The 288,358-nt window shown below is 47.9% G+C and overlaps 2 protein-coding genes across 4 annotated transcripts; both read right to left on the reverse strand.

Annotated features, from left to right (window-relative positions):
- Positions 1 to 42,645: 42,645 nt before the first annotated feature.
- Positions 42,646 to 160,888, reverse strand: LOC140393799 (striatin-interacting protein 1 homolog). The gene is made up of 21 exons (XM_072480245.1): positions 160,613 to 160,888; positions 155,638 to 155,707; positions 152,922 to 152,996; positions 140,653 to 140,787; positions 130,696 to 130,816; positions 129,483 to 129,551; positions 126,569 to 126,675; positions 118,712 to 118,839; positions 117,928 to 118,110; positions 113,502 to 113,722; positions 110,509 to 110,574; positions 105,540 to 105,603; positions 103,006 to 103,077; positions 96,730 to 96,804; positions 95,885 to 95,982; positions 94,725 to 94,851; positions 89,630 to 89,730; positions 81,056 to 81,122; positions 48,076 to 48,180; positions 47,137 to 47,341; positions 42,646 to 44,947 (listed from the first exon to the last, which is right to left on the reverse strand). Exons 1-21 carry the CDS (start codon positions 160,796 to 160,798, stop codon positions 44,700 to 44,702), a joined length of 2,523 nt encoding a protein of 840 aa, XP_072336346.1. The 5' UTR covers positions 160,799 to 160,888; the 3' UTR covers positions 42,646 to 44,699.
- A 12,624-nt stretch (positions 160,889 to 173,512) lies between these two features.
- LOC140393800 (calcium/calmodulin-dependent protein kinase type 1D-like) lies at positions 173,513 to 215,653 on the reverse strand. Of its 3 annotated transcripts, none has more exons than XM_072480246.1 (13): positions 215,590 to 215,653; positions 215,172 to 215,265; positions 207,950 to 208,081; positions 207,746 to 207,820; positions 205,844 to 205,982; positions 195,146 to 195,269; positions 190,767 to 190,842; positions 187,414 to 187,526; positions 184,904 to 184,982; positions 184,106 to 184,193; positions 178,807 to 179,570; positions 175,859 to 175,956; positions 173,513 to 174,705 (listed from the first exon to the last, which is right to left on the reverse strand). In XM_072480246.1, exons 2-12 carry the CDS (start codon positions 215,258 to 215,260, stop codon positions 175,884 to 175,886), a joined length of 1,752 nt encoding a protein of 583 aa, XP_072336347.1. In that variant the 5' UTR covers positions 215,261 to 215,265; positions 215,590 to 215,653; the 3' UTR covers positions 173,513 to 174,705; positions 175,859 to 175,883. The 3 variants fall into 3 exon arrangements, 2 of the variants coding, with proteins under 2 accessions (XP_072336347.1, XP_072336348.1); XM_072480247.1 differs by having other exon boundaries at positions 215,575 to 215,614; XR_011935731.1 differs by lacking the exon at positions 178,807 to 179,570.
- Positions 215,654 to 288,358: the final 72,705 nt, after the last annotated feature.

The raw sequence follows: 288,358 nt of genomic DNA on the forward strand, positions 1-288,358 counted from the left end.
AGGTTATGCTGCAATTGTATAAGGTGTTAGTGAGGCCACACCTGGAGTATTGTGTTCAGTTTTGGTCTCCTTACTTGAGAAAGGACGTACTGGCACTGGATGGTGTGCAGAGGAGATTCACTAGGTTAATCCCAGAGCTGAAGGGGTTGGATTACAAGGACTGGGACTGTACTCATTGGAATTTAGAAGGGTGCGGGGGGGATCTTATAGAAACATATAAAATTATGAAGGGAATAGATAGGATAGATGCGGGCAGGTTGTTTCCACTGGCGGGTGAAAGCAGAACTAGGGGGCATAGCTTCAAAATAAGGGGAAGTAGATTAATTTAGGACTAAGTTTAGGAGGAACTTCTTCACCCAAAGGGTTGTGAATCTATGGAATTCTTTGCCCAGTGAAGCAGTAGAGGCTCCTTCATTAAATGTTTTTAAGATAAATATAGATCGTTTTTTGAAGAATAAAGGGATTAAGGGTGTTTTTCCGGTGTTCGGGCCGGAAAGTGGAGCTGAGTCCACAAAAGATCTGCCATGATCTCATTGAATGGCGGAGCAGGCTCGAGGGGCCAGATGGCCTACTCCTGCTCCGGGTTCTTATGTTCTTATGTAACTTCCGGGCTCCTCAGTGTCGGATTTTGGAATGTACCCCAAAGATGCACTGGGAAATCCCTCTCAGAAATTCCCAGATAAGCATATGCTCAACAATTGTCCAGACTTCCCCACATCTTTCTAGTAGTGCACTGTGATTGACAGCTTCGACAAAGCAGCTGCAGTCTTAATTCATTCATTTCCCTTCATGGATCAGTGACTCTAAGTGCTGAAACCCTACTGTTTACAAAAATTGGCCACATCAAAGATAGGTGGAGTCACTGATCCATGAAGGGAGATGAATGAATCATGGCTGTAGCTGTTTTCTGGAAGCTGTCAATCACAGCGCACTCCTAGAAATTTATGAATGGCTTGCAGCTAATGGATCTGCAGGGTTGAAACACAGGTCACAGCTGTTCTCCGTTCAAGGAATGTACACATGGAGCTTCCAGATAAGTGCTACTGCTATAAATTTCCCCCTTCCCCGTGTCTGGACTGCTCTCTTGCTTCCAGGCAGAGGTTTCTTTTCTGGGGGTGGGGGGGGGGGGGAGGGGAAGGGGAGGGGGGAGTTCTGTGGGCGGGGAGAGTCTGTGTGAGTGGGGGGTCCCTTTAGTCAGGGTGTCCCTGAGGGGGTCTTTTTAGTTAGAGGGTACCTGGGGGGTCTCCCTGATAGGGATCCAAGGGTGGGTCTCCCTATTACAGGGGTCCCTGGGGGGGTCTCTTTATTGCAGGGGTCCCAGGGGGGTCTCCCTCATGAGGAGGTGCCTGGGGGGAGGGGGAGGGCGGTGGTCGGATCACCCCCTGTACTTGGAGGAAGGGTTTGCATTGGATTTATTTATTGTCACGTGTACCAAGGTACAGTGAAAAGCAGTTCAAACAGATCATTTAGTACATGAAAATAAAAGAAAAGAAAAAGAAAATACACAATAGGGCAACACAATGTACACAATGTAAATACATAGACACCGGCATCGGGTGAAGCATACAGGAGTGTAGTATTAATCAGGGCAGTCCATAAGAGGGTCGTTTGGGAGTCTTGTAACAGCAGGGAAGAAGCTGCTTTTAAATCTGTTTGTGTGTTCTCAGTCTTTTGTATCTGGGCGCACTCATGAAATCCAGGGGTAGGGGGGCTGCTTTGCAGTGCAGGGGGTATTCAGGGCTAATTAATTGCATCCCAATTTGTATCCCAGGGGGATTGTAAAACGGGTGCAATTCTCCTCCGGTGGAAGAGTCTCCCAAATGGAGAATCCACCCTTAAACATTTAAATGCCTTGACAACTTTCAACTTTGACAGTTTCAATGAGCTTTGACATTTCTTTGTCAGATTTGACAGTTCTTTGACTGCCTAACATTTTCAATGAATTTATATACATTTTATGCACAATTATGCCCTCTTCTGAGAATTACAAAGGCACCTTCCAAACCCCAAAGAGAGCCTTATGTGTCGCAAAGGTGTCCCAGGACTATACCCAAAGGGGTACCCTACCTCTCCAGAAGGATACGCAACAATCCAAATAAGCCCAGAATGTTCAGAGCTCCTCTTACTGGGTCCGATCTGTACACTTTAGGTTTCTGATCCCAATCTCACCACAACACACATGAACGCCTCTTTGAACCACAGATGTGCAAATTAAATTCCAGCCTCATTCTCTCCCCTGCTTCTGGCTGCACAAAGTTTCAGGCCCAAGCGGGGAAAGAATAATAAATCACCCCAACCTCCATTCCCAGGCAATGGTCCAACAATCATGACAGGAAATGGGACTCATTCCCTCACAATTCTGGACAGAGATGCTGCAGCTGAAAGGCATTAATGCCTTTGAGACCTAGAATTGACCCTGAGCTGTCCGTGCCTTTCTGTTTTGATTCAGGAGGTGCTGGCTTAGTGCTGTTGCCACTGGCTTGCTTTGGGGTTCAAATCCCACCATGGCAGATGGTGAAATTTGAATTCAATAAAGATCTGGAATTAAAAGTCTGTCAATTGTTGTAAAAACCCATCTGGTTCACTAATGTCCTTCAGGGAAGGAAATCTGCTATTCTCACATGCTCTGGCCTACACATGACTTCAGAACAAAAGCAATGTGGTTGACTCTGAACTGCCCCCTCAAATTGCCCAGAAAGCCACTAAGTTCAAGGGCAATTAGGGATGGGCAATAAATGCTGGCCCAGGCATAGACACCCGCATTCCATAAATAAAACAAATGTTTCCCTCATATGTTAAACCATCCAGAATACCGCCGAGTGTGGGGTTCGCTGTGGATCTGTACAATTGGGAGCCTCAGTCCTGACTGATCTCTAATCTTAGTTTCCTAAAGATTCCCATCTTGTGTCGGGAAACATTAACCAAAAATAGTTTTCGAGTCGACAGAATTTTCGATCAAAATCACAATCAGATTGATCTGAAATATTGGAATCATCAAAAATTAAAGGACAATGGGAGCTGCGACGCAGTTTGGGATTTCTTAAAATAGAGAAGAGGTTACACTGATGCTAAATGGACCACCTGCTCAGGATTAGTAAATGTGAACTACGTTGATAGCAGGTGTAAACCGGGGGGCAGCTTTCCAAATTTACTGGACCAGGGGATGTAGCTGATGACAGGAAACGAGAATGTCGTCCCTGATTTTGTGTTGAGGTATACAGCATTGCTGATTGCAGGCCAGTGACCAGTTATTACTGTACAGGCTCCAGTTGTCTATATGGGACAACTCCCAAATTTAGGAAAATTGTTCAATCAGTGCTGTTGGGGGCAAGGGAAGGACAGTGAAGCCACAAAGAAAATGTGAGGATGGAAAGAAAGAATGAGAGGGAGACAAAGAGATAGCGTGAGGAGCTAAGGGGAAAAGTAGAATGGGGGAAAGATTAATCTCCTTCAGCTGGAAGTTTTATCTGAGATACCAGAAACAAACTAAACTGTTCCCTTGAGGAACACAAACATGAATAAACGAGACTTGACAGAGTGAGACTGGACAGAATGGGACTGGACAGAGTGAGAGTGGGCACAGTGAGGCGTGACAGAGCGTGGCTGGGCAGAGTGAGACTGGACAGAGTGAGACTGGACAGTGAGACTAGCCACTGTGATACTGGACAGAGTGAGACTGGACAGAGTGAGACTGGACAGAGTGAGCATGGGCACAGTGAGGCTGCATCTGCGGAGTGAGACTGGACAGAGTGAGGCTGGACAGAGTGAGACTGGACAGAGTGAGACTGGACACAGTGAGGCTGGACACACTGAGGCTGGACACAGTGAGACTGGACAGAGTGAGGCTGGACAGTGTGAGACTGGACAGTGTGAGACTGGACAGAGTGAGTCTGGACACAGTGAGACTGGACACAGTGAGACTGGACAGAGTGAGACTGGACAGAGTGAGACTGGACACACTGAGGCTGGACACAGTGAGACTGGACAGAGTGAGGCTGGACACACTGAGGCTGGACAGAGTGAGACTGGACAGAGTGAGACTGGACACAGTGAGGCTGGACACACTGAGGCTGGACACAGTGAGACTGGACAGAGTGAGATTGGACACTGTGAGACTGGACACAGTGAGGCTGGACACAGTGAGACTGGACAGAGTGAGACTGGACACACTGAGGCTGGACAGAGTGAGACTGGACAGCGTGAGGCTCGACACAGTGAGGCTGGACACAGTGAGGCTGGATCAGTGAGACTGGACAGAGTGAGACTGGACAGAGTGAGGCTGGACAGAGTGAGACTGGACACACTGAGGCTGGACAGAGTGAGACTGGACAGAGTGAGACTGGACACAGTGAGACTGGACACGGTGAGGCTGGACAGAGTGAGACTGGACACAGTGAGACTGGACAGAGTGAGACTGGACACAGTGAGGCTGGACAGAGTGAGACTGGACAGAGTGAGACTGGACACTGTGAGACTGGACACAGTGAGGCTGGACACAGTGAGACTGGACAGAGTGAGACTGGACACACTGAGGCTGGACAGAGTGAGACTGGACAGCGTGAGGCTCGACACAGTGAGGCTGGATCAGTGAGACTGGACAGAGTGAGACTGGACAGAGTGAGGCTGGACAGAGTGAGGCTGGACACAGTGAGACTGGACAGAGTGAGACTGGACAGAGTGAGGCTGGACAGAGTGAGACTGGACAGAGTGAGGCTGGACAGAGTGAGAATGGACAGAGTGAGACTGGACAGAATGAGACTGGACAGAGTGAGGCTGGACAGAGCGAGACTGGACAGAGCGAGGCTGGACAGAGTGAGGCTGGACACAGTGAGACTGGACAGAGTAAGGCTAGACAGAGTGAGACTGGACACAGTGAGGTTGGACAGAGTGAGGCTGGACACAGTGAGACTGGACAGAGTGAGGCTGGACAGAGTGAGACTGGACACAGTGAGACTGGACAGAGTGAGACTGGACACAGTGAGACTGGACACAGTGAGGCTGGACAGAGTGAGACTGGACACAGTGAGGCTGGACAGAGTGAGACTGGACACAGTGAGACTGGACACAGTGAGACTGGACAGAGTGAGACTGGACAGAGTGAGACTGGACAGAGTGAGGCTGGACAGAGTAAGACTGGACAGATTAATGCTGGACAGAGTGAGACTGGACAGAGTGAGACTGGACAGAGTGAGGCTGGACAGAGTGAGGCTGGACACAGTGAGACTGGACAGAGTGTGGCTGGACACAGTGAGACTGGACAGAGTGAGGCTGGACACAGTGAGACTGGACAGAATGAGACTGGACACAGTGAGACTGGACAGAGTGAGACTGGACAGAGTGAGACTGGACAGAGTGAGACTGGACAGAGTGAGGCTGGACACAGTGAGACTGGACAGAGTAAGGCTGGACAGAGTGAGACTGGACAGAGTGAGACTGGACAGAGTAAGGCTGGACAGAGTGACACTGGACAGAGTGAGACTCGACAGAGTGAGGCTGGACAGAGTGAGATTGGACAGTGAGACTGGACAGAGTGAGGCTGGACAGAGTAAGACTGGACAGAGTGAGACTGGACAGAGTGAGACGACACAGTGAGGCTGGACAGAGTGAGACTGGACAGAGTGAGGCTGGACACAGTGAGACTGGACAGAGTGAGGCCGGACAGAGTGAGACTGGGCAGAGTGAGGCTGGACCGAGTGAGACTGGACAGAGTGAGACTGGACAGAGTGAGACTGGACACAGTGAGGCTGGACAGAGTGAGGCTGGACAGAATGAGACTGGACACAGAGAGGCTGGACAGAGTGAGACTGGACAGAGTGAGACTGGACAGAGTGAGGCTGGACAGAGTGAGATTGGACAGAGTGAGACTGGACAGAGTGAGGCTGGACAGAGTGAGACTGGACAGAGTGAGACTGGACACAGTGAGGCTGGACAGAGTGAGACTGGACAGAGTGAGGCTGGACAGAGTGAGACTGGACAGAGTGAGGCTGGACCGAGTGAGATTGGACAGAGTGAGACTGGACAGCGTGAGACTGGACAGAGTGAGGCTGGACAGAGTGTGATTGGACAGAGTGAGACTGGACAGAGTGAGACTGGACAGAGTGAGACTGGACAGAGTGAGGCTGGACAGAGTGAGGCTGGACAGAGTGAGACTGGACAGAGTGAGACTGGACAGAGTGAGGCTGGACAGAGTGAGACTGGACAGAGTGAGACTGGACAGAGTGAGGCTGGACAGAGTGAGACTGGACACAGTGAGACTGGACAGAGTGAGACTGGACAGAGTGAGGCTGGACAGAGTGAGGCTGGACAGAGTGAGACTGGACAGAGTGAGACTGGACAGAGTGAGGCTGGACAGAGTGAGACTGGACAGAGTGAGGCTGGACAGAGTGAGACTGGACACAGTGAGACTGGACAGAGTGAGACTGGACAGAGTGAGACTGGACAGAGTGAGGCTGGACAGAGTGAGACTGGACAGAGTGAGGCTGGACAGAGTGTGATTGGACAGAGTGAGACTGGACAGAGTGAGGCTGGACAGAGTGAGACTGGACAGAGTGAGACTGGACAGAGTGAGACTGGACAGAGTGAGGCTGGACAGAGTGAGACTGGACAGAGTGAGGCTGGACAGAGTGTGATTGGACAGAGTGAGACTGGACAGAGTGAGACTGGACAGAGTGAGGCTGGACAGAGTGTGATTGGACAGAGTGAGACTGGACAGAGTGAGACTGGACAGAGTGAGACTGGACACAGTGAGGCTGGACAGAGTGAGACTGGACAGAGTGAGGCTGGACAGAGTGAGACTGGACAGAGTGAGACTGGACAGAGTGAGGCTGGACAGAGTGTGATTGGACAGAGTGAGACTGGACAGAGTGAGACTGGACAGAGTGAGACTGGACAGAGTGAGGCTGGACACACTGAGGCTGGACAGAGTGAGACTGGACAGAGTGAGGCCGGACAGAGTGAGGCTGGACAGAGTGAGACTGGAAAGAGTGAGAATGGACAGAGTGAGGCTGGACAGAGTGAGGCTGGACAGAGTGAGGCTGGACAGACTGAGACTGGACAGAGTGAGACTGGACAGAGTGAGGCTGGACATAGTAAGATTGGACAGAGTGACTCTGGACACAGTGAGACTGGACAGATTGAGATTGGACACAGTGAGGCTGGACAGAGTGAGGCTGGACAGAGTGAGGCTGGACAGAGTGAGACTGGAAAGAGTGAGAATGGACAGAGTGAGGCTGGACAGAGTGAGGCTGGACAGAGTGAGGCTGGACAGACTGAGACTGGACAGAGTGAGACTGGACAGAGTGAGGCTGGACATAGTAAGATTGGACAGAGTGACTCTGGACACAGTGAGACTGGACAGATTGAGACTGGACAGAGTGAGGCTGGACAGAGTGAGACTGGACAGAGTGAGACTGGACAGAGTGAGACTGGACAGAGCGAGACTCGACACAGTGAGACTGGACACAGTGAGATTGGACAGAGTGAGGCTGGACAGAGTGAGGCTGGACAGAGTGAGACTGGACAGACTGAGGCTGGACAGAGTGAGATTGGACAGAGTGACTCTGGACACAGTGAGACTGGACAGATTGAGATTGGACACAGTGAGGCTGGACAGAGTGAGACTGGGCAGAGTGAGACTGGACACAGTGAGACTGGACACAGTGAGACTGGACAGAGTGAGACTGGACAGAGTGAGATTGGACAGAGTGAGACTGGACACAGTGAGGCTGGCCAGAGTGAGACTGGACAGACTAAAGCTGGACACAGTGAGACTGGACAGAGTGAGACTGGACACAGTGAGACAGGACAGAGTGAGGCTGGACACAGGGAGACTGGACACACTGAAGCTGGACACAGTGAGACTGGACACAGAGAGACTGGACAGAGTGAGACTGGACAGAGTGAGATTGGACAGAGTGAGACTGGACACAGTGAGGCTGGACACAGTGAGACTGGACAGAGTGAGACTGGACACAGTGAGACTGGACAGAGTGAGAGTGGTCACAGTGAGGCTGGACACAGTGAGACTGGACAGAGTGAGACTGGACACAGTGAGACTGGACACAGTGAGGCTCGACACAGTGAGGCTGGACAGAGTGAGACTGGACACAGTGAGGCTGGACACAGTGAGACTGGACAGAGTGAGGCTGGACAGAGTGAGAATGGACAGAGTGAGACTGGACACAGAGAGACTGGACAGAGTGAGACTGGACACAGTGAGACTGGACAGAGTGAGACTGGACACAGTGAGGCTGGACACAGTGAGACTGGACAGAGTGAGAGTGGTCACAGTGAGGCTGGACACAGTGAGACTGGACAGAGTGAGACTGGACACACTGAGGCTGGACACACTGAGACTGGACAGAGTGAGGCTGGACAGAGTGAGACTGGACAGAGTGAGACTGGACAGAGTGAGACGACACAGTGAGGCTGGACAGAGTGAGACTGGACAGAGTGAGGCTGGACACAGTGAGACTGGACAGAGTGAGGCCGGACAGAGTGAGACTGGGCAGAGTGAGGCTGGACCGAGTGAGACTGGACAGAGTGAGACTGGACAGAGTGAGACTGGACACAGTGAGGCTGGACAGAGTGAGGCTGGACAGAATGAGACTGGACACAGAGAGGCTGGACAGAGTGAGACTGGACAGAGTGAGACTGGACAGAGTGAGGCTGGACAGAGTGAGATTGGACAGAGTGAGACTGGACAGAGTGAGGCTGGACAGAGTGAGACTGGACAGAGTGAGACTGGACACAGTGAGGCTGGACAGAGTGAGACTGGACAGAGTGAGGCTGGACAGAGTGAGACTGGGCAGAGTGAGGCTGGACCGAGTGAGATTGGACAGAGTGAGACTGGACAGCGTGAGACTGGACAGAGTGAGACTGGACAGAGTGAGGCTGGACAGAGTGTGATTGGACAGAGTGAGACTGGACAGAGTGAGACTGGACAGAGTGAGACTGGACAGAGTGAGGCTGGACAGAGTGAGGCTGGACAGAGTGAGACTGGACAGAGTGAGACTGGACAGAGTGAGGCTGGACAGAGTGAGACTGGACAGAGTGAGACTGGACAGAGTGAGGCTGGACAGAGTGAGACTGGACACAGTGAGACTGGACAGAGTGAGACTGGACAGAGTGAGGCTGGACAGAGTGAGGCTGGACAGAGTGAGACTGGACAGAGTGAGACTGGACAGAGTGAGGCTGGACAGAGTGAGACTGGACAGAGTGAGGCTGGACAGAGTGAGACTGGACACAGTGAGACTGGACAGAGTGAGACTGGACAGAGTGAGACTGGACAGAGTGAGGCTGGACAGAGTGAGACTGGACAGAGTGAGGCTGGACAGAGTGTGATTGGACAGAGTGAGACTGGACAGAGTGAGGCTGGACAGAGTGAGACTGGACAGAGTGAGACTGGACAGAGTGAGACTGGACAGAGTGAGGCTGGACAGAGTGAGACTGGACAGAGTGAGGCTGGACAGAGTGTGATTGGACAGAGTGAGACTGGACAGAGTGAGACTGGACAGAGTGAGGCTGGACAGAGTGTGATTGGACAGAGTGAGACTGGACAGAGTGAGACTGGACAGAGTGAGACTGGACACAGTGAGGCTGGACAGAGTGAGACTGGACAGAGTGAGGCTGGACAGAGTGAGACTGGACAGAGTGAGACTGGACAGAGTGAGGCTGGACAGAGTGTGATTGGACAGAGTGAGACTGGACAGAGTGAGACTGGACAGAGTGAGACTGGACAGAGTGAGGCTGGACACACTGAGGCTGGACAGAGTGAGACTGGACAGAGTGAGGCCGGACAGAGTGAGGCTGGACAGAGTGAGACTGGAAAGAGTGAGAATGGACAGAGTGAGGCTGGACAGAGTGAGGCTGGACAGAGTGAGGCTGGACAGACTGAGACTGGACAGAGTGAGACTGGACAGAGTGAGGCTGGACATAGTAAGATTGGACAGAGTGACTCTGGACACAGTGAGACTGGACAGATTGAGATTGGACACAGTGAGGCTGGACAGAGTGAGGCTGGACAGAGTGAGGCTGGACAGAGTGAGACTGGAAAGAGTGAGAATGGACAGAGTGAGGCTGGACAGAGTGAGGCTGGACAGAGTGAGGCTGGACAGACTGAGACTGGACAGAGTGAGACTGGACAGAGTGACGCTGGACATAGTAAGATTGGACAGAGTGACTCTGGACACAGTGAGACTGGACAGATTGAGACTGGACAGAGTGAGGCTGGACAGAGTGAGACTGGACAGAGTGAGACTGGACATAGTGAGACTGGACAGAGCGAGACTCGACACAGTGAGACTGGACACAGTGAGATTGGACAGAGTGAGGCTGGACAGAGTGAGGCTGGACAGAGTGAGACTGGACAGACTGAGGCTGGACAGAGTGAGATTGGACAGAGTGACTCTGGACACAGTGAGACTGGACAGATTGAGATTGGACACAGTGAGGCTGGACAGAGTGAGACTGGGCAGAGTGAGACTGGACACAGTGAGACTGGACACAGTGAGACTGGACAGAGTGAGACTGGACAGAGTGAGATTGGACAGAGTGAGACTGGACACAGTGAGGCTGGCCAGAGTGAGACTGGACAGACTAAAGCTGGACACAGTGAGACTGGACAGAGTGAGACTGGACACAGTGAGACAGGACAGAGTGAGGCTGGACACAGTGAGACTGGACACACTGAAGCTGGACACAGTGAGACTGGACACAGAGAGACTGGACAGAGTGAGACTGGACAGAGTGAGATTGGACAGAGTGAGACTGGACACAGTGAGGCTGGACACAGTGAGACTGGACAGAGTGAGACTGGACACAGTGAGACTGGACAGAGTGAGAGTGGTCACAGTGAGGCTGGACACAGTGAGACTGGACAGAGTGAGACTGGACACAGTGAGACTGGACACAGTGAGGCTCGACACAGTGAGGCTGGACAGAGTGAGACTGGACACAGTGAGGCTGGACACAGTGAGACTGGACAGAGTGAGGCTGGACAGAGTGAGAATGGACAGAGTGAGACTGGACACAGAGAGACTGGACAGAGTGAGACTGGACACAGTGAGACTGGACAGAGTGAGACTGGACACAGTGAGGCTGGACACAGTGAGACTGGACAGAGTGAGAGTGGTCACAGTGAGGCTGGACACAGTGAGACTGGACAGAGTGAGACTGGACACACTGAGGCTGGACACACTGAGACTGGACAGAGTGAGGCTGGACAGAGTGAGACTGGACAGAGTGAGACTGGACACAGTGAGGCTGGACACACTGAGGCTGGACACAGTGAGACTGGACAGAGTGAGGCTGGACAGTGTGAGACTGGACAGTGTGAGACTGGACAGAGTGAGTCTGGACACAGTGAGACTGGACACAGTGAGACTGGACAGAGTGAGACTGGACAGAGTGAGACTGGACACACTGAGGCTGGACACAGTGAGACTGGACAGAGTGAGGCTGGACACACTGAGGCTGGACAGAGTGAGACTGGACAGAGTGAGACTGGACACAGTGAGGCTGGACACACTGAGGCTGGACACAGTGAGACTGGACAGAGTGAGATTGGACACTGTGAGACTGGACACAGTGAGGCTGGACACAGTGAGACTGGACAGAGTGAGACTGGACACACTGAGGCTGGACAGAGTGAGACTGGAGAGCGTGAGGCTCGACACAGTGAGGCTGGACACAGTGAGGCTGGATCAGTGAGACTGGACAGAGTGAGACTGGACAGAGTGAGGCTGGACAGAGTGAGACTGGACACACTGAGGCTGGACAGAGTGAGACTGGACAGAGTGAGACTGGACACAGTGAGACTGGACACGGTGAGGCTGGACAGAGTGAGACTGGACACAGTGAGACTGGACAGAGTGAGACTGGACACAGTGAGGCTGGACAGAGTGAGACTGGACAGAGTGAGACTGGACACTGTGAGACTGGACACAGTGAGGCTGGACACAGTGAGACTGGACAGAGTGAGACTGGACACACTGAGGCTGGACAGAGTGAGACTGGACAGCGTGAGGCTCGACACAGTGAGGCTGGATCAGTGAGACTGGACAGAGTGAGACTGGACAGAGTGAGGCTGGACAGAGTGAGGCTGGACACAGTGAGACTGGACAGAGTGAGACTGGACAGAGTGAGGCTGGACAGAGTGAGACTGGACAGAGTGAGGCTGGACAGAGTGAGAATGGACAGAGTGAGACTGGACAGAATGAGACTGGACAGAGTGAGGCTGGACAGAGCGAGACTGGACAGAGCGAGGCTGGACAGAGTGAGGCTGGACACAGTGAGACTGGACAGAGTAAGGCTAGACAGAGTGAGACTGGACACAGTGAGGTTGGACAGAGTGAGGCTGGACACAGTGAGACTGGACAGAGTGAGGCTGGACAGAGTGAGACTGGACACAGTGAGACTGGACAGAGTGAGACTGGACACAGTGAGACTGGACACAGTGAGGCTGGACAGAGTGAGACTGGACACAGTGAGGCTGGACAGAGTGAGACTGGACACAGTGAGACTGGACACAGTGAGACTGGACACAGTGAGACTGGACAGAGTGAGACTGGACAGAGTGAGACTGGACAGAGTGAGGCTGGACAGAGTAAGACTGGACAGATTAATGCTGGACAGAGTGAGACTGGACAGAGTGAGACTGGACAGAGTGAGGCTGGACAGAGTGAGGCTGGACACAGTGAGACTGGACAGAGTGTGGCTGGACACAGTGAGACTGGACAGAGTGAGGCTGGACACAGTGAGACTGGACAGAATGAGACTGGACACAGTGAGACTGGACAGAGTGAGACTGGACAGAGTGAGACTGGACAGAGTGAGACTGGACAGAGTGAGACTGGACAGAGTGAGGCTGGACACAGTGAGACTGGACAGAGTAAGGCTGGACAGAGTAAGACTGGACAGAGTGAGACTGGACAGAGTAAGGCTGGACAGAGTGACATTGGACAGAGTGAGACTCGACAGAGTGAGGCTGGACAGAGTGAGATTGGACAGTGAGACTGGACAGAGTGAGGCTGGACAGAGTAAGACTGGACAGAGTGAGACTGGACAGAGTGAGACGACACAGTGAGGCTGGACAGAGTGAGACTGGACAGAGTGAGGCTGGACACAGTGAGACTGGACAGAGTGAGGCCGGACAGAGTGAGACTGGGCAGAGTGAGGCTGGACCGAGTGAGACTGGACAGAGTGAGACTGGACAGAGTGAGACTGGACACAGTGAGGCTGGACAGAGTGAGGCTGGACAGAATGAGACTGGACACAGAGAGGCTGGACAGAGTGAGACTGGACAGAGTGAGACTGGACAGAGTGAGGCTGGACAGAGTGAGATTGGACAGAGTGAGACTGGACAGAGTGAGGCTGGACAGAGTGAGACTGGACAGAGTGAGACTGGACACAGTGAGGCTGGACAGAGTGAGACTGGACAGAGTGAGGCTGGACAGAGTGAGACTGGGCAGAGTGAGGCTGGACCGAGTGAGATTGGACAGAGTGAGACTGGACAGAGTGAGACTGGACAGAGTGAGACTGGACAGAGTGAGGCTGGACAGAGTGTGATTGGACAGAGTGAGACTGGACAGAGTGAGACTGGACAGAGTGAGACTGGACAGAGTGAGGCTGGACAGAGTGAGGCTGGACAGAGTGAGACTGGACAGAGTGAGACTGGACAGAGTGAGGCTGGACAGAGTGAGACTGGACAGAGTGAGACTGGACAGAGTGAGGCTGGACAGAGTGAGACTGGACACAGTGAGACTGGACAGAGTGAGACTGGACAGAGTGAGGCTGGACAGAGTGAGGCTGGACAGAGTGAGACTGGACAGAGTGAGACTGGACAGAGTGAGACTGGACAGAGTGAGGCTGGACAGAGTGAGACTGGACACAGTGAGACTGGACAGAGTGAGACTGGACAGAGTGAGACTGGACAGAGTGAGGCTGGACAGAGTGAGACTGGACAGAGTGAGGCTGGACAGAGTGTGATTGGACAGAGTGAGACTGGACAGAGTGAGGCTGGACAGAGTGAGACTGGACAGAGTGAGACTGGACAGAGTGAGACTGGACAGAGTGAGGCTGGACAGAGTGAGACTGGACAGAGTGAGGCTGGACAGAGTGTGATTGGACAGAGTGAGACTGGACAGAGTGAGACTGGACAGAGTGACGCTGGACAGAGTGTGATTGGACAGAGTGAGACTGGACAGAGTGAGACTGGACAGAGTGAGACTGGACACAGTGAGGCTGGACAGAGTGAGACTGGACAGAGTGAGGCTGGACAGAGTGAGACTGGACAGAGTGAGACTGGACAGAGTGAGGCTGGACAGAGTGTGATTGGACAGAGTGAGACTGGACAGAGTGAGACTGGACAGAGTGAGACTGGACAGAGTGAGGCTGGACACACTGAGGCTGGACAGAGTGAGACTGGACAGAGTGAGGCCGGACAGAGTGAGGCTGGACAGAGTGAGACTGGAAAGAGTGAGAATGGACAGAGTGAGGCTGGACAGAGTGAGGCTGGACAGAGTGAGGCTGGACAGACTGAGACTGGACAGAGTGAGACTGGACAGAGTGAGGCTGGACATAGTAAGATTGGACAGAGTGACTCTGGACACAGTGAGACTGGACAGATTGAGATTGGACACAGTGAGGCTGGACAGAGTGAGGCTGGACAGAGTGAGGCTGGACAGAGTGAGACTGGAAAGAGTGAGAATGGACAGAGTGAGGCTGGACAGAGTGAGGCTGGACATAGTAAGATTGGACAGAGTGACTCTGGACACAGTGAGACTGGACAGATTGAGACTGGACAGAGTGAGGCTGGACAGAGTGAGACTGGACAGAGTGAGACTGGACAGAGTGAGACTGGACAGAGCGAGACTCGACACAGTGAGACTGGACACAGTGAGATTGGACAGAGTGAGGCTGGACAGAGTGAGGCTGGACAGAGTGAGACTGGACAGACAGAGGCTGGACAGAGTGAGATTGGACAGAGTGACTCTGGACACAGTGAGACTGGACAGATTGAGATTGGACACAGTGAGGCTGGACAGAGTGAGACTGGGCAGAGTGAGACTGGACACAGTGAGACTGGACACAGTGAGACTGGACAGAGTGAGACTGGACAGAGTGAGATTGGACAGAGTGAGACTGGACACAGTGAGGCTGGCCAGAGTGAGACTGGACAGACTAAAGCTGGACACAGTGAGACTGGACAGAGTGAGACTGGACACAGTGAGACAGGACAGTGTGAGGCTGGACACAGTGAGACTGGACACACTGAAGCTGGACACAGTGAGACTGGACACAGAGAGACTGGACAGAGTGAGACTGGACAGAGTGAGATTGGACAGAGTGAGACTGGACACAGTGAGGCTGGACACAGTGAGACTGGACAGAGTGAGACTGGACACAGTGAGACTGGACAGAGTGAGAGTGGTCACAGTGAGGCTGGACACAGTGAGACTGGACAGAGTGAGACTGGACACAGTGAGACTGGACACAGTGAGGCTCGACACAGTGAGGCTGGACAGAGTGAGACTGGACACAGTGAGGCTGGACACAGTGAGACTGGACAGAGTGAGGCTGGACAGAGTGAGAATGGACAGAGTGAGACTGGACACAGAGAGACTGGACAGAGTGAGACTGGACACAGTGAGACTGGACAGAGTGAGACTGGACACAGTGAGGCTGGACACAGTGAGACTGGACAGAGTGAGAGTGGTCACAGTGAGGCTGGACACAGTGAGACTGGACAGAGTGAGACTGGACACACTGAGGCTGGACACACTGAGGCTGGACACAGTGAGGCTGGACAGAGTGAGACGGGACAGAGTGAGGCTGGACAGAGTGAGACTGGACAGAGTGTGATTGGACAGAGTGAGAATGGACAGAGTGAGACTGGACACAGAGAGACTGGACAGAGTGAGACTGGACAGAGTGTGGCTGGACAGAATGAGACTGGACACAGTGAGGTTGGACAGAGTGAGGCTGGACACAGTGAGACTGGACAGAGTGAGGCTGGACAGAGTGAGACTGGACACAGTGAGGCTGGACAGAGTGAGACTGGACAAAGTGAGACTGGACACAGTGAGACTGGACAGAGTGAGACTGGACAGAGTGAGACTGGACACAGTGAGACTGGACAGAGTGAGACTGGACAGAGTGAGGCTGGACAGAGTGAGATTGGACAGAGTGAGACTGGACAGAGTGAGGCTGGACAGAGTGAGAATGGACACAGTGAGACTGGACAGACTGAGACTGGACAGAGTGAGACTGGACAGAGTGAGACTGGACAGAGCGAATCTGGACAGAGTGAGACTGGACAGAGTGAGACTGGACAGAGTGAGGCTGGACAGAGTGAGACTGGACAGAGAGAGACTGGACAGAATGAGACTGGACACAGTGAGACTGGACAGACTGAGACTGGACAGAGTGAGACTGGACAGAGCGAGACTGGACAGAGTGAGACTGGACAGAGCGAGACTGGACAGAGTGAGACTGGACAGAGTGAGACTGGACAGAGTGAGACTGGACAGAGCGAGACTGGACAGAGTGAGACTGGACAGAGCGAGACTGGACAGAGTGAGACTGGACAGAGCGAGACTGGACAGAGTGAGACTGGACACAGTGAGACTGGACACAGTGAGACTGGGCAGAGTGAGACTGGACACAGTGAGACTGGACACAGTGAGGCTGGACAGACTGAGACTGGACAGAGTGAGACTGGACACAGTGAGGCTGGACAGACTGAGACTGGACAGAGTGAGACTGGACAGAGCGAGACTGGACAGAGCGAGACTGGACAGAGTGAGACTGGACAGAGTGAGGCTGGACAGAGTGAGACTGGACAGAGTGAGACTGGACACAGTGAGGCTGGACAGAGTGAGACTGGACACAGTGAGACTGGACAGAGTGAGACTGGACACAGTGAGCTGGACAGAGTGAGACTGGACACAGTGAGGCTGGACACAGTGAGACTGGACAGAGTGAGGCTGGACAGAGTGAGAATGGACAGAGTGAGACTGGACACAGAGAGACTGGACAGAGTGAGACTGGACACAGTGAGACTGGACAGAGTGAGACTGGACACAGTGAGGCTGGACACAGTGAGACTGGACAGAGTGAGACTGGACACAGTGAGACTGGACAGAGCGAGACTGGACAGAGCGAGACTGGACACAGTGAGACTGGACACAGTGAGACTGGACAGAGTGTGACTGGACACTGTGAGGCTGGACACAGTGATGCGACCATCAATTCACTCGAGGCAAGAGTAAAATTAAACCTTGGCTTTAATCAACTTAGAACAGTGCCTGCCTGCGACTGACACAATACTGTGCGCCACCTACAGGTCGACTGCTCTTTATACCCCCCCTCAAGGAGCGATGGGCAGAGACCATACGTGTCCCAACATGTTCCCCTGTGGATGATGCCATACAATGGCCCATAGGTGGAGCGCACAAGGGCAACAGCATAGCATAGATTCAAATACAAAGGCAAAGCATGGTACTGATACAGTGGTGGATTATTGGTCTAATACATTCACCACACACACTGAGACTTGGCAGATTGAGACTGGACAGAGTGAGACTGGACAGAGTGAGACTGGACACAGCGATACTGGACAGAGTGAGACTGGACAGAGTGACACTGGACAGTATGAGAATGAAACTGGGTGAGAGCAGCATACTGATCTGTATTGAGTGTGACTGGACAACATGAGTGATAATGCAACAAAATCTTTGACATTAAAGCTAATTCTAATTGAGATCCTGATCAATTCTGTCCAAAATCACACCTCTTATCCATGAGGCATTTTAATTGTGATACTGCTACCTGTTTTGCAATTTGATGTTGACCTATTTAAGTGTCATGAACAAAGACATAAAAAATATTATACAATCAGCTTGCCTTTCTTTTCCGCTCAAAATAACCTTGCAATGCTACATAAATCTGTCATTCTGTGTCTGCCATTGCATTGGAATTATATTGAAAGCCCTGAGCCAAACATCTGAAGGGAAAGAAAGAGATCAGCAAAACAACGCGATTCAGTGTCATAACACTCAGAATTAATAGGATTTGATTGTGCCTCATAGTCACATCGGAGTGCGATATCCATTCCACAGGAATACTCCATCACCAAAATACATGGCGCAGTTCATGGTGTTGTACACAGAATCACAGAATTATTAGTGTGCTGAAAGAGATGGTTCTGCCTGTTGTGTCTGTACTAGTTCTCTATTGGAACAATTTACCAAGCCCCATTTCCCTGCCTTCCAATCATAGCCCTGCACATCATTCCTTTTCAAATAAAAATCCAATTCCCCCTTGTGTGCCTTGATGGAACCTGCCTCCACCACAGCCTGAGGCAGTGCATTCCTGATCCTAACCATTCACTGCATGAAATAGTTTATCCTCATGTCTCCATTACCTCTTTTGCAAATTGCCTTAAATCTGTGCCATCCTGTTCTCAATCTTTTGGCCAAATGAGAACATTTTTTTCTGCTCTATTCTGTCCAACCCCTCCATGATCTACATGTGCGCTTCTGTTTCTTTCCACTGTTCCATTTTTAGTCTCCACAACATAAGATCGGGTGCGTAATATTTTTTCCCCAAACTGCCTCCTGTGGGTTTGCCTTGCATGGAGTTCTGGTAAGATTCTACATCTTCGATTGCAGTTTCTGGTTTGCTTTGCAAAATGTTCATCCTCCATTTCCCTTACTCTCTCAATATCTGCTGCACTGAGGTGTGGCATAAGTAGGAAGTTGAGTCTGCATTCACCTTCCCAGCAGAAGTTCATCTGGAGCCAGACCATTCTGGTAGAATGGTAGCTCAACAATGCCAAGTTGGGGCTGTGGGCGGAAGCTCTGAGTAGGGTAAACTCAACCGCAATGTGTGCCAGGCTCGGCCTGATTCAATTTAAGGTCATTCATCGGGCCCACATGATGGTAGCTCGGATGAGCAAATTCTTTGGGGTAGAGGACAAGTGCGCTAGATGCACGGGAGGACCAGCGAACCGTGTTCACATGTTTTGGGCATGTCCTAAGCTTAGGGAGTACTGGGAGGGATTTGCGGGGGTCATGCCCAGGTGCTGAAAACAAGGGTGGTGATGAGTCCAGGGGTGGCAATTTCCGGGGTTTCGGAAGACCCAGGAGTCCAGGGGGAGAAAGAGGCAGATGTTCTGGCCTTTGCTGCCCTAATAGCCCGGCGGCGAATACTGCTGGCATGGAGGGACTCAAAACCCCCGAAGACCAAACAATGTCTTTCAGACATATCAAGTTTTCTGGGTATGGAAAAAATTAAGTTCGCCTTGAGGAGACCTGTACTGGGGTTCGCCTGAAGGTGGCAACCATTCATCCACTTCTTCGCGGAAGAGTGAACGTCAGCAGGGGGAGGGGGGGAGGAAGAGGGGGGGGAGGGGGGAGATTAGAGTAGAGTAGGAGGGATAAATAAGCGGGTAGTGTGTAGGGGAGGGAAGCGGGCATGTGCAGTATGGTTTGATTGAAGTATTGGTTTTATATTGATGTTTGCACATTTCTGCTATCTGTAACTGTTTACAATGCCAAAAAAATACCTCAATAAAATGGTTTGTTATAATTTTAAAAAACCAATGCCAAGTTGATATTGTCATTTATCATTGTTGTGGGTCTTAGCTAATGTTGCCATTGGTTAGGATGATTAGAGAGTGCTGGAGGCAAGGCTGTTGGTAAACTCTACCTTCCATTTTTCTAACCATATTCAGGACAAGACTTACAACAAGGCTTCACATAGAGCTATCTCTCAGTATGTTCTGTTGTCATGTCAGCTTTCATCATTAATGATGTAGACTGCTTATTTACATATTTAACATTAACCCTTTACAACACATCTACATCCAAGTCTCTGACTGTATTCCAGGCATTATTTATATTATCTTACATCTCGCAACACATTCTCTGCCTTCATCCCTGGTTCACGGAAATAACCGTTGTGGTGGTTTCTGATGGCTAGGCATGTTGGTATACATAAAAGCCAAGCCCATATAAGTCAGTATTTCTACTGGCCACCCCTCCACAGGGACGTAGTAAGGTTTTGCAGAACCTGCCACACATGTGCCAGATGTGAGAAAACACCAACATGCAATGTGACCTGCATGTATGATTCTCATGCCAGCTTTTGGGGAACCATTCAGCATGGTGTTAGTGGACTATGTGGGACCCCCACCCAAAACAAAAGGAGGCCACAGGTACATCCTTACCATTATGGATCTGGCTATCTGTTTTTCTGAGAACCACATCTGCCGAAATAGTGGAGAGGGAATTGGCCCAATTATTTGCCAGGTAAGGCTGGCCCAGAGATCCAGTTGAAACAGGGCCTAAATTTCATATCTAAGATATTCCAGGAAGACATGCTTAGCCTGGATGTGACCCAGCTGGAATCTTTTGCGTATCACCTGTAGTCGCAGGGGTGCTAGAGCGGTACTACCAAACCCTAAAAACATGATCAGGAAATGCTGCAGGAGCAGCCCCATAAATGGGAGAAAGGACTAGATTTCCCTTTGTCTGCAACCAGGGACTCACCTAATGAGTCCATCAGTTTTACTCTATTTCAATTAGTTCATGCGCACCAAGTCTGAGGGCCTCTGAAATGATTCAAGGAGAGGTTTCTGGAGCAGTAGGAGGAACTCTCGATGCGAGACAACATAGTCATTTTCTGGGAGTGGCTTATGAGAGCCTGTGAGGTGGCTCAGGAACACTTGCGTATCTCCCAGACAGCTATGTAAAAGCAGGCAGACAAACATGTCCATGTCCGAACTTTTCAGCCAGGAGATTATTGTCGGGATTTTCCGATCTCATTTCTGTCAGGCGGGTTCGGCGATGGGAACAGAAACTATCGCAAGAAGACCAAAGCCACGTTTCGCGATGACATCGAACTAGAAAGTGATTCTGCGGGCCCCCCCCCCCCCATTGACATCGAATGTTGCACCAAATTCGCAATATTTCCCTAAACCTCTCAAAGTCACTAAGGGGCTGGTTTAGCACAGTGGGCTAAACAGCTGGCTTGTGATGCAGAACAAAACCAGCAGCGCGGGTTCAATTCCCGTACCAGCCTCCCCGAACAGGCACCGGAATGTGGCGACTAGGGGCTTTTCACAGTAACTTCATTGAAGCCTACTTGTGACAATAAACGATTATTATTATGAATTGTAAAATGCTTTCACCTTCTTCCTGTCTACGGCGGTGGAAAATAAACCTTTCTGCAAACAATATCGGTCAAGAAATGTCCCTTTAAGATTTTCAGTAATTCGCTGAATGATTTATCTCCTGGTTGTGCTGGGTGAACTAAATTTTGTAGCAGCATAAATGTTTTACGCCTGACTCAGCTGAGAAATGTGTGACCTTCAGGCCCTCTGTTGTCTGATTTTCTCTGAGATATAATTGAAATCTTTCCCCATGAGTTCCAAGTCCCACAGTCTTCATCAAATGCCTCCCTGGCACCTGTTTTCCCCATCATTTCAGATTCCAGCTCTTGCAGTCTATCTTCCACCATCTTCTTCCTTTCCCATTTTAAAATGGAAAATGTACACGCACAATCCCCTTTAATACAAGCAACTCGGGGAAAAAAAATCCTTTTCGCCTGACTGTAGTTCGACTTTGTCCTGAGTAGTGGCCCGTGCAGAGTCGGCAGACTTCTAAAGCCCCGTTCCCGCAGCCCCTTTAGCTTTGCCACGTGTGTGGTCCCTGCAGCTCAGACACTGCTCATTTGAACAGCAAGTAAGTTTTCCCTGTCTGTCAGTCTTCTTACTCACAGTAGCGGTCAAAAAGTTGCAAATGAAATGAAATAAAATGAAATGAAATGAATGAAAATCGCTTATTGTCACAAGTAGGCTTCAAATGACGTTACTGTGAAAAGCCCCTAGTCGCCACATTCCGGCGCCAGTTCGGGGAGGCTGGTATGGGAAGGTCTTTAAACCTTCAGCATCGGTGTCAGTGCTTCTTCCGACACGTGTACATGAGTTCAATCCAGAGAATCTTCCTTTGCTCCTGAAGCCGGTGCCACTGTTTAATCAGCAAATTTCTTCTTCCAGTGATTTTTTTCTGCCTCAATCCTCATCGCCTGTTTTCTCTTCTGTTATATTTCTTTGTTGCCGCAAAGAGAAAAGGTATCGAGGTGTCCACATTCTGGATTCTTTCAAATCGCGATGAGAGGTTTATTGAGAGGTGTTGCTCATACAATCTTTTTATTCTTTCTTTTTAAAAAGATTTTGGAGTACCCAATTCATTTTTCCAATTAAGGGGCAATTTGGCGTGGCCAATCCACCTACCCTGCACATCTTTGGGTTGTGGGGGCGAAACCCATGTAAGCACGGGGAGAATGTGCAAACACCACACAGACAGTGACCCAGAGCCGGGATCGAACCTGGGACCTCAGCACCATGAGGCTGCAGCGCTACCACTGCGCCACCGTGCTGCCCCTGCTCGTACAATTTAAGATGGAGAACTCCGCAAAGCCCCCACATACATTCTGCTGACATCACTTGACCAGCGGGGATGTATTCTCTGCTACACAACAGGTACCAAGACTCCTACCTTTACCAGATACTCCAGGTCACATCAACTTTTGGTCATATGATATAAGACACAGTTCTGGCCTTAACTCACAATCTGTGTATTGCACTGTGTGTGGCTCATGGCCCAATGTCCATTACCATGTATGGAGCACATTGCCCAGTGGTTATTGCCCTGTGTATAACTCACCGCCCAGTATCGATTGCCCCATCTTTACCTCTCTGACAAGTGCCCGTTGCCCTCAGTCGAACTTATTGCTCAGTCTTTATTGCCCTGTCTGTGACTCACTGTCCAATGTCGATTACACTGTGTAACTCACTGCACAGTGCCAATTGCATTCAGTGTAAATCACTGCCCAGTGTCAATTGTACTCAGTGTAACTCAGAGCAGTGAGTTGCACTGAGTGCAATCGACATTGGGCAGTGAGTTGCACTGAGTGCAATCGACACTGTAAATAAGGTTGCAAAGCCCATGTGTGTTTTATGCAGGGAAGTACTGGCAAATAAGAGATGTTTTAAATTTTGAAAGGGAAGTGGTGGGTGACAAATTCCTTTTGAGGTTGAGACTCCAGAGTCAGTTATTAACTTGCAGCTGGCTCCAGATGAAAAGACTATGCTGCAGTACCTGACCTGTAATAGTACATTAAAAGACTCCAAAGGTCCATGAGGCTGTCAGCATTCTGGAGTAGCATCTCCCAGGGGTACGGTAGCATTGTGGTTAGCACAATTGCTTCACAGCTCCAGGGTCCCAGGTTCGATTCACCGCTGGGTCACTGTCTGTGCGGAGTCTGCACGTTCTCCCCGTGTGTGCGTAGGTTTCCTCCGGGTGCTCCGGTTTCCTCCCACAGTCCAAAGGTGTGCTGGTTAGATGGATTGGCCATGCTAAATTGCCCTTAGTGTTCAAAATTGCCCTCATTGTTGGGTGGGGTTACTGGGTGATGGGGATAGGGTGGAGGTGTGGGTGTGGGTGGGGTGCTCTTTCCAAGAGCCGGTGCAGACTCAATGGGCCGAATGGCCTCCTTCTGCACTGTAAATTCTATGTATTCAGTGCTGAATAAAACAAGCATTTTGTTGCTATTGCCCGTCATGACGACCTACATGTGCAGGTTGGATTTTCCATTCTCACCAAGATGAAAACGACACAAAAGAACTGGCTGAGGTCTGCACTGATAGCCACATTGGCCTCTTCCTGTGAATCTAATTGGAGTGAGATCGTGAGGACCAAGCAGGCTCCCATTTCACTTTAAAGGTAAGCGAATGTGGCGTCTGTCGCAAAGGTGGCCGGCGTGTGTTGCAAAGTTCAGCTGGCATGGGTTGCAAAGGTCGGGCGGTTGGAAAAAGTGGGATAAAATGCTTGAAAAGCACCCAAAGCTTCCATTCTCTAATTGCAAGTAAAATAGCTTTTCTTTCTTTGTATTTTTAGTTTCAGTAGCATTAAAAAATTGCTGTGATGATGCACATTTAAATAATTTTTTGTTTACCATCCCCATGAAGTTGCTCTTCTCCACACCCCTTATCCTGAACCACACCCTCTTTCTCACCCCTCCCTGTGATCCTCAACCACAATCCTCCTCCTCATCACTTCCCCCTCATCATCAACCACACCCTTCTCTTCATCCCCTCTCACACATCCTGAACCACTCCTTCTACCTGAACCCATCGCTGTCTACCCACCTCACCCATTCCCCCTCCTTTTCACCCTCCTTTCCCCACAGCCTTACCCCCTCTCGCTTTACCGCTTCGCTTTACACCTTCTCCCTCACCCGCTCCTTGTCCCCCATGCTGCAGAAACTGGTTCTCAAACAACAATCGAACACTGCTAAAAATACAATATTTCTCAAATATTAACCTGTAAGCAGTTTGAAACAAACGCGTTAAATGTTTCAAAGAAGCAAGTATATTTATTTTCTTTAATAGATCAGTGTTAATCGAGATAATCTCATAAAGTAGAACGTGAAGAAACTGACAGCTTTTTAAGTGTTTTCAATGTAACAACCAAATGAGATCAAGTGTTAAAGATGATTCACCTTCAGAAATATTTGATTGCGAAACAGACTTGCTGCATTGATCTGTATTGATTGTGAAAAAATCTTTCTGTATTGATCTGTATTGATCGTGAAACAATCTTGCTGCATCAACAATCTTGATTTGTTCTGATTGAGTGGTGATTGTCCTTTTAAGATCAACACATCAGAGTAAGGGTCACATGACCTGTGTGACCAATTGGGACTCAGGGTGTGAAATCACCCCATGGTGAGAAAGAGCCATATTTGGAGCTAGCTACAGCCATGTGACTGCTGCACAATTATTATTAAGAAATACCTTTTGTGTTCATTAAGGAAATCTGTGAAAGTGCATCTTTGCATCTGGCGATGAGGATCGGATTATCCTGTCACTGTCTTTGGCCCAAAACCTGTGAGTAATCAAAGTATAAAAAAATGTACTCACCAGAATGCCTCTCTTTAGGCAAAACGAACCATGTGGCTCCTCCACAGAGGACTGGACACAATATGTTGAGTGCCTTGGGTATTATTTCCAAGCAAGCAAAATAGGAGAGGAGGCAAAATGCAAAATCTTAAGCGTTTGTGGAACTCAGGCTTATAACCTTGTTCGCAGTCCTATAGACCCAATTGTGCCCGACTCCAAATCATTTAGTAAGTTTGTGGAATTAGTGACAGCTCAATTTTATTAATTCAGGGAATGTGGGCGCTGCTGGGTGGGCCAGCATTTATTACCCATCCCTAATTGTCCTTGAACCTAGTGGTTTGCGAAGAGTCACATGGCAATGGGTCTGGAGTCACATGTAAGCCAGAGCAGTAAGGATGGCAGATTTTCTTCCCTAAAGGATACTAGTGAACCAGATGGGTTTTACAACAATCAACAATGGTTTCATGGTCGTCATTAGACTTTTAATTCCAGATTTTTATTGAATTCAAATTTCACCATTGGGTCTCTGGATTATCAGTTCAGTGACAATATCACTATACCACTGCCTCCCCCATAATTGCAACCTCAACTATCAGTCATACTCCAGGGATTCAAATTTAATTTGAGGGTGAGAACTCCAGTTGAATAGATCGCGACTTACATTAAAGTATGCAATTATCAGAGTATTGTGATTTTGGAACCACCTTAAACAACATATTATTGGATAGGTTGGTTTGTGGCATTAACATCAATGCTGTTCAATGCAGATTGCTTGCAAAGGTCAACGTAAATTTTAAACAGGCAATCGGGGCACGGTAGCACAGTGGTTAGCACAGCTCCAGGATCCCAGGTTCGATTCCCGGCTTGGGTCACTGTCTGTGCGGAGTCTGCACGTCCTACCTGTGTCTGCGTGGGTTTCCTCCGGGTGCTCCGGTTTCCTCCCACAAGTCCTGAAAGGCGTCCTGTCAGGTGAATTGGACATTCTGAATTCTCCCTCAGTGTATCCGAAAAGGCGACAGAATGTGGCGACTAGGGGATTTTCACAGTAACTTCATTGCGGTGTTAATGTAAGTCTATTTGTGCCAATAATAAAGATTATTTATTTTATTTACTCAGCGATCTTGACTTAGCTCTGTACTGCTTTATCAAATGTCCTCTTTTGTAACAATAAAAATACTCAGCCTCCTTAAACCGACCTGATTCAGGAATGTGGTGACCTCCACATCGGTAACATTTCACTTTAAGTATTACTGACAGATTGCTTTTTCTGTACCTTTTTGATTTGTTGGTGGCTGAAATTGTTTCCCGCTTTGCGGCTGCTTCAGTGGTTTTGGTGACCCAGCTGGATGCAAGTTAGGCCCTGTCACTGTAACACTCTGTGTGACTGGAAAGACTCTGAAGATGGAAGTGGATACAGGGGCATCAGCCACTGATGGGCGAGCATGCATTTCAGTACCTAAGAGAGGGAATCGAACCATTGAACCTGAAGAGCACTTCTGTCAAACTGAAGAAGTTGGAGAAGCAATAGAAATAAATGAACTACAATGGTAGCTGTAAGATATGAACAGCAATCTATCCAGCTCCCTGTGATAATAGTGATGGGGGAAGGACCAAACCTTCTCAGCTGTCATTGGCTTAACAAAATCAAGTTGAATTAGGCCAAGATTTTTCCAGTGTGGGAAGGGAGACTTCCCAAACTGATCAGAAAATATGAGTGTGCCATTTTTAGAGTTACAAAGCCAGGAATGAATGCGACAAATTCAAAGGACTACCAGCTAAGATTTATGTGGATCACCGGAGGCGACTCACTGATTCTTTAGGGTAAGATCAGAGCCCTATGCCTTGTGAGAGAAAATGGATACTGAGTTAAACAGGTTGGAAAAACTAGGCATTATCCAGCTCGTTCAGTTCTTGGAATGGGCAGCATCTATAGTCCCTGTATTGAAACCGGGCAAGGCCATCTGCATTTGTGGTGATTATAAGCAAACAGTCAATCAGCCGGCCAAACTGGATAAATATCCAATCCCGAGAATTGAAGACCCTTATGCAAAGCTGGCAGGAGATCAATCTTACACAAAGCTGGATATGAGTCACAGGTACCAGCAACTCAAATTAGATGACACTGCCCGGGGGTATGTCACAAAAACACACAAAGGCCTGTTCCAGTACACAAGCTTGCTTTTTGGTGTGTCTTCAACATGTACAATATTCCAAAGGACAATGGAGACTGTGCTACAGGGGCTACCACGGGTTAACGTATGCCTTGATGATGTACTTGTAACTGGATCAACAGAGGCTGAGCTTAGAGGAAGTTGTAAAGAGATTTCAGGAGGCTGGCGTTCGCCTCAAGAAAGAGAAGTGCACCTTTCAAGCCACTGAGGTAACCTGGGGCATACAAGGATTACACCCAGTGGAAGAAAAGGTCAAGGTGATAAAGGAGGCCCCTTTCCCCCAAAAATGCAACTGAACTCAAACTGCTATGGATATATTTTTACCAAACTTATCAATGTTATTGGCTCCCTTGCTGTATGCTGCTGAAGAAACACCATTGTTGATCTTGGAAGGCTCCCCAAGAGGACGCTTTCAGCAGAGTAAAGCAGTTACTGCATTCCTCAAACCTGTTAGTACACTTCAACCCATATAAAGAACTAATATTGACCTGCGACGCCTCTCTATATGGTGTTGGTGCCGTGTTGTCCCATGAGATGGACAACAGCTCTGAAAGGCCGATAACCTATGTCAAGAATCTTCTGAGGCCGAAAAAAGTTACTTACAAATCAATAAGAAAGGATTATCAATAGTCTTTGGTGTCAAGAAAATCCACCAGTACCTACATGATAGACATTTTAGCATTGTATCGGACAACAAACCACTCTTGGGTATCTTCAAAGCGGACAAGGCTATCCCGATGATTGCCTCAGCAAGAATTCGACGGTATTAATTCTATCCGCCTATTTCAAGCACTGACCTGGTACACACATAATGAATGTGGATGCTCTTAGCCACCAACCTTGCAAGGAAGTATCATCTGTATTCCAGCACCATAAGAAATCATCATGGCATTGAATGTTTTAGACACATTGTTAGTCTTGGCGAAGCAGGTCAGGAACTGGACCAATCGAGGAAAGAAAAATTACTGATTGAACGGGTAAATGATGGAGTTTCTGAGAAAATGAAACCACTCTTTGCCGTAAGAATGAATTGAGTTGTCAAGATGGCTTCATACTCTGGGAAGCAAGAGTGGGCATTCCTGTACCAGGCAGAGAGCTTCTCCCAATTGGATTGCAGTGCTAATCAATGAAACAGTCTTTCTGCATTGAGTGGTATTGATTGTGAAACAACCCTTCTGCATTGATCTATGTTGGTTGTGAAACAGTCTTGGCGTATTGATTGTGGTACACTCTTTCTGCATTGATCTATTTTGATTGTGAACAGTCTTTGCTGTACAGAACTGTATTGATTTTGTGGAATGTAGGAATTTCTGATATATATTGTAATATGTGTATCTGGTGCAGTATTTCAATCAGTGGAGAGTTTCCCCCCTGATTCCTATTGACTCCGGTTTTGTTAAGGCTCCTTGATGCCACACTCAGTAAAATGTTGCCTTGTTGTCACTCTCGCCTCACCTCTGTTGTCCATGTTTGAACCAAGGTTGTGATGAGGTCAGGAGCTGAGTGACTCTGGTGGAACCCACACTGTGTCAGTAAACAGGGTATTACTGGTTAAGTGCCGCTTGATAGCACTGTTGATGACCTTTCCCATCACTTTTCTGATGATGGAGAGCGGACTGATGGGGTGGTAATTGGCCAGACACACATCATAAGATCATGATAAATAGGAGCAGGAGTTGGCTGTTTGCCCATCGAGCCTGCTCTGCCATTCGTCAGCCTGGTTTAGTGTGTGTATGTAAAATACTAGTGTAAAAGACAGGTAGACTCTGGGTTACAGAAGGGTCCATTAAAATATCGTGAAGAATGAAGCATTATTTGTTCCAATCATGTATAGTATTTACCCAAATGGGCTAATGAAATTTTGCGTATAGAAATAGATCCCTTGGGTTTAGATAATTGAGGGGTTGTGGTTAGCCTTAGTAAGATGGTCATCACCCAGTTAGTGGTATAGAGATCATTTAATTAATGGGAGGAGGCAGAGGCTGAAGCAGTCAGGTGTTGGGTTTCAGTTTAGATTTTGCTATGCATAGACAAGGAGCTTTTTGCCAAATGTTGGGAAATTAAACAGTAGTTTGACACAGGCAAGACTCTGCAGGCTATTTCCTGAAGGATCTCTCTCTCTCTCAAAGCAGTTTCTCCAAAGCATCTCTATACCGAAAGTCTCCCTATATTTGCTAACTGTATTTAAAACTGTATTTTGACCTGAGATGGATTTTGCTTGATTGGAGATACAAAGATAGCAGTTAGGAGTCAAAGTGCTTCATTCTATTGTTAAGTATTGTTTAACTAGTAATTATGAACCATTTCTTATATGATGTTAAAGTTAGTTCAATACCGTGTTAACAATAACGTTTGTTTTACTATACATGTTTGTGCATGGAATCTTCTCTGGAGCAAAGTATCCTTTCCTCACAGTCTTACAAATAAAATAAAATATTGGGGTTTTTGTCTGGTATTCCAGCAAATGTTGGCGTCTGGTCTGGGATCATAACAGGTAGAAGAGAAAATATCCAAACTTATAGTTCTACATCTGTTCAAAGTGACAGTATCCAAGAAGTATTGTAATTCTAGAAATTCAGAGCTCATTACCAGATATGCCCAATATGGTTTTGAAGCCATGAGCCAATCAGCCGTGTGACCATCTCATTTCATGTTGTGTTTCCAGCTACATTTATGTATCTGCCTCCTAACTTCTCTCTTATTTCTTATTGTACAGAAAAGTGTGTAAAATATCAAATCCCATTTTGCGAAAGTAACGAGAGCAGGAAATAAGTGGAGTGAATCATTGATTCACCAGCCTGGGTGAACTATATCAGAATGGGGACTGGCCTTTCTATGGGCTGGGCAGTGAGGGCGGTGGAGAACAGAAATCAGTGGAGAAGGATTATTCATAGTGCGGCCAATCCTTGGAATGAGGGTGAACAAAAATCAGGACCAAGGAAGACCAACAACTTTGGGTTTATAAAAGCTTGAAGACGGTAGGAAGAGGGAACATAGAGGACGGTGAAGATGTCCTGAGAAGGAATGAATTGGAATAATCCCATGCCGAAGATTCAGAGAGAGACAAGTGGCTGAAAATTCACATTTGAAGCTTCCAAAAAAGCATGAAGTACTGGTAGAATAACAACATAATGTGTGAGGACTCCAGGAGGCTCTTGACTGATGAATCTGCTGTATGAATTATTCTGATATCTGAGCAGGGCTGTTTCTGACTCTGCGTGTGATTGATCATGTGCTTGACGTATAAGGATTTTTCATCCTATAACTAAATATTCCTGATGGCATTTCAGCTTTAACACTGGAAGCTTCCTCGATTGCTGCTTATTCTGGAGCAGCGTGAAAGTATAAGCGGTTTAACAGGATTTTTTTTATCAAGTAAAAGGCAGCAATAAGCAGCTGTTGATGTTTTTTCAAAATATAAAACCCAACACCTTTTCTAGATAATCATTCATTAGGCAAAGCATCTTTTATGATGTGTTTAATCACCTTTGAACAATGTAGCAGCACAATATTTTAATAAATACCTCCAGACACTCCTTGTAAAATAACATGTGCAGGATTGCTGGTATGGGAGTATTTTTGGTGTGTGTATGGGATTGGCGGCGATGACGGGAGCTAATGTGTTGAACTTGGTTTGAAACATCTTGATGCAGAATTGCATTCTGTCAGGTGACTGCAAGATTCCATATTGAAATTTGAAGAGCAGGAAGTTTTTCCTCAGTGACCTGGTTAATATTCATTCCTTAACCCAGATCGCCGACACACATTATCTGTCCATTATCCCATTGCTGCTTGAGGGAGCTTGCTGTGTAATGATTGGCTGCAGCATTTGCTACATCACGACAGTGATTACACTTCAAAAGCAGGTTTTTGAGTGTAAAATACATTGAGGCGGCATGAGAAAATTCCAAATCAGTCATGCTGGCGAATGGCAGAGCAGGCTCGATGGGCCAAACAGCCAACTCCTGCCCCTATTTATCATGATCGTATGATGTTGTGTGTCCGGCCAATTACCACCCCATCAGTTCGCTCTCCATCATCAGAAAAGTGATGGAAAGGGTCATCAACAGTGCTATCAAGCGGCACTTAAACAGCAATAACCTGTTTACTGACACTCAGTTTGGGTTCCTTCCACCAGGGTCACTCAGCTCCTGACCTCATCACAACCTTGGTTCAAACATGGACGACAAGAGGTGAGGCGAGAGTGACTGCCCTTGACAACAAGGTAACATTTTACCGAGTGTGGCGTCAAGGAGCCTTAACAAAACCGGAGTCAATAGGAATCAGGGGGGAAACTCTCCACTGGTTGAAGTTGTACCTGGAACAAAGGAAGATGATTGTGGTGGTTGGAGGTCAATCATCTCAGTTCCAGGTTATCGCTGCAGGAGTCTGTCGGGGTAATGTCCAAGGCCCAACCATCTTCAGCGGCTTCATTAATGTCCTTCCTTTCATCATGACATCAGATGTGGATATGTTTGCTGATGACTACACAATGTTCAGCACCATTCAGACACTGAAGCAGTCCACGTCTAAATGCAGCAAGACCTGGGTGGAATTGCCCACCCCTGCCAGTGGCTGGAATTGGGGCAGGTGGAGGCACAACATTTAGTGTGATGGATAATGTCTAATGCCGTGCACCTGGCAAACTTTATTTTGTCAACCACTTTGAGGTATTGTTACAATACCCTGCGTTGGGGTGCGGTCAATTCCAGCCCCCTTTGAACCTGGAGTCACAACACAATCGAGTTAACCAATAATTCTTCGGAAAATGCCCAAAGCTTATGGCCCTTGGTTGCCCTGTAATTACAGTCACCAGGTTTGTAAATTTAAACACAATTACATTTTATTTAAAACAAGAACTAGAATGAAATATGCAACCAATACAATTGGTTAACTATTAGCAAATTCCTAATCCCCCATTTTTACTTGTCCCCCCTCGCTGCCCCCCTCCCATTCCTCTACCCACACAAGACAAACAAACAAAAAGGGGAGAGGGGTAAAATAATAAGTAAAAGTAAAAAGATAACTCTTTGTTTCAAATGATTGTTTCCAGCACACCTTCCTTCAAACCAGATTTTCAGGTCGAGATTTCTGCTCTCCAGTCTGTAAGGGTTTTCACTGTAGATTCATTCAGGTCTCTGAGTTTCAGAAATAGAGCAGCTTTCCTGTAGAAAACACAAGAGAGAGAGAGAGCAGGTTCTTTCCCCCGAGTGTCCAGGAACCCGACACTGCTTTCCATAGATCTCTAGAAATCATCCTACTCAGGCAGGATCCAATCACTACCTGTTACCAGGTGGAATACAGCCTTTTGGCCAATTCATTGGCCACCAGTCAACCAATTGAACCAAGTCCCACCCCATCTCCTGGGTGTCACAAAGTCTGAGTTTTCCTGTCCAAAGTTAGCAGAGTGTTCTGTTTTGTAACTTTTGAATTCCTCATTTCTGCTGCTCGACTGAAAGATATATGTCCATGAAACATCCATGGATCTAAATGATAACAGCAAAAAATAAAGAGGGATAAAAGGTATCGACAGGAAGGGCCCTTCAGGAAGGGCCCTTACAGTACCCAGATGCTGCTTTCAGCAACATTTAACAGCATTGCTGCAAAATTTTGGATCCTGTCAGAAACTGTGACAAGGTTAGGCACAGGAGTCAATGTCAGTGGGGAGGGGATGACAGAGGCAGGACTGGGAAGGTGGTGACAGTGGAACAGAGTGGATTAGTGAAAGACTGTGCTGGGGAAAGAACTATAACACTGGCCAAGCAAGGGCCAGAGACCAACCTCCGACTGAAGCCACAATGTCTGTAGCATATTGGAAAGACTGTACTGTGGCTGTGCAGACTGTTAAAGGCCTTCATGGCATGAATGTCTTGCTCCCTGTCTTGGACAGGGGAAGGTCTCTCACACATTGATGGGTGTGCACGCTATGCTTCGTAGGGTGCGGTCAGTCACCTAAGGAATTTGGTCCTGGAGATTAGAGGCATGGTAGTGTGAGGCAGAGAGCACAGTCACATCAGGGGAGGCATCTGAATACTAACTGGAAAATCATGGGGAATGGTATTGGATGATCTCATGGGGAGAATCCCAGAAAGTCAGGGTGTTTGTGGCCTTGAGAAGGGAAGGGGTCAGTTCGACAAAAGACATCAATATTAAAGGGTTCAGTTAACGCGAATAATAATGAGTTTAGAGGTAACAAGGGGAAGCTCAATGAAAGAATGGGAGGGACTTTATGGTGATAGGGAGAGGTTGAAACCAGTCTACCACATAAATGTTAGCAGCACCATTTTCCAGCTAACCTTTCAACGATGGGGAGGGGTCTCAGAGAATGTGGGAGGAGTTCAGCACAGAAAATCTTGGACGGTTGAGGGGGCCCCCCCCATAACTATATTGCTGAAACCAGGGAGAGCATGGTGAGTGCTGGACTCGAGGGTCCCATTCACAATTAATGAGTTTGCCATCTTTATTAATTCTGCAGTCAGGCAAGAACCCATCATGTTTTGGTGCTGCAGCGCATATGGTCTTAATTGGCATCTTATTCTTACAGAGGCATGTCAGTATGGATGCAGGCTCCAACAATCATTGGCAATGTCTGCTGCGCAGAGGCACCATGGACCCTGCAAGCCAGCACATATTTGCCACATTCTGCATGAAGAACATATGTTGCATGGACCTAGAGGAGATCCAAGGTCAATCTCGCTGAAGGTTATTGCATCCCTGAACTTCTTTGCATGTGGATCCTTCCTGAGCTCCAGTGGACACAAATGCTTAAGAGAGGCGATGCATTCTTCAGTAATTTTTGAAAAGTATATTTGTTGCACAAATTTTCAACAATTTTACAATTTACAACCACCCCACAACCCACCAAACCCCTCCTACCCCCACAACAAACAGTAACCAACTCGTGAAATGCATGATAAACAAACCCCAGCAATTGTAGAATCCATCACTCGCTCCCCTTAGAGCAAGTTTCACCTTTTCCAGGGTCCTCCCTCCACGCCAAGGCACAGGGTGGAGAAGCTGACCTCCACCCCACCAAGTCCTGCCAGTGAGCAATCAGTGAGGTGAAGCCTAAAATATCTGCCTCCGCCTGTAACTCCTGCTGGTCCGACACCCCAAATATGGCTTCTAGGGGACCCGGCTCCACGTCCACATGTCAGACCCCCAAGCTGGTGCTGAATGAACACCATCCTCCAAAACCTTTCCAGCTTCAGGCAGGAACAAAACATATGTACATGGTTCGCAGGGCCCCTCCCACACCACTCTCAGACATCCTCCACCCCTTCGAAGAGCTGGCTCATCCTAGACTTAGTAAGGTGCGCCCTGTACATGGCCTTCAGCTGTATCAGTCCCAGCCTCGCGCACAAGCATTTGCCCTCCTCAGAACCTTCGCACCACCCCCAATTCTCCCTCCCACTTCGCCTTAACTCTCTCCATGGACACCCCATCCTCCTCTAAAATCCTCCCATAAATCGGCAAGGCGACCCCCCTCTCCAATCCCCCTGCTGACAGCACCGCCTCCAGCAACGAGAAGGCAGGCTCTATCGGGAAGACCTACCTCGCAGTCACACACCTGCATGTACCGAAAACCTTCGCCCGCACCAGTTTTGAATTCTTGCCAGCTCCTCTAAATTCGCATATCGTCCTCGCAGAAACAGATCCGTTATTGCCTTAATACCCCTCTCTTCCCATCCCCAGAACCTTGTGTCCATCCTCCTGGCCCGAATCCATGATTCCCACTAATTGGCATCCACCTGAACCAGCTCCCAATCTAAAATGCTGTGTAAACTCCCCTCTCCCAGAATTCCCCCCATCCACTTCCTCTTGCAAACACCTCACCCAGTATTGATTCCCCCACCCCCCGTTCAGTAGCCAACCTACATTTGCTAGTGCAGTGACCCTCGCCAGACCTCCCCTCCCCTTCCTCAGTAACACAGCCCCATGTGCCCAAAGCCCACCTCCCTTAAACTAAGAAATAATGCAGAACCATACTCATAAGGGAAAAAAAACCCCACCTCCCCACAATTCAAGAGACAGAAACAAAATTCCTATCAAATAGAAAACTCTCAATAAACCTGTCCCCGCGAAGTTCAAATCCCAACTCTAATCTCAGTCCCAGTCCTTCAGCCTTAATGAATGCCTCCACCACCTCCACGGTCTCAAAATAAGTCCTTCGAATTGTCACTCAACTCCACTCCGCTACCGTACATTGACATCTTCACCCATCCAAAGACAGCCGCCTTCTCGCCAGCTCCGCCGTCAGGTCTTGGTATATACGTATACGAACACCGTATCACTTCACATCTCATCTCTGCTTTGCCCAGCTCAAACCCATCTCATTCATGTGGAAGCTGTGAAAGCAGACTATAACTGTCCTTGGTGGTTTATTCGCTTTAGGCTTCAGCCTGAGCGACAGTTGTGTCCTGTCCAACTTTTAGTGGGAAGGTTCTTCCCCCTCCCCCATCAGCAAACATCTTTGCAAAGTACTTGGTATTTGTACAAAGTACTTGTATTTCTTTTAAAAACACATGTTTACCGTTTAAAAAGTTCAACATACACGCAAGACTGCCCTTGTTGCAACCTACATGAGTCTCACTGGGCCACATCAAATGCGTCCAGCTTTCCAAAATGCAACATAGCTACAGAGGATGAACTGACCTCCATGGGTCTGCGGAGAGGCAGCCGGGTACAGCGAAAATGGTGCCCTCTATAGCTTCACTTAATTCTCATTGCCAGTTTTGAGTTCACGGAAGCAGCCACACAGGGAGCATTGGGAACAAAAGTCTTTTTACAGAGGTATGGAAATACTATGCACATAGGTCCCGGAAGGGACGACCTGCGCCCGGCTCACACCCAGGCCGGGCTTTTAGTCTGGCTTTCTCTCCTGTCGATAAGGGGCTCTCCGCCCCTTACTGGGAAGGTTCGTACTCCACAAGACTCACTGGGAACCCAATTGGTCTGGCCCAGTGTGTCTCGTGTAGGTTACAAGGGCAGTCTTGTTGATACCATTCTCAGTTCAGTGCCTTAAAATCCTCAATTGGTTACCTATACATTGTTAGGCACAGGAGAGGAGTTTAAACAGCACTGATTTTTTGTTGAACAAGCAGTGGTGTATTTCCCAACACCTTGTTTTTTGTGTGATCTGATTCTTACTAATAACCCCATAGCAAACCCAAGCTAGGATTAACTCAAGATTATTTCATTACACGTTTTTAAAAATGGACAACAATATCCCACTCCACATTCATACAGTAAAGGGAGGGACAGAAAAAAAAAGTAATATTGCACAAGGACCACGGAAATGAATGTTGATTCATGCAAGTTCCAGACTCCAGAATCAAAGCCCAATGAGGAATAATTTCAGAGGTGGGCTGGTTGAAGACTGGTGGTGTAAGATTCACTATTCTTGCGGTATCTTGGAACATCAATGAGTTAGGCAGGCAGTGACTGAATCAGTTCTGTTAGCGATAGTACAAAATCTTCCCAACAGAGTCAATAAGATGGGGCCAGCTGTCTTATTTGGCAGAGCTTGCTTCTGTTTGGCCTGCTTGTTGGATGTTAAACAGCAGACTGGGGTATGAGCTCAGAGAGTAACATTAACCTATTCAATGCATCTTGGGTCAGGCGAGCTTACATTTCCACGATGACTTCAACAAAGGATGTTTATCCAGCATTTGGAATTTGGCTTTGTGTCCAGGATAATGTCTCTGACATCAGGAGTTGAAAAGGGGTGTCACTGGTTGAGAGTCAGAAGACGAGAAGTCATCCTCTCCATAGATTTACCGACCCCACTAACAAGCTTGGCTTATCAAATGCAAATACCCTTCATGTAGCTCTCTTTGAAGGCACGGATTGATCAGGGATAGTCAGCATAGTTTTGTTAGGGGAACATAGTCTCTGAGATGTTTGAGGAAGTAACAGAATTACTTGAGGAATAACAAGAATTGATGAAGGTTGTGCAGCGGATGCGGTCAAATGTCTTCTGGAAATCCATGTAGACAAGGTCCCACATGGCAGATTGGTCAGAAAGGTGAGATCTTGTAGGATATAGTGAAATGTTACAGATTAGATCCGAAATTGGCTCAGTGACAAGAAACAAAGGGCAATGGATGCTTTTGAGAATGGAAAACCGTTTCCTGTGGTGCTGCACAGGGCTCAGTGTTGGGGCATTTGCCGTTTGTTGGATATATAAAATGGGTTAGGCTTAAACGTGGGAGATATGATTGGGATTGGGAAATTTGCAAATGCCAATTATTGGCCGTGCAGTTGATATTGAAGAAAATAGCTATTTGGTTTGGTTGGAGTGGTCATTGAAATGGTAAATGAATTCAGTTCAGAAAATAGTCAGGTAATGCATTTGAGAAGGGCAAACAAAGCAAGGTAATTCTCAACATCTTCCTGTTTATTGAGAGGGGTTGAAGTAGTGAGACACCTTGGAGTATATGTCCAGAGGCCCTTCCTTAAAGGTGGCTGGGCAGATGGACAAGGTAGTTGAGAAAGTACATGGAATACTTTCTTCTACTGGTCAAGGTATTGAATACAGAATCAGGGGTGTAATGATGGAATTGTATAAGATGCTGGTTAAGCCACAGTTGGAATTGTGTACCGTTCAGGTCACCACATTCCAGAGCAATTATGTGCTTCTTTTAGAGAGTGCAGAGATTGACAAGAATGCTGCCAGGGCTTGAAAATTGCACCTATAAGAGATTAGATAGGCTAGGGTTGAGGGATGGCCTAATTATGGTGTACAAACTTGGCGGACCTACACAGGGTAGACAGGAAATACTTGTTTCCCCGAGTTGGGGGTCCAATTATCAGAGGACAAAGATTTTATGATTATAATATTTATTAGTGTCACAAATAGGCTTACATTAACACTGCAATGAAGTTACTGCGAAAAGCCCCTAGTCGCCACACTCCGGCACCTGTTCGGGTACACAGAGGGAGAATTCAGAATGTCCAATTCACCTAACAGGTCTTTCGGGACTTGTGGGAGGAAATCGGAGCTCCCAGAGGAAACCCACGCAGACACGGGGAGAACATGCAGACTTTGCACAGTGACCCAAGCCGGGAATTGAACCCGGATCCCTGATGCAGTGAAGCAACAGTGCTAACCACTGCGCTACCGTGCCGCCCAGGTTAGAGGGAACATGAGGGGAAACATTTTCACCCAGAGTGGTGTGACGTCTGGAATTAACTGCCTGAATTAGTGGTTTAGGCAGAAAACTAAAGGTACCTGGATCTTCATCTACAGTGCTGTAACTTGCAAGGCTATGAACCAGATGCTGGAAAGTGGGATTAAAGTGGGTGGCTAGTTTCTCTTTTCTCTGTTTTGGCTGGTGCAGGCATGATAGACTGAATGGCCTCTTTCTGCGCCATAACCATTCTATGGTTCTAAGTTGGCCGGTGCAGTTAAAGTTGGTCAGAGGTGAGACATTTCCAAAAATGAGAAGTGAATTTTTTTTCTCTGATGACTCCCAGAGGGTCAGCTATCTTGTCTTTGTTCAGCAGAAAAGATCAGTTTAAAAATGAGGAATAGCAACATTAATATTCTTTTCCATAGCAATATCAGCAGATAGCTACGTTGTTATAATAGCAATGCCTGGTTGGGGTCTGGAATAGCTTGCCCAAGTATGTTGGAGGCATGTCTTTCACATTAATTGAAGGTCTGAAAGAAATCTGGATACTTGTATTAACAAGATTGCAAGGTTACAGGGAACGATGGTGAGCCTTACCTCAGTGGTAGGGAAATTACTGTAGAGAATTCTTCGAGACAGGATCTACTCCCATTTGGAAGCAGGGGGTCGTATTAGCGAGAGGCAGCACGGTTTTGTGAAGAGGAGGTCATGTCTCACTAACTTGATAAGAGTTTTTCGAGGAGGTCACAAAGATGATTGATGCAGGTTGGGCAGTGGATGTTGTCTATATGGACTTCAGTAAGGCCTTTGACAAGGTCCCTCATGGCAGACAAAAGGTGAAGTCACATGGGATCAGACTGGCTAGGTCATAGAAGGCAGAGAGTAGCAATGGAAGGGTGCTTTTCTAATTGGAGGGCTGTGACTAGTGGTGTTCCGCAGGGATCAGTGCTGGGACCTTTGCTGTTTGTAGTATATATAAATGATTTCGAGGAAAATGTAACTGGTCTGATTAGTAAGTTTGCAGACGACACAAAGGTTGGTGGAATTGCAGATAGCGATGAGGACTGTCAGAGGATACAGCAGGATTTAGATTGTTTGGAGACTTGGGCAGCGAGATGGCAGATGGAGTTTAATCCGGACAAATGTGAGGTGATGCATTTTGGAAGGTCTAATACATGTAGGGAATATACAGCGAATGGTAGAACCCTCAAGAGTATTGACAGTCAGAGAGATCTTGGTGTACAGGTCCACACGTCATTGAAAGGGGCAACACAGGTGGAGAAGGTACTCAAGAAGGCATACGGCATGCTTGCCTTCATTGGCCGGGGTTTGAGTATAAAAATTGGCCAGTCATGTTGCAGCTGTATGGAACCTTAGGCCACACTTGAGTGTAGTGTCCAATTCTGGTCGCCACACGACCAGAAGGATGTGGAGGCTTTAGAGAGGGTGCAGAAGAGATTTTACCAGGATGTTGCCTGGTATGGAGAGCATTAACTATGAGGAGAGGTTGAATAAACTCAGTTTGTTCTCACCGGAACGACAGAGGTTGAGGGATGACCTGATAGAGGTCTACAAAATTATGAGGGGCATAGACAGGGTGGATAGTCAGAGGCTTTTTCCCTGCATATGGGGGTCAATTACTAGGGGGCATAGGTTTAAGGTGCGAGGGGCAAGGTTTAGAGGAGATGTACGAGGCGAGTTTTTTTTTTTACACAGAGGGTTGTGGGTGCCAGGAACTCGCTGCCGGTGGAGGTGGTGGAAGGAGGGACGATAGTGAAGTTTAAGGGGCAGCTTGACAAATACATGAATACATGAGAATAGAGGGATACGGACCCTGGAAGTGTAGACGATTTTAGTTTAGACGGGCAGCATGGTCGGCGCAGGCTTGGAGGGCCGAAGGGCCTGTTCCTGTGCTGTACTTTTCCTTGTGCTCTTTGTTCTTTGACCCTCCAAAGTGGCTGCTTGAGGCGCCATCTTGATTTCTCAGCCTGCTCCATTCCCGTCAACGCCTGTGTCTATCTTGCTGCCAGCCTTTCCTATCGTTCTGTCCCGATTGTTCTGTGAGCTCCCATCCCCGTTCTCCGCCCCCCCCCCCCGCCCCTCGCTCCTTGTCTCCCCCTGTATTCTCCCTCTCTTCTGTCTTGCCCCCATCCCCCCTTGGTTAGATGATCCGTCTCCCCTGACAGGTGCACCGTGCTGTCTTGCCGTGCTAGCCCTCCCTGCTAGTACGGCGACCTCCCTCCCCGGGCTGATTTGGCCTTGTGTCCGTTATGTCTGCCTGCCTCCATTCCTCTCCTCACCCCCTCATCTGCTTCCCCTGTCCTCGCTCCCTTCTCTCTGTCTTCCAACTTTGAACTGAGAACGAGGCAGCACAGTCCTGCGCAAACGAGTCCTCACAGTTGGTTCTGGTCCCATTCTGTCTTCCCATTGCAGTCCTTTTTTCCAGTATGCCTTCACTGTTTGTTCCTTCTCCAGATTGTTCGCTTGGACAAACACGTTGGCCTCCGCCGGGGTGCCAAAGTAGTATTCCTTCCCCTGATATGTAACCCAGAGTCTGGCTGGGAACAACCTGCCAACCTCACCCCGTTCTTATAGATAGACCCTGATTCTGTGTCATTCCCATGAGCACGACTCTGTTTGTTGGGCTCACCTCAGGATCTTTTCCTGGTCCTTTACTGGTGCAACTTCGCGATGATCGCCCTCGCCTGCTCCCCTGAGTGACCCGTGTGCCCTGTCGAGTTCTGGGGGGCTGGGGAATCTGTCCCTCCCGACTAGGTTGCCCAGCATTTGGGCGATGTAGTCCGTTGGGTCCCTTCCCTTGATGCCCTCCTGCAAACCCACGATACGGACATTTTGCCGTTGGGAACTGTTTTCCTGGTCCTCGACCTTCCCCTTGAAGTTCCTCTGGGTTGCCATCAACCTCTACACCTCTGCCTCCAGAGCCGCCCTCCTGTCGCACTGGCGACGACGTCTTTTCCAGGTTCAGGATCGTTCCTTCCTGTGCCTCCACCTTCTTTCCCAGGCTGTCTATCGTGTGCTGGAGGGAGGCCATCGCTTCCTTCAGCGCCTTCTTCACCACCACCTGGAACTCCATTTTAATCGCCTCCCTCATGGCGGCCAGTTCCTTTTTAGGAAAGTCTTCCAACCGTCCCTGGAGTGGGGGGAGACGTTGACTTTCGCTCTGGTTCCGCCTTGCCTCTTGGGTCCGCCCGTTGCTCCTGCTCCTTTCTGCCCCCTTCTTCTTCTCGTTGGCTCTTTGAGCTGCCGTTTGCCGGCATCCTCTTTTCCACTACGTTGTTATTCGTCCCGTCTTGGTTTGGGAGAGTTTTGGGTGGCATTTTGGGCAAAAATCTCAGAAAATTCACTATTTTGTGTCGGGTTGGGAGAAGAGCCACCTGACGTGCGTGTGCTCAGAACAGCAAAGAACTGGAAGGGGATCCGAAGAGGAGGCAGAGAGCATAGAGTCTCGCTCTACGCGGATGACCTGCTCCTCTACATCTTGGAGCCACAAAGCAGCATGGAAGGAATCATTGCACTCCTGAAAGAGTTTGGGGCCTTCTCGGGCTACAAACTTAACATGAGCTAAAGCGAGATCTTCCCGTGAACCCTCAAGGGAGAGGGGCAGAGCTGGTGGGACGGCTGTTTAAACAGATCTGGTAGAAATTCCGCTACCTGGGGATTCAAATCGCCCATGACTGGACAGGTGTCCAGAAATGGAACCTGACCAATCTGACATAGGGGCATCTTGACAAATACATGAATAGAAGGATACGGACACAGGAAGTGTAGAAGATTTTAGTTTAGACGGGCAGCATGGTCGGCGCAGGCCTGGAGTGCCGAAGGGCCTGTTCCTGTGCTGTACTTCTCTTTGTTCTTTGATGGACAAATGGGACTAGCCAAAGTGCTCTTGCAAAGAGCCAGCATGGATACCTGTCGGGATTGTATGACACGATTGGCCGAATGGCCTCCTGTTCTGTAACAATTGTATGGTTGCATTTAGAACAGGGTGAAATGTTCACACAGAGAAGGTAATGTTAAAAAATATTGCGTCGGCTCAGGTTATACTCTCCAATAATGAAAGCTTTTCACTTTTCTACTTTGCTTTGTAGCTGCAATATCTTAATCCTGTGATTGAGAAATTGAGAAACCCTTTCAGCTGTAAAGGCAAGGTACTACTATCGTTCATTTCCCTTTCAACTATTTTTCATCATAATGGTCTTTTGTACCTCAAATGGAGTAGAATTAAGTTACTTAGAAGTGGGCTCAACTCCTGGCAAGTCCATAACTAGTTTGGTGAGAAAGAAACAGGCAAATATTTATATCACACATAATGAAATCACTTAGCAAACTGATCAAATAAGAAGCAAACAAATACAGTGATTAAACTTTTAAAGATCTTTCAAATGGGTGATGGTTTTCAGTGTGCTTGATGTTGGAAAAATACTGTGAGTGTACAGGTAACAAAATATACATAGATCAGGAATTGCATGTCTGCAGAGTGAATAGGAAAGTAATTAGTCCGTTAGGATTCTATACAATTGGAATGAATACGAGGTTTGATTCATCAAATTCCTACTACACAAGTGTGAAATAATGGGAAGAGCTTGACTCTCTGCAGTTTCCACAACTTCGACTGGAATTCCATAAAGTGAGTTAACAACGGTCTGATCTACAGGAAATCTACAGATGGCATAGTGGCACAGCGGTTAGCACTGCTGCCTCACAGCTCCAGGGGCCCAGGTTCAATTCCGACCTCGAGTGACCATCTGTGTGGAGTTTGCACTTTCTCCCATGTCTGCATTCATGTGCAGGTTAGGTGGATTGGCCATGCTAAATTGCCCCTTAGTGTCCAAAAGGTTAGGTCAGGTTACTGGACTTACGGGGATAGGGTGGTAGTATGGGCTTAAGTAGGGTGCTCTTTCTGAGGGCCAGTGCCGACTCGATTGGCCATGCCTTCTTCTGCATTGTAAATTCAATGGTTCTATATAGTGGGAATGGATTCCCTGGCATTCTGTTCTTAAAACAGGTGTTTGATTTCAGTCATGACTGTCTAAACGTGCAGTAATACAATGGTAAGGTGCACAACCAAGATTAAGTTCACCATGACCAAGACATTGCACTCAGGGCAAGAAAACATCTACATACTTAATGATTAAATAGGATCAATGCAAAATACTTATCAAAAGCCAGAATGCTATCTGTGCCGCAGTTACTTATGCCCCACAAAACAACTCTTTATGTTTAAGGATCCAAGGTGAGATGTTACAGCCCATTATACATCTGAAGCTAAAACAGGTATAAAAGGAGATGAAGTAAATCAAGAAGTAGTTTTCTTGAAGTTCAGAAATTGTAGGAAACTGGGTACTCAGGTTTCCTCCTACAATCCAAAGATGTGCAGTTTAGGCGGATTGGCCATGATAAATTGCCCCTTAGGTGACCAAAACGTTAGGTGGGGTTACGGGGATAGGGTGAAGGCGTGGCTTTAAGTAGGGTGCTCTTTCCAAGGGCCGGTACAGAATCGATGGGCCGAATGGCTTCCTTCTGCACTGTAAATTCTATGATTCGAAAAATGGGGAATTCCACAGTTCTAAGATCTTGGGAGGAAGTTGCGAATTAGATTATGTCATAATCAAAATTGTAAGATGTGATCAGCAAAGTTTAAAAAAAAATCCAAAGGCAGTTATCTCACAGCTTTCACTTTCATTCATTGCTAACAGTTTTTTTAAAAAGCTTACTGCAGACCTTCAAGAAACAAAGACAATCAAAACTGTAAAAAACATCAAACACATGAATCAGCATTTTCATCTGACCTGAAGCTCCAGCTAATTATTTTCCCTTTATTGCCACCTAGAGGATGAAATTCTTGTTGCTAAAATTAACCAAGTATACAAATACAAGCAGTATTTTACTGCGTTTTGCCAGATCTACTCTTTCACTACAGTTAATGAGCAGTCATTTAATTCCCACCAGCTTCAAGCATTTCTCAAATGCTTCTCCTTTCAGTTTTTGCACTTTCTTTCCTGAAGGCCTTAATTCTTCTTGGTTGAAGAACAGAGGGCAAAATAACTCAAGTGCTTTTTCATGTATTAGCTAAGCAAGTTATTTAACCATAGGAGTCATGACGAGCCCTATGATACTCCATCAATGTCCAGATAGGCACTTTCCAGTAGGTGCTCGAGGCTTGGTATTTGGTCTCAGCACCACGTAAAATGGATGGAAAGAAGCTCACCTATAATTCTCATCATTGATTTGGTGACAAATTGATGTTCAAAGATTTCTTGGCCTACAATACCTAACAATATGTGACAAATTAAACAATATAAGATTTCTCGGCCTACAATTCCTAACAATAATATTTCTCGCACATTGATTAATTTATTTCACAGTTACAAAACGATTCACTATCATACAAAACAGAGTTAGAAATCACTGAAGAAGCTCCTCCCAGCTGATTGGCTTTGAGAACACTTCCCTCTCAAGCCAAAGGTCATAGTTCATTTGGAATTCCTCTGGCAACACCAGTTGCTGTCCCAGGACACTCTGCAAACAGTTATCCACTGGAGCAAAATCCGGATTGTTTGGATTTTTGTCGTATCTGCGACTATTAAACCGTTCAATGTTGGCTCTCAATGCACATTCCTCGGCCTGAAAATCCCATGGGCGAGCGTCAAGATCTAAATTATAACATGTTTGAAAATTAGAAAACTAAATTTGATACATGTGCTTCATTGATTTTGAGAAGGCATTCGATTCAGTCTTGCACGAGAAACTCTGGGTGAATGTTAGATATGGTGAGCCAGTTGATTAATTGTGGTGGTTATATTTAAGTTTTATTGCAAGCAAAAAGCTAGGGTCAGAGTTGTTGACACCCTCTCAGAATGGTTCAGAGTCGGATAGGAGTGTGTCCTCTCTGCTCGGTCACCTCCAACCAGGCAAGGGGCGAAGGCTTGGTGTTTTAAAACGGAGTTCTTGACAAGTAATAAAGGACGGGTCCTTGCTCTTCAATGCCACAGGGTTTTTTTTTGGGGGGGGGGGTAGGAGAGAGAAAAGAGTTTCCTGTTGGTACGGGGAGTCTCGTTGGGAGGGGTACGGTATCAGTCTGGGCCTTTGCAATAGTTACTCAATAGCTATCCAGAAGTTCAAAGAGGTTTTAGTTCTTTTAGCCTTTTATTGGTAACTATTGGTAACTCTTTCCGCTCCCCACCCCACCCCAAATAACCATCCGAAGCTTGAATTTGAAATCCCAATTTTTTGATGGTGCACAGCACAGACAATTGCCCAGAGGAGGTTTGTACTTCTGGCAATTGCCGTGAAACCTGGTAACCTCCGGGAGGGATTCCCCAATGCATTTTTGGGGTATCCCCAAATTGGTGCTGGGGAGCTTGGATGCTGCATTCCCTTGTGTTGGAACGGAAGGTTCCTGTTAATGAGAATTGTTTATTAAACCAATATATCAATCGGGCTGCTAGCCCCTATAAGCCTCATATGTGATATGATCGAGAACAGCTTGTATCTCCCCTAAATCAGTTGGTGAAATCTTGATTATTGCTGCTTAACAACTCACATTTATACAACATTTATTTAACATCTTTAATGTAGTAAAACACTCCAGATGTAAGAAGGGAATTCCAGAGCTTAGGTCCATCAATGTTGGTCTTGCCTTCAGTTGCCCAAGTGGGTGCAGGCATAGGAGAGGTCAGAGTTGGAGTAGCTCAGTGGAGGATAGAGGTTAGGGTGAGGCCACTGAGGAATTTCAACACAAGGATATGCATTTTTATTTGATATTGTGTTGCTTGCTGATGGACAATTGTGTGAATTAATTTGAGGAATCAGGTCATGGCATTGTGAACTCATTTAAAAGAGTATGGAGTAGCCACAGTATAATAATAATAATAGCTTATTGTCACAAGTAGGCTTCAATGAAGTTACTGTGAAAAACCCCTAGTCGACACATTCCGGCGCCTGTCGGGGAGGCCGGTACGGGAATTGAACCAGCGCTGCTGCCTTGTTCTGCATTACAAGCCAGCTATTTAGCCCACTGTGCTAAACCAGCCCCTATATCTCGATTTCAATGAAACTTTATCTTCTGAAACCTCTTGATGGCCGGTGGCAATGTATGGCTGTGAAAGCTGAACTATCACGAAGAGTGCCGAGGCTTGAATAAGAGCATTTGAAATGAAAGAAATCAAGCAGATACTACATGCATCACGGATGGCCAAGCAGACAAACAAGTGGATACTCGAGAAAGCTAATGTTAAAAGGAACTGATTTGAGCAGTTATATCAAGGATGCTCATGTATTTGCTTTGTTTGGCCTTTGTTCTGCACTGTAACCAATCACTATTTGTCGATGTACTGTTTGTCAATGTACTTTTTTGTCTACCATGTATGTTCCCTCGGCCGCAGAAAAATACTTTTCACTGTACTTCGGTACATGTGACAATCAATCAATCAAGCTCTCATATTTTGGACATGTGAAGGGAACTGGAGGGGAGTGTGGCAAAACATCTGGGAAACATGCACAAGGCAGACCCAAGATGACATGAATGAATCATATCAGATTGTAAATTGACTTCTCTAAGGGACAGGCCACAAGGGCAGCAGACAACAGAAATCAATGGAAAAAGATTGTTCAGAGTGTGGCCAATACTCAGAACAATGAAAGACAAGACAAACAAAGATTTAAAATTATTGTTCAAAATGGATTTCAGAGGGTAAGGAAGGAGGAGATCTGGGGCAATGATAAAATGAACTGATGGGATAACAGTTAACCAAAGCATTAGTCTTCTGATTTCTATTTGGAAAGAATGAAAAAGTACAGCTTTACATTTTGAATTCTTTAAGTATAAATATTAGGCACATACCATTCCCATAAGCCCAATCGTCATTCAGTCGATGGCGCACCTTTTGGTAGATTGCAGACATTGTCTTCATGTTGCTCTTCCGCCACTGGCGGCCCAGATATTTGGTCTGCACCTTCAGCAACTTCAGAACATACAACTGCATCATGGCTTGTTTCACCTTGAGTGCTCGTTTCAGAATTGGAGCCGACTTAAACACTACCAGCATCTATATAATGAAGACATGAACTGATACTCACTGAAGGCAATGAATGGCAATGTGTCCAATTCTTAAATGCTCCTCCTTACAAAATAGTATTTTACACATATTAGACAATTTCTCAAACCACAATTCAGTAAGCACTTAAAATTCCCAAATATGCAGGTACTATCAATTTCTAAAATTAATTTACATTTAGGCATTTCCAGGTGTCAGTTAGTGTTGTAATAAATAATATGGGCCATGTTGGGTCCTCATATTTAGAAACTGTTGAAAAGCCAGTGACATGATTTCCTGACAATTCTGTCCTCATCAATTTTCATTATCAAGATCAGATGTAGTATTTTATTTATTCAAACTACTTGGTGAACTTCTATACTCGACAATGCTACATTAAGGGAACTTTTAACAAATGGACTGCAAAGGCAAAACAAATTTCAGGCTTCTAGGGCAGTAATTTTCCTTTTATTCCTAAGGTTTCAACCTTCACTTTGACACTGAAATGGAGCCATTAATATCTCACAATAATGTCAACAAGAATCAGCATCAGCTTATGCAGCAATTTCATTAGCAACTGTACTATGAGTAAACTGCTAAGTGTATCAGAATTATATTTCAAGCATTAAAATATTGCTATTTTCATCACTAGTTATTGAATTTTCCTTTTTTATATATAAAAGGGAGGCTAGTGCTTTTACAATCTGAAATGTTTCTAAATGTACGGTTGACATCCACAGACGCACCATTGTCCTTGAATGTTTCCATTTTGTCAGTTTATTGAGGATGCGAAGGAGGTTTATACATGAAAAGAGATTTCTCCAGCAGAATTGGTTGTTATCACCTGCTTCCTAGATGGGGCAAAATAATTGAATCAATATTAAGAACACTCAGTCATAGAAATCAAAAAATATCAAATAATCAACAAGTTATAGAACCAAACTGGTTAAAATATTTATATTTGTAAATTATATTTTTCACGGTAGTCTTTGTAGTTATACAAAGATATCAGTGCCTCACTATAGAATTTCCCTGATAATGGTAAATAATAACCTATGATAATGACAATAATAAAGATGGCATCCTTCCAATGGCAATGGTAGAATCATAGAATCCCTACAGTGCTGAAAGAGGCCATTTGGCCCATTGAGTCTGCACCGGCACTTGAAAAGACCACCCTACATAGGCCCGCCCTGTAACCCGACCCCAAGGGGCAATTTATCATGGCCAAGCCACCTAATCTGCACATCTTTGGACTGTGGGAAGAAACCAGAGCACCCGGAGGAAACCCACGCAAAACAGCTCTTTGAGCTGTGCAAAACTGGGTAAAGGGCAAAGCTGGTTAACAGGAGCAATTTGAAGGAATTAATTTGAGTTACATAAGAGGATTCTTGGCCCCACCAAACCTTGATTAATTGAGTTAAGTATGATAATGCTATATAAAGCAGCAATGTTATATAAAGCAGTGCTATAAACAACTCAAGGAACTATCAATTTCTAAGTTACCACTGGACTAATTTCAATTTTCAGAACTATCCCAAATGCCAAAATTAAATTTTCTCAGATTAGAACATAGAACAATACAGCGCAGTACAGGCCCTTCGGCCCACGATGTTGCACCGAAACAAAAGCCATCTAACCTACACTATGCCATTATCATCCATATGTTTATCCAATAAACTTTTAAATGCCCTCAATGTTGGCGAGTTCACTACTGTAGCAGGTAGGGCATTCCACGGCCTCACTACTCTTTGCGTAAAGAACCTACCTCTGACCTCTGTCCTATATCTATTACCCCTCAGTTTAAAGTTATGTCCCCTCGTGCCAGCCATATCCATCCGCGGGAGAAGGCTCTCACTGTCCACCCTATCCAACCCCCTGATCATTTTGTATGCCTCTATTAAGTCTCCTCTTAACCTTCTTCTCTCCAACGAAAACAACCTCAAGTCCATCAGCCTTTCCTCATAAGATTGTCCCTCCATACCAGGCAACATCCTGGTAAATCTCCTCTGCACCCGCTCCAAAGCCTCCACGTCCTTCCTATAATGCGGTGACCAGAACTGACCAGATTGGAATGTGTGACAATGTTTTTGCTACGTTTTTTTTAAATTTAGAGTACCCAATTCATTTTTTTTTCTTCCAATTAAAGGGCAATTTAGCGTGGCCAATCCACCTAGCTTGCACATTTTTGGGTTGTGGGGGCGAAACCCACACAAACACGGGGAGAATGTGCAAACTCCACACAGACAATGACCCAGAGCCGGGATCGAACCTGGGACCTCGGCGCCGTGAGGCCGCAGTGCTAACCCACTGCACCACCCTGCTGCCCCTTTGTTACGTTTTTAAGATATATAAATTGAGACACTGAACCAACCTAATACTCAAATGACAAATATTTGTGGCTAATAACTTCAGAAGACTCGTTCGTGCAGCTTGTAAGTTATTATAAGTGGATTCTACATTTCCATGGATTCAATTTAATGTGCACTGGGTATAATTCCATAATAGAGCAACCTAACAGGTTATCTTCCGCATAGCTTCCAAATGCATAGTGAGCAACTACTGTAGTGACTTTTACAATTACTAAAATTATGTTCAGGTGAGGAAGGGCTTTCCGCTTATCTAGCTTATCATTCCCAATCAAAGCACGCAAATTAATAGCATGGGATGAGACGGAGAAGCTTACACTGAGGAGGCTTTTCTTTGTGTTTCATGTGCTATCTATAATATCGCTTTACGATCCACTACCTGATGACCAACCATTCATGCTTCACCTGCAGATCTGTGAGAAGGTCTCCACTTCCTCGTTATTATTCTATTTTTAATCTAATACTTAACTCCAGATTGGCTTGTTCCACCTCAATAATAGAAGATTTACTAAACACCTTTTGAAGTTATTTAAAATTTCAGCTCACCAATTATCTGTCTGTGGTATCACTTTGATTTCCAATGATGGACTTTGCTTAGCCATTGCTTGAGTCATCACACATGAAAGAAAAATTCCTGGAATCTTATCCTGTAGCTGCTCCGTCTCTTTACCCTCATTTGGCTTTCAATAATTATGGGGGAAGCTACGACCTATGCTCCAGCCATATCATAGGGGCAGCACAGTGGTTAGCACCACTGCCTCACAGCAGCAGGGACTCAGGTTTGATTTCGACCTCAGCTGTGTGTGTGGAGTTTGCACATTCTTCCCGCGTCTGCGTTGGTTTCCTCCGGTTGCTCCCCACAGTCCAAAGATGTGCAGGTTAGGTGGACTGGTTATGCTAAATTGTCCCTAGGTGGAATTAGGGGATAGGGTGAGGGATTGGATTGGGCCTAGATAGTGTGCGCCTTCAGAGGGTCGGTGCAGATCCAATGGGTCGAATGGCCTCCTTCTTTCAGAAAATTCACTAGACACTGGGGTGGTCCCGGCGGATTGGAAATTAGCAAACGTGGAAAATTGTTGAGCTAGCAACATCACTCCAGCTGGTCACCTGATGCCTTGCAGAAGTTTCAAAGTAACAATCGTCACAGAGATGGTGATTCTGTTCCAGCTAACTCCAAATAACACTGTTGCAGGTCTTAATCTCCCATAATGGTACTAATGGTCGAAGCATTAGCAGTACTAATGCAACATTTCGACAAAGAGAGCCTCGGTTAGTTAACCCAACATCAGTGTTTCCAAAAACAAAGGGAATCCTGACTCCAATTAAACCTCGGTTCCAACACTGAGGAGGAATGTGCACTGTGATATCTTCTGTCAAAACTGAATATCAGCGGTTACGGTTTTGATACCCAACGTGAACAGATCTCCAGGCTACAGCCTGTGCTATCTGCCAGCGGCAGAAGGAAGAACTCTGGCCCTCATCACACCTGCCAATTGTTCGAATCTTGGAATTAGTACCTTCTCCTGCCGTGGAAATGTAACTCTGATAAGATGGGAGCATTTTACAACCAATCAACTTCCTCTTGGAAGGAACATTCCAGTTGAATTTTGGTTCTGGACTCTGGACACATTTAAGACCTATACTTGTATTTTATTGTGGTTGTGCCCTGAACTTTCTTCTCCCTATTCCTTACACTAAGAGGTGGACATTGTGCGCAAAAATAAACCAACCCTTTTATTTCCATCTTACCTTTTCCTGTGCTGTTATTAATAATCAGGATTGGAACATTCCAAATTTAAGGATGGGGGAAAGTTCACCACTATTTATAAAGGGGTAAATCAGAATAAAGTAAAACCCTGTAGCGAGTGGGCAAATCAGGGCAATTTAATTGACACCACTGCTGCCCGTGACAGCTCCTTTTCCTGAATTACCCTTTCGTAGTGCAATAAATCACATAGATTTCACAAAATTGTTATGGTGCAGGAGGTGGTCATTTGGCCCATCCTGTCTGCGCCAGCTCTCCGAATCAGCATAATGGTGTAGTGCCATTCTCTTGCCTTTTCCCCCTGACCCTGCACATTGTTTCTATTCAAGTCGTTATCTAGTCATCTAATGCCCTCTTCAATGCCCTCATACTTTCAGGCAGCGCACTCCAGACTAAATCTCTATTCTCTTTTTTCTTCTTCTGCGATCACTCACTAACGAGTATGATTATCCACCCAAGCATCTCCGTGTCACTGTTCAAGGGTGTGGTAGGTCCTTGCATGACTGATGAGCTCTATCCTAGAGCCGCATATTCAACCGCACATTTAGCAGATGTTTCTGGGAGTTGGGATTGGTCCTTGTACTCGAGACCGCTGACATTCCTTCCTTCGGCTCGCTTTCTCGATCTCTGCTTGCCATCTGGTGTTCTCCAAGAATTGTATCCTTTCATTCAAGAGGTTCCGCCAGATAAATTTCTTCTGAGCAAGGGTCTCCCACGCATTGATGTCTATGTTGCATTTCTTGAGTTCAGCCTTCAGGGTGTCTTTGAAGCGCTTCCTTTGCCCTCCTCTAGTTCGGTGTCTTCCTGGAGCTGGGCAAAGAATATTTGCTTTGGCAATCAGGACTCTGGCAATCCTCAGCACATGGCCAGCCCAGTGGAGTTGATTTTGGGTGATTGTGGCCTCAATGCTGGTACTCTTGGCTCCTTCAAGAATGTTGATGTTAGTATGCTTGTCCTCCCAGCTGATGTGGAGAATCCGTCTCAGACAGCGTTGATGGTACCTTAAGATGGCATCTGTACATAGTCCAGGATTTTGAGCTGTATGTAAGAGTTCGGAGAGGGCGATTGCTTTGTAGACGAGGATCTTCGTATCAGCACAGATGCCGGGGTCATCTAAGACTCTCATCCTTAGGTGTCCAAAGGCGGCACTCGCAGGTTTGATACAATGTTGAATCTGCACGCTGATGTCAGCTTCAGATGCAAGGTGGCTCCCCAGGTAGGGGAAATATTCCTTGTTTGGGAGAGTTTCTCCATTGATCTTGGAGGGAGAGACCGGATCTTATCCTGAGGCGGGTTGGTAAAGGACTGGAGTCTTCTTGGGGTTGAGGCCAAGCGCGATTCTTCGGTATGTTGCTGCGAAACATCAAGCATAGCTTGGCGATTCTCTTCTGAGTGTGTGGATAAGGTGTTGTCATCCGCATACTGAAGTTTCAGGAGCGACGTCAGTGTCACATTCCTCTTGGTTTTCCATCCATCCTGTAGACGCTGTCCACTCCACTGGGAAGGTACTCCCATAGCACTTCCCAATGACTCAGTGGAAAGCCTTGGTCCGATTGATTAAGGCCATGTAGAATGGTTGACGTTTCTCCTGGCATTTCTCCTGAAGTTGTCAAGCAGTGAAAATCATGTCCATTGTTCCATTGTTTGGTTGGAAACCACACTGGCTTTCTTGAAGGATCTCTTCAGAGACTGGGAGAAGACAACTCATGCCGATTCGGGGGATGATCTTCCCAGCGATGGAGAGATTCCTTGGTAGTTCCCAAAGTCTGCTTTGTCTCCTTTCTTGAAGATGGTGGCATCCCTCAGGTCAGCAGGAATTTCTTCTCAGTCCCAGATTTTCAAGAACAGCTGATGGACGAGAAGAGATTACCCGTCATCTTTACATTTGAAAATCTCTGCTGGAATCCCTTCATTCTGTCATATGAGGAGAGACTAAATCGGTTAGGATTATATTCATTGGCATTTAGAAGAGTGAGAGGGGACCTCATAGAAACTTACAAAATTCTAACAGGGTTAGACAGGGTAGAATCAGAAAGAATGTTCCCGATGGTGCGGGAGCCCAGAACTAGGGGTCATAGTTTGAAGATAAAGGGTAAACCTTTCAGGACTGAGGTGAAGAGAAATTTCTTCACCCAGAGAGCGGTGAATCTGTGGACTTCGCTACCACAGAAAGTCGTTGAGGCCAAAACGTTGTATAATTTCAAGAAGAAATTAGATAGAGCTCTTGGGGCTAAAGGGATCAAGGGATATGGAGGGGAAGGCGGGATCAGGGTATTGAACTTGATAATCAGCGTATTGAACTTGATGATCAGCCATGATCATAATGAATGGCAGAGCAGGCTTTAAGGGCTGACTAGCCTCCTCCCGCTTCTATTTTCTATGTTTCCATTCCTGCGGCTTTTCTATTATTCATCTGTTTAATGGCAGCTTTGACTTATCCAGGCTTGGTGGAAGTCCAAGATCATCTTTGGTGGGGAGTTGGGGGATTTCCTCAAACACGTCCTCATCTACAATTGTATCATGCTTTAGTTCTTTGAAGTGTTCTACATAGATACATAGAAGATAGGAGGCCTTTTGGCCCTTCGAGCCTGCTACGCCATTCATCACGATCATGGCTGATCATCCAGCTCAATAGCCTAATCCTGCTTTCTCCCCATAGCCTTTGATCCCATTCTCCCCAAGTGCTTTGTCCAGCCGCCTCTTGAATATATTTAAAGTTTTAGCATCAACTACTTCCTGTGGCAATGAATTCCACAGGCTCACCACTTCAGAATACAGGAGGGAGATAGAGAACCTAGTGGAGTGGTGCAGCGACAACAAACTCTCCCTCAATGCCAGCAAAACTGAAGAGCTGGTCATTGACTTCAGGAAGCAAAGTACTGCACACATCCTTGTCAGCATCAAGGCCGAGGTGGAGATGGTTAGCAGTTTCAAATTCCTAGGGGTGCACATCTCCAAAAATCTGTCCTGGTCCACCCACGTCGACGCTATCACCAAGAAAGCACAACAGCGCCTATACTTCCTCAGGAAACTAAGGAAATTCGGCCCGTCCACATTAACCCTTACCAACTTTTACAGATGCACCATAGAAAGCATCCTATCTGGCTGCATCACAGCCTGGTATGGCAACTGCTCTGCACAGGTCCATTGACTCCATCTACACCTCCCGCTGCCTGGGGAAAGCGGGCAGCATAATCAAAGACCCCTCCCACCCGGCTTACTCACTCTTCCAACTTCTTCCATCGGGCAGGAGGTACAGAAGTCTGAGAACACGCACGAACCCCAGACTCAAAAACAGCTTCTTCCCCGCTGTTACCAGACTCCTAAATGACCCTCTTATGGATTGACCTCATTAACACTACACCCTGTATGCTTCATCCGATGCCGGTGCTCATGCAGTTACATTGTATACCTTGTGTTGCCCTATTAGGTATTTTATTTTCTTCCCTTTTCTTCCCATGTACTTAATGATCTGTTGAGATGCTCGCAGAAAAATACTTTTCACTGTACCTCGGTACACGTGACAATAAACAAATCCAATCCAATCCAATCTTTGTGTGAAGAAGTGTCTCCTTATCTCTGTCCAAAATGGTTTACCCTGAATCCTCAGGCTGTGACCCCTGGTTCTGGACACATCTATCATTGGTAACATCTTCCCTGTCTAGTCCTGTTAGAACTTTATAAGTATCTATGAGATCCCCCCCTCATTCTTCTGAACTCCAGCGAGAACAATCCCAAACTAGTCAATCTCACTCACATGACAGTCCCGCCATCCCTGGAATCAGTCTGGTAAACCTTCGCTGCACCAAGAACATCCTTCCTCAGAGAAGGAGACCAAAACTGAACACAATACCCCAAGTATGGCCTCACCAAGGCACTGTACAATTGCAGCAACACATCCCTGCTTCTATACTCGAAACCTCTTGCAATGAAGGCCAACATACCATTAGCCTTCTATACCGCCTGCTGCACCTGCATGCTTACCTTCAGCGAATGGTGCACAAGGACACCCAGGTCCCGCTGCACACTCCCCTCTCCTAATTTACAACCATTCAGATAGTAAATCTGCCTTCCTGTTTTTGCTTCCAAAATGAATAACCTCACACTTATCCAAATTATACTGCATCTGCCATTGGTTTGCCCACTCGCCCAACCTGTCCAGATCTTGCTGTAGAATCTCGGCATTCTCGTCACAATTCACCCTCCCACCTAATTTGATATCATCTGCAAACTTTGAGATGTTACATTTTGTTCCCTCATCCAAATCATTAATATATATTGTGAATAGCTGGGGTCCCAGCACCAATCCCTGTGGTACCCCACTGGTTACTGCCTGCCAATTTGAAAAGGACCCATTAATCCCTACTCTTTGTTTCCTCTCTGCCAACCAGTTTTCTATCCACCTCAATCCATTGCTCACAATTCCATGTGCTTTAATTTTGCACAATAATCTCTTATGTGGGACTTTGTCAAACGCCTTCTGAAAGTCCAAATGTACCACATCGACTGACTCCCCCTTGACGACAGTACTGGTTACCTCTTCAAAGAATTCCAACAGATTTGTCAAGCATGATTTTCCCTTCATATATCCATGCTGACTCTGACTGATCCTGCCACTGCTTTCTAAATGTTCCACTATAAAGTCCTTGATAATGGATTCAAGCATTTTCCCCACTACCGATGTTAGGCTTACTGGTCTATAATTCCCTGCTTTCTCTCTAACTCCCTTTTTGAATATTGGAGTGACTTGAGCTACCCTCCAATCTGCAGAGACAGTTCCAGAGTCTATAGAATCCCGGAAGATGACCACCAATACATCCACTATTTCCAGAGCCACCTCCTTAAGCACACTGGGATGCTGATTCTCAGGCCTTGGGGATTTATCCGCCTTCAATCCCATCAGTTTTCTCAGCACCATTTCTCTCCATTAAAGACTGATGTTTTCTCTGTCTCTCAAAAGGGTTTCGTCCTTACTGCACACGAATTTGAGGCTCAGATTGCTGGGCTATATATTGTCCTGGTGACACTGAGGAAGCCTCAGGTGCCGTGCTTCTCGATGAGGAGCTGCAATTCCTTACCTTTCTCAGTTCACCATTGGTTCTTGATTTCTCTAGTTATTCTTTGTACTTCCGTCTTTGCTGTTTCTCCTCTTTGCCTTGCTGGTGATGCAGTTTTGCCATACGTGGACAGCTTCCTATTCTTGCCAATGAGGTCTTGGATGCTGTGGTCATTTTTGTCGAATTAGTCTTGACGCTTTCTAGTCCTGAGACCGATGGTTTGTTCACAGTTTGAGATGATAGCTGCCTTCAATTCTTTCCAGTTTTCCTCCACTCCATCTGAATGAGCACTTTGGAGATTTTAGTAGAAACATTGTTCAAAATCTGCTTGCATGCTTGGTTCCGAAGCCTTTCAACGTTGGTCTTTTTCTGAGCTGTTTCTTTATCTTCCACTGCTTCTGTGAGGGACAGAGATGAGCGGATGAGCTAGTGGTCTGTCCCGCAGTTATCTGCACAGGTCATCACTTTGATGACAGGGCAACTATTTGGTCCCGGGACCGGACAATGATAAAGTCAATCATGTGCCAGTTCTTTGATCCTGTATGTCTCCAGGAAGTCTTGAATTTGTCATCACTAACAAACTATTCTGCCAAAAAGGCAAGCTGGTGTTCCTGGTGGGCAGAAGAGCCCCATTGGAGTTCCCAACTGCTTCCTTTACAATTGTTCCTTTCCAGAGCTGGGAGTCCTTTCTGACCCTGGTGTTGAAGTCCCAGGTTGACTGATCTTATCCTCCTCAGGAATGTTGGAGTGTATGGTGTCCAGGGTGGAGTAGAAGCCTTCTTCTGACTCAAGAATTGGGGCATTGGCACTCACAACCGTTGCCTGCTGATTCTTGGTTGTAGATGGAGAGTCATGAGGTGCCCGTTAATGCCAACACGGAGCGTCGAACGTTTGCTGACGAGTTTGTTCCTGATGGCAAATCCAATTCCATGTGTCCTGGGCTGATCCTTGGATTTTTCTCTACACAAGATGGTGTAACCACCGCATTCTTCCTTCAGCTGCCTTTAACATTGGGTCGCTTGCAGAGCAGTGACGTGCCGGAGTTCATGGGCAACAAGGGCAGTTCTCTGTTCCGGTCGATTGTTCTGCACATTATCCATGAGGGTCCGCACATTCCAAGTTCCGAGGTGGAGTTTAACTTTGTACGTAGATGAGCCCACTGGATGTGGCTATCCAGCCAGGTTGGAGACAGAACAGGTTATTTCTAGGGCACTTTTTCTAGCCCCTTCCCCATGCGTGGTGAGCAGGGTAGATCCTGAAGTGAGCTGCTCAGTCATGAAGAAAGCTGCCAAAATACTCTCCTGTTTCTGTTCCAAAATTCCATTGCCTATGTGCAGGTCCGAAGCGAAGTATTTCCAAATCTCACAGTCTTGTCCTTGTCACCTCTCGCCGCAGGACAGGGGGATGTGTTGGTTTCCCTCTAGATAGACATCTTGTGCGGGACTTCTTTTGCTGTGGGAACGCAGTTGCACATCAGCGGACATGCAAAACTTGACAGAAGATGGGTCCAGTTCCAGTGTGTGATCAATGTGGAAATTAGTTATACTGCGGTAGATATTAGTTTTATATTTGTGGCAGTATTGTTTTTAGAAGCCTGGATTAAGGTATATATTTATTGCAGTAATACTATAAAAGAATCTAGGTTAAGGTATCCAGATTGTGTATTTGCTAAACCTGTAATTAAGAAGTCGCAAAAAGTGATGTCATGATTTATTCTAACCATTATATGTAAACAGGTGAGAGGGCTAATGAGACAGTGTTATAATTTCTGGAGATTTCCTGGAGAGTAAATAATTTATGATGGGTTGGATTTAGTCCCAGCTAAGCAGGCCATGTGGCATCTTAGCGGGGTACAGATGATGTAATTAATGGGAGGAGCCAGTTCTGTCTGTCGTTTTGCAGTTTGCCATAGGATTTGAATCTGACAAGACAGAAGGATTTTAAATTGAACAGCAGTTTTGCCAAATGCTGTTAGGTTGGAGCAGTGTACTGAAACTGCTCCTGAAAGGGTTGATTGCTCCAAAGTCTCTACACAACCAAGCAGGCAATCAGTTTTGTTAACTTTATTTAGAAGTGGCATTTGAACTGCATTGGGTTGCTTAATTGGAGTTGGTAGCAGGTGTAGATAGTAAGTTCAAGTTTTTCCTTGTGCTTAAGAACTGTTTAACTGATAATTGTAATGTTCTTTTATGTGATGTTAATGTGGTTAATTATGTGACTAATAAGTATCTGTTATGTTAAAACAAACCTTTATTTAAACAGAGTCATCACTCCTGGGGTGAAGTATCCTTTCCTCACAGTTTTACAAATTGTTTGGGGTTCTTGCCTGGTAGCCTAATAATGTTGGGTCTTGTCCGATATTCTAACAAATGGCAAGGGAACCTCAACAATTGGAGATCTTCCAACTGCCGCAGCCTTCATCCACCATCGCAGCCTTGTATATCACATGAGTATCCTCCACCTGATGTGCCGTTGAGGACTTGTTTTGGATGGTGCTTTGTCTGGTTCCTGCCCACCGACTTACCTTCGTGGTTGCCCACCACTAATATTAAACTGACTGGCCTCTAATCGCAGGGGCTATCCGTCCAACTTTTTTTGAACATTTGCAATTCTCCAGTCATCTGTCACCGAAAGAATCTGAGGGCTGATGTGGTGATTTTGCAGGAGATTAATTTGCGGGTGAGGGATCAGACTGGACTGCGGAAAGGGTGGGTGAGCCAGGCCTTTCACTGGTTCTTCTGCGGCAGGGCCGGGGGAGGGGGCAATTCTAATTAATAACGTTTTTTTTTTTGTCAGCAAACAAAGTTGTGGCGGATCCATACGGCAGGTATGTGATGGTCACCAGGTCTTTGGCAGGTACGTTGGTGGTATTGGTTATGTATATGCCCTGAATTGGAACAACACAGCATTATTAGGAAGCTGTTGGCTTCCATTCCAGATTTGTAAAGACACCAACTGATTTTGGGAGGTGATGTAAATTGGGGACTTGATCTGAAGTTGGATCATTCTCGGTCAAAGTTGTTGGCTCCTTCGGGGTGGCGGAGGCGCTGTTAGCATTTATGGAACAGACGAGCAGGCAGATCCATGGCAGTTGATACACCCGGGAGGCAAAGAATTCTTGTTCTTTTTTCATGTCCACAAGGTTTATTCCAGCATTAACTTTTTTTCCGGTGGGTAGGCCTCTTCTCCCTTGGATGAGGAGGGCAGGAAGAGGCCGGAGTATTCTGCCATCGTCATCTCGGATTATGCCCCACACGTGGTGGATTTGATTTTGGACTCAGGCCCCACCATGGAGGTTAGATGTAGGGTTATTGGTGGATATGGGGCTCTGTGGGCACATGTCTAAGGCCATTGGTGAGTATGTAGAATTTAATAGCAATGAGGTTGTCTTGTCCGCCATGCTTTTTGAAGTCTTGAAGGCGGGTAATAGAGGAGTGATCATTTCATATAAGGTGCATATGTATAGGGAGGTAAGAGTGGAACGATAGTGATTGATGGATGATATCTAGGAGGTGGACTGCAGGTGTTCTCGTGACTCTAGGCTGGAGCGCCTGACCACCAGGAAGAAGTTGCATACACAGTTCAATCCGTTGTCCACAGGAAAGGCAGTGAGCCAGCTGCAGCGTTCGAGGTGGGTCTTTTGAGTGTGGGGAAAAGAAAAGCCATCTGTTAGCTCATCAGCTGAGGCAGCAGGTGGCCTCCCGGGAGATTATTCAGGTTAGGGACTGGAGTGGTATCTTGGTTTCCACCCCAGATAATCCTGCGTTCGAGGCTTTTTTACAAGTCTTTATAGGTCAGAGCCCTCGGTGGGTGAGTTGGACATGTTGACATTTTTAGATGGGTTGGAGTTTCCAGTGGTGGAGGATGAGAGGCAGGAAGAGTTAGAAGCCCCTTTAGGCTCGGAGAAGATTTTGATAGGTATTGGGCACATGCAAACAGGTAAAGCTCCTGGGGCTGATGGGTTTCATATGGAATTCTACGACACGTTTGTGGATCAGTTGGTCGCATTGCTGGTAGACATGTTTAATGATTCTTTGTCCTGGGGATCCCTGCTTGCTACACTCTCGCAGGCTTCTCTTTCCCTTCAGCTAAAGAAGGATAAGGACCGCACGGCGTGTGGGACATACCGAACTATTTTGCTGTTAAATGGGGATGACTAGATACTGATTAAGGTGTTGGTGGTAAGGCTGGAGCCCCGTCTCCCTGAGGTGATTGCGGCGGATCAGACAGGCTTTGTTAAGGACCAATTGTCAGAATGTTGTTCTTTCCCCGTCCGGTGTTCCCAAGCCGGAGGTGATTGTATTTTTAGATGCCGAGGAGGCAGTTGACAGTGCAGGTACCTTTTTGAATTTCTGGAGAGTTTCAGTCTCGGGCCAAAATTGACTTTGTGGGTACAGTTATTGTATAGGACCCTCTCGGCCGGTTTAGCTCAGTTGGTTGGACATCTGGTCTGTGATGCAGAGCGAGGCTAACAGCGTGGGTTCAGTTCCTGTACCGGCTGAGGTTATTCATGAAGGCCCCGCGTTCTCAACCTTGCCCCTTGCCGGAGGTCTGATGATCCTCAGGTCAAATCACCACCAGTCAGTTCTCTCTCTCAAAGCGAAAAGCAGCCTATGGGTATCTGGGACTATGGCGACTTTACTTACTTTACTAAGGCCCCTTCAGCTAGTGCTCGACCCAATGCCTTGAGTTTGGGGTACTTCCAATTGAATAGGATGACAAGTCTGGAGTGTCCGATATCCCCCCTTCTATTTGCGTTGGCGATTGAACCCTTAGCTATTGCTTTGAGGGCTTTGGGTAAATGGAAGGGAATAAAGAGGGGAGAGGTGGAACATAGAGAGTCCCTATGTGCTGGTGATTTGCTGCTTTATGTTACGGACCGGTCACTACTATGAATGAAATAATGGATATACTGAGGAGCTTTGGTTCTTTTTCAGGATACATGTTGAATCTGGTAAAGAGCGAGTACTTTCCGGTTAATCCCCCGGTGAGGTGAGCCTTGGGGGTGTTGCCTTTGCGCATGGCCAGCTCTAGTTTCAGGTATGTGGGTGTCTGGATGGTCCACTACTTTGCCCGGCTCCATAAATTGAACAATGGAAGTCTGGTGAGTAAGGTTAAGGCCGATTTGCAAAAGTGGGAAAGTGTTTTTCTCCCTAAATCTTTTTTTGGGAGGGTTAGCAGGTTGATCTCACCCTTTATATGGGCAGGTAAGACCCCAAGGATCCACAGGGCAGTTCTTCAAAGGGACACAGTCGGGGGCCGAGCATTGCCAAATTAGCTTTTTTATTATTGGGCGGCCAATGCTGAGAAGGTGCTGTGATATGGAGTGACCTGGGTTACATATGGGGAGAGATAAAGGCGAGGTTGTGTAGGGGATCTAGTCTTGGTGCAATGGTGATGGCCTTGCTTCCACTTTCTCCAGCAAGGTACCCCTCGAACCAGATGGTCGTGTCCACTTTGAGCATATGGAGACAATTCAGGCAGCACTTTAAGCTTGGATCCGGAGCGAGGCTGGTCCCTATTTGTGCCAATCATCTATTTGAGCCATTGAGAGTGGACGCGACATTTGGGGTGGGGGAGGGAAGGGGCTTTGTTTGCGGAGAGACAGTTTTCCAGCTTGGAGGAATTGTTGGCATAGTTTGGGCTTTCGGGGCCGAACTCGTTCAAGTACCTCTAGATAAGGAATTTTGTTCGAAGGGCCTTCCCGACATTTCCCACGGCACCGCTGATGTCTCTAATGGAGAGGACCCTTTCATTGGCGGGGTGGGAGGAGGGTAGCACATCCAGCATTTACAAGTAGATTTTGTCGGAGGATTCGGACCTGGGGGATGAGGTGAAGGTGAAATGGGAGGAGTTGGGGCCTATAGTGGATGATGAGGTATGGAGTGAGGCCCTTTGTAGGTGAACTCCAAGTCTTCATGTGCATGGCTTGGTCTGATCCAGCTGGAGTTGGTGCATAGGGCACACCTGACCAAAGCTTCTTTCCAGCCAACCATGTTCTGGTCTTGTCCCAAACTGATAAGCTTTTGGGTCGCCATCTTTAGCACCATGTCAACGATTCTGAATACTGATCTGGAGCCTTGTCCTCTGGTGGCCATTTTTGGGATGTCGGACTCACTGGGGCTGCAAACGGGGGCGAAGGCAGATTTTAATTTAGAGTACCCAATTTTTTTTCCATTAAGGGGCAATTTAGCGTGGCCAATTCACTTACCCTGCACATCTTAGGGTTGTGGGTGCAAAACCCACGCAAACACGGGGACAATGTGCAAACTCCACACAGACAGTGACCCAGAGCCGGGATCGAACCTGGGACCTCAGCGCCGTGAGGCAGCAGTGCTACCCACTGCACCACCAAGCTGCTCTGCCTTCACCTCGTTGATTGCCTAGAGGCAAGTTCTACTGGGGTGGTGGTCTCCTACTCCACCCAACGCCTCGGTATGGTTGGGTGACTTAGTGGAATTCTTGTACCTGGAGAAAGTCAAGAACCATTAAGGGTTCTACCAGAGATGACAGCATTCATTGCCTATTTTAAGGAATTAGTCACTGCCAGTTGCTGGAGGGCTGGGGTTTAGGAGGCTGGGGGAGTGGGTGAGTGGGGGGGTGGGGTGGGGGAGCGGGGGCGTGGGGTCTCTCTTCCCAATGTGGATAAGGTGTGTACGGTTGATTGGAGTTTTTGTTGTGTCGGTTTTGTGCAACATCTGTTGTGGGTAATGAGAGTTCAGTTATAACATTTACTGTAAAATGGGAAATCTTTAATAAAAATATGTTTTACAAAATGACCATAACGTCAGACGTGGGGAATGTAGGGATTATATTCATCACCATTCCCAACTCCTCAGATACTGAAGCAGTCCATTCCAAATACAGCACGACCTGGATTACAACCAGGTTGACATGTGGCGTGAATGGTTTAAGTGCCAGGCAATGACCATGTCCAACAAGACAGAATCTAACCATCGCCCCGTGAACGAGGAGGATTCAGTGAATATCAACATCTTGGGGGTGACCATTGCCCAGAAACTTAACTGGACAACCACTGGACAATCAAACTGGACTAGCCACTGTACAATCACAAGAATACCAATGTCAGGGGAACCAACTGTATACTGTATGCGAGAGGGGGCTGATTGGTTGAGAAGAGAGGGCTGATTGGTTGAGAAGAGAGTACTGATTGGTTGAAAAGAGAGTACTGATTGGTTGAGTGTCCAAAGATGGGCAGGTTAGGTGGATTGGCCATGCTAAATTGCCCTTAGTGTTGGGTGGGGTTACTGGGTTATGGGGATAGGGTGGTGGTGTGGGATTGGGTGGGGTGCTCTTTCCAAGAGCTGGCGCAGACTCGATGGGCTGAATAGCCTCCTTCTGCACTGTAGATTCTATGAGAAGAAAGTGCTGATTGATTGAGAAGTGTTGATTGCTTGGCAACTGGACTCTAATTGGTGCATTCTCATTGACAATTCCTCCACCAATCAATCATGACTGACACTTTGGTAACTGCCAAGCATAGTTTGAAAATTTAAAACAGGCAGGTTGATCAAGTAATTACCCTGAAGAATGAACCAGCAAATTGCTATCACTTATTGTGCCCGTTTCAACTAAAGAAAATGTGTACACGTGTTCCTTCTGTCTGCAAAGAACATGGTTCTGTGTATTTTTTTTAAATTTAGAGTACCTAATTTTTTTTTTTCAATTAAGGGGCAATTTAGCATGGCCAATCCACCTGACCTGCACATCGTTGCGTTGTGGGGGTGAAACCCACGCAGACAAGGGGAGAATGAGCAAACTCTACATGGACAGTGACCCAGGGACGGAATTCAACCCGGATCCTCAGCGCTGCAGTCCCAGTGCTAACCACTGCGCCACATGCCGCCCACAGGGTTCTGTGTATTAATACAAGTAGCTTACAGTACACCTGAAGCCTGACTGATAACCTGCAGTCTGCTAAAACAACCAATTGAAGATTATTTAGCCAATGTGCCCATTCACATAATCAAATAGCGTGCAACATTAAATAATAATAATAATCATAGAATTTACAGTGCAGAAGGAGGCCACCCGGCCCATCGAGTCTGCACCGGCTCTTGGAAAGAGCACCCTACCAAAGGACAACACCTCCACCCTATCCCCATAACCCAGTAACCCCACCCAACACTAAGGGCAATTTTGGACACTAAGGGCAATTTAGCATGGCCAATCCACCTAACCTGCACATCTTTGGACTGTGGGAGGAAACCGGAGCACCCGGAGGAAACCCACGCACACATGGGGAGGATGTGCAGACTCCGCACAGTGACCCAAGCTGGAATTGAACCTGGGACCCTGGAGCTGTGAAGCAATTGTGCTATCCACAATGCTACCGTGCTAATAATAATAATAAATGTTTAATAAATAATAAATAATAATAAATAATAATAAATTTTATACGTGCAGGCTGGTTGAGTACCTTGTCCATTGCGAACAGTGGAAGAAACATGCCGTTTGACATGATCAGTCTTTGTGAAATATGGCCGAAATGCCGAGCATGAAGCTGGCACTGAAATTCAGACGTCACATTACTCATTTGTGTCTTGGTAGAATGTATTTTTGGCTTGATGGTAGCCACTGCATAGCAACAGTGTGAAACAGCAGGAAAGGTACAGATTGTAGCACGAGGTGCATATTCTGACACCTTTTAATTGAGCTGTGGGTTTCTCTCTACTACTCGTTCAGGTAGAGAGTGTCAGACCCTCACAACCCTCAGGATGAAGAATGGTAGAAAGATTAGAGGGAAGATGAAGTAACAACCATTTTAAATCTATGCCCCTCAGTCACTGCTCTCCCCCGCCCCCCCGTCACAGTTCTTCCCCCCCACCCGTCACTTCTCTCTCCCCCCACCCGTCACTGCTCTCCCCTCCCCCCCTCCCCGCCCGTCACTGCCCTCCCCCCCACGCCCGTCACTGCCCTCCCCCCCACGCCCGTCACTGCCCTCCCCCCCCACGCCCGCCCCTGCTCTCCCCCCCGTCACTGCCCTCCCCCCCGTCACTGCCCTCCCCCCCCCCGTCACTGCCCTCACCCCCCCCGTCACTGCCCTCACCCCCCCCCGTCACTGCCCTCACCCCCCCCGTCACTGCCCTCCCCCCCCCCCGTCACTGCCCTCCCCCCCCCCGTCACTGCCCTCCCCCCCCCCGTCACTGCCCTCCCCCCCCCCCGTCACTGCCCTCCCCCCCCCCCCCCCCCGTCACTGCCCCCCCCCCCCCGGTCACTGCCCTCTCCCCGTCACTGCCCTGCCCCCCCCCCCACCCCCGTCACTGCCCTCTTCCCGGTCACTGCCCCCCCCTCACTGCCCCCCCCGTCGCTGCCCTCCCCCCGACACTGCCCTCCCCCCGACATTGCGCCCCCCCCCCGACATTGCGCCCCCCCCCCGTCACTGCTCCCCTCGTCACTGCCCGCCCCCCAGTCACTGCCCTCTCCCCTAGTCACTGCCCTCTCCCCCCCTTCACTGCCCTCTTCCCGTCACTGCCCCCCCCCCCCCCCCCGTCACTGCCCCCGACCCCCGTCACTGCTCCCCGCCCCCCCGTCACTGCCCTCTTCCCCCCCCCCGTCACTGCCCTCTCCCCCCCGTCACTGCCCCCTCACCCCCGTCACTGCCCCCTCACCCCCGTCACTGCCCTCTCCCCCCCCCGTCACTGCCCTCTCCCCCCGGCACTGCCCTCTCCCCCCATCACTGCCCCGCCCCGCCCCCCATCACCGCCCACCCCCCGTCACTGCCCCCCCCGTCACTGCCCTCTTCCCCCCCGTCACAGCCCCCCCCCCGTCACTGCCCTCTCCCCGTCACTGCCCCCCCCGTCACTGCCCTCACCCCCTCCGTCACTGCCCTCCCCCCCGTCACTGCCCTCCACCCCCCCATCACTGCCCTCTTCCCGTCACTACCCCCCCCCCCGTCACTGCCCCCCGCCCCCCCCCGTCACTGCTCCCCGCCCCCCCGTCACTGCCCTCTCCCCCCTGCCACTGCCCTCCCCCCCCCGCCCTCTCCCCGCCCCCCGTCACTGCCCACCCCCCTCGTCACTGCCCCCCCCCCCCGTCACTACTCCCCGCCCCCCCGTCACTGCCCACCCCCCCCGCCGGTCGCTGCCCCCCCCCCCGTCGCTGCCCCCCCCCCGTCACTGCCCCCCCCCCCGTCACTGCCCCCCCCCGTCACTGCCCCCCCCCCCGTCACTGCCCCCCCCCCCCCCGTCACTGCACTCTTCCCGTCACTGCCCCCCCCCCCAGTCACTGCACTCTTCCCATCACTGCCCCCCCGTCACTGCCCGCTCCCCGTCACTGCTCCCACCCTCACTGCCCGCCCCCCCTCACTGCCCCCTTCCCCCCCCGTCACTGCCTTCCCCCCCGGCACTGCCCTCTCCCCCCATCACTGCCCCGCCCCGCCCCCCATCACCGCCCACCCCCCGTCACTGCCCTCTTCCCCCCCGTCACAGCCCCCCACCCCGTCACTGCCCTCTCCCCGTCACTGCCCTCACCCCCCCCCGTCACTGCCCTCCCCCCCGTCACTGCCCTCCACCCCATCACTGCCCTCTTCCCGTCACTACCCCCCCCCCCGTCACTGCCCCCCGCCCCCCCCCGTCACTGCTCCCCGCCCCCCCGTCACTGCCCTCTCCCCCTGCCACTGCCCTCCCCCCGCCCCCCGTCACTGCCCACCCCCCTCGTCACTGCCCACGCCCCCGTCACTACTCCCCGCCCCCCGTCACTGCCCCCACCCCCCCCCCGTCGCTGCCCCCCCCCCGTCACTGCCCCCCCCCCCGTCACTGCCCCCCCCCCCGTCACTGCACTCTTCCCGTCACTGCCCCCCCCCCCCAGTCACTGCACTCTTCCCATCACTGCCCCCCCGTCACTGCCCGCTCCCCGTCACTGCTCCCACCCTCACTGCCCGCCCCCCCTCACTGCCCCCTTCCCCCCCCGTCACTGCCCTTCCCCCCCCCCCCGTCACTGCCCCCCCCCCCCCCCCCCGTCACTGCCCTCCCCCCCCCACTGCCCTCCCTTCCCCACCACCCCCCCCGGTCACTGCCCCCCCTCCCCCCCGTCACTGCCCCCCCTCCCCCCCGTCACTGCCCCCCCTCCCCCCCGTCACTGCCCCCCCTCCCCCCGTCACTGCCCCCCCTCCCCCCCCCCGTCACTGCCCCCCCTCCCCCCCGGGTCACTGCCCTCTCCCCCCCCCCCCCGTCACTGCCCTCCCCCCCCCCCCCCCCCCCCCGTCACTGCCCTCCCCCCTCCCGTCACTGCACCCCCCACTGCCCTCTCCCCGTCACGGCCCTCTCCCCGCCACTGCCCCCCCCGTCACTGACCCCCCCCCCCGTCATTGACCCCCCCACTGCCCCCCCCCCCCCCGTCACTGCCCCCCCCCCCGTCACTGCACTCTTCCCGTCACTGCACTCTTCCCGTCACTGCACTCTTCCCGTCACTGCACTCTTCCCGTCACTGCACTCTTCCCGTCACTGCACTCTTCCCGTCACTGCACTCTTCCCGTCACTGCCCGTCTCTCTACTACTCGTTCAGGTAGAGAGTTTCAGACCCTCACAACTCTCAGGATGAAGAATGGTAGAAAGATTAGAGGGAAGATGAAGTAACAACCATTTAAAATCTATGCCCCTCAGTCAATGCTCTCCCCCGCCCCCCCGTCACAGTTCTTCCCACCCCACCCATCACTTCTCTCTCCCCCCACCCATCACTGCTCTCCCCTCCCCTCCCCCCCCTCCCCGCCCATCACTGCCATCCCCCCCCACGCCCGTCACTGCTCTCCCCCCCGCCCCTGCTCGCCCCCCCCGTCACTGCCCTCCCCCCGGTCACTGCGCCCACCCCCCGTCACTGCCCCCCCCCCCCCGTCACTGCCCTCCCTTCCCCCCCCCCCCGTCACTGCCCTCCCTCCCCCCGCGTCACTGCCCCCCCCCGTCACAGCCCTCCACCCCCCCCGTCACTGCCCTCCCCCCCCCCCGTCACTGCCCTCCCCCCCCCCCGTCACTGCCCTCCCCCCCCCGTCACTGCCCTCCCCCCCCCCCCGTCACTGCCCTCCCCCCCCCCGTCACTGCCCTCCCCCCTCCCGTCACTGCCCTCCCCCTTGTCACTGCCCTCTCCCCGTCACTGCCCCCCCCCTCCCCGTCACAGCCCTCTCCCCGCCACTGCCCCCCCCCCGTCACTGACCCCCCCCCCGTCACTGACCCCCCACCCCCCGTCATTGACCCCCCCCCCCCGTCATTGACCGCCCCCCGTCACTGCCCCCCCCCCCCGTCACTGCCCCCCCCACTGCCCTCTCCCCGTCACTGCCCCCCCCTCCCCGTCACGGCCCTCTCCCCGCCACTGCCCCCCCCCGTCACTGCCCCCCCCCCGTCACTGCCCCCCCCCCCGTCATTGACCCCCCCAGTCATTGACCCCCCCCCCGTCACTGCCACCCCCCGTCACTGCCCCCCCCCCCGTCACTGCACTCTTCCCGTCACTGCCCGCTCCCCGTCACTGCCCCCCCACCCGTCACTGCCCGCTCCCCATCACTGCTCCCCCCCCGTCACTGCCCTCCCCCCCCCCCCCCATCACTGCCCCCCCCCGTCACTGCCCCCCCCGTCACTGCCCTCCCCCCCCCCTCCCCGCCCGTCACTGCCCTCCCCCCCACGCCCGTCTCTGCCCTCCCCCCACGCCCGTCACTGCCCTCCCCCCTCCCGTCACTGCCCTCCCCCCCCCACGCCCGTCACTGCCCTCCCCCCCACGCCCGTCACTGCTCTCCCCCCGCCCGTCACTGCCCTCCCCCCCCCGCGCCCGTCACTGCTCTCCCCCCCCATCACTGCTCTCCCCCCCCGTCACTGCGCCCCCACCGTCACTGCCCTCCACCCCGTCACTGCTCCCCCCCCCTGTCACTGCGCCCCCCCCGTCACTGCTCTCCCCCCCGTCACTGCCCTCCCCCCCGTCACTGCCCTCCCCCCCGTCACTGCCCTCCCCCCCCCCCCGTCACTGCCCTCCCCGCGCCCGTCACTGCGCCTCCCCGTCACTGCCCCCCCCCCCGTCACTGCCCTCCCCCCCCCCCCCCGTCACTGCCCTCCCCCTTGTCACTGCCCCCCCCCACTGCCCTCTCCCCGTCACTGCCCCCCCCTCCCCGTCACGGCACTCTCCCCGCCACTGCCCCCCCCCCCCGTCATTGACCCCCCCCCCCGTCACTGCTCCCCCCCCCCTGTCACTGCGCCCCCCCCCGTCACTGCTCTCCCCCCGTCACTGCCCTCCCCCCGTCACTGCCCTCCCCCCCCCCCCGTCACTGCCCTCCCCGCGCCCGTCACTGCGCCCCCCCGTCACTGCCCTCCCCCCCCCCGTCACTGCCCTCCCCCCCCCCCCCCGTCACTGCCCTCCCCCTTGTCACTGCCCCCCCCACTGCCCGCTCCCCGTCACTGCCCCCCCCTCCCCGTCACGGCACTCTCCCCGCCACTGCCCCCCCCCGTCCCCCCCGTCATTGACCCCCCCCCCCCCCGGTCATTGGCCCCCCCCCGTCATTGACCCCCCCCCCCGTCACTGCCCCCCCCCGTCACTGCCCCCCCCCCCGTCACTGCCCCGTCACTGCCCCCCCCGTCACTGCACTCTTCCCGTCACTGCCCGCTCCCCGTCACTGCCCCCCCACCCGTCACTGCACTCTTCCCGTCACTGCCCCGCCCGTCACTGCCCGCTCCCCGTCACTGCCCCCCCCCCCCCCGTCACTGCTCTCCCCCCCCACGCCCGTCTCTGCCCTCCCCCCACGCCCGTCACTGCCCTCCCCCCTCCCGTCACTGCCCTCCCCCCCCCCCACGCCCGTCACTGCCCTCCCCCCCACGCCCGTCACTGCTCTCCCCCCCGCCCGTCACTGCCCTCCCCCCCCCGCGCCCGTCACTGCTCTCCCCCCCCATCACTGCTCTCCCCCCCCCGTCACTGCGCCCCCCCCGGTCACTGCGCCCCCCCCCAGTCACTGCCCTCCCCCACCCCCCCCGTCACTGCCCTCCCCGCGCCCGTCACTGCGCCCCCCCCGTCACTGCCCTCCCCCCCCGTCACTGCCCTCTCCCCCCCCCCCGTCACTGCCCTCCCCCCCCCCCCCCCCGTCACTGCCCTCCCCCTTGTCACTGCCCCCCCCACTGCCCTCTCCCCGTCACTGCCCCCCCCCTCCCCGTCACGGCCCTCTCCCCGCCACTGCCCCCCCCCCCCGTCATTGACCCCCCCCGTCACTGCCCCCCCCCTCCCGTCACTGCCCCCCCCCCGTCACTGCCCCCCTCCCCCCCCCGTCACTGCACTCTTCCCGTCACTGCCCCCCCCACCCCCGTCACTGCCCCCCCACCCGTCACTGCACTCTTCCCGTCACTGCCCGCTCCCCGTCACTGCTCCCCCTCCCCCGTCACTGCCCTCCTCCCCCCCCCCGTCACTGCCCTCCCCCCCCGCCCGTCACTGCCCTCCCCCCCCACGCCCGTCACTGCCCTCCCCCCCACGCCCGTCACTGCCCTCCCGTCACTGCCCTCCCCCCCCCACGCCCGTCACTGCCCTCCCCCCCACGCCCGTCACTGCCCTCTCCCCCACGCCCGTCACTGCTCTCCCCCCCGCCCGTCACTGCCCTCCCCCCCGCGCCCGTCACTGCCCTCCCCCCCTGTCACTGCGCCCCCCCCCCGTCACTGCTCTCCCCCCCGTCACTGCTCTCCCCCCCGTCACTGCCCTCCCCCCCCCCCGTCACTGCCCTCCCCGCGCCCGTCACTGCGCCTCCCCCCGTCACTGCCCTCCCCCCCCCCCCCACCCCCGTCACTGCCCTCTTCCCGGTCACTGCCCCCCCCGTCGCTGCCCTCCCCCCGACACTGCCCTCCCCCCGACATTGTGCCCCCCCGTCACTGCTCCCCTGCCCTCTCCCCTCGTCACTGCCCCCCCCCCGTCACAGCTCCCCGCCCCCCCCGTCACTGCCCTCTCCCCCCCGTCACTGCCCTCTACCCCCCCCCCCGTCACTGCCCTCTCCCCCCCCGTCACTGCCCTCTCCCCCCCGTCACTGCCCCCCCCCCCTCCCCGCCACTGCCCCCCCCCCCCCGTCATTGACCCCCCCCGTCACTGCCCCCCTCCGTCACTGCCCCCCCCCCCGTCACTGCACTCTTCCCGTCACTGCCCCCCCCCACCCCCGTCACTGCACTCTTCCCGTCACTGCCCGCTCCCCGTCACTGCTCCCCCTCCCCCGTCACTGCCCTCGCCCCCCCCCCGTCACTGCCCTCCCCCCCCCGCCCGTCACTGCCCTCCCCCCCCGCCCGTCACTGCCCTCCCCCCACGCCAGTCACTGCCCTCCCGTCACTGCCCTCCCCCCCACGCCCGTCACTGCCCTCTCCCCCACGCCCGTCACTGCTCTCCCCCCGCCCGTCACTGCCCTCCCCCCCGCGCCCGTCACTGCTCTCCCCCCCCATCACTGCCCTCCCCCCCCTGTCACTGCGCCCCCCCCCCCCCGTCACTGCTCTCCCCCCCCCCCCCCCCCGTCACTGCCCTCCCCGCGCCCGTCACTGCGCCTCCCCCCGCCACTGCCCCCCCCGCCCCCCGGTCACTGCCCTCTCCCCGTCACTGCCCTGCCCCCCCCCCACCCCCGTCACTGCCCTCTTCCCGGTCACTGCCCCCCCCGTCGCTGCCCTCCCCCGACACTGCCCTCCCCCCGACATTGTGCCCCCCCGTCACTGCTCCCCTGCCCTCTCCCCTCGTCACTGCCCCCCCCCCCGTCACTGCTCCCCGCCCCCCCCGTCACTGCCCTCTCCCCCCCGTCACTTCCCTCTTCCCCCCCCCCCGTCACTGCCCTCTCCCCCCCCGTCACTGCCCTCTCACCCCTGTCACTGCCCCCTCCCCCCCGTCACTGCCCTCTCCCCCCCGTCACTGCCCTCTCCCCCCCCCCCCCCCGTCACTGCACTCTTCCCGTCTCCCCCCCCCCCCCCCGTCACTGCACTCTTCCCGTCACTGCCCCCCCCCCCGTCACTGCACTCTTCCCATCACTGCCCCCCCCCCCGTCACTGCCCGCTCCCCGTCACTGCTCCCCCCCTCCGTCACTGCCCGCCCCCCCTCACTGCTCCCCTCCCCGTCACTGCCCCCCCCACTGCCCTCTTCCCCCCCCACCCACTGCCCTCCCCCCCCACTGCCCCTCCCCCCCCCCCCGTCACTGCCCCCCCCCCCCGTCACTGCCCCCCCCCACCGTCACTGCCCTCTCCCCCCCCCCCGTCACTGCTCTCCCCCCCCCCCCCGTCACTGCCCACCCTCCCAACCCCCCAGTCATTGCCCTCACCCCCCCCGTCACTGCCCTCCCCCCCCACTGCCCCCCCCCCCGTCACTGCCCCCCCCCCGTCACTGCCCCCCCCCGTCACTGCCCCCTCCCGTCACTGCCTCTCCCCCCCCCCCCCGTCACTGCTCTCCCTCCCCCCCCGTCACTGCCCCCCCCCCGTCACTGCCCACTCCTCCCAACCCCCCAGTCACTGCCCTCACCCCCCCCCCCGTCACTGCCCTCCCCCCCCTCCCCCCCTCCCGTCACTGCCCTCCCCCTTGTCACTGCCCCCCCCGCCGACTGCCCCCCCCCCGCCACTGCCCCCCCCCCCCGTCATTGACCCCCCCCCCGTCATTGACCCCCCCCCCGTCACTGCCCCCCCCCGTCATTGACCCCACCCCGTCACTGCCCCCCCCCGTCATTGACCCCCCCCCCGTCACTGCCCCCCCGTGTCACTGCCCCCCCCCATCACTGCACTCTTCCCGTCACTGCCCCCCCCCCGTCACTGCCCCCCCCCCCCGTCACTGCCCCCCCCCACCCGTCACTGCCCCCCCCACCCGTCACTGCACTCTTCCCGTCACTGCCCCGCCCGTCACTGCTCCCCCCCCCCCCCGTCACTGCCCTCCCCCCCCCCCCCGTCACTGCCCTCCCCCCCCCCCGTCACTGCCCTCCCCCCCCGTCACTGCCCTCCCCCCCCCGTCACTTAATCCCCCCCCCGTCACCTACCCCCCCCCCCCCGTCACTGCCCCCCCCGTCACTGCACTCTTCCCGTCACTGCCCCCCCGTCACTGCCCGCTCCCCGTCACTGCCCCCCCCCCCCCCGTCACTGCACTCTTCCCGTCACTGCCCCCCCGTCACTGCCCGCTCCCCGTCACTGCCCCCCCCCGTCACTGCCCCCCCCCGTCACTGCCCCCCCCACCCGTCACTGCGCCCCCCCGTCACTGCCCGCTCCCCGTCACTGCCCCCCCCCCCCCGTCACTGCCCCCCACCATCACTGCTCCCTCCCGGCACTGCCCGCCCCCCCCCCCCACTGCTCCCCCCCCATGTCACTGCCCCCCCCGTCACTGCCCTCCCCCACGCCCGTCACTGCCCTCCCCCCCCCCGTCCCTGCCTTTCCCCCCCCCCCCGTCACTGCCTTCCCCCCCCCCGTCACTGCCCTCCCCCCCCCCGTCACTGACCCCCCCCCCGTCACTGCCCCCCCCATCACTGCCCCCCCACCATCACTGCTCCCCCCCGCCCACTGCTCCCCCCCCCCGTCACTGCCCCCCCCGTCACTGCCCTCCCACCCCCGTCACTGCCCTCCCCCCACGCCCGTCACTGCCCTCCCCCCCCCCGTCACTGCCCTCCCCCCCCCCGTCACTGCCTTCCCCCCCCCCCCCCCGTCACAGCCCTCCCCCTCGTCACTGCCCTCTCCCCGTCACTCGCCCCCCCCCCCCCCCCCCACGGCCCTCTTCCCGTCATTGCCCCCCCCCCCCCCCGTCACTGCTCTTCCCGCCCCGTCACTGCTCTACCACCCCCCACCCCCCCCCGTCACTGCTCTTCCCCCCTCCCGTCACTGCTCTCCCCTTCCCCGTCACTGCTCCCCGCCCCCCCCCCCCGTTACTGTTCTCCCCTCCCCCGTCACTGGCCCCGCCCCCCGTCACTGCCCTCCCCCGCCCCCCCGTCACTGCTCACCCCCCCTCCCCCCGTCATTGCTCTCCGCCCCCCCGTCACTGCTCTCTCCACCCCCCCCCTCCCCCCGTCACTGCTCTTCACGCCCCGTCACTGCTCTCACCCCCCCACTCCCCCCGTCACTGCTCTTCACGCCCCGTCACTGCTCACCCCCCCCTCCCCCGTCACTGCTCTCCGCCCCCCCCCCCCGTCACTGCTCTTCACGCCCCGTCACTGCTCACCCCCCCTCCCCCGTCACTGCTCTCCGCCCCCCCACCCCCGTCACTGCCCCCCCCCCCCCCCCCCGTCACTGTTCTCCCCCTCCCCCGTCACCGCTCTCTCCCCCCCCCCCGGTCACTGCCCTCCCCGCCCCTGCCCCTGCCCTCCCCGCACCCCCGTCATTGCCCTCCCCGCCCCCCATCACTGTTCTCCCCCCCCCCCATCACTGCTCTCCGCTCTCCCCCCCCCCTCCCCCCGTCACTGCTCTCCGCCGCCGCCCCCCCCCCCCCCCCCCCCGTCACTGCTCTCCCCCCTCCCCCCCCGGTCACTGCCCTCCCCGCCGCCCCGTCGCTGCCCTCCCCGCCCCCCCCCCGTCACTGCCCTCCCCGCCCCTGCTCTTCCCCCCCCCCCCCCGTCACTGCCCTCCCCGCCCCCCCGTCACTGCCCTCCCCGCCCCCCCCGTCACTGCCCTGCCCGCCCCCGTCACTCTTCTCCCCCCCCCCCCCCGTCGTCGTCGTCACTGCTCCCCCTCCCCGTCATGCTCTCCGCCCCCCCCCCGTCACTGCCCTCCCTGCCCCCCGTCACTGCCCTCCCCGCCACCGTCCCTGCTCTCCCCCCCCCCATCCCTGCCCTCCCCGCACCCCCCCGTCACTGCCCTCCCCCCCCCCACCCCCCGTCACTGCCCTCCCCCCCACCCCCCGTCACTGCCCTCCCCGCCCCCCCGTCACTGCCCTCCCCGCCCCCTCCGTCACTGCCCTCCCCACCCCCCCCCCCACTGCCCTCCGCCCCCCCCCATCACTGCCCTCCCTGCCGCCCCGTAACAGCCCTCCCCGCCCCCCCCCCGTCACTGCCCTCCCCGCCCCCCCCCGTCACTGCTCTCTCCCCAGCACTGCGCCCCCCACCCCCCGTCACAGCTCTCCCCCCCCACCCCCGTCACTGCGCCCACTCCGTCACTGCTCTCCCCCCATCACTGCTCTCCCCCTGCCGTCACTCCTCTTCCCCCCTCAGTCACTGCCCTTCCCGCCCTCAGTCACTGCTCTTCCCCCCCCTCTCAGTCACTGCTCTTCTCCCCCTCTCAGTCATTGCTCTCCCCAGTCACTGCTCTTTCCGCTCCGTCACAGCACTTTCCGCGACCCCCCATCACAGCACGTTCCGCGCCCCCCCCATTACAGCACGTTCCGCCCCCCCCCCCCCCGTCACAGCACTTTCCCCCCCCCCGTCACATCTCTTTCCGCCACCCCATCATTGCTCCCCCCCCGTCACTGCTCTTCCCCCCCCCCCCGTCACTCCTCTTCCCCCCCCCCCAGTCACTCCTCTTCCCCCCCCCCCAGTCACTCCTCTTCCCCCCCTCAGTCACTACTCTTCCCCCCCCCCTCAGTCACTGCCCTTCCCCCCCCCCCATCAGTCATTGCTCTTCCCCCCCTCCAGACACTGCTCTTCCCCCCCCCTCTCAGTCACTGCCCTTCCCCCCCTCAGTCATTGCTCTTCCCCCCCCTCAGTCACTGCTCTTCCCACACCTTAGTCACTGCTCTTCCCCCCCCCCCCCGTCACTGCTCCCCCCCCCCCGTCACTGCTCTTCCCCCCCCCTGTCACTGCTCCCCCCCCTCAGTCACTGCTCTACCCCCTCCTCAGTCACTGCTCTACCCCCTCCTCAGTCACTGCTCTTCCCCCCCCTCAGTCACTGCTCTTCCCCCCCCTTTCAGTCACTGCTCTTCTCCCCCCCCTTTCAGTCACTGCTCTTCCCCCCCTTTCAGTCACTGCTCTTCCCCCCTTTCAGTCACTGCTCTTCCCCCCTTTCAGTCACTGCTCTTCCCCCCTTTCAGTCACTGCACTTCCCCCCCACCCGAAGCACAGCTCTTTCCATCCCTCCCACCCCGAGTCACGGCTCTTTCCCCCAACCCAGTACTGCTCTTCCTCCCCCAGTCACTGCTCTTCCCCCCCCCCCACCCCCAAGCACAGCTCTTTCCCCCCACCCAGTACTGCTCTTCCTCCCTCCAGTCACTGCTGCCCTTCGCCCCCTATCAATGTTCCTCTCCCCCTAGTCACTGCTCGTCCTCCTCCCAGCCACTGCTGCTCTTTCCCCCCAGTCACGAACAGGAAGTGCAAAGTAAATAAGCCTTTCCCATCCACTCTATCCAGGCAGGACAACAATCCCAGCCTCTCCAATTCTTCCTCATAGCTGCAATTTTTTAGTCCTGGCAACATCCTTATAAATCTCCTCTGAACCTTCTCAAAAGCAATTAAATTATTTCTGTAATGAGGTGGCCAGAATTGCACACAGTACTCGAGTCGTGGCCTAACTAATGTTTTGAATAATTCCGGCATAACGTCCCTGCTCTTATATTCCAAGCCTCAGCCATGAAATGAAAGGATTCTTTTTGAATTCTTAATCACCTTTTCAACCTCTCTTGCTCCCTTCAGTGATAGAACATAGAATATAGAACACAGAACAGTACAGCACAGTACAGGCCCTTCAGCCCACGATGTTGTGCCAACCATTTATCCTAAATTAAGATCAACCTAACCTGCACCCCTTCAATTTACTGCTGTCCATGTGTCTGCCCAAGAGTCGCTTAAATGTCCCAAATGACTGTGACTCCACCACTTCTGCTGGCATTCCACGCACCCACCATTCTGTGTAAGGAACCTACCTCTGACATCTCCCCTATACCTTCCACCCATCACCGTAAAACTATGTCCCCTTGTGACAGCCATTTCCACCCTGGGGAAAAGTCTCTGGCTATACACTCTATCCATGCCTCTCATCACCTTGTACACCTCTATCAAGTCATCTGTCTGCCTTCTTCGCTCCAGAGAGAAAAGCCCGATCTCCCTCAAACTTTCTTCATAAGACATGCCTTCCTGTCCAGGCAGCATCCTGGTAAATCTCCTCTGTACCTTCTCCACATCCTTCGTATAATGAGGCAACCAGAACTGGACACAATATTCCAAGTGTGGTCGAACTAGGGTTTTATAAAGCTGCAGCAAAACCTCGCGGCTCTTAAACTCAATCGCCCTGTTAATGAAAGCCAACACACTATACGCCTTCTTAACAACCCTGTCAACCTGGGTGGCAACTTTGAGGGATCTATGTCCATGGACACCAAGATCCCTCTGTCCCTCCACACTTCAAAGAATCCTGCCTTTAACCTTGTATTCAGCATTCAAATTTGACCTTCCAAAATGAATCACTTCACATTTATCAAGGTTGAACTCCATCTGCCACTTCTCAGCCCAGCTCTGCATCCTGTCAATGTCCTGTTGTAACCTGCAACAACCCTCGACAGTATCTACAACTCCCCCAACCTTTGTGTAATCGGCAACCTACTAACCCACCCTTCTACTTCCTCATCCAAGTCATTTATAAAAACCACAAAGAGCAGAGGTCCCAGAACAGATCCTTTCGGAACACCACTGGTCACCGACCTCCAGGCGGAATACTTTCCATCCACTACCACTCGCTGTCTTCTTTCGGCCAGCCAATTCTGTATCCAGACAGCCAAATTTCCCTGTATCCCATGCCCCCTAGCTTTCTGAATGAGCCTACCATGGGGAACCTTATCAAATGCCTTACTGAAATCCATATACACCACATCCACTGCCCTACTTTCATCAATATGTCTCGTCACATCCTCAAAGAATTCAATGAGGCTGTGAGGCACGACCTGCCCCTCACAAAGCCATGCTGACTACCTTTAATCAAACTATATTTTTCTAAATAATCATAAATCCTATCTCTCAGAATCCTTACCAATATTTTGCTCACCACAGATGTAAGACTGATGGGTCTGTAATTCCCAGGGATTTCCCTATTCCCTTTCTTGAACTGCGGAACAACATTCGCCTCCCTCCAATCGGTACTACTCTAGTGGAGGGTGAGGACGCAAAGATCATCGCCAATGGCGCTGCAATCTCCTCCCTCGCGTCCCATAGTAACCTTGGGTATATCCCGTCAGGCCCAGGGGGCTTATCTATCCTGATGCTTTTCAAAATTTCCAACACATCCTCCTTCTTAATATCAACCTTTACGAGTCTATTAACCTGCTTCACACTGTTCTCATGAGCAACAAAGTCCCTCTCTCTAGTGAATACTGAAGCAAAATAATCATTTAGGGCCTCCCCATCACCTCAGACTCTAGGCACAAGTTCCCCCCACTATCCCTGATCGGCCCTATCTCACTTTGATCATCCTCTTATTTCTCACATAAGTGTAGAACGCCTTGGGGTTTTCCCTAATCCTCCCTGCCAGGGCTTTTTCATGCCCCCTTCTAGCCCTCTTCAGTCCATTTTTGAGTTCCTTCCTGGCTACCTTGTAACCCTCTAGAGCCAAGTCAGATCCTTGCTTCCTCAACCTTACGTAAGCTTCCTTCTTCCTCTTGTCTAGAAGCTCCACTTCTCTTGTCATCCAAAGCTCCTTCACCTTACCATTCCTCCCTCGCCTCAGTGGGACAAAACTATCCAGCACTCGCAGCAAGTGCTTCTTAAACAACCCCCACGTTACTGCGGACATTCATTCCAACATCCCTCACTTCCTCTACATGGGAAGATACCGAGAGGCATTTTGTGTGCCGTGTATGACCTCCCCAAATGCATCACGTCATACTTTGTTGGCAAATGGAATTCAACCCACTTTCTTACCCATCTGACCAATCCACTGATATCTTCCTGCAGCCTACAGCAATCCTCTGCGCTATCACCTGCACGGCCAATTTTTGTGTCAACTGCAAACTTCTTGATCATTCCCCCCACTTTTACGTCCAAGTCATTAATATATATCACAAAAAGCAGAACCTCAATGAAAACAACCTTTCAATCGCAAAACATCCACCAACTATTACCCTTTGCTTCTTGTCACTGAGCCAATTTTGTATTCAGTTTGATACATTTCCCTGGATTTTTGTAACCAGTCTGCCATTGGGACTTTGTCAAAAACCATGCCAACATCCATGCAGACCACATCAATTACCCTCATCACTTCTCCTACTTACTTAAACAATTTAATCAAATGTCAGGCACGACCTTGCTTTAACAAATCTATGTTGACTGCCCTTGATTACTCCATGCCTTTCAAAGTGACTGTCCCTCAGGATTGATTCCAATAATTTGCCCACTAGTAATTAGAATCCCTGCAATGCCAAAGGAGGCCATTTGGTCCATCAAGTCCACACCAACACTCCGAATGAGCACTCTTCCTAGGCCCACTTCCCGCCCTATCCCCATAACCCCGTGCATTGATCATGGACCACCCACCTAACCTGCACATCTTTGGACTATGGCAGGAAACTGGAGCACCCGGGGGAAACCTACGCAGACACATCGAGAACGTGCAAACTTCACACAGTCACCCAGGCTGGAATCGAATCCAGTCCCTGACGCTGCGAAGCAGCAGTGATGACTACTGTGCCACCGTGTTGCCCCAAGTGAGTTATATCCCTCACTTCCTTTTTAAACAAAGGTGCAACATTAACAGAACTCCAATCCACTGGAAAGCATCCAGGTAGAGCTTATGAAAAATAAACTTTTGGATGGCTGAAAACAATTTGTCTGTTTTCTCACGACTCAAATAGCCAATGTTCCAGAGCAGGACAAAGAAAATGCATCCAAGGCACTTTAAAGCTCCCTTTGAAGTGTGGCAGCATTTCCATGAATGTCTTTTAAAATTAAGGGACAATTTAGCATGTCAATCCACCTACCCTGCATATCTTTGGGTTGTGGGGGTGAGACCCACGCAGGCACGGGGAGAATGTGCAAACTCCACACGGACAGTGACGCAGTGAGGCAGCACTGCCAACCACTGCACCACCGTGCCGTTCCGAAAAACTTGTTTATCAAGCTGCATCACACTTTGAGTCACAATGTCTTAAGGATGAGGCGAAGCAGTGGCAAAGAGAAAGTAAAGGAAGCAAATCCTGCATTCTGGATCCTACTACCTTGTGGAACATCCAATGATGTTTTCAAATCACCTTCATCAACTTGCCCTAGTTTTGTTCACCAATTTACCCCAAATGTGCTTGAAAGATATTTTAATGATCAGAGAGCGGTCCTAATTTTTTTTGACAATTTGGTTTGCAGCAAAACGTCACATATATATTTTCATAAGTTACATAAATGTTGCAATTGGATATGTAGCAATTAGATACAGCAGATACTTTGATTTCTTAAAAAAATTCAAAATATACAAAATAATATGGTACTCCGATGCTTTCTTTTCACAAGTAAAGGCAGTCACTTTTAGCACTGGACAAAGCCTTAAAGAATAAGACTACCTGTATTCTATCCACACCCAATGATATTTATATCTCGTTTACTTCTTAAAAAAGAAAGTTTTTAACCCCTGGCACCTTACCTGGTCTGAAAAAAAAAAATTCTAATCCTTGTAATCTCCCTTGGAAAATCATGCTAAAAGCGCTTCAGATCTCACGTATGCTCACTTACCAAGCTCTCTGCCGTCAGCTCAGGGAGTTCATGTACAACACAATATGGGAAATCCAATACCGAAATACTGCAGAGATTTGGAAATTAATGATTAGTTAGTTTGAAATCCAATTTCAATGAATCCTCTTATATTGGCTTTTCTTATGCACATGTACTGTCAATCCATGTCTCAGTGGGAGCACGCCTTCAGAGTCAGATGGTCATGGGTTCAAATCCCGCTCCAGATGTCTAAAAGGATAACCAAAGCTTTTGCGCAATACTGGAGTAGCGCTGCACTGTTGCAGGGTAGTGTGTGGTCTGGTGGGAACCTGCAGGTGCCTCCAGCCCTTGTCCTTCTAGGTGGGTGAGGTCATGGTTTGGGCAGTGCTGTCAAAGAAGTCTTGGCAAGTGTAAGTGCACATGCAGATGGCATGCACCTCGTGCAGCGAGAAATGTTATTTAAGGTGGTGGGTGGGGTATCAATCAAGTGGATTGTTTTGTTTTGATAGCATTGAGCTTCCTCAGTACTGTTAGAGCTGCACACATTCAAGCAACGGTAGAATATTCCACTGCACTTTTGACTTGCGCTTTATAGGTGGCGAGAAGGATTTGGGGAGTCAGGAGGTGAATCACTTGCAATTGAATACCCCGTCACAGAGCTGCTCTTGTAGACACAGTATTTATGTCACTGATTCAGTTAAGCTTTTTGTCAATGATGATCTGCAGGACGTTGATGTTGGAGGATTTGATAATGATAATGCAATTCAATGTCATGGGGAGAGGGTTAGACTCTCTCTCTTATTGGAGCTGGTCATTACTTGGCACTTGTGCGGCATAAATATTTCTAGCCTCTGGCCAGCCTAGTTCTGAATGTTGTCCGGATCTTGCTAGATGTAGACACATACTGCTTCAGTATCTGAGAAATTGGGAGTAAAACTGAATGCCATGCAGGCATTTTTGTCAGCTCATTTAACATCATTAATCAATACCATGATTTTGACCTGAAATCTCTCCACAGATTGCAGCTCCCTTGTGTTTTGGTGACTGCTACTTAATTCAAAGTCAAGCGATAACCTGACTGGAGTATGACTTCCTTTGCCTAGCATTCAACAGTTGTGGTTTGATAGGTGTATTTCTTTTCTTAAATATAACCCATTTCAAGCAATCGACACACTGAAATCTTCTGATTCTGCTAATTACACACACAAACCACTTTTAAAAGTAGGATCTAACAGTTATCAAATCAGATGCAAGTTACAAAATGCAGATGAAAATTTCTCAAAAATTCATATTCTGAGACGTTCGCAGCAATGGTGGGGATAGGGCAGCAATGGTGGGGATAGGGCAGCAATGGTGGGGATAGGGCAGCAATGGTGGGGATAGGGCAGCAATGGTGGGGATAGGGCAGCAATGGTGGGGATAGGGCAGCAATGGTGGGGATAGGGCAGCAATGGTGGGGATAGGGCAGCAATGGTGGGGATAGGGCAGCAATGGTGGGGATAGGGCAGCAATGGTGGGGATAGGGCAGCAATGGTGGGGATAGGGCAGCAATGGTGGGGATAGGGCAGCAATGGTGGGGATAGGGCAGCAATGGTGGGGATAGGGCAGCAATGGTGGGGATAGGGCAGCAATGGTGGGGATAGGGCAGCAATGGTGGGGATAGGGCAGCAATGGTGGGGATAGGGCAGCAATGGTGGGGATAGGGCAGCAATGGTGGGGATAGGGCAGCAATGGTGGGGATAGGGCAGCAATGGTGGGGATAGGGCAGCAATGGTGGGGATAGGGCAGCAATGGTGGGGATAGGGCAGCAATGGTGGGGATAGGGCAGCAATGGTGGGGATAGGGCAGCAATGGTGGGGATAGGGCAGCAATGGTGGGGATAGGGCAGCAATGGTGGGGATAGGGCAGCAATGGTGGGGATAGGGCAGCAATGGTGGGGATAGGGCAGCAATGGTGGGGATAGGGCAGCAATGGTGGGGATAGGGCAGCAATGGTGGGGATAGGGCAGCAATGGTGGGGATAGGGCAGCAATGGTGGGGATAGGGCAGCAATGGTGGGGATAGGGCAGCAATGGTGGGGATAGGGCAGCAATGGTGGGGATAGGGCAGCAATGGTGGGGATAGGGCAGCAATGGTGGGGATAGGGCAGCAATGGTGGGGATAGGGCAGCAATGGTGGGGATAGGGCAGCAATGGTGGGGATAGGGCAGCAATGGTGGGGATAGGGCAGCAATGGTGGGGATAGGGCAGCAATGGTGGGGATAGGGCAGCAATGGTGGGGATAGGGCAGCAATGGTGGGGATAGGGCAGCAATGGTGGGGATAGGGCAGCAATGGTGGGGATAGGGCAGCAATGGTGGGGATAGGGCAGCAATGGTGGGGATAGGGCAGCAATGGTGGGGATAGGGCAGCAATGGTGGGGATAGGGCAGCAATGGTGGGGATAGGGCAGCAATGGTGGGGATAGGGCAGCAATGGTGGGGATAGGGCAGCAATGGTGGGGATAGGGCAGCAATGGTGGGGATAGGGCAGCAATGGTGGGGATAGGGCAGCAATGGTGGGGATAGGGCAGCAATGGTGGGGATAGGGCAGCAATGGTGGGGATAGGGCAGCAATGGTGGGGATAGGGCAGCAATGGTGGGGATAGGGCAGCAATGGTGGGGATAGGGCAGCAATGGTGGGGATAGGGCAGCAATGGTGGGGATAGGGCAGCAATGGTGGGGATAGGGCAGCAATGGTGGGGATAGGGCAGCAATGGTGGGGATAGGGCAGCAATGGTGGGGATAGGGCAGCAATGGTGGGGATAGGGCAGCAATGGTGGGGATAGGGCAGCAATGGTGGGGATAGGGCAGCAATGGTGGGGATAGGGCAGCAATGGTGGGGATAGGGCAGCAATGGTGGGGATAGGGCAGCAATGGTGGGGATAGGGCAGCAATGGTGGGGATAGGGCAGCAATGGTGGGGATAGGGCAGCAATGGTGGGGATAGGGCAGCAATGGTGGGGATTGGGCAGCAATGGTGGGGATTGGGCAGCAATGGTGGGGATAGGGCAGCAATGGTGGGGATAGGGCAGCAATGGTGGGGATAGGGCAGCAATGGTGGGGATAGGGCAGCAATGGTGGGGATTGGGCAGCAATGGTGGGGATAGGGCAGCAATGGTGGGGATAGGGCAGCAATGGTGGGGATAGGGCAGCAATGGTGGGGATAGGGCAGCAATGGTGGGGATAGGGCAGCAATGGTGGGGATAGGGCAGCAATGGTGGGGATAGGGCAGCAATGGTGGGGATAGGGCAGCAATGGTGGGGATAGGGCAGCAATGGTGGGGATAGGGCAGCAATGGTGGGGATAGGGCAGCAATGGTGGGGATAGGGCAGCAATGGTGGGGATAGGGCAGCAATGGTGGGGATAGGGCAGCAATGGTGGGGATAGGGCAGCAATGGTGGGGATAGGGCAGCAATGGTGGGGATAGGGCAGCAATGGTGGGGATAGGGCAGCAATGGTGGGGATAGGGCAGCAATGGTGGGGATAGGGCAGCAATGGTGGGGATAGGGCAGCAATGGTGGGGATAGGGCAGCAATGGTGGGGATAGGGCAGCAATGGTGGGGATAGGGCAGCAATGGTGGGGATAGGGCAGCAATGGTGGGGATAGGGCAGCAATGGTGGGGATAGGGCAGCAATGGTGGGGATAGGGCAGCAATGGTGGGGATAGGGCAGCAATGGTGGGGATAGGGCAGCAATGGTGGGGATAGGGCAGCAATGGTGGGGATAGGGCAGCAATGGTGGGGATAGGGCAGCAATGGTGGGGATAGGGCAGCAATGGTGGGGATAGGGCAGCAATGGTGGGGATAGGGCAGCAATGGTGGGAATAGGGCAGCAATGGTGGGGATAGGGCAGCAATGGTGGGGATAGGGCAGCAATGGTGGGGATAGGGCAGCAATGGTGGGGATAGGGCAGCAATGGTGGGGATAGGGCAGCAATGGTGGGGATAGGGCAGCAATGGTGGGGATAGGGCAGCAATGGTGGGGATAGGGCAGCAATGGTGGGGATAGGGCAGCAATGGTGGGGATAGGGCAGCAATGGTGGGGATAGGACAGCAATGGTGGGGATAGGACAGCAATGGTGGGGATAGGACAGCAATGGTGGGGATAGGACAGCAATGGTGGGGATAGGACAGCAATGGTGGGGATAGGACAGCAATGGTGGGGATAGGACAGCAATGGTGGGGATAGGACAGCAAGGGCCTTAAACATTCTAAAGGTTATTATTATTAAGTCCTGCTAAAACTATACAAGGCACTAGTTAGGCTGAACGTGGAATATTGTGAACAGTTCTGGTCCCCTTATCTGAGGAAAGGTACCATTGGAGGCAGTTCAGAGAAGGTTCACGAGGTTGATCCCAGGTACGGAGGGATTTTCATATGAGGAGAAGTTTAGTAGGTTGGATTTAGAAGAACAGGACAGAGAGGATTCTGAGGGGGCTTGACAGGGTAGACGCTGAGAGGTTGTTTCCCCTTGTCAGGATAGTCTAGGACCAGAGGACACAATCTTAAGAATAAGGCACGAAAGTGGAGTCGAGGATTATATCAGATCACTGATGATCTTATTGAATGGTGGGGTGGCTCTTACAGAGATGCAAACATTATAGAGTAGATATAACAGGGGATGTTACTTACCTGAAGGGAGAATGGGCTAGTGATAGTGTAAAGAGTGGAGAGTACAGAAGTTCCCAGATTGTGATCAGGACAATTTTCTACAGATATATGTCCAGTCCAACAAGAAAGGATGCACTGTTGGACCGGATTCTTGGAAATGAGATGGGCCATGTAGACTGAGTGTCAGTGGTGTAACGTTCAGGTACAGCGATCACTGTATTGTCAGGTTTACAATGATGATCGAAAATGATCGAAAAGGAAAATAGGCAATCCAAAGTAAAAGTAATTAACTGCAGGAGAGCCCAGTTCAATTGGGGCAAGAATGAAGCTGGGTTGGTTAAGACTAGAGCAAAAGGTTGGCGGAAAAACTGTAGCTGAACAGTGCACTAACTTCAAAATAGAAATGGTGAGGACACATTCAAGGTATATTCCCTTAAAAGGGAATGGTAGGGCAAACAAATCAAGAACTTCCTGAATGAAAAAGGAGGCAGAAATTAATATAGGGAAGAAAAAGTGTGCTTATAACAGATGTCAGGTAGAAAAGAGGAATGTAAAAGGTTCAGAGGGCAGGTGAAAAAGCACAGTGGAGAGGTGAAGAGGGATGATGAAAAACGATTGGCAGCCAACATTTTTATTTAAAATAAATGTAAAGTACCCGATCCATTTTTTTTCCCAATTAAGGGCCAATTTAGCATAGCAAATCCACCCAGCCTGCACATCTTTTTAGATTGTGGGGGTGAGAACCACGCAGACACGGGGAGAATGTGCAAACTCCACACGGACAGTGAGCTGGAGCCAGGATCGAACCCAGGTCCTCGGCACCATGATGCAGTAGTGCTAAAGTGCACCAACGTGCTGCCCCTTGGCAGCCAACATAAAAGGGATCCCAAAGTCTTTTATAGGAATAAAAGAGTAAAAGGATGGTAAATGTTGGACTAGGGTCGATTAGGAACCAAAAAGGAATTTATACAAGAAAGCAGGGGGCATGGCTGAGGCATTAAATTAATAGTTTGCATCCGTCATTACCAAGGAAGTAGATGCTGCACAGGCCATAGTGACAGATGAGGAAACTCAGTCAACACTCATCAACTTTAAACTGTTATGTGGATAAAGTATTGGCAGTCTAAAGTTGATTGGATCAGATGCATCCAAGGATATTGAAGGTAGTGAGTAGGAAATTGCAAGGGCACTAGCCATGATCTTCCAGTTTTGCCTAGACTCAGGCTAGAGGACTTCAGAATTGCAAATGTTATGCCCTTGTTCAATAAAGGTGGTAAGAATAGCCCCAGCAACTACAGACCAGTCAGCCTACCATTGGTGGTGGGCCAACTTCTCGAAACAATTATTTGGGATAGAATTAGTAGTCACATGGAAAAATCTAAGTTGATTAGCAAGAGCCAGCATGGATTGCTAAAGGGGAAATCCTGTTTAACTAAATTGCTGGAGTTTTTTGAAGAGGTAACAAAAAGGGTCAAAGAGGGTAATGCTGTGGAGTCGGTTTAGCTCAGTTGGGTGGACAGCTGGTTCAGGATGCAGAGTAAGGCCAACAGCGCAAGTTCAATCGCCATACCGGCTGAGGTTATTCATGAAGGTCCCAGCATTCTCAACATTGCCCCTTACCTGAGATGTGGTGATCCTCAGGTTAAATCACCACCAGTCAGCTCTCCCCCTCAAAAGGGAAAGCAGCCTTTGGTCATCTGGGACTACGGCGATTTTCCTTTACTGTTATGTCGTATGTGGACTTTTCAAAAGGTCTCAATACAGCGCCACGCAACAGACTTGAGAAGAGTTATAGCTCATGGAATAAAAGGACAGTAGAACATGGATACTAAAATGGCTGAATAGTAGGAAGAGGAGAGAAATGGTCAATGGATATTTTTCAGGCTGGAAACTTTTGTAGTGCTTTTCCCAAGAGTTGGTATTGGGACCCTTGCTTTTCCTGATCTCTAATAATGATCTAGATCTTGGTGTGCAGGGGACAATTTCAAAGTTTATGGATGTACAGTAAACTATGAATAGGACAGTGTAGAGCACAGACAAATTGGTGGAGTGGGGAGATGGTTGGAAGATGAAGTTCAATGTGGAGAAGTGTAAAGGGGGGCATTTTGGTAGGAAGAATATGGAGAGACAATATAAAATAAAGGGTTAAATCCGTAAGGGATGCATCAGCAGAGAGACCTGGGTATATATGTACATTGATCATTGATGATGGCAAGACAGGAGGAGAGAGCAGTCAACAAAGCATATAGTATTCTGGGCTTTATTAATAGGGGCATAGAGTACAAGAGCAAGGAGGTGATGCTGAACCTATAGTTAGTCCTCAGATGGAATAGTGTGTACAGCTCTGGGCGCTTCCACAGTCAAGGGAGGGCCGATCGGCAGGCCGATCATTCGGGGCTGGGGACAATGTGGGCAGGCTGTCCGGGGCGCGCGAGTGGCCGATGTGGGGGCACTACTTTGGCAGTCCAGGTCTGCGGGCTGAGTCCGTCATGGAGCACCCGCAGTCACTGCAGGCCGCCACCGTGCACATGCGCGGCCTCTGAACCGGAGGTGCTGGGGGCCGTATCAACAGCTAGAGTTGCGAGCTCTACGCTGCCTCCCTGCTAGCCCCAACAAAACGGGGAATCGATGGCCTTACAAGACCACCGTTTTCACGCCGGCGTGGGGACGTCTCCAAAACGGAGTATCCAGCTCCTTATCTGTGAGTGAGAGATAGGGCCAATCTTACTACACGAGACTCCAGATCCACAGCAATGTGGTTGGCTCTTAAAATGCCCTCTGAAGCCACGTTGTTGGAAGACAATTAGGGATGGGCAATAAATGCTGGCCCAGCAAGCGATGAATTAAAAAGAGGATTAATTAGAGACCAGAATGCCTCTTTGGCTCCCATCAGTTTTCTCAGCACACACCAGCAACGAAATAGACTAGGGTTTCCCAGATATTTCCAGCCAAAGAACCCTTTTGATGTCCCAAGAGCATTATTTTGTAGAGTTAAACCCAAATGTAATCCTTTTGTGCAATTGGTACAAACACACAGAAACTCTCACACACCACCCCTCCCCTCCCTCACACATACCACGTCAAACTTCTGTTCCTCGCACGCACCCCTTGCCTTAAGGACAGCTTTTTTCAAATCTAGAACGGCCAGACCTACAGCGGAACCCCCAGTTAAGACCCACGGAACCACGGTTCGGGAAATGCTGAAATGGACAGTATTTTTCATGTTTAATTCATAGAATCATAGAATTTATAGTGCAGAAGGAGGCCATTCGGCCCATCAAGTCTGCACCGGCCCTTGGAAAGAGCACCCTACTCAAGCCCACACCTCCACCTCATCCCCATAACCCCACTTAACCTTTTTGGACACTAAGGGCAATTTACCTAACCAACACATCTTTGGACTGTGGGAGGAAACCGGAGCACCCGAAGGAAACACACGCAGACACGGGGAGAACGTGCCAACTCCGCACAAACTGTGATCCAAGCCGGGAATCGAACCTGGGACCCTGGAGCTGTGAAGTAATTGTGCTAACCACTGTGCTACCGTGCTCCCCTACTGCACCAGCTGGAGGATTTATTTTGATTCACACTTAGCATTCAAAAATTGATTTTAAAAAAGGAAAAGATTTATGGCAAATGGCAGGTTGGTGCATCAGCATATTGGTGACACTGAATATAGTGGGGACAAGTTCATACATATCAATCCTAACACAAATTACCTTCCTAAACTAAGCAGTCAGAGAGATGGCCCTTTCTGTTTAGTCCCTCTCACATAGACAATTCAAAAGTACAGCGGCAAAGTAAACATTAAATTAAAGTCTGTTTAAGCACAAGTATTCAATTCCAATGCAGTTTACTCATTACACAACGAGTTCGACATTGATCCAACTTCAGGAAGGATCAGAATACAATATGTCATGTGAACACTGACAAGGGAACAGAAGCCTTACCTGTTCTTCGCTGTAATGTAGGACATGATGTTCTGATTGAAGAACTTTAAAATGAGTGGAATGCAATTGGCAAAAACCAGGTGCTGTGCCATGTATTCAAACTAGAGAACAATAACATCAGAGAGTCAGGTTCAACATGATGAATTCAATGCTGGGGGGGAAAATAATTAAGCAAAGTAATGTTCACAGCTTTCTAATGGAGTTGTACAGACGGGGGAATTCTAGGCCAATCCCTCATTCACACAATAAGAGATTTTTCAGCATCAAAGGTTCTTTTTAAATGAAATTGGTTGTTCAACTAACTGGCCTAAATTGGGGCATTTGACAGAGGACCACATACAGCTTTGTGTAATGGCTTACAGTTTTGCCTCATCAAGCTCCATTCCTTCAGCTTTGCTTCAGTATCAAACCTCTTTCAACTATGATAGCTTTATTAGGAGCTGAAGCTAACAGTAGGATGTTACTAAACTAATAATTTAGAGACCTAGGCATGAGACAAAAATTCAAATCTCACCACGGCAACTGGGAAACTTAACTTTTTTATTCCAGATTTGTTAATTAATTGAATTTAATGTAATGGTAACCATGAAACTAAAGGATTGTCAAAAATCATAAAGGTTTTGGAGCAAAAATGCGATTGGAGTCACAAGGGAGCATTCACAAGGAAGAGATGTTTGTGGATAGTACATGCAGTGAGGTGGTTACACTGCAGGTAAAGAGTGCACAGGAAGAAAGGGAATTGGTGAATACCAGACAGGGTATAAGCACGAGGCAGGTAGTGCCTGTGTCCCCTAAGTCCACCTTCCTCTCTAACAGGTTTTCCATTTTGGATACTGTTGGAGAACATGATTTCTCAGGGGAATGTAGCAAAAGCCATGTCTGTGGCATCACAAGTGGCTCAGCTGCACAGGGGGTGTGGGGGGGGGGGGGGGGGGGGAAGAGAAAAAGGTGTGGGAAAGCAATAGCAATAGGGGGTTCTATCGTAAGGGGAATAGATAGATGTTTCTGTGGCCGCAGACATGGCACCAGGGTCAAGGATGCCACCAAGTGGTTGCAGAACATTCTGAAAGGGGAGGGTGAACAACCAGAGGTTGCGGTCCATATTGACGTCAGTGAGAGGGATGAGGTCCTGAAAGCAGAATTTAAGGAACCAGGAAAAAATGAAAAAGCAGGACCTCAAAGGTAGCATCTCAGGATTACTCCCAGTGCTCAATGCAAATGAGTGCAGGAATAGGAGAATAGACCAGATGAATGCGTGGCTGGAGGGAAATGGATTCCTACAGCATTGGGATCAATTCTGGGGAAGATGTGAATGTACAAGCTGGACAGGTTGTACCTCCGCAGGACCTGGACCAATATCTTTTCAGGGATATTTGCTGGTGCTGTTGGGGAGGATTTAAGCAGAGGAATGGGAACCTGAGCAGGGTGAGACACAAGACTGAAAGGTAGAAAGCAAAAGTGGAACACAGAGAAACAAGTACTAGCAGAAAATAGTACCAAAATCTACTTCTAAAAATGAGAAAAAGACAAGTCCAAAAGTACTGCATTTGAAGGCACAGAGCACCTGAGATAAGCAGATACCTTAACAGCAAGATTGATATAAATCAGTTTACTGCAGTACGGCTGCGGGTGACCAGGGCTGGGAATCAAATATCCAAGAGTATTCATTATTTAGGAAGGACAGGCAAAAAGGAAAAGGAGGTGGGATGGCATTGTTCGTTAAGGATGCAATCCGTGTAATATTGAGAGAGGCTATTGGGTCAGAAAATCAGTCTGGGTGGAACTAAGAAGCAACAAAGGGCAGAAAACATTGGCGAGAGTTGTCTTTAGGCCTCAAAAGAGCAATGGTAAGATAGGGAATGGCATTAAACAAGAAATTAGAGATGCATGTAACAAAGCTGCTACAGTAATCATGGGCGACTTTGATCTACAAATTGACTGATCTCTCTACTTTTCAATTCTGTACCTCTCAAAATAAATCCTAGAGTTTATTAAACGTAATAGCTTTAGGGGAAAACGTGATTGTTATGTGACCTAGAAGTGTTGTTAACTGTAATGAGATTGGTCTTGAACTTCAAAAGGAGATACCACATATTGGTGGGTTGGGCAGACAAGTGGCAGATGAAATTCAATGCAGAGAAGTGTGGGGTGATTCATTGTGACAGGAAGAATATGGAGAGACAGTTTAAAATAAAGGGAGAAACTCTGAAGGAAGTGCAGGAACAGAGGGGCCTCGGTGTATATATGCCCAAGTCATTGCAGGTGGCAGGGCTTATTGAGGGAGTAGTTAATAAAGTATATAGTATCCTAGGTTTTACTGATAGCAGCATTGATTATAAGAGCATAACAGTAAGGAGGTCATGATGAACTGTGTAAGGCACTAGTTAGGCCTTATCTGGAGTACTGCATCCAGTTCTGGGTGCCGTACTTGAGGAAGGATGTGAAGGTATTGGAAAGAGTACACAGGAGATTCACAAGAATTATTCCAGAGATAAGCAACTGTAGCTATGAGAATAGATTGGAGAGGTCGGATCTGTTTTCCTTGGACAAAAGAAGGTTGAGAGGAGATTTTATAGAGGTATTCAAGGTCCTGAGGGGTATCCATGATGTGGAGATGCCGGCTCTGGACTGGTATGCGCAGAGTAAGAAGTCTCACAACACCTGGTTAAAGTCCAACTGGGTTATTTGAAATCACAAGATTTTGAAGCGCTGCTGCTCCTTTATCAGGTGAAGTTGTGGCAAGTTCACAATCACAGCATATATAAGCAGAGACACGATTGCAAGATAATTACAGATTGGAATATGAAGAATGGTTGGAATACGGGTCTTTACAGGAACAAACAGTGTGAGTGGAGTGAGTGATAATTACAGGAAATTGACGTGCAAATTGTCTCAAGCCAGGACAGTTAGTAGGATTCTGCAAACCTGGACAGTATGGTGGGGGTTACATATAATGTGACATGAACCCGAGATCCCGGTTGAGGCTGCCCTCATGCGTGCGGAACTTGGCTACCAGTTTCTGCTCGGCGATTCTGCATTGTGCTGTGTCTTGAAAGCCACCTTGGAGAATGTTTACCCAAAGATCGAAGGCTGAATGTTCTTGCCTGCTGAAGTGTTCCCCGACTGGAAGGCAACACTCTTGCCTGCCGATTGTTGCGCCGTGTCCATTCATCCGTTGTCGTAGCATCTACATGGTCTCGCCAAATGTACCACGCTTCGAGACATCCTTTCCTGCAACGTTTGCCGAGTCGCATGACTATGTACACGTGTGATGGCAGTGTTCATGTCGATGATCCGGCAAATCTTGCAGAGATTACCGTGGCAGGGTTGTATGGTGTCCTGGTCGCGATTCTCCTGATGGCTAGGTAGTTTGCTGTGAACAATGGTCTGTTTGAGGTTAGGCGGTTGTTTGAAGGCAAGTAATGGAGGTGAGGGGATGCCCTTGGCAAGGTGTTCGTCATCATCGATGACATGTTGAAGGCTCTGAAGAAGATGTTGTAGATTCTCCGTTCAGGGGAAGCACTGGACGATGAAGGGTACTCTGTCCCATGTTCGTCTTCTGAGGAGGACCATCCTGGGCCACAGCATCTTCACCTTCGACAACCAGTTCTTCATCCAGACACATGGAACAGCCATGGGGCCAGTGGACTACAGGACACTCAATGTGGTGTCATTATTCAAGAAGGGAAGTAGGGACAAACCAGGAAATTACAGGCCAGTGAGTCTAACTTCAGTGGTAGGAACACTACTGGAAAAATTTCTGAGGGCCAGAATTAATCTCCACTTGGAGAGGCAAGGATTAATCAAGGGTAGTCAGCATGGGTTTGTCAAAGGGAGATCATGTCTTACAAGTTTGATTACATTTTTTAAGGAGACGACTAGGTGTGTAGATGAGGGTAGTGTGATTGATGTAGTCTACATGGACTTTAGTAAGGGTTTTGACAAGGTCTCACATGGGAGGCTGATGAAGAAGGTTAAGAGCCCATAGAATCTGGGGCAATTTAGTAAACTGTATCCAAAACTGGCTTAGTTGGAGGAGGCAGAGGATGATGAAGGTTGTTTTTGTGACCGGAAGCCTTTGTCCAGTGATGTTCCGCAGGGATCAATGCTGGGTCCCTTGTTGTTTGTAGTATACATTAATTATCTGGACTAAAACATAGGAGTATGATAAGTTTCCAGGTGACACAAAAATTGGTGGTGTGGTAAATCGTGAGGAGCAAGGCCTTAGATTATATGACGGTCTGGCTGGAACGTTTCAGCGACCAAGAGAGACTGGATAGACTAGGGTTGTTTTCCCTGGAACTGAGAAGGCTCAGAGGGACCTGAATGAGCTGTTTAAAATTATGAGGGGCATAGACAGGGTGGATAGCAAGATACTTTCCCCTTAGTGGAGGAGTCAATACCCGGGTCATAGACTCAAGAAAGGGGAAGGAGATTTAGAGGAGATGTGAGAAAAAGTTTTTCACCCAGAGGGTGGTGGGAATCTGAAAGGGTGGTAGAGCCGGGAGCCCTCACAACTTATAAGAAATATGTAGATGAGAACTTGAAATGCCTTTGCATACAAAGCTATGGGCCACGTGCTGAAAAATGGGATTAGAACAATTAGGTGCTTGATGGACAATGTGAACGCGATGGACCCAAGGGGCCCCTTCCCATTCTTAAACTGTATGGCTAAGCAAAACTGCACCGAAATGTTTTATTACCAAATATTAATGGATTGCTTATCATTGAATTTATAGAAGGCCCATCGAGCCTGCACTGGCCCTTGGAAAGAGCCGACTTAACCCCACTCCAGGCAATTTAGCCTGGCCAATCCACCTAACCTCCACATCTTTGGACTGTGGGAGGAAACCGGAGCACCTGGAGGAAACCCACGCAGACACGGGAAGGAAGTGCAAACTCCACATAATCACCCGGGTCCCTGGAGCTGTGAGGCAGCAGTGCTAACGACTGTGCTAACGTACTGCCCAAAATCAGAAATGTTAATGAACAATGTTACATTTAACTGTCTGTTCTGGTGATGATCAGAAGCAGTGATATTAGTTTTCACCACTCGCCATGTCAAACTTAACTTAGTTGACATAACATTACTTACTTGGTATATGTGGTTGAGCTTGAAGTGCTTTAGTAACAGTAACAAAACAGCAGAAATTGCTTTTACGATGATCTCTTTGTGTCTGTTGACATCTACTCCCAACTTCATACTTTGTAGCACTGTGGTACTAAGGATAAAGGGCATATCACTGCATTACTTGCATCATGGTGTACTAAAGTCACTTGTGTAACAGTAGAGACAAAAAATAAAGTTGAAAGGATAAAGGAACATTTAAAGAAGTCTGACAGAATCAGTATTTGAGTAAGTGCAATACAAAGTAAACATGCTGGAAATATTCTGCAGGTCAGGCATCTGTGAAGGGAAATCATTTGGGTTTTTTTGTCGCCATAGTCCCATATGACCATACGCTGCTTTCCCCTTTGAGGGGGAGAGCTGACTGATGGTGATTTAACCTGAGGGTCACCAGACCTCAGGTGAGGGGAAAGGTCGAGGAGGTGAGCCTTCATGAAGGGAAATAGTGCAATATCAGTTTGCTAACCTTTCAAAAAGTTATCAACGTGAAGCATTAACTGTTTATCTCCAAAGATGATGCCTGACCTGCTGAGTATGTTCAGCAATTTATGTTTATATTTTGAGCATCTAAAGCATTTTGCTTTTGATTAAGTGCAGCTTGGCCATAGAACAAGGTATCCAAGGAGGTATCCCTGAGGACAACTACATCTTACCAAGATAAGTTCCAAAGTTGCAACACAATAGATGGAAATAATTTTGCCCAAATACTTTCCAGTTGATTCCCGGTCTTTTTAGGGGAGGGGTGACGTAGTGGTCTTGTCACTGGACTAGTAAACCAGAGACCCACTGTAGATGGCGAAATTTGAATTCAATAAAAATCTGGAATTAAAAGTCTAATGATGAGCATGAAACCATTGGCGCAAAAACCCATCTGGTTCACTAATGTCCTGAAAGGAAATCTGTTCGTCCTTGTCTGGTCACGTGACGCCAGAGCCTCAGCAATGTGGTTCACTCTTAACTGCCCCCTTAAGGACAATTAGGGATGGACAATAAGTGCTGGCACCGCATGCGCTGCCCATTTCCCATGAGCAAATAAAAAACTCCATGAAAATTAAAACCAATAATTTAATGAAAAGAGTGAAAGAATCTAATAAGTGGAAGGCTTTCAAAATGAAGGAGACACTTACGGCATTTCTTCTGGTAGGACATCAGCAAGAATGTTGATTGAGTCAGTCTTTGCTTTTGAGGTTGGGGCTGCAGCCAGAAGGATCTTAAGCAAAGCAATCTGTGGGGAAGAGTCGAGAGTAAAGACCGTTTGAAATGGCGCCCCGATCTGTGAGGAGCCGATCCTGCTCCCCAGTGCAGGAAAGCTGCCTAAGTGTGGCCTCAAAAACTCCCTGAGGCTCAAAGAAATGGCAAAGTGTTGTTGAATAGCGGTGTCAATCTTGGCATTGCAGCCGCCGAAAAACACCCCGCCAAACGGGCCCAAAACCCGACAGAAATCTTTGGGGTGAATCATGCCCAATAACTAAACTGGTGGATAACATCAAGTTGTTCGGGAGAATAGTAAATATTGAAGAGGACTGCAACAAATTATAACACAGCATTAATAAACTTGCACAACGGGCCTATAATTTGGAAATTAGTTTTAATCTAAGTAAGTGCAAGATTTTACATTTTGGCAAAAATGAAATTAGCACATGTTCCTTGAAAAATAAGAAATTAGGTCGAGGAGCAAAGGGATCTGGGAGTAGGTAGCAAGACAGGCCAATAAAGCAATTAAAAAAAGCAAACCAAGCACTGGGCTTTATTTTCAGATAAACAGAATCAAAAAGGGTGCGGCTGAGGCGAACAATAATAATATAAATAAAGAGAAACTAGCTATAAATATGTTAAAGAACAACGGGTGAAATGGGGCTTAAGTTGTGTATAAATGCCAGCTTGGTCTGGCCCTAATGGTCTGTTTCTGTGTTGTATATTCCAAATAATTTGGTGCAGAAAGAAATATGACTGTAAATGAATTTATACTCACCATGTATTGAGGCAGACTGGGAAGTATACCCTGGTACAGAACTTCAGCAGGGGTCAAGTCAAACTCCTCGTCGCCCTAAATATTAAAAAAAATCCACAAATAACTTTCCAGTTACTTCTTGTGCTTCAGTTCGATACTTGATCTGGATTTTTATTTAGCATTCCACCCGTAATCTCCACTGATCAAGCATTTTCAATGGAATGCAAGCCACATTATATTGTACATGGACACTCTGAATGTATCGGGCCATCCTGATCTCTCGACCCCCGGACCTCCTCCCAACGCCCCAACTTACCTCATACAAGGTCCTCAAGACCCCCACCCCCACTCTACCTCTCAACGGTATCCCCGGGCCCGAACCCTGGCACGATCAACTTAACACCCAGGCACCTTGACATAGCCAGCCTGGCACCCTGGCAGTACCCCTGCCAGCCTGCAAGTGCCACCCAGGCACTATGGCAGCGCCAGGGTGGCAGCGGGAATGCCAGGGTGTCACCCTGTTCAGAGCCTGACCACCCGGGGGGGGGGGGGGGGGGGGGGGCTGGGGGAAGAGTCCCCAATGGCCGAGGAAACCCCTCAACGTGAACCTAAATGGCGCCATGGCAAGGTCTCCCAGGTGTGGGCCATTCGTTTCTGCATCTTGGGAGAATCGGGCACCGACATATTTAAATGCGCCATTACATCTCGCGAGAGGGCTCAAGAGATTCAACAGCCTCGTTGCATCACCGGGTCGGGTGGGACAAGGCAGATCGATCATGCCCTATAGCCTTGAATGACAGAGTTTAAGATTTCCATGACCCTTATTGTGAAAAAGTGCTTCCCATTTTAAAATTTCTGCTTTTGTTCTGAATTTATCCAGCCTCACTGAAATAAAGGTCAACATTCCATTTGTTATCTTGATTGCTTTTTATGTCTATTTTATAATCTATGAGCAATTTGTGACATCCAAAACTTTGCTCTATCATATTTCTTAATTTCTCACCACAACAAGATTCTGGTATGTCCTTTACAAATCAGTTGATGTTATAACTGGACAGGGAAGATACCAGAATGGAACCTGTCTAAAAGACCGTAACATTTCCTTTTTTTTAATAAAATGTGCAGGAACAGAGTCACAGGACTGCTAATTAGTGTTAATGAGAAAAACATTTATTAAACATGGAAAGCATTGGTGATACAATATGCCTTTACTCCCCCTTTAGCTTAGCAACAACAATAGGTTTTAGGATTATTATGGATCTTAATCTACAATGGTCTTAGTAACAAAAAGTCCCTTTTAATCACACAAGATGATTTTGGGCAAATGCTCTCTCCACTCTGAACCCCAAGTGAATATTTGTGGATGTCTCCTCAGAACTCCCCAGCTGATGATCACATGAGAGGTTCCAAACTCCACTCCCAAAACCACACTTTAAAATCTTCTTTCATAATAATGCTTTTCCTTAGCGGTTTTCATTTCAAAATCCAGCCCAGGTTTTCCAAATGACACTTTTAAAGCTTCTGCTCCACTTTTAACAGCATATCCAGTACAGGATTTTGCACCAACCCTTTTAGGATTGTCTTGCCTCGACTGCTTTCCAAACTTCTCACAATTGCTTTAACTCTCGATTCCCAGACTGTATTAAAATGGCATCAGAGGTTTCCTTTCACTTTGAAGGCTGCTAACCCATGTTAAATCTGGTTCCTGCAATTCTCTCTTTAATTCAAAACACTTTGCTTACTCTTCTTTGAATTCTTCTGAACAATACCTTGGTCTCTGTTCACTTAACTCCAGGCTTCTTGGACACTTTCCTTCATTTCTTTAGTTTCCTTAACCAGCTGGACTTTAGATCTCCAGCATCTGTTTTCTTAAACGTTACTTCATAGTATGACTTTTCATTTAGCAAGGCTAACGAAATCCAGCTTTCTAAAGCCAACTGTTTCCAGCAGACCTGCCTGCTCTCTCACTACCTATCTCCAACTGCAACCAAATTAGCTAAACTAAAACTTCATAGCTTCTCTACCTTGCAAAGCCCCAGTTGCTAAGCAACACCCTCATGCGTTTGTCTTTTATTTATTCTTCATTCCATAGTCCTCTCGAAGCACAACAGAAACATAGTTGGAGCTTAAAACCCACATACCTTTGTCCAACATGAATCCAACTATACATTTTACCGTTCCAAGCACAGAAGCATTAAATTAGTCAGACTTATTTCTAATGTTTACTTGTACAAATATAAATCTCTTAAAACTACCTTTGTTTTCCAAGAGCACTTCTTGGATCCAAAGAGTAACCTCACATTTCTCCCTGTTCACCTCAATTTGCCATAGATTTGCAAATTTATTTTATCTGTCTCTTTATAACTTGTTGCTTCCATCTGCATACCTTATTACATCTTAACAATACCATCTGAAACACTACTCCATTATCCATTCCATTGAAATATACTAAGTAAAGCTGAGATCCTAATACCGATCCCTGGGGAACATCATTCTTGACAGTTACCAGAGTACCTTCACTTTATCCTGACTGTCTTCTATCCCTCAATCAATTTCCAACCAAATCGTACGGTTGTCTCCAATTTCAAGTGCTTTAATCTTTTGCCATAGAGCAGTTGAAAAGTTACGGCATAAAAAGCGGTCATTCAGCCCATTGTGTCTGCACCAAACAAAAAGAAAAGAAACGCCGCTCAATTTAATCCCACTTCCCGGGCGCATAGTCTTGTAGTTTATGGCACTCCAGGTGTAGATCCAAGTACCTTTTAAAAGAGTTGAGCATTTCAGCTTCAACCACCAATTTGGACAATGATTTCCAGATGCCCATCATCCTTTGGGTGGAAACATTTTTCCACATGTCCCCTCTATTCCTTCTACAAATCAGCTTAAATCTATGTCACCTGGTAATTGACCCCTCAGCTAGGGTGAACATGTCTTTCCTGTCTGGGCCTCTTATAAGTCCTTCCTGTTACATCCTTCCTGTAATGTGGTGACCAGAACTAGGCACAGAATTCCAGCTGTGGTCTAACCAGTGTTTTATCCAGTTCCAGCATTACATCCCTGATTTTATTTTGTTTCATTCATTCATGGGATGTGTTTGTTCTTGGCTGGGTCAGCATTTCTCATAGAATTCCTACAGTGCAGAAGGTGGCCATTTGGCCGATCGAGTCTGCACCGACCCTCTGGAAGGCCCAATCCCCCATCTTATCCCCGGAACCCCACCTGGGGCTGATCCACCTAATATGCACATCTTTGGACTATGGGGGGAAACCGGAGCACCCGGAAGAAACCTATGCAGACACGAGAAGAATGTACAAACTACACAGTCACCCAAGGTCGGAATTGAACCTGTGTGTCTGGCGCTGTGAGGCAGCAGTGCTAACCACTGTGCCACCATGCCGTCCACTAATTGTCCAACTGAGTGGCTTGCTGTGCCATTTCAAAATGTCAGGAAAACAGACGTAGTTTTAAGAGATCTACATTTGTATTGTTACGTATCAGAAATAAGATAAGTGGGTTTATTTTAATACCGTGTGGGTGGCATGGTAGCAGTGGTTAGCACTGTTTCTACACAGCTCCAAGGTTCCAGGTGCGATTCCCGGCTTGGGTCACTGTCTGTGCGGAGTCTGCATATTCGCCCTGTGTTTGTGTGGGTTTCCTCCAGGTGCTCTGGTTTCCTCCCACAAGTCCCAAAAGACGTGCTGTTAGGTAATTTGGACATTCTGAATTCTCCCCCCAGGTATCCGAACAGGCGCCGGAATGTGGCGACCAGGGGCTTTTCACAGTAACTTCATTGTAGTGTTAACGTAAGTCTACTTGTGACAATAAAGATTATGATTATTAATTTAGTGTTTCGGTGTAAGGAAGAGTAAACCTATAGTTAAATTCATGTTGGTCAAAGATGTTTGCATGTGTGGAAGTTTTTGTCAGTTCAAACTATGTTTCTATTAGATGAAAGGGTTTACGCCATATAAAATAAACAAGCTTGGAGAAGAGAAGTTGCCTAGCAACCATGGGCACCTTTAGGGTAGGAATGCTTTTTGTTATTTATTTTAACTGAATTCATAGCAGTTCGTGACAAGCAGCTAGAGATGGAACATCTCTCAGCTTTGCTAAAAGAAAATGGTGAACTGGTTAAGAATGCCAGTGCCATAAATCTGAAGGACAGCTAGTTAAGAAAACTAAAGAAGGGACATTCGAGGAAGCCTGAAGCTAAAGGAACAGAGAAAACAGGGACCAGAACAGGATACTGTCCAGTGAAGACAGATAGTTGAAAGGAGTTGGCCAGTCAGAAGCCAGAAAGATATCTAAAGTGGTTCTAAGGTGTGTGGTATCTTACTACAGTTTGTGAGACGTTAATTTAAATAATTATGGAGCGATCAATGGTTGGATCTCGGGAATTTGTGCAAAAGCATTAAAGACAAAGGAATCCTGAGTGGAGGTGGATCCTTATTAAAACAGTGGAGAGCAAGGTTTCTATAATAGGATAGTTGGAAAACCTGGAGGTGGATTCTTGATGAAAGCAGCTGATGGAAAACATTGCTTGAAAGAAATTTCAAAGTGTGGTTTTTATTCAAGTGGAGTTTGGATACATTCATGACAATCATCTGGGGGGGGAACTTGAGGAGAAATCCATGGATGATCGATTGAGTGACATCGGCCATTTGGTCAGGGTGGAGTGTTATCCTTGAAACCGTGTGTATATTTGTGAAGCTATCGCGGAACTGACAAGACTATTTTATTAAACATGAAAAGTTTGATGCTAATACATGTTTTTTTCTTGCTGTTAAAAACTAATTGGCAGTTCTGTGACTCTACGTCTTCTTTTTAAAATTAGGCGATGCAATTTTTTGAGCCAGGGTTCTATTTTGGGATCTTCCCGTCCAGTAGTAACACCAACTGGGATCGTAAAAAGAGGGAATTTAAGAGTCAACCACTTTGGAGTCTGGAATCACATGGATGCAAGACCAGAAAAAACAGCAGATTTCCTGTCCCAAAGAACATTAGTGAACCAGATGGGTTTTTACAATAATCAACAATGATTTGATTAGACTTTTAATTCTAGATTTCTTTTATTGAATTCAAATTTCACCATCTACTATAGTGGGATTTGAGCCCTGGTTTCTGGATTACTAGTCCAGTGACAACACCACTGCGCCATCACCTCCCTGTCTGTATTAAATACCTCTTTCAACAAAGGAAAGCATTCCATTTCTTTTCTTTGCCACTTTATCCACCTGTTCCACCATGTACTGGGAGCTATTAACATGCACTTCAAGGTTTCTCACTTCCTCAATAACTCTCAATATCCTCCCTTTTATTGAGTATTTCCTTGCTTTATTCGCCCTCCTCAAATGCTTTAACGCACGCTTTTCTGGATAATTCCATTTGTCACGTTCTGCAAACTCAACCAAACCATTGATATCATTCTAGGCATAAGCTGCTATCCACCTCATGGCCAAATTTTGAGTTACCCTCAAAATTTCCGATCATGCCTCCCACATTTAAGTCCAAATCATTAATATATATAACAGACAGCAAGGGCTCCAACACTGAGCGCGATGGAATACCACTGGAAACTACTTTTCATTCATAAAAACATCCATTGATTATTATTACCCTTTGATTCCTGTCACTTGAGTCATCTTGAATCCAACTTCCCACCCTCCCCTGTATCTGGGGATTTCAATTTTCTGAATGGTCTGCAATGTGGGACCTTGTCAAATGCCTCTATGTAAGCAACAGTCTCATCAATTCTTCTCGTTATTTCTTCAAAAAAATTTGATCCAAGTTTGTAAGACATAATCTTCCCCTAATAAAATCATTCTGACTATTCCTGTCCATTAACCAATCCCTTCACCCATTCCAATTAATATGCTACCCCTAATCCCATGACTCCCAATTTTGGGTGATAGTACTCCAGGTAATATTGTGGATAACTTAGAGACATTTTATTACACTGAAGTTTTAATAGAACGTAAGTTTGCTCAAAGATCTTATTCACAATTCATTTCTTTTTATCAGCATTCTATTATTTACTCAAGATTCAAACATAATTTGCCTTTTACAAATCCATACCAGCTGTCACTAATTAATCCAGGTTGCATATGGTGCACACTGCTGCCACTGAGTGTCAGTAGCGGAGGAAGTGAATGTCCACGCAAAGTAAAAGACACTTTAGGTTGAAAAGTATGTCACACAGATGGTACACTGTGTACTTAAGAACGCAATGTATTATTAAAGTTCTACTTCTGACTGACATGAGCCGACTTCAAAATTTAGAAATAGCACAATCCATACCGCAGAGAGTGGCTTTTTCAGATACTCCTCCTCCTTCTTGATTTGAATCTCTGATACTGAAACGTATTTGTGCTGTAGAGTAAATAAATGATGAGTATATGCATAAATACAGAAATGTTTTCGGCTGTTTTTAAAACTGCATATACGAAATACATATTTCTCTCAATTCTTTTTATATTTAGAACAATGGTTTGGGGAAATAGAACACCTCCCATTTCAAGCAGCGAGCAAACATTAAATGCAGAGTAAAACGTTATTCCAATATTAACACTTAATTGCTCCAATCTCAGAAAAGCCTTCAGCATGCATGTGATATTTCTAATGAGACATCTCATGGCCTCTTATTAAACATCAGATAAATCCCATCATGTGGACGTTGCTGGCAAAGCCAGCATTTATTGCCCATCCTCAATTCTTCTTGAGGAGGTACAGGTTAGACTAACTACTGCAGTTCATGTTGTGGAGGTGCTCCCACAATGTTGTTTCAGGGAAAAATCATAAAACCCCCTATTAGTAATGGAAGATCATGGACATATATGCAAGTTAGGTGTCCAATGTATGCAAATTGGAGGGGATCTTATAGATTTGTTGCCCTGCACTTCTTGGTCCTTCTAGATGGCAAAGTCACAAGTTTAGGAAATGCCGTTGAAAATGCCTTTGTGAATTGCTGCAATGCATCCTGGAGTTGATACACACTGCAGCCATGGTACGCCAGTAGTCCAGGGAGTGCATGGAGTTCCAAATGAGTTGGTTACTTTGTCCTGGATTATGTCAAGCCCCTTGTGTATTTTCGCAGTTACACCTGTCCAGGCAAGTGCAGAGTATTCCATCATTCTTCTGATTTATGCTTTGTAGGCTTCAGAGGGATTTTGAAGAGCTAGCTGCTGCAGAATAGATGATCTCTGACCTGCTCTAGTCACCAAGGTATCTATATGGCTGGTCCAGCGCAAGGGGCCTGGGTTCAATCTCAGCCTTGGGTCACTGTCTGAGTGGAGTTTGTACATTCCGTCTGTGTGGGTTTCCTCCGGGTGCTCTGGTTTCCTCCCACAGTCCAAAGATGTACAGGTTAGGTGGATTGGCCATGCTAAATTGCCCCTTAGTGTCCAAAAAAGGTTAGGTGGGGATATTGGGTTACGGGGATAGGGTGGACGTTGCTGGCAAAGCCAGCATTTATTGCCCATCCTCAATTCTTCTTGAGGAGGTACAGGTTAGATTAACTACTGCAGTTCATGTTGTGGAGGTGTGGTGTAGTGCTCTTTCAGAGGGTCGGTGCAGACTCAATGGGCCGAATGGCCTCCTTCTGCACTGTAGTGATTCTATGATATCCCCAGCATAGACCACGTTAGGTCAGCTCCACTGGGTGGGCCACATCGTCCACATGCCTGACACGAGATTCCCGAAACAAGTGTTCTACTTGGAGCTTCGCAGGTAAGTGAGCCCCAGGAGAGTAGAACAAACATTCAAGGACACCCTCAAAGTCTCAATGAAGAAGTGCAACATCCTCACCGACACCGGGGAATCCAAGGCATCCCAAAGTTGAGAAAAAGCATCTACGAAGGAGGTAAACACATCGGGTTTCAATCCGGGAGCAAGCTGAAGCCAAGCGTTGGCAGCGAAAGGGACATGTGCTAACCAAGGCATCCCACCCACCCACTCCTCCAACCACTGTCTGTCCCACTGGTGGCAGAGGCTCTAGGTCACACGTTGGACTCCTCACTTACCTGGGAAGCAAGTCATCCTCGACTCCCGAGGGACTGCCTAAAATGAGAGAAGATGACAGTGCATACTGCGACCACTGTGCGAAATGGTGGAGAGAGTAAATGGAGTATCAATCAAGTGGGCTGCTTTGTTCTGGATGGTGTTGAGCTTTTTGAGTGTTGTTCGAGCTGCACTCAACCAGGCAACTGTCGTAAGCTGCGGGGCTATGGGCCGTTTTAAGAAAGATGGGATAATTGAGTCGGCACAGACAAGATGGGCCAAATGGCCCCTTCTGTGCTGTATCATTTCTATGGTTCTACGGAGAGCATTCCATGACACTCCTGACTTATGCCATGTGGACCAAGATTTTGAGTCAGGAGGTGAGATACAAACTAATGGTCTGATTCGGCTGAGTGCTTTGTGAGGTTACTTAAAATAGTTTTATAAAATTGTCATCCCGTGAAAGGGCAGTTAACAGAGTTGCTGGCTAAGCCAGCATTTTTGTTGTGCATCCATAATTGCACTTGAGAAGAGTACCCTACTTTGAGGGCAGGGCCAGACTCAGTAAGGAAGGCAGGTTTCTTTCACAATAAAATTAGCGAACCAATTGAGCTTAACAGCAATCAGAATAGGCACTTGGGCAAGTTATTGATGTGCGAGTGCCTACGGTCATTTTTCCTGATGCATTAAAGAGATAAAAGGCAAAACATCTGAAGGCTATTTCCTTGCTAGGTTCGTATTCAAAATGGAAAACAACTTGTACAAAAAGACATTTACAATTTTTCAGAGGAACTGTTGCCTTGGGTGGTTTAAAGCTGCATCTGCTGCCCGCCTACCTGCTTAAGGGTTTTGATACTTTCGTGGATGGGTCGTGGTAATCCAACAACAGTATCAGTGTCACTGCAAAGAGAAAAAAAAGTTTTAAAGGTGCAGCTATCTTTGCATTTACACCTGTAACTTTCCAATGAAAGTCCCCTATGATTCTTCTGAATCTACTGTGATGCCACATTTAAATATATATATTTTGGGGGATTATGGTGGAACATTGGAACAGGAGTTAGTCATTCAACCCATCAAACCTGCGTGCCATTTAATACGATCATGGCTGATCAGACACTTCAATGCCTTTTACACCCACTATCCCCTAACGCTTTATATTATTGTTAATCAGAAATTTTATCAATATCTGCTTTAAACATACACAATGACTGAGATTCCACAGCCCTCTGGGGTACAGAATCCTCATCTCAGTGATAAGTGGCATCCCCCTTATTTTGAAATTGTGCCCCCTGGTCCTAGATGCCCTAATCATGGGAAACATCTTACCTGCATCTACCCTATCTATTCCTTAATAGTAGGTTTCAAAGAGATTATATCTAATTCTTCGAAACTCTAGAGAATACAGGCCCAGTTTACCCAATCTCTCTTCATAATACTGTCCCACCACCCGCGGAACAAGTCTGGTGAACCTTTGTTGCACTCCCTCTATGGCAATAATATTCTTCTGAGGGAAGGGAATCAAAACTCAGTGCTCCAGGTGCAGCCCAACCAAGCTCCTATTCAACTGAAGCAAGACCACACCACTCCTGTACTCAAATCCTCTTACAATAAAGGCGACTAACATTCCATTAGCCTTCCTAATAACCTGCTGCAACTGCACGTTAGCCTTCAGTGACTTGTACAAAGGGACTTGGGTGTCCTTGTCCATATCTACACTTGCTAATTTCTTACCATTTGGGAAATATTCTACACATCTGCTCCTTCTACGGGATTACCTCACATTCTTCCACATTATATTCCATTGGCCTTGTTTTGCTCACAACACATATGTCCGCCTATCTTTGTATCATCCACAAACTTGGAAACATTACATTTGGTCCCCACATCAAATCATTGATCTATATTGTGAACAGCAGTGCCCAGGTATCCTTGCGGTATCCCACAAGCCACACCCTGCCAGTGCAAATGACCCGTTTATTTTTACCCTATTTTCTGCCTGTTAGTCGATCCTTAATCCATGATAGTATATTGCCTCCTATCCCATATGCTTTTATTCTGCTAAGTAACCTCCTGTGGGGGACTTTCTCAAAAGCCTCTGAAAATCCAAACATACTACGCCCATTGACTCCTTTATTTTGTTCGTAACATCTTCAAAAAAACTAACAAGTTCGTCAAACATGATTTCTCATTTGTAAATCCATGCTGATTATGCCCAACCAGATCATGATTGTCCAAGTATCTATTATCACATCCTTTCTAATGGATTCCAGCATATTCCCTAACAGTGATGTAAAGCTAACAGGTCTGTAGTTCCCAGTTTTCTCTCTCTTTCCCTTCTTAAATAATGATTTTAAAAATAAATTTAGAGTATTCAATTCATTTTTTTCCAGTTAAGGAGCATTTAACGTAGCCAATTCACCTACCCTGCACATCTTTGGGTTGTGGGGGTGAAACCCACGCAAACACGGGGAGAATGTGCAAACTCCACATGGATAGTGACCCAGAGCCGGAATCGAACCTGGGACCTCAGCTCTGTGAGGCAGCAATGCTAACCATTGCGCCGCCGTGCTGCTCTTTCTTAAAACTTTATAATGCTTCTCTTTAAACCAGAGTCGAGGTTATTTATGAAAATTGACCCCTGGAAAATCCTAGCGCAAAGTATGAAAAACATCCATCCATCATATTTGCTTTGTGTCACTGAGTCAATCCCATATTAATTTCTCCTTACTCCATGGCTCAATCTTCTTAAATGATGCTCCTGCATTCCACTCTGCTGACTTTGAAAGTCCACAATTAAAATATCTGCTGTACTCCTACATCAACTTTCTCTGTTGCCTCACAATTTAGTCAACTCTCAGACGGTGGGTATTCCTACAGCACATGGACTACAAAGGTTCATGGAAGCTCACCACCACCACCTGAAGTTTAATGAGGCAACGGCAATAATGCCCACACAAATGAACAAATTAAAAAATGACAGGCACAATTTGCCAATCCATGCAGGCTCGCCTCGATTAGCCCATGCCTTCCCAAATGAAAGCATACTTGTCTCTGATAACTGTTCTTGGGGAGGGAGGGGGGGTTAGCTTAGTTGGCTAAAAGGAAAGTTGATATTGGTGTCAACTGCACAGATTTTGATCCTTGAACAAAAGGAGCTACTAAGGTAGTGTCGCAAAACCTTACGCCTCATTATCTCCGAATAGGCACAGGGCAACACGATAGTGCGTTGTTAGCATTGCTGCCTCACAGCGCCGAGGACCCGGGTTCGATCGCAGCCCCCACGTCACTGTCCGTGTGGACTTTGGACATTTTCCCCATGTCGCGTGGGTCTCACCCCCACAACCCAAAGATGTGCAGATTAGATGGATTCTGGTGGAACCAGTTATATTACCTTGGTGTACTGAAAACTCAGTGTGCCATTTCAACATCTAAAAGCAGCAACACAGAAAAAGAGCCTCTGACCAGATAAAATACCTGACCCCATCTATTCATATCTGCGTTCCTAACTTTTCATGTGAAGTCAACTCTATTGGAAAAGTGAATTATACAGCATCGGATTTCAGCTTGCGGATCTCCGTGAAGGGATACATCATTGGACTCACAGGAAAGAATAATTATTTTCTCGGTCATCTTTGCCGTGCTTATCTTTCTTTTCTCTTTCCCTCTTTTATATACGAGTGCAAAGAAGACAAAGCTGATACCCTCCTCCCACATTTGAGCGTGTGCAAATAAACTGACCCTTTGACTTCATCCTACCTTTAGTTTTCTGAGGAGTTAATACAGAAAATTGGATCACACTTGACGCAGCGATTTCTGTGTACTTCTTTCAATCTAGTCTACTATATTCTCTGCTCACGACGTGGTCTCCTCTACGTTCGGGAGACCAAATGCAGATTGGGTTAACGCTTTGTGGAACACTCTCATTCTGTCGCAAGCATGATCTTGAGCTTCCAAAGCCTGTCATTTGAATTCTCCACCTTGCTCACATGCTGGCATCTGTGTCCTTGGTTTGGTGCACTGTTCTAGTGGAGATCAACGCAAGCTTCAGGATCAACTCCACTTTACAGCCTTCTGGACTCAACGTTGAGTTCAACAATTTCAGAATGTGAACCATTTTGTTTCTTTTTCTTTGCTGGTTTCGGTTTTTTTCAGCCAGCAGCAGATCTGCTCTGGCTCATTTTTATTACTTTGTTTCTTTTCTTGCCCCATCTCCATTCCCTTTGGCTCTGGAAAATTAATTTTTCTGTCATTGAATCTAACCTGTCTTCGACCTTTTGACAAACCTTCATTTTGTCTTTGTCCCAACCATCCCTTGCTCAACATTTCTAACTTTTCCCAATTCTGATGAAAAGTCACAGACATGAACCAGTAACTATATAGGTGCTATGATGAACGTAGGATATTATTGTGCAATATATTTTATTGTAGTATTGTTATTAAAAACCCTGGGCTAAAAGACATGCAGGCAGTGTGTCTACCAAGGCTGTAATTAAGGCGTCACATGTAATTATTGATTCTAACCATTTACTTGTTTACTTATAGGTGGATAATGGAATGTTGTTTATATTTGGACAGTTCCCTGCAGTGGGGAGAATTTGAGGGATGGTGTTTTGTCCCAGCTAAGCAGGTCATGGGACATCTTACAGATGATGTAATTAATGAGGGGGGAGGGGGGGGGGGACCAGGTCTGTCTGTAGTTTTGGCAGTTTTGTTATTGGATTGGAGTCTGACAAGACAGAGGATTTTCAGGCTGTTCCTGAAAGGGTCTCTACACTGAGAACAGCAAGTAAACCTGTTTTGTTAACTTTATTTATAAGTGGCATTTGGACTGTATTGGGTTGCTTGGTTGGACTATGTATAGTGAAGATTTCGGGCATAAGTTAAAGTTTTTCCTTTTGTGTAAGAACTGTTTAACTCTTAATTGTAAAGCTATTTCTTTGGTGTTAATGTGTCAAAATTAAAGTTTGTTTTAATATACAAGATACTCTACTGGCCAGTATAATCACTCATGGGGTGAAGTGTCCTTTCCTCACAGTTTTACAAAATGCAAACTGTTTGGCGTCTAGTCCTAACCATCTCAGTTTTTTCCAGCATGTTCTGTTTTAATTTCGGATTTACAGCATCCACAGTACTTTGCTTTTCAATCATTCAAACTGAGCCCTGCAAAGGAAGGTAGAAACCAGATGGTTTCTTGATAAGTAGTAAAGTTGGGGTTAATGATCCATTAAGCTCCTCAGCATATTTCTGTCAGAATACCGAAATCCATCTTTCTACAAGCCCCAAGGAGGATTGATGTGGACGAGAAAATAAATGACCACAATGGCACAGTACGGGGTCCTCTTTATTGGTTAGGTTGGGGGTGTGGGTTAGGCATTTTTTCCAGGAAGAAGAAAGTATTTTGCATCCAATTCAACTGACTTGAATGTTGGATGCTGTGCTCAGTGCATGAAATGGAATGCACTAATTTTAGATATCCTACCATTCCCAATCTTCATGCGCATAAAACATCTTTAAAATTGCAAAAATATTAATAAGGTAAAAAATTCTACAACACTTTTCATATACAGGTATCAATTGTTAAGAGTGGAAAGGCTGAACAATTGCTCACTGCCGTAGCTCTCAAGGAACACTGCCAGAAATAAGTAGCACTTAGGGACATGTGCCAAGTTATTGCAATAGAACCACCACAATTTACTTCATCAGCTGTCAGGTAAAATTCATTTTTATCCCACAAAAGCTCAAAAATAAACACACTGAAAATCAAAAGGAATGATGAGCAATTGGACAACAGAATAGGATACTTACTTTCCTAAAGTATAGCCGATGAACTTACTCCTACTGGATTCCAAAAACATTTCAATGTCTTTTTCTCTGTGGAGACAAAAGTTCTATATTATCACGGGGGGGGGGGAATCTAACAGAAGGATGCTAAGAGTTTTGACACAAACTTTGCGAAAATGAAATTATTCAAGATTCCACTGAAGATATCAGTGAGCAAAAATTAAAACTATTATTGTTCGTATTTGGTAAATATGCACAATTTTTCATTATTTTATAAACATAATTTCAACGTTCCCTGTATGCTTCATGTGTGTGGCTGCACATCAACATGAGAGATAAATTGTCCCCTTTAAAATGGCACATATGGGACCAGACCAAATAGGAAGTAGAATTCCTGCAAATTTAAATGAAAAGGCTGTGCACAGTGAAACAAAATTGAGGAGAAATTGCTGGTTCCTCCATCATCTCCAACTCACACTATTGCAGGTTGCCTCATGCTGCACTTTTATGAGGAAAATAGATGAGCAGACAGGATATGTGCTCAACAGGGAGTACGGTGGTGCAATGGTTAGCACTGCTGCCTCACGGCGCCAAGGTCCAGGACCAATAGTGCTAAGGAATTCTATTGTAAGGTGAATAGGCAAACATTTGTTGCCACAGGCGTGACACCAGGATGATATGTTGCCTCCCTGAAGCCCGGGTCAAGGATGTACAGGATGAGCAGCTACAGGACATTCTGAAAGGGGAGGGTGTTACCAACGACACAGATAAAAAGAGGGATGAAGTCCTGAAAGCAGGATTATAGAGTGCAAGGAAATAAACCAACAAGCAGGACCTCTGAGGTATCAATCACACAATTACTTCCAGTGCCACATGCTAGCGAGAGCAGAAATAGGCGAATAGACTAGATGAAAATGTAGCTGGAGATAAATGGACTCCTGAGGCATTGGGACGGATTATGAGGAAGCTGAGACACAAGAGAGGGAAACAAAGATAGAAATGAAAGACCATAGAACCATAGAATTGCTACGTGTAGAAGGAGGCCATTCGGCCCATTGAGGTCTGCACCGACCCTCTGAAAGCGCACCCTACCTAGGCCCACTCCACGGCCCTATCCCTGGAAAACCCATCTAACTTGCACACTCATGGATACTAAGGGGCAATTTAGCATGGCCAGATCTAACCTGCACATCTTTGAACTGTGGGAGGAAACCGGAGCACCTGGTGGAAACTCGCGCAGCCACGGGGAGAATGTGCAAACGACACGCAGACAGTCACCCAAGGCCGGGTCCCTGGCACTGTGAGGCAGCAGTACTAACCAATGTGCCATGACAGAAAAGTAGGAGGCAGAGAAAAGGCGAGCAGTAAATAAGGCCGTAGTACAAATAAACAATGTGTAAAAATGTTAAAAAGACAAGTCCAAAGGTACTGTATCTAAACGCACGGAGCATTCGCAATAAGATAGAAGAACTAACAACGTAAATTGGTAGACACGGCGGACACATAGCTGCAGGGTTACCAAGGCTGGGAACTGCATATCCAAAGGCACTCGATATTTAGGAAAAGACAGGCAAAATGGAAAAGAAAGTCATGTGACGTTGTTAGTTAAGGATGAAATTAGTGCAACAGTGAGAGAGAATATTTTTCAGAATATCTACATGTAGAAGCAGTTTGGGTGGAGCTAAGAAGCAACAAGGGGAGTAAAACATTAATGAGAGTTGTCTATAAGTCTCCAAACAGTAGTGGTATATTAGGGGATGGCATTAAACAGGAAATTATATACATGTGACAAAGGTGCTACAGTAATCATGGGTGGCTTTAATCTACATTTGATTGGCCAAACCAAATCAGCAACAGTACTGTTGCAGATGAATTCCTGGAGTGTGTAAGAGATAGAATTTTAGACTAGTACATCGAGAAAACAACTTGGGAATATGATACTTTAGATTTGATAATGTGCAATGAGAAGTGGTTAATTAATAATCTTGTTGTGCAGGGTGTTTTCAGAAACAGTGAAAATAGCATGACAGAATTCTTCAGTAGGATGAAAAGTGAAAGAAGTCCAATCTGAAACTAGGATCCCATATCGAAACAAAGGGAACCATGAAGATGTGAGACGCGAGTTGGCCAAGGGTTGGCTAAGAAGCGGAACTTCTACCTGAAGGTAGATAGGAAATGGCTAATATTTAAGGAACAAATGTATACATTGCAACAGTTATACATTTCTTCCTGGCACAAAAGCACACCAAAAGCAGCCCAACCATGGCTTACAATAGAAATAAAAGATAGTATTAGATCAAAAGAGTCATATAAAGTTGCTTGAAAATGTAGCAACTCTGAGGATTGGGAACAGTTCAGAATTCAGCAATGGAGGACCAAAAGATTGATAAGAGGGGAAAAAATAGAGTAAGTAATTAAAGTTGTAAATAACAGAAAAATGACTGTAAAAGTTTCCACCAGTATATAAAAAGATTAGTGAAGACAAATGTAGGTCCCTTATCGGTCAAAACAGGATCATTTATAAGAAGGATGTGGCAGGGCAATTAAACAACTGCCGTAGATTTGTTTTCATGGTGGAAGACACAAATAACTTCACAGAAACGTTAAGGAACCAAAGATCTAGTGAGGAGGAAATTAGTATTACTGAAAAAAATACTGGAGAAATCAATAAGACTGAAAGCCAATAGCTCCCCAGGGCCTGGTAAGCTAAATCCCAGGATGCTAAATTAGTGAATCCTTGGGTTGTCATCTTCTAGAATCTACAGAATTGAGAAGAATCAGAAGGAATCTCATTGAAATGTATAAAATTCTGACAGGGCTGGACATACTGGATATGGGATATTGTTTCTTCTGGCTGGGGGGTTGTTGGAAGGGGTCACAGTCTCAGGATAAGCTGTTTCGGACTGAGATGAGAAACCTCTACACCAAAAGATGGTGAACCTGTGGAATTCTTTGCCACACAAGCTGTGACAGTCTAAATAGACCCATCCAACAAATAATTAGCAGAAATTCCTCACCGTACTTTTGGTGCCCAAGGCAGTCCCTTTGGGAGTGATAATCGTTCGGTGGTTGGATGTGGAATGGGTGGTGGCAAAACCTCTTCCCTTTCCAAAGAAAATGGTTCTGCCTCAATAGAGTTGTCATTATCGTCGTTATCATCATCATCCTCACGAGGATCGTCTGTTTTATACGGATCTTTCTCATTATAAGCATCCAAGTTATCCTGTTTCATAAGTGCCTGTTTGAGGAATACAAGAACAAAATAAATTTTATGAACAGGAAAACATCAGTAGATACAACAGCCTGTTAAAACTTTGCCAAGCTAGCAGCTTATAATGGCTATCAGCATAGCGAGAGGCTATCAATATAAGACAGCCATCAACAAACACAACAGGAAATTCAGAAGAAACTTCTACACCCAAAGAATGGCAAGAATCTGGACTCACTACCACAGGGCGTGTTATTTTTATTCACTCTTATGGGACGTGAGAATCACTGGTGTTAGGAAAACAAAGGTAGTTTTAAGGGATTTATGTTTATATTGGTAAACTTTAGAGCTAAGGTATTGCTATAAGTGTGTTTGATTTAATGTTTTTGTGCCTGAAATGGTAAATCCTATAGATAGATTCATGCTGGACAAAGGTGTGGGGGTAGGTTTAAGTTCCAACTGTGTTTCTGTTGTGCCTAGAGAGGGCTACGGCGTGAAGAATAAATAGAACTAGCAGGGGTTGCTTAGCAACTGGAGGCCCGTGTAAGGATTAAAAAATAAGTTTTGGTTTTGGTTGAATTTGTTGGCAATTGGAGACAGGACATCAGGGGCGAAATTCTCCCCCAACGGCGCGATGTCCGCCGACTGGCGCCAAAGACGGCGCCAATCAGACGGGCATCGCGCCGGCCCAAAGGTGCGGAATGCTCCGCATCTTTGGCGGCCTAGCCCCAACATTGAGGGGCTAGGCCGACGGCGGAGGAATTTCCGCCCCGCCAGCTGGCGGAAATGGCGTTTGTTGCCCCGCCAGCTGGCGCGGAAATGCGGCGCATGCGCGGGAGCGTCAGCGGCCGCTGTCAGTTTCCCGGCGCATGCGCGGGAGCGTCAGCGGCCGCTGTCAGTTTCCCGCGCATGCGCAGTGGGGAGAGACTCTTCCGCCTCCACCATGGTGAAGGCTGTAGTGGAGGCGGAAGGGAAAGAGTGCCCCCACGGCACAGGCCCGCCCGCGGATCGGTGGGCCCCGATCGCGGGCCAGGCCACCGTGGGGGCATCCCCCGGGGTCAGATCGCCCCGCGCCCCCCCCCCCCCAGGACCCCGGAGCACGCCCACGCCGCCTGGTCCCGCCGGTAAATACCAGGCTTGATTTACGCCGGCGGGACAGGCAATTTCTGGGCGGGACTTTGGCCCATCCGGGCCGGAGAATCCAGCGGGGGGTCCCGCCAACCGGCACGGCCCGATTCCCGCCCCCGCCCAATCTCCGGTACCGGAGACTTCGGCGGGGGCAGGATTCACGGCGGCCAACGGCCATTCTCCGACCCGGCGGGGGGTCGGAGAATGACGCTCCAGGAGTGAATATCTCTCAATCCTGCCAGAAAACTGCACAGGATGGCTTCCTGAAGTACAAGTTATAATCCAGATAACCAGGTAATTGCGACAGAATGTCTCAGACGACTTAAGTTAAAAGAAGAGACCAATGTGTTTCACAAAATAATTGAAGGAGTGAACAAAGTTTTAAATTCCGAGTTAGAGAGACAATTAAAGTAACTAGATTTGCAGTGGGGCAGCAGATTTTAGAGGTAAGTGGGACGTTTGAAGCCACTGTCTGAGAATTCAGAATTGAAGCAATTGAGAACAGTTTGTACAGAAGTCAAGAACAAGAACAAAGAAATCCTAAAGGGGTTGATGTAAAATCCTGGACTGGATTCACTGTTAAAAGTAGAGCAGAAGCTTTGTTTGAAAGTGTAATTTGGAAAACTCGGTCTGAACTTCGGAATGGAAACCATTATTATCATTGATTATCATAGAATTTACAGTGCAGAAGGAGGCCATTCGGCCCATCGAGTCTGCACCGGCTCTTGGAAAGAGCACCCTACCCAAGGTATTTTTGGGAGTGCAGTTTGGAATTTCTCATGTTACAATCATCTAGGGAGATTCTGGGGAGAAATCCACGACACTGGGCATGATCTACCAACCGCATTGCGCTCTTGCTCGAGCGCAACTGGTAGATCCCAGGAGAGGCAATTAGGGCAATTTATCATGGCCAATCCACCTAACCTTCTTTGGACTGTGGGAGGAAACCGAAGCACCCGGAGGAAACCACGCAGACACGGGGAGAACGTGCAGACTACGCACAGACAGTGACCCAGCAGGGAATCGAACCTGGGACCCTGGCAATGTGAAGCCACAGTGCTAAACATTTGTGCTATCGTGCTGCCTCAGGTAGTGGTGTTCCCAGGCTCTTGTCCTTCCAGATGGTAGTGGTCGTGGGTTGGGAAGGTGCTGCTTAAGGCGCACTGGTGAGCTCCTGCAGTGCATCTTGTACATGATACACATGACTGCCACTGTTCGTCGGTGGTGGAGGAAGTGAATGTTTGTGGAAGAGGTGCCAATCAATGGGCTACATTGTTCTGGATGGTGTCGAGGAGTGTTATTGGAGCTGCGTTCATCCAGGCAAGTGGCGTGTATTCCATCACACTCCTGAATTCTGCCTTGTAGATGGTGGACAAGCTTTGGGGATTCAGGAGGTGAGTTATTCACCACAGGATTCCTAGCCTCTGACCTGCTGCTGTAGCCACAGTATATTTATAGCTAATCTAGTTGAGGCCAGGACAATGGTAATCCCCCCCCTCCAGAATGAAGATAGTGGGGGATTCAGCGATGGTAATGTCATTGAATGTCATGGGGCAACGGTTAGTCTCTCTCTTGTTGGAGATGTTCATTGCCTGGCACTTGTGTGGCGCAAATGTTACTTGGTACATGTTAGCCTAAGTCTGGATATTTCCCAGGACTTGCTGTATGGATATGGACTGCTTCAATATCGGAGTTGCAAATGGTGCTAAACATTGTGCAATCATCAGTCAACATCCTCACTTTTGACCTAATGATGGAAAAAAGGTCATTAATGAAGCAGCTGAAGATGGTTGTGCCTAGGATACAACCCTGAAGAACTCCTGCAGTGACAACCATCACATTCCCGACTCGTGCCTTGGGGAAATTACTTGACTCATAGGTTTGTGAATCTTTGGAATTTGCTGCTCCAAAGGGATGTGAATACTCCTTTATTCAATACACCTATGGGTGGGATAGCCAAATGTTTGGTCTCTCACGGAATCAATGGATATGGGGAATGGACGGGGAAGTGGAATTGAAGCCAAGATCATATCGAATAGCGGAGGAGGCTCAATGGGCCATGTGTTCTATTCCTGCTCCTATTTCTTGTGTTCTTGTAGACAGTGGACAAGCTTTGTCGAGTCCGGAGATGAGTGATGCACCTCTGAATCCTAGCCTCCGAGTTGCTCTTGTAACCACAACATTTACATGTTTGAAGTGAGTGGTGTGGATACATTTAAGGGGAAATTAGGTAACAAGGGTCAAAATATGTTTTCTTGAGAGCGACTTTTTTTTTTCTCTTGAGTTTGAGGGGTGACTTCTTGGTTTTTAGTGGCTCTTTTTTTCATTTCCACAAGAGGAGTTCAGCCCATTATTTTTCTTTAGTACCTTGGTATTTTCTCTCAAATTTGAATTCTAAATACAATTCCCGACTTACAATAATAAGCCAAGTTCAGATTCATCGCAAACTCCAACCAGTTAACACAACAAAATAGAAATTGCAGGTCTATAGAGGATCAGCATGGGTGCAAATCGACAAAACAAGTTTAACATAAGGAATGAGATTCAATGTTGTAATCGAATCAAGAATTTCAATAATAAGCTAACTGAGCTTCACTCAACTCAGATGATTGCTTCCCCGCTGCGCAGGATATAACATCCTTGCAACTTCTCAATTCTGGCGATTCTTTTTTTTGGAATAAATTTAGAGTACCCAATTGTTTTTTTCCAATTAAGGGTCAATTTAGCATGGCCAATCCACCTAACCAGCACATCTTTGGGTTGCGGGGGTGAAACCCACACAGACACAGGGAGAATGTGCAAACTCCACATGGACAGTGACCCAGGGCCGGGATTCGAACCCGGGTCCTCAGCGCCGCAGTCCCAGTGCTAACCACTGCACCACATGACGCCCTTAATTCTGGCAATTCTGATTTATTGAGCTTCTCAAGAAATTATTTTCTGAAAATTACAATTTGAAAGAAATTAGAAGGTTGGATTGATGTTTTACTGTAACAAAGCTATCTAGTTGCAAAATTGAAGTGCAAATTCAAGAGTCGACGCCAATACCGGTACAGCCACATCAATGACCAGTGACTGCTTTGGCAAAGGCAAGTAGTCACTCTCACCTTGTGTTCTCTACGAGCCCTTTTTTGCTGCTGCTCGATTAGGTCAGAGGCCGATGCCGGTGGTGAGGCAGCCCTCATGTTACGGATCACTTTGATGCTGTCTTCAGGAAGTGGCGGCAGGCCAAGTGCCTCACGTTTCTTCACTTTAAGAACCTGCAAGTCTTCAAAGCCTCCCAGCGACAGCTATTAAAGAGCCAAGTAAAACATCTAGTTAAGGGTCTCACCTGAAATATTACCCTTACACTTAAATGCAAACAGAAAGTTGTGTCAACACTTGCTGACTTAGGAATTTAAACATGAAGAATGTGGACTCTCACATACAGTTGGGATTTTGGAGCATTTAAAAACTTCAGGAATGTTAATCCCAATATCAGTTCTGTAATCACTGGCGTGGCTCTGAAACTTTGCTCAAGCGATCATTCTTCATGCATGTGCCAAAGGATGCTTAATTTTTAAGGGTAATACAGATGCCTTCAGTTTAGCAACCACCTGCCGGAGACTTTTCAGTGGGGATCGCCAGACAGGAGCCAGAATCATTAATATTCTCCCACTGTAGCTAGGATGCTGTGGCAAATATTAATATCCTTGCCAGTTGAGGAAACTCAAAGCAAACAGTGGAGCAAAGCCGGCATCTTTCTCAGACTTCACACAACAAGCTTTCCCTCTTGCCGAAACTGCTACCAAAGTTGACAATTTTTATTTTTAAAATGTTGAGGGTGAATAAACCTCTTTAAACAATAAGTACTTGTGATGAAAATGAACTTCGCATTTCATTGAAACTCACCAATACAGTTTTCCAAAGCAGCAAGAGAACCTTCTTCATGGGGAAATGAGGAGCATGGCCACTACAGAATTTAGTCACCATCCCAAACAGCATGACTGAAAATGGTTCATTGTTGTATAGGGATACACCTAAGAGAATTAAAAAAAGGGTACGTATAGTATATGCAATATTTTAGGAAATCGTTTTTTTTTTTAAAAAGAGAGGTAGGTTGGGAGCATGGAGGTGATCAGACTTTCATAGATTTAGTAAAAGTATGTTGGAAATGCACTGTTAAAAAGAGGCCATTGGGTTCACGCATATCTGAGACAGAAAATTGTTGGTTGCCACTGGAGCACATAGTCTAGGCAGACACTTCACTACAACCCCAAGAAATGCTGCTTTGTCCTTCAGAGAAGCTGTAAATGGATGGCCTGTCAGCCTGTTCCACAGGTTCAGTTTAACGATCCCACTTAAGTGAATAGCAGCACGAATTTCTCCCGACATCCGAAGCACCATTCTTCTCTTAGCAACGGGGAAAAACAGATGAACTAATGATTCGTCCAACTGTAGTTTGTGGAACTTTCTCCATGTAAAACAATTCCCAGCTTTCCCAAGTTCAATGGTTTAATTGGGAAAAAAATGATTCCCTGGCAGTATCAAAACGAAGAGCAGGGTGACCTCGAGGGCAGTTGCTACATAATCCATCATCACTTTGTATCCATCATTACTCTGCTTGCCAGAAATCCAGACGTGGATGAGCTATAATTTGTGAGGCACGTCATATTTCTATGACTATTACTTATGACTTGGGCCACAAATATCACACCAGGTCATGATTCTATCCTCAGACAGAAGCAGATCATTTGCAACCTTGATGTCCTGTTCGAACCACAATCCTCTGGTCCTACATATCTATCCTAGATCTTCTCCAGCATACTTTCACTTCTGAAGCATCACTCATCTGTGGAGGACCAATGGTATTTGGTCATTCAAGCACACAAATCACTTCAAGCTTCTGAGGAAGCCAAACACTAATGAAATGCCGGTATAGGACGAAAATACAAATGGATGTGCGCTCCAGCTGTAACACAAGGTGCAAATGCAGATCTTGGAGGGGCTGCAGTACATATTCATTGAAACTGTGGCGCAGGAATAAAAGTATATGGACAGACCGCATCAATTTGACCTTTATTCCGTTAAGTTTAGAAGTTTAAGGAGTGAACCAATTGAGGTGTCTAAAATTATGAAAAGATTTGCTGAATTAGAGGAGAAGAAATCATGGGCTGCATTCTCTGTTTTTGAGACTATGTCCCTACGCTGTCATAAAAACTGTGGACTTTCACGCCAGAAAAATTGGCGTGAAAGGGCCACATATTCCTTGCCCTGCAGAGGGCTAGCAGGGACCTGCCATAAAACTAGCAGCTTTTGCTGCAGATCCGGGCCCCCGCACTTCCGGGTCGGAGACCACGCATGCGCACAGCGGCGGCCTCCAGTGGCCGCGCCGTGCTCCATGGCGGACTCCAAGCGTGGAGCTGGACATCAATAGACCCCCCGATCGGCTGCGCACCAGATCCTGACCGCCCGCCCAAACATTGCCTGTACAGATATAAGCCCCCCCCCCCCCCGCCCCCACTCTCCGATCGGCCCGCCTCCAGACCAGGGCGGCCGCAGACGGAGTTCACAGCCACCACTAGTTTCCCAACCGGCAAGACCATGAGTGGTCCACGCCGTCGGGACTTCGGCCGGTCGGGGCCGGAGAATGGCGGAGCAGATCTCCAGCAATGGCCCCAGGTAGGTGCTACGCGGCACGGTGTACTCAGAGCCGCTTTCCGGAGTCGGCAGAATTGGGGAACCGCCGCCGGTCCCAATTCCGTGCAGGGAAATGAATTCTCCGTCCTGGCACAAGCTGCGATTTCGGCTTAGGGGTGCAGAGAATCCAGACCCATTTCTTCCAGTGGGAGGATTTGCCATGCTAAATTAGCCCTCAATGTCCAAAGATATGCAAGTTAGGTGGGGTTATGGGGATAGGGTAGGGAAGTGGGCCTTGGTAGGGTGCTCTTTTAGAGGGTCGGTGCAGACTTGTGCAGACTTGCGAACAGTCTAGGGGCTGTTTAGCACAGGGCTAAATCGCTGGTTTTTAAAGCAGACCAAGGCAGGCCAGCAGCACGGTTCAATTCCCAAAAAAAAATCCTCCCCGAACAGGCGCCGGAATGTGGCGACTAGGGGCTTTTCACAATAACTTCATTGAAGCCTACTTGTGACAATAAGCGATTTTCATTTCACTTAATGAGCCAAATGACTTCCTTCTGTACTGTAGGGATTCTATGGTTAAATAGGTATAATCTTAAAATTAGAGGCAGACCATTCAAGAATAAAATCAGACTGCACTTTTCTACAAAGGAAAGTGGAAATTGGAAATCCTTACCCCAAAAGGCTGTTACTGCTGGCGGGAGGGTGAAGTTGATCTCCCGAGCCCTGTGAGACCGAGTGACAGAATTATGTTCAGCAAAAGGTATGAAAGGATGTGGATCCAGGACGGCTAACTTAAACTGAAGTAAAGATCAGACATGATTTAATTGAACAACAGAGCAAACTCCTAAATTCTACCTCTACACAAACTCCATCCAACTGCTACTGAAACCCTCATTGCTCTGGTCACCTTAAGACTCAACTACTCAATGCGCTCTTGGCCAACTTCTTGTCCTCCATTAACATATAAATAAAACAGGAGGTTAAAAAAAACCTCAGTTCACCCAAAAGTCTGCTACCAAAACTTATTTTATATCAAGGTCTGCTTATCCACGACAAATGATCTCTAAAGCTGCGCATCTGAAAATCCATACAGAAGCCCCACAAGTTATCCCCTGTAAGTTACCACACGTCCACAGCCATGCAAAAAAAAAAATTAAGCATGCCGCACACTTAAATTAGCTGCATGCACCAGAAAGAAAATTAGAGGATGCAATACCCATAAATCTTTGCCCTTGGTGGCTTTCATTACTATCACACACGTCAAGTCTAAAATTCACATCCTTTGTTTCAATCCCTTCATGACCTTGCATCTCCTTATCTCCCCTGCCCTATGAGTCGTACCCCTTTGAGCTCACGTTTCTCTAAATCGGGCCTCCTCAGCATTTCTCCTCCACCTCAACACTTCACGCATTCCTTCAGCCATCTGGGCTACCACTGGAATTGTCTCCCTATATGCTTTCACCTCCCTGTTGATCATCAGGTTGTCTTTAAACCTATGCTTGTTAATTAAGCTTTCAATCATCCAGCCGACCATCACCCCTGCTTTGACTTTGGGGAGCAATATATTTCACTGAACCCAAAACGTCTACACAGACCCCAATTATTAACAGCTATGCATAAATACTGGCATTTTCAATTTTTTCTCAACATTTTAGTATATTTTCAAATAATGCCTGGAAACTAAACTAACTGACAGCAGGATTAAATCAACACTGGCAGAAATTTATTCAAATCCAATACTAGGGCCAAAAAAATATACGGTAGTCACAAATAAATCCAATGAGGAATTCAGGGGAAATCTCTTTATCCAGAGAGTGATTAAAATGTGGAACTCACTACCAGAGGGAATAATTGAAGCTAATAGCAGGTATGCACTTAAAAAAAGCTAGAAAACCACTGACTTAAAAAGGAATATAAGAATAAACTGACAGGGTTAGGTAAAGTATGATGGGAGGATGACTCATGTAGGGCATAAATGGCAATGACCTGCTGGTCTAAATGGCCTATTTCTGTTCCGCATTACAAAATCACAACTCAGAATTGTTACTGTGCAGAAGGCAGCCACTTGACCCATCCTGTCTATATCGGCTCCGCAAATGAGCATTATGGTTTTGTGCCATTCACCTGCCTTTTCCCCATACCCCTGCACAGTGTTTCTATGCAAGTAATCATCTAATGCCCTCCTGAATGCCTCGATTGAACTTGTCTCCACCACACTTCCAGGCAGTGCATTCCAGACCCGAACCACTCATGTCATAAGAGTTTCACAGCACAAAAAGAGGCCCTTGGGCCCATCATGCCTGCGCCAACCATCAAAGACCTATCTATTCTAATCCCATTTACCAGTACTTGGTCTGTAGCCTTTTATGCTATGGCGTTTCAAGTGCTCATCCAAATGCTTAGTCAGAGATATACAGTGCAGAAAGAGGCCCTTTCGCCCATGGTGTCTGCGCCGGCCAAGCTCCTATCTATTTGAATACTATTTTCAAGCACTTTGTATTCTATGGAACATTGTGAGAGTTCCTGCCGCCACAACCCTTTCAGGCAGTGAGTTCCAGATTCCAACCACCCTCTGGGACAAAAGCTTTTCCTCAGATCCTCTCGAAATCTCCTGCCACTTACCTTAAATCTATGCCTCCTGGTTATTGACCCCTCTACAACGGAGAATGTTCCTTCCGATCTACCCTATGTCCCTCATAATTTTGTACACCTTGATCATATCCCTCCCAGCCTTCTCTGCTTGAAGGAAAACAGACCCAGCCTAACCAGCCTCTCTCTTCATTGCTGAAACGCTCCAGTCTAGGCAACTTCCTGATGAATCTCCTGTGCACCCTCTCGTGCAATCACATCCTTCTTATAGTGTGGCGACCAGAACTTCACAACAGTACTCCAGCTGTGGCCTAACGAGTGTTTTCGACAGCTCCATCATAACCTCCCTCCTTAGCCAATAAAGGTAAATATCCCTTATACCTTCTGAACCCTCCCTTCTTAGCTAATAAAGGCACATATCCCTTATACCTTCTGAACCATCTTATTTACCTGTCCTGCGACCTACAGAGATCTATAGACATGGGCCCCAAGGTCCTTCTGGTCTTCTGTGCTTTTTAGCTTACCTTCCATTGTGTATTCCCTTGCCTTGTAACTCCTCCCAAAATGCATCACCTCACACTTTTCAGGTTCATTTACATTTGCCATTGTTCTGCCCATCTGACCAGCACATCTATATTGACCTATAATTTAAGGCTTTCCTGCTTGTTATTTACCACACCACCACTTTTTGTGTCATCTTGTGAACTTAATGAACATATCGCCTACTTTCACATCTAGATTTTTCTCGCATCACATTTGCTTCTTTTGCAAATCACTTTCAATCTGTTCCCTCTCGTTCTCGATCCTTTTACGAGCGGGAACACTTTCTCCCTATCTACTCTCTCCAGCCTGCTCTTGATTTTGAATGTCTCTATCAAATATAATTATAGAAATCCTACACTATAGAAAGGCGCCATTCGGCCCATCGAGTGTGCACTGACCCTCCGAAAGAACACCCTACCTAGGCCCAATCCCCTGCCCTATCCCCGTAACCCCACCTAACCTGCATACGAAGGGGTAAATTAGCATCGCCAATCCACCTAAACAGCACATCTTTGGACTGTGGGAGGAAACCCACGCTGACACAGGAAGAACGTGCAAACTCCAAGGCCAGAATTGAACCCTGGCCCCTGGTGCTGTGAGGCAGCAGTGTTAACCACTGTGCCACCCCTCTTAGCCTTATTCTCTCCAAGCAGAACAGTCCCAACCTCTCCAATCTATCCTCAACACTGAAGTTTCCCATCCCCGGAACCATTCTTTTAAACCTTTTCCCCACTCTCTCCAATGCCTTCATATTCTTCCTATAGACAACACCCAAAACTACACACATCGTTCCAGCGGAGGTCCAATTAGTATCTTGTACAAGTTTGGAATAATTTCCTACTCTATGCCCCTATTAATAAAGCCCAAAATACTATATGCGTTATGAACTGCTCTCTCCACCTGTCCCGCCAACTGAGCTATGCACATATACACCCAGGACCCTCTGTTCCAGCACCCCCTTAAGAATTTTACCCCTTATTTTATATTGTCTCTCCACGTTCTTCTACCAAAATGCATCACCTCACACTTTTCCACATTGAACTTCACATGCCACATTATCTGTCCACTCCACCAACTTGTCTAAGTCCTTTTGAAGTTCTAAACTGTCCTCTTCAGTTTACAATACTTCCAAGTTTTGAGTCACCTGTAAACTTTGAAACTGTCCCCTGCACATCAAGATCTAAATTATTGTTATATATAAAGAAAAGGAAGGATCCCAATATCAATTCCAATGTCAATTCCAGGGGAACGCCATTACAAATCTTCCTCCATCCTGAAAAATATCCATTGACCATCACTTTCTGCTTCCTATTATTCAGCCAAATTTGAACCCACGTTGGTACTGTCTCTTTTATTCCATAGCTATAATTTTTCTGACAAATCTGTTGTGTGACACTCTATTCAATGTCTTCTGAAAGTTCATGTACACTACATCAACAACATTGCCCTCATCGACCCTTTATGTTACCTCCTCATAAAACTCCAGCCATTAGTTAAACACAATCTTCCCTTGCTGGCTCTTCCTAATCAACCCACATTTTTCCATGTGACTACTAATTCTATCTCAAATAATTGTTTCTAGAAGCTTGTCCACCACAGATGTTAAACTAACTGGCCTATAATTGAAGGAGCTATTCTGACAAACTCTCTTGAACAAGGGCGTAACGTTTGCAATTCTCCAGTCTTTTGGCACCTCCCGAGTCTAGAGAAGACTTGAAGATTATGGCCAGCAGCCCTGCAATTTCCAATCACACTTCCTTCAATATCTTTGGGTACATCTCATTCAGTCCAGGGACTGTAGCCATCTGAGATGACCACCTGCAAAGAATGATAGGAATTATGGCCAGGTTTGGGATACAGACAAGCTGCAGCTTGTATCTTTGCAAACGGCAGCCCTGAAGTATGCAGGAATTCATACCTGCAAATGGGCCATTCAAGGCGATTAAAATAACAATGGGACCATCAAGTCCATCACATCATCTTCCAGACAAGGCAGCACCGAGGTCCTGCACGGAGCCCTCCCAGGATTGGCCACTGATGCCCACCCCAAAAGTGATGTGGCAGCCCTTGATTGGATGTGACCAATCAGAGAGTGGGGCCCTGAGGAATTGATTGACAGTGACCCAGAAACTGCCCACAAAAGGGGTGGGGGAAACTCAAACCAGTTAAAATCAATGCAGCCATGATTTCTGTCTCTCTTGGATCCAGCCTATGCCAACCCAAGTGCAGCATAATGACCAGACAGACAAGTTCAAGACCAACGATCGCTACCAGACGGATGAGCCCAGCAGAAACAGAGCCACGTCTTCTACCCAGCCACGCAAAATCCGGACAAAGGCTTTGTCCATCTGCATAGAGCCGGTTGCCCTGAAGTTAAGTATAGGTTATTGTTGTTGTTAGGGGTAGTTTAAGTGTTGTTTTGAGTTGTAGTGTTTTGTGTTGCATGTCAAAGTAATCCTTGTGTGTAAATAAACCATCTTTGAACTTGAACTGACTAACTGGTTGTGTGGTCCTTTGATCGATATCCGGTAAAGCCTTGTGGTGGTTTCATTTGATACCTGGCGACTCTAAAGAGCATCATTATTAATTGGCACCATTATTGGTGCCAATTGGCAACAGTACATTTTCAACTTTTAAGTACTGACAGTTTATCCATCACTTACTCCTCATCAATTTTGAATCCTTCTCGGAAGAGAGTAAATTCTATGTTAATTTAATGTAATGTTTATCATTCAGGCCTGCCAACAAAAGTGCAAACAACCTATAAGTGGTTCTCCTCTCAGAGAGAAAAGAAGAGAAAAACAGAAGGGGTAAAAGGAAACGTTATCTTACAGAATTCACTTCCATCGTGCTTTGGGATATTTTACTGCCCTCAAAGTGAAACTGGTAACACATGGAAGTAAATAACTGGAAAATGTGATATATCGTGCATCAAAAACATAATTTACTTTTGTTTCATATTATCCATAAATCAGAGAGAACATAGTGCCACACCTAGATCTGTTCTGAAGGTCTCCCTCAATGCCCTCCACTCCAGATTATCCTCGTCCATTTCCTGACGGATTGTCTCCACCATCAGGTACATTATGTTCAGTAGCACTCTGAGAATACATAGAGAAGAAGGGAACATCATTAACTTACGAAACAAAAGAGTAGACTACTACTGGAGTCATGATGCAGAGCTGCATAAACATACTGGCTGATCAACGGTATGTTTCATTAGTATCACTACTGAGATTATAGTGAGAATAACGGAGTGTGAAATTATCAATTAATTTTGCACTTGAATGGTGCAGAATGCATCATGCGAGTGTAGACATGACCAAGCTGTCCTACCCCATTCCTCAAATAGAAATGTGTGGAGGAGAGAGGGGTGGAAGCAGAACATACAATCTGTATCAGTCTCAGCTACGGCTCAACTGGTATCACTCTCGCCAGAGTCTTAAGGTTTTGAGTTTCGGTCCTACTCCAGGACTTGAGCGCAGAATTGAGGGATGGCTGCACTGCAGAGGTGCTGTCTTGCAGTATCTCACAGAATGTGGAATAACTGCTGTTGAAGAGACAGGAACAAAGAAGCTACTGCTGTGGAAAAGCAGGAGGTACTGTTTTGTATTAATGATAAAGCAGGATGTTTTTAAGAGTTCAGTTTCTATTCAAAACAAATGGAATGGAACAAATTTGAAGACAGAATAAACAGGGAGTCATCAAAAATAACTATAATCATTCAGATTTGTAAGAGTATACCAGATCATTGACACTGTGGAATTCAAGGTGTTTTTTTTCAAAATTCCTCATGCCATAACATTTTCTTGATTTTAATTCTAGTCTTCTTTCAGAGTGACTATTCTTTCAGAGAAACTTTCCTCTTCTGCCTGTTCTAAGTAGCCCCAATCTTCACAGTCCAACACTGTCAAATGACTTTCACTTGAATGAAATGAAATGAAAATCGCTCGTCACAAGTAGGCTTCAAATGAAGTTACTGTGAAAAGCCCCTAGTCGCCACATTCCGGCGCCTGTTCGGGGAGGCTGTTACGGGACTGTTACAGTTCCTTGTGGACTGGTCAGGATTCATTCAAATTTTAACTTTTTTAGAATATGTTATTAGGCTGTAGTGACACTGGCAAAGAAGCATTTACTACACATCCCTACTTGTTCTAGTCAACCATAGAATGAACTAGAATAATTTGTAAGCTAAGTCAAGTAGAAATGGATTCAGTCCCTGAAGGCCGATAAGTGAGCCTAGTCACTTTTCTATTGCTAAGTTGCAAGTTAGCAGATTTGGAATTCAACCTCAATGATGTCCTGCACTGGTGCCCTTCACCTGCCCATGATGATGGTCCTGCTTTGTCATTCTAGGTCATTTATCTTACATTTGGTGATTCCTCCACACTAGTTCTGGGGTTTTCACCTTCCCTGGGTGAAGTCCTTCACTTATCCCAAATGATGGTTTTATATCTAGCTGAAGGACTAAGTTGCATAGCAAGAAAACAAATAGTTATTTATTAACTTTCATTTCCACAAACTCACAAGATGACATTAATAAAATTCAGAACACACATCATTTACAAATGAATTTCAACATGGATTGAGGTATTAGAAAAATTAGACCACTTGGAAAACATAACCTAAATCGGGTTGAGGAGAAAAGGGATCTGAAGTACAAAACAAACCATTATGCTGTGAGACAGGTCAAAAAAGCCAACCAAGAACTAGGATTTATTTCGAGAGGAATAGAGTTTTAAAACAGAGAAGTTACATTGCAGTTCTGGTCACCAGGCTACAAAAAAGATTTGGGGACACCTAAGAGGGTGCAAGAAAGATTTAAGAAGATGATATAAAACTGTGAGGTTATACTGATCAGGAAAGGATGAGCAGGTAAGATATTTTTCCCAGGGAAAAGAAGGCTGAGGGGATGACCTAATGGAGATTTATAAAATTATCAAATGTTTTAATGGAAAAAACAAAGAAATTTGTAAGGAAGAGCAAAACTACAGCAATCAACATAAGAATAAAAACCAAAAAATTAAATAGGAAATTCAGATGGCGCTTCTTCATGCATTGAGTGATGAGAATGTGGAACTCACTATCACAGGGAATGGGGTGAGGCAAACAATTTAGATACATTTAACAGCCAGCTTGGGAAGCACATGAGAAGGAAATAGAGGGTTATGCTGATAGCGTTAGATAAGGAAAGCCGAAACATGAACAAAGACTAGATGAACTTGGTATTTTTATCAGGGAAAAGAATCAGAGCGGTTATTTTCCAAAGATATACTAGATGGCACAATAAATAGAAAAGGTAAATCATAAAAATTCCTTCAAACTAAATCTTAACAGTAGGAGGAGGAGTACGGGTCCAGGTCAGTAAAAGTCAAATTTAGGCTTGATGCCAAGGAGGTCTTCATATAAAGATAGCGCGTGAAATGAAGTTTGAAAGGGATAAATTTGCAAAAACGTTATAATCATTGAAAAAACCATGACCCAATGAAAGGGCTGGTGGGTCTTTCTAAATTAATTATAGAACCATCGAATTTACAGTGCAGAAGGAGGCCATTCGTCGCATCGAGTCTGCACCGGCCCTTGGAAAGAGCACCCTACCCAAGCCCACATCTCCACCCTATCCCCGCAACCCAGTAACCCCACCTAACCTTTTGGACACTAAGGGGCAATTTATCATGGCCTATCCACCTAACCTGCACATTTTGGACTGTGGAATACCCAGAGGAAACCCACGCAGCCTTGGAGAGAAAGTGCAAACTTCTCAGTCACCAAGGTCAGAATCAAATCCGGGTCCCTGGCGCTGTGATGCAGCAGTGCTAACCACTGTGCCACCGTACCGCCCGGTGATATAATGAAATAGAATGGGCCAAATGTTTTGAGCACCGACATCGATTTTGTTGTGACCTACCTCAAATCGGTACTGTCAGCCAAAGAGATTGCTGGCTTCCTCACCGCATTACTACATGCAGCACTGTTGCTGGAAGGTAACACCACATGGTCAATAATGCGAACTCAACAGCCTTTACAGAGATATAAATATTCCCTAGCATATTAAATAAATAAAAATTGATCACTTGGTCGATCTGAAACAATTAACCAGAAGTTCTCAGCTATTTTAAAACTTCAGTGAAATACGCACATTAACAGCAGTCAGGGGGCTAGAGCAATGGATCCACAAGGCTGTGAAAACTATGAAATGCAGCTTTCCAGGGGATCCAGTAATTAGAAATACCATACAGAGCTGAGTCATATACATCACAGTTCCAGGTTGAATCCCCAAATTTGGGGTCTGAACAGCAGCTACACCATGAAAGTTAGTTTCAGCCAAGGTTCCAACCAGACCACTTTCCAGGATGGTAAATTTGCTGTGTACTTTTGTGTCAAGCACATTCCTGTTATAGCTACTTATTAATGTTTCTTAATTGCCATTTTTCATTTTAATCCTCAAGGCATTGAAATACATTTAATTAATTCACAGCTCCATATTTATACCTTTCAGCGTGAAAACTATTGCACCCCAAGTCTCTGACAGTAAATATGTTCACTTTCCCTCCTTGCCCTTTGAACCACTTTGCCACTTTTCAAAATGACTACACCATCCTCTTCCAACGCCTGCAGTCTAGTTCAGACGACTTTCATTTAGTTCCACTCTTAGTTATTAAAACACAGCCAAAGCATATTTGGCAATGGCTTCTCTCCCAACCGCTACACAACTACCTCTAAGTCCCCCACGGATTCCTCCTCTTCCTCATCTGCTTGCTCACCTGGTAACATATAAAGTCATGGGTCAAGTTCCACATGCAGTCTGAAGACAATCAAATGTCTCAACAGTACCAAAGCAACATTCTATTCATTATTTCTCAGATAACTTAGATTGCTACAGCACAAAAGAGCCCATTCAGCCTATTGTACCCATGCCAGCTCTTTGAAAGCACTAGCTAATTACTGGTTCCCCACAGCCTTTGTATATCCAGTCAAAAAACGTATCAAACTGCTGCTGGAAATACAAGGATGCAGTCAGAAATCATCATACTTCACGAGTCTCAAATCTCTACTGTAACAGTCAGCCCACTATGAACCCCTAGTGCTTGCATGTGTATGCCCGAAAGGTCTGTACTCACTCAATCTCCATGCTGAGTAATTCCACCAGTGCAGTAAAGGTGCCAACCTCAAGCAGCAGAAAAATATTATATCTCATCCACTGCTGGACCTCTTCCTCAGAGTTACATTCACCAAAAGTACCTGCAAGTCAGCAAAAAGGTCACAATTAGCTTGCTTTAATATCCATAGAATCCCTTCAGTGTAGAAAGGAGGCCAGTTGGCCCATCGAGTCTACACCAACCCTTTGAAAGTGCACCAACCTAGCCCCACTCCCCCGCCCTATCCCCATAATCCACCAACCTACACATCTTTGAACACCAAGAGGCAATTTATCATGACCAATCTACTTAACCTGCACATCTTTGGATATCATGCCACCCGAGTAGACACCAACCTGTATCTAGATAGCAATTTAACACATAAAACGTTCCAAGCATTTTGGGTGATGCTTAGGGGTTTGGAGATGTTTACGACAGGAATCGATAAAAGAAATAAAAGATTGGTTGCAAAGCCACGATAGGAGAATGAGGAGTGGTAGCTGAAAATTTGGCCGAAGGGTGGTGTAGTAGTATTGGCGCTGGATTAGTAATAATGCTCTGGGGATAGGGGCTCAAATCCTACCACACAGCTGGTGGAATTTAAATTCAATTAATAGTTCTGGAAGTCACCATGAACCACTGCCGTAAAACCCCATCTGGTTCAAGAATGCCTTTTAGAGAAGAAAATCTGTCATACTTACCTGAACTGACCTTCATGTGACTCCAGCAATATGGTTGACTCTTAAATGTCCTCTGAAATGGCCCAGCAAGCCCCTCAGTTGTATCAAACCATGACAAAGTCAATAAAAAAAGAATGAAACCAGGTGGACACCGGGCATTAACCTAGTCAGCGGAAATTACAATGCCAAACCCAGCTCTGCTGATCCTCAAAGTCTTCCTTACTAACATCTGGGAGCTGGTGCCCCTCAAATTTCTCTAGCAACAACCGGACTTGGTCATACACACAGAATCATACCTTACAGACAATGCCCCAGACATTACAATCACCATCCCCAGGTATGTCTTGTCCCATTGGTAGATCTACCGCAGGGGCAGCACAGTGGTATACAATCCAGAGGGAGTCCTCAACATTGATTGCAGACCCCGGGAACTCTCCTTGCATCAAGTGAAGGAAACCTCCTGCTGATCACAACCTATCACCTCCCCTCCACTCCTCGACTGATGAATCAGTACTCTCCCATGCTGAACACCGATCGGAAGAAGCACTGAGGGTGACAAAAATGCACACTGGGTGGGAGACTTCAATGTCCATCTTCAACAGTGGTCACTGCCAAGCCGGAAAGGACATAGGCAAGATTGGGTCTGCAGCAAGGGGTGAGGGAACTAGCTAGAGGTAAAAACTTGCTTGACCTCATCCTCACCAATCCACCAGTCATAGATGCTTCTTGTCCATTACGGTATCGGTAGGAGTAACCACTGCACAGTCCTTGTGGAGTCCAGGTCCCATCTTCATATGGGAGATATCCTCCATTGAGTTGTGTGGCACTACCACTGTGCTAAATGGGATAGATTTCAAACAGATATAACAACTCAAATCTGAGCAACCATCGGGTTATTCCAAATTCCAGGTGGGAAACTTGAAACAACTGTCCTCAACCACATGGAGTGGTCGCATTTTTCAGAGTTTATCTTCAGCCTCCAAAATAAAGTAGTTTATTTATAAATTTAAGCCAGCTAAACACATTAAAAGTTTCTATATTCTTTCGCTAGACGTGCAGAGCATTAGGTTCAGGATAACCAAGATGAAAGCCATGCAAGAGAACAAAAGAACCACCCAATTGAGCAGTTGCTCCCAGTCTCCGTAAAACAAACCACAGGAGGCCCATCGGACAACACTCTGGTAGGTGCAAATTTGACAACTGCAGACATTCTCACTACAATTTAAAGATGAGTAAGTCAATGAATGACAGACTGAGTGGCCTGAAGACTTGTCTCACATCCATTCAGACCTTTTTATCTGACTTAGGTACACAAGTGCACGAAATGTAGACTGCTGCTACTGACCATAAAGGCTGTATCAACTCTCTTGAATAACATGTCAAAGAGTTGCTTGCCCACAATAATGCAATGCATGTTGAAGTTGATGACTTGCAAGAGACAAACTATTAAAATTGTGGATATCCCCAAACAATCAGAAACCGGTTTCCTCCCACAGTCCAAAGATGTGCAGGTTGGGTGGATTGACCATGCTAAATTGCCCTTAGTGTCCAAAAAGATTGGGTGGGGTTACTGAGTTACGGGGATAGGGTGGAGGTGTGGGCTTGGGTGCTCTTTCCAAGGACAAGTGCAGACCTGATGGGCCGAATGGACTCCTTCTGCACTATAAATTCTATGATCCTGTGATGATAGGTATAGCAGGCAGTAAAGAAGGCAAATTATATGCTGGCCTTCATAGCGAGAGGATTTGAGTATAGGAATAGGGATGTTTTACTGCAATCGCATCGGGTGTTGGTGAGGCCACACCTGGAGCAGTATGTGCAGTTTTGGTGTCCTTATCTGAGGAAGGATGTTCTTGCTATGGAGGAAATGCAGCAAAGGTTTACCAGGCTAATTCCTGGGGTGGCAGGACTGCCATATGAGGAGAGATTAAGTCGGTTAGGATTATATTCATTGCAGTTTAGAAGATTGAGAGGGGATCTCACAGAAACTTATAAAATTCTAACTGGATTAGACAGGGCAGATTCTGAAAGATTGTTCCCGATGGTGGGGTGTCCAGAACTAGTGGTCAGAACTTCACCCAGAGAGTGGTGAATCTGTGGAATTCACTACCACAGATATTGTTGAGGCCAAAACGTTGTGAGATTTCAAGAAGGAATCAGACATTGCACTTGAGGCTAAAGGGATTGTGGCGGGGAAAGTGGGGGGGTGCGGCGGCAGGATCAGGGTACTGAATTTGATGATCAACTGATCAGCCATGACCATAATGAATGGCAGAGCAGGTTCAAAGGGCTGAATGGCCTCCTCCTGTTTCTATTTTCTATGCATGTTTCTATGTATGTTATATACACAACACATCGTGGTTAGCCGAGACATTATATTCTGAAAAAGACTTTACCAGTCTCTACCAGGTTGTTTCCAAAGTTGATTTTCATTAAGGACATGGGGGTTGGAAGAGGGTCCAGGACTGGTTACGGTGCAAGTCTATGTTTCACCTGTCAGCTCCACTATGGGTATGTAGAATTTCCTCACTCACTTCATTTCAGGAATTGAAAGGATGGGAGGGAAAGGAATGTGTTGCTAGTTGTAGTTTTGTGTAGGTTGCTCTGCCATAGTATTACTTTAATATTGTTACTGTGATTTTCGCTGTAAAGTTATATTATGGCACATTGTGATAGTATTTCAACAGAACGTTTTAGTATTATTCTAGCCTCACGGAATGAAAAACTATCCGGGTTTTGAATAATCTGATCAAACCTCTGAACCCGATAGGTATTTGGAGGTTATAGCATCCAACCGATAAACAATATTCTTCTTTTTCATTAGACTTATTCAAGAATTGATTATTTTTTGGACAGGTTCCAATTTAACCCTGAATATCTGAAAATATACCACAGCATTTTAATAACCGATCATGCCCTGGTTACGCTTTGTATTGAATTTGCACATTTGAGTTGGCAGCATAATTGGAGATTTATAGCATCATTGCTGTCAGTGAGTTTTGCTGCCATATATCCTCAAAAGTAAAAGCTCATGGTGCAGACGGTAACATGTTAGCCTAGATCGAAGATTGGCTCGTTGGCAGAAAACAAAGAATATGCGTAAAATCGTTCTTTGTTTGGTTGGCAGGATGGGAAATAAGGAGTCCCGCAGGGATCTGTGCTGAGGCCTCAACTTTTACAATTTACATCAATGACTTAGATGAGGGGAGTAAAGGCAAGGTATCTAAATCTAAACACAAAGAGAGGTAGGAAAGTATGTTGTGAAGAAAACATTCGGAGTTTGCAGATGGATAGATAGGTTGATGAGTGAGGAAAAATCTGGCAGGTGGAGTATAATGTGGGGAAGTGTGAAGTTGTTCACTTCTGGAAAAAATGACGATTATTGCTTAAATGGAAATTATTACAGAATGCTGAGGTTCAAAGGGGCTTGGGTGTTCTCTCGCAAGAGTCACAAAATGTTAATATGCAGGTGCATGTAATCAAGAAGACAATGGAATGCAATGCTGAATTGTACAAAGTAAGGATGTTATGCTTCAGTTACACAGGGCATTGATGAGACCGCATCTCAAATTCTGTGTGCCATTTTGGTCTCCTTATTTAAGGGAGGGTATAAACACGTTGGAGGCAGTTCAGAGAGGTTTACCAGATTGATATCTAGAATGAGCAGGTTGTCCTATGAGGATTAGTTGCAAAGGCTGAGCTTGTTTCCATTAGAATTTAGAGTGAAGTATGACTTGATTGAAGTAATCAAGATCCTGAATGGTATTGACACAGTGGACATTCAAAGGACGTTTCCTCTTGTGGGCAAGTCCAGAACTCGGGAGCACTGTTTCAAAATTAGGTATCACCCTAATAGGACAGAGATGTGGAGAATTTCTTTTCTGAGAGTTGTGCAACTTTGCAACTCTCTGCCTCAGAAGGTGGTGGAAGCCAGATCAATGAATATTTTTTTAAGACAGAGGTAGATTCTTGTTGGGTAAAGGAATCAAAGGTTATTGGGGGTAGATGGGAAATGTGGAACTCAACACAATTACATCAGCCATAATCTTATTGAATGGCAGAGCAAGCTCGAAAGACCGGATGGCCTATGTCTGCTCCTATTTCATTTGGATCAAATGAAGTCAATGTTCCTCAAAGCAAGTGCCACTTCTGATGCATCTGACTCTACCTTATGGGAAACATACAAAGTTGTTATGCGGGGACATATAATTTTATATGAGCCTGCTTTAAAGGGTTAAAACGCAGAAGGGTCTGAAAGAAATAGAAACGCAGTTATCAGAACTAGAACAGCCCCTCCACCTCCTTCGTTCCAGTGAGAACAAACCAAGTTTATTCAACCTCTCCTCATAGCCAATGCCCTCCATACCAGGCAACATCCTGGTAAATCTCTTCTGCATCCTCTCTAAAGCCTCCACATCCTTCTGGTAGTGTGGCGACCAGAATTGAACACTATACTCCAAGTGTGGCCTAACTAAGATTCTATACAGCTGCAACATGACTTGCCAATTCTTATACTCAATGCCCCGGCCAATGAAGGCAAGCATGGCGTATGCCTTCTTGACTACCTTCTCCACCTGTGTTGCCCCTTTCAATGACCTGTGGACCTGTACACCAAGATCTCTCTGACTGTCAATACTCTGGAGGGTTCTACCATTCACTGTATATTCCCTACCGGTATTAGACCTTCCATATGTTATATGTATTTGATGTACTAAAGGTCAAAAACTTGTGCTGGGGTGTGTATGACTGCTGCAGTAGTGTTTTTAAAAATTCTGGTTTGCAAGACAGCTAAGTTTTTTGGGAGCCAGAGGTGCAATAAAAATGTTGTAAAAGTTTGGGCTAATGGATTTTTGCTTACATTAAGAGGGTTCCCTGCTGAGTAGCTAATTGGTGACACTGCATTATTCTGACAGGAGGCCAGGTCTTTTTCTTTAAAGCAGTATCAAAAAAAATCAATTTTTCTCAAAGTGGAGTATTTAAGACAGCTCTTTACAGCAAGTATTCATGAGTGCTAACTGTATTTAAATGTGATGTGGAGATGCCGGCGTTGGACTGGGGTGAGCACAGTACGAAGTCTTACAACACCAGGTTAAAGTCCAACAGGTTTGTTTCGATGTCACTAGCTTTCGGAGCGCGCTCCGAAAGCTAGTGGCATCGAAACAAACCTGTTGGACTTTAACCTGGTGTTGTAAGACTTCGTACTGTATTTAAATGTGGATTGGAATCTGAGATGGTTGTGTAGTTTGAATGGCAGTAAAGATAGCAGTTAAGGGTTACAGTGTCATTGTATTGAATAGCATTGTTTAAGGGAAGCTATTTTCTTAAGTGATGTTAAAGATATTTTAATACGGTGTTAGTAATGAAGTTTGTTTTAATATACCATATCACCATTTTGCATGAAATCACTCCTGGAGCGAGGTAGAGTCATAGAAAATTAAAATAAATTATTTGGGTTTCTGTCCAGTATCCTAGCCACTGTTGGGCCTAGTCTGGGATCATAATACATCCAAAGCAAATGAAGACACTTGCTCAACTCTCAAACTGCCAAAATTATATAACACAGCTGGATCATTCTTAAATACAGACTTCACAAGAAATACTTGATACAATAAAATCCTTCCCTAATGGTAAAGCTGCCGGATCAGGTGGATTTGGGATTGAGTTTGAAAGAAATATGACAGGACAATTGACCTGAGATTTCTCCAATCATTCTATGAAGCAAATATATCACTGCTGAAGACAGATGATGAGACTGAAAGTGGATAGTTCTAGACATTATATCGGAATTAATTTAATAGTGCTAGTACAGGCTTGATAATATCCATTAATTCCTAAGGGGTTAAAAATCATTGTCTACAACTATATTCTATATACTGGTGAGGTTGCTTGACTAGCAGTCTCAGAGCTGCAGAAACACTGGACAATGGGCCTCCTTAATGGCATACGAGAGGGCCGTAACCACACACTGCTGTCCAGATAACAGCACGGGTTTGGAGGAGCACAATAACTCACTCTGTGGGGAGTCAGATGCTCAAGGACTCTAGACATGTGTGTATTGATAGTGTAGCTATTTTAATGTGCCTTTGTATCCACTGGATATTGCAATTAGGCATGCGTCAATTTTCTGTAATTGATCAGATCTTTCTGTGGGAAACTGGTGCAGTAATTGAAACAATGAGTTAGGATTGGAAACTGACACCAGACAAGGTTGTGGAAGCGATGGGTGGGAAGTTTTTATTCGGGCTTTGATGGTAGGGCCCGGGGTGTGACAATTTTAATCAATAAAAAGGTTCCATTTTCTGCCACTAAGGTGCGAGTGTTTTTCTTGGGGGCCGGCCAACCACATTCATATATTCTGGTCTTGTCCCAAGTTAGTAAGCTTTTGGGTCGCTTTCTTGTAACTGGAAGCATCAGTTTTATATTATTCTGTTTACAATGAAAAAGGATTGGCTACTGATCATCATTGAATAAGTGTAAACCCTTGATTGGCACATGTTAACTTCTGTGTAATCTTTGAATCGGGGCTTTCTGGTGTGTACCACTAGTTGGAGCACTGGAGCCTATGCGAGAGCTTGAAATAAAAGCCTTGATTAAAACTCCAAGAATCTTGTCTGGTTAGAGAGGGAAATACACATCGCAAAATAGGTGTATTTTTTACCCTAACAAGACCACCTATCATACCGTCCATTATCTTGATTGAATTATGGCATAAAGATACTTACCAAATTACTAACTAACAGATTAAATAAACATCTTCTATTATTCATCCTGATCAGACCGGATTCATCCCTAACCATTTCTCTTTCTTCAGTGTGAGACAGTTGCTGAATATAATGTACACAAAATATGAGAAGGGTTCCAAAGCAGCTATCCTATCCTTAGATGCTTAAAGACATTGGATCAAAATGAATGGAAATATATTTTAATGGTACTTTTGGTGAGTTCGGACTGGGGGAAACCTTTTATTTCCTGGATAAGGGTGTTATATGCGCACCCAACAGCGCCTGTTTTCTTCAATGCCAGCAAAACTAAAGAGCTGGTCATTGACTTCAGGAAGCAAAGTACTGTATACACCCCTGTCACCATCAACGGGGTCGAGATGGAGATGGTCGGCAGTTTCAAATTCCTAACACATCTCCAAAATCTGTCCTGGACCACTCATGTCGACGCTACCACCAAGAAAGCACAACAGCGTCTATACTTCCTCAGGAAACTAAGGAAATTCGGCATTAACTTTTGCCAACTTTTACAGATACACCATAGAAAGCATCCTATCTGGCTGCATCACAGCCTGGAATGGCAACTGCTCGGCCCAGGACCGCAAAAAACTTCAGAGAGTCGTGAACACAGCCCAATCCATCACACAAACCTGCCTCCCATCCATGACTCCATCTACACCTCCCGTTGCCTGGGGAAAGCGGGCAACATAAGCAAAGCACCCCCCCACCCAGCTGACTCACTCTTCCAACTTCTTCCATCGGGCAGGAGATACAAAAGTTTGAGAACATGCACAAACAGACTCAAAAACAGCTTCTTCCCCGTTGTTACCAGACCCCTAAATGTCCCTCTTATGGACTGACCTGATGAACACTACACCCCTGTATGCTTCACCCGATGCCGGTGTTATGTAGTTACATTGTGTACCTTGTGTTGCCCTATTATGTATTTTCTTTTCTTTTCATGTACTTAATGATCTGTTGAGCTGTTCGCAGAAAAATACCTTTTACTGTACCTCGGTACACGTGACAATAAACAAAATCCAAATCCAACCAAAGTAGTGCCTTTCTCACTCCATTGAGGCAAAATACAGGGGTGCCCCCCCCCCTTATTATTTGCAATCACAATGGAGCCACTTGCTGTGAGTATAAGAAATCATTCGGGTATCGCTGCATTAAATGCAGGAGACAGGAACCCATCACATATCCATGTATGCTGACAATATTACCTTGTATTTCTCCCAACCTGAACAATCTGCCTCTCCTTTGCTGCATCTAATTAAAACCTTCAGTGGGTTTATAGGATATACAGTCAGTTAGGGAAAAAAAGAATTTATGCCACTTACCGCTAGCCTTGATGCTAATTTTTTTACATATTGAGCCATTTAAAATTACAGAAGATCATGTTAAATATTTGGAAATTAATACATCAAGTAACCTAAAATTTTTATTCTAACTGAATTTTACAGAAATGTTAGAAAAGCAAAAACGGTGCCAGGGAGGCCCGGTCAACCACGCCCACATGTTCCGAGCATGCCCCAGACTTGTCGGGTTCTGGACAGCCTTCTTCAATGCGATGTTCAAGGTTGTGGGGGTGAGGTGGGAGTCATGCCTGACAGTGGCAGTCTTCGGGGCATCGGACCAGCCAGTCCTTCATATGGGAAATTGCGCGGCGGTGAATCCTGCTCGGCTAGCGATCAGCCTAGAACTGCAGACTGACTGGCCGACCTGGTGGAATTTCTCCACCTGGAAATGATCAGGTACACCATCCGAGGGCTTCCACAATGCGTGGGGACCATTAATCAGCCTGTTCCAAGACCTATTTGAGGCAAACAGCAACTAGGGGGGGGGGGGGAGAGAAAAAGACAAGGGAGGACACATATAAGAGATAGGGGTATGGGGGGGGGGGGGAGGGGAAAGAAGGAATCCCAAAGACAGTACAAAACAAAGCATGGAGGGGGGGGGGGGTCACGCAGGCCCCCTCCCCTCTCAACACCAAACAACAACAAAATTTTAAAAACAGCGGTGGGTAAAAAGAGGCAAAAAGCGGAACATGCCTCCAACAGGGGAAAGGGTGGGGCGACCGCTTGCAAAATCTATTGTACATAGGACACAAACTGGCTTGTAAATATCAGACACACTTGGGCTGCTAATTTACCACGGTTAGGACAAAGTGCGAGTTTATCTTGCATCAAGGACTGCACGGTAGCACTGCTGCCTCACGGCACCAAGGACCTGGGTTCAATCCCAGCCCCCGGTCACTGTCCGTGTGGAGTTTGCACATTCTCCCTGTGATTACGTGGAACTCACCCCACAACCCAAAGATGTGCAGGGTAATTGGATTGGGCATGCTAAAATTGACTCTTGATTGGAAAATATTTTTTTTAAGTTTATCTTGCACTCTGCCCTGTATTCCATCTGGCAGTGTTTATGTTCTTACACCGTTTGCTCTAATTGGAACATTTTTCACCTTCATGAAACAAAGGTTTGGAAAGTCAGAGATCAGTAACGTTCAGACAAATATCTTCTTTACTAGATGTTACCTTGTGCCATATAAAGTATAGCACGAGCCACTTTCAGCCTTTTCTCCCTGGCAGTTACCTCCAGGCCATCCAGCAATCTCATGGCGTGGGTCTGGTGCTCCGAGATATTCACTTCGGTCCACTTCTTGTCTTTCACTGCATTGCAAATTAATAGCTTGTATTGGTTAGCCAGATTATAGGCAAGATTCACACTTCAGGACAGGTAGTCACAAACATGAAATTATAGATTATATAAATCTTTTTATTGGCATTTTCAATAAATTATAGATTTTTAAGTACACCTGTTTTAAAGGTACATTTTTCATTTCAAACCTGTAAATTAGGTTTAAAAACCCTTCCCAAAATGGACAGACATCCTGGCACATTTGTATGTTTGTTGAGACCTAGTCAGACTCTTCAGAACTGATCAGTTGTTATGCAACACGCCTCCAGGGCTGCCCATTGAATCTTCTAGACATGAAGACAAATTGTCACAGTGCAGAAGAAGACCATTTGACCCATGATGTCTGCAACAGTTCTCCAAATGAGGATTTCACCTAATGCCAGTCTCCTGCCTTCTCCCCATAATCTTGCACATTGTTTCTTTTCAAATAATCATCTAATGCCCTTTTGAATGCAACCACACTCTGAGGCAGTGCATTCCAGACCATAACCATATTGATTTTACTTCTTTTGCCAATTATTTTAAATCTGTGTCCTTTTGTTCTTGATTCTTTCATGGGTGGGAACAGTTTCTTCCCATCTACTCTGTTCAGGCCCCTCATGACTTTGAATACTTCTACAAAAGGAGGCCATTCAGCCCATTCTGTCTACACCAGTCAACAAAGATCTGACTACCCAAGTCCAATTTTCTAGTGCTTGGCCACAGCCCTCGAAGTTATGACAGCACAAGTGAGTGGGATCTTCACAGTAACTTAATTGCAGTGTTAATGCAAGTTACATGTGACAATAATAAAGATTATTATCTAAATACTTCTTAAATGTTACAAGAGTTTCTGACTCAAATACCCTTTCAGGCAGTGAGTTCCAGACTCTCACTACCCTCTACATAGATACATGGATACAAACATAGATACATAGAAGCAGGAGGACGCCTTTTGGCCCTTGAAACCTGCTCCCCCATTCATCACAATCATGGCTGATCATCCAACTCAATAGCCTAATCCTGCTTTCTCCCCATAGCCTTTGATCCCATTCTCCCCAAATGCTATATCTAGCTGTCTCTTGAATATATTCAATGTGAAAAGGTTTCTCCTCAACTTCCCTCTTAGCCTTCTACCTCATAAATCTATGCCCCCTGGTTATTGACCACTCGACTTGCGGCACGGTAGCACAGTGATCAGCACTGTTGCTTCACAGCTCCAGGATCCCAGGTTCGATTCCCGGATTGGGTCACTGTCTGTGCGCAGTCTGCACGTTCTCCCAGTGTCTGCGTGGGTTTCCTGCGGGTGCTCCGGTTTCCTCCCACAAGTTCCGAAAGACGCACTGTTAGGTAATTTGGACATTCAGAATTCTCCCTCTGTGTACCCGAACAGGCGCCGGATTGTGGCGAATAGGGGCTTTTCACAGTCACGTCATTGCAGTGTTTATGTAAGCCTACTTGTGACAATAAAGATTATTATGGTAAAAATCTTCCTATCCACCCTCCCTATGCTCCTCATAATCCTATACACCTCTATCAGGTCCCCGATCAACCTTCCCTGCTCCAAAGAAAACAGCCACAGCCTATCCAATTTTTCCTCATTGCATCCCTGTAAACCTCCTCTCCAGTGCAATCACATCCTTTCTATGTGGTATCCAGAACTGAACGCAGTACTCCAGTTGTGGCCTAACGAGCATTTTATACATTTCCAACATGACCTCCGGGCTCTTGTATTCGCTGCCTTGGCTAATAAAGGTAAGTACCCCATATGTCTTCTTAACCACCTGCCTTGCCACCTTCAGGGATCTGTGGATATGCACCACAAGGCCCCTCTGATCTTCAGTACTATCCAGGGTCCTACCATACACAGTGTAACCCTTTGCCTTGTTAGCCCTCCCCAAGTGCGTTACCTACACTTTCCCAGGTTGAATTCCATGTACCACTTCTCTTCCCACCTGACCAGTCCATGATATCCCCCTGCAGTCTATGGCTATCCCCCTAACTATTTACCATCCGGCCAATTTTCATGTCAGCCGCCAACTTCTTCATCATATCTCCTACATTTAAATCCAAATAATTAATGCATACCACAAATAACAAGGACCCCATACCAAGCCCCGTGGAACCCCACTGGAAACGGACTTCCAGACACAGTCACAGAAACATCCCTCTATGATCACCCTCTGCTTCATAATGTAGCACAATGGTTAGCACTTTTGCTTCACAGCGCCAGGGTCCCAGGTTCGATTCCCGGCTTGGGTCACTCTCTGTGCTGCATCTGCACGTTCTCCCTGTGTCTGCGTGGGTTTCCTCCGGGTGCTCCAGTTTCCTCCCAGAAGTCCCGATAGACGTGCTGTTAGGTAAATTGGACATTCTGAATTCTCCGTGTGTGTACCCGAACAGGCGCCGGAATGTGGTGACTAGGGGCTTTTCACAGTAACTTCATTGCAGTGTTAATGTAAGCCTACTTGTGACAATAAAAGATTAGAATAATAATGTTTAGAATCATTACAAAAGATGCAGAACATTTAGAAATACATAATATAATCAAGCAGAGTCAACATGGCTCCATGAAGGGACAATTACGCCTGACAATTAATTCAAATTTTTTGAGGTGGTAACGAGCAGGATAGACAATGGGAAATCAGTTGACTTAATATATTTGCATTTCCAAAAAGCATTTTGATAAGGTACTACACAAATATGTTACTTAATAAGATAGGAGTCCATGGTGTTAGGGGTAGTATATTAGCATGGATAGAGGATTGGCTAACTGACAGATAGTTGGGATAAGAGGGTCATTTCACGATGGAAACCTGTAAATCGTGCAGTGCCACAGAGATCAGTGCTGGCGCCACAATTATTTACAATATATATTAATAGCTTGGATGGGAGAAGTGAATGTACCACTGCCAAGCTTGCGGATGGCACAAAAATAGGTGGAAGGCAAGTTGGGAGGATGGCAGAGTCTACCGAGGGATATAGACAGCTTAAGTGAGTGCGTAAAACCTTGGCAGATGAAATATAATGTAGCAAAATGTGAAGTTATGCACTGGTAGGAAGAATAAAGGAGCTGAATATTATTTAAATGGAGACTGCAGAAAACTGCAGCACAGAGGGATTTGGGGGTCATTGTGTATAAATTATATAAAGCTAGCATGCAAGTTGAGCAGCAAATTTTCCCTTAAGTAATCCATGCTAGCTTTCCTTAATTAACCTGCATTTGTGCATGTGATTATTAATTCTGTCCCAAATTATATTTTCTAGCAGTTTCCCTTCTACCCAATTTAAACTGACTGGTCTGTAGTTGCTGAGCTTATCCTCACAACCTTTTTTGAACTAGGATGTAATGTTTGCAATTTTCCAGTCCTCTGGATGACAGCCTAGAGTCTAATGTAACAATCTCATATCCATTCTTTGGAATTTCGAGTGCGGGAACTTTTGTTCCCAGTGGGCTTCAGGTCTTCTACACTCATGCTGGCCAGGAATTGGCTGTGTGAGTGTCTTTTCCCATTTCTGTGCCTCCTGCAAATGGACCAGAGATGAGATGGTTGAATATACACAATTTGTTGATCTTACGATGCACCGGCCAGAACAGAAGTCAAACAGGGGTAGTTGGTGGTTTTACATTCTTCAAGTCGGGAACCAGCCAGGTCCACCTGCGCAGAAGAAAAAGAAACTGCACAAAACTAGGTCAGGTGACCAAAAGAGAACCACTGCAGAGAAGGTATCCCAAAGAGCAGGACGCAGGGTGGGCAACAGAGAGGTCCCAAACAAAGGAAGTGGTCCCAAATAAGGAAATGAGATTTAAAGCAGTCCTAGAAGACATCCCAGGAAGTAAAGATCAGAAACAGATTTCAGAACATAGAACATAACAGCACAGTACAGGCCCTTCAGCCCTCAATGTTGCGCCGACCTGTGAAACCACTCTAAAGCCCATCTACACTATTCCCTTATCGTCCATATGTCTATCCAATGACCATTTGAATGCCCTTAGTGTTGGCAAGTCCACTACTGTTGCAGGCAGGGCATTTCACGCCCTTACTACTCTCTGAGTAAAGAACCTACCTCAGACATCTGTCCTATATCTATCGCCCCTCAATTTAAAGCTATGTCCCCTCGTGCTAGACATCACCATCCGAGGAAAAAGGCTCTCACTGTCCACCCTATCTAATCCTCTTGTTTCGAAAAGTTGAGAGAAAATAACAAAGAAATAGCCTCTGAGTTAGAGAGAGCTGCAGGGAGCAGACTTGAAGCAAAATGGGCTTGAGGGGAGCCCGGAAGATCTGAGAGAGAAGCCGAAGGTTGGTGACACCTTGCTGCAGGCCGCAAGGGCAAAGGTACCCTTTTGGAGCAGTGATGTCCAATCTGGAACCGTCGAAGATCTAAAATGTGTTTGGAAGATGAAGCTTGAGTGTACGTGGAGATACAGGAGAAAGAAATCGCAGAGGACAACATGGATTCCCTGAAGCTGTCCGAATAACAGTGACTTTTGGATAGAATTCCAAGGCACGTTCTTTGAGTTCAAGAAAAGAGTTTCAAATAAAAGCATCTGGGTGGGCTGTTGAGAAATATATCTCCTGTTGCTGGGCTTTAAATCCTGGAACTCCCCCCCAACAGCATTGTGGGTGTTTCTACATGGCAGGGACTGCAGCGGTTCAAGAAGGTACTCAGTACTACCGACTCAAGAATTAGGGATCGGCAATAAATGCTGGCCTATCCATGGACGCCCACATCTGCAAATTAATTTTTAAATCCACAGAATCTTCTTCGGTTTCATCTGTCATTTACTTTGGAGTGTGGTATGTCTGACCACAGTTCACCAGTTGGGTCACATGTAATTTCCAATTACTTGGTCAAAGTTTTAAGGAGGGCCTTAAATGGAGGTGGAGAGATGGAGAAATAGGGAGGGAATTCCAGGGCCCAAATGTCTGAAGATATGGCTGTAAACAGCAGGACATAGAGAATAGTGGTTGCAAGGGGAGCCAATTTGGAGAATCACAGTTTTCGGAGTGATATTGTATTCTATTTCCGATTTATGTAGGGAAGGGACAAAGCAGTTGCTCCATGTTCCATGTTTAAATTTGGCTTTGCTCTCTTCCACCGTGGGTGGCACGGTAGCAAAGTGGTTAGCACTGCTGCTTCACAGCTCCAGGGTCCCAGGTTCGATTCCGGGCTTGGGTCACTGTCTGTACGGAGTCTGCACGTTCTCCCAGTGTCTGCGTGGGTTTCCTCCGGGTGCTCCGGTTTCCTCCTACAAGTCCTGAAAGACGTGCTCATTAGGTGAATTGGACATTCTGAATTCTCCCTCAGTGTACCCGAACAGGCGGCGGAGTGTGGCTATTAGGGGCTTTTCACAGTAACTGTATTGCAGTGTTAATGTAAGCCTACTTGTGACAATAATAAAGATCATTATTAATACATACTGATCCTAAATGTTAGAGTACAAGTCAGATAAGGTAAATTGTTTAATCTTTCCAAATGTATATGTGTCCGTAAAGAGATAGATGGGGTGAAGGAACAGTGAATATTTGAATCGTTTTATGTTTATATTGTAATCTTTCCAGCATTTGTGTCTGGTGTGATATAGTTAATTTTTTTCTTGCTTAATAAATGTTTTATACTTTGTAATAAATTTTATCAGCAGGCTTCTATAAATTTGTTCAGTTCCTGTTTTAAAAAGTTAGGATCTATCATTCCAGGTTTCACTCTGGGATCTGGCTGGCCTGTCCAGTACTAACATCAGATGGAATCATAACAAAATGGGGCTCATCCAGAATCATGTCAAGGTAAGATCTCTTGCAGGAACATGAATCTTCAAATTTAAGTGCCATCTGCGAATTCTTAAAAGAAACCAGAACATGGAAGTACTGTGCATAGGAACATTGCAGTGGTTGGAATTCAAAAATGGACCCGACTATTGCTAAATAATTTCTGGAAGCAGAAGATGCAAAAGTAGATTATTTCAAATCATTGACTAAGGCTACACAAAGAGAGAGCAGATAAATTGAAGGTAGAAATAAACACAGGATTTTGTTAGATGATTGAATTACCCAGTGCAGCATAAATTCAGTTAAAAATGAAAGAAAAATAGAAAGAGATAGAGAGAAGCAGAAACTTGAAGTTTAAAAACAAAAAGGACAGATAAAACCTGAATTGGAGGACAAAGCGAAATTTAAAAACTCAAAGCGAAAGGAAAGGAGAAAGAAAAGCAGAAGAAATAGTATTGTAAAAGCTAGAACCTCAAAGAGAGAAAGAACCTGGGCAAAATGACCTGGCTAGAGAGAAGCTCAGAATAAAGGAAGAGAGAAGAGATAGCGGTTCAGAGGGTGATTTTCACTCTACGAGAAAGATATTTCACCTCGTGTGAAAAGGTATTTGTGAAGCTGAAGTGGCCAAAAGATGCTTGGAGATTATCGTTAGTGTCCTAAAATGGTGTACTGCTATCGTTGTCCACAGCCTATCCAGTGGAACCTGGTCTCCAGTCGTCCTGGACCCCTTGCCACCGGAACAAGAGTTTCTCCATCAGGCCTGTGCGGTAATTGGTGTGCAATGCCCACCCAAAGTTAAAAGAATTCACGCACAGGCATCTTCCACCATTTAACATGAAGTTTAAGACCGGGAACATCAGGACCCTCGTGGACAAACCGAACAGCGGGAGACCAAATTGATGTATTGCATAGCCCAGGGTCTCCAGCATTGACACTGACATCGCCACCCTAAGCGAGACCTTTTACTTCAGTTACTTACAGCAGTAGTTTTGTAACAAACAAACCTTTACCTTGCTTAAGAGTAAAGCTTTGCAGCTGGTTATTTTTAATCGGAATCACGTGCAAATTAAAACAGGCACACACACACGCACGACAAAATAGATTCTTGAAAATAAAAGCAAAATATGACAGCTGCTGGAAATCTGAAATAAAAACAGAAAATGCTCCTTCGGAGTCATAAGGACTCTAAACATTAACTCTATTTCTTTTTCCACAGATGCTGCCAGACATGCTGAATTTTTTCAGCATTTTCTGATTTTATTTTATTCCTGAAAATATATTGCAGGGTGCTTACAATTTGAGGAGCTATATAATACAACTAAGGCAGTCACCTGAAGCCTAACATTTTACCAGAATTTTGACAAAAGCAGAAATAGCTACACAATCAACAAGTGAATTGCAGCAATTTAGAAAATGTATTTTTTTTTTTTTTACAAAGGGTGCAGAATTTTGACACTTTAATAATTCATGTCCCCATAAAATAGATTAGGATCTTAACTGAGTCAGTGAGACGAGGCCAGCAGAGACTACATGATTTTGAATAACAAAGAGCAACAAGTGGAGTTGTGTCGGGCCACATAGATAATAACCACAATATTATGAAGGGCTCACTAGCAAGGAAACAGAACTTCATTTTTTAGGATGAACTTCCTTTTATATTTGTCCCATAGGTCAAGAAACGACCAGCCTGCTTTGAAACCTCTACATAATGCTGGTTTATGCAACAACTAGGAAATGAAGTAAGGCAGCAGTCTGTGCTCGACTTCCACCTAATTTGCGCAATAGACAGAATAGACACTGGTGATCTTTTTGCATGTTAAGAAATTTTGCCTCAAACATGAACCACTAGCTTACCTCTTTAAAGCACTCCTGTGCTATATGATGAGGTTTAATGTTTGGTATGACATTCACATTTTCAGATTAATTAAATTCAGTATATTGTCACAAGAAGAAAATGAGAATCTAGTAACAGAAATGGTGTACACAAAGTATAAAACCAAAATTAGAGTTATAAGCATTAAGGCCACAAAGTGTAACAGGACCGAAAACCTAATATTTATAACATTCAGGAAGGGTAGTTAATAGGACAGGAAATAGATCAGAGCTATTTATTCATATGTGAGATAAAAACAAGTATACAGACTGGTTGGATTGAAAGGTTTATTCTCTTGTTGCAACTTCCAGTGTTTCTTTGAATTTGTGGCAATAAAAGGATGTAAAATGAGAACATTGTCATATAATGACAGAGTAACTTTTACCTATATTCCCTAGAGTTTAGAAGAATGAGAGGTGGTCTCATTCAAATATATAAGATTCCAAAGGGGTTTGACAGGAAAGACACCGAGAAGTTATTTCCCCTCGCTGGGGAATCTCAAACATAGAGGCACAGTGCCAGAATAAGGGCTGATCATTTAGGACTGAGATGAAAAGTAATTTATTCACTCAGAGTTATGAGTCTTCTACCGCATAAGGAATTCTCTACCCCAGAAAGTTGTGGATCCTCCATCACCGAATATATTCAAAGCTCAGATAAATAGATTCTGGATCTCTCAGGGAATCAAGGGATATGAGGCACAAACAGGAACATAGAGTTGAGTCATGGTCATATTGAACAGCAGAGAAGGTTCAAGGAGCCATATGGTGTACCACAACTCCTATTTCTTAGACAATTATGTTGCAAAAGAATTGCCTCTAACTTCCTCAGTTGAAGGTTTGGAATCTCCTTCCACTGGACTTTCATTAACCATAAGACCCCAAAAGCTTCATGGACATAAATACCACAAACAGCCCAAACCTCAACTGTACTGTAAGGAATTAATCTCTGCCGAAACCAAGACACTGGGATATTACCATCTCAAAGAGAAACGAGTAGCCATCAGAAAATCCAAATAATGAAACTGGAAGACCATTAGAGCTGATGGTCCCAGAAAACAACCACTATACAACCAAGCATCAACAACAGCCAAGGAGAAATGGGCAAGGCAGTTGAGTCTTGCACTGCAGTCAAGGAGGGGACGTCAGGAACGGTCACTGATTCACGGCCTACAGCTCCAACCAGAAGGACCAACTATGGATAACTGTAAGTATCAGGCAGATCCAAAGGTAGTTTAAAAGGTAGAAACTAAATCCTGAGGGGTTTGAGTTGAGGTTTAAGTAACATCGTGAGGTTTTGCCTGTGGTTTATCAAGGAGGCTCTAATATGGAATTGTTTCAAGTGTTGTGTGGCATCATTACACTCATTTTGTATTAGGAATTAAGACTGAGTTTTCTGTAATAAAAAAAATATTTGTGGTTGAGCCTAAAAGCCTGTGCAAGTTTGTACTTCATAAATTCCGACAGTCAAGAACTGTAGTATACAGAGTAAACGAGAATGTGCACCTCTTACAGAGTGGCGATCACCACTCCGGAGGGACTTACTAAGCAGTGAAGCGTGCCCCCGGATGCATCAGTGTAATGTAAATAGAGCACAGGGATGGGGAAATGCCCCCTTTACACAAGTCGGACGGGCCCCGGGGAGTGCTCGGGTGTGGTGCAGGAAGGTGGTCCTGTGCAGGGCTGTCTGGGTCTCTAAAATGGTTACTCTGGAAGTGCATTTTCTCCTCCAAACTCTTTCAGATTAACTATGAGGGTAAAACTGTCAGAACCATCCGAAGTTAGTTATTTAAATCACTTTTCCGGATGGTTCCCAGCACAGCGCAATTGTTCAGGGGAAGTTAACGCTTCTAGTTAATTATTGGGTAAATCCTTACATGAAAACCTCCTAGAGGGATTCTCCAGCCTATCATTGGGTACCCCCAATGCAAAGCTGGGAAGTAAAGAAATTACGGCCCAATGTTGCCCAATAGAACACCTCTCCCACGAACCACACTTAAGACTATGGCATCACCATATTAATCATACCGATTAATTTACACACCATACAGGTTAAATGTATGTCACATGTATATTCACTTGTATCATTCAGTCTGTCCTTTCAAAGTTTGGAACTCTGGCAATTTGGCAATGGTTGCAAATGGCGCCTTAACTTTAGAATGATCTTTGATTCATGTGTGTGTGACTGGAAGCTGTTTCCAGCGGAGTTCCGCAGGGCTCAGTACTAGGTCCCCTGCTTTTTGTGGTCTATTAAAGAAATGGAAGTATCTGCAGGGGGAATGATCAAGACATTTGCAGATGACACAAAGATTGGTTGTGTGGCTGAAAGCGAGGAGAATTGCTGTAGACAGCAGGAATATATCAGTGGCACAAAAACAGAAAATGCTGGACAATCTTAGCAGGTCAGCATCCATGGAGAGAACACGGAGCGACATAGTAGCATTGTGGTTGGCACTGCTGCCTCACAGCGTCAGAGACCCAGGTTCGATTCCGACCATTGGTGACTGTGTGGTGTTTGCACATTCTTCCCGTGTTTGCGTGGGCTTCCTCCGGGTGCTCCAGTTTCCTCCCACAGTCCAAAGATGTGCAGGTTAAGTGGATTGGCCATGCTAAACAGCCCCTAGGTGGGCTTACGGGCACAGGGTGAGGAACAGGGCCTGGTAGGGTGCTCTTTCAGAGGACTGTCACAGACTCAACGGGCCGAATGACCTCCCTGTGCACTGTAGGGATTCTATTCTATGAGTCTGGATTACACTTTGTCAAAGATATCAATGGACTGTTCAGATGGGCAGAAGAGTAGTAAATGGAATGCAACACAATAATAATAATCTTTATTATTGTCACAAGTAGGCTTACATTAACATTGCAATCAAGTTACTGTGAAAAGCCCCTAGTCGCCACACTCCAGCGCCTGTTCAGGTACACTGGGGGAGAATTCAGAATGTCCAAATTACCTAACAACATGGTTTTCAGGACTCATGGGAGGAAACCCACGCAGACACGGGGAGAACGTGCAGACTCCGCACAGACAGTGGCCCAAACCAGGAATCGAACCGAGGACCCTGCCGCTGTGAAGCAACAGTTCTAGCTACTAAGTGCAAGGTGATGCATTTGGGGAGATCAAACAAGACAAAGGATTACCCAATAAATGGATTGATACTGAGAAGTGTAGAGGAAGCGAGGACCTTAGAGTGAATACCCATAGAGCCATGAATCCAGGACAGATTGGCAAGATGTTTAATAAAGCAAATGGGATCATTTCATTTATTAGCCAAGGCTAAGAATACAAGAGTGGAGAGGTTATGGTGCAAAAATATCTAATATCAGTTGTGCCACAAGTACAGTTACAGTTCTGGTCACCTTATTACAGAAAGGATTTAAATGCTTTAGAGAGGGTAAAGAGGAAATTTACGAGGATGTTACCAGGACTGAAAAATTGCAGCTATGAAGATAGTTTTGATAGGCTGGGATTATTTTCCTTGGAATAGAGGCAGCTGAAGGAAGAGAAGTTGATTGAGATGCACAAAACTGTGAGAGGCCTGGATAAAGTGGGTGGGAAGGGCCTACTAACTTTAGCAGTTAAGTAACTCGAGGATGCCGGTGGTAAATAAACATTAATTTATTAAACTATTTACAGAGTTCTGCTCAAAGCAGCATAGTGCTCCCAGTGCAGTCCTTGCCAGGAGAACTAATCACACCAGTCCCTGCTTTGGGCCAGTTTTTATATCAGTACATAACAAGCCCCAGCTAAGTGGCTTCCGCCCCCTATCTGCGGAGCTTGAACTCCACAAGTCCCATGGGGTGATCAATGATGGTTTCCCCATGGTCCTCGTGGGGGTGATGTCAACAGTAAATTTGATTTACAGTTTCTCATGGGGAACATAACGCCTTCAAATTGAACCTTGGGGAACACCATTGTCGACCATCCTCCAGTCTGAGAAGCAACCATTTACCATGACTCTTTTTTTCTGTCCTTTTAAGCCTTTTTTTTCTCCAAGCTGAAAGAGACCCTCCTAGTCCATAAGTCTTAACCATGTCTTTTGTGTGATGTTAACTATCGCAAGTTAGATTGGAATAAAAAGTGATGCACAACATCAAAGATGGAAATGCTTTTCAGAATGAGAAAGTGTTTCTCCTCCAACTAGGAAAGAGGTTTCATTTGATTTTTTCTGAGAAATGAAGCGGTGAAATATATAATAAAAGGGTTCTGGACTGGAATAAGGTAAAGCACAGCGAGATAAAGGTATCTGGTTTGAATTAATAAGACAAGTCTACAGATAGGTTGACAGACAAGCACTGAGAAAATCATATATGAAATGGAAAAAGTACAAAATATTATCATAGGATCAAAGTCTAGAATTTGTGTCACAATCATTAAAACTATCAGGATTGGATGCAGCAAAGGATCTTTGAGATAACGTTTATTGTCAATTAAAAAAGGAAATGCATGTATTCATATTTAACATCAAAAGCAATTTCATTACCATGAGTCTTGAATTCTTCTTCAAAGCATTTCCTGTTCAAGTGAAGCTCAGGACCCTCTGTGTAGCTATAGAGCTCTATCAAAACATAAAGAGAGTGCATTAGGGCAACACTGGTAAAAGTGGGCATTGTTACATCAAGGAGTTCAATGGTAAAGCACTACAGGAGGAAGTATGTGCGTATCAACAGCACTTGGGGAGAAGTGTTGGATTGTCTATTTTTCATAGCCATGAGCCCACTGCACTATGGTTGACAGACCCTCGCTGGAGTCCGTCATATCACCTGCATTTCCTCCCTCATCCATTCACCTCCCATCCATTTACAACTTCAGCCTCTAAATTCCTAAGACCATTCTCCATCATTTCTGCCACTTTCAACTCAATCCCAAATACATCTCAGCCACTGCTATCCCCCTCGTGCTAACACTGAATGTATTTTCCCTGTACTACCGTTTGTAGCTTTCCAAAAGGCCAATTTGCTAAGACACACCCTCCTTCACATTCATCACCAACTCTTCTACCTGTGCAATTGGTGAGCAACACCTGTCTTTAACAGAATCACAGAACTATTTGGGTCCAGGAGGCCATTTGGCTCATCGTGTCTGCACCGGCTCTCCAAACGAGCATCATGGCTTAGTGCCATTCTCTAACATTTCCTCATACCCCTTCACATTGTTGCTATTCAAGTAATCATCGAATGCCTCGATTGAATCTGCCTACAAAACACATCCAGGCAGTGCATTCCAGATCAAACCATTCGCTGTGTGCAAAAGCTTTTTCTCACATCACGTTTACTTCTCTTGCAGATCACTTTTAAGTCTGTGCCCTCTCATTCTTGAACCTTTTACGAGTACGAGCAGTTTCTCCCCATTTACTCTGTCCAGCTCCCTCATGATTTTGAACATCTCCATCTTCGCCTTCTTCTCTCCAAGAAGAATAGTCCCAACATCTCCAATCTATCCTCATAATTGAAGTTTTTCCTCCCTGGAACCATTCTTGTAAACCTCTTCTGCACCCTTTCCAATGCATTCACATCCTTCCCACAGTGTGGTGCCCAGAACTGTACACAATGTGCCTTGTATATGTTCAGCATAACCTCCTTGGTCTTGTAATCTGTGCACCTATTAATAAGGTGCTGAATACCAAATGCCTTATCCACCTGCCCTGCCACCTACAATGATTATGCACATATACACTCAGGTCCCTCTGCTCCTGCACCAGCTTAAGAATTTTACCCTGTATTTTATATTGTCTCTCCATGTTCTTCCAACCGAAATGCAACACCTCACTCTTCTCCACATTGAACTTCATCTGCCACCAATCTGCCCACTCCACCAACTTGTCTCTGTCCTTTTAAAATTCTACACTGTCCTCTTCTCGGTTTACAATTCTTCCAAGGTTGGGTCATCCGCAAAGTTTGAAATTGTCACCTGCACACCAAGAGGGGCTGGTTTAGCACAATGGGCTAAAAAGCTGGCTTGTAAAGCAGAGCAAGGCCAGCAGCGCGGGTTCAATTCCCATACCGGCCTCCCCGAACAGGCCCAGGAATGTGGCGACTAGGGGCTTTTCACAGTAACTTCATTTGAAGCCTACTTGTGACAATAAGCAATTTCCATTTTCATTTCATTTCATTCCCATTTCCTTTCTTTTCATTTTCAAGAGCTTGATCATTACTATATATCAGGAAAAGCAAGGGTCCCAATACTGATTCCTGGGGGAACATCACTACAAACCTTCCTCCAGCCTGAAAAATATCCATTGACCATTGCTCCCTGCTTCCTATTATTCAGCCAATTTTGTATCCCCTGTCCCTTTTATTCCATGAGCTGTAACTTTTCTCACAAGTCTGTCATGTCGCACTGTGTCAAATGCCTTCTGAAAGTCCATGTACTTTACATCAATAGCAGTACCCTCATCAACCCTTTCTGTTTCCTCCTCAAAAACTACAGCAAGTTAGTTAAGAGCATGATTTCCCCTTTAGAAATCCATCCTGGGCTCTTCCTAATCAACCGACATTTTTTCACATGACTTCGAATTCTACCCCGAATAACTGATTCTAGAAGTTTGCCCACTGCTGATGTTAAATTGACCTCCTCACATACCATTCTAAACTTTCCTACCTGGTGACACAGTGACAAACTTTATAATCTAATACACTGTAGTTGCTACTCATGGTGCAGATTCCTCTACACTGAAGCAAGGTTGGTTATCACTTTGCTGAGCACTTGCATTATGTCCACAAGTCTGACTTCTAGGTCACTTGCCGGTTTTAACTCTTCATCCCATTCCCACTCTGACCTTACTGTTGCAGTGAAGCTCAAAGCAAGTTCAAGGAGCAGGATCCTATTTTTCTACTAGACTATGCAGCTCTTTGGTCTTAATACTGACTTACTTCAGAACTTGTAGTTGTTATTTCAATGAAAAGGTTATGCACATGGAAAATGAAAGAAATCTGAATTTCCTGGCTGACAATAAATGGAAGCTTCAGCAACAAGGACTGTTGGCAGTGAACATTTGCTTGATCCAAGGCCATATTGACAGGAGGGTGACAATTGGAGCGCTGGTGGCAGGAGGGGACTGGGGCAGGTATTCAGCTGGGTGGCTCATTCAATATCCTGCATCTACACCCATCACTACTCCAGTCACTGACGTCCCACATTGTTTTGTCAGTCTGAAACATGTTCTGTAGTTTTAGAGATCATTCACTTCCTGTCCTTACCTGAAAGTTCTGCTGCCCATTTATCGCTATCAGAATATTCAAACTCCAGATCAGGTGATTCAGAGAAACCCTGTGGGGAAAAAATACTTTTAAAAATCTGATTAAATGAACTGAAAAGAAAGAAAATTAGATAGTGTACAATCTTGTAATAAATCAGAATTAAAGTTATTAGATTGCCATGCACCATTCTTCGAAAAGTCAATACAATATGCATGTATGACAAAAGGAAGAATAAGAAACACAAGTCAGTCAGGTTTGTCAGGAAAATGGGGAGATTGTGATAGATACTTTGGATGGGAGCAATGAAGTGGGTGTGTGCCTGATTTTCTACTCCCCCTTAGCTTCAGCCTCATTCCCCACTCCTTATGTGCAGTGTCCTCCAGTCCTACAACAGTCCATGGTGTTGCCACTTGTTCAATATGGTCCCTTGCCAATCCTTTGATCTAATCATTTCATAATCACAATAGTTGCAGCAAAGGAGGCAGCCATTTGGTCCATCATTTCTGCACTTGCTCTCCGCAAGAGCAATTCACTTGATGCCACTCTGCCACATGTATCCCGTAACCTGCAAACTTCTCCTCTTCACATAATGATCAAATTGTCCTTTGAAAGCCATGATTGAAACTGCCTTGATCACACTCTCTGGCAGTGCATTCCAGATTCGAACCACTCACTCTGTAAAGGTTTCACCCTCAAAAGAAGCCATTACTTCTTTTGTTAATCACTTTAAATTGGTGCCCACTGATTCTTGACCCTTCCACCAATGAGAACAATTTCTCCCTCATTCTTCTGTCCAGTTCCCCATGATTTTGAATACCTGAATCAAAACTCCTCTCGATCTCCCACTCTCCAAGGAAAACAGGGTCAACTTCCCCAATCAGCTGCACAAAACACTACAGTTGAGGCTGAAACAACATGTTTACCCAATCCCTATTGATTGAATGGTGCTTTATATCATAAAAGCACATCAAACATTATCCTCCTCAGTTCCAACATTTGTAATTTTACACAATCCGCAAATTTTGAAATTGGGCAAAGACGGGAAGTGAAAGATCTCTAAAACTACAGAACATGTTTCAAACTGACAAACAATGTGGGATGTCAGTGACTGGAGTAGTGATGGGTGAAAACGCAGGATATTGAATGAGCCACCCAGCTCAATACCTGCCCCAGTCCCCTCCCTGCCACCATTGCTTCAATATTTTGTCACAATCAGGATTGGAGGTTTCCACCCTCCTGTCAATATGGTCTTGGATCCGGCAACTGTTCACTGCCAACAGTCTTTCTTGCTGCAGCTTCCCGTAACAGCCTCCCCGAACAGGCGCCGGAATGTGGCGACTAGGGGGCTTTTCACAGTAACTTCATTTGAAGCCTACTTGTGACAATAAGCGATTTTCATTTCATTCATTTTTCATTTGTCAGCCAGGACGTTCGGTGTTGATGAAGTGATTAAAATTATTCCCTGCACACCTAAGTCAAGTCTATGAAAAATATCAGGGGTCCTAACACCAATCCCTGGGAACTCCACTATAAATCTTTCGCCAGTTTGAGAAGCTACCATTCACCACCACTCTGTTTCCTGTTACTCAGCCAATTTAATATCCAGCTTGTTACTGTTTCTCTTAATCAATGAGCTCTAACTTTGCTTACAAGTCTGTTGTGTGACAGCTCATCAAATCCCTTTTATACACACTACGTCAGCTGCATCACCCTCATCCACTTTCCCCATTACACACGATCCTGACCTATACAAGAAATCCAGGTACGACCTCCACAAAGCCATCCGAGATGCCAAGAGAGAATATCAAACCAAGCTAGAGTCACAGACAGACTCTCGTCGGTTGTGGCAAGGACTAAACAACATAACGGGCTACAAAGCGAAGTCGAACAGTATCTCTGGCAGCAGCGCACCCCTCCCCGATGAACTCAATGCATTCTATGCTCGGTTCGAGCAGGTAACCAACAATCCGCTGGCGAGTGCCCCAGCAGCCCATAATTCACCCATACCCACCATCACAGCTTCCGAAGTCAGATTGGCCTTCCTGAAAGTGAACCCTCGGAAGGCGACGGGCCCGGACGGAATCCCTGGTCGTGCACTCAGAGCCTACGTGGGCCAGCTGGCAGAGGTATTCACGGACATCTTTAACCTGTCCCTATTCCACTCCGAGGTCCCCACCTGCTTCAAGAAGACCACCATCATACCGGTAACAAAGAAGAACCAGGCAACATGCCTCAATGACTACCGTCCAGTGGCCCTGACTTCAGTCGTAATGAAGTGCTTCGAGAGGTTGATCATGAAGCGCATCACCTCCATACTCCCAGAATGCCTTGATCCACCGCAATTCGCATACTGCTGCAACCGGTCCACATTAGACGCCATTTCCCTGGCTCTACACTCATCCCTAGAGCATCTCGAAAACAAGGACTCCTACATCAGACTCCGATTTATTGACTACAGCTCCGCCTTCAACACCATAATCCCAGGCAAGCTCATATCAAAGCTCCAAAACCTAGGACCTGGCTCCCCACTCTGCAACTGGATCCTCGATTTTCTGACCAACAGACCACAATCAGTAAGAATGAACAACACCTCCTCCACAATAGTCCTCAACACCGGGGCCCCGCAAGGCTGCGTACTTAGCCCCCTACTCTACTCCCTGTACACACACGACTGCGTGGCAAAACTTGGTCCCAACTCCATCTACAAGTTTGCTGACGATACGACCATAGTGGGCCGGATCTCGAATAAGGACGAGTCAGAATACAGGCGGGAGATAGAGAACCTAGTGGAGTGGTGTAGTGACAACAATCTCTCCCTCAATGCCAGCAAAACTAAAGAGCTGGTCATTGACTTCAGGAAGCAAAGTACTGTACACACACCCGTCAGCATCAACGGGGCCGAGGTGGAGATGATTAGCAGTTTCAAATTCCATGGGGTGCACATCTCCAAAAATCTGTCCTGGTCCACCCACGTCGACGCTACCACCAAGAAAGCACAACAGCACCTATACTTCCTAAGGCTACTAAGGAAATTCGGCATGTCCACATTAACCCTTACCAATTTTTACAGATGCACCACAGAAAGCATCCTATCGGGCTGCATCACAGCCTGGTATGGCAACTGCTCGGCCCAGGACCGCAAGAAACTTCAGAGAGTCGTGAACACCGCCCAGTCCATCACACAAACCTGCCTCCCATCCATTGACTCCATCTACACCTCCCGCTGCCTGGGGAAAGCGGGCAGCATAACCAAAGATCCCTCCCACCCGGCTTACTCACTCTTCCAACTTCTTCCACCGGGTAGGAGATACAGAAGTCTGAGAACACGCACGAACAGACTCAAAAACAGTTTCTTCCCCACTGTCACCAGACTCCTAAATGACCCTCTTATGGACTGACCTGATTAACACTACACCCTGTATGCTTCATCCGATGCCAGTGCTCATGTAGTTGCATTGTATATGTTGTGTTGCCCTATTATGTATTTTCTTTTATTCCCTTTTCTTCCCATGTATTTAATGATCTGTTGAGCTGCTCACAGAAAAATACTTTTCACTGTACCTCGGTACACGTGACAATAAACAAATCCAATCCAATCTAATCAATTACCTCATTTAAAAGTGTTGGACTTTTTGGAATAATGCAATCTCAGATCCAGCCTTTCATATATGATGGATGAACATTAAAAAAAATTTTTTTTCACTTATCATGGGTGAAATTCTCTGGCCTTCCCGCGACGTGTTTCTCGGAGGCTGGAGGCGGCCCGTCTTTAGCTGGTGGCAGGATCCTCTGATCCCGCTGTTGTCATTGGGATTTCCCACTGAATCCACCCCATGCTGCCCGGAAGCCCGCGGCGGGGGTGTGCAGTGGGCGTGACCAGAAGAAGGGTGGCACGGTAGCACAGTGGTTAGCACTGTTGCTTCACATGCCAGGATCCCAAGTTCAATGCCCGCTTGGGTCACTGTCTGCACGGAGCCTGCATGTTCTCCCCATGTCTGAGTGGGTTCCCTCCCACAAGTCCCAGAAGACATGCTTGTTAGGCAAATTGGACATACTGAATTCTCCCTCAGTGTACCCGAACAGGCGACGAGGGGATTTTCACAGTAACTTCATTGCAGTGTTAATGTAAGCCTACTTGTGACACTAATAAAGATTATTATTTAAGCACCTAATGTTGTGTGGTTCATTGATGGTGGAGCGATGTTCAGGGCAAATTGTTAAAAAGGGAGAGGAGGGGCAGCACGGTGGCGCAGTGGTTAGCCCGGCTCTGGGTCACTGTCCGTGTGGAGTTTGCACATTCTCCCAGTGTTTGCGTGGGTTTCGCCCCCACAACCCAAAGATGTGCAGGGTAGGCGGATTGGCCACTCTAAATTGCCCCATAATTGGAAAAAATGAATTGGGTACACTAAATTTCTTTTTTTAAAAGGGAGAGGAATGAGTGGCATTAGGAATGAGTAGCGCGAAGCTAAACAAGAATAGAACAGGATAAAATGGTATTTGGGAAGAGTGCAATTACAAGGTAGGATGGGAAAGGAATTATTGAGTCACTTTATTTCTCAGTTGGGACACACCTTGCCACCAACCATGGGACATCTGAAACAAGGGATAGAGATGGAAGAGAAAAAGAAGAAAAATGCACCCTCCCACACACCCATCCAGGGGGTCACATGCCCATCCTTCCTCCCACCCACCGACACATCCAGGAGTTTGCCTGCCCTCCATTACACTACGCATCCAGGGGGTCGCACATCCTCCCTCTCACTGAACCATCCAGTGCATCAAGCACCCTCCCTGCCACCCACCCACCCATCCAGGGGGGAGGGGGGGGGGGTCACACAACTTCCCTGCCACCCTCCCATCCAGGGGGTCATGTCATCTCCCTACCACCCATCCAGGCGGTCATGCCCCCTCCCTGCCACCCGTCCAGGGGGCGTGCGCTCCGCTCTTACATACACATACCCTCCCCCTCTCTCACCTCCGAGTCTTTCCGCTGGTTTCTGAAAAACTCGCGGCCTTTGGGTAAGGCCCTGGGTTTGCCGAAACTGTTGTTGACGGGAATGCCGGTGGCTGTCCCGACCCCTGGCCCCGTTCCGCTTCCAGTTCCCATTGCCGCTCCCTGTCCGGGACCCGGTCCGCTCTCGGCCCCACCGCCCGACTCCATCGCCGCCGCTCCCCAACTCGGTACAATTATTTTGTTCTCACGGGACTTCAGCTAAGACGGCAAGAGTTTCCCTTCCCAACATGGCGAACGACAGCCCTGGTTACCCTTCCAAACATGGCGAAACGGCAGCCCCGGTTATCCTTCCCAACATGGCAGAATGACCGTCCCAGTTACCCTTCCAAACATGGCGGAACAACAGCCCTGGTTACCCTTCCAAACATGGCGGAACAACAGCCCTGGTTACCCTTCCAAATATGGCCCTGTTGTTGTTCCCAACATGGCGTCACTGCCCTGTTATTGTTGTCTTTGTTGCTTTTCCGTAAATGGGGTTCGACACCACAGTATCACGAATATTCTGTTACTTAATATAATATAAAAATATAAAGGATTCTAACCAGAAATTTTTTTTTGTTATTCTTTCATGGGACAGATGAGCATCACTGGCTGTGTTAGCATTTATTGCCCAATCCTAATTGCTCTTGAGGGGGCATTTACATTACTGTGGATCTGCAGGCACATGTAGGCTAGGCAAGGAAGGCCAATTTCCTTCCCTAAAGGGGATTAGTGAACCAGGTGGGTCTTTACAATAATGGTTACATAGTCATCATTGGACTTAGTAATTCCAGATTGTTATTGAATTCAAATGTTATCATCTGCCATTGTGGGATTCAAATCTGGGGTAGGTTTACCAATTCTGGCTGGACACATTCCAGGATATCTGGAGATGTCATATTGTATTCCAGGCATTGACTCTCTTTCTCGCTCCACTGATGCTGAGTTTGTCCAGCCCTCTATTTTGTTTCAGATCTCCAGCATGTGCAGCATTTTAATTTTATTTCGGGAGATGCCAGCAGAAGGGACACCATGGAAAGCCGACAACATAGTGTGGGTAGGTTGTAAGAGAGTGTGAGAGAGCAAAACACATCAAGGCTTCTCTCGAACCAACTGGAGCAGCCATTGCAACACCCCAAAAAATGGAAAATGTCCATTTAGAGTGGAGGACATCAAGAAGTTCTAGGGGATATTAGGAACTGGATCATCAGGGGGAAATGCATTTTGAGGGGGGAGTAGTTTCAGGGTAGGAGACTGTAAGCTTGACAATTCTTCCCGATATCATTCTGGTAATGTTTGGTGGAGTGGTAGGCTCTGTTTATCTGGAAACACTTTGTTGATTCGGAGTTTGATGTGTAGGAGGTTGGTTGTCTTCTAATTAGTTCATGTGTATAGTAGGAGGTTCACCTCGAGGGATGAGGAGGAGTCTCCTCCTGATCAACCATCGAGTGTATGGATGAGGTATGACCTCAGCCGGTCATCATCTCTCCTGCCCATTATGCCTTCTCTTTTACGGTCCTTGGTCCATATCTTGCCCCACTGTAACTGGCAGGTTTCTAGTGTGATATCTTCTACTGTAGGCCTCTGTCTATATGACAGTTCTTGGTCCTAAATGTTTCAGTAGCCCTTGACTATCAGCACTGTGATTAGTTTCTTTGAATCATAGAATCATAGAATTTACAGTGCAGAGGAGGCCATTCGACCCATCAAATCTGCACCTCCACCCTATTGCCGTAACCCAGTAATTCCACCTAACCTTTTGCACACTAAAGGGCAACTTAGCATGGCCAGTCCAACTAACCTGCACATCTTTGAACTGTGGGAGGAAGCCGGAGCACCCGAAAGAAACCCACGCAGACACGGGAAGAAAGTGTAAACTCCACACAGACAATCACCCGAGACTGGAATCGAATCTGTGTCCCTGGAGCTGTGAGGCAACAGTGGTAACCACTCTGCGACCATGCCGCCCACATTGGTTGCATTGAGAGTTGGGTTTGCAGTTTTCTGTCCATCTTCAGCTCTGATGGGGCAAATCCACATTGCAGTGGAGTGGATCTGTAAGTTAGAAGTGTTGTTGGAAAGTCATTTTTCTTAGAAGATACCGCTTTCCACCTCACTGTTCAATTCTGGATATCTTTGTTGCTGGTGTAGTGTTGTAAGCTGTAACTAATGGCAAATTGGATGAAGTGTTTATTTGCAAATTGCAGGCCATTTTCAGACACAATTTTGGGCCAAGGTGACAAAGCTTCCAAACATTTTATTCAAGGGAGATGATCGTCATGTGTAACTGCTTCACCATGATCCATTGGGAGAAGTAGTCAACCACAATGAGGAAGCACTTGCCATTAAAGATGAATAAATTGATTCCCGACTGTGCCCAAGGCCTGGCAGGGAACTATGTGGGGATGAAGGTGTCCCTTTGGTGTTGTTTGTGTAGCATACACACCTAACAGTTTAGCGTTCATTTCTTCAATAGTCCTAGAAATATTTTAAAAATAGGAGCTAGAGTAGGTCATTCGGCCCTTTGAGCCCACTCCACCATTCAATATGATCATGGCTGATTCTCTATTTCAATGTTATACTCCTGCCCTCTTCCCATACTCCTTTCCACCTTTATAGTATAGAAGTCTATTTCCTTCTTAAATACATACAGGGGCTGGTTTAGCACACTGGGCTAAATCTAAATCGCTGGCTTTTAAAGCAGGCCAGCAGCACGGTTCAATTCCCGTACCAGCCTCCCCAAACAGGCCCGGAATGTGGCGACTAGGGGCTTTTCACAGTAACTTCATTTGAAGCCTACTTGTGACAATAAGCGATTTTCATTTTCATTTCATCCAGTGACTTGGCCTCTACAGCCTTCTGTGGTAGAGAATTCCATAGGTTCACCACCATCTGAGTAAAGAAGTTTCTTCAGATGGAATTTAATCCTGAAAAGTGTGAGGTGTTGACAAGGCAATATTCAATGATGGCACCTCACTGGGAGGTCCTGAGGAACAAAGAGACTTGTAAATGTTTGTAAATAGATCTCTGAAGACAGAAGGGCAGGTTAATAGGGTGGCGAAAAAGGCATAAGGTACTCTTGCCTTTATCAATTGTGGAATAGATTACAAAAGCAGGAAGTCATGTTGAAGTTATATAGAACATTGGTGAGGCCACAGCTGGAGCACTGTGTGCAGTTTTGGTCGCCACATTATAGGAAGGATGCGATTGCACTGGAGCGGGTGCAGAGGTGTTTCACCAGGATGTTGCCTGGGATGGAACATTTTAGTTCTGAAGAGAGGTTGGATAGGCTTGGGTTGTTTTCTCTGGAGCAGAGAAGACTGAGGGGTGACCTGATTGAGGTGTACATGACTATGAGGGGCATGGACAAGGGGGATAGGGAACAGCTGTTCCCCTCAGTTGAAGGGTCGGTTATGAGGGGACACAAGTTCAAGGTGAGGGGCGGGAGGTTCGGGGGGGATGTGAGGAAAAACGTTTTACCCAGAGGGTGGTGATGGTCTGGAACGCACTGCCTGGGACGGTAGAAGAGGCGGGTTCTCTCACATTCTTTAAAAAGTACCTGGATAAGTACTTGGCACTTCTTAACATTCAAGGCTATGGGCCAAGTGCTGGCAAATGGGATTAGGATTGGCAGATCAGTTGCCTTTCATGCGGCGGTGCAGGCTGGATGGGCCGAAGGGCCTTTTCTGCACTGTATTTTTCTGTGAATCTGTGAATCTCATCTCAATTCTAAATAGTCTATCCCAGATCCTGAAATTGTGACTCCTTGTTCTAGATCCCCAACTAGAAACACATCATCCTTGCATCCACTCTATCCAGCCTTGTGAGAATTTTATATATCCTTGATATGCCCAGCCAGCACCCTGGAGACTGGACCCATGCTCTACACTTTGTAATGTCCAGGTGACCTTGATGAATTTTTTGGACTTTCTCCAGTTGAAGGGAGACTAGAATGACCAACCACTCATTGAATACTAGCAAATCGTCTATCATGGTTAAGTGTTTATGCTGTTCAAACCAAATTTTCATGGCTCTGCCACCTGGTCTCTGTTGTGTCCACCCTTGTCCACCCTTGTTGACAGTAATGACAGAGGTAGATGCACGCCTCATCTTGCATGTTCCTGGCAGATTTGCTGCAGTTTCCCTGGGGTTTCTGGCAATTGTCTCCTCACCAATCGGGAGTACGGCTTGAGTTTATTGACCAGGTTGGCATCACAGAAAGGTCAGCCAAGGCCTTGGATAGTGTGTCTTCAGTCCTTTGATATTTCAATTGAATATACACCATCTCATATGTGAGTCTCACGAGACACAAGTGGAATCTCTCAATTCTGGGAGCATCTTTGCAAGTTCCTTCTTGTCTATCGGTGAGTCTAGTGGTTTTCTAATCATTTCAATGGAGATAATATAGTCATAGGACTTCTCAAAAGCCCAAATGCCTGCAAGAGCTTCTTTTTCAAAAGCATTGTTCTGTATCTCTAATAAAAATGGAAACATTTGGAAAAGCTAAACCGGTCTGGCAGCATCTGTGGAGAGAGAAACAGAGTTAACATTCCAAGTTTGTCTATATTGTAGTTAATGAGGAGTCCCGCAAAGGTGAATCAAAAGTAGTACTCACAGCTAGGAAATATTGCAACTAAACAGTCCAAATCCCAGCCGGGACCATCCCGAGATGCCAGTTCCTTCCTGGATTGGCTTTTATCTCGGGGTTAATGAGCAGGGGAGCTCATACTCCATGAGTCCCATGAGAAGATCGATTGATTCGTCCTCTTAGGTCTCACAGGGGTTATGACAGTAGAATTCTTCAGAGCTGAACAGAGGTCGAAATGTGATGGATTTTGTACTTTTCAAGAGAGGGGGTGGAGCATGTGGAGCAAAATAGAAGGTCAGGGATAGGTGGGAGCTCAGGTAAGATTGACAAATATGTCATGGATTAAGAGACAAAGGAGTGATAATGGTACTGTTACAGATTAAGGCAGGTGCTAATCGTTGCATAAAGGTAAAATAGCAGATTGTGTTAATAACAGAACAAGGGTCTCTGACAGCAAAAAAAAAACAGGTGACTGTTATTAAGTCACTGAAGGTTAACATGCTGGTGCAGCAGGCAGCTATGAAGACTAATGGTATGTTGGCCTTTATTGTAAGAAGGCTGAGTACAGGAGTTTATTTTTATTAATTTACATGATGTGGGCATAACTGGCTAGGCATGTATTGATTGCCCATCTACAATTTCCCTTGAAAAGGTGGTGGTGAGCTGCCTCCTTGATCCACTGCCATCCATGTGGTGTAGGTACAACCACAGTATTGTTTGGGCACAACAGTGAAGAAATAACGATACATTTCCAAGTCAGGGTGGTGAGTAACTGGGACGGGAACGTTCAGGTGGTGATGTTCTCATGTGTCTGCCGACCTTGTGCTTTCAGATGGTAGCAGTTGTGGGTTTGGAACGTCCTGCCGAAGGACTTTGATGAATTCCTGCAGTGCATCTTGTGGATGGTGCACACTGCTGCACTGTTTAACGGTGGTGGAGGGAATCAATGTTTGCGAAACAGTGCCAATGAAGCTCTGTCCTGGATGATGTCGAGCTTATTGAATGTTGGAATTGCACTCATCCAGGCAAGTATCGAGTATTCCATTAAACTCCTGGATTGTGCCTTATAGATGGTGGACAGGCTTTGGAAAGTCAGGAGGTTAGTTATACTCTGCAGGATTCCTAGCCTTTGACCTTCTCTGGTAGCCACAGTATATGCTCACTTGAGTTTCTGGTCAGTGATAACCCTCAGGATGTTAATGGTGGTGTGTATGGGGGGGGGGGTTCAATGATAACAGTGCCATTAAATGTCAAATGATGATGGTTAGATCCTCTCTCATTGGAGATGGTCATTGCATGGCACTTGAGTGCCATGAATGGTACTAGCCACTTGTCAGCCCAAGTCTGGATATTGTCCAGGTCTTGCTGTATTGGGATTTAAGACCAAACGAGGTAGGAACATCCCACCGGGTCTGTTCCATGATTCAATGAGATTGTGACTGATCTGATATGATAATTCTCAACTCCACTTTTCCACTTTATCCCCATAACCCTTGATTCCCTCACTGATTAAAATCTGTATATCTAATCATTCAACATACTTAACGACCCAGCCTCTATACCCCTCTGTGATGAAGAATTCCATAAATTCACTATCCTCTGAGAGAAGAAATTCCTCCTCAACTCTGTCTTAAAGGGGCGACCCCTTACTCTGAGATTATGCCCTCTGGTCCTAGACTCTGCCACAATGATAAACAACCTCTCAGCATGGACCCTGTCAAGCCCTCGGAGAATCCTAAATATCTCAATAAGGTCACCTCTCATTCGCCCAATCTACTCAACCTCTCCTCATTAGAAAATCCCTCCGTACCTGAGTTCAACTGAGTGAATCTTCTCTGGACTGCCTCCAATTCCAGTATATTTCCACCTCTGCCAGCGCCTTGCTCCGTTACAGAGCCAGGTTATGGAGGGTATAGCACACCACAACGATGTGTAAAATCCTCCATGGGCTGTACTAGAGGATTCCCTCTGACAGGTCCAGACGCTGGAACAGCATCTTGAGGAGGCCAATCGTCTGCTCCACCAGTGTGCAAGTAGCAGCCTTACTATAGCGAGTCTCACCAGCTGTTTGTTGCCAAAGGAATCAACAGGCCACCTCCTGAGGGCATACCCCTTTTCACCAAGGAGCCATTGCTCCAGCTGATGCTCTCCCTCAAAGACCGCCGGGATCTGAGAACAGCCAAGAATGTCACTGTCGTGGATGCTCCCCGGGAACTGGATATACCTGCAGAATGCGCTAAGCAATGTCGCTGACGATCTGCATATTCTGGGAATGGAATCTCTTACAGTTCATGAAAGGGGCATCACACTGCCATGGGGACGGTAGGACCACGTGTGCCCAGCCAATTACTCCCTGCCCATGGAGGAATCCAGCAATGTGTGCCCATCATATCAGGGTCTTATCTAGCCTGGCCCTGGTCAAAGTTTATGTAGTTGTGCGCCATTGGGAAGAGAGCATCGTACCAGTCATCTCCACAATGCATTTGTGTGGGAGACTGGGAGATACCACAGAGGTCACCCATGCTGCCTAACAAGGAACCACTGGCATGGACGTTCAGTTCGACAGGCAGTGAGTGACCTCCCAGCCTATGTGGTGCCACCTCCTGCATAACCTGGCAAAGGTGGTCCACCATTCCTTTGGACATCCACAGTGTCTGCCTGCACTGGCTCTCCGTCATCTGCAGATAACTCATTCTCCGCCGGTAGACCGGTGCCCAGTGCATTCACCTCTGAGCGATCTCACTGTGTGGTGCAGCCTCTGGCAGCTCAGCAGGCCTTGCCACCCCTTCCTCCTCAGGTCTCTGCTCCTGTCTATGTGCAGCTGCATGTTCTGCTGGAGTCATCTCTCCTGGCAGTAGGATCACTGCCAACCCAACTGGTTCCATGATAGTATAACTCCAATAACTGAAAAGATGGAAACAGGAAGTGAGCAATGAGGGGTCTTGTCATTGTCCTGTCACATTGCCTTATCAAGACATGGGACATAACATCAGTGGCCATTCCCTCTGTGATCACCTTCCCACTGAGCTCCACTCTCTTACGCTCACCCATAATAGCCATAACCCACGTGAGCCTCTCCCAACTCAGTGTGACAGATGGGCATCTACTTCGAAGAGCCATAGTGACCCTTGGGACACCCAGGGGTGGGGATTCAGGACACATGCGTTGACTGATTAACTCTGTGCGCTGGCAGCCGGGTGTGGGGGAGAGATGGTGGCAGTGGCAATGGGGGTGTCACTGCAACAACACATGGAGGATCAGGGCTGACTTCTGAGCTCTGTAAACGTTGCCCCTTGTATTAGGTGCAGAAACTCTGTTCGCCGTGAACTTCAATGCATGCAAAGCTCATCTTCCAAAGTCTTAACACATGAGCGGCAACCAGTGGCAGATTCACCCATCACACCACTAAATTTATGGGCATAACTGACTCGACCAAGGAGGCTCAGGAATGTTAATAGGCAAATTGGCTTACTCCTGTGGTCTAGGTCAGTGAACGTAAACCACAAACCTGGAGCAATGCTCTGGGGTCCGGGGATCGAATCCCACCATGGTAGATGGTCAAATTTGAATTCAATAATATCATCCTGTGGCAGGCATAGGTAAGATGAAAAATTTGCTCCGAGTGCTGGCTCACAGGAGTTGCATTCTGGTCATAAACCAGCTGGTTGTCTCTATGCTGTCGCATCAGCTGATCACTTTGATCCCTCCCCCGAGTTTGTTACAAAAATCCAGAGGATGCTTGTACAGTTCTTCTTGGACAAACGGGTCTCTGCTGAGGTTCTGAGTCTCCCGCTTATGGAGGATGGTCAGCTGCTAGTGTGCCTTCACACACAGGTGATGACCTTCTGCCTTCAGATCCTGCAGCAATGCCGCAAGGTCCCCGTAAGTCCCTTATTTTCCTTTATTCCCTGTTCTTTTGGCTTTTATAATTTCTGTACATGGGCAAAAAACTCGCCTGTACCTTTAAGTTGAACTGCGCCTTTAATTCAAAACCAGGAAACCCCCCATCAATGATGTCACATCTTGATGGACATGGCTGTCAGCCAATGGACCACTTTCTATTCCTGGGTCTTAACTGACACTCAATGCTGATTGGTGCTGGTCCAGAATGTTCAGCAAAGGCAGGCTTATAAATAAACAGTTGTTGTGTTTCACTTACAAATCTGTTGCCTGTAGGTCATTGGAGCAGTCAAGGGTCAAAGATCTCAGAAACTATATACAATTATTGGTTAATTTACTTGTGTTGGGACTTTGGACCTGAGGGTCTGGAATTGACTGCTCATGAGGCCAGAGTGTTGGAACATAAGTTGGGGGCTCATCCATTCTCTCAAACACCCCAGTTGGAGGCTCTGTTTTCTCCTCAGACAAGCTGGTAGGCATCCTAGGAAAACTGGACACCCAACTAAAATTAAAAATCCAAACTGGGTGCTGGGCTTTTGAGTGGAGACAAGTAACCTTAATGATCCAATCCAGCCACTTGGTGAGGAGGGTCAAAGGTTTAAAAAGTCCTTCTTGCAATCTCGTGTGGAGAACTCTAAGTGTTATCACAGTGAGGCTGATAGTTATTCTGGTGGAATTGGAAGCAAGCCAGAATTGGGGGGGGGGGGGGGGGCAGTAGTAGATTAGCTGGCTGTTATTCTAATATAATTATTGCATCCTTCTCACTATTGATGTTACAAATAAACAATTGTTGTGCTTCACTTACAAACCTGTTGCCTGTAAACCATTGAAGCAGTCAACAGTCATAGATCTCAGAAACTATGTACAAATTATTGGTCAATTCACTTGTGTTGGGACACCGGGTGGGCCTTTGGCGTGGGAGCACAATGAATAATTGTCTTGTGCCCAATCTGCTCTTATGGCAAGAAATCATAAAGAACATCAAGATAGACCTGCAACAAACTGTAAAACTATGAAGAGTAGGAAAAATATCTCTGGATAGGAAACAACAGTTAACAAAAGACAGAATGTTGCGAACTAATCTTTTGTTTACAAATCAAGACTCTGATCTAAAAGACTATTTTTACTTTCTGCTTCCAAACCACAATGAAGAAATAATGTAACCATTCACTCCTAGAAATGTTGCACTGTTTCCAAAAAATAAATGTCCACATCCTGCAAATATGAAACATTAGCTCTCTTTCAAATTTAACTCTTAAGTGATCCCACTTCATAGTAAGCAAGGTTGGATACAGGGCTTAATTTTACCCCCTTTACACAGAGTTACAACTCAGTATGTCACGTAACATTACACACAAGTCTGATGGGCCTGTCGTAAAGAATTTCACTGTTACGTTCTGCTTTTATGGAAGCTCTCATTGTACTCTAGTTCTGCTTGCTGTTCAGTTGTCTCCAAGATTGATGTTCATTCATTTTACAGAACATTGGCCTGTTGGACACACAAGTAGTGTGTTGCAAGTACAAAACTTACGCTCCACGGACTTCCGGTTGCGGCGATGCGGAGCTAAGCTGCACGATTCGGCAGCTCCCGCGATCACGGACTTTCGGGATCTCTAGAAGAGCCCCAATGGGAATTTTTTGACGACGTTCCGTGTGGGAAGGGGAGAGTGAGGTCCCCCTTCACCATTTATGGATCGGACAAGAAGCGAAACGGCCAAAAAAGCGGCGTTGGAGCAGCGGGAGAAGCGAGGGGAAAAAACAAAATGGCGGCAGCCGGAGATAAAGTGGAATGTGGGCCGGAGCTGCAAGAGTTCATTAAGCGCTGTTTTGAGGAGCTGCGGAAAGAGATGCTGACGCCTATGCTGTCGGCGATTGAAGGATTAGGGATGACCCAGAAGGCCCACGAGGTAAAGATGCAGGAGGTGCAGAAAAAAGTTAATGAGAACGAGGATGAGATCTTGGGCCTGGCGGTGAGGGTGGAGGCGCATGAGCCGCTGCATAAGAGGTGGGCGGGAAGATTCGAAGACCTGGAGAACAGGTCGAGGACAAAGAATCTGTCTCCCTGAAGGAGTGGAGGGGGCCGATGCCGGGCCATATGCGAGCACGATGCTCGAGTCGATGATGGGCGCGGAGGCCCCTTCGAGGCCTTTGGAGCTGGATGGGGCACACCGGGTGCTGGCGAGGAGGCCCAAGGCTAATGAGCCGCCAAGGGCGATTGTGGTGGGGTTTCACGGACAGAGAGAGGGTCTTGAAAAGGCCAAGAAAGAGCGGAGCAGCAGCTGGGAGAATGCGGAGATCCGAATATACCCGGACTGGAGCGCGGAGGTGGCAAAGAGGAGAGCGGGTTTCAACTGGGCCAAGGCGGTGCTTCACCGGAAAGGAGTGAGATTCGGAATGCTGCAGCCAGCGCGATTGTGGGTCACATTCAAGGATCAACATCACTATTTTGAAATGCCTGAGGAGGCTTGGACCTTTATTCAAACTGAAAAGTTGGACTCAAACTGAGGATTTGTGAGGGTGGGGGGGATGTTTGATGTTTGTTGTACATAGGGTGTTAATCACGCACAGGAAATGTTCCACGGGCTGGGGGATGGATGGGGATGGGGAAAGGGACCGGGTGAGAAGACGGTACGAGACGGTGGGCGCTGGTGCTGGTGGGAGAGGAGGCTCGAGGATGGGGGAAATGAGACAAGGCCGCGACAGGAGCTGCGCCAGAGGGGGCGGGGCAGGCTTGGGAAAGCGCAGGCTTTTTCCCGCGCTGGGGAAGAACGGAGTGGGGAGGAATGGAAGAGCGCACACTGATTGGGAGATTCCCACATGGGGGGATCAATGGGACGGCGGGGGAAGCCGGGGTCAGCAGTAGTCAGCTGACTTACGGGAGTGCTATGGGGGGAGCAAAAGAGCTAGACACAGGTCTAGCGGGGGAGGGGGGGGGGGATAGGGTTGCTGCTGCACTGGCCGAAGGGGAATGGGACACAGAAGAGGTGGTCGGGGCGGGGGTCTCACATCTGGGGGACTGGAGGGTGAGGGAGGGACTGAAGGCAGACATGGTCATGCTCCAGGAGACACATTTGAAGGTGGCGGATCAGGTCAGGTTAAGAAAGGGATGGGTAGGACAGGTATTCCATTCGGGGCTGGATGCAAAGAACAGAGGGGTGGCAATATTGGTGGGGAAGCGGGTGTCGTTTGAGGCCAAGAATATCGTAGTGGACAATGGAGGTCTGCTCCCAAGAGTGGAGCAGGACCCATATTAGAAGAATGGGGGACCTGTTCATTGATGGGACGTTTGCGAGCCTAGGGGCACTGGAGGAGAAGTTTGGGCTACCCCCGGGAAATGCTTTCAGATACATGCAGGTGAGGGCGGTTGTGAGGCGACAGGTGAGAGAATTCCCGTTGCTCCCGGCACAGGAAATTCAAGACAGGGTGATCGCGGGTGTATGGGTCGGAGAGGGCAAGGTGTCGGCGATATACCAGGAGATGAAAGAGGGGGAGGCGTTGGTAGAGGAGCTGAAGGGTAAATGGGAGGAGGGGAGGAGATTGAGGAGGGGCTATGGGCTGATCCCTAAGTAGGGTTAATTCCTCTTCTTTGTGTGCCAGGCTTAGCCTGATACAGTTTAAGGTGGTTCATAGAGCGCACATGACGGGGGCGAGGTTGAGTAGGTTCTTTGGGGTAGAGGACAGATGTGGAAGGTGCTCAGGAAGCCCGGCAAACCATGTCCATATGTTTTGGTCATGCCCGGCACTGGAGGGGTTCTGGAGGGGAGTGGCGGGAACAATATCTAAGGTGATGAAAGTCCGGGTCAAGCCAAGCTGGGGGCTAGCAATATTTGGTGTAGTGGACGAGCCGGGAGTGCAGGAGGCGAAAGAGGCCGGCATTCTGGCCTTTGCGTCCCTTGTAGCCCGGCGAAGGATCTTGCTAATGTGGAAGGAGGCGAAGCCCCCCAGCGTGGAGGCCTGGATAAACGATATGGCAGGGTTTATCAAGTTAGAGAGGATAAAGTTTGCCTTGAGAGGGTCTGCGCAGGGGTTCTATAGGCGGTGGCAACCGTTCCTAGACTATCTCGCGGAGCGTTAGATGAAGGTCGGTCAGCAGCAGCAACCCAGGGGGGGGAATGGGGGAGGGGGATGTCTTGCGTGGGGGGGGGGGGAGGGAGGGGGAAGGGGGGTTTGTCTGGGGGGTATTTGAGCAAGAAAATACATGAAGGATCTGGAAAACTGACATGTACGGGAGGAATCCAATGTACAAAGTTCTGTAACATATTGTTTTACCATGTTTATGTCTTGCTATGTGCGGTTTCTTTCTATTTGCTACGGGGGGGGGGGGGGGTTTGTAAGGGTGAAAAGTTGTGTTAAAAATTTTAATAAATATATATTTTTTTTAAATTTACGCTCCACAAATTTTACAACTATTATACAATGTGATTATATAAAACAATTTAAGTACAATAAATGTGTATAGAAATGACAGCATTTCATCATATTTGCAATTCATTAAAATGTTTGCATGGTGACATAGCGCGAGGCCCCACACAGTTGTAAATTTGAGCAATCCAGCAAGTGAGTAATGCTAAGTTTCTTTGATACCTAATAATAATAATAATAATCTTTATTGCCACAAGTAGGCTTACATCAACACGGCAATGAAGTTACTGTGAAAAGCCCCTAGTCGCCACATTCAGATGCCTGTTCGGGTACACGGGGAGAATTCAGAATGTCCAAATTGCCTAACATCATGCCTTTTGGGACTTGTGGGAGGAAACTGGAGTACCCGGAGCAAACCCGGGTGCAGACACAGGGAGAATGTGAAGGCTCCACACAGACAGTGACCCAAGCCGGGATGTGAAGCAACAGTGCAGCTACCGGAAGCCAATAGCTTTGGATCGCAATTTTTGAAAAAATAATGATTTTGTGGGGTGTGGGTGTTCCTGGCTGGATCAGCATTTATTGCCCATCCCTAATTACCCTTTAGGGAGCATTTAAATGTCAACCACATTGCTGTGGATCTGGAATCACATGTAAGCCAGACCAGGCAAGGATGGCAGATTTCCTTCCCTCACGAACATTAGTGAACCATGTCTGACTGAATCTCATTGTGAATGCTTTTCAATCATAGAGAATGTTACATAAACCTACTATTTTATTACTTAATTTTTAAAAATGCATGTTAGACATGTTGAATAATTGTACTTTCTTTGCCGTTGAAAGAACATTGCCTAGATCCAAAGCCACACTGGTACTGTAGTGACATTACCCAGTAAAACACATTTAACACAACAAATTAAACAGAACTTGAATATTTGAGGAAGATTTTACATGAAATTGCAACTTTGGCGTTACTCAACCTAGTCCAATTCGATTGTGTGTACTTATTTAATGGAATGCCCTATTTCAATAGCTTTCCTTCATTTGTCCTGAACCTTCAGCAATGTCCAACTTAATGAGGAGCACCAACCAGAAGGTGAACCCCGAGAACGTTGTTGCACATCTCCTTTCTCGCATCTATGAAACATCTTCTTTTATGGTAACGTGTTTGCAATTGTTTTCTCTCCATGAAAATCAGAAATTATTGAACATCTGCTTGTTCCACCTAGTATAAACGGTATTATTTGGTTAGAAGAACTCCAACAGTTAGCACACCATAAGATTGGACATTAGTACCAAATGATTTTGTATTTTCTGATGCTAGGTCCTCACTAACAGAGCCGACACCCATATATACATTATACCAGTATAGATAAAAGGTGGTAGGATCATATAATGTAACGCTATTAAAGCACGTTAAAGCACTTAATTTAAGTTAAGGTGCAAAAGTAGTCGACTATTGAACAACAGAAGAGCTGAATTACAGATATATAATTCCATTGGCATCATTGTTTTCTTAATGGATCTTAAAAACAGGGTCAACTTACAGGTGTTGTCAATAATTGTTATACTGCACAATGTTCATTACACAAATCTTGGTATCATTATATCGACAAAATACAAAGCAGGGTTAATATTCTTAATACACTTTTGTTTGCATTCAAGGCATTTCTTCATGTTGTGAATGTAAAGTATTCCAACAAAGTGGGGCAATCAGGCCACATCCACTAATAAGAAGATGGCGGATGAATCTCGGTGGGGTTCACCTGTTTGGCAGAAGATGGGCAGAAACAGCACAAAGCTCATGGAAATTCAACTCCCTAGGTCATCAGGAAATGGGAATCAATATGGGGGCTGAATAACATTGACCAGGTGACTTTAGTATGGCAATAAAAGAAAGTAACTCTTTGAGAGGAAATAAAGAGGTTGAATTGCTTCCCCAGACAATGTCATTTTTTTCTTAGTCTTTGCTGAGGAAGAAAGTACTCCCCAGCCCCGCACAACTGCACCCCAACTCCTCCCACAACCCCCCTGCAATCTCCTCTCCCTCCCTCCCCCTGCAACTTCCCATATATAAATCTGTACTTGGTTTTAATATCAATATTAATATCAAGATTCGCTGCCACCACCACCCAGACAAGATGAATTAATTGATAAAGCCTCCCTCATACGAAATATGAATAAGAATATGAGACAGAACTGATATTCAAATTTGAGCCTATCAAATGGTGTCAAATATACGAAGTGCTATCCTTGACCCTTCACTTTCTGATTTAAAATGTCCTTCATTTTTTTGTCACAAAAACTTATATGATTTCCCTTACTTATCACAGTTTCACTATTAAGTTCAACTTCACATCACAACTTTAGCCACTTACAGATGCATGAAGACAGCCTAGCATGTTACATAATGAAGCACACACTGGTCTTTATGTTATGCCGTTTCCTTGATATCATTTTTGGATGTGATGTTGATCTGTCAAGAGGATGAAAGAAGTGGATTTTGGTTGAAAACAAAAAGAGACCCACTATTCAACATTTAAATCAGACATGCTTCACACTCCATCTCAAACTTTGGACAGAATTTGGAGACAATGGATAAAGCATACCCCAAGTATTTTCAATCCTTCTGCAATGAGTCTGTACTAAAGCGTTTCTCTGCCACTGCATTCTGATTATTGTAATGATCCTTTGAGAATTGCATCAGTATTTTGTAACAAACTAATGATTATTTTTTTCATGAATAAAACATCAAGTTTTGATTGACAGCTCCTGGACCACTTCAACAGAATTAAGTGCTTTCCAATCATCTCCCTTCATGGTTGTGCAACTTTGTGGTCAGCTAGAAACTAATAGCACTTAACTCTGTCTGAAGTGGTCCAGGAGCAGTCAATCAAAGCTTGATGTTCATAAACATTGCGGTTCATTTCTCAGCTGATTACTTCAAAGTGACTCAACCCTGAAGGGAGATGGATGGAACAATGCTGTCAGGTGGGGTGTGTGGAAGCTGTCAATCACAGCATAGTAAAATCATTATCAAAGAGAAATGAATGAATGGCTTGCAGATCAAAGATCTGAGGGGTTAAACACAGCTGACTGGCTTTGTCTTTCCAGGAATTGACAAGTGCTGCTTCCTCTGCCTGAGCCAACGGGTGTATTGCCCAGGTCAGTGTTAAAGCAGCGATTCTTTTCTCTGCCTCTGCCTGGACTGCTCTCTGGCTTCCAGACAGGGGGCTCTCTGCTGGGAGGCATACTGACAGAGGTCTCTCTCTTCTTTGGGGGCTTTGTTACAGATGGCTCCCTTTCTTGGGGTCATCCTGACAGGGGTCTCTATTCTAGGGGGTCTGTGGGGAGGTCTCCTTATTTAGTGTGTCTCTGTGGGGGAGGGTCTCTTTATTTAGGGGGTCTCTTTGGTGAGGCCTCTTTATTTAGGGTTCTCTGTTGGGGTCTCTTTATTTACCGGTCTCTGTGGGAGGTGGGGGGTCTTTTTTAAGGGGTATCTGATGGGGGTGCCCTTATGTAGGGGTCTCTGTGCAGGTCTCCTTATTTAGGGGACATCTGTGGGGCTTCTGTTCATTTAGGGTGGCATGGTGGCACAGTGGTTAGCACTGCTGCGTCACAATGCCAGGGACCCAGGTTCAATTCCAGCCTTGGGTGACTGTCTGTGTGCAGTTTGCCCATTCTCACCGTATCTATGTGGACTTCCTCCGGGTGCTCCAGTTTCCTCCCACTGTTCAAAGATGTGCAGGTTAGGTCAATTGGCCATGCTAAAATTTCCCGTTAGTGTCCAAAGATGTGCAGGTTAGGTGGGTTTACGGGGATAGTGTAGGGAAATGCCTAGGTAGGGTATTCTTTCAGAGGGTAGGTGCAGACACGATGGGCTGAATGGCCTCCCTCTGGTAGGCATTATATGATTCTATGAGGGGGGTCTCTGTGGGAGGATTCTCTCTATTTGAGGGGTCTCTGTGAGGGTCTCCTTATTTAGAGGGTCTCTGGGGGTCAGGTGCAATTCTGCTCGGGCTTGAGAACAGTCTCCCAAACGGAGAATCCTGCCCTTGATATGAGCTCTTAAGCACCGTTGCTTTTGTTTGATTTTGATCCTTACTCAACATATCTGAACCCAAGTAGGTTGTCTTTTTGAGTATTACCTGTGCCCATGTGTCAAATGAGTGGCGACATTCTAACCTGATTAAAACTGTCCCTTTCAACACAATAAAGAAATAGTTAGTGCAGTATTGATATTCTGCCACTAGATGTCATTAACTCCATTACTTACTCCACTTAATCTCTTCAATCCAACTAAGAATCATTACATTTTGTTCATGTAATTGTGAATGTAAATCTAAATTTAACGATCACCTGATCCATTAGCCACATGAATACATGGACATCTATTAGCAAGACAAAGTCAGCAGTCAACTTGACTACTTTCTGTTTTTATGTTACATATTTAAAACCATTACTATTTAAAACCGTGGACAGGCTAATTGATTTTTTTTTGAGTCAGACGAGTGGGGCTGGATTCTCCGACCCCCCAGCCCTGTGTTTATCGGCGGGGCACCATTCGCTGGTGGCGGGATTCTCTCTTCCCGCCACTTGTCAATGGGATTTCCCATTGAAGCCGTCCCGTGCCGCCAGGAAACCCCCGGACGAGGGTGGGCTGCCGTCGGGAAAAGGGAATCCCAACGGCCAGAGAATTCGGCCATGTTGTTTCATTATCAGAGGTTTTTTTTAAAAAGCTGGAAAATTATTGCAGGGAGTGAGTATGACACTTCCACGAAGTGCATGCTATCTGCAAGATTAAAATATAGTTGAAGCGTTTCCTAAATATCTATGTCGTAGTTTTCGAGTGTTTGGCAAGGTGGGGTTATTAAAAATAATGCATCTGACATTTGGGGTCAGCATCAAATGTTCCTGATCAAGTACAGGATCTAGATCTTTGGAGAGGCAGCATAGTGAGTAAAATAATAAATGTTGTATTTATTCAAGATGAGAAATCCCTTTATTTTTCTGCCATTTTATCAGCAAGTCGTGGGCTTTCTGCAAACAAGGGAATAAGTGTATGACCAGTCCCAGGTTTCTGCTACTGGCAATCATAGATAACACCTGGAGAAAGCTCCCTTTCATTTACCCTGCCCAGTATGGAGGGGGGGGGGGGGGGCACTGGGCAGAACCAAGAAACTCCCTCAGGACAAATAACTCCATTCAGCAAATGGGCAAAGTAGAGGATGGAGCTTTGGCCTCAGAGTGGTGTCCCATTATCATATACATGTCTGTGCTCAAAAAATAAAGCCAGAACGGTAAGTGTGAAACATTTGCTACTTACTGGCAGTGACCATTGATTTTACTCGGTGGACGAGCTTTGGTTGTGATGTTAGAAACATCTGACTGCGTTCCCCTCACAGTAATCCCGATGCGTGCATTATCATTTACTGCACAGCTAACAGCCATGTCCTGTTTAGATGTTCCATTGCTTTTTTTTACACCTGACGCTGCACAGACTAATGCGCTTTCACTAGTCTTTTGGTGAGGAGGTTCCATTGTAACACAGTTTGATGCAGTACTTTGATTGACAATTTTGTTTGGCCTCAATGTCGCCTGTCCCAATGTCGCCGGCCCCAATGTTGCTGGTCCCAACATTGCTGGTTCCAACGGTGCCGGTCCCAATAGTGCCGGTCCCAATGTCGCCGGCCCCAATGTCGCCGGCCCCAATGTTGCCGGTCCCAACGTTGCTGGTCCCAACGTTGCTGGTCCCAACATTGCTGGTTCCAACATTGCTGGTTCCAACGGTGCCGGTCCCAATAGTGCCGGTCCCAATGTTGCTGGCCCCAATGTCGCCGGTCCCAATGTTGCTGGCCTCAATGTTGCTGGTCCCAACATTGTTGGTTCCAATGGTGCCGGTCCCAATAGTGCCGGTCCCAATGTTGCTGGTCCCAATGTTAAAAGGTTTGAAGCTGAATACTTTGACAGGTTCTCAGAAACCTGTAAACATGACCGTTTGGAGTCACCCTGGGAAGAACTGCAACCGCTTGCCTGTGATAATTGCAACTGCTTCATGTGTTTCACTATTAATACAGTGTTGATTATTTGCTATGGGGAAAAAGAGATCAAATAAGTCACAACATACAAAAATAGAGACTGTTTGAGGTACTCCTAAGAAAGATCAGACAAACCTGGAAAGAAAATGGTCACCAGTGACGCAATGCTAACATATTTAATAATCTTTATTACTGTCACAAGTAGGCTTGCATTAACACTGCAATGAAGTTACTGTGAAAAGTTATATACAATATAACTGAGAGAATTCCATTAATATTTTTTCTCACACTTATACTCAATTTACCGTATGTCCTGTGGAGCAGTGTTTTTCAAACTCTTTTTCCCGGGACTCACTTTTAGCAACGAGTGGACATTCGGGACCCATGCTGGCCAACATCGTGACCCATGCCGGCCGACCTTAGCGACCCATGCCAGCCGACCTTCGTGACATACCATTATCACTTACCTTTAATGCAGCAGGTGAGCCTGCTTGGTCCTCACAAACTCACTTGCTTCATCATTCAGTGTTACATTTCTGCTAAGGACATCAGCTGACGATTTAAGTTCACGCTGCATCCTTTGAAAAAAATCAAGAGGTTTGTCCTCGAACTCCCATGTTTAGTCTCCAAATGCCTTTGAAGATTTGATGATTTTAAACTTTCATTTGTCAGTACTTCCCTGTATATAACACACATGGGCTTTGCATCCTGATTTGCATTGGTACGCTTAAAGAAAAAGCTCAAGAAATCATCTTTCTACAGCTTTAATCCCGATTTCAGTTTCTTCTTAATTGTTTGTTAACCAGAGGCCCTGGAGCTTTGGATACAGCTCTCACCAGCACTGCTTTGTCCTGCCGTTGATCTCTCCAGCAGATTCAATTGTGAGATCCTGGCCTGTTTGTACTCTGGCCCTCTCTTCCTTATTACAAAATAATCCATCTTCAGTTCTTCACACAGTATTAATGCAAGTCCTGTTGCTTGCTGGCAGCTACAAAATGGAGGAATCGTTCCTCTATGATTTTGCGCCCAAAGCGCAGGTGTACAGGGCAACTGGTGTCAGTGCACATGCCGGGCACGTGACCTTTTCTCTGCCGCTGCTTCTGGCGGAACAACTCCATTGTTCATATTTAAAGGTCCGTCGCGGCCAGCTTTCTTTTATTTCGACTTTGAAACTTTATTTCCAATACCTGATTTTTCCAAGTTTACGACTTTTAGTACTGAAAATTGAACAATTTCTGTCGAACGTATGCATCCTTACATTAACACATAAACTTTGTTTTCAATATATTCCCATCTCTTTAGAAATTTAAACAAGTACAGAATAAAGTACAATCTTGATTTTTACCTTGTGACTTTAGACAAGATGAAGTAACTTGTCGAACACATACAATGTCACAATATTTCTTATTGGTTCCATTGCATTGCACTATCCAAACATCCAAGTCATCTCCTTCTCCATTCTCACCAAAAGCACTTACTTCCTGGTTTCCAGAGAGTGGCGACACAAAGTGATGACTGTGTCGGCTACTTCCAGTGTTCACATGTCTCAGCCGTATTGACGGGCCTCATTTGATCGATATTCCTGGCTGACAAACCTGGCCTGGCTTTCCTCTCATTGTCCAGTAGCTGCATCCACCCAGTCACTGACTGCTGGCCACTTCCCGACAAGTACTTCCTGTTGTGGGAGTGCAAGCAGATGTTGCGCCAGCTTAACCACCAGGTGGTGGGGGGTGAGCCTAGCAGCACGCAGAGGACGTGCACTACAGCAGAGCTCCAAGCTGGGGCCACCACTGTTAGCATCGCGCGTCAACGTGGACGCCCATCAGCATCAGTCCGTCCCCCCATTCCTGGCACGTGCGCGGTGATCAGCACACAGCCCAGCCTCGCGCCATCCGCCCCCTAAAACACCGCAACCAACCAGGTCTGCCCACGGCCGGTAATCATAACAACCAGTCGCGGCCATTGGAGACTTGGTCCCGCAATCAGGAAGGTCACAACCGATCGCTCCCCAACCCTCCTGACACCTGCCCGTGACCCATCCGCGGGTCACGACCCTGAGTTTGAAAAATGTAGAGGCACATTAATACCCAAACAAAACAGTTCTTCTACCAAACTGAAGGAATAATTTTTTTTTGAATGGAAGACATGCAAAATATGATCGAATCTTAAAAGTAATCTTCTTCTGAAATACTGGGAGAAAGTTTCCTCCCCCTCTGTAACATATTCTTTCATCCTGCCGTTGTCAACAGGGTTTCCCGTTGAACACAGCCCCGGCTGCCGCAAAACCCACGATAGGTTGCTTGCAGGCTCCCAAAGGGTTCCAAAGATCCTTCAGCATGAACGGCCAGAACGTCCCACACACTTTATTGACTGAATGATATCAACTGCGTAATTGAAATTGTAATGAGGGATCTTTGACTGAAACAACTCTTCTAAACAAAAAATGCATTTACACCACACTTTATGTCTCACAAAAACAGTTGATACTGAGCAGAATTTAATGCCCTACCCCATGGCATGTTTGGTGATTTGGGGCATTTATTCAGAAGGGAGAGTGGTTGCTTTCCCAACTCTACCCCAATTAAATTTATGATGGGAATGTCCATTTGAGGGCCTCATCCTGCTGCGGTACTAACCCAGTGGTGAGCAGGAAGCTCACCATGCAAGGAGCATGACAAGCAAACATGTGCGGGGTAGCTTGCAGACTCCCAATGGGTTCCAAAGGCACTTAGTGCATGATTGAGAGACTCAGCATTGGGGAGTTTGGGGATAATGAGAATCACACCCCTGCCCTTGTTATTGACACGCCTCCCATCTCCCCCATCCCTCCTTTCACTCACCAGTGGCCTGCGATCCAACAAAGAATCCTAGGCTGTGGGTGGGCGTCTGATTGGAAACAACCACCAGCTCCCCAGTGGTGCAACTATTAAATAGAACTGTCGGCCTCGGGTTGGCGAGCAACTCTTAGTGAGTGGGACTTCTTCCCTCGGGGCCCTTGATCCCGGGAAAGGCCTGACAAGTAAAGTGCCAGAGGGCACAATTCAGTGGGCCTTCTCGAAGAGAGGCATTGTCGCCAATCAGTGTTTGAAAGGAATGGGTGCATAACAGACATTGAAATCTGTAGTCAGGAACTTTTTCAGAACATAACATCGCCGGAACTCTGTTGATCGTCTAGATTCGACATGTAAATGGGGGTTTTACAGGCAAAGTTATGATGGTGGGAGGAGCTCTGTGGAAATTCCGAGTGAATACAAACTTTTTCATTTTCAGACTGATTGGAATAAACATCGTCATTCCAAGGGTTAACTGCCTGATAAATGTTTTTTCAGAGTGGTGATTAATGCTAAATTGATTACAACATTTAAAAAAAGATAGGGGCTGAATTCTCCACTTCCCGCCACTGGCAGCGAGACTTGCGATCAGCGAGAATAGCGGGCAATGGAAAATAATCGCAATTTGCACCCGCCGCCGATTCCAACGCCATGCTCCAGTCCCCCACTGGCAGCATTAGTGAAATTTGCACCCTCACACCAGTGGGCCCATGCAAAACCTTCATTTGCATGGATAAAAGTCTCATTAGTGGGTTGGACACTCCATCCTCTCAGGCAGAAGTCATGCGGGCGCTGATTGGTGCAAGTATCCACAAGTGGGGCCTGGGCATCAAAGCTGGTGGAGGGGGGAGAGAGGGTAAAGAAAACTCTTTAAAACTATCAAAACCTGTTGGGCTTGCTGAGGGGGGCTGCCTGGGCTGGGGGGAGCAGCAGGGAATGGCTTGGTGCATGGTCCGTGGACTTGGGGAGGTCCCCCCTCGTGATTGGCGTGGCCAGGCTGAGACTCATTGCTGTAGTATGTGGTTTAAATGCACCCCTTTGGTACTACTTACAGGCCCCTGGCTTTTCCCACAGCTGACTGCTCACTGTGTCCTGTAGATGCTCAGAGAGCCTCTGGTGATGTGGGAGCCCACCCTGGCAACCCCTCTGGAAACCCTCATACACCAGCATTATCATCAAGGGGATGGGCGTGGGCATGCTCAATCACTTACCATTATGAACATGAATTAATTGATTCTCTTTTCAAATCATTTTCTTTAAATACAACAGTGGTAAAAAATCATCCTTGTAGTCTTGATTTTAAAGTACTGCTTTTTTAAAGTATCTAAAATTGCCATTTCCATTTCCAACTGTTGCTTCACCAATAAAATAAATTTGCCGTGGTCCGAGATGACCATTGGCTGCTCTCCCTGTGACTGGTGGTGATTTAACCTGAGGATCACCACAGCTCAGGTGAGGGGGCAAGGTTGAGAAGGCGGAGCCTTCATGAATAAGCTCAGCCGGTACAGGAATTGAACCCATGTTGTTGGCCTCGCTCTGCATCATGAACCAGCTGTCCAGCCAACTGAGCTAATCCAAACTGAGCAAAATAAAAAAAATTCTAATATTTTCTGAAATGCACAGGTTCAAAGGGATAGAGCACTTGTAAAAATGTGTATGTAATAATGCACGCAATAATGTTGTGTAACTAAATTATCAAGATCAATGCACTGACAGGTTTAACAACAGTTATGAAATACATTCCACTTGGACTCACCTTCCATTTACTTCTTGCAAAATTCTTGGTAATCTGAATGCCGACAGGATGACAGATATCCTGTAGTGGAGTGGTGTTCTCTGCAATCCTGTCACGCGGCAAAGAGAAAACAAGTTCAGCAGGTAGGTTCTCGGATCCGAGTTCGCCCCCGCCATCGCTGCCAGTGAGAACGGAGAATTTGGCGCTGAGCCAAAACTCCATACACGGCAGCGGGGCCGGAGAATACCGCCGGCGTGAACGTACAGAGATCGGCCTCGCCAAGCCCGACTCGGGGGCGGTGAATCTCGCGAGAGGCCTCGTCACGCCTCGTGTGATCTCACGAGATCTGGCGAGGTGTCGTGATCTGGATCCCGCCCACTGAGGTCAGGGACACAGATTTGCATATTCAAGTGAGCAGTTAGTCTCAGTCGAATATGTCTACGTCAGATTTACCCAGCGTCCAGGACGTAATGGCCTTGCTTGGAGACCCTGAATGGGCACCATTTAGCACTGGTTTCCACAAATGTGGACCAGGCGTACCGGCACTTGGTGGTGGTGGTGGGGTCCGGAGGCCCGTGGGTGATCGGGCTCTGGGCAGAGTGGACTTTGGTACCCCAAATGCCACCTGGACACCATGACATTACCAGCCTGGCAGTGCCGCCCAGGCAATGCCACGCAGGTACGACCCTGGACACTAAAGGGCAATTTAGCATGGCAATCCACCACATTTGCACATCTTTGGACTTTTTCTCATTTTCCTTTTAGTGACATTAAAACAGTTCACACAGATTCAAAGCCATTATGCTTATAATAGTTTACCAGGGGTGTCGTAGTGCCTGCTCACAAGTGAAGCGCTTTGTTGGGTCCTTCTCAAGCATGTGCCTGATAAACGCTTTTGCTGGTTTTGAAAATGAGGAAAGAGAAATGAGAAACAATGCAGTTGGTAATAAGACAGCATCGTTTTATATACTCGGAGAACAATAATAAAGGTTACTGCCAGTATTTTGTTGTATTTCAATACATTCCACCAATGTATTGGAACGTCAGTTTAAGAAAAACTCAATTCTTGAACAAAGATGGATCATTTTCGAACAAGTTGCCACACTTGAGAAATCTGATCATAAGCAGTTTGATTTTTATTATAACAAAAGAGCCTGAACAATGGGCATGGAAATGGACAGGCCAAGGAAATTACTGCCTATCTTCCTCTAAAGCTCAGAAACACACACATACTCCTTTAAAGAAAAAGGTGCAACTGCAGTGTAAATCATATTGAGGTCATTCAGACCAAACTAGTTAAGAGATTAAATAAATGTCCTGATTAAAATATGATTCCTTTATCAGCAAATAACATTTCACTTACACATATTCTACAGGGTGAACAGGAATTTCATATTTATTGCAAAAACGTTTTTTTACAAACGTTGACAAATTTTAGTGAGACTCTAGCCCCTTTATAATATATGGATATTTTTCAGTGCATTTCAGTTCAGCAAATTGCACAATTACTAAGTAAATCAGTGCAGTGACTTGGATAATATGTCCAACACACTGCACTCCTCCGTTGAAGGTGAGCGCTTACTCTGGACAAATAGTTTTAAAAGGACTTTCACTTCAATTTTTGTGGCTTGAATTTCCACTTTCCTGATGGCAACTTACATTTGATGCCTCGTCAAAAGTATCTCAAAAGTGTTCAGCAGCAAGCAAGCAGCCAATCACATTGAAGTAATCTGACAGACCGAAAGCCAGGAAGTTAAAAGCACTAATTATCCTTCATTTTTAATCTCAAATTATGGATAGTGAAATAAATAATTATGATTATATTAAGAAAAAAGCTAAAATGTCATAAACAAACTTTTTTTTAAATGTTAAAAATGTTTTGAATTTTTGACTTTAGTGCTTCAATTTAACATTCCACAAAAATGGAATTAGCTTTTCAGGACCAATGAGGGTGTCCATGAGTAATTATGATTTTAGCATGTGTTAAAAGCCCAGTTACACTTAATTCAGCAAGTTGTGTTTTTTCAAGCATTTTAAAGACAAGAATAAGAGCATTGAATCGGAAGTTTCCCCCCATTAATTAATTGCTAAGGGATTGTACTCGGGTTGCTTATGGTCATATTTCCGAAGTGTAAAAAATGATTCATCCTTCTTCAGGAATTGAGTTTTTCTTGAACTGAATTTCCCAACAGAGCTCCCTCTGAAGGAGCATAACATCTCCTTCCCATTCCCAAAGAAACTGTCAGTTCCACCACAATAAATCCTGCTTCACCTGTTTCTGTCCACTCTGCTATCAGAGTTTTTAACTTGTCCAGAAGAGATCATATTATAATAGATACATTGAAATATTGTCTAAACATGAGGTGGTCAAATTCCCCAAATTATGTTTGAAATAGGAAATACTTCTGAAGGGCTGATGTGTTCTTCTGGTGTTTTGATCTTGTTGCATGCATGTGTCTGAAGAACCTCGAACAACACACATGGGATTCGCAGACAGTTCATAGTCATTTTTAGATTGTTTTACAACAGCATCTTTCAGTACGAAAGTTGTGTGCTTCCAGTGGCAACATTAAGATAAATTTACTGGTCATTTTTAGACCAGATTTCTGCAGCATCTTTCCACCTGCTGTTAACCAGCCTCCTGTGCCATGTGAATATGCTGCATTAGGGGCAGGGTTTCCCCACTGTTAATGGTCGCATCATATCAACTAGCTGGCCATGGTGCCCGCATGCGCAAAATAACAAGCCCTCTAAACATCTGGTTTAAATGAAGACCAGTTGACGAGCATGAGAGCCAAAGAAATAGGAGCTGGAGTCAGCCACATGATTCCTTGTGGCTGTTCCGACATTTAGTAAGATCACGGCCAATTTTCTACCTCGTCTCCACCTTCCACATATCCTTTGATCCCCATGACCATCTAAAAATATGTCGACCCCTGTCTTGAATAGGCTCACAAGGTGAACATTTAGAGGCCTCTGGGGTATTGATGGAGAAATGGTATTCACACAGTTTGCTCTCCCAAGCCGCTGGCAGCACTATTAAAGCTGTTTAACAATACAGTAAAATATTCACGGGGACAGGAGAGCACAGTCAATGTAAAATGTCAGGCACTATAAGGTTCCACAACATGCAAATGTATGACGATGAAATTATTTAAATAAAGGTTTAAATCCTGAAACTATGGGACTGCCAGGATAAACACACTGTGGAAAACTTTCAATCTTCATCTTTACAGCCCCATTCAAAATATCTTCGCTAATGGGATAAGACGTCACAGTCATTCAATATATTAAGATATATACACCCTTTACTTGTGGTGCTCACACACCATGCTCAGAAATATCATCCCAGAATGGAGAGTCAAATTTATAGTCAGCCTTTAAAATTCGATCAAACAGTTTACACTCAGTCTCTTCATAGAAAGGAGGATAACCACATAACCTGTAAAAATAAAACAAAATTGTTAGTTTCAATCTTCTATGTTGTGACCAAAATGTACTGTCAGCTATCTGCTATGTTAGGAAAGAAACTGTTCAATGGTTCAAAGTCCAGGAGAGGAATTATAACCAAACACCATTCCCCACCCTGCCCCACCCACAGGAAACTGATAGGATCGGATGAGGTGCCTGTTTTACACTCAGCCCAATTTTATTTCCAGTGGTTTATTTAATAAGGACACAGGGAGTCCACTCCAAGTAAAATAAAGAAACATAGCTTTATTTATAATACGATATATCCACTGGCCAGCATATCCCTACCCGGTTCCTATTCTGGTTGGTTCTTTACTGGCTGGCCGTTAATACAAAAGTTAATAGCGTAGAAGCTTGTACTCTGCAAGGACCATGGGAAAGATAATCATTCCCACCCCCATAGGGTCCAAGCACGCTATTACAGTTTCAATCCCTTTTTTTTTAAATTTAGAGTACCCAATTATTTTTTTTTCCAATTAAGATGCAATTTAGCATAGCCAATCCACCTAACCTGCACATCTTTGGGTTGTGGGGGTGAAATACACGCAGACATAGGGAGAATGTGCAAACTCCACACGGACAGTGACCCAGGGCCGGGATTCGAACCCGGGTCCTCAGCGCCGCAGTCCTTTCGGACATGTTTTCTTAAAATGGCCCCTCCTATCGCTTCCTCCACACCCGAGCCCAAGTTTATGCCCATTTTCTGAATAGGTATCTCAGTGTCACACTGTATTACCTTACAACTCAATCTACATCAATTCCATGCCCCGGCAAACTTGCATTAAGTGAATTTCTTCTTTGTGAGTATCTTGCTAGTTTTTGTTTGTGCAACTAACCAGAAGGCTGTCGATGCCATGCATGTATATTATAGGACTGGTTATAGAAATTTCTACATAAAAGCAGCATAGATTTCACACCTAGACATTCAATATAATTCCAAATTGAAATCTCTGACGTGAATGTGGCTCTCGGTTTGCAGAATTGTGTTGACTCTATCTGAAGGAGGTGATTGAGGCTTGTTTTCACCTTGGCTGGAACTGGAACAATGTTTTATGAAACCATCTGTTAAAAACATTACTTTCAAGTTCAAAAGAACTTTTAAAAGAACTAAAGGTCTCCTGGGTCACCTTTACGTTTTGCTATGATCAGGTGAGGAGGGGTCATAATGGCTCCCCTCTTTACCAAAGAATTTGCTTGCCAATTGAGTGAGTATTCAACTGCATTCTTGCTGTGACCACAAAAGACACAACAGGCATGTTTCCTCGAGTTCTTTGAAAACAAAAGAGGATCATTTTTATCGTACTGAACCCAGTCTAGGAAAACATTTTTAAAAATTCTCTGACTTTCACACACACGTACACACGCACAAATACATTATTTGAAGTCCAGTAAAGTTAAGCTAAAGGGATATAGGGTTCTTGAAGGTTGGTGACTTTTCTGGCATCAGGTTGAACTTGGTTGTCCTTCTGGGTCAGCACCGAGGCAGTTCAAAGACCTAGAAAGACAATTTATCTATTCTCCTGAAGGTAGCAGCTGTGGGATTGAGTTCTTTTAAAAATCTATGTCTCTGGCACATGGATAATCAAAATCAGCAGACAGGGTTCAAAACTTGCAAGTTGTGTGGAGAGAGAGGGAACACTTGGGGTCTTGCTGTTTCAGTATCTCAGTTGCTTGTCATGGTCTTCAGAGAAAACAGGTGCTTAAACATGCAAAGGACTGACTGACTCTCTCTTTCCTTCTGCCCAGTAACCCAAATATGTTCATAGCTGGTATATTCCAGTTATACGTTGGTTAGATCATGACTGGGGATTCCTTTCTTAGCCAGGGTCCCATTGACAAAGTGATTACGTCTAATGGTTTGTAACCACCCTGTTGGGTACCCTAACGATTGTCTTGATGCTTTGCTTATGGGATAGGAAATGGTCCCCATTTATATTCCATCAAGATTCCTGGTGCAGCTTTGCAGACTGGTTGTCTCCATATCAATGGTTTTAGAATGTAGAAAGTACATTAATACAAATGTGCAGTCATCTTTGACTGATCACAAGTCGTTGGAATGTGGCTTTCATCTTATTTTTAATCAATTAGGGTTTGTTAAAAAACTTTTGGTCATGGGATGTGGGCATTGATCATTAGGCCAGCATTTATTGCCCATCCCTAGTTTCCCTTGAGAATGTGGTGGTGAGGTGTCTTCTTGAACTGCTGCAGTTCCTGAGGTGTAGGTACATCCACATTTCTGTTAGGGAGGGAGTTCCAGGTTTTTGATCCGGTGACAGTGAAGGACCAGCGATATATTTCCCGGTTATGATTGTGTGTGACTTGGAGGGGAGCTTCCAGGTGCTGGTGTTCGCTGGTATCTGTGTTCTTCGCCTTCAAGATGGTAGTGGTCATGAGGTTGGAAGGTGCTGCCTAAGGAAGCTTGGTGAGATGCTGCAGTGCACCTTGTAAATTATACACATAGCTACCACTGTTTGTCCATGATGGAGGGAGAGAATGTAGAAGGGGTAGCAATCAAGTGGACTGCTTTGTCCTAGATGGTGTTGAGCTTCTTGAGTGTCGTTGGAGTTGAACTCATCCAGGCAAGTGGAGAGTACTCCATTACACTCCTGACTTGTGCTTTGTAGATGGTGGACACCTCAGGATTCCTAGCCTTTGACCTGCTCTGGTAGCCACAGTATTTATATGGCTAGTCCAGTTCAGTTTCTGGTCAATGCTAATCTCCAGAATGTTGACAGTGGGGGATTCAGCGATGGTAAGGTTATTGAATGTCAAGGGAGATGGTTAGATCTTCTCTTGTTAGAGATGGTCATTGCCTGTCACTTGTGCAGCACTAATGTGACTTGCTGCTTGTCAGCCCAAGCCTGGATATTATCCACGTCTTGCTGTATTTGGACATGGACTGCATCCTTTTAAAGTATATTCAGCAAGTAGTTGATGAGTCAATCATTTGTACAGTATATAAAACAGGGGTTTGGTTTAGCTTAAGAAAGGTGTCAGGGAAGATATTTAGTTTCAACATTGCTACCAGTGGTAATTGTATTGACTTGAAAATTCAGACTCTTCATGGCTTCAAAACCAGTTGTATACGAGATTTATTTTCAATGGGACATTTCAAAGGCCAGCTGATAGGATGGCTGATTTCTCTATGGTGCACAAAGTTTTTGCTAAAGGATATCAGATAAAAATTCTTTGCATATATTCAGATACTTACAGAATGTATGCAATTACTCCAATGGACCAGCAGTCAACTGCTTTGTCATATGGTTTTTGGCGAAGAACTTCAGGGGCTTGAAAGAGATAAAATGTATTAATTTTTTTGAAGAGTTGCTTCAACTGAAACAAACAGTATAGATTTCTTATCAATGCAAGTAAGTTAGTAGTTCACCATAGTCCATAGACATCTGTCTCCATCAGAAAGAGGGTGAGACAATTGGTTATATAGCTGGAGGGGCACCATTCCGTGAGCATGGGCAAGGTAAAAAGACACACTGAACTCATGTCATTGGCTACAGTGTTTGTTTTAGGTATGTTTGATTATTATGATATTAGATAGCAATATAAAACTTTGCAGATATCCAATAGACACAAGTTCAAAGAGATAATGTTGTAGCCACCTAAAATGGCTGATTCCCGATTAATTTGGCCAAAACCCGATATAAAATGGCTAACCTAAAAGGCTGATGGGAAAAGCAGCCAACAGGGCACAAACGGACAGCTGCAGACAGAATAGCGTATTCGGCTCTAGGGAAGTCGGCCCAGATCGATACCTGCAACCATTAGCAGCACATCAACACAGACGTCTGCAGTTTAATCGGCTATCCCCGGTAACAATTGAAACATATTAGCAATTGAATGCCGGGCCAGACCTCTCGGCGCCAGCTGTGGCCGAGTCAAAGACAGGTGAACGACCACCCCCGATCAAGGAATCGCCCTATTATTGGAGCATATCGAACCCAGTGATTGGGAACAAGTCCAATCACTTGGGACTCAGGATCAAGGTCCGCCCCGAGAGGCGGGAAGCCCCTGGGCCCTATAAAAATAGGGGCCAAGTTCAGATCGACCCTTCTCTCCCTTCTTCTCCTGCTCGCAACCTTCGCAAGGACCATCAACAAGAAACCGTAAGTTTGACTCCAGCGATCGCTATCCGGTAGAGACTCCTAGCCATCGACCTGTATCAGCCTTTTGAATCCCGCAGGCCGGACTCAATTCGATAAACCATTCGTTTCCCTGACCTGGTGGGCCATTCCCAAAAGTTAAGTATTGGCCAGTAGTGGTAGGTAGTGATATAGAAAGTAGGATTATTGTGTAAGTATTTATTGCTGTACATAATAAATGACCGTTGATTTCAATCTTACTAAGCGGTGTGCTGTCTTATTAATCATAACTAGAGCTTGAATCACGTGGCGGTATCAGAAAGATACCTGGCGACTCGTGAGCAAAGGTGACATAATTAGAGCTAATAAAACTAAGGCTAATAAGAGCAACAATGTGCACATTAACACCTCGGGTGAAATTCTCCGCATGGCCACGCCACAAACACAAACCACGATCGGGCGGAGAATCAGGCATCTGGCCAAAATCGTGGTCCGTGTCCGGCGCTAATTCGGGTGCCTAGCTGGTGGCAATAACGAGGTTTGTGCCTCATGCCAGCATGCAAAACTGGCATTTGCTGGCATTTAAATGTGCTTAGCGGGTTGGACAGTATGCTCCACCCTTCCGCGATGCTCCGCTCCTCTCAGACGGACATGATGCAGGCGTGAATTACTACAAGTATTTACAAACATGGACTGGGTGCCATGGCTGTGGAGGCGGAGCAGGAAGCTAATAAAACACTGAAAAACCATTGAGAATTGTTGGGTTTGCTAGGGGATGGCTGCCGTGCTGGGGGCAGTAGAGGGTAGTGACTTGGTGCCAAGTCTGAGGACTTGACGTGTTCCCCTCAGGATCAGGGTTGCCTGCATCAGACCACCATTGCTGCAGTCTGTCTTTTAAATGCACCCCTTTGAATTTTTTTAATATAAATTTAGCGTACCCAATTAATTTTTTCCAATTAAGGGGCAATTTAGCATGGCCAATCCACCTACCCTGCACATCTTTGGGTTGTGGGGGTGAAACCCACACAAATACGGGGAGAATGTGCAAGCTCCACACGGACAGTGACCCAGAGCCGGGATCGAACCTGGGACCTCAGCGCTGTGAGACAGCAGTGCTAACCACTGCGCCACTGTGCTGCCCTGAAACGCACCCCTTTGATGCTACTTACAGGCTCCTGGCTGCTCACACTGCTGAATGCTGCCTGTGTCCTTTAAATGCTCAGAAGGCCTCTGGTCATCTGGGAGCCCACCCAGACCATCCCGCTGCACACTCATATCCCACCTGTATCATCAAGTGGATGGGCATTGACAAGTTAAATCAAGAGCCCACCAGGTGTTGGCACTCCTCAGAAGCGCAGATGAAGCAGGGGATCTGCAGGACTTACCCCAAACAGAGGACAACTGTACTGCAGCCTTTGCAACCCTCCCTGGGTCTCTGCCTCTCTCAGGGCAGCAGCCTACGAGTGACCCCCACCCCTCCGGATCATCAGCTGTCTAATCCTGGTGAGACTGCCAGTGCTGACTGCCTCTGCCACCACCTCCTGGCACTGTTCAAGAGGGCAGGCTTCAGTCTGCGGCACACACGGGGGATGAGTGTGTCCCTTCGCTCCTCACTGGCGTGGATCTGTGGGTACACCTCGGACTCCCAACCTCGGGGGGGCAGGTCTTCTCTGAGACATCCTGGTGGCAGTGAGTGTGTGGTGTCATGTGAGAGTACCTTTAAGAAATGGGAGTTTATAAATGGGTGTGTCTATAAATATCTGTAGTGAGTGTACCTTTAAGAAATGGGTGCTTATTAATGCAGTGATGTCAGAGAGTGGGCGGAGATGGGCTGTCTGTCAGCTTTTTACTTTCGCTTTAGGCTTTTTGCTGCAGGGTGGGTTTGGGTTCATTTGAATTTTGGGGAAGCTGAAATCACAGCAGGGTGTGTATGAATCTCTGCAAGCTTATGAATGTTCATTTGGGGTCTTCAAAGTGGTAAATGCTCTCAGTAGTGAATTTAAACCTGATGTGCTGCTGTTAAAGGTGTTTTTAAGTCTTATGGATGTTAAAAGGAAAGTAAGGATTACTTAGTGTTGTATTCTTTGGGGGTTGTATTTGAATTAATGGTTGCTAAGATGTTCACTGTATGTTTTAAAAAGGTTAACTTGAGTTCATAGAATAAATATTGTTTTGCTTTAAAAAATACTTTTCCATTTCTGCTGTACCACACCTGTCGAGTGGGCCGTGTGTTCCCCATACCACAATCTATTAAAAGTTGTGGGTCAGGTGAACTCCATGATACACTTTGGGGCCCTTGGGTAGGGTGCTCTTTCAAAGAGCCGGTGCAGACTTGATGGGCCGAATGGCCTCCTTCTGCACTGTAAATTCTATGATAAATTCTTCAGATGGTTCTCTAAACCCTGGCCCATAACAGTGGTAAGTAGAGCGCTTCAAAACAGCACCAGCTGCCAGGCTCTTTGGCCTGGTATAGACTACTAATCTGTGCTGAATTATGGACAATTTACTAGGAACTGCATTAAAACTACACAAGCTCATCTATCTTGGATCTAAAACCATGTTTATATTGGACAAGGTAGATTCCACAACGCAAGCTCTCAGCATTTACATTGGTAAATCTGACTTTGTCATCCCAACAGCAGAATTCTAAACCCAGATTGTTGGTGTTGTGTCACCCATTACATGGACTGTTCCATTAGATTTGTGTCACAAACATTTAGTTATGATATCCTAGATTTTAAATGAACCCCCTACCACTCAGATGTAATTGCTATAAATATCAATTGGTTCAACTGACAGCAGGTCACACTTACATCAGTTCAGCTAATCAGAGGACAGGGGTCACAGTGCAGGTGATCTGACTACATAGGAAAGAGACATTGTTCACATACAGAAGAGGCTCATCTTCTTCTTTTTGATTTCTCTGCCCAAAGACAGGTCCTTGGTGATTATTTGCCAAACCATGATAAAGTGCCATGATATTTTTTTACAATGGTAGGGGCGAGGAAGACGACACCAAATCTACCTGAGCTGGAAAAAGGATCGAACGCTGTCGTGTTACCATTAATGTGATCCACACACTAGCCATCCAGCCAACTGAGCTAACTGGCCTTCCAAGTGCCTTATAATACTGAATAAACATAGCCTCAGCCATCCATTTATGTCATGTAAACATTTGCCTACATAACAATAACTACACTTCCAAGTAACTCATTGATTGTAAAGCACCTTGAAATTATCTCAGGACACGATGAAACATTGCTTTCATGCAATCTTTTTTCTTCCTAAAGGTGACTCAATTCCTGAGAAAAAAAATGATTACAGAAGAAATCCATTACATTTACTACATTCAGTAAAGATTGGTGAGTGATGAAGCCCTCAGAGTCAGCAATGAACTGTTCTTACATAATTAGGTATCGCGGCAGCCTATTCACAACTCCTGAAGATTTACTGTCTGTTCATAAAGTAATTAAATTGATAAAACAGCCACACTTACCCACATAGCCAGGTGTACCACATGCTGTAGACATCACACCCGAATCCAAAATCTTAGAAAGGCCAAAGTCACTGATCATAATCTTGGAGTTTTCATCAGAGTCGTAGTACAGTAGGTTTTCAGGCTATGAGAGAAATTATAACATTATTAATAGCTTTATAATCTATCCTGCATTAGTATCACTGGTGAGGCCACATTTTGAACATGGTAATATTTATTTGGCATTATTGGATACTTTCAAAAATAAATTGATGCAGGTTCTGAAAAGAACAAGGAATATCCCGTATCTTCAGATTTTATGAGGACAGGGTTTTAAATGTAAATCACTGGGGGAGGGGGGGGGGGGCATTTACATTGAAAGAGGACATGATTGAGATTATTTTATGGATTTGTTTTCCATGTGAACTCCATGCTCAGCAAGATAAGGGATTTACTGCTGAGGAATGCATCAAACACTCTTTGCCAGGTGCAGGGGAGTTAGATGCACAATGAAGTTCCCTCTATTTTGCCCTTCCTCAGTAGCTAACCTCAGGAAAAAGCACTACCCACCATTCTGACATTGGGCGGGATTCTCTGACCCCACGCCAGGTCGGAGAATCGCCAGGGCCTGGCATGAATCCCGCCCTCGCCGCGTCCCGAAGTCTCCACCACCAGAGATTCGGCGAGGGCAGGAATCGCGCTGCGCCGGTCGGCGGGGGCGGGAACCGCACCGGTCGGCGGGCCCACCCCCGCCGATTCTCCGGCCCGCGATGGGCCGAAGTCCCACTTCTGGAATGCCTGTCCCGCCAGCGTGGATTAAGCCACCTTTTGAACGGCGGGACAAGGCAGCGCAGGCGGGCTCCGGGGTCCTGGGGCGATCTGGCCCCGGGGGGTGCCCCCACGGTGGGCTGGCCCGCGATCGGGGCCCACCGATCCGCGGGCGGGCCTGTGCCGTGAGGGCACTCTTTTTCTTCCTCCTTCGCCACGGTCTTCACTATGGCAGAGGCGGAAGAGACCCCCTCCCCTGCGCATGCGCGGGGATGACGTCAGCAGCCACTGACGCTCCCGTGCTTGCGTCGCCCGGCGAAGACCTTTCGGTCCCGGTTGGCGTGGCACAATAGGCCTTTCCCGTCAGCCGGCGGAGCGCAAACCACTCCGGCGTGGGCCTAGCCCCTCAAGGTGAGGGCTTGGCCCCTAAAGGTGCGAAGACGTCCGCACCTTTGGGGCGGCCCGACGCCGGAGTGGTTCACGCCACTCCATCCCGCCGGGACCCCCCGCCCCGCCGGGTAGGGGAGAACCAGCCACCTCTGGCTGACATCATCAATTTAGGGATCATGATTCTTGGTCACTAGAATTCCAGTTGAGAATATGCAGAAAAATATTCAGAGTATGTGGAGAAACAGATTTAACATTTTGAGTTGATTGTCTCTCTTCAGTTCTAACAAAACGTCTGAAATGTAGCTGTGGGGTTAGTTGCCGGTGGAACCTGGGGAAGAACATTGCCGGTGGAAGCCCATTAAGTGGCCGTTCCTGTTCCAATCGGTAGCTATTGAAACCTCAACACCAAGGAGGGGGCAGTTCAGTGGCTGTGCACCTTTGATAAAGGTAAGGTAAAGTCGCCATAGTCCCAAATGACCATAGACGGCTTTCCCCATTGAGCGGGAGAGCTGGCTGGTGATGGTTTAACCTGAGGATCACCACACCTCAGGCGAGGGCAAGGTAGAGAAGGCCATAAATAGCCTAAGTGAGGTTGGGAGAAGGCCCCAAGTGATCTGGATGGGGGGGCGGGGAGGGGAATGAGTGAGCGCCAGCAGCGTCATTCTCGCGAGGGTGACCATTGTCCATCTGGGGTGTTTTCCATGGGCCGTAGATTACCAATAGAAGAGGGCCCTCCACAAGAGGCTGCCAGGTTTCACTGGGTCCACCCGCCCTAATATGGAGGGGAAAATGTGGCCCTTAATTAATCACTTATGTGGCTTAATGGTCTTCCAACGTTCCCGCAGCTCGTAAAAAGGCACGGCAGTGATGGAAACATCAGGCACCACCCATTCCCCCAACCCCCGCCACCAATGTCAAACTGTGCCATTTTGCCAGATTTCCTGTCTCCAAGCCCATTACCAAAGGGCTGGTAAACCCCTCAGCCATTAATTATGTTTCTCTCTCCACAGATGTTACCTGATTCACCGAGTGTTTCCAGCATTTTCTGTTATTATATCAAATTCACAGCATCTATGCATTTTGCTTCTGTATTGAGGATATCCGGATCTACGTCAAATAAAACCAATGCAGATCTTGGGGGGGCGATTCTCTGAGCCCCGCGCCGGGCCGGAGAATCGCCGCAACCGCGCCATGACACCCCGACACCGGCGAACGATTCTCTGAGGTGCGGAGAATCGGTGCCATTTGTGCCGGCGCGTTTGACGCGGCGCCAGACGCTGGAATCGGCGGGGCCACCGATTCTCCGGCCCAGGTGGGCCGAGCGGCCGCGCGGATACGACAGAGTCCCGACGGCGCCGTTTACCCCTGGTCGATGGTGGCGGGATCTCTGTGCGAAGGGCCTGGGGGCGGCCTCTGGGGGGGTGGGGGGGAGGGGGGATCCGTCCCCGGGGGGGGGGCCTCCAATGGGGTCTAGCCCGCGATCGGGGCCCACCGATCAGCGGGCCGGCCTCTTCCCCTCCCACCCCCGGGCCTACTTTCCTGCGCGGCGGCACCTGAACACCGATGCATGTTGCGTCCGGGCCGGCGCGCCGAAGAAGTCCCCCGCGCATGCGCGGCAGGTTGGCATGACCCAACTGCACATGAACCGCTCCAGTGCCGTGCTGGCCCCCTGGGGGGGACAGAATAGGTCGTACCCGGGCCCGGTTCACACCATCGTGAAACGCGACGGCGTTCACGACGGCGCGAACACTTGGGCCCATTTGGGAGAATCGCCCCCTAGATATCTGATCAATTAATCCCATGACTGAGGCCTTTAATATAAGATGCATGATGCCGAGATGCAAGCAGGTTACTTGACTTTTTTCAGGAAATGTAGGAACAGGAGTAGGCCATTGAGCATGTTGAACCTGCTCCACCATTTAATGCAATCATGGCCAATCAGACACTTGATGCCTCTTACACTCACTATTCCCATAACCCTTTGAGTTATTGTTAATCAGAAATCTATAAATCTCTGCCTTAAACATACACAGTGACTGAGCTTCCACAGCCCTTTGGGGTAGAGAATTCCAAATATTCTCGACCCTCTGTGTAAAGACATTTCTCCTCATCTCGGTGATAAGTGGCAGTCCCCTTATTCTGAAACGGTGCTTCCTGGTTCCAAACTCCCCAAACAAGGGAAACATCTTACTTGCAACTAGCCTGCTTATTCATTTAAGCATTGTTGCCTCTCATTTTTTGGAATGCTAGCGAATACAGACTCAGTTTGCCCAATCTCTCTTCGTAAGGCAGGTCCGCCATCCCAGGAACAAGGCTGGTGAACCTTTGCTGTACTCCCTCTGTGGCAATAAATCCTATCCGAGGTAAGGGACCAGAATTGCACACAGTGGGGTACATTGTAGGGTTGCTCATTTTAAACCTGTGATACTGGAGATTAGCAGAAATTACTTTGCAAATCTGTAATTTTTTCATATTTGATTTCCCCTTTAAGCTTCTGCTAAGGCTGGCTGCGACTCTGATCTTGCTATCCAATGTGAATATACAATCACAATGCTTATCCATGAAGGTGCACTGCCAAAGTGACAATAATAATAATCTTTGTTAGTGTCACAAGTAGGCTTACATTAACACTGCATTGAAGTTACTGTGAAAATCCCCCTAGTCGCCACATTCCAACGCCTGTTCGGGTGCACTGAGGGAGAATTCAGAATGTCCAATTCTCCTAACAAGCACGTCTTTCGAGACTTGTGGGAGGAAACCGGAACACCTAGAGGAAACCCACACAGACACGGGGAGAACGTGCGGACTCCCCAGAGCCAGTAAACCAAGCCAGGGAATTGAACCCGGGTCCCTGGAGCTATGAAGCAACAGTGCTAACCACTGTGCCATTTTGCTGCCCATGGCAAGCTAGCTTGGTCATGTATGTATGGGATGTGTCTCACAGGTCAAAAAGATTTACCACCTCTGGGCACAAGTACTCTTAGGGCATGATTTAACCACTGCATTGCGCCCGGAGTGGATCTGGGCATGCTGATTAAATAGCTGGAAAGGCCAAAATCTAGATTCGCACCCGTTTGCTATCTAACCAGCCCACTCTCGATGGGCATTCTGGATCATGCCCAAATATAGCGAGTACATCATTGACCCCAATTTGCATCAATTTTCATCACATCAGCGAGATTGAAGTTGAATGCAACAGCCTCCCGGGAATGAACCCGCTTACCAATGAGAAATCATGCAGGCGTCGTTTAATACTCCTTTTTAAAAACATGACGCTAGCGCAATGACTGCTGATGGGAAGTGAGGAGGTGAGTAGACATTTCCATTTTCCAGCATGCAGCTGAAGAGCACTGGGGGATGGGGGGGCAGTGGGGGGGCTTGGTCAGGGGGCTGAAGCGCTTCAAGTCAGGGTCGCTCCTGAGCTGGGGGGAGGGGTTGAGAGGCTTTTCATTAGTGAGGCCTTCAAGTCATCTTTAAATATTGTGGATATCCATAACAGGGGCAACTACAGCTGCTGCCTGTCTGTCCTGTCAAACACTTCCAGGACAGAGCACTGTTCTTGGCTATATGCTTACGGTCACTTTAACTCCCATTGACTGTAAGCAGCCTCTAGCTTCACATCTGAAGGCTGCTAATAAGGAGTTGGCCTTGTTCGTTGTGAGAGCACTTCACAGCTCTATTCTCAAGTCGATTCACGTGGGTACAAATGCCATGTCTCAGATGATAATTATTTCATCACATTTCAATCAAACTTTGAAGCCTGACCTCTAGAAACGTCAGCACCATAGAGGCAGCAGCCAGCAAACAAGTAAGAGCTGGGCTTCAGCACTGCGGATATCCCGGAGATCAAAGGGTGAGTGTGTGGATCAGGGGAGGGCACCAGAGCACATTCTCCCTCATGTTCCCAGCAGGGGTCTGGGGTCTCGGGGCTCCTGCAGTGTCCTGGGATGATTGTGTAGAGCAAGGTTTTCCAGTACAACTGGCACAGTGGATGGCACTCAGAGATGGGGGGACGCGGTTGGGGGACTTAAGGGTCCCGAGGTGGAAGACCTAATGGATTGTCGATCTGTCTCCTTCTCCAATTCCTTGCAGATACCAAAATGGATGACAGTGTCGATCCCACAGAAGGATGCCCTAGCAGTATTGGTGGCAGCCCAGGTGGCCAGATGCCAGAGAAAGCAGCAGCATCGATGAAAGCTAGAGGCAGCACACCATGTGCCGGGGGCCACTGCACACCCTGAAGACCTGACCACCCATCAGGCCGAGGAGGAACCCAGAGGGGGACGCTGCTAATGGCCCAAGGTGTACAGACGTCTGTCATGATATTCAAGTGAACATCACAGCACATACACACATACATAGTGATGGACAGATCAACGGACCAATTAGCACACACAACACGACAGCCAATCACAGACAAGAGCATACACAGTACAAAACAAGGACCACGACACTTCCTGGGCAGTCCAGCAGGAGACGGCTCAGGGCAAGGACCTCCAAGCCAGACACTCAGACAGTCACCATGTGCTGAGTACCAGAGTTTGTTAAATAAATAGTTAAAAGAAATAAAACTGCGTTGTACCAATCGCAACCGTGTTGGTTCGTCTGTGTCTCAGAGTACCCAACACTTCAACGTCATTGGTCTTTCAAGGAGATGACAGACAGCAGGTGCCACAGGAGACTCTATTTCAACAAAGAGACAGTGCGGCACCTGTGCCATGTCCTTGCAGTTCATGCAACCTTGCGGTTGCCATGAAGGTCACCCCAGCCCTGAACTTAAATGCCGCCGATCCATTCCAGAGCTCAGGTGGGGACATGTGTGGCATTTCCCAAACTTTGGCCCACAAGGGCATCCGTGAGGTCATGGATGCCCTGTAAGACGGGGCAGTTGATAATATCTGGACCAGGCCCACCAAGATATCTGGGCTGCATGATTCCCCGCCATCACCAGGAGGCCTCAGGTCCAGCGGGTAATTGATGGCACGCATGTCACCTTGCACATACCTGGGCATCAGGGAGTTCCTTTCATGAATACGAAAGGGTTCCACTTCCTGAATGTTCACCCCAAATGCAACCAAAACCTCAGGATCATGCACACATGTGCATGCTTCCCTAGGATCCGTGACAGCTGCAACGAGGCCATGTTGCCACCTGTGCTGTCATTGAGCGGTGCATTGGACTGCACAAAATGCGGTTCCAGCACCTGGACCGCTCCGATGGTGCACTGCAGTACACCGCCCTCCACTCCCCAGAGGGTCTCCCACTTTGGGGTGGTCTGCTGTTCCCTCCACCACCTGGCACAGCAGTGGGGCATCATGCTGGAGGAGGAGGGGGGGACATGCAGCCTTGTCTGAGAAGGTGGCAGACCAGGGAGGTTTGGAGGACGAGCCCCGGGAGGAGCTGGAAAGTGGAGGACAGTTAGCGGAAGGATCCGGCATGCTCGGAGGACCAGGGAGGTCTTCATCCTCACCCATTTCCCATAGGATGAGGCTTTTCCTGTCAGATCACCCTCTCCTCCCCCAAGTTCTACTTCACTCTGGATTCCCTGAACCTCCCAACCCCCTCCCGCCCCCCCCCCCCCCCCCCCCGCCCCCCAAAACCCTGTTGCACCCTCCAAGGGTCTGTGTAACATCACCCCAGGGTGACGGGCCTGTGTTGGTACTGTCAGTGGGTCAATATACAAGGCAGGAGAGTGGTGATCACTCTCTGTGAGGTAAGCTCTAGTGCTACTCAGTTTATGCCAAAGTCTGACTGTTGACAGCGTGCTCACATCCGCCCTCTGAACGGGGTCTGCATCGAGGGCATTTGATATAACACCACTGTGCCCTGAGGGGGTGGGGTGGAGCGGAGAGCAACAGGGGGTGGGGGTGTTGGCCCCCTAGCTACAGATTGTGACACCACCACCCCCATGCCCCCCAGTGATCCTCAATCGTCCTGATATTTCGTGGTCTATTGCTACGTCTAGGTGTGTCCCCAGGGTACACATCAGAGGTGGAGGCAGCCTGCTGCTTTTCATGTCATGTGGCCTTCGATGCCCTTGGCAGATGTCCTCTGGAGAGCCAGGTGCCGGAGCACTTATTTGTGTCACTGGCATCACCGTGCTACCTTGTTCTGCCCACTGTGAGCTGTGCCGGTATCAGGAGAGATGGATTCAGAAGAACTGGGTTGGCCACCAGCTCTTCCTCCTCAATGATGGCTTATAGGGCCCTGGGGGACTCCATGGGATGGAGGGGTAGCTGGCATGAGTTCTAGAGGCCTCTGCGTCATCTGGCTTTGGCAGTCCCAGCATCTCCCCTTTGTCTGCACCATGGTATTAACACCCTCAGTGAATCTCCTCAGTGACTGGGCGATGCTCTGCATAGGCAATGTCCACCTGCATCAGCGATATGATTGACTGGGACATAATGTCAAGGCCACCAGCAATGGTCATCACTGATTGAGCCCCGCCTTGAACACCACCACTCAAGGCGCTGGCCTCGTGCTGCAGTTTTCCATTGAAGTTGCCATCTAACAGTGTTGTCCTCGATGCCACGTATTGTTGGCATCGTCTCCTGCGCCCATAGCCTTTGGGACTCCTCCAATCGGCTATGCACTTGCTGGAATGTCGCTGACATCCCCTCCTGAATCTCAATGCCGTATCCTAGCATCAGCATCAACTCTGGGATCATCTTGTCCAGAGGCTCGGCAATTGATTGGCACTTTGCAGAGTCCTGGGATCCAGCAGACCTCCGACTGCTGACTTCTTGGATGTTCCTGCCTTCCCCTGATGTGCATCAGCAACTGTGTGGTGCTCACCAGTTTGTGCCCCAGAAGCATGTCCACTAATGTTGCTCACCAAGGTGTGTCTCTGCAATGGTGGAAGGTGGGGATTATAGCTGTGATGGCTCAATGGTGGTCTCCTCGGACCTCTCCCCCGAGGTTATCTCTTGGATGACAGGAGTGGGGGGATTTCTCAGGATGGCCCAGCCCCATCAAATGGAGATCCTGCAAGAGAATGGACCTGTGGTCATTGAGAGGGAAGGATCATTTTGTCTGGCATGAACAACTCACTTGAGACAGTTCACCTTGCTGATGGGGCAGTGGGTCCTCACCTCTGTGACGCAGGCCAACCTCGCTGTCGGTGACTGCTCTCTCCTCGGTCAACCCCGCGACCTCCAGGGCCCATTACTCATAAGGGGTATGGACTCGGATCCCTGGTACTCCACCCCCATCTTGGCCCTTTCTCGCTCATTATGGGCTATCTTCATCTGCGAGGACAAAGAGAAGGATTTGTGGATCGGGAGGGGTCTACGGCAGGTAGCACATATGGCCACCATAACTGGACATGAAGGGATTGTGCTGGTGGGTGCCGGGGGTGTGAGAAACTAGTACAGAGATTAGAGGTGGGGTGGGTGGGTGCGTGGTGTCAGCCAGTGATTTGTGGAGAGGGGGTATGGCAGGTGGCAGGTGGAACGGATGCCTGGAGAGAGGTGGTGACTTGCCCTTGCAGCTTGTTGGAGGTTGTTGGTCTTCTTCCTACATTGGATAGCAGTCCTCCTGGTCATTCTGCCTGAACCGACAGCTGCTGCCACTGCCTCCTAGGCAGTATTGATGACCCTGCTGCTGGTCCTCTGAATATCTCGGGGGAACAGGATGTCCCATTTCACCTCCACAGCGGCCAGGCCAGCATCACCAAAGCGAGGAGCAGTTCTGTGCGCTACCATGCTTGTGTGTTGACTGGGAGTGAGTGGTGAGGGAGCACTTAAAAGCAGCTCCCCCTTGTTAGTAGCAAGCTGTTGAGGTGCAAGTCTAGTGAATCAGACGGCGAGACAGTCAGTCATGGTGAGAAGCTCGTGGGGGCTCATTTCCAGCACCAAGTGCCGTTACATACGGGCCACAAAGTCACCAATGCAATAATGAACAATAATGATTTATAAATTAAATCAATCCGCATCTCCATAAAACGGAGCCTCGCCAATCGGGCCCAAAATGACACTTAGAAATGTTTCCATTAAATCTCGCCCTTAATATGAAAATATTTTAATTGCAGAATTTATCAAGAATATTCACACATTACAAACAATCACAAAAATCTATTCAAAATTGGTCAAGTGGGTGAATAATAACTTGAACCGGGTGTCAGTCAGGACATAGGGAACAGTCTAAATGCTGGCAGAATATCATTGCCATGCTTTGTCTTGTTTATAGACTGTTACAATTATTTGAAGTAGGTGTCCTGCATCTCACAGTATTTTTTTTTAATGTACTTTATTCCAAACTTATTCAAACAATTGGCTTTCAAAGTATTTTGTAAAGTTTGCAAATAATTAATGTTTCAGCCATTTGGTTTGGTTTCACTATGAGGGACAAAATGCAATGCCGTGGGTATATACACATCCTGCAAAGTCTGTGGAGCTGAAATTAGTCTTCACCAGTAAAATGAAGTGGCTCAAAGCCAATTGAGAACATTTAGTAAACCATATCGGAGTTCATTTAGCATTCATGTTGCAGATCAGTATAGTCTGTTCCATTTATTAAATTTTGATTCCATGATGAATTGAACAGTTTCATAGATTATCATAGAATTTACAGTGCAGAAGGAGGCCATTCGGCCCATCGAGTCTGCACCGGCTCTTGGAAAGAGCACCCTAACCAAGGTCAACACCTCCACCCTATCCCCATAACCCAGTAACTCCACCCAACACTAAGGGCAATTTTGGACACTAAGGGCAATTTTATCATGGCCAATCCACCTAACCTGCACATCTTTGGACTGTGGGAGGAAACCGGAGCACCCGGAGGAAACCCACGCACACACGAGGAGGATGTGCAGACTCCGCACAGACAGTGACCCAAGCCAGAATTGAACCTGGGACCCTGGAGCTGTGAAGCAATTGGGCTATCCACAATGCTACCGTGCTGCCCTCAAGTTAACTCAAGTTCTGCAATGGATTGTTCAAAGATTCTCAGCAGACTGTTCGTTCAAGCCTCCATGAACTGTCTCCAGACTGTCGTATTTGAATAGCTTTAATTAAAATAACTAATCTCTACTTCTACATTATTAAACCTGTATGAGAGTCTAGTCTGCTACAAAACTGCCTTTTCGGGTTCGCATTCTGAAGTGACATGAAATACACAAACTCCCGTTAGGGGGCAGTAAAGAGGTGTATTAGTCACCCATGCATGTTATTCCAGATAACTTGTTGCATAAACCTACATTTATTTAATCAGGAGCAAAAGTGTGGAAGTTGAAAACTTCAGTGCCATGCATAATAATTTGCCTTTGCTCAAGGTCTGGACTACAAATGAATTAATATTATAATAATAATCTTTATTATTGTCACAAGTAGTAATATGGTTGCTCAGGGCTAAATCACTGGCTTTGAAAGCAGACCAAGGCAGGCCAGCAGCACGGTTCAATTCCCGTACCAGCCTCCCCGAACAGGCGCCGGAATGTGGCGACTAGGGGCTTTTCACAGTAACTTCATTTGAAGCCTACTTGTGACAATAAGCGATTGTCATTTCATTTCATTTCATTTTCATTTCTTTCAAATATTCTTGCCAGCAAAATCATGTCAATACCTTCAAGTCTCGATGCACAATTCCATTGTCATGAAGATATTTCACAGCATTGAGTATCTGTCGAATCAGAATGATGGCATCTTTTTCCGAGTAAACTTCGCGCTCCAGAATCCTGTCAAAAAGTTCTCCTCCTGACACACTGGAAATAAACATGAACATGTATGTTTCATCTGAAATGGAATGCACACTCACAATGAGTATGCTTGCAATCAAGAACGCTTAGTCATTGTTTTATTCCTCTGCAAAACGTGTCACAGAATCCTCTAACCAGGTTAATTCTTTTCAATTTGCAACAGGTACTTTCCTGCAGAAATCACTGATGTAACAAAAGGTGCAGCGATGATGATGCTGAAATGTTGCATCACTCATAATATTCTCCTACCATAAACAACATTGTGTTGGCAAAACATCCTAAACTGTGACCTTCCTTCTCCATTATTGTGAATCACAATCAGTAACTCTCTATTCTGATTGTTACTATTCTGATGAGACATAGAGTGATGGGTTCTACAAGATCTATCTGCTTGAGAACTATGGCAGTAAAAAATTCCATGATGCCACAAAGACAATTGCCAGTCTTCTCCAAATGGGATCCTCCTGATTTCCAAATATAACTTCAGTTGAAACTCCAGAGAAATCACACAGTGAACAATTATGCATTTCCTCTGGAGTTTCTGCAATTTCCCACTAAAGTTACGAAGGGAAACTGGAGATCCCTTTGGAATTGCAGTCATTGTGATATTATAATAAATATGACAGCCGATTTGTGCATAGCAAGCTGACTCAAACAGAAATGTGATAATAATCAGTTAATCTGCTTTGAGGGAAGTTGGACCTCAAATGAGTACCTCACGTGAAAGACCACACCTTAGAGCGCAGGGCTTCCTTAGTACTACCCTCGAGTGTCAGCGTAAATCGTGTGCACCACTCTCTGAAAGAGGACTTGAACCCAAAACTTTTAGACTCAAAGTCAAGTGGGCTATCCACTGAGCCATGGCTGATGCAGCTCTAAGAAAACCTGAATACATACAAGCTTTACATTTGGTATCACTGGTATATTGATCGATTTCTCTTGGGCTGCCCATTATGTTTTCCACATAAAGAATTTCATTGGTTAATTTCCACAGCAGCAACTTCAAAATGGCACCACAAAAGACGACAGATATTAATCTGCCAGGTAATGCAGATAGGGATAATTTTCCGAAATTGTTCCAGAACGTTAGGGTCCGCACTGGCAGCATGAAATCGAAAGTCCAAAGATGTGCAGGTTAGGTGGATTGGCCAAGCTAAATTGGCCCGAAGTGTCCAAAGGTCAGGAGGGGTTACGGGGGTTTGGGCCTAGGTAGTGGCTCTTTCGGAGGGTCGGTGCAGACTCGATGGGCCGAATGGCCTCCTTCTGCACTGTAGGGATTCTATGAATGTTATCCCGGTTCCCTATGCAAGGCCATCCAGTTAATCCTCTGTGGAAAAACCTACAAAGATTCTACCAATTCCGTCAAATGTGATACTTGCACATGCCTGGTTTTCATCACTCCACCATGGAGATACACTTTTGGTTGCCTCGTCCCACAGTGTGGAATTCCTTCCCTAACCTCTCTACCTCTCTCTCTCCTCTTTAACATGCTCTATATTTGCCTCTTTGACCAAGCTTTTGGTCATCAATCCTAAAATCTCTTTATGTAGCTTGGTGTCAAACCTGTTTAGATAATGGTGTTGCACAGTGTCTTGGAATGTTTAGCTAAGTAAAAGGCACAATAAAAATTCAAATTACTGTGGTTGTTGTCGACAGCAAAGCACAGAGCTCTCATTTACATCAGCACTATCCATCACTGACACAATGTAACTCATGAATTGATGTGAAATATAAATCATGATGTAAAGTGAATTTGAATGCCTACTTACAGTTGCATGACTAGGTAGAAGTGAGTGGGACTTTCATAGATGTCCTCTAGGGCCACAATGTTCTCATGTTTGATCCTAAAATCCAAAAAAAAGTAAAACTGTTGCAATAGTTCTTCAATTGTTCCAGTGCATTTGTTTAAGTGATGCAGGTTGGCGAATGGATTGTCAGCTACACATAAGCGAAATAAACATAATCTTACTCACTTTCTCAAAACCGCAATTTCATTTTCTAATGCAAGGTCATTTGCATTGTTCTTGTTTTTCTGAACGCACTTCAAAGCTATCATTTTGTCAGTTGTCCTCTCTTTTGCCAAATACACGTCTGAAAAAGCTCCTCTGCAAGAAGGAAAGAAACATTTTATATTACATGTGAGAAAACAGAGGAGTTCATCATATTTGTGTTATACAGAAGGATGCTATTGGGGCTGGAACTGTTTTCTACACTGTTCACTCAATAATAAGCACGACTTGAAAATTAACTAGTTGATTTGCTAGAACTATAGGACAATTAAGTAATTTTTACCTTCACTGCATGGGCAGTTATACGTGGAAATATTGCCACCAGTTATTGACATCAAAGGGGTGAAAATCATGCAGGTTCTACGATGGTTGAATGAGATGCAATGCCAGACATCTGCCCATGTGGTGAGGATGGAAATTTATCCCTGTTTGTCTATGTTTAATGCAACACTTCAAAGTCTTCCTTTGTTTTTTGAAGAAATTGGCTAAAAGGTGTGTATGTGATGAGGCTATTAATATTATATCTGTTTAAAAGTAAATACAGCTGCACAAATGTTATCATTTATACAAGCAGTGCAGACTGTGTCGTGGAGAAAGGACTTTTGTCATTATTCTTTCATGGGATGCGAGTGTCACTGGCAAGGCCAGCATTTGTTGTCCATCCCAAATTGCCCTTGAACTGAGTGGCTTGCTCGGGAGAGAGAGCAGGTACAGAAAATGTCCAACATCGCTATTATGTGCTGACAGTTGACCCGCTGGCCGGGGGGGCTTCCGCCAGGGCCGGAGGGAGTAGCGGTCGGTGGCCAGGGAGTGGGCTGTGGGGTCAGACTGGACAGGTACGGAACACCATTGCTGCATCGGACATGGCCCATGCAGCTGCACACGCCGCTAACAGCTCACTGGGAACTTACGGCCACAGATCATCGTATAGGTGTACCTAGACCACCCGCTTAGGTGCCCTCTGGCCCCAGCTGACCCAACAGCAGTAATGGCACGCTCCAGCACAATCAGTGCAATCTTGTTGACTCGGATGAGTTTGTGTGCAGATTGTAATATGTATCTGCGGCTACAGCTTGTCAGCCTCCCGAGCGTCAATCACAGACCCGGTGAATCATGTACCGGTTTTGATTGGAATTGATTGTGTTCCACGTGGCACCAGTGCTATCCCCTCCACAGTTGCTGAATCGATCCAAGTTTGGCGCTAGTTTTGCTGTCGTGAAAGTCCACGAATCCTGCCCCAGTGTCAACACTTAAGGCGGGATTCTCCAACCCCCCGCCGGGCCAGAGAATCCCTGGGGGACGGCGCGAATCCCGCCCCGATGCCGGCTGCCATATTCTCCGGGCCCCAATGGGCTGAGTGGCCATCCATCTTTGACCAGTCCCGCCGGCGTGGGTTACGCATGGTTCCACATGGCGGGACCTGGCACGAACGTCGGCTGGGGCGGTCCTCGGGGGGGGGTGCAGGGGCATCCTACCCGGGGGCAGGGGCCCCCACGATGGCCTGGCCTGCAATCGGGGCCCACCGATCTGCGGGCGGGCCTGTGCCATGGGTGCACTCCTTCCTTCCGCGCCGGCCCATGTAGGGCTCCGCCTTTGCCGGAGCGGAGAAGAGAACGCTCCGTGCATGCGCCAGAACACGCTGGCAGTTCCGCATATGCGCGAGATCACGGCAACCCTTTGGCACATGCGCGAACTCGCGCAGTCCCTTCGGCGCCAGCTGGAGCGACGCCAACCCCTCCGGCATCCACCTAGTCCCCGGGGCAGGTGAGAATTCCTCAGCTTGGAATGGAGAATCCTACCCATTGTCTCCCACACATGGGGCTGGATTCTCCGATTTGGAGACTATGGGCTGGATTCTCCACCGGCGGGATGATCCATTTTGCCGGTAGCCTGGGGGTTTCCCGACAGTGTGGAGCTGCCCCACAATGGGAAACCCCATTGACTAGCCGGCGTAATGGAGCATCCCGCCAGCGGGGTGAAGCAGAAATGTGGCGCGGCGTGGCGGAGAATCCCGCCCCACACTGGCATGGGAATGGTTACATCAGGAAAACTGACGCAAAACGGTTCCCCGTTTTGCTGGGGGCTAGCATGCCGGCAGCGTAGAGCACCCGGCTCCAGCTGCTGACATGGCCCGGAGAATTGCGGGGTCCGTGGCCGCGCAGGCGCACGGCGCCGGCTTGCAGCAGCCGCGCCATGCTTCTTGGCGGATGCCGCTCGCGGACCCAGCCACCGAAATAGTCCCCCCCTTCAGCCGGCTCAAGCGCCCCGGACCGCCCCACCACAGTGCCCCCAGTCCCGAATAATGTTCCCGCTATCCGTAGCCGCCACGCTGAGTCCCCGACTGGTGAGACCACACATGTCGTCAGGAACTCAGACGGTCGGGGGCGGAGCATCGGGGGGCGGGCCTCAGGCAATGGCCTGAGGCCGTGGATACGTGAGGGGACGGAGCATCGTGGAAGCGGCGCCGTCCCCGATTCTGTTGGGAATTTGGATTCTCCGGCACGTCGCCGAACGTGATTTCGGCATCGCCGACCAGAGAATCCAGCATAAGGACTGTACAGTCCCGGAGGCTCAGATGACTACTTATTACTCATTGTAGAGACTACTCTGCAGAGCTACCTAAAGCAACAGTCAACAGCTCCCAAACTACGCATTTGCAATATAGTACAATGTGTTTGCTGTAAAATGTTTGATACATCCTTTCAATTTTAATTTTAGGAATTATTGTTTGTACGTAAAACTGATAGATAAATAATAAAAGTGTGAAGGAGTCCTTCTGTCATAGGATTAAATGAAAACATCTGACAGCCATACACAGCAGATTCAAGTTCAAGGGCGAGGGCAAAGTGTCTCTGCATGTGGGCGTGGTATTAAGCTTGCAATCTAATTAAGAGTTTCAGATTAATTCAAAAACAACATTTAAACAGTTTTCAGCAGTCCGTCGAAGCTTCAAATTAGATTGCAGTCTTCTAATTACTCCTGGCAAATATAGTTTAGAAAAGAAACACAAAATCTTTTAAAATCCGAATGGTTTTTTTGTTATTTTGGAACAGTCAGGGATAATGTCAGCTACCTGTTAATTCCAGATTAACAATGGCATTAAACAGGAGGATAAGTGGCCCCTGACATCATTAATACAGGTTTATTAGGACACATCTGCAGTCAATTGCCACAAATTCCTTGCTGCCAACACTGAGAATGATTATTTTGAAGAGGTTCTATCATTGCAACAGCACCTAGAAAAGGTTAAGATCTTTAAATTTGATGTGACCAAAAGAGAATCTGGAGGCAGGGATTTGGCATTGACCTTAGCTCACTTTCTCAACATTGGGGTGATGCCACACAGATACAGCAGATCTTAGGGGATTGATTATAGCTGACAGGTGGCAGGGGTGACCCACAGAGCAAGACATGTGCCTGACGTGTGACAGTTCACACCAAATAGTTACGATCCCAGTTGATGTTATAACTGGGCGGGAATATCCCAGAATGGAACCCTGGTTCACAAGATTGTAATTTTTACCTTTTAAAAAAAATAAAACATGGAGGGACAGAGTCACTGGACCACAAATTAGTTTTAACAACAAGACAAAAATATGCATTAAATATTAAAAGTTGGATTATCAGACAATATTCCTTTTACTCCCCCCTTAATTTAACAATTACACATAGATTTTAAGATTAACGTGGATTACAAAATACACCTTAAATTACAATGGTCTCATGAACACAAAGTCGCTTTAAGCACACAGATTGGTGTTGTCAAATACACTCTCCACTCTGAATGTAAGTTAGTGAGCGCGATTTAACGGGGGAAAGAAAGATTCCCGTTTTGGGTGGGTTTAGCAGTGTGTTTCTCAATGCCAGCAGCACCGAGAATGGCCCCACTATCAAACGGGACTGACCTCCTTTCCTGCACTGATGAACCCAGCTCGTCAGTGCAGGAAGAGATCGGGGTGCCATTTTGAAATGCTACCCTGATTTCTTGACCTCGCCTCCCTCCCCAACCACACCCTTCAGATCCCTCCAAGGGGGTCCTCTAGACCCCCTACCCCATTTCATAAAGACAGGCATCCCCAAGACCGATCCCCGGCACGGGCAACCTGGCACCCGGCCGCCTTTGCACTGCCACTCTGGAACCCTGGCAATGCCAGAGTGACACTGCCAGGGTACCCAGGTGGCAGTGCTGAGGTGCCAGCCTAGCAGTGCCAAGGTGCCTGGGTTGCAGGTGTGCCAGGGTACCATCCTGCCCAGAGCCCAACCACCCAGTGGCCTTCAATGGCTGGGAGACCCCCTCCCCCCAGGTACCATTATGCCTGGTCCATGTTTATGTGGAGCAGTGCTAAACCCTGCCATGGGGAGATGCTCGGGCATAGGTGTCCATTCTCTGGCCTTCGGAGAATCCGGCGTCGACATATTTAAGTGAACCTAACTGCTCACTTAAATATGTAAAGCTCTATCGTGAAGGACCCCCTCGACACCCTGAGGTAATTGTTGGGAGGGTATTTACCATCTTGCCACCCCCTCAGACTGCAAGCCACCAGGTCTATGTTCCTCAAGACTTGCACCAAATCACACCAGTGGGTTTCTCGGATGGGACTGGCAAGTGAATTGGGCGTCATAGAGTCATTGAATCCCTACTGTGCAGAGGGATGCCGTTCAGCCCCTTGGTTCTGCACCAACCTTCTGAAAAAGCTCCCTATCTAGGCCCACTCCCTTGCAACCCCATAACCTCAGATAACCATTGGACACTGAGGCGCAATATTAGCATGGCCAATTGACCTAACCTGCACATCTTCTAGCTGTGCGAGGAAACCGGAGCACCTGGAAGAAACCCATGCAAACACAGGGAGACTCCACATAGACAGTCACCCAAAGTCAGAATCAAACTCGAATTCCTGGCGCTGTGAGGCAGCAGTGCTAACCACTGTGCCAACATCCTGTCCATCAATGAGATGTAAAATAACTCTAATAAGCTATTTGCATAGTCCCACTGGGTGAGGGTGGGAAGCTCGGCTGGAACGTCGGGAAGCTTGTTATAGCCGGCGGGTTGGGCTGAGAGACCAGTGACTGGTTTGACACCTAACGCGGATTCCAATTATCGTCCATCGCAGGATTTAGTGGGCTATCACAAATCCCATGGCTAACGGGCGGTCCCAGAGAATCCCAGCCATTCTTTTTGTCTCAATTCCCTGTTATCTGGTCTGTACCTTTTTCCTTAGGAAGCCCATGTCTTTGCAACTCCCTTGTCCTGTCCAGTTTCTTCTGGCAGAGCTGAGACATATTGACTACCGAATGTCCTGTCTCCAACTGCAATATATGCAGTTAAAACTAAAACAAAAAGCTGTTTTCCCTTAAAATGGTCTCCAGTTACTAAGCAATGCCTACACACATCTGCTAGCCTATTTACTCTTTATACTGTAGTTCTCTCTAATCACAATAGAGTCACCATGAGAATTGAAATCAACTCCACACATACAAACATCTTTATCCAGCATGAATCTAACTGGAGGCTTTTACCCTTCCAGGCACAGAAACATTAAATTAAACCCATTTAAAGCAATAACTTAGATTGAATGTTTACCAATACAAATATAAATCCCTTAAAACTATCTTTATTTTCCTAACAATAGCACCTGGCAGAGACGTGTATATTGTTCGGAGGCAGACATATGTACAATCAAATCCACAAAATCCAAACAATTATAAATTGACAGATTCATAATTTGAAGGTGGAAAGTATTGAAAAGCATGAAATTCATATTTAAAAGCAGTAAGAATGAATTTGAAGGAGCAGTGTATCTTTCACAGGATGGGTTAAACAATGGAATACCATTATATTACCTACATTGTAAGAAGTTATCATTTCAACAATATAGCTCCACACTCCAACTTATAACCTAACGAATCCGCAATTAAGGCAATCCAGTTGAGAATCCAGCCCACTCCGTTATCTGACACCGAAACCAGGAAATGCGATTTGACGGAGAATTGCTTCCAACTCCAAAATCGCAGCAGGTGCCGATTTGATGCCAAATTGCGATTCTCCGTCACCTCGAAAACAGCTTCAATGCTTTTCACTCCGCACGAACACATTTTGAGTATCGTTAGCGGGTCCGACCCGGTACGCTCCTGGGTCTCCACGAGTCTCCTATTCCGATGGGCAGAATTCCTGACAACGTGGTTCACTTGTGCTTTTAAAAATCTTGAAACTGGCGTGGCAGCTGCTGAGGGAGAGAAAGGAGGTACGTGGAGGGTGGCCAAGAGGTGGGCTGTGGGGTCGGGGTGGATGGGCATGGAGCACCATTGCCGCAGCCGGAAAGGCTGCCATGCAGCTGCGCGCACCGCTGACAGCCCACTTTGAACCTGGTGCCACGGGTCATATAGTTGTACCCCCCCAGGCCACCCCCCTGGGTGCCCTCTGGCCCCAGACGAGCCATCAGCTGTATGGGCATGCTCCAGCACAAGCAATGCCATCTTTTTGGCTGGGATGGTATGTGTGGGGAGTGTAATGTGTATGTGCGACTGTAGCATGTCAGCCTCCCGAGTGTCGATCACGGATCCAGCAAATCCCGCACCGTTTTTCATTGGAGTCGATTGTGTTCCACACGGCACCGGTGCTAGCCCCTTGTCCATGTGTGGCGCCGGTTTTTCGGTCGTAAAAGTTAACGGATTCTCCATTGACGTCAACACTTAGCCTCAGAAATGGAGAATCCCGCGCACAATATTTTAGTCACATCATTAAAGCAGAGATTGCCAGAGATAATTCTTGGAAAGATTGATGGAATGCAGAGGAGAAGGAAGGAAGGTGGGGGGGGGGGGGGGGGGGGGGGTATGCTGCAGTGAATACAATTGACCTATTTGGAATGTGTGCGGGCACCACAGGACAGGCAAGGAAGGAGTGGAGATTCGTGGCTGCCAATCTTCTGGACGAAACAGATGACACCAATGAGTAACCAACCCAAGTACAAGGAGACAGAGCCACCTTCGGAGGCTGTCACTGCATCTCAGATGGGTCCAGCACAGAGGGCCTGGGGGCTTCTGCAGAGAGAGGGACTCTGCATCCGGGTTTTACTGAAAGCCCATCCGCCTGGAGCGCGAGTCTTGTTTTGACAATTTGATAATTTGACAATTAATTCAGATCAGTGGACCACCCCAAACATCTTCCAAAAACCAATCAACTTACGATCCCAGTAGTTCCATCAACTGGAAACTATCCGTGATGTTCGCCGTCTGCTTCTTCCAGCTGCAAACACTTTCCTCCTTTCGGCCCATCGTTTCTGGGCAGGGTCGAGGGAAATGAAATGGGAAAGATGTCAATTAATATCAGAATCGCCCGGGGGGGGGGGGGACACGCCACGCCACGCCACGTGATACGAGGCATAAACATGACAAAAACACACATCTGAATGTTTTAACATTTTTTTTTAAAACCTTGTTCGAAGTACCTCCCCCACCCCCAACTCTAAATAACAATTCAAGCCAATTTGCCCGGGGAGATGGTTTCATTGCTCAGCCCCGGCCTCAACTCCAGAAGGCAGCGGAGTAAAATGATCATCAAAGCGGCAACAGGACAAACCAACACTTACCCCCTTCCAACTAACCTGCTGTCAGCTCGGGCAGGCCGATGGAGCGGCTGGAGTGGGAGGTGAGGTGCTCCTTCCTCACACTGATATGGCTGCTGCGACTTCCCTGTCCCCAATCCAGCTTCACCTGCAGCCCTTCCGAGTATTAGTTCCAAACAAGATTACAAACAAATCCGAACCACTAAATCACAGATCAGTCTCTTAAAGGAGAAGGATAGGGTCAGGGAAAGCAAGGTGAGAAGGTGGGGAGAGAGGACCAATCCTCTGGTCAGAGTGGGAGGTGGGGTGAGGAGAAGTGGGCTTGGGGTCCATAAACATCCAAATGCTCTCTCTCTGACTGGCACCGCTCTGTTAAGTCCTTAAAGATCTCGGTGTAGTGGTGGCCTCAAAAACACCCTGCGTTATCTTTTTTTGAAATATTTTTAATGGGTTTTCACATCTTATATTTGACAATTTGTTTTCATAGAATTTACAGTGCAGAAGGAGGCCATTCGGCCCATCAAGTCTGCACCAGCCCTGTGAAAGAGCACCCGACTTAAGCCACCCTATCCCCATAACTCAATAACCCCACCTAACCGTTTGGAAACTAAGGGGCACCTAACCTGCACATCTTTGGACTGTGGGGGGAAACCGGAGCACCCGGAGGAAACCCACGCAGACACGGGGAGGAAGTGCAAACTCCACTCAGTCACCCGAGACCAAAATTGAACCCGGGTCCCTGGAGCTGTGAGGCAGCAGTGCTAACCACGGTGCTGTTACATATTTCTAGTTCGAACGTTAAGTTGCAGGTGTCATACCTGCGAGTAGTATTTTACAGAAAGTAATCAGGGTGAGGTTCTAGTCATTTGGTCTTTTTTTTCATGGATAAACTGGCATTATCTCTTATCTCTGTTTCCATTCTGAACTCTGTGCGCATGATTTAAGTGTGTGTAACCTCCTAAGATTTTTGCTGAATATCTACCAGGAACGGGAGGGACATCCTCCAGGTGATAGTCCAACACCCGCCACTTTACAAGGAGGACCCCACCTGAGGCACTGGGATGGGCAATCCCAAAATGTCTCAAAGTTCAGAGTGAGCGGTCTGGATTCCTCAGTTATTTTATCCCAATATCCAACATTCTCCCCCCCCCCCACCACAGCCCCCCTCCCCATTCACACACACACACACACACACAAAGAGGATGAACTGGGAAGGCAAGTCTCAATCTAAATTTCGCTCAAAAGAATAAAGAATAAACTACCCACACTTATAGTTTCAGCATTTTGGTATGGAAATTTCATATCCTCAATATTGGACTGGTTAGCATGTTGGAGCTCACAAAATCTAAGGCAAGAATAAATACTTTGTCGATCTTCCTCTTGGTCCTCTCTAAGAAATAAAACTCAAATAGATTTAGAGTGGGAAGAGAGACAGGGATCACAGGTTCAGTGTTCATTCAAACCAAATGGAATTGTTCAGATAAAAGCAGAGCTTCAGTCTAAGTTCGCCCAATCTGAACTCACCTAGTTCCTTGGAGTTCACTTGTATTGACACCAAGTTAAGCAAACTCAGGGCAGCATGGTGGTGCAGTGGGTTAGCACTGCGGCCTCACGGCATCGAGGTCCCAGGTTCGATCCCGGCTCTGGGTCACTGTCCATGTGGAGTTTGCACATTCTCCCTGTGTTTGCGTGGGTTTCACCCCCACAACCCAAAGATGTGCAAGATAGGTGGATTGGCCATGCTAACCCACGGTTAGCGCCCCACGGTTTTACAAAAGAAAAATCATTAAATATCCCCTCAGGTTTAATTGAAATGTAGCTGAATAACAAAACCACCATTCTTCTGGATGTTCTGAAATACCCATTTCAGCATGTTAATTGCTTCAATACAGACATACTTTACTGGAGGTTAATCGTCCATGTATGAACCCTGCTCTTTCAGGTACTTATCAGGGACAACATCACCAATATAAACAAATACCTTCAACAATTAATTTGGGGAGAGTGTACCTGACTGATGGAAGTTATTTTGATGCTGTGTTTGCCTTTAAACATATACAGAAAGGGTGTAATTCAGTGTTTTTCAAACTTTTTTTCCCGGGACCCACTTTTACCAACTGGCTGACCTTCACAACCCCGCCGGCTGACCTTTGAGACACCATTATTGCTTACCTTTAATGCGACAGGTGAGCCTGTTTGGTCCTCTCGATCTCACTTAGAACATAGAACGATACAGCGCAGTACAGGCCCTTCGGCCCACGATGTTGCACCGACATGGGAAGTCAAAAAACACAAGCCATCTAACCTACACTATGTCATTAGCATCCATATGCTTATCCAATAAACTTTTAAATGCCCTCAATGTTGGCGAGTTCACTACTGTTGCAGGTAGGGCATTCCACTGCCTCACCACTCTTTGCGTAAAGAACCTACCTCTGACCTCTGTCCTCAGTTTAAGGCTATGTCCCCTCGTGCTAGCCATTTCCATCCGTGGGAGAAGGCTCTCACTGTCCACCCTATCTAACCCCTTGATCATTTTGTATGCCTCTATTAAGTCTCCTCTTAACCTTCTTCTCTCTAACGAAAACAACCTCAAGTCTATCAGCCTTTCCTCATAAGATTTTCCCTCCATACCAGGCAACATCCTGATAAATCTCCTCTGCACCCGCTCCAAAGCTTCCACGTCCTTCCTATAATGAGGTGACCAGAACTTGCTTTGTTATTCAATGTTACATTTCTGCTGAGGACTTCAGCTGACAATTTAAGTTCTCGCTGCATTCTTTAAAAAAAATCAAGAGGTTTGCCCTCAAACTCACTGTGATTAGTTTTCAAATGCCTTTGAAATTTTGAGGGTTTTTAACTTTCTTTTGCCAGTTCTTCCTACATTTGACACACACATGCTTTGCACCCTGATTTGCATTGGCACAATTAACAAAGCCATACCTCAAGAAATCATCTTTATACTACTTTGTTCCAGATTTCAGTTTCTTCTTAATGGGTTGTTCACCAGTGCGCCTCGAGCTCTGCATACAGCTCACACCAGCACTCCTTCGTCCTTCTGTGGACTCTCCTGTGAAGCTCTCTCCAGTGGATTCAATTGTGAGACCCTGGCCTGTTTGTGTTTCTGGCCCTCTCTTCCTTATTGAAAACTTACCCATCTTCTGTTCTTCACACAGTCCTGCTGCTTGCTTGCTGACAACTACAAAATAGAGGAACCTCTCCTCCATGATTTTGTGCCCAAAGCATCGACGTACAGGGTGCGTGACATCATTGTCTGTGCCGGATGCGTGACTCTGGCGGGAAGACTCCATCATTTGTATTTAAAGGCTGGTTGCAGTCAACATTTTCAACTTAAAAGCCGGTCGCAGCAAACATTCTTAAAAGTCATTCGCGGCCATTGGGTGCTTCTCCCGCAATCAGGAATGCCACGACTGATCGCTGCATGACCCTCCCGCCACCTGCCCTTGACCTATCCACGGTTCACGACCCTGAGTTTGAAAAAACCTTGCTTAATTTACATTCAATTTTCTCGCATCCTAACATCTTTAAATGTGGAGGCCTATAACCAGAGCTGCATGCACTGACAAACTTCGCTGAATTAGTGTTCAGTTACTTTATTTATCAAATCTCATTGGTTTGGATAAAATAAAGACAAAATGTTTGCCGGTTATCTAGCTGAATGTCCACAAATGAACAGAATATTAAACTATCCAACCGTGACCATTAAACAAATACTAGTTCACAATCACATGGCTAGATAACTGAGCGAGGCAACACCTAATAATGCATGATAACACAAACATCCATATTCGTAATCTAACTGAATATTTGCCATAATGAGCGAGAGGTGCTGCAGTTTGCACATGGCAATGATGAAGCTATTAACTGCTAATGAACATGTGTCAAATATTCTGATATTGCCACAGATGTTAGTATCCAGGAACTATATCAATTCAACCCCTGAAACATAGGAAGAATCTTCTCCGTAGCTTCTTAAGCATTCTCACATAAATGTAATTAATCTTGTGTTCCAAAGGCACAAATCCACCAAAATAAATCTGCTTTTAGGTGGATTGGCCTTGCTAAATTGCCCTTCGTGTCCAAAAAGGTTAGGAGTGGTTATTGGGTTACGGGGATAGGGTTGAAGTGAGGGCTTAAGTGGGTCGATGCAGACTTGATGGGCCGAATGGCATCCTTCTGCACTGTATGTTCTATGTTCTACATTTTAGAAATCACAGAATTGAGACATATTCAGCTGCTCAACAGAAAATGTCAAACAGCCACAACAGTGATGAGGACAAGGACTCTGTACATGCCAAAAGTATGAAGCAAAGAAAATGCAGCAAATACACAACAGGCCTGTTAATGTGTAAGAATAGATCAAAGTTTTAACTTTTTTGACATCTTTGCTCTGAAGAAATGTCAGGTGGGGATGTTTCTCTTAACTTCGTTGCTTAGCATTTTCAAGGAGAGGAGCTTTTGGTTGCAATCAATTGTTACAGTACTGTGAAAGATTACTGAAAAACCAGTCCATTCCACTATCATTTTCTCAACCTGATTGAAAAACATGCACGTGCACAAGCAAACAATACTCTGCCCTCTTCACCTAAAGCTATACTCATTACAACACAGATCAACATACATTGAAGAAAAATGGACCAAATATATTACATTAATAATGTAAGCATCATCACATTTTGCATCACCACATTTTAGGTTATCACTATGGATATTTTCTCAGATATAGTTTCACTGGTAACTTCCACAAAGAGACTTCCCACCTTCGATTGTTCCTTTTCTGAACAGCATTATCATTAGGCAAATGATAATAGCACCCAATCCAATTGGATTGGATTGATTTATTGTCACGTGTACCGAGGTACAGCGAAAAGGATTTTTCTGCGAGCAGCTCAACAGATCATTAAGTATATAAAAAGAAAAGAAAATTAAAAGAAAATACATAATAGGCAACACAAGGTACACAATGTAAATACATAAACACCGGCATCGGGTGAAGCATACAGGGGTGCAGTGTTAATCAGGTCAGTCCATAAGAGGGCCATCCTGGTAACAGCGGGGAAGAAGCTGTTTTTGAGCCTGTTCGCGCGTGTTCTCAGACTTTTGTATCTCCTGCCCGATGGAAGAAAATGGAAGAGTGAGTAAGCCGGATGGCAGGGGTCTATGATTATGCTGCCCGCTTTCCCCAGGCAGCGGGAGGTGTTATTGGAGTCAATGGGTGGGAGGCAGGTTCGTGTGATGGGTGGGAGGCAGGTTCGTGTGATGGACTGGGCGGTGTTCACGACTCTCTGAAGATTCTTGCGGTCCTGGGCCGAGCAGTTGCCATACCAGGCTGTGATGCAACCAGGTAGGATGCTTTCTATGGTGCATCTGTAAAAGTTGGTAAGGGTTAATGTGGACATGCCGAATTTCCTTAGTTTCCTGAGGAAGTATAGGCGCTGTTGTGCTTTCTTGGTGGTAGCGTCGACGTGGGTGGCCCAGGACAGATTTTTGGAGATGTGTATCCCTAGGAATTCGTAGCTGCTAACCATCTCCACCTCGGCCCCGTTGATGCTGACAGGGTTATGTACAGAACTTTGCTTCCTGAAGCATTGTCAGCAGAGAACTCTTATTCTATTGAACTATTATGGGATGTGTCATATTGTCGCCGGACAATCATTCTCTCATTGGCAGCAAAAATGGATGCACACTATTATCAATGTGTTCCATATTTGGGGCGGATGTAGTTTCTGCTGAAGATTTGTGACCTGGTCTCCCGAAGAGCTTGCACAAGGCCTGTGCCCCTGAGCCTGTGGAAAATCAGGGAACATGTAGTAGTCAATGGTTGATAAGTTGGTTAGTGACTGTCATGTAAGCCATAGGCATGGATCCTTTCACATATTCTGACCATATTAGCAGGCCCAGAAACATTTTGCATAAGGTTTATACTTGGGATTAAAATTAAATGAACAAACCTGCCTATCTGGGTCAGGAATTTTATAACATGAAAGATAGGTGGATTAACCTATTTATCTTTTGAGCAGGTGTGATCTTATGTAAAGTAAAATAGAATTTCAGCAATTGTACATGTTAAGATCTCAACATGCACAAGAAAAAATATCACATTCTAATAACCAAATTAGTGATCATATGCTAACTTGTAACTTTCTCTCTGTGTACTATGAAAAGAAAAATGTATATATCGTAGTTATGAACATGGCCTGTGTCATAATATACACCAGTATATCATGGTGCAGATACACACACACTGATGGACACACAGTGGGGCCAATCAACACACACAACACCGCAGCCAATCACCAGTTAGAGCACACTCACTATAAAGACAGGGGGCATCAGAGTTCCCGCTCATTCGGGATGCAGCCTCCTAGAAGGACAGAGCTTACAGCTTACAGCACAGATCTTCACCATGTGCTGAGTGCATGGACTGGTTAGGACAGGCATAGGAATTTAGTTTAATCTAACATCGTGTTAACCCACAGTGAAAGTATGTTCTACTTTAATAAAATAGTGTTGCACTATTTTAAGTGTTGGTGGCCTGTATGTGTTCCACGGATCCAGAGCACCCAACACATCAGTCTGTTCGGAGGAGAATTTTAATATTTCCAGGTAACCTACTAGTTTCAATGCCATTTTTGTCAATATTTCTCTTGTGACACGGCAGTACTGATGTTTTCACAACACCAATGAGATCATTACATTGTATATTTAAACAGAGGGAAGGTACTTTCCAAACTATTATTCAACAAGAGGTGGCAATCTCAGGCGAATATCAGTTCAATCGAATGCATAAACTTTAGCCTTGAATTTTTCATTTTAATTTACAAGACTGCTGCTCCATTAAAACAAACCCACGACTTCATACTGACTGGCAGACCTGGCGGAATTTCTCCACCTGGAGAAGATCAAGTAAACCATCCGAGGGTCGGAAGAAGGCTTCCTTAAAGCATGGGGGCAGTTCATCGGCCTGTTCCAAGACCTGTTCGAGGCCAACAGCGTCTCGGGAAAGCGCAAGAGACGGGAGAAGGCAGACAGACATACACAACTCTAAGGGGAAGTGGGGAGGAAGAGAGGAGGAAACTCAGGGGAACTACAGGGAGAAGCATGGGGGGGGGGGGGAGAAGGCCCCCCTCCCTCGAACCCACAAGGCCAGCAATAGGAAACACAAAGGGAAGGGGGGTGGAGGAAAGGGAGTGGGACCAATTGGCTCGTTCTTTCAAGTCACCATGGGCCAAATGTCCTCCTCCTGTGTTCTCTGGTTCTAGTCATTTGTATTCCCATTAGTGCAAGCAATGTTGTAAAATTGTGGGAAATGGGCAGCATGGTGGCACAGTGGTTAGCACTGCTGCATCACGGCGCCAAGGTCTCAGGTTCGATCCCGGCTCTGGGTCACTGTCCGTGTGGAGTTTGCACATTCTCCCCGAGTTTGCGTGGGTTTCACCCCCACAACCCAAAATGTGCAGGTTAGGTGGATTCGCCATGCTAAACTGACCCTGAATTGGAAAAAAAATGAATTGGGTATTCTAAATTTATTTTTAAAAATAGAAATAAATTGTGGGGAATGAGTGTAAGTAGCTGATTTACTTGGAAACTTCTGTGCAACCTTTAAAGAGACAGGTCAGCCCACACTCTTGAGCAGTTAACTGGGAGACAACCAGGTAAGAGAGGAATATTGCTTGGCTCTTTCACTCTTACATGACCTCACTAGATTGTACATCCATTTTTAAAATAAAAATTGCACAGAGTTAAGACCATCAAACACCAGTTCCACCCAAGAAACAGCAGGACACAGCCCCACCCAGGAGAAAAACATCCACACTTTATAGGTGCAGAACCCCAAGTCCTCCTTGAGGGGAGTGAGGACAGAAGGCACAGATTCCTGGGTGCGGGTATCACTACGTCACCCAGGAATGTCACCTGTGTCACATGGAGAGAGGTGGCACTGTCAATGACTGTTAACTCCCTCAATCAGAACAGTGTTGGAAAAGATCAACATACTCATTAAGGCTGACGAAGTATTAGACTCCCCGTTTCTTCCTTCTCAACACACCCACCAGCCACCTAAAGAAACACTTCCACAACTAACTGTCTCTCACTTTGCTGCGTGCAAACGAGGCCAAGGCATTGGGTGACAGTTCATGGAAATGGTCAAAAAGTGTGAGGAAACTCTGGGGGCTCGGTTTATAGGTATACAGCCAGCAGAACCTTACTGAAAAAAAGTATGTGGCATTTTTACAGTGCCAATTTGTCAAAAAAAACCTGATTTACCCTTGAATGTTTTGTTAAATAGTTTCACAATCACTCATAATGCTCATACCATTTATAATTACTACGTACATATATGAGTGTTGATTAAGAGTTCCAGTTGAAATTTGTGCCACTCACAGCAAAGAAATGGTCTGGAAAATAAAGCCAATGTTCACTTGAAATTTGTTGGTTCATGAACCAGATTTGTAATTAGGTCTAATGTGCCAAGCTTTCAGCAGTGAACATAAGCTACTAAATTCCTTTTAATCTTAATTGACCTACAAACAGCTTTTGTTACACAGGGCAGCAATAATCATAGGAGCTACCTGCTAGTTATGTTACTCAACGCTATTGGGCACAACTTCCTTTATTGCTGCTTTTAGTCTCGGTTCTGCTACTTCTACACAGCGGTAGCGCTCGGAGCCAAAGAATGAAACCAGGGAAGTAAACAACAGGGATAGAAGCTAGGTTTAGTACTGAAATGTGACTGCCTCAGGCGGTAGGCTTCAAAATAAAGTTCTGAAGTTTGGGGGTTGGTTTTATCCGACTGGGAGGGAACACAGCCTAGCAAGCGGCGAGCCTGTCCGGAGGCGGCAGCCAGGAATTCCAGCTGGTTTACGTTCCACGGGATCGATTTCTGCACAACCCTGGTGAGAATAACAAGATGGTCAGTGGGTTTGAGCAGGAATTCAAGGGTCAGCAGGTTGTCACCAAGGGAACAAAGAAGCGGTGCCCAATGTAAGGCAAGGTGTTGGCATGGTGAGGATTTAGAGGCACTTGCAATTGGGAGTGGAAGGGAAAAGCGCATGGGGTGGGGTGAGGGGGTTGTTGTGTTGGGTGCTCTGGATCCGTGGAACACATACAGGCCAACAACACTTAAAATAGTACAACACTATTTTATGAAGATGGAAACTGTTGAACATACTTTCACTGTGGGTTAACACAATGTCAGATTAAACTAAGACCTATGCCTGTCCTAACCAGTCTATGCACTCAGCAAATGGTGAAGATCTGTGCTATAAGCTGTAAGCTCTGTCCTAAGAGGCTGCATCCCGAATGAGCGGGAACTCTGATGCCCCCTGCCTTTATAGTGAGTGTGCTCTAACTGGTGATTGGCTGTGGTGTTGTGTGTGTTGATTGGTCCCGCTGTGTGTCCATCAGTGTGTGTGTATCTGCACCATGATATACTGGTGTATATTATGACAGGGGGGGGGGGGGGGGGGGTCCAAGGTTTCCTTGTAGTGTCTGGAAGAGCAAGGGTGCCATTACTTTTTAAACTTACCTTCCCACAGATGTCTTATGGCTCTGACTTCAAGCCATGGTCAGCCAGCCAGAAGGATTTCCTTCAGCGGGCCTGGATTAATATTGCAACTTGGTCTCAATGACCTTGAAGCAAGTCAACAAATACAGAAAAATACTGAAATCTGATAACCTTGCAAGCACCATCCACCCCCTCCAACCCACAAGGTTCGGTGAATTGCTAGCCGTTAACATAGAGAGCTTGTATGTCTGATTGTGAAAGAAAACGTTGGAAATATTTCACAGTAGTGCCTAAGCAGCTGAATAGCCACAGAGCATTCACTATGCGGGGTTAAGAATTGCCAGTAGGCCAGAGGGTTTTTTGAACCTTTAGAACTCGACCACAGCAGAAAAGTATGCTTGCATGGGACAAGGGGTAGGGTGAGGGGGGTGGGGGGGAGAGAGAGAGAGAGAGAGAGATCCGGAATGGGAATGGGGTAGAAACAGTTGTGGAAGTTACAATCTTTCAGCTTGAAATTGCTTAACGTTACAGAGCAGGTTTGAAGGTGAGTAAGTAGAGGTCACTGGCCGTATAATAAAGTCTGGAAATTCTTATTACTCAAGCCGGAAAAAAAAAGAAGTGAAAAGGCTCTTGACACTTGAGGGGCACAAGACTGCTGGAAAGAAAATCCTCCAAAGCAGACTGGCCCACAAGGTCATAAGTGCAGGAAATACTTTGCAACTTTTAGAATTCTGAATTCAATGGAAAAATATCGTCCATAAAGAAAATTACAGTGCTGCACAAGACTGGGAAATCAGACCGATATTGATATTCATGTAGCATACATTTTTTTTTTTTAAATAATTTTTATTAAAGGTTTTCATAAATTATCAATAACAAAATGAGAAAGAAAAAAGAACCCAACAGGGTTAAGTACAAAACACAATCTAAAAAAGCAACCCCCCAAACCCCTCCCCCCCCGTACCTGAATAATAAATTAACATTAATACCCCGACTTAAGACAACAGGTGTATACACCCCCTCAGACCCTTCCAGTGTAAATAACATAAACAAAAATAAAGTCTCGGTTTATTTTTGTTTATGTTACCAAGATCGCCACCCCTCGATTTTTGGCATCTAGCCCAGAGTGAAACACCTGACCTACCCACCCTTTCCTCAGTCTTACCTGGTCTGCCACCTTCAGGTGTGTCTCCTGGAGCATGACCACATCCGCCTTCAGCCCCTTCAGGTGCGCGAACACGCGGGCCCGCTTAACCGGCCCATTCAGTCCCCTTACATTCCAGGTTATCAGCCGGATTAGGGGGCTACCCGCCCCCCTCCCCCGCCGACTAGCCATGACCCCCTCCTCGGCCAGCCACGCGCCCGCACCCCACACCCGGCGCGTTCCCCACAGCGGCATACCCCCGTCTTGACCCACCCCACTCGCTCCAGCTCCTCCTTGATCTTAGCAGCAGCAACTCAAAGGCCCACGCCTCCTCCGGAGACTCAAAATAATGGTGCCGGTCCTTGTAGGTAACCCACAATCGCGCTGGCTGCAACATGCCAATCTTCACCCCCTTCCTGTGCAGCACCGCCTTCGCTCGATTGTACCCGGCACTCCTCTTCGCCACCTCCGTACTCCAGTCCTGATATATTTGAACCTCCGCGTTCTCCCACCTGCTGCTCCTCTCCTTCTTGGCCCACCTGAGCACACACTCCCGATCGACGAACCGATGGAACCGCACCAGCACCGCCCGCGGAGGCTCGTTAGCCTTGGGCCTCCTCACCAACACTCTATGGGCCCCTTCCAGCTCCAGGGACACCTGGAAGGACCCCGCACCCATCAGCGAGTTTAACATGGTGACCACATAGGCCCCCACGTCCGGCCCCTCCAGCCCCTCCGGGAGGCCCAGAATCCGCAGATTCTTCCGCCTCGACCGATTCTCCATCTCCTCGAACCGCTCCTGCCATTTCTTGTGGAGCGCCTCGTGCGCCTCCACCTTTACCGCCAGGGCTGAGATCTCGTCCTCATTGTCAGAGATCTTTTGTTGAGCCTCTCGGATCTCCACCCCCTGGGCCATCTGTGTCTCCAGCAGCTTATCAATAGAAGCCTTCATTGGCTCTAGCAGGTCCGTTTTAATCTCTCTGAGGCAGCGCTGGATACCCTCCTGTTGCTCCTCCGCCCACTGCCTCCACGCTGCCTGGTCTCCACCCGCCGCCATTTTGTCCTTCTTCCCTCCCTTCTTCTGGTCCACCACCACCTTTTTTGTCACCCCGCTCCTACTTAAAGCCATATACTGACGGGGAACTATTATTAACTCCTTCCCACACCGGGAAACGTCGAAAAAGTGCCCTTGGGGGCCCTGAAAAGAGCCCAAAAGTCTCGAGAGGGAATACTTTTGGCAGTGTTCGCTTCACCAATCTGCCCCAAAATATCCGTGGAAACTCCTGAAAAAGGTCTAAGTGTCCGTTCCAGACGGGAGCTGCCGAATGCGTGACCTACTCCTCCATGGCCGCCACCGGAAGCCTCGTCCCCGCTTCTTCAGTGGCCCTGGTGAGATCTTTTCACAGTTGTTCCCTGTGCTGTTAGAATTCACTTTTGATAAAGGTCCTCAGGTCAGTTTACAGCTTTAAGCTTGCCCTTCCCCCGCTTGCATGCTGGAAGGGGCCCTGTTTATCCTGTTTGCAGCCAAATCTTCCACTGCTTCTGCCGGGCCTGGCAGCCAAAGGACACAACACTCCTGGGGGACACTATCAGGGGAGTGTTGCAGTCCTCTTGCCACACCGGGAAATGTCAAACAAATGCCGTGGGGGCCCTGCAAAAGAGCCCAAAAGTCCATTCCAAGCGGGAGCTACCGAATATGCGACCTAGCTCTGCATAGCCGCACCCGAAAGTCCCATGTAGCATACATAAGATACACCAAAAGCAACATCATACAAGTGGACAATAGCAAAACAGTGTGGATGTTGAAAAATTGAAATAAAAATGAAAATACTGTAAATACTCAATAGGTCTGGCATCATCTGTGGGGAAAGAAACAAAATGTAACATTTAACATGTGTGGTCTTTCGACAGAACTGTTCTAATGAGGGGGGTCACAAACATGAAAGATTGGGCTAAATTTTCCTGTGAGGTTTGGGACCTCGATGGCAGCACCATATGCAGGCCACGAGTTCAGTGTGGCTGCTGGAGCAACTTCATAAGGGGCAGTCTCCTAATTAGCTGCTACCATGTTTTCTGTCTGATTAAGGGTTGGCTGGTGGACCAGGGAAGCAGGAGGCCCAGTTGGAAAGCTTGCAGCACTGGCTGGATGGCAGGCCCGCAGAGTGAGGTGAGCAATGCTGAAGAAGAGTGAACCCGCCAGCACCTCTCAAAATGAAGGAAAATCTCCCTCTTCTGTGGTGAGCAAGATAACAAAAGTACTCTGAGGAGCTTCAGGGTGGAGGGTTGACCCCAGGGCTAAACTCCAGATGAGTGGCTGCAATCACCATAGGACCTGTGTGAAGCCTTCTATGATGCCAATTAATTTACTGACCTCCCTCAAGAGGCCGACTGCTGGTGTAGTACACGTGACACCAGGGAAGTTAGAGCAATGGGCCAAAATAAAACTTGATTGGCGCCTTAATTTGCTGCATTGCCTGTCCACTTCTATAGAGCGGACTGTCGATTCCTGTGGCAGCCTATACCCGGGAAAGTTACCCAGAGGTGGGTTGGCATCAAGGTGCCATCCCGGCGATTTTTCCCACTACCTTCCCAAACCTGACCCCACAGGCCAGGAAAATGCAACCTATTAACTCTTTCCACAGATGCTGTGAGGTGGAGGTTGAGAGGCGACCTGATAGAGGTCTTCAAGATTATGAGTGGATTGACAGAGTGGATAGTCAGATGCTCTTTCCTAGGGTAGAAGAGTCAAGTACTTGGGGACATAGGTTTAAAGTGCCTGGGGAAAAGGTTTAGAACTGATGTGCGAGGCAAGTGTTTTTTACACAGAGGGTGGGAAATATATGGAAAGCGCTGCCTGGGGAGGTGGTGGGAGCAGGTACGATAGCAGCATTTAAGGGGCATCTAGACAAATATACGAATAGGGTGGGAATGGAAGAATACGGACTCCGTAAGTGCAGACAGTTTTAGTTTAGGCAGGTACCGTGGTCGGCACAGGCTTGGAGGGCCGAAGGGCCAGTTCCTGTGCTGTATTGTTCTTTGTTCTTTATACCTGTTATACGCTCTCAGCTGGCAAGGCTGCAGGGTGGAGAGTGCATTCATAACATTGACCTTGAAGTGTTCATGGAACTAAGGTTTCCTAAATCAAACTCTAACATTAAAACAAATTCCTAACCTTCCTGCAAATGGAAACCCAATATTGATTTATTTACAAAATACATTTTTACCAGGAATATTCTGCTCCGCCATCACAATTTCCACAGAAGGTTGATGTAAACCTTTATGTTATGCATGTCAATGGGATTTCTGCCAAAATTATGATGGCAAGTGGGAGGGTCCTTGAAGAAATTCCTGGCAATTAGTTATTTTCGTGCCATTTGAATACGTGAGAGCACCACTGTTATATGTTAGGCACACACTCTTCATTGCAATACATATTGAGGAAAGAGTGACATTTCATATGCAATGACAAACCATACGGAAGTGCAAGAACGCAGCCCCATAAACTTAATGAAGGAGATATAAGTGTGGATATTTTAGTGTATGGATACCTTTCACCAAGAGGGGGCAGCGGACACCTACCGAGACAAAAGTTATTAGATTCAGCAGTGGGTGATCAGCAACTACTTTTTAAAAATCTACTTTTGGTTCAACAAAGGTAAATGTGTAATTCAGCAGCATATGTTTAGGATGCTTTTGCCTCTCATCATTGGATAGCTTTAAGAACACTGATTTTTTTTTTTAAGGCATTTACTGGTGTCACTGTCAAGGTCAGCATTCAATATCTATTCCTAGATGTCTTTCACAAAGTGGTGCTGAGCTGCCTTCTTGAACTGCTGCACACTGCGTGGAGTAAGTACACCCACAGTGCTGTTAGGAAGGGAGTTCCAAGTTTTTGACCCAACGATTCCACGGGTTTTGAATTAACACAAAATAAACGTTGCTATACAAGGTCAGAAAGACAAAACAAATTGCAATGTCTATCTTATACTCTTAACATTCAGTGATAATAGGAGGTACAACAGGTAAATTGAGGTTGGATGCATCACCCTGCACATTAAGTGGCAAATGAGACCAAGGCAGATCCCACAGATTTCTCAGCAACCCACTCATACATCAGTAAACACTAGGGGCGGGATTCTCCGACCCCCCGCCGGGTTGGAGAATCGCCGGGGGCTGGCGTGAATCCCGCCCCCGCCGGTTGCCGAATTATCCGGCACCGGATATTCGGCGGGGGCGGGAATCACACCGGTTGGCGGGCCCCCCCGGCGATTCTCCGGCCCGCGATGGGCTGAAGTCCCGCTGCTGGAATGCCTGTTCCGCTGGCGAGAATCAAACCACCTCCCTTACCGGTGGGACTAGGTGGCGCGGGCGGGCTCCGGGGCCCTGGGGGGGCGTGGGGCGATCTGGCCTCGGGGGTGCTGCCACAGTGGCCTGGCCCGCGATCGGGGCCCACCGATCCGCGGGTGGGCCTGTGCCGTGGGGGCATTCTTTTCCCTCCGCCTCGGCCACAGCCTTAACCATGGCCGACACGTAAGAGACACCCCCCCTGTGCATGCGCGGGGATGACGCCAGCAGCCGCTGATGCTCCCGCGCATGCGCGGACTTCCGCCGGCCGGCGAAGTCCTTTCGGGTCCCGGCTGGCGTGGCGCCAAAGGCCTTTCCCGCCAGCCGGCGGAGCGCCAACCACTCCGGTGCAGGCCTAGCCCCTCAAGGTGAGGGCTTGGCCCCTAAAGGTGGGGAGAAATCCGCACCTTTGGGCGGCCCGACGTCGAAGTGGTTCCCGCCACTCCATCCCGCCGGGACCCCCCGCCAAGCCAGGCAGGGGAGAATCCCGGCACTGGAGTCAACAAATCTATGTGAAACTCTGGGCGGGATTTACGGAGCAACCCGCCATATGTTTTTCGGTGGTGGAGGCAGCCCGCCAGCGGGATATTCTGGTCCCGCATTTGTCAACATGATTTCCTCTTGAATGCACCCCTCATCGCTGGAAAACCCAAGACGGAATTGCGCCGTGTGTGGGACCGGAATATCCCACCGGTGTGAACAGCCAGTAAATTCTGCCCTCTGTCTCTCTCACAAGAGATTCCATATTCACCTTTGAAGGTCTCACCTTGGAATTCTCTCCAAACGTTGCTCCAACTCAGAAGGCATCAATGAATGCCCACCTAGCAGAGTTCCAATCCCATCTCCCGAAACTCCGATCTCCTGAATTCCCAAAACTGAACGCCAGCACCGCCTCACAAGCACAGCTTTAGCTCATTGGCCATGCCGAGCAGAACACCGTTACTCCAGAGGGGTAATTGGGTCCCACCGGCCCACAGAACGGAGCCACCACACTCCTGCTGCCTTCTTCAATCACCACGGCTTCTCCTGAGCCCTCATTTCTTAAAGTCTGTTCATTGCAACCCTTTTTCTGCTTGGAGCCTCTTTCTCTGTTCCTGTCTCTTTGCTCCTAACTGGACCTCAGCCTGTCCCCTGTCTGGGACTCCTCTTGATTATGGTGCCTCAACTCTGGGTCACATGATTGGGGTTTTTACGTGGTTTTCTTTTTACGCAAACACACTGGGCCCATCATCAGCCCAAAGAACTACAAAAACACAGGGGGTACCAGGCGCCACCCGCAGCCCACTTCTGGTGCACGCATACGTGTAACCCCTGAGGCCATCTTGAACGTGAAGGTCCCAAGCCCCTGCTCACCAATAAGATAAGTCTGGAACTTCTAACAGTATGCACTGCCAGTGGAAGAGGGAGTGAATGTTCAAGATGGAGGAGGATGTGGTGCTGACCAAGTGGACTGCTTTGTCCTGGATGATGCTGAGTGGGACATCAGGTCACATACATCAGCTAACATGATGCTGGACACATATGGAATATTATTCAGCCCAACAGCAATGTGGTACAAGGTTTTGTGTATCAACTCGCAGTATGTGCTAGATGGTGGATTTCCATCCATGGTTCCTGCATTGCTGACCTCTCAATGACAGCTCATCTGGCAGGAAAGAAGCAAGAATGTTGAAGGGCAAGTAAGCCTTGATCACTCTTCTATGCTTCCTAACAGCCGGCTGCACAACAGAGTTGCAGAGGGGGTTAATAAATCAACCGCGTATCCTCACAGACAGGAAGTATTATATGAACTGGGAGAGAACAAAATAAGGGAGTAATTATACATTTGGATATAAAAGAGAAAGATCACAGGAGAGTTTCAGATTATTCTCCTTGTGCCTCTTTTGAACTGCTGCCTTTAACGGTTGGACCGTTAAACGGAACAACATTGCACCTCATCTCAATATTTCCTGACATTGTGGGAAGCTGAGTTTATGATCACATGCTGAGAGGAACCTCCCTCATTGAGAAATTTATCCTCCATGTGTTTACTCAGCTGAACAAATAACAATTGAAATAATCAAACCTTTAAGCCTAGGAATTGTTATTACATTATTTGCGGAATGACTGGATTACTGAATGATAGAAAGTGTAGTAGGTAAAGTTTACATACAAACTCTTAATATATTCGTCTGTCATTCCACTGTGCTAAATTTTAAAGCTGGTTTTACCAGATTATTGAACAACTGCATTATTGTTCAGACATGAACTTCGCTGATAGGACTTTCTACCTGCAAAGGTTCTCAGGAGCAATAAAGTTCCTTTGCAATGCAAGGAATCAATTGGAGAAGGCACACAATTTAAGGGATTCATGAGATTCCCCCCCACCCCTACCCTGCCCCCACCACCAAATAGCACCTGCTGTACCAGATATGAGGAACAGATATGAAGCATATGCAGTGTTCTTGTGATGCACAGCTCAAGGAGATCTAAGGCATCCCGAATTTCAGCAACCTGTCAGCGAAAAATTAGAACCAGTCGACACACTTAGGGGGACAACTAATGTTACGACCTGTCTTCGGATGAGATCACAGAATTTGCTAACTTCCCGAAGGAGACCCCAATTCTGTTATGCTCCGGGGTGAGGAGAGATGAACTGGCTCCCCTTCTTTATTCAACCCCCTTCCTTGATCGCAACAATGTTAATTTAAAAAGGATCCTTTCCCCCAGAGGGTGGCTACTAGGGGCTTTTCACAGGAACTTAATTGAAACCTACTCGTGACAATAAGCGATTATTATTATTATTATTATCCCAGTCCAGATATTTAGAAGGAACCAATTTAACCAAGGCTTACTTGAGTCAAAGAAAGAGTAAGTTTATTAGTTACTAAAATCAGAGAAAAATATAATAAAAATGCAACACACACATAGACACACTGATAAAATATCAGAAGTTAGATGTCCAAATAAAAGTTAAAATGAGTATATGAACCAGTCCTTGGCTTGTCCATGAGGTATGGATGGTAGCACATTGCAGCCGTTAAGTTGGGTGATTCCGGTAGCGCTGACTTTGGCAGTTTAGCAGTTAGTTCGGAGACAGTGGATTGTGCAGGGTGGCTGAAATTCTGGTAAGGCGTGCACACAGCAACGGCCAGAGGGAGAGATCTTTTGCCTGCTTGTCTTTGCAGAAGTGAGTGGCTGCTGTTTCTTTCTGTCTTGGTGTCCCTCTCACACTGGCACCCCAGCACACCAGAACACACAGATCAAGTCTGCAGCTAGCTTTTTAACCCATTGCCCTGAGTATTCCTCAAAGGGAAACCTTGCGTCCAAAGTCCATTTACTTACGAGCATTTCGACATTCTGGGACACAAATCAACAGGAGATGGGTTTTGGATGCCTGCTAAGACATCAGTCTTTGTCTCTATAACCACAGGAAATTCTCTCTAGTTCTGATGAAGAACCACCTAGACTTGAAACATTAGCCCTGTTCTCTCTTCTCTCTCCACAGATGCTGCCAGACCTGCCGAGATTTTCCAGCATTTTCCTGTTTCAGGTTCCAGCACCCACAGTGATTTGCTTTTTTCACATAAAATTAACGTTCAGTCTTTTGCATCTTTCCTCCCTCCCTTGCAACTCGGCATTTGAAAAATTCCATGACACCTTTCAGGTGCAACGTTTCATGTTCTCTAGGGATTAGTCGATCAAGTATAATCCACATAGGAATTTTCCAAAAATTGGCCACTTTACATTAACAGCCATCTTTTGCTCAGTGTCTCTGCTTTTATTTATTTGAATAAACACATATTCCTTGAAAAATTCAATATGCCCGTAAGTAATTTGGGCGATAATCCACTTTTGTGACATTAGAAGTGAATAGGGGAAGGAAATGTGATGTGTGATTAACAGCTCCACGTTCAATGTGATGCAGAGAGCTGATTGGTGCTGCCTGCTGAGTAACAGTGTGCAGCTGTTCTGTTTTATGCTTTGGAGAAATGCAGAAATGACAAGTTTCTGGGTGCGATCGAACGGAAAAGTTTCTATATGCAGTAGCAAGCGGGAACAGTTGGGTATTTCCTGACAGCCAACTCGGCGAGACTGTCACTGATTTCTAATGTTAATTAGGGCACTTAATGATGCCCCACGGGCTTCACGCCAGAAATGACTGACCCGCCAGCTGATTCGGCGGGACCGTGCTTGGCAGCTCCCCGTTAACGAGGAGGAGCAGCACTTAATCAGATCCTGCAGGGCAAACCCCAGATAGCACACAGACCACCCCTCGTTGGCATCCAGGCGGGATTCTCTGTTCCTCTGAGGAGGTCGGGGGGTTGGCTATGCCGCAGGGGTGAGTTGAGATCGGCTCCCTGGCGCCGGTCCCGCCTGCCATTCCCCCTCCTCCTCCCAACAACGGCACCACACCACCACCGACAGCACAACCTGGCATCCAGCTGCGCTCCCCAGCCAAGCCCAGCATAATGCCCATGCCTGTCCCCTACCTTTCCACTCCACTGCCTCCCCTCAGCGATACATGATGCGTGTGGCTTACAGTGCCCTCTTTCGGTCCCTGCAGGAGAAGTTAGCCCACAACATATGGGAGAGGGCGCAGATGGGCGGTGGGGTGCCGGTCAACAGTGTCCTCACCCACTACAAGGAACGGACCCTGGAGGTTGCGGAGGTGGCCGAGGACAGATCGGTCACCGACAACGAGATTGGCCTGCACCGCAGAGGTGAGCATTCACTGCTACCCCCCCCCCCACCTTCCTGATGACTCATCACACGTGTGTTGTTCATGCCAGACATATTGATCCTTCCCTCCCACTGGCCACATGTCCATTCTTCCGCAGAATCTCCATCTCATGGTGCTAGCCCATCTGATGTGCCCCCCCCCCCCCAGCCTCCCAAGAGCAAACCTCGGAAGAAAGCTTTGAGAATGCCATCATGGAGGCATCACAGTCATCATCCCCACCCTCCACCAGGGCAGAGTCACACACCTCAGTGGGCGAAAATAGTGGGCAGGCTTCTGGGGCACAATCTGGTGAGCACCACACAGCTGCTGATGCATATCGGGTGGAGGCAGGAACGTCCATTGGGGACAGCAGTCGGAGATCTGCTGGATCCCAGGACCCAGAGATCGGGCTGGCCAGCACTGAAACTGAACGGCCCCCAGCCCCCACCGACCAACATTAACTTCCCCCCCCCACCACCACCACCACCACCTCGGAACTATCGCTGGCATACCCCACTTCAATTAGGCTCCCACCTCCATGCCAGCAAGTTCCCCCTCAATGCCCACTCTCCCCTGTCTCCCTCCACTACACATAAATGGAACCCCTTCGCCCATGGGCTCCCACGAGAGCCCACCCTGGCACAAGTTGGCACTGTCAGGTTGGCAGTTTTCAGTCTGAGCCTGACACTATCCTAAGATTCCGCCCAGTGAAATTGAACACAAGCAGCAGAAAGCTGGCAGCAAGAGGCAGCAGACATTTGAAAAAACAGTAACCTTTCTGCCCCTCCCCCTCGGAGGGACCCCATGTCTGAGTCCCGTTTTTAAAATGCTGTTGTAATCCTCTCTGATGTGACTTCATTCCGGCGAGGTATGAGTATTTAGTGAGGGGGGAATCATGTGGCGGGGGGCCGATTAATAATATTAAAGTTTATTACAATCCATTTAAATGGGTTCCCGCCCTTTGTGGGTGTGAACCTTGTGACATCGCCGGTGAGAGGCGGGGAAAATCGGGAAGCGCAATCTCGCTGAAGAGATTTCTTAATTCTCTCCGAATTATCCTCCCACGTCGCTCTTCTCTCTGATAGCGATCGCAGGCTGAAAATCGGCCCTCTTTCTTTGCAGCCACACCCAGGCTTGACAAACAGCACAAAGAACGGGGAAGAGTTAACTGACAGATATAATCAAACATCAAAGACCGAATAATGCATTTCATCACCCGTTTGAAACTAAAGGAGCTTATTTTAAATTAAACTATCATAAACAACAATATCTTGTGTATTGAGTCATTTCTGAGAGAAAGTGGACATTCTGAACTCTGAACAGAAATAACCTTTGAGATATGAAGGCCGCTGAAGATGGTCTGAGATCTATGAATTAATTTTTTTTAAAAAAGATTTAAAGTACCCAATTCATTTGTCTTTCCAATTAAGGGGCAATTTAACGTGGCGAATCCACCTGCCCTTCACATCCTTAATCACTCTACTTGAAATATTATTTGTCAGTAATGGAATACAATAGTGTCCCGACTGTGTAAAATGTAAGTCCACCGTCTTTCCAAAAGTCCACCGCCTTATCCTGTTCCATATCCAGTTTCATGTGTGCTTCCTTCATCGACGGTCTGCTCAGAAGCAAAGGTATCTCACTTGATACAACACCGTGCTAATGAAATAATTCACTCCGGCAATATTGCAAGGATCACCACTCTTTTCAGCGACTTCAGAGTATTATCATCCCCAAACCTGAAACTTGTGGAACTTTCAAATTCCTTAAACTTGTTACAATTTTCAGCATTCAAAGAGTCCAGGTAACATTTTAACCAGTCAATTCCACACACAGTAGATGTGCAGCCACTGTCCAATACAGCAGTTGAAGGATTCTGCAACCAACACCCACATTACCGGCGTAAAACTGCTTGTCAATAGGACAATGCCTTCTTTCTGGTCACTATCTTTTTCCTCTTCTGACTCTTCCGTGTCATGTGTCGCTTCAAACACTCTATCATAACGAGTTGGACAGTTGAAAGCATAATGGTATTGAGAGTCACATCGAAAACATCGATTTATCATGCCCCGTGCATTTCTAGGGCTCATCTTCCTTTTGTAGGTTCTCACTGGGTTTCTGTCTTCATAATTTCCTTGTCTCGGTCTCCTTCTATAGTCTTGAGCCCTGTTCGTAGCTATACGATTTCACCATCCTGTTAGTAGTGTATCTTCCATATTCTGCCTTATTGCAGGCTGACCTATTTGGGTCATCAGAGCCATCGGAATCGAATGTTTCCCCAGAAACTTTTGTAAAGCTTTTGTCATCTGTTCAAATAAGGTATCCTTATCAGTAAACTGAACTCCTGTCAAAACCAGGAGCCTATCCATGTTGCTCACTCTAGCACAGTCAAGTAATTTAAAGGCCAACACAGACTGTGGAAATTCCAGGTTGTGTTTCTGCAGTCTTTTATATAGTCTGCCAAATTCCATTATATAGTCTTCCATGGAGATATCCTCCATTTTCCGGAACTTATCAAAGTCCGACCATGCTTCATACGCACTTAACAATTCATCTTTCTTATAAATCTTATCCATATAATGTAATAAAATCTCCAGACCTTCTTCTGAGTCTAACTCTTCCAATTCCAGCTTAGAAAGCACTTTGTTTCGGATTTGACTGTCATCAGGTAAAGAAAGAGTCAATGCCATACCTTGTTTTCTCTTTCCCAAGGCAGTTACCTTAGTCCACATAACTACTGCACTTCTCCATTGGTCGTACGATTCCCTTTCAGAAAATAAGGGAGGATAGTCATATCCAGCCATCTTTATCCTCGGTTCACCCATATATCCCTTTTTTTTTTCTTCTCTCACTCACTCCTTGGTTTGATCTGGAAAGTTGTATTTTTCAACCCTTCACATTTACACAGCAACCATCCTCTGCTCCCAATTGTTAGACGTTTTAGTTGCTGTGATATGAAGAGTCTAAAGTTCTGTTCCTTTTTCGCAAACACACATTTATTTCCTTCCAACAGCCTTTGCACAAAACTCTCACTATACATCACGTGACAGAGGCCACCTGAAGCCCCTTTACATATCAGTGTCAATTAATGGATACTTAACATAAATGAGACAATTAATTGCAATGTCTCTTAACCCATTACTTAACACTACTCACTATCAAGCATCTCACGTTCCACTTTCCGTTGTCATCAAACAGAAGACAATAGATAGTACTAAGCAAATGTATAATTTGGTTTGATCCTGATAGAGGTGGTACAGTTTGTGGTTATGATTTGGCGGCTTCTGCAAACCCAGTCTTCTGAAAATACTTTTCACTGTACTTTGGTACATGTGACAATAAATCAAATTAATTGTCATGTCAGAGTACCTTAAAGAAATGGGTGTTTTTTATAGAATAACTGTAGCGGGTGTACCTTTCAGAAATGGGTGTTTATAGCGCGGGCTTTTTCCCGCGTTTAGGACTGAAGGGGAGGGGCCAGAGCTGGGAAGCGCGGGCTTTTTCTCCCGCGTTGGGAGTGGAATGGATGTGATCCCGCTGGTGGACAAGGGGGGAGGGGTAGTTCCACACTGGGGGGGTGGGGTGGGGTCGGGAGGGGCCGGGGTCAGCAGGGGTCAGCTGACTTACGGGAGTGCAATGGGGGGAGCAATGCAGCTAAGGGGGGACCGGGTTGCTGCTGGAATGGCCAAGGGAGAGCTGGAGTTGGTGGAGGAGGTCGGGGCAGGGGTCTGCCGCTGTGGGGAACGGGCCGTGCGGGGGGCGCGGGCATGTGGCTGGCCTGGAAGGGCTATGGCTAGTCGGCGGGGGAGAGGGGCGAGTAGCCCCCTGACCCAGCTGATAACCTGGAATGTAAGGGGACTGAATGTTCGCGCACTTGAAGGGGCTGAAGGCGGATGTGGCCATGCTTCAGGAGACGCACATGAGGGTGGCGGATCAGGTAAGGTTGAGAAAGGGGTGGGTAGGGCAGGTGTTTCACTCAGGTTTGGATGCAAAAAATCGGGGGGTGGCGATCTTGGTGGGGAAGAGAGTGTCGTTCGAGGCGTCTAGCATTGTGGCAGACAGTGGCGGTAGGTATGTGATGGAAAGTGGCAAGCTGCAGGGGGAGCGGGTGGTGTTGGTCAATGTATACGCCCCGAACTGGGACGATGCGGGGTTCATGCGGCGTATGCTGGGCCGTATTCCGGACCTGGAGACAGGGGGCCTGATAATGGGGAGAGATTTCAACACGATGCTGGACCCGACATTGGATCGCTCTAGGTCTAGGATGGGCAGGAGGCCGGCAGCGGCCAAGGTGCTGAGGGGGTTCATGGACCAGATGGGAGGGGTGGATCCGTGGAGATTTGCGAGGCCGGGGGCCAGGGAATTTTCATTCTTCTCCCATGTCCACAAGGCCTACTCCTGGATTGACTTTTTTGTCATGAGCAGGGCGCTGATTCCGAGGGTGGAGGATACGGAGTACTCGGCGATAGCCATTTCTGATCATGCTCCGCACTGGGTGGACCTCGAGTTGGGGGAGGAGAGGGACCAGTGCCCGCTGTGGCACCTAGAGGTGGGGTTGTTGGCGGACGAGGAGGTGAGAGGGCGGGTCCGGAAGTGTATAGAGAGGTACCTGGAGGCTAATGACAAAGGGGAGGTGCAAGTAGAGGTGGTCTGGGAGGCGCTGAAGGTGGTGGTCAGAGGAGAGCTGATCTCCATTGGGGCACACAAGGAGAGGGGGAGAGGAGAGAGATGGGAGAGGTTGGTGGGGGAGATGGTGAGGGTCGATAGGAGGTACGCGGAGGCCCCGGAGGAGGGATTGCTAAGTGAGCGGCGTAGCCTCCAGGTTGAGTTCGATTTGTTGACCACCAGGAAGGCGGAAGCGCAGTGGAGGAAGGCTCAGGGGGAGGTATATGAATACGGAGAAAAGGCGAGCCAGATGCTGGCGCACCAGCTTCGGAGGCGAGAGGCAGCTAGGGAGATCGGGGGAGTTAGGGATGGAGGAGGGAACACGGTGTGAAGTGCGGTGGGTATCAATGGGATCTTCAGGGACTTCTACGAGGAACTGTACCGGTGTGAGCCCCCACTGGAAGAGGGAGGGATGGGTCACTTCCTGGACCGGCTGAGGTTTCCGAGGGTGGAGGAGGGGCAGGTGGCGGGGTTGGGGGCGCCGGTTGGGTTGGAGGAGTTGGTCAAAGGAATAGGAAACATGCAGGTGGGGAAGGCACCGGGGCCGGATGGGTTCCCGGTTGAATTTTACAAGAAGTATGCAGACCTGCTGGGCCCACTGTTGGTAAGGACTTTCAACGAGGCAAGGGAAGGGGGGCTCTGCCCCCGACGATGTGTAGAGCGCTGATTTCCCTGATCCTGAAGCGGGACAAGGATCCCCTACAGTGTGGGTCATATAGGCCGATCTCACTCCTAAATGTAGATGCAAAGTTGCTGGCAAAGATTTTAGCCATGAGGATAGAGGACTGTGTGCCGCAGGTCATACACGAGGATCAGACGGGGTTCGTGAAAGGGAGGCAGTTGAATACTAATGTACGGAGGCTCTTGAATGTTGTAATGATGCCGGCGATGGAAGGGGAGGCAGAGATAGTGGCGGCGATGGAAGCGGAGAAGGCCTTTGATAGGGTGGAGTGGGGGTACCTGTGGGAGGTGTTCAAAAGGTTCAGGTTCGGGGAGGGCTTCGTCAGGTGGGTGCGGCTGCTATATGAGGCCCCGGTGGCGAGTGTCGCCACGAACAGAAGGAGGTCAGAGTATTTCCGGCTATACCGGGGGACGAGGCAGGGCTGTCCCCTGTCCCCCCCTGCTCTTTGCACTGGCGATTGAACCCCTGGCCATGGCGTTGAGGGAGTCGAGGAACTAGAGGGGGCTGGTGCGGGGTGGTGAAGAGCATCAGGTGTCGCTCTATGCGGATGATTTGCTGCTGTATGTGGCGGACCCGGTGGGGGGAATGCTGGAGGTGATGAGGATCCTCAGGGAGTTTGGAGATTTTTCCAGGTACAAGCTTAATATGGGGAAGAGCGAGTTGTTCGTAGTGCACCCGGGAGGCCAGGAGAGGGGGATTGGTGAGCTCCTGCTAAAAAGAGCGGAGAGGAGTTTCAGGTACCTGGGGGTCCAGGTGGCTAGGAGCTGGGGGGCCCTACATAAGCTTAACTTCACGTGGCTGGTGGAGCAGATGGAGGAGCAGTTTAAGAGGTGTGACGTGCTGCCAATCTCCCTGGCGGGTAGAGTGCAGTCAGTTAAAATGACAGTGCTCCCGAGGGTTTTGTTCCTGTTCCAATGCCTCCCCATCCTGATCCCTAGGGCCTTCTTCAGGCGCGTTAACAAGAGTGTTATGGAGTTTGTGTGGGCGCAGAAGACCCCGAGGGTGAGAAGGGTGTTTCTGGAGCGGTGCAGGGATGGGGGTGGGGGGGGGGGTTGGCGCTGCCTAACCTCTGTGGGTATTATTGGGCCGCCAACGTGGCAATGGTGCGTAAGTGGGTGATGGAGGGGGATGAGGCGGTATGGAATAGGCTGGAGATGGCGTCCTGTGTGGGCACGAGCCTGGAGGCGCTGGTGACAGCGCCGCTGCCGCTTCCTCCAACGAGGTATACCACAAGCCCGGTGGTGGTGGCTACCCTCAATATTTGGGGGCAATGGAGACGTCACAGGGGGGAGGTGGGAGCCTCGGTGTGGTCCCCGATTTGGGGGAACCACCGGTTTGTCCCGGTAGGGTTGGACGGAGGGTTTCTGAGCTGGCACAGGGTAGGTATTAGAAGGGTGGGGGACCTGTTTGTGGACGGGATGTTCGCGAGCCTGGGTGAGCTGGAGGAGAAGTTTGGCCTCCCCCCCGGGGAACACCTTCAGATATATGCAAGTAAGGGCGTTTGTTAGGCTGCAGGTGGTGGAGTTCCCACTGTTGCCGCCATGTGCTGTCCAGGACAGGGTGCTGTCGGGGGTGTGGGTTGGAGAGGGAAGGATCTCGGCAACGTATCAGGTGATGCAGGAGGAGGAGGAGAAGACCTCCGTGTGGTGTTGGGCGTTCTGACACACAGATGAGCCAACACGGTTGAATATGGTACAACGCTATTTTATTTAAACTTTCTATGTACAGTTTTGTCTTGATACTCTGCACGTGGGGATTCCCTGTTTGTGATGTTGAAACAGGTCGTGTCCGTGTCCTTTTCCCCAGACCTACTGTCCACTAGGTGTCGTGTTTGTGCTTTTAAGTGGTTCCTGTCTTTGTGTGTGATTGGTTGTGGTGTTGTGTGCTCTGATTTGTCTGTTGGTGTGTCCATCATGATGTGTGTGTTTGAATATCATGACATCCCCCCTTTTTACAAAGATATGTGCCTACGTGGTAATAAATATACTCGTGTCGTGAGTGCATCTAAGAGTGCGTGTGTGTTGTGTACAGCATGTACATATGACGTAACTATTTACATGAGGCGATGTCGGGTGCGTCACATGAACAAGGTTGTACCATAACAGAACATGAATGCGAACGAGAGAAAAAAAACTTGAACAGTGGTCCAGTCAGACGATATCTGGAACGATAAACAACAACAGGTTATCATACAGAATTGTGTAACCTGTTAGACATATGAACGGTGTTATAAGTCCAGTCTAATGGGCTTGCGACGAGTTCGGGTTGACCGCCTCAAGGGTGGATCAAGAACCACCGGCTGATGTGCAAGCATGGCCATGGGTGGCGATGGAGAGGGCGTGATCTGCGGCAGCTCCACAAAGTCATCCTCGGAAGCCTGTTGAGGATCTGGCGTGTGCGTACTGTGTGGCTGCGAGCATGGAAGTCGGTGAAGGGCGCGCCGATTGCAGCGACGCACTGAACCATCCGGCATGCGAACCAGGAACGAGCGGGGAGCCACACGTCGGAGGACTTCAGCCGGTGCTGACCAGCCACCATACGGTTGATGGACGCGTACTTTGTCTCCGGAGGACAGGGGGGGCAGGTCCGTCGCTCGTGTGTCGTACTGACTTTTCTGGCAATCACGCTGCATTTGCATGTTCCGAAGAACCGTCTAATGGTCCGTTGTTGGTGCCAGGATGGATGGCACCGTAGTCCTGAGGGAGCGACCCATTAGGAGCTGCGCTGGCGAGAGACCCGTGGATAGCGGGGCCGATCGATAGGCCAGCAAGGCGAGGTTAAAGTCCGATCCAGCAGCAGCCGCCTTGCACAGGAGCCGCTTGGCAATGTGGACGCCCTTTTCAGCCTTCCCGTTCGACTGTGGATGTAGAGGGCTGGATGTCACATGAGTGAAACCATATGCTGCGGCAAAGGACGACCATTCACGGCTGGCGAAGCAGGGTCCATTGTCTGACATGACAGTCCTTGGAATGCCATGGCGAGCAAATGTTTCCTTGCAGGCCCCAATGACTGCGGACGACGTCAGATCATGTAGAGGCATGACTTCCGGGTAGTTTGAGAAGTAGTCTATAATAACGATGTGATCTCTGCCGAATGCGTGAAATAGGTCAACACCCACCTTCGCCCAGGGGGACGTCACCAACTCGTGTGGTAGAAGCGTCTCCGGAGGTTGCGCCGGCTGAAACCTCAGACAGGTTGTGCAATTGAGCACCATGTTGGCTATGTCTTCATTAATACCCAGCCAATATACCTCCTCTCGGGCCCTTCGTCTGCATTTTTCGACGCCCAAGTGGCCTTCGTGTAGTTGATTAAGAATCATCTGGCACATGCTGTGCGGAATAACAATCCTGTCTAATTTCATAAGGACCCCGTCTATGTTGGTAAGGTCATCTTGCACATTATAAAACTGGGGGCACTGCCCTTTGAGCCACCCTTCCGCCATGTGGCGCATCACTCACTGTAGAAGGGGGTCAGTCGCCGTCTCTGCGCGTATGTGGGCCAGACTTGGGTCACCAGCTGGCAGATTTGCTGCTGTCAGAGTCACGTGTGCCTCAATTTGACGCACGAACCCCTCCGCATCTGGTGGTGTGCTCACTGCTCGGGAGAGCGTGTCCGCCACAATGAGATCCTTCCCCGGAGTGTAGATCAGTTCGAAATCATACCTCCTGAGCTTAAGTAAGATGCGCTGAAGGCGAGGGGTCATGTCGTTCAGGTCTTTGTTAATGATGTTGACAAGGGGGCGGTGGTCAGTTTCAACCGTAAATCGTGGCAGACCATACACATAGTCGTGGAACTTGTCCAGTCCAGTTAACAAGCCCAGGCATTCTTTTTCTATTTGCGCGTAGCGCTGTTCGGTAGGGGTCATGGCTCGTGAGGCATATGCAACCGGGGCCCATGACGACGTGCTGTCTTTTTGCAGGAGTACCGCTCCAATACCAGATTGGCTGGCATCTGTTGAGATCTTTGTAGGGCGAGTCGTGTCAAAGAACGCCAGCACTGGTGCCGTGACCAGTTTGTGCTTGAGCTCCTCCCATTCCAGCTGATGCGATTGCTGCCAGTGGAATTCTGTTGATTTTTTCACGAGATGGCACATATTCGTTGTATGAGAAGCCAGGTTGGGAATGAACTTCCCAAGGAAGTTGACCATGCCCAAGAATCTTAGGACAGCCTTCTTGTCAGCCGGCCGTGGCATGGCTGTGATGGCGCTAATTTTGTCTGCATCGGGACGGACCCCTGATCGTGAGATGTGGTCCCCGAGGAATTTCAGCTCCGTCTGGCCGAAGGCACACTTCGCACGGTTGAGACGCAGGCCATTTTGTCGTATGCGGGTGAAGACGCGTCGTAGACGATGCATGTGTTCCTGCGGAGTGGTGGACCAAATGATGATATCGTCCACATATGCACGTACCCCTTCGATGCCTTCCATCATCTGCTCCATAATGCGGTGGAAAACTTCAGATGCTGAAATGATGCCGAATGGCATCCGGTTGTAGCAGAATCTGCCAAAAGGGGTGTTGAACGTGCATAGCCTTCGGCTGGCCGGGTCCAATTGGATCTGCCAAAATCCTTTGGACGCATCCAATTTGGTAAATATTTTGGCTTGCGCCATCTCGCTGGTGAGTTCCTCTCGTTTCGCGATGGGATAGTGTTCCCGCATGATGTTGTTATTCAGATCTTTAGGATCTATACATATGCGGAGCTCGCCAGAGGGCTTCTTTACACAGACCATGGAGCTGACCCATGGCGTGGGCTCCGTGACCCTGGATAGGACCCCTTGGTCCTGAAGACCCTGCAGCTGCAACTTGAGGCGGTCTTTGAGTGGCGCAGGAACCCTGCGAGGTGCGTGAACGACAGGGATGGCGTCCGGTTTGAGTCGAATCTTGTACGTGTATGGCAATGTCCCCATGCCTTCAAAAACCTCCTGGTTGTGAGCAAGGAGGGAATGGAGATTTGCGTGGAACTCAGCATCCGGGTAGTCGGAAATCTCATCTGGAGAGAGAGACAAAATGCGCTGTACCAGGTGAAGGACCTTACACGCCTGTGCGCCCAGTAACGAGTCTTTTGATGAGCCGACAACTTCGAAGGGGAGTGTGGCCGTGTGCATCTTGTGAGTTATCTGTAGCTGGCAAGATCCTATGGACGGGATGACGTTCCCGTTATAATCAACCATCTTGAGCCGGGATGGCGTGATGGGTGGTTTGACCTTCATGGCCTGGAATTCAGAATATGCAATCAGTTTGGCGGATGCGCCGGTGTCCAGACGGAAGGTGACGCGCGATCGGTTGACCGTCAGGGTGGCACACCACTCATCGGCTGGATTGATGGCTTTGACCTTGTTGACATCGATGACGGAAACGCGGAAGGCATCCTGGTCATCTGCATCACTTAACTGGAAGTCTTGATGCGTGAGCTGGACGGTCCTGACTTGTCTGCGAGATTGTCGGGGATGTGCAGGATCCATGGGTTGAGCAGCACGACAGTGGGCAGCATAATGGCCCATCTTGCCACATCTGAGGCACTGTCGGATTTTAGCAGGACATTGCCCTTTTAAGTGTACAGCTCCACAATTGCCGTACGTCATGACATCACGGCGTTCGTTGCGCCACTGCGCATGCGCAGTGCGATCTTGCGGTGGGCGCGCCTGCGCAGTGCGTCCCTCGATGTGGCCGTTATTTTTGGCGCGCACCAGCGCGGGAGACCGCGAAAAGCGCGGGAAGCGGCCGCTGTCGTCGGGGCCGCGGGTCGGGAAGTAATCGACGGCCTGGATGCGTTCGGCGTCGTGGGCGGCCTGGCTTGCCGATTCGATGGCAGGGGACCCCCTCCGTGCCAACTCGGACGCCTGAAATCGGGCAAAACGGCAGGTTGCATTTTCGTGGAGGACACAGGCTTCCACAGCAGATGCTAAGGTGAGGCTTTTTATTTTAAGAAGCTGCTGGCGTAGGCCACTGGAGGCAACGGCAAAAACAATCTGGTCCCTGATCATGGACTCTGTGGTGCTGCCGTAACCGCAGGACTGCGCTAGAATTCGGAGGTGCGTCAAAAAGGGTTGAAAAAGCTCCTCCTTACCTTGCAGGTGTTGCTGAAAGAGGTATCTTTCAAAACTTTCATTCACTTCAACATTAAAGTGCTGGTCCAGTTTGAGGATGACCGTGTCATACTTGGATTGGTTTTCCCCTTCTTCGAACACCAGTGAGTTGAAGACGTCGAGGGCGTGCTGCCCTGCGTAGAAGAGGAGCAGTGCAATCTTCATTTCATCCGAGGCACTCTGTTTCTCGTTGGCTCGGATGTACCGGTCAAATCGCTGCCTGAAGAGCTTCCAATTGGTACCTAGGTTCCCCGCGACTTGCAACGGCTGCGGTTTGTCGGTGCGGTCCATGTCCAGAATGGCAGGTTAGTTGGCAGTATCGATCCACTCCTGTACCATGTGGTGTTGGGCGTTCTGACACACAGATGAGCCAACACGGTTGTATATGGTACAACGCTATTTTATTTAAACTTTCTATGTACAGTTTTGCCTTGATACTCTGCACGTGGGGATTCCCTGTTTGTGATGTTGAAACAGGTCGTGTCCATGTCCTTGTCCCCAGACCTACTGTCCACTAGGTGTCGTGTTCGTGCTTTTATGTGGTTCCTGTCTTTGTATGTGATTGGTTGTGGTGTTGTGTGCTCTGATTTGTCTGTTGGTGTGTCCATCGTGATGTGTGTGTTTGAATATCATGACACTCGGGGGAGGAGCTAAAGGGTAAGTGGGAGGAGGAGTTGGGTGAGGAGATTGGCGAGCGGATGTGGGCGGATGCCCTGGGGAGGGTGAACTCTTCCTCCTCTTGCACGAGGCTCAGCCTCATACAATTTAAGGTGCTGCATAGGGCTCACATAACCGGGGCACGGATAAGCCAGTTCTTTGGGTGTGAGGACAGGTGTGTTAGGTGCTCAGGGAGCCCAGCAAATCACACCCACATGTTCTGGGCTTGCCCAGCGCTGGAGCACTTTTGGAAGGGTGTAGCGAGGACAATGTTGAGGGTAGTAGGTTCCAGGGTCAAGCCGGGCTGGGGGCTCGCAATATTTGGGGTGGCAGAGGAGCCGGGAGTGCAGGAGGCGAAAGAGGCCGGTATTCTGGCCTTTGCGTCCCTGGTAGCCCGGCGAAGGATTCTTCTTCAGTGGAAGGATGCGAGGCCCCCAAGCGTGGAATCCTGGATCAGCGATATGGCGGGGTTTATTAAATTGGAGAGGGTGAAATTCGCCTTAAGGGGATCGGTACAAGGGTTCTTCAGGCGGTTGCAACCGTTCCTAGACTTCCTGGCAGAACGTTAGAAGATGGTCAGCAGCGGCAGCAACCCGGGATGGGAGGGTGGGGGGTGGGAGGGGGTGTGGTTGGTTTGTTTTTCTTGAGTGGGTGTGTATTTTGGCCCTTTTGTTGATGAAGGCTGTTAATTTATTATTTATGTACATGGAGGGGAGGGGGGGTTCGTTCTTTTCTTTCTGTATTTTGTTGTTGATATTTTGTGAAAATTTAAATAAAAATTATTTTTTTTTAAAAGAAATGTGTGTTGATTACTGCAGTGATGTCAGAGAGTGGATGGAGCTGAGCTGACTTTCTGCTTTACTTTTGTTTTTGAGCAGGCTGCTATAGAGTGAGGTTTTAGTTTTGTTTTCAGAGAGAAGAGCTGCAGTGAAAGCCAGCAGATGTGCATGGATCTCTCTACAAGCTAAAGAGTGTACATTTGGGTGATTTCAAAAGGACAACTGCTCTCAATAGTGAATTTAAACCTGATCTCTGTGTTAAAAGGGTCTTTTGTCTTCTGGATGTTGTTTGGGAATTTATTAAGGATTACTTAGTGTTGTATTCTTTGGGGGTTGTATTTGAATTGATGGTTGCTAAGATGTTCACTGTATGTTTTAAAAAGGTTAACTTGAGTTCATAGAATAAACAGAATAAACAGGGGCTGGTTTAGCACAGTGGGCTAAATCACTGGCTTTTAAAGCAGACCAAGGCAGGCCAGCAGCACGGTTCGATTCCCGTGCCAGCCTCCCTGAACAGGCACCGGAATGTGGCGACTAGGAGCTTTTCACAGTAACTTCATTGAAGCCTACTTGTGACAATAAGCGATTTTCATTTCATTTCACATTGTTTTGCCTTAAAAAATACTTTTCCATTTCTACTGTACCACACCTGTAGAGCGGGCCGTGTGCTCCCCATATCACAATCTATTAAAAGATATGGGTCAGATGAACTCCTTGATACAATTTGGGGTTCTCGAAACCCTGGCCCAAAACACAATCAAATCAATCAATCAACCCAGATCCAATCTTCAACTTTCAAGTTATGGTTGTGCATGTTCACTTGTTGAAGTACACTTATCTTTACCTCGTTGCTTTGAAATTTCCTCTGGTTTTACTTTGACATTCGTGTTGGATAACGGTGATGGCTTAAGTACGGTCGGCACCATACGAAAGTCACAACTAAATATAAGGCTAGCCAGTGTATTTCCTTTTTTCTTTAGAAATATTTTTATTCAAATTTTTACATATTTTCAACAAACCCCCCCGCCCCTTACAGGAAAAAGAAAAACAAAAAACACAGAAAGAAACCCGCAATATACAAACCCCCCATTAAGCAATAATAAACACAGTAGAAAACACAAAGTACACCCCCCCCCCCTCCCCCCCTCTAGGTTGTTGCTGCTGCTGACCACCTCCTAACGCTCCGCTAGGAAGTTGAGGAACGGTTGCCACCGCCTGAAGAACCCTTGCACAGACCCTCTCAAGGCAAATTTTACCCTCTCCAATTTAATGAATCCTGCCATGTCGCTGATCCAGGCTTCCACGCTTGGGGGCCTCGCATCTTTCCACTGTAGCAGAATCCTCCGCCGGGCTACCAGGGACGCAAAGGCCAGAATACCGGCCTCTTTCGCCTCCTGCACTCCCGGCGCGTCCGATACCCCAAATAGTGCTAACCCCCAGCTCGGCTTACCCCGGGTGTTCACCACCTTAGACACCGTCCTCGCAATACCCCTCCAGAACCCATCCAGCGCCGGGCACGCCCAGAACATGTGGGTGTGATTTGCTGGGCTCCCCGAGTACCTCCCACACCGGTCTTCCACCCCAAAGAACCTGCTCAGCCTCGCCCCTGTCATATGCGCTCTGTGAAGAACCTTAAATTGTATCAGGCTAAGCCTGGCGCAAGAGGAGGAAGAATTAACCCTACCCAGGGCGCCCGCCCACGCACCCTCATTTTTCTCCTCCCCAAGCTCCTCCTCCCATTTTCCCTTTAGCTCCTCCACCGAGATCGCCTCCTGCATCTCCTGGTAGATCATCGAGACCCTGCCCTCGCCAACCCACACCCCCGAGAGCACCCTATCCTGGATCTTGAGTGCTGGAAGCAGCGGGAACTCCCTCACCTGCCGTCATACAAACGCCCTTACCTGCATGTACTTGAAGGCATTTCCGGGGGGAAGCTCATTGAGTAGTCCCTCCTCGGGGACCTCTGCATACCTCCTATCCACCCTTAAAATCTCCCCCACCAATCTCTCCTTCTCTCTCCTCTCCTTCTTCTCCTTGTGGGCCCTAGTGGAGATTAGCTCTTCCCTAATCACCGCCTTCAGCGCCTCCCAGACCACCCCCACCTGCACCTCCCCATTATCGTTAGCCTCTAGATAGCTTTCAATGCACCCCCGGATCCGCCCGCTCACCTCCTCATCCGCCAGCAAGACAACATCCAGGCGCCACAGCGGGCGCTGGTCCCTCTCCTCCCCTAGCTCCAGGTCCACCCAGTGCGGGGCATGGTCTGAGATGGCTATGGCCGAATACGCCGTGTCCTCCACCCTTGGGATTAGTGTCCTGCTCATAACGAAGAAGTCTATCCGGGAGTAGGCTTTATGGATGTGGGGAAAAAAAGAAAATTCCCTGGCCCCCGGCCTGACAAACCTCTATGGGTCCACTCCTCCCATCTGGTCCATAAACCTCCTCAGCACCTTGGCTACCGCCGGCCTCTTACCCGTCCTGGACCTGGAGCGGTCCAATGTTGGATCCAGTACCGTGTTGAAGTCCCCCCCCCATTATCAAGCTCCCTGCCTCCAGGTCTGGAATCCGGCCCAACATGCGCCGCATAAATCCGGCATCGTCCCAATTCAGGGCATATACATTCACTAATACCACCCGCACCCCCTGCAGCTTACCACTCACCATCACATACCTACCTCCATTGTCTGCCACAATGTTCAGCGCCTCAAACGACACCCGCTTTCCCACCAAAATCACCACCCCTCGATTCTTTGCGTCCAGCCCCGAGTGGAAAACCTGCCCTACCCACCCCTTTCTCAGCCTAACCTGATCTGCCACCCTCAAATGCGTCTCCTGGAGCACAACCACATCTGCCTTCAGTCCCTTCAGGTGCGCAAACACACGGGCCCTCTTGACCGGCCTGTTCAGGCCTCTCACATTCCAAGTTATAAGCCGGATCAGGGGGCTTCCCCCCCCCCCCCCCTCCCCTCCGCCGATTAGCCATCCCCTTTTCTAGGCCAGCCACGTGCCCACGTCTCCCGCACTCTCCATTCCCCCAAGTGGCAGACCCCCGCCCCGACTCTCTCTCCGAGCTCCAGATCCCCTTTGGCCAATGCATCAGCAACCCAGTTCCCCCCCCCCCCCTCCACCCCCCCCCCCTTTCCCCCCCCAGTTGCATTGCTCCCCCCATAGCACTCCTGTACATCAGCTGACTCCTGCTGACCCCGGCCACTCCAGCCCCTCCATCGACCCCCCAGTGTGGTAGTCTCCCCCCCTCCTCCTATCCATCAGCGGGCGCTCCTCTCCAACACCGCCCTTCCCCCTGGCCCCTCCCACTTCCTTCCCTAGCGCAGGAAAAAGCACGCGCTTTCCATCAAACCGGCTCCGCCCTCTCTGGGCCTAATCCCAGCTCCCCCACCTCTGGCCTCCCATCTCCCCTCACCCCAACTGGGCCCGTCCTTCCAACCACCAACACCCACACTCTCACAAAACCCCCACTTCGAACCATTTCACCCTACCCCACCCAACCCAAGGAAACAATACAGAACAGAACAGAACATCCCCCAACATCCCCAAAGCACAGTAACCACAGTAGCCCCCCCGCGACCTCCCCTCACAACTGACCCTCAGTCCGTGTCCAACTTTTCGGCCTGAATAAAGGTCCACGCCTCCTCCGGCGTCTCAAGGTAATGGTGCCGGTCCTTAAACGTGACCCACAGTCACGCCGGCTGCAGCATCCCAAATTTCAGCCCCTTCCGATGCAGAGCCGCCTTAGCCCGATTGTACCCGGCCCTCTTCTTGGCCACTTCCGCGCTCCAGTCCTGGTATGTACGGACCTCTGCATTCTCCCATCTGCTGCTCTGCTCCTTTTTTGCCCATCTTAGGGCACACTCCCTGTCCACCAAGCGGTGGAACCGCACCAATACCGCCTGGGGCGGCTCGTTAGACTTGGGGCTCCTCGCCAGGACTCGGTGGGCCCCCTCCAGCTCCAGGAGCCCCGGGAAGGCACCCGCGCCCATCAACGTGTTCAGCATCATGACCACATATGCTCCAGCATCTGACCCCTCCACTCCCTCCGGGAGACCCAGAATCCGCAGGTTCTTCCTCCTCGACCGATTCTCCATGTCCTCGAACTTCTCCTGCCATTTCTTATGCAGCGCCTTGTGCGCCTCTACCTTCACCGCCAGGCCCAATATCTCGTCCTCATTCTCCGAGGCCTTCTGCCGCACCTCCTGGATCGCCGCCCCTTGGGCCTTCTGGGACTCGACCAGCTTGTCGATCGAAGCCTTCATCGGCTCCAGCAGCTCTGCTTTCAATTCCGTGAAGCAGCGCTTGAGAAACTCCTGCTGTTCTTGCGACCACACTGCCTGGTCTCCACCCGCTGCCATCTTGGCTTTCCTCCCTCACACTTTTCACTGCACCAAAATTACTTTTTCCACCGCTCCACTCCTGGTCCAATCCATACAGTGCCGGGGAAATCGTACTGTCACCTTCCCACACTGGGAACCGTCGAACAAATGCCGCTGGGGGCCCTAAAAAGAGCTCAATTGTCAGTTTCTGGCGGGAGCTGCCGAACGTGCGACTTAGCACAGCATAGCCGCAACCGGAAGTCCCAGCCAGTGTATTTCTAATCAGAGAGTATGGAGCGGATCATTATGTGCAAAGTAGGAGAGGAATGAATTGTTCAAACATTTTCCTCTCTGACATACAAGCTCTCATGTTGCCATTTATCACCCTGTTGAATCATTCAATGCCACATTCAGTCGAGGGTTGTATTGTGATGTCAGGTGGTGGTGAATTCCATAGCTTGCTGGCAACTCCATGAACTGACTGGAAACAAACGATGGTCCATTGTCTACAGTGATAGTATCGACAAATCCCATCTCACAAACATCTTTTTTAGAGTATCAGTGACCAAAGTGGTTGCTTTGAAATTTGTTTTCGCAATTTCCGGCCACTTGCTTTGTAGACCATGAACAACAAGCAAAAAAATGTTGATCGTTAGGGCCCACTTGCAAGTCTCCAAGAATAGCGCCTTGGAGTTGTTGCCATGATTTTGTTGGCCATGGGGTTGATTGTAAAGGTGCAAGATACAGTTTAGCACATTTTCAACTGAGTGTATATGCTATGCAATTTCTAATTAACCCTTCGATGTGGCAATTTACTGCTGGTCAGCAGGCCACTTCTTGGGACCATTGCTTCATTTTAACTGCACCTAGATGAATTTGTATGGGCAAGGTACAGTACACGGTGTATTTGAGCTAACCGCTCAAGTTCCGCATGCAACACAGTTGTCATCAAAAAATGCGAGTTCACTGCTTATGGGATCACTTCTTCCTTTTATTCACAAGGTCAATTAGATTTAAGGCACTGGCTTACTTCTGTGGTATTCTGTCTGTCGCCAATTCTGCCTTCAACTCCTTTCAACTAACAAGATTCGCAGTCACATGTAAAATTTCTATAATCTTAAATGTCGCAAGTTATTTTGTTATTGCTAACACTGTCTGTGATTGTGGTATGGTGAAGCATGCCAGCTACTCCTTTATGTGAATCTCCGAGATACTCAGTCCCAAATTTGAGCTGGTGAAGTCAACCTGACCATCTATAGATGCATTCAGGTCAATGGTGTCATGACCCCCTGGGCTAGTGCACAGTCAATTCCAGCCCCACTTGTCCTGGAGTGGCGACACAGGAGAAATAAGAATTTATTTAAAATACCGAGGTCCTTGGTTGAGCCCAATAAACTACAGTTACCAGGTTTGCAACTTTAAAATACAAGCAACATTTCATTATGCACAGTATTGTAATTATATGGAAAAAAAATGTAACTGACCATCGACTACCCCTTTCCCAACCTTTAGTTTCTAACTTGCCCCATTCTCTATGCACACAGACAACAATAATAATAATCTTTACTATTGTCACAAGTAGGCTTACATTAACACTGCAATGAAATTACTGTGAAAATCCCCTAGTCGCCACATTCCGGAGCCTGGTCGGGTACACTGAAGGAGAATTCAGAATGTCCAAATTACCTAACAAGCACGTCTTTCGGGACTTGTGGGAGGAAACCAGAGCACCTGGAGGAAAGCCACGCAGACACAGGGGGAACTTGCAGACTCCACACAGACAGTGACCCAAACCGGGAATCGAACCCGGGTCCCTGGCGCTGTGAAGCAACAGTGCTAACCACTGTGCTGCCGGGAAAAGGGTGGTGGAAAGGGAAAGAAAATATTAATAAAAATAAAAGGATAAGGATCTCTGATGCACTGGGATGACTTCCAGTCAATGTCATTCTGAAGTTCAGGCTTTTAGTTTGTTTCTTCTTCTTTTAGGCTTGAGATGGATTTCTCTCACAAAGTTGCCTACTTCTCTGCATCATTTCAGGTTTAAAGGAAAGAATGTGCCTGGCAATCACTGCTTTCAGAGCAATTGGGCAGTTCTTTCACTTCATCAAGCAGGAGAGACAGAGAATGTTCCTTTCACTTCCAAGGTCTAAACACTTCTGCTCATTCTCTCAGAAAGCATCACGCAGGAACCAATCACTGACTGCTGTCAGGCAGAACCCACTGGTTGCCAGTTAACCAATGGAACCGAGACCCTCCAAAACTGGTTCCCAAGATCCACTCGGTGCTCAGTAGCCTTGTTTCTACTCTCTAAAATACAAAACCTGGGAACACACTGTCCTGGCAAGCAGGCTGCTTCAACTTTGAGACTTCTGCTTAAAGGTACATCCCGATTATGGGTCCATGGACCAAGATAATAAAACAAAATAAATGGGAACAAAGGAAATAAACAGAAAGGTCTCTTACAATTGTCAGACCTTAGGATTCATAGAATCTCTGCAGAGCAGAAGGAGGCCATTCAGCCCATTGGGTCTGCACCACCCCTCTGAAAGATCACCCCACCAAGGCCCATTCACTCTGCCTCATCCCCACAACCCCACCCAAACTGCACATCTTTGGACACAAAGGGGAAAACACACGCAGACATGGGGAGAATGTGCAAACTCCACACAGTCAGTCAAGACCGGAATTGAACCTGGGTCCCTGATGCTGTGAGGCAGCAGTGCTATCCACTGTGCCACATGATTGGATTGGATTGTTTCATTGTACCGAGGTACAGTGAAAAGTATTGTTCTGCATGCAGCTCAAACAGATCATTCCATACATGAAAAAAAAATACATAGTAGGACAAACATAAAATACACAATGTACAAGCATAGACACAGGCATCGGGTAAAACCTACAGAGGTGTAGTGCTACTCAATAGAGAAGATATGTGAAGAGATCAGATCAGTCCATAAGTCCATCAGTCCATGAGACGATCCGTTAGGAGTCTGGTAACAGCGGGGAAGAAGCTGTTTTTAAATTGGTTTGTGCGTGTTCTCAGACTTCTGTATCTCCTGCCCGATGAAAGAAGTTGGAAGAGTGAGTAAGCCGGGTGGGAGGGGTCTTTGATTATGCTGCCCGCTTTCCCAAGGCAGCGGGAGATGTAGACAGAATCAATGGATGGGAGGCCGGTTTGTGCGATGGACTGGACTGTGGTCACAACTCTCTGTAGTTTCTTCCGGTCTTGGGCCGAGCAGTTGCCATACCAGGCTGAGATGCAGCCAGAAAGGCTGCTTTCTATTGTGCATCTGTACAAGTTGGTAAGAGTCAATGTGGACATGCCGAATTTCCTTAGTTTCCTGAGGAAGTATAGGCGCTGTTGTGCTTTCTTCATCGTAGCGCCGACGTGGGTGGACCAGGACAGGTTTTTGGTGATGTGCACACCTTGGAATTTGATGCTGTCAACCATCTCCACCTCGACCCCGTTGATGCAGACAGAGGTGTGTGCAGTGCTTTGCTTCCTCAAGTCAATGACCAGCTCTTTAGTTTTGCTGATATTGAGAGAGAGATTGTTGTCGTTACACCACTCCATTAGATTCTCTATCTTCCTCCTATATTCTGAGCTGCCCACAATGTACTAACAATTTAGTCAGTGCAGAGTGTGGACTTTCTACCATAGAGATACATGTGCCAATGTTCATAACTGTAGATGCAGGCGAGTGCTTCCTACTCTCCAGTAGAATATGTTCAGTTTCCAACAATGAGTGTGACACATAAATGATTGGTCATTCACTTTATCCAATGTACTGTGACAACACAGCTCTCATCACATTTCTTGGTGCTTCACTTGTAACATGTGTTCCTGCATGTGGGTTGAAATGCATGAGGATTGGCTATCTTCACCTTTAATTTGTCAAATGCTGTTTTCTGTATGATTGTCTATTCCCATTGTGCAGTAGCTTTCAAAGGGGTTCTGCGATCTCTGCATTCTTAGGAACAAACATGTGATGAGAGTTTGTAATACTGAGCAGCTGTATCAACTCTTTCATGTTAGGCAGAGACAAAAGCGCATGAATGGCTTTGACATTGTCGTGCGTTGACTTTATGTCAGCTGCTCTCATTCTCTACCCTAGAAAGTCAATCTTGGGTGCTACAAATGTGTATTTGTCCTTGTCGAATGTCAATTGGGTTGGACGAGTTGCGAGGACCAATGATGACTGCTGATTGTGTTCTGCCGTGTTCCTTCCATGGGCAACAAGATAATCAAGTAGGGTGGGAATCTCTGCAACAATGGATAGGTTTGGGTCTGCCTCCAAATCACTCGCTTCCGATTATGACAGAGTCGAGGGAGGGGCATTCAACCAACAAGCTCCCAGCTGGTGGGTTGGTCATTTAAATATTGTAATGAGGATGCATGGATCAGATTTAAATTTCCCACTGGCCATCCAGATTTCCTGGACTTCAGGAAAACTTGCAGCTAAAGGGAGACAAGAACATTCATGTCCCTTTCACACACTTTGCTGCTGAGTGTAGATTAACAGCTTCCCACCCTCCCATCTCCTCAACTGCGATAAGCACCTCCCCACACCTCAACCATAACCTCCCAACAGCCCAGTTCTCCTGTTTTCTCCCCACTGAACTTCTCCTTTCAGTCACCCAGGCTGCAGCCAGGAAAGAGGACCAAAGAATGTTAGCCAGGCTCTGCAGCTTTTCAGAGCCGGATCAAGGGAAACCCATTCTTCCAGGTTCCCCAACTATACAACATCCCACCCCCTGACAAAAGGGGATGGTAAATGGTACAGTAAAGAAACATATTTGGCAGCTGCTGGCTGTGGTGTCTGGATTTTATATGTTGTGCAGACATTTTCCAGAAAGAGATTCACAATTCTGGCAAATACCTTCCTGCCAATCCCCTTGCTGTTGTTTTCCAGGTAGCTGAGTGTGGTGAACGTATTGCAGTAACCATTCACCATGTATACAACTGTATCACGCTGCTGCCCATGTGGGCTCCACCTATGGACCATTGTAAGGTATTACCTGTAATGTATCATGTTGGTGCCTTGTGGGCTCCGCCCCTGGCTCCACCCCTTGAGGGGAGGTATAAAGAGCAGTAGCCCTGTAGGCGGCTCTCACTAGCAGATCAGTTGCAGGCAGGCACTGTTCTAGTTGATTAAAGCCACAGTTTACTTCTACTCTTGGTTTCGCGTGAATTGATGGTCGCTTTACTGAGGCTGGTACTGAATGCACAGTAGAGGAACAAGATTTGATGCTATCCTTCCATTGTCACCTGTCATCAACATCAACCCTTTCGTAATCTTCCTTCTCCTCCCCTGCCAAACCATTGCCTATACAGCACTTAGAAACTTAGAATGTGGAAAGAACATTTGAAGGAACTTGTCTTTATATGAATATTCCGGCTTTCAGAAACATCTACAGTAGCCACTGCATCCGTACGGGTGGGAGTACAATGTACAAGCCATTCTCCTCTTAAGTTGTTCAACCTCCCTGGCATTCAAGATGCTTTCGCAATTGTCAACCTCCTCCTTCGCGCAGTAGCAGAGATAAGAGGAAAATGTGCAATGATATCCTTTTGGTGGGCCTGACAAATCGCAAATGGTAAATTAATAGCCATTCCTGTGAGCAGTCAAAACCCCTGGAAGAAAGCTGCACTAAAATCATCAAGAACAAACATAAACCACTGACTTCCCCCTCTTATAGCATTCACTATAACTGGGGAGAAACAGCACTTGACTTGACCAGCAAAAGGACTAGGAAAATGGTCACAGATCAGGTGAATGTAGCAACTCTTGATCCCTCCACCAGGGTGAAAAGTTTCTTCCTGTCTACTCTATCTATGCCCCTCATAATTGTATACATCTCAATCATGGGCGCGCCCCCCCCTCCCTCTCCCCCCCCCCCCCCCCTACCCCTTCTCAGTCTCACCTGCTCCAAGGAAAACAACCCCTGTCTATCCAATCTCTTTTCATAGCCATAACTCTCCGGTTCAGCCCTTGGTGGAGGGATCAATGACCGGGGGGCATACATTTAAGGCAAGGGGCAGGAGGTTTAGAGGGGATGTGAGGAAAAACCTTTTCACCCAGAAGATGGTGGGAGTTTGGAACTCTCTGCCCGAAAGAGGGGTGGAGGCAGAGACCCTCATAACATTTCAGAAGTATTTAGATGTGCACTTGCAATGCCAAGCGTACAAGGCTATGGGTGAAGTGCTGGGAAATGGGATTAGAATTGTTAGGTGGTTGTTTCTGACCAATGCAGATGGGATGGGGCAAAGGGCCTTTTCTGTGCTGTAAACCTCTATGACAGGGATCTATGGGGAAAGGGAGATGGGATTGTCTCCGCAATCTAGCACAGATTACACCTCCATCAGTTCATCAAATCCTGACAATCACAGTGAGAGATATGCAACTTTTAATCCATATGCTCATGAATTAACGCCCTTTTCTCTTTGGTATGTGCACCAGCAGATCGAGGCCCACAAGGCTGGCCAACAGAAGTCCCAACCTCCAGACCACGTCAGGTGAGGAGGATGAGGAAGACTCAGGTGGGACATAGTTCCTGATTAGGCATTTACTCATCTGCTGGAGAAAACCTCACCGACACATCCCTGCAGCAATCGGCGACAGGGACAGTCCAGGTACCCAGCACTCGGAGAGCTGCTGGTGACCAGTCACCTTCTCAGTCCGATTCAGATGATGATGAACTGCTGGAAATGGCTGCCCACTCAATGCTGGATAGGTAAAAACAGGCAGAGATTCGGCAGACACTCAGCAGACTAGAGCGTATGGAAAATGGAGGAATCCAGCTGTGTTCTATCTGATGTCGTGGCCCCAACATGTAGCCACCTCGAGGTCACCATGGGAAGGTGGGTGACCACCATGGAGACCTCGGTCCAACAGGTCCTGCTGGATTTTCACTTGGCCCTGGGCTCTATGGCGACATGCCTGGTGGGCGCCATCAATGTCTAGTCAAGAGGGGGTCGAGGCACCTTAAACTCCCTCCAGATACCCCTTCTCCTCATGGAGTCAAGGAGGAGCCCTTGGGCATGCACAGTGAGGATGAGTGTCAGCCAGACACCCTGGGGCCTTCGCTCAAGACAGTCCAAGGGTGCCCAGCTGCTCCAATTCCCCTTTGCCTGTGACCGCCATCTACTCCAGCTGAGGAGGATACATCAGTCCCATAGGAACAGACCCTTATCAAGTCAGAGCTCTCCAGGTATCGGATCACCAGAGGGCATCTGCCAAGGGCACTACGGGCATCAGGACGTAGCAGTCAGCAGGCTGCCTCCACCTCTGCTGTGGATGTCTGGGCTGCACCAAGGCTCAGTGGAAGGGTTAGGAAAGTAAAGAAATATTGAAATCACTTTTGGGTTAGAAGTGTGCAACCACTGTAAAAATATTGCACTTTTGCTAATTCATGTGGGACTGGATTCATCATTTTTGAGCCTAAGTGCAAAGGATCTGTGGCGTTTTACGTCAAAAAAATCAGCACCGACTCCTCATGATCTTGCGACCGGTGAAGGGCTAGTAGCCGCGCCACGCCACGTAAAATCCCCCGGCTCCCACAACAAAAACAGCTGGAGAATGGCTGTGTCCATGCCGCGCATGCGCACGCTGATGACCTGTAGCGGTCGTGCCGTAAAACATGCCGCCGGCCATGTGCGGACCGGACCTGCCAGATAGTGACCCCCTGGCCATCCCCTGGCCACCCTCCACCAGTCTCCCCAGCCCTCGTGGAAGCCCCCGACCAGCAGCAAAGCTCCCGCCCAACTGGCGGCACTGGACACAGTATGCAGCCGCCGCGCCGGGTTCCCGACCGCTGAGACCGCACGTCAACCGCGCGATCGGGAAGTCGGCCCATGAGGGTCAGGGCATCGGGAGAGGGCCTTCTGGTGAAGCGCTGACGCCATTTCGGAGGGGGTGGAGGATACAAAACCTGCGTCAAACAGGCATCTGTGTTGGAAGTGTGTGATTAACGCACTTGTAACCCTTCCTCCGCATGAAACACATTTGGACTGGACTTTCAGCAACACACCTCCCCCACACCCCCGGCCATTGGCCGGCAGCAGGATCTTCTGGCCCTGCCACTGTCAAGAATTTTTCTGCTATCCGAACCCTCCAGGAAACCCACGGTCAAAAATCTTCAGCCATTGGGTTAAGGCAGCTCAACAGCCTTGGCGAATTCACAGCAATTGTGTATCCCTAGTGTTCGTGACCAAGAAGAGATGTGGACAGGAGGAGACCCCCAACAATCTCCTCATCTCACTGCTTGCTCCAGCTTCTCATTTTTGTGCCGATGACTGTTCCGAGGAAGTTTTCTCTTTCATGTTACCTTTAACCTCCTTGCTTAGCCACAGATACATTTTCTCCCTCTTACATTCTTTCTTCCTCTCTGAAAAATATTTTAGTTGGGAAGAATTGAATATCTCCTTAAATATCTGCCACTATTCATCAGCTTTCCTGACTCTCTAGTTATTACTCTGGTTTCTGTTGACCCTGAATCTGAGGTGGGGCCTCCTCCTGGAGCTGCACTTGGCATTGCCTCCCTCTCCTTCCCCTCCTTCATTGCATTAATACCCTCAGAAAGGCAGTATTGAGCCCTGGGTCCATTTTTCCTTTGAGCTTCTCTCTGGGATGAAATATTGCAAATATTAATGATTAACGGTCAAGATAGTGAAGCTCACACACACATCGAGGTGACCAAGGTGCCATCACAGCGCGACATCTGAATCTTTCAGTGATATGAGATGGACTCAATAAAATGCCTTAATTAACCTAGCTCAGTGCTCAAACCTCTGATCTGGAATACTAATTAATAATAAGTTGCCTGTGATTAATGACTGGATACTCTTTGGTTCGTTATGAAAGTCAATTCTAGAGAGCAAGTGACTGGCCTCCATTCCATAGAATCCCAACAGTGCAGGAGGAGACCATTCAGCCCATCAAGTCTGTGTCGACCCTCTGAAAGAGCACCCTTACTAGGCCCACTTTCCCATCCTATTCCCATAGTTCTGCCTAACCTGCACATCTTTGGCACTAAGGGGCAATTTAGCACGGCCAATCCGCTCAACCTGCACATCTTTGGACCTGGAGGAAACACATGCAGACATGGAGAGAACAAGCAGACTCCACACAGTCACTCAAAGTCGGAATCAAACCCGGGTCTCTGCCGCGGTGAGGCAGCAATCCTAACCTCTGAAGGAATGCCATATATGCTGCACTTGTGTCTCCTGCATTGCCAAATTTTGCATTGCCATGCGTTAATGTTGAGATGCAGAGGCTGTGATGTTAATCTCTTGTTAATGACTTCTGAGTATCCCTGTTACAGATGAAGGCATTGGCTTCCCATGGCTTTCTTCCCAAGGAGGTTGTCCTCCTTTCTCTCTGATCAAACTCCAGTTCACCCTTGTGGCAGTAACAAATTAAAGGGCACCCGCAGATAGGTCCCAGCAGTGTGGTCCTCCCACAGAGCCTCAAACCCCTCCCTATCACCTTCACTTCCACTTTTCCTTTATAACTGCACCATAACACAATTAGAACTCCATGGTGGTTCTGCACTCCTATTTTGAAACAAATGCTGATGCTCTCTCTCTTCCTGTCCCAGTCCCAGGATCTACCTGGAAACTCAAGAGTTGAAGTTAGAGCTCCTTCCTGTTATTCTCCAACCTCCCCACTAATACTGGATTCCATAGTTGTTGCAGATGACATTCTTACCCAGCTTCGAGCCCATCACTATTGACGTGCCCATGGCCCAACTAGACCTCTACCCTCCCCTTCTTGAAGCTATGTGCACGATCATCTACAGAGGTGAACACCCTCTCCGCCCCACTCCCCACAAAAAGAGCTTTACATACCATCCCCCCAAACTTTTTTGTGTTACCCAAATGCAGGCTGCAGATGTCTCCCATCGACATCCTATCTACAGCTCAGTACAGAGACAGACATACTCATGAACAGTGACTGTAAGACACCAAGCTGTGTATTCTTCTTCTTGAGCACATAGGCCTTGCCCCTCCCAGAACTGGAGTACAACACGTTCCCAGTGATTACTCCTGTAGCATGCGGCACCTCGGCCGTCTCCATTCTCTGATTCCTGATTGCAAGCCCCAGGACAGAGACTGTGATCAACATAGATTTTCCCATTGCCCTCATGACTGAGGTCTACACTGGCTCCCCAAAAGCCCAATGCCCCACTTATGAGTCTCCGAGTGCCCCATCCCTCTTGTGCCACACTAACAAACACTCCCTATGCCCCTACGGCCTATTCCAGTGTCTGTGCATGCCCTCCCATGTGGCATCCCTTTCACTCACTTGTCTGTCAACATTTCATTTACCCATGTTGGGCTCCAGCTTCCCCTCTGTCTATCTTCTGCTTTCCATCATTCCCCTTTCTCCTCCATCTTCTGGTAAAGTCTTCCCGCGCATCTGCCTTCCATCCTGCCCATCCCCCCACCCCACCCCAGCACCTTGCAAAACCTTCTTCCCCTTTGTCCTCCATGTTTACGTTTCCCCCCCCCCCCCTCCATCTTGGTTGAAATACTGATGTCTGAATGTTCATCTCTGTATGAGTACCACTGCAAAGTGGTATCCTTCTGGACAATGGTGGTAACAACCAGGAGAAGACCACCCCTCCTCCAGCCCCTGATTGCAATACTGATCAGAGTCTAAAGGTTGAGCCTGACCTGAATATCACTGTACAGTGAGTGGTGCCCAACACTACAGCCCCAGCAGTACAGTGCTCATCACGATGAGCGGTACATGCTGTGTCAGGTGGGTGAGGGGGGTGGGGGGGTTGGGGGGGATTTTCAGCTTGCGACTGACGTCAGAGAGAACAGCAATGCAGGCGGAAAACTCGAAGAGAATCCCCGTGATTCTCTCTGGAGAGAATGCATATACTGATTTTCCCCGCCCCTCGCTGATGATATTACAAGGTTCACGCCCTTTGTGGGCATTTGAATGGATTTTAATATTATTAATGGGCCTCCCCTCCACATGATCCCCCCCTCACTGAATATTTATACCTCGCTAACGTGACATTAGGTCAGCAAGGTTTACCACGGTGGGGGGAGGGGGGTGACGGAGGGGTGCTGGGGTGAGAGTTTAAAGATGATGTCCCAATCGCTGTGGCGCCGGGTGCCTGCTCTCAGGGCCCTGTCTGAGTAAACCACACCCACTCATTTTTGTTCTTTAAAGAGGCTTCAGATCTGGAGTGAAAACTGATCTGTGGAACTGGAGAGCCAAATGCCAATTTTCGGTCTAAACCTGACACTGTGAAAAAATATGATGAAATACCGCTAAATGAAATGAAAAATTAAATGAAAATCGCTTATTGTCACAAGTAGGCTTCAATGAAGTTACTGTGAAAAGCCCCTAGTCGCCACATTCTGGCGCCTGTTCGGGGAGGCTGGTACAGGAATTGAACCCGCGCTGCTGGCCTGCTTGGTCTGCTTTAAAAGCCAGCGATTTAGCCCAGTGTGCTAAACCAGCCCCTTTGCTAAACCAGCCCCTTTATGTTGCACTCGCCATGACAATGCAAGCGAATGAGGTCTGATGTGTGCACAGCACTCTTTTTAAAACGTGTTTCAGCCCGACATAATTTCCCGCTGGCGTGGAGCAAGATCGGAAGATGGCACGTGATTTGGGTGAGCATTCATGAGGTGGTAATGAATGCAAATTTCATTCATGCTACTAGGCAGCAAGATACCCAACCCGCCATGAATACACCAGCCCACCATGAATACATCATCGGGAAAATTATACAAGAGTCATCGAATTCCTACAGTGCAGAAGGAGGCCATTCAGCCCATCGAGTCTGCACCGACCCTCTGATGCAAACTAATTTTAAGCCAGTGGGTTTCTGAACTTTGGCCTACAGCTGGAATCTCCACTCCTGCCTGCCATGAAACCCACCGCAGTTAGGATTGGAAAGCTCCACCCCTTGAGTAAGTAAACATGTGAAATTGACCACATGGATTAGAGAGACAGGGCTGTCAATCAAGTAATGTTTTCCTGAAGATGCAGCTGACTCAACAAGCGTAATGGATGTCTGGCTACCAGCCAAGCTTCATTATGTAGCCCCAGAACTGACAACCTCTACTCCAAAATGCAGACCCAGATTTTTAGGTACTGATTATTGAGCCCATAAACTTAATCAGGATCATTAGTGGAGGTCCTGTCAGACAGGGACATCATGGAATTTATTGTGGGCTGGTTCCCCTAGACTTGCCCTCTCCACCACACCTCAATTTTTGACCACAAGGGTCAGTCATAACAATTTCAAAAATTGTTTTTACAATTTACAAATTGTGTTTATTTACAAATGTGTTTATCATCATTCAACTACTTTAACTATCTACATACAACTTACAAACAATTCCCAGACCATTGGGAACAGGCAGAAAATGACTGTGCTTGAGGAGACATGCCTCAAACCGAGGATAGATAACCCCATCCCTTGCCTTGGAAGATATCATTTTAAGAATTGTACGCAACCGCTGCCTTTCTGCACACATTCTTATTGTCAATGTTGGAGAGAAAACGTCTCTTGCAACTAGTGGTGGCAGAGAGAAAAAGGCGTTGTCTAGCCTAGGAACACAAAGTTACACCATTATTGGAACAAATGCAACAATAAAGCTAATGCTTTATGTAACTAAAATAAAAACAAAATGCTGCAGATGCTGGAAATCTGAAGTAAAAATGTAAAATGCACCAGGTCTGGCAGCATCTGTGGTGACAGAAATAGTTAACATTTCGAGTCCCTATGACTTGCCCTTAGTGTTGGGTGGGGTTACTGGGTTATGGGGATAGGGTGGAGGTGTGGGCTTGGGTAGGGTGCTCTTTCAAAAAGAGCCGGTGCAGACTCGATGGGCCGAATGGCCTCCTTCTGCACTGTAAAATTCTATGACTCTCCAGAATGTTAACTCTGTTTCTCACTCCACAGAGGCTGCCAGGCCTGCTGCATTTATCCAGCATTTTCTGTTTTTATTATGCTTTGCGTCACTACATCAGCTACTGATGGCACTTCATGAGCTTCTTGTTCCTTGTTATAACCTGCCTACTTACGATTGGCTGGGGACTAATGACTATCCCACAATCCGAGGGGAGTATGAACTTCCCCAATGAGGGGGGCGGAGAAACTCCTAGTATAAATAAGCTGGCCAGTCCAGGAACCAGCAGGAAGCAGAAGGGAGCAAGGGAAGTTACTGCTACTGTTATGTATATATTGTTATAATAATTAAACGTTATTATTTTGTATCCTTAAAACTCGTGCTGAATTCTTCGTGGCCCTTACAAAAGTGGCGACGAAGGTAAAAGGAATAGCTGTCTACACTGCTGAAGCCACCTCCCTGGATTTTTGTTGGATACAGGTTGGAAGTTGTTTTCTATTATACCATGCCTCTGTACGGACGTTTGGATGTTTTTGATGCTGCGCTGGAAAGCTGGAACCAGTACACACAATGGATGTGTTACTATTTCTGGGCAAACAATATCACTGAAAATGAGCGCCAGGTGGTCATATTGCTCACTGCCTGCGGGCCGCATACGTTTGGGGTGATTAGGAGCCTTACGTACCCAGCTGCGCCGGACACCAAAATGTTTGACGAACTTGTGAATATAGTGGGGCAACACTTTAACCCAACCCCGTCCACGATAGTCCAGCGTTACCGGTTTAATGCCGCTGAGAGGACCCCTGGAGAATCCCTTGCCGATTTTTTTTTTTTATCCAGGCTACGCGGGATTGCGGAATACTGTGACTATGGTGAGACCTTGTCAGAAATGTTACGCGACCGTTTGGTTTGCGGTATTAACAATGCAGCAACCCAGAGAAAGTTGTTAGCGGAGCCAACATTGACTTTTCAACAGGCAATACAAATAGTCTTGTCCCGAGAGAGCGCAGAGCGAGGAGTACAGTAGCTACAAGGAATGGAAGTGCATGCCTTGGGGCGCAACCCTTTCCGCCCAAAAACGTCCCCCCGCACTCCTGCGGTACCTTGGGCGAGGCAACGACCGGACCGACGCCAGTGGCCATCGGACATTCCTCCCCGAAGGGAGCCTTCTCTAGAGCCAATGGATGAGGAGCCATGTCCGTGTCAGACTTGTAGGCGCCGACCCCGTCGCGGACGGCGGTCCTGGGGACACCAGAGGCGCCGTCGTTCCGACCGAAACTGGGACCGCCCAGGGGCCGTAACTGGGACCAGCCCAGAGGCCGTACCTTCCATGTGGATGAACCTGCGGCGACCACTCCTGAGGACGTGGAGACGGAGGACGACTGCCTGCAGCTGCATTGTGTGGCAGCTCCCCGTGTGGCCCCCATTAAGGTGACAGTACGGGTCAATGGCCACCCGCTGGAGACGGAGTTGGATACTGGCGCAGCGGTCTCCGTGATCGCCCAGAGGACATTCGACCGCATCAAGCAGGGTATACAGACCCTTACATTAACTGACTCACAGGCCAGGTTGGCCACCTACATGGGGGAACCACTGGACATTGCAGGAACTACAATGACCCCTGTTGTCTATGGATGCCAGGAGGGGCGTTTCCCACTTATCGTAGTGCGTGGCCATGGGCCCAGCCTGTTGGGTCGGGACTGGTTGCGCCAGTTTCTGGAGGGTTGACTGAGGTGCTAGGACGATACCCAGAGGTATTCCAGCCTGGTTTGGGGGAAAATAAAAGGGGCCGTAGCCCGTATCCAAGTTGAACCAGGAGCCACGCCGCGCTATTTCCGGGCGCGCCCAGTGCCTTACGCTTTGCTCGAGAAGGTAGAAGGGGAGCTCACTCGTTTGGAGAGTTTGGGTATCATCAGGCCCATCCGTTTTGCTGACTGGGCAGCACCAATTGTATCAGTAATGAAGCCAGATGCCACAGTTCGCTTGTGTGGCGACTATAAACTTACAGTGAATACAGTTTCCCGACTCGACCGATACCCAATGCCTCGCATAGAGGATCTCTACGCGAAACTTGCAGGCGGACTCTCATTCACAAAATTAGATATGAGTCACACCTACCTGCAGTTGGAGCTGGACCCTGCCTCCCGACCATATGTAACAATTAACACACACCGGGGCCTGTATGAATATACACGGTTGCCCTTTGGAGTATCCTCTGCCTGCGCAATTTTTCAACGTGTTATGGAGGGCATTTTGAGAGGTTTACCACGTGTGGCTGTCTACCTAGATGACGTGCTGATTACAGGGACGTCGGAGCAAGAGCATTTGGAAAATCTGGAGGCTGTCCTTGGACGCCTTTCAGGGGCTGGAGTCCGTTTACGTCACACAAAGTGCGTATTTCAGGCAAAAGAAGTAGTCTACCTAGGTTATCGGGTGGACCGCGAGGGTCTGCACCCCGTCGCAGAAGGTGCGTGCAATTCAGCATGCCCCCACCCCGACTGACACTTCGCATCTTCGTTCTTTTCTCGGTCTCGTAAACTATTACGGGAAGTTCCTCCCCAATCTGGCAACTACGCTGGCCCCCTTGCACCTGCTGCTAAAGAAAAATCACACCTGGGTTTGGGGTCAGCCGCAAGAAACCGCTTTCCGGCGGGTAAAGCTACAATTGTCATCATCTGGGTTACTAACCCACTATGATCCGGGAAAGCCTTTGCTCGTCACATGTGATGCATCCCCGTATGGTATTGGGGCTGTCCTGTCCCACAAGATGGAGAACGGGGCCGAGCGACCGATAGCTTTCGCCTCCCGCACATTGACTGCAGCGGAGAAAAAGTACGCGCAGATCGAGAAGGAGGGCCTGGCAGTGGTTTTCGCGGTGAAACGCTTCCACCAGTATGTGTACGGCCGCCATTTCACTATCGTGACTGATCATAAGCCCCTGCTGGGACTCTTCAGAGAGGATAAGCCAATACCGCCCATTGCTTCTGCACGGATCCAGCGCTGGGCTTTGTTGCTTGCTGCATCCGAGTATTCTCTGGAGCACAAACCAGGTACGCAGATAGCAAATGCCGACGCACTGAGCCGATTGCCTTTATCGACCGGCCCCATGTCGACCCCCACGACTGGTGAGGTGGTTGCAACCCTACATTTTATGGACACTTTGCCTGTCACGGCATCACAGATCCGTGAGTGGACCCAGACGGAGCCAGTCTTGTCAAAGGTTCGGCACATAGTCCTGTATGGTGGGCAGCATAGACAGCTCCCAGGCGAGTTGCGGGCATTTTCCTCCAAGCTTTCAGCATTCAGCGTGGAAGACGGCATCCTCTTGTGGGGGACGCGTGTGATTGTCCCGGAAAAAGGCCAGGAGCTGATATTATCAGACTTGCACAATGGGCATCCGGGCGTGACCAAGATGAAACTGTTGGCCCGGAATTATGTCTGGTGGCCAGGCCTCGACACCGACATTGAGAAGGTGGCTCAAAACTGCTCCATTTGCCAGGAGCATCAGAAGCTTCCGCCGGCCGCGCCCCTACATCACTGGGAATGGCCAGGGTGGCCTTGGGCACGCTTACATGCAGATTTCGCAGGCCCTTTTCAGGGATCCATGTTCCTTCTACTAATTGACGCCCAGTCCAAATGGCTGGAGGTGCATAAGATGCAGGGGACAACGTCCTGCGCAACAATTGAAAAGATGCGTTTATCATTTAGTACGCATGGCCTCCCCGAGGTGCTGGTCACGGATAATGGCACTCCATTCACGAGTGAGGAGTTTGCTAGGTTTACAAAGATGAACGGCATCCGCCATATCCGCACTGCCCCTTACCACCTGGCTTCAAATGGGTTGGCAGAGCGTGCAGTGCAAACATTCAAAAGAGGCCTAAAGAAGCAGTCTTCCGGATCAATGGACACGAGACTGGCTCGCTTTTTGTTCACGTACAGGACCACCCCCCCCCATGCAGTGAATGGGGTAGCTCCAGCAGAACTCCTAATGGGCCGAAGACTTCGCACCCGCCTTAGTATGGTCTTCCCGGACATTGGCGCAAAAGTACGCCGCACACAAGAACGGCAGGGACAGGGATTGTCTCGGCATCGTCTGATTCGGCAGTTTGCGCCCGGTGACCGATTCATGCGGAATTTTGCTGGTGGTGCCCAATGGGTTCCTGGTGTAATCTTTCGCCAAACGGGCCCTATATCTTACCAAGTGCAAGCCCAGGGTCATCTCCAGCGAAAACATGTAAACCACGTCCGGTCCAGAAGATCATCCCCTCAAAAGATTCCCCGCCCCCGGAGCTCATCTCAACAGCCGCAAAGACCAGAGACAAGGGAAGGTAGTCCTCAAAATCTTCCACTGGTGCCTCACTCGAAGCCTGCGCAGGTCGTTACGGGACCGAATGGAGATAGAGACGCTGACATGACGGAGGCAGCAGACTCTGACTCCGAGATGGAGACACAGGATGCATCAGAAGGGGAATCCTCGGGTCCACAGGCCGTGGATGTACAACTGCGCCGTTCATCACGGAAGCGCCGGTCTCCGTCTCGTTATACGCCGCCTGATCCAGCGCCGCGTGCAAATGGCATCCGACCTGCGGCCAAACGAGTTCGACGCCTTCCTTCGCCAGGGTCTTCGGTGGATTCCTTGGACTTTGGGGGGGAGGGATGTTATAACCTGCCTACTTACGATTGGCTGGGGACTAATGACTATCCCACAATCCTAGGGGAGTATGAACTTCCCCAATGAGGGGAGCGGAGAAACTCCTAGTATAAATAAGCTGGCCAGTTCAGGAAGGAGAAGGTAGCAAGGGAAGTTACTGCTACTGTTATGTATATATAGTTATAGTAAATAAACGTTATTATTTTGTATCCTTAAAACTCGTGCTGGATTCTTCGTGGCCCTTACAAAATTCCTCATCGTAGGACAGCCAACACAATCAAAACTTGAGAAGCAATGTTCGCATTCACCTTTTAAATCCCTTCAGCAGCCAAGAACACTGAGTTCAAAAGAATTGCCAGCTGAAGCAACTAAACATGTCATATGTTGCAGCAACGTTGTCTGGATATCCGTGGTTTATCACAGGATAACATTTTGGTAGAGGTGTTGAAGTCAGCACTAGTATGATGCACCTGGAGGATTGTTAAACAGCTGACTGATGATTAAATTGGCTGCAAGTGCTCATTAAAGAGCCTGCATGCCATTCTGATGGATATTGCTCCATGTAACAACCTTTCATGACAGGAACCAACTGAACAGGAGTAAACAAATTATTGCTGAGAGTTTCAAGTGCTACCTAATGATATCTCATCCTTTACGGTTCACTTACTGCTGGAGACTTGTACTTTGACACAATTCGGAAGACTTTCCGGGACACTTTGTAAAGACTTCACCAACGTGCCAGCAACATTTATCTTAATTCTCTGAAGACCTCATCTAGAAAAGGTGAGTGCCGTACCCCTCCCTTCCTCGAAGCTCATAATTTTCCCATATGGCAACTGTGGCCCCACCTGTTCAAATACCAGCTAGGACGGGATGAGAACCTTAAATGAGCATTAATTGCACCCTTAAGGACCTCAATTGGCATCAGAGTCGGAAGGCCATCCACAAGCCATCCAAACTTGGGGACCTGGGGTGGAGGGTGTTGCACAGCCACCACACGGCCTCTCCAGAGACCTGCTACTTTTGCGGCCTGGTGGAGACCGTGGAGCATGTTTATGTTGTCTGTCCTATGCTGCACTCCCTTTTTGGTTTCTTGACAACGTTGCTGTTGAGGTTTTCTTTGCACTTCAGCCCCACGCTCCTGATCTACGGACATCCGGTGCAGAGGGTGGTGGGGAAGGCAGAGGACCTCCGTGTGAACTTGCTCCGGGGCCTAGCCAAACTTGCCATTAATAGGTCCAGGCAGCGGGCGACCGAGGGGGTCATCCGACCTAACTGTCTGCCCCTCTTCCGCGGCCTCGTTCGCGGCCGGGTGTCCCTGGAGCGGGAGCATGCGGTGTCCACGGGCACACTGAGGCCTTCCGTCCTTGGTGGACGGCGCAGGGGTTGGACTGCCTTATAGACCCTGATTTTCACACTTTGATTTGACGGGTTTTGTTACGTTTCCGTTTCCTTTCTGATTCCTTTTGGGCTGTGCTCCAGTTGCTTTCTTTTTTGGAGCATCCCCCTTTTGATTTTTTTCCCCTCAGTTAATTTTTGTTCTTTTACTTAGTTGTCACGCCGTGCAACACTCCAGAATAGTTGGCGGATGCAGGGTTTTAATCCTGCTGCGTGTAGCTAAACACAGCAGCTCATCACTCTCAAAACTGAAAAAATAAAAATAATATCCAAAACACACAAAAACACAAAAAATATATATTTCTCTGTCCTTATCAAATTATAGTTGTTAAACCTTATAAAACCACAAGCCATGCCACCCTGGACTTAATCTGAGTAGAAGTGGGAAGGCAGCAGGTCCCGCATCCAGCACAATCCCACCTGATTAAATGACCCCGCCTCCAAACTTGCTTTGCGGGAAGGCATTAAATTTCACCTATAATCTTCCCCAAAAATTAACCCGAATCAGTGTTTGATAGCTAAATCTGTCGATTTCTAACTCCGCGCCTACAGACAGTTTCAAATTATGGTGATCAACAATTAGGGCTTTCAAACAGACGTGACTTCTGAGTGGCAGTTTTCACCTGTTCACCAAATTAAGCTGCAGAATCTTTTACTGCGTCTGTTGGGATGTTCACTCCTGTGGGCCGGGATTGTCTAACCCCGCACTGGCTCAGAGAATCCCCGGGGACACGAGAATCGCGCCCCGACGCCGACATACCAATTCTCCAGCGCCGATTCTCGGGCGCCCGCGGGATCGCCGCCGCGCTGGTCGGGTGCCGTTGAAAGCGCTTCCCTGGCGATTCTCCGGGCCGCGATGGGCCGAGTGGCCGCCGAGTTCGGCTGAGTCCCGCCGATGTGAGTTACTCAGGTCCCACACAGCGGGACCTGGAAGGTGTGTCTGCAGGGGCCGTCCTGGAGAGGGGAGGCGGGGGGATCCGACTCCGGGGGGGGCCTGGCCCGCGATCGGGACCTACCAATCAGCGGGCAGGCTGGTTTCGTGTGGGCCTATGTTCCTCTGTGCCGGGCCCCTGTAGGGCTCCACCATATTGCCCGTGGCCCGGCATGGAGACGGGAACCCACAGGCATGCGCAGAATCACGCCGGCCATTCCACGCATGTGCGGATTCACGCCAGCCGTAGCGCGCACGCGCAAACTCTTGCCTGCCGTTCCGCGGCGGCTGGAACTGCAGGGACCACTCCGGCGCCGACCTAGCCCCCTTGGAAGGGAGCATTCCTCATTATCGGGGACCGTTGACGTCGAAGTGGTTGGCGCCGCTTTTTACTCCGGCGTCAGAACTTGGCTGCGGGATTGGAGAATCCCGGCCGTGATGTTTCCTTTCCATCTTTCCTGATATCTGCCACAACTGGAGATGCCTCTAAGTCCAGACATCACCAAAGGTGCATGGCCACTTTATAAAACTCACCTAACCTGTTTACACCTTTGTGGTATCCATGAGCAACAAGATGTACACGGGTGACAAGAAAAGTAGAATACGCCTGTGGAGGTGGACTTCGGAGTCACCTAGTCTCAATCTGCTGTCATGTTATTTGGTTTTGGGAATTGAAGGAACAGACTGTTTGGTCGGTTCATAGGACAGGATTGGAGAAATGCAGAGAACCTGGAGGGCTGCGGGGCTGAAGGATGATACAGAGATGGAGGGGAGAGATGAGCGAGGCAATGGAAATATTTGAAAACCAGGATGAGGATTTTAAAATGGAGGCCTTGCCAGAATGGGAGTCGAGATTTGGGGCAGCACGGTAGCCTTGTGGATAGCACAATTGCTTCACAGCTCCAGGGTCCCAGGTTCGATTCCGGCTTGGGTCACTGTCTGTGCGGAGTCTGCACATCCTCCCCGTGTGTGCGTGGGTTTCCGCCGGGTGCTCCGGTTTCCTCCCACAGTCCAAAGATGTGCAGGTTAGGTGGATTGGCCATGATAAATTGCCCTTAGTGTCCAAAATTGCCCTTAGTGTTGGGTGGGGTTACTGGGTTATGGGGATAGGGTGGCGGTGTTGACCTTGGGTAGGGTGCTCTTTCCAAGAGCCGGTGCAGACTCGATGGGCCGAATGGCCTCCTTCTGCACTGTAAATTCTATGATAATCTATGAGATAGGTCAGTGATATACGAATGGAACTCGGTGCAAGTTTAGGATATAAGCAGTAGAGTTTTGGATGAACCCAAGGTCACAGAGGATGCAGTGTTATGGGCCATGTTACAGAGGCAATCACACTGATGGAGATGGTGTTGGAAGCTCATCTCAGGGTCCAATAGGATATCAGGGTTGTGATCAATCTGGTTCAGCTTTAAGCAGTGGCCAAGGAGGAAGATGGAATCAGTGTCCAGTCAGCAGAGTTTGTGGCAATGTCACATTCACCCTCGTCGCTGCTCCACACCATAAATAGGAGGTTCTCTAAGGAAATGAAACCTAGAAAGTACAGAGCTCTTTACAAAACGGAGTGTGCATATGATTGTATATTGTAGTACTTATTAAAGGCAAGGCATTAATTTGCAGTAATTAGATAAAATGATCTCTCAGCTTTCATGCCCCACAATGGCTCCTTTGTGCCCTGCTTCTGCTTTTAAAGCCAATTGTAATATGAACATATTTTGTAAATTCCTACATCTTACTCTGCATGTGTTTTTAAACATGTTTTTATTATTACTATGGGTGGAATTTTACGGCCTGGTCACAGCAGGGGTGAGGCCGGAAAATGCGGCAAGCCGCCCAAAATTCCATTGGCTCTGACGGGATTGTAAAATCACGCTGGGGGGAGGGGCAAATGTTCAGATATTTTATCCAGTCATGGCTTAGCACAGGGCTAAAGAGCTGGCTTTTAAAGCAGACCAAGGCAGGCCAGCAGCATGGTTCAATTCCTGTACCAGCCTCCCCGAACAGGCGCCGGAATGTGGCGTCTAGGGGCTTTTCACAGTAACTTCATTTGAAGCCTACTTGTGACAATAAGCGATTTTCATTTCATTTTTCCATTTCATGCTACGTGACAGAATGTGTGCTTCATTACAGATTCGGCATCTAGGCACACAGACAAACATAGAGTGTCTTACAAGGCTGTACAGATTTTCAGAATTGGGTGGGGTTAGTTGTTGGTACAGCCAGAGTCAATGGCTGTGGAATGTGAGGTGTGTTAGATTCTACTCATTCCACTGCAATGATAGCATTATACTTTCCACATTGTTCCTTTCAAAAGCCAAAACTCAGGTTCCAAGATAATTTATTAACATGAGTTTTGCATACCGAAGCTTTGTAGGAATTTGCCCTATCTGGAAATGCTGAAGATCTTAAATGGCTGCAGTGTCAGTGAGGGAAAAAAAAGTGCACAAATAATTTTTTTTTAATTTGAAGAACAGGATTAATTGCAGCGTATGAGGGGACATGAGAAAGTACGTTCTTTACGCAGAGGGTAGTGAGGCTCTGGAATTCGCTACCTGAGTTGGTGGTGGAGGCAGCTACCCGAAACACTTTTATAAAAAATAAAAAAAAGTACCTGGATCTGCACCTTAAGTTCCGTAAGCTTCAGGGCTATGGATCAGGTGCAGGAAGGTGGGATTAGAAAGGGCATCTGGTGCCCTTGGGCTGGCATGGACAAGATGGGCCAAATGGCTTTCTTCTGTGCTGTAACTTTTCGATGGTTCTAAAACCCTGGTGTCTTTCTTATTTGAAGGTCTTCTTGTGGTGATGTCTGGCACTTTAATTTGGCTGTTTACAAGATCACCAAATTAAAAATGTGGAATGCCTTCCACCATTTAAATTTAAATAAACCAGAAAGACACCTAAAGTTTCTCTGATGCCCCAGATTGAATAATATCCCAAATGACTCCACGATTCAATCTTGCTGTCCATTCTATGGATGTAATTCAATGTTGGGCACAAAGATTTAATCTGCTGGCTGGATAACCTGCTGGAGCCCCACATCATCTCCACTGGGGAAGGATCACCAAAATTAATTGTTCATCAGGCACTTAACTGGCCAGAGTCACGGCTTGCCAAGGAATTCCACCTCTCCCCCTACCCGGAGAGATGCTGGCTACTCAGAGGCAGGAAGATAGCCATTGCCCACTCAGAGCAATGGCTCCTGCCAGTAATGCACCCACCAGAGACCTTGGATAGACAAGGGACCCAGGCCACAGAAAAAATGAAAGTGGGATGGGAGTCGAGGGGAGAGGTGTGGTGGCTAGAGGACGGGAGGGATGGGGAGAAAGTGCAGGCAGTTGGCTGTCAGCAGGTCCCCACCTTGCCATGTCTGGTCCCTCCATCAGGCACTGAATGTCTTTGAACAAGGGATATCCTGAAAACATGCAAGCACATGCAACAGGATTTGCTTTTCAGACTCCCCATGTGGCAAATCCCTGCCCACCTCTGGTTGAGTGCCAGTGTCACTGGGATGAGGCTCTTAAGTGGGAATTAATTGCCACTAGGCAATTCAAGGCTTCAACTAGCATCCAGGTAAGAGGCTGTCCACAAGCCTTCCCGCCCCAGACTTAATCGGGCAGAGGTGGGAATGCAATGGGTCCCCATCTACACCTTCCAGCTCGATTAAATGCACACCCACTTTCAAACCCACCATTAGGTGGGTATTTAATTCTGGCCCATTTCATGTTGACCACTTTCATGTTTAGAAATGCTTGAGGTACAATCAAAAATCTTCCTGCAGCTGATTGTGGTTTATTTGATTTCCAAATGTATTAAGAAAGCTGCAGTAGGCAATACACATGTGAAATACTAAATAATTGCTCTCCACCAGAGCAGCCCGATTCATTTCTCTGGTTGTTATTAAAGAATGTTGTGGGGAGACTCCCTGTTATTCCAATGTGTCCAAACTGTGCGTGACTTCATTAACATCTGTGTCTTCTTGTGTATGTCTAATGACTGTAGAATCCAAGGAGAGATTGGCATGGCCAGCCACAGGACTGGAAATTCATGTTGTCCTTGTTGGTGCCTGGAAGAACTTAAGTAGGTGTACCACCTGTGTGCCTTCCTCTGGATTTGTTGGATGTTGTGGGTTTGGCGCAGGTAATCCCAGAAGCATAATGAACCAAATATCAGTGCTCGCATTTTCAAACGATGCTGATTACATACATGGCACAGTGGTTAGCACTGCTGCCTCACAGCACAAGGGACCAGAGTTCAATTCTGGCCTATGTGGATTTTGCACATTCTCCCCGTGTCCTCCGGAGGTGTCTAGTTTCCTACCACAGTCCAAAGAGGTGCAGATTAGGTGGGGTTACGGGGATAGGGGGGGGTGAGTGGGCCTCGGTAAGGTGCTTTTTCGGAGCGTCGGTGCAGTCTTGATGAGCTGAAAGGCCTCCTTCTGCAGTGTAGCAATTCTAAAATCATGATGTCAGCCATAGGCAAAGCTTGCTTTCTGGAATTGTGCATGGATATTTTGATCAACAGTGGCCTCATTAGGCCCTTTGTGCTTCCGATTTCCTCAGCATCTTCCCATTTAGAAAATAGTCTATGCCTCCATTTCTCCTTACAAAGTGCATAACCTCACACTTTTCCACATTGTATTCCATCTGCCACTTCTTTGCCCACTCTCCTAGCCTGTCCAAGTCCTTCTGCAGCCCGCCTGCTTCCTCAATACTACCTGCCCCTCTACAGATCTTTGTATCATCTGCAAACTTAGCAACAGTGCCTTCAGTTCCTTCTTCCAGATCATTAATGTATATTGTGAAAAGTTGTGGTCCCAGCACAGACCCCTGAGGCACACCACTAGTCACCGGCTGTCATTGTGAAAAACACCTCTTTATCCCCACTCTCTGCCTTCTGCCAGTCAGCCAATCCTCTAACCATGCCAGAATCTTACCCTTAACACCATGGGCTCTTAACTTATTTAACAGTCTCCGATGCGGCACCTTGTCAAAGGCCTTCTGGAAATTTAAATAAATCACATCCACTGGTTCTCCTTTGTCTAACTTCCTTGTCACTTCCTCAAAGAACTCGAACAGATTTGTCAGACATGACCTCCCTTTGACGAAGCCGTGCAGACTCAGTCCTATTTTATCATGCACTTCCAAGTACTCCGCAATCTCATCTTTAATAATGGATTCTAAAATCTTACCAATGACCGAAGTCAGGCTAACCGGCCTATAATTTCCTGTCTTCTGCCTCCCTCCCTTCTTAGACAGGGGTGTTACATTAGCCACTTTCCAGTTCTCTGGGACCCTTCCTGCCTCCAGTGATTCCTGAAAGATCACCACCAATGCCTCCACAATCTCCTGAGTTATCTCTTTTAGAACCCTGGGGTGTAGTCCATCTGGTCCAGGTGACTGATCCACCTTCGGACCTTTCAGTTTCCCCAGAACCTTCTCCTTAGTAATGGTCACTGCACTAACCTCTACCCTATGGTTCTCCTGGAGCTCTGGCATCCTACTGGTGTATTCCACCGTGAAGACTGATGCAGTGTAACTATTCAATTACTCTGCCATTTCTTTGTTTCCTATTATTACTTCTTCGCTACATTTTCTAGTGGTCCAATGTCTACTTTTGCCTCTCTCTTACCTTTTATATATTGGAAAAAAAACTCTTCCTATCTTCCTTTATATTACTAGCTACCTTGCACTTATACTTCATCTTCTCCCCCCTTATTGCTTTTTTAGTTGTCCTCTGCTCGCTTTTAAAGGCTTCCCCATCCTCTGACTTCCCACTAATCCTCGCCACTTTGTATGCTTTTTCTTTAGCTTTTATGCTGTCATTAACTTCCCTCGTCAGCCATGGATGCCTTGTCCTCCCCTTAGCATGTTTCCTCCTCCTTGGCATGAAATTCTGCTGTGCCTCCTGAATAACCCCCAAAATCTCCTGCAATTGCTGTTCCACTGTCTTCCTTGCTAGGCTCCTTTTCCAATCAACTCTGGCCAGCTCCTCCCTCATGTCTTTGTAGTTACCCTTATTTAATTGTAATACTGTTACATCTGATTACAGCTTCTCCCCCTGCAGATGCACTGCAGCTTACACCAGGGCTTCCGTGAGAGCACATCGCAACCCTATATGAGCTCCACCACCTGGAAGGAGGGCATGGGAACACCATCACCTCCAATTTCACCTCCAAATCATGCACCATCCTGACTGGAACACATGTCACTGCTCCTCCATCACTGGATCCAAATTCTGAAACCCTCTACCCAAGAAGAATGCCTTCCCCATAAGGACTGTAGTGGCTCAAGCAGGAAGCCCACCATCACCTTATCAAGGGCCCCACGGGATAGGGAATTAATGCAGTCCTTGCCCGTGATGCTAATATCTTGAGAATGGAAAAGATATTGTCGGAGAGAATTCAAATTAAACCTGCAGCAGGATGTGTTTATTGATTATATTCATAAAGGCTCAATAGTCAGCATGCTCAGGAATACCTTCCAAAAGATTTATACTTAGATTAGAATTAGTCTGATTTCAGTAATGTGAAAGCTCCTGGGATTATCTTTTTAACCCTTGGATTAGATGTCACCTTTCATCAGCACTGGGTCAAAATACCATCTGAACATCATTGTGAGAGTACCTCCACCACATGGACCGCAGTGGCTCAAGAAGATGGTCCATCACTACCTACTCGTGAATAATTGGGATAATAGTGAGTGTTGGCATTGACAGTGACACCCACCTCCCATGAATGAGGAAAATGAATTGCCCACTGTTTTTAAAGGAAACTACACTAAAGAGACATACATCTTATTAAGTACACATACACGACAAACAGGCCTTGTCAGTTCACAGTCATAACATGCCCGATACATTCACCCACCCTTGCAAACAAACAGTGGTAACCTGTTGGTATATTGTGGATGGTGCCTAGCAACAAAAATGGTAAAGCAATCATAAAAAAAAGAACAGCCTTAGCAAAAATTAGCAACAGAAGGTAACAAAAATGTAAGAGAAGTGAATACAGATCAAATTAATAGGAAGTCTGTCATCCATAGGGGCACGATTTTGCTGTGTCTTGTTGGTAGTCTACTGTAACCCACGTTCACAGTGGAGAAGTCCAACTCGCCAAAGCTTGATATAGCTGAGTCACCAACCTCTACTGAAACATGGATCTTCAGGTGGAATACTATGAGGAATTAATTTTTAACATAACACAATGAGCAACAGTGTGATACAATTAGCAGAATTATCTGAAGTATACCTGGTGACAAGAATAGCAGGAAAATATGTAGAGTGCGATCAAATGACCATGCTGCGCCTGAAAAGCAATGCGCCGAGGCGCAATGTGGCTGATAGCAGCTGGAAGACTCTGCCCCCCCCGGATCTACCCGGCTCACAGCGCCTCAAGAGATCTAATGCGATCTCGCGAGACATTGCGATCTAAATCCCGCCATTCTGGGCGGCATCACTTTTTGGCAAATCTGCATTTTGGAGCGAGACCGTCTCACTTTAATATGCAGTTTCCCGAGGTACCGAGGCATTGGGATCTAACCCCTTTGCCTTGGAGATCTTGGATGAGTGCCGTTCAGTCCTGGTCTCCACAAACGGGGGCCAAACAGAACTGCACTCGTGGGGGTCTCCCAGGGGATCAGAGGCGCCCAAGTGCATGCTGTTTGGGCAGGGTGGAACCCTGCCACTGCCAGTGCCACCTTACCAGACTGGCACATTGGCAGTGCCAGTGAGGCACCCTGGCAGTTCCACAGGAGTGTGAGCCTGGCACTGCCAAGGTGCCCAGGTGGCAGGGGCATTGCCAGGGTACCAAGTTAGCACTGCCAAGCTGGCATTTTTCAGACGGCGATTGGGCAGAGGGTGCACCTTGCGGGTGTTGGGAGGAGTGCGGGGGGCTGTGGACCCCTCATAGTGGGTTGGGGCTTGGGGGGGATCGAGGGTCGCATTGGGGGCTTCAATGGCGTCTCAATCTCTCACTATACTGAGCAGTTCCAGTGAGTGGAGCTCCTCAGTGCAGAAAACTGGGCTGTGCGGCCTCGGCCACGGGTTCCCCTCTGAGATCCCCTATCTAACCCGAATTATGCTTGATAGTGGTGTGTTCCTCGCCGTTGTGAGCACCGGCAAACGTGCGGCTAAACGCACTCACTATGGGACTTTGTTCCCATTTAGTTAAACCGCGTCCGTGATCTCGTCTTGTTACCACAGTTGAACAGTTGTAAGGTGCTGCTATCATCGTTAACGAAAAGTTAAAGGAAACAAATTCAAAGAAAAATGACACAATGAAGGTTTAAATCATGTTTAGTCTCTCAGTTCTACTGAAGAATTAAAAATAGATTTAAGCAGTTGTTACAAATGGTGCAGAATCGCTCCTAGAAGGCCAATGCAACTCAAACTTTAATGACCCTGATTTTGCAGTAGTAATGGCAACAAGACTATCAGTGTTTACCATTATTATTCCACCACGTAGGCAGTTAATTGTGGAAATCTAGAAGTTGCTGAGTGATTCTACACTTTCCCATGGGATGTGCTGTTGAAGTCTTCCGTCCAGTATGAAATCAAGTAGAAATCACTGAACTGACAAAAACCTGCCCTTTGGCACTGCGATTACTCTCAGTGTAACAATCCTTGGATTCTGGAGAAGTACCGGAGGATTGGAAAACTGCCAATGTGACACCCCCATTCATAAAAAGGAGGGAGGGAAAAAGTGGGTAACTATAGGCTGACTAGCCTAACCTCTATTGTTGGAAAAATGTTGGAATCAATTATTAAAGAAGTAACAGCAGCACCTTTGGCAAATCATAATCTAATCAAGCATTGTCAGTATGGCTTTATGAAAGGGAAGTCATGGCTGACTAATTTACCAGTGATTTTCGAGGAAGACTTATCCAGAATGGATAGAGGGGATCGAGGAAAACCAATAGATGTGTTGTATTTAGACTTCCAGAAGGCGTTCGACAAGGTACTTCACAAAATATTAAGTCATAAGATAAGAGCCCTTGGTGTTGGAGGTAATATATTGGCATGGATATAGAATTGACTAATGGGCAGGAAACGGCGAGTGGGGATAAAGGGTTCTTTTTGAGGTAAGAGACGTTTAATCAATGGGGTTCCACAGGGATAAGTGCTGGGATTGCAACTGTTTACAATTTATTTTAATGATTGTAGAAAGGAAGCAAATGTATTGTAACCAAATTTACAGACGACAAAAATAGGTGGAAAGGCAAGTTACGAGAGGGATACAAACAGTTTGCAAAGAGATATTGGGCTGAATTCTCTGCTTCATGACGCTGGAAATGGAGAGGATCATGCAAAATTGAAAGATCAAGGTTTGCAGCTGGCACTGATTCTGATGCCGTGCTCCGCAGATTTCCTCACTGGTGGCGATATCTGGGCCCTCTGCTCTGCCATGGTGAGGGGCCACAGGTCCGATGGTCACCCTCCAGTGTTCTCCTGCTCCCGGCGGTTATGGGCGGCCGCCTCTCCGCCACGGCTTCCAGTAGGGTTTCCAACTCGGCGTCAGTGAATCTTGGGGCTGCTCTCTTTGCTGCCATCTTGTTGACTGGGATGGTGTGTGTGGGGAGTGAGGTGTGTATATGCGGCTTCAGCTTGTCAGCCTCTTGAGTGTCAATCACGAAACCGGTGAATCCCACACTGTTTCTCATCGAAACCGATTGTGTTCCACGTGGCGTTGGTGCTAGCCCCTTAACAGTAGCTGAATCCAGGTATGTGCCAGTTTTGCTGTTGTGGAAGTCCACAAATTCTGCTTCGGTGTCAACATGCCTCAGAAATGGAGAATCCCCAGCCTATGGAGTATAATGTGAAAATGTGAAGTTGTTCATTTTGGAAGGAAGAACAAAAGAGTGGAGTATTATTTAAATGGATGTGGTCTCACCAATACCCTGTACAACTGAAGCATAACCTCCTGACTTTTGTAATCAATTCCCCTCACAATAAATTATAACATTCTATTAGATTTCCTAATTACCTGCTGTAGCTGTATATTAGCCTTTTGAGATTCATGTACTAGGACACCCAGATCCCTCTGAATCTCAGAGCTCTGCAAACTCTCATCATTTAGATAATAAGCTTCTTTATTATTCTTCCTGCCGAAATTGTAAGAGCGTGCTGATGCCATGGGGGGAAGGGAGATGTGGGAGACTTATCTGTGATACTTAAATCGCTGACAGGTTCCTGGAAGTGTAAAGTTAAGTGAGGTCATATTGCCACATCTCCCCTAGCCCCCAAAGACATTCCTTGCTATTTCAGCAGATGACAAACAATTGCTGAGAAAACTAGTCCTGGAGTCACACTTGAATGTTCTGGTCTCTTGACTTGCTGGGACATGATCTTCGCTTTGGTCAGCGGTGCCCTGTTATTGCACTCACTCTGTGAACTTGAAATACACTGAGGAATGACAGTGATGCGAGACGAGGCTTAATACTTTTGATGCCATCTAATGATGCAAACACTGCTACGAATGAGATGCAGAACAGGCTTGAGTTCTCATCCTAAAGTGCGGGTCTTGAGTTTGGGCATTAATAGTGAGGCGACCTAGATGCCACAAGAACATTGCTGATGAGCTGCCTTCAACCATTATTGTTCCTTGAGGAATAAGGGTTCAAATAATGCATTCCAAAGATTTAACCTCATCTCCCTGACAACATACAAGAGCCCAGAGACTAGTTGCCTTGAGGATGACATCACTTGAATGTTCATCTTATAATGAGGCAATATCACTGAGTGAGAGGGTGAGTAAGCCTCGAGATAAGAGGATTCCAAAGTACAGATTCGCAATGCCTTCGGCTACCCAGTACGTTCGCATGGTTTTCAAAACGGGTAATTTATTTACAGTGGTGGCACACCCCTGAACCAGAAGTGACATCAACATTTGAAAACTTTCCAAACCCTACCACTAGGCCTTGGTGCGGCCACGACATCTGCAGCAGGGGTGGAGGCAGCCTGCTTGCTGCTACGTCCTCTTGCCTGTGATGACCTTGGTAGATGTGCTCCGGTGGTCCAAGCCCTGGGGGGCCCATCCTGATGAAGGTCTCCTGCTGAGGGGCAGAGGTGTTCTCGTCAGCCTGCGCTGCTGGAGTGGGTGCAGGCACAGGCACGGGGGATTGTGATCGGCTACACATCTTGAGGGAAAGCCAGTGAGAGATCACATAGGTGCCGATTGGTACTGGTCCACCTTGATATCCCCTTCCCTTATACCCATTGACCCCTTTAACCCCAAGAGCTGTATCTGTGTTGTTCTTGAAATTACAATGTTTTCGTATCAACTACTTTTTTTTTTTACATTTCCACAGATTTACCACTCTCTGGGTGAAAAATTTCTGCTCACCTCGGTCCTGGAAGGTTTACCCCTTATCCTCAAATTATGACCCCTAGGCCTGGACTCCCCCACCATCAGGAACATTCTTTCTGAATCTACCCCGTCTAATCGTTTTTATGAGATCCCCTCACTCTTCTAAACTCCAATGAATATAATCCTAACCTTTCTTTATATGACAGTCCCGTCATCCCGGGAATCAGCCTGTTTAACCGTCGCTGCACCCCCCCCCCCCCCCCCCCCCACCCCTTTTGTTCCCTGGCTTACTCCTTGTTGCTGGCCTCAAACAGGTTTTGAAACAGGCAGACGAACTGCCCCCAAGTATCGTTCCTCCGGCCCTCGGATGGCGTCCAGGTGGAGAAATTCCGAGAGGTCAGCGAGCCAGTCTGCAGCTGTGGGTGGTGCTGCCGATCGCCAGCCGAGCAGGATTCCCCGGCGTGCGATGAGGGAAGCGAAAGCAAGGGCGTTGGCCCCCTTCCCCATGTGTAACTCTGGCTGCTCCGATACCCCGAAGATTGCCACTATCACCCCCACAACCTTGGACATTGCCTCGGAGAAGACTGTCCAGAACCCAGCAAGCTTGGGGCAAGCCCAAAACATGTGGGTGTGGTTGGCCGGGCCCTTCTGGCACCGCTCACATTTGCCCTCGACCTCCGGGAAGAATCTGCTCATTCGGGTTCTGGTCAGGTGCGCTCTGTGCACCACTTTGAGCTGCATTAGGCTTAGCCTTGCGCAGGAGGAGGTGGAGCTCACCCTGCTCAGTGCTTCGCTCCAGAGTCCCCATCCTACCTCTGTCCCCAGTTAGTCCTCCCATTTTTGTCTGGTCCCATCCAGTGGTGTTCAGGCTCTGTCCAGTAGCTGTCCGTATATTTCCCCACATAGCCCCCCCTTCTCGCTCCTTGTGCCTACCAGGTCCTCTAGTAATGTGCTTTCTGGGGCCCTGGGGTACCCTACTGTCTCTTTGCGGAGGAAGTGCTTTATTTGGAGGTGTCTCAATTCCTGTACCGCTGAAGCCTCTCTGCATCCTCCTCACAACTGACCCTCCCACCCAACTTTGTATCATCCACAAATTTGGAAATACTACAGTTAGTTCCCTCATCCAAATCATTTATATATAATGTGAACAGTTGATGTGTCCGTGTGTGTGTGCATATGTATGTGTCTCTCTGTGTGTCTGTGTCCCCTCTGGTAATGAATGTGTGACATCCTTGAAGAGAGTCGCCATTTGAGTACATGATGCCATTATGAGAGTTTGATGCTGGAAGGAGCTGGGAAAGGACTTACCCTGCAGAGCAGATGAGATCATTCACACTCTTTCTGAACTGCGTGGTGCTTTGGCCACAGTTATAAGCTGAGATAACCTGGGTGATGGCCTCCCACGCTGGAGTAGTGATATTCGGTGTTACTTGGCACTATCTTGAATGTAGGGGAACATGCCTCAGCGCCTGGACTCCTCGGATCAATGCCTTGAGGGCCAAATGGTTGAAGCAGGGTCCTCCTGCCTTCTTCTTCTGGCTGGTGGCCTTTTGTTTCTGACTTTACTGGTCTCCAGAAGGCAGGAAGTCTGGAGAGTGTGTTGGACTGACATTTATCTATGGCACCGGGACATTTGATTCCATGAGCTGGCAGCGGACGGACGAATCCCCACCTGACGCGCCAGGTGATTCTGAGATACTTGTGCATAATTAATGAGGTCCAAGCCTGGAATCAGGCTCCAATTCCTGCTATTCCAGCCAGCAGGAACAACGCCACCGGAACCACTGGGTAATGGGGATAGGATGGAGGTGTGGGCTTGGGTAGGGTGCTCTTTCTAAGAGCCAGTGCAGACTCGATGGGCCGAATGGCCTCCTTCTGCACTGTAAATTCTATGAACCAATGCCACCGTATTTGGATACAAAAATGGAAAATTCCACCCTATGACTTATCACTCCTCAATTTATTTCTTATCAATCCAGCTCCTGAAGCAGTATAAGACTGAACTTTAACCCTCCATAACCACTCCTATAGTAATTTCATGCTCAGCAAACAACCAGAAATATATTTTCCCTCTTTATTCACAAAATATGTCAACAAATCTGAAAACAATGAAGAAATGCCTTTTTGTTTACCAACTTTGCATTTTAATACTCGGTATTACACTGTTAATGTTATTGTGGCTGTTATTACCTGTTGTTGGTTACAGATCCCTGATGAGGTCATCCACTGCAGTAGTGCTAGAATCCTGGGCGGGATTCTCTCATCCTGAGGCTATGTGTTGACACCTTCGTAAACGCCGTCGTGTTTCTCGACGGCGTCAACATGGCCTCAGGAGCAGCGATTCTGACCGCTACAGGGGGCCAGCACGGCATTGGAACGATTTACGCCGCTCCAGCTGCCGATCCCCGGTGTCAGATGGGCGCCGCGGGTCTGCGCATGCGCAGTGGGACCGGCGCCAATGCGCACATGCACAGTGACCCCCTTCTCTGCGCCGGCCCTGACGCAACATGGTGTAGGACTACAGGGGCCGGCACGGAACAAAAGAGGCCCCCAGCCCGAGAGACCGGCCCGCCGATCGGTGGTCCCCGATTGCATGGCAACCCCAGAGTCGGACCCCCCCTCCCCCCTCCCCTCCCTCCCTCCCCCCTCTCCCTCTCCCTCCCCTCTCTCCCTCCCCCTCTCCCTCCCTCCCCCCCTCCCTCCCTCCCCCCTCTCCCTCCATCCCCCCCTCCCTCCCTCCCCCCTTCCTCCCTCCCCCTCCCCTCCCCCTCTCCCTCTTTCTCCCCATCCCCCTTTCCCCCCTTCCCCTCCCTCCCTTTCCCCTCCCCTTTCCCCCCTCCCCCTTTCCCCCCTCCCCCTTTCCCCCCTCCCCCTTTCCCCCCCTTTTCCCCCCTCCCCCTTTCCCCCCTCCCCCGCTCCCCCCTTTCCCCCCCTCCCCCCTTTCCCCCCCTCCCCCCTTTTCCCCTCTCCCTCCTTCCCCTCTCCCCCCCACCCCTCTCCCCTTCCCCCCCCCCCCCACCCCCTTCCCGTCCCCTCTACCAGGTCTCCCCGGGACGGATCCACGCCGAAGTCCCGCCGGGTAAGAGCAGGTGTGAACGGCGCCGGTGGGACTCGTTTTTTTTTGCGTGGCTGCTTGGCCCATCCCGGGCGGAGAATCACCGGGGAGGGGCCAAGTGGAGCGGCCCTCGACCGGCGCCGCGCCGACTGCGCCGGCGCCAATGACGGCGATTCTCCGCTCTCCGGAGAATCGGCGGACCGGCGTCGGGGCAGCGTGGTGAGATTCGCGCCCGACCCGGCGATTCTCCGGACCGACCCTGGGGTGAAAGAATCCCGCCCCCTGTTTTCCTTATTTTCCAGTGAGTCATGCAAATTGTCAGTATGTATTTTGAAAGCATTCTCCCGTCACAAGGACTTTTAAAGATCACCAACCTACCCAAAATCCCAGTTGTGTTGTTTCATCAAATGCAACTGCTTCATGACAATTATTTGGGCAGGGCGTGCGTCACCCAGTATTTTTAGATTATATTTATAGGATTTGGGAGTGTCAGGAATGGAATCAGTACTGACAAATAAACTTGAGCAATGACATGTATCCAACAGATCCATTGCTCTTTGAGCCTTAGAGAACTATAACAATGGGTGAAATTCTCCGTTATTGGCGCAAAGTCCGCCGACCGGCGCCAAAAGCGGCGCAAATCCGACCTTCACCACGCCGCTCCAAACGTCGCAAAGTCTCCGGCCCGGAATGGGCTAGCAGCGACGTGACGGGATCCGCGCTTGCTCACGTGGTTCACGCCGTGCGGCGTCATACACGCCGCACGGCGTGACGGCTCATCAGGACGCGCTGCTCCCCCCCCCACCCGACCGGAACACCCGACCGGAACACCCGACTGGATGACCGCCCCGCCGCTCAGCCCCGAGGTTCCAGTCACGGGATGTGGAGGCGCTCCTGGACGCAGTGGCAGAGGCCGTCACCGCTGTGGCCCTGACACCACGGACAGGCACCCAGTGCCACAAGAAGGTGAACGACCTCGTCAGAGCAGCCAGGGTGAGCCTCCCCCTGCCCGATATCCATAACCCCCATATCCCCCCTCCCCCATATCCCCCCTCCCCCATATCCCCCCTCCCCCATATCCCCCCTCCCCCATATCCCCCCTCCCCCATATCCCCCCCTCCCCCATATCCCCCCTCCCCCATATCCCCCCTCCCCCATATCCCCCCTCCCCCATATCCCCCCTCCCCCATATCCCCCCCTCCCCCATATCCCCCCTCCCCCATATCCCCCCCTCCCCCATATCCCCCCTCCCCCATATCCCCCCTCCCCCATATCCCCCCTCCCCCATATCCCCCCCTCCCCCATATCCCCCCTCCCCCATATCCCCCCCTCCCCCATATCCCCCCTCCCCCATATCCCCCCCTCCCCCATATCCCCCCCTCCCCCATATCCCCCCCTCCCCCATATCCCCCCTCCCCCATATCCCCCCTCCCCCATATCCCCCCTCCCCCATATCCCCCCTCCCCCATATCCCCCCCTCCCCCATATCCCCCCCTCCCCCATATCCCCCCCTCCCCCATATCCCCCCCTCCCCCATATCCCCCCTCCCCCATATCCCCCCTCCCCCATATCCCCCCTCCCCCATATCCCCCCTCCCCCATAACCCCCCTCCCCCATAACCCCCCTCCCCCATATCCCCCCTCCCCCATATCCCCCCTCCCCCCATATCCCCCCCT

This window comes from Scyliorhinus torazame, chromosome 17 (assembly GCF_047496885.1).
Source record: "Scyliorhinus torazame isolate Kashiwa2021f chromosome 17, sScyTor2.1, whole genome shotgun sequence".
NCBI lineage: Eukaryota > Metazoa > Chordata > Chondrichthyes > Carcharhiniformes > Scyliorhinidae > Scyliorhinus > Scyliorhinus torazame.

Coding starts and splice junctions, on each gene's coding strand:
- LOC140393799 (XM_072480245.1), bottom strand. CDS start 160,798: ATGGAGTCGGGCGGTGGGGCCGAGAGCGGACCGGGTCCCGGACAGGGA. Junction 113,723..117,927: donor GGGCTCGTAGAGAACACAAG/GTGAGAGTGACT, acceptor TTCCTCAAACAG/GCACTTATGAAACAGGATAA. Junction 89,731..94,724: donor AGCTCAACCACATATACCAA/GTAAGTAATGTT, acceptor ATTGTTCTCTAG/TTTGAATACATGGCACAGCA.
- LOC140393800 (XM_072480246.1), bottom strand. CDS start 215,260: ATGGGCCGAAAGGAGGAAAGTGTTTGCAGCTGGAAGAAGCAGACGGCG. Junction 205,983..207,745: donor TTCTACCTAGTCATGCAACT/GTAAGTAGGCAT, acceptor GTTTATTTCCAG/TGTGTCAGGAGGAGAACTTT. Junction 184,194..184,903: donor CAGGCACTACGACACCCCTG/GTAAACTATTAT, acceptor GCCGCGTGACAG/GATTGCAGAGAACACCACTC.